The following is a 223,829-nucleotide window of genomic DNA, read 5'->3' as shown; positions in this document are numbered from 1 at the left end:
AGACAAATGTGCCCCTTTGGAATCTTAGCAGATAAGCAAAGATAAAAATCTCCCTTGAGAAAAACTCTGATAACCCAGACCACATAGAGGAAAAACATAAACCTCAATGAAGATTAGTTTCCATTTTTTTAAATTAAAATATGCAAGGACACAATAAACTCTGCAAGGGTAAGCAGGCACACAGTAAATAGAAGAATTAGAATTCTAGTAGTAGGGATATAAGAATACAAAAGAGAATATAAGATAAGTGTGTTTAAAATGATTGGCAATATAGGTTTTAAAAATGCTACTGAAAAGGAATAAACAGATTGAGAAAAACCAAGCTATATCTTTGAGAAACAAAACATAGTTACTGAAATTAAAATCTCAATTGGCAGGCAGAAGAAATACAGCTGAAGAGAATATTGGTGAATTGGAAGACAGATATGAGAAATGACTAACAAAGCAGTATAGAGAGATAAAGAAAAGGGAAATATGAGAGGATAAATAACACGTTTTATAAGTGTTCCAGCAAGAAAATGGAAAAAGTAAGGCAGATGCAAAATTCAAGTAAATAATTGCTGAGGATTTTCTAAAGCAGGGAGAGAAAGACGAATACCATATGATTTCACTTATATGTGGAATCCAAGAAACTAACCACCAAAACAACCACACAAGCACAGACTCAAATATAGGCAACAAACTGATGGTTACAAGAAGGGAGGTGGGGGGGATAGGTAAAGGAGAGTAAAATGTACACACTTCTAGTTACAAAATAAATATGTCAAGGGGATGAAAAGTACAGTATGAGAAATAAAGTCAATAATGTTATAATAAAGTGTGGTGACAGACATCATGGTGAGCACTCTATAATGTACAGAATTGTCAAATCAATATGTTGTACACCTGGAGCTAATAAACATTGTATGTCAATTATATTTCAATAATTTAAATAGTTAAGGTCTTTTTAAAAAAGAAAAAAGAGAGAGGACACTCAGACTCAATAAATATACTGAGCTTGGAGCAGGAAGATAGGGATCTAAATTCACCCCTGCACATATTGTAGCAAAGATAAAATAATAAAAAAGTATAAGAGAGAAAAGCAGACCAACTACAAGGGAACAACAACTAGTGTAGAGTAAAGCAGAGTTCTCAAAGACAATAAAAGAGATCAGAAGATGGTGAGGTAATATAGTTAAGGTGCTGGGGGGAAATAGAGAATTTTATAAACAAATAAGTTATTCTTCAGGAGTAAGGATGGAATAACATTTTCATTAATTATTTTTTAAGATTTCATTGATTGATTGATTGATTGATTTGTGAGAGAAAGAGAACACAAGGAGGAGGAAGGGGCAGATGGAGAGGAATCTCAAGCAGGCTCTGCACTCAGCATGGAGCCTAATACTGGGCTCAATCTCAGGACCCTAACATCATGACCTGAGCTGAAATCAACAGTTGAACATTCAGCCGACTTAGCCACCCAGGCACCCAAATAACATTTTTATTTTTAACTCTTTTTTATATAAATAAAATATATACATCTATGATATACTTTTATTTACATAAAACCTGAGTAAGAACTACAAACTTAATTGAATATGCAGATAACTACAAGTGATTTAGAGGTTCTTTAAAAATTGCAACTAAATATAAAGCATAATGATGAGGCTCAACTAAACCACGAGATAAACATAGCATAGAATATGAGAGGGAGTGATCTGGTATTAAGTCAAACCCTTGTGTTTCTACAGTTCGTGAGAATGGCTGAGACAATCATTAACATTAGAACCCAGTTAAGTATGCATACTAAATATTTAAGTGTTACCAGTGAAAGACCAGAAGTACAGTATATAACTTAATAAGAATAGATAAGAGGGAATTTTAGAAAAAAAAAAAAAACAGCAACACAACAACAACTTAATTTCTAAAAGAAAAGGAAGCAGGACAAGAGAAGCAAAAAATTATGGTATGCATAAAACTTAAATGGACATGGTAGAAATTAACTTTTTAAATGACTAAAATGGGCTGAGTTTACTTAATTAAAAGATAGAGATTTTCAATTTTGATTTTAAAAAAATCCAACTATGCAGTTTAAGCTAAACAAAATATGAAGACATAAAGAAGATGGCAGAAAACTAATGTAGTTATTCATGCCAGACAAAATAGGCTTTAAGGTAAAAACACACACACACACACACACACACACACACAAATGTTATTAGAAATCAAGAGGGCCAACACATCATGAAAGAGGAATAATTCAAGAAAAAAATATATAAAAATTCTGAAACTCTATGTATTGGATTATGTAGCCTGAAAATAAATATACTCAAGATGAGGAAATTATCAGGTTAAAACTGAAACATCAGCAAGAACTGCAAATTTTAACACATCCGTCTCAGAAAACTAGATGAGATAAAAAGAAATTATTAGATATAAACAGAATTTTAAAGCGAGAGAATTAACAATTTGATGTAGCTAGCATCCATGAAAACCCTATCTCAAAATGAGAGAACATAACACTTTTATGCATCCACGAACACACAAAAATTGACCTCGTAATAAACCACAAAGCAAATCTTTAAAATATCAAAGAACTTCTATAATGGCACAATATTTTTAAAAATAGAAAACAAAACAAAATAAAATAAAAATAGAAAACAATTATTTGAAGTTAATTTAAAACATATGTTTTAAACATTTGGAAATTTAAAAACACACTTCTAAATAAACCTGGCTCATAGAACAGATTAAAGTGGATAATAGTTAGAAGTGCATAAAAATACAACTACTACACCCCCAAAATACTGGAGCAGTCTTTCAAAGGAAACATATCGATTTTAGTAGGAATATGTATCACAGTCATTAGGGGAAAAAAATAGCAAATCTTAAAATTAATGAGATATGTAGTCAGTGTGAGAAGTTAGAAAAAGGATAGACCTCACCATAAAGTAGCTCAAGAAAAAAAATGCCCTGAATAATGAAATGATAAATGAAGAAAAAGTAGATAATGTCAACTACATTAAAAGAATATTTTTAACACCAAAAATATATACATAGAGAGAGAAAGAGACGATATTATGTCAGAATAAAAGATGAATCATGTAAATGAAAGAAATATCTTTATGAAAAATGATTATTACATTTTTCCTGTATCTCACATTTTGCCCTTGAACCTCAAAAATTTCTTTATAGACTGGCCTGAATTTTTGAGCTGTTTTTTTTTTTTAGAAATGATTGCCTCATACCCTGAAGTTTCTTATTTTGATTGCATCAGCTCGATTTACTTCTAAAAGCCAAGAGATTTTTATATAAAATCACATTTTTATGACATGCACATAAATGAGTTAGAAGTTGTGTTTCATTTATCTTTGAAATATCCATAAGTTTAAAAATTAACAGGAGAAACTGTTTAGCTCAACATACCAAGCGTTTGGAAAGGACTTTGATGTGTTTAGTGACCCCTCACGTGGGGCGCATCTAGAATTTAGATCTTGCTCTCTTCTCTGACAGCCGTTTGACATGTGCTGCCAGCTGCATGTTAAAAAACTTCTCTTAATTCTAGGATTTTTGTTGCACATTTGAGGCCGCCACAATAGCTAAACAGCATTTTATTCTTCCGTCAGTCAAGGCAGTTTAGGTATCTTTTTTTTCTCTTGCTCCTCTTCTAGATTCCCTTTGCAATATTATCAATAATTTAGTTTCATTAGAAAGTAAACTCACAAAACCTAGTATGGCCAGAAAAGTCTTTAGGACACCACATATCCTGAATTCGTAAATGAAAGGCATGAATAAGATCCTCAATGCAAATTATGCTCATGTGGAGTCTTCTGGACACACAGGTTAGCTGGAAGACATGTCAGAATGACCTGTGTTCATACACTAGTTCTATTTCTTACCAGTTAATGAGTTACCCTACAAGTCAGTTTTCTCTTTTGTGAGTGTAAAATAATAATGATACTTTTCCCTGAGGATTGCTGTGGGTGAAATTATGGGGTACAATATTCTTAGTTTGCTGGTGGTGCTCATTATGTATTAGATGCACTCCCTTACTTCCATAGATGATGTAGCAGCATCAGTGAAAGTAATAAATATTAATAAAATGTTATTATTAAAAATGTTAAAAGCAACGGTAGTAATTATTATATTTATGAAATATTATATAGCTAAGCAATTCCTATGCATTTAACTCAGCCTTCAAACCACCACATTGGGGATGGAACTGGAGGGTATTATGCTGAGTGAAGTAAGTCAATTGGAGAAGGACAAACATTATATGGTCTCATTCATTTGGGGAATATAAAAAATAGTGAAAGGGAATAAAGGGGAAAGGAGAAAAAATGAGTGGGAAATATCAGAAAGGGAGACAGAACATGAGAGACTCTTTACTCTGGGAAACGAACTAGGGGTGGTGGAAGGGGAGGTGGGTGGGGGGTGGGGGTGACTGGGTGACGGGCACTGAGGGGGGCACTTGACGGGATGAGCACTGGGTGTTATTCTATATGTTGGCAAATTGAACACCAATAAAAAATAAATTTATAAAATAAAAACCAACCACTTTGGGTAGGTACGATTATTATCATGCCCATTTTACAGATGTGGAAACTGGGGACTCCAGAGGAGGTGGGCAGACCACAGCCTGCAGGCAGACCAGGTCATGACCATCTGCTTATGCATGGTGGCTTTCATACTATATTGGCAGAGCTGAGTAGTTGCCACAGGGGCACATAGGGCCCACAAAGCCTAAAATACTTACTTTCTGGTCGATCCTTTGCAGAAAAATTGTGCCAGCTCCTGAGATGGACAATCATCTAAGTTCACACTAAGATGCCAGTCTTTAGAGTTAAACAGTATCTTCAAATTGAGAGGCTTCTTCCTAACTGTGCTTTTATGACATGAGTAATATATTGTCTTTCTCCTATCTTCTAACTCTTATATTCCTGGTATTGACAGCCTCTGCAACAGGGGAACCTCAGAATCTTGCAGCTTACCATGATAGAACATATCTCACAGACAGTCCATATGCAGTCAGTAAGGGGGTAGTGGGGCTGTGGGTTGGAAGGAGGGACTCTACTCCTTGCAGTCCTTCTGGGGTTGTGGCTGCCACGGATGAAAGGCGCCTCCTTGAGGTCAACATCCTGGGCAAGGACAGAGTGGAGGGTTGCAGAGGAAGTGTCTTGGGGCAGGCCTGGAAGCTGCATGCATCTCTTCTATGCACATCTCCTTGGCTGTAACTCAGAAACATGGCCTTACTTATGCAAAGGAGGCTGAGAAATAGGGACTGTCAGGAAAGAGAAATGAGATTAGGGTACAATAGACCAGCCTCTGCTAGGATGGTTCTACAAACTTCCTTTTTCACTCACTATTACACCTTCCACATTTTATCCATGCCGATGTGTGTAGATCGCATTCATTCATTTTACTTCTATGTAGTATCCCATTGTGTGACTTTCCCACAAGTTATGTGTGCATTCTACTATTGATAGGCCTCTGGCTGGCTTCCAGTTTGGGGTTATTGCAAACAATGCTGCAGTGAACGCATCTGAACAGGTCTCTTGGACATATAGAAAGGTTCCTTAGTGTATATACCAACAAGGAGAACGGCTGGGCCCATGGTCTATTGACCTGTAGCTTTTACCAGATATCACCAAACTGCTCTACAATATACATGACACAATTTACATGCCCAGCAGGAATTAGGATAGTTTCTCGCTTGCTTTTCATGTATTTTAAAGTTTGCCCCTTGGATGGATATAAATGTCATTATTATTTATGTTTTTAAGATATTATTTATTCATGAGAAACACAGAGAGAGAGAGGCAGAGACATAGGCAGAGGGAGTAGCAAGCTCCCCACAGGGAGCCCGATGTGAGACTCAATCCAGGACCCGGGGATCATGCCCTAAACCAAAGGAAGATGCTCAACCACTGAGCCACCCAGACATCCCTATTATTTCATTTGTTTCAAGAAATTTTGAAAAGACTGACTTGTATTCAGCCTATATAAAGAACCCTTCCAATTCAACACTAAAATGATAAATAATTCAAATGAGAAATGGAGAAAAGATGTCAATAGACAGTTCTCCCAAGAAGGCATAGAAATGGCCAATAAGCACATGAAGACATGCACAACTCCATTAGTTAACTGGGGAAATCAAGTACAAACCATGACAAGACTTGCCCTCTAGGACGCTTCGTTGTCCAATGCAGGCAATGACATGTGCTGGTGAGGGTGTGGAGAAATTACAACCCCCATGGATTGCTGATGTGATTGCAAAATGGTAAAGCTGCTTAGGAAAACAGTTTGGCAGTTTTTCAAAATGTTAACATGGAGTTACCATATAACCCAGCAATTCCAGTTCTAGGTAGATACTCAAGAGGAATTAAAATGTATGTTAACCCAAAAATATGTACATGAATGTTCACAGCAGCATTATTCATAATAACCAAAAAGTGGAAACAACCTGAATGTCTATCAATGGATGAATGGATTCATAAAATATGGTCTATCCATGCAATGGAATATTACTCAGGATTAGAAACAAATGGAGTACCGATACATGACACAGCATGGATGAATCTTAAAAACATGACGCTAAGTGGAAGAAGCCAATCACAAAAAGCTACATACTATATGATTCCATTTATATGAAATGTCCCGAATAGGCAAATCCAAAGGAACAGTAAATAGATTTGTGTTTTTCTAGGGAGTTAGGGGAGGAAGGCATGAGGAGTGACTGCTAAAGAAGACAGTTTTGTGTTGGAGAGAGATAAAAATATCCAGAAATGAAATAGTGCAACAGATGGTTGCACAGCTCTGTGAATGTAACAAAATCCACTAAACTAGATGCTTTAAAAGGGTGAATTTGATGGTGTGTGAAAAAAGTCCAATAAAGCTGTCATTTTAAACAATCTAGAAAGGTAGACAATACTTCCCTATGTCGTTCAGCTTTTCAAGTTGCTCATCTGTGATTTACCTATAAGTATTTGCCAAGTTTTATTGGCTACTTGTCCTCTTTTAGTTGATTTTAGGCATTTATTTCACATCTGGCGAAGTGAGTATCAACTCTCCTTCTTTTGGCCTCTGTTCTTTTGCTCTCCTTCTTCCTCTTCAAAGCTGTCTTGATCATTCCTGAACTCTTCCAGAGAAACATAGATATCAGCTTGTCATTCTCCACAAAATACTCCTGGTTGGATTTTGTGTGAACTTAGATTAAGTTCATAGATCAACAGAGAGCTCTCACCTTTGAGAAAGGAAATCTCATTTGTGAACATGACATGTCTCTCCACCTAGAATTCCTCTGTATGTCTTTTGGTGGGTTTTGTTTTACTTTGTTTTTTACTTTTTCCACAAGCATCTCTGTGCCTCAATGTCTTTTATTACATATATGTATATATCTGCTTATATTATAAATATGTGTGTTTGTGTTCATGTGTATATGTACATACACATATATGCATATATACAGAATTGATCTTCATTGTTCACAGGTTCCATATTTGCAAATTTACCTACTTTCTAAAATGTAACTGTAGGGATGCCTGAGTCGCTCAGTGGTTGAGCATTGAGCATCTGCTTTCAGCTCAGGATATGATTCTGGAGTTCCGGGATCGAGTCCCACATCAGGCTCCTGCATGGAGCCTGCTTCTCCTCCCTCTGTCTATGTCTCTGCCTCTCTCTGTGTCTTTCATGAATAGATAAATAAAATCTTTTAAAACTATATAAATAAATTTTAAAAATGTATCTGTAACCTCCGAATTTAGATCCATGGTGCCCTCACTCTTGTTTATAGACATGCATGCACAAATCGGTGAAAATTTTGAGATGTCCAGTTTTGATCTTAGTGAAGGCTTAAGTGAGACAATGCCCTGCCTTTTTGCTTCGGTGCTTGCACTTTACCCTCCTGCAGCCTGGTTAGTATGACATTTTCCACATTTTTGGCTTTCAGTGAATGATTTCACTGTTTACAATACCTTCCACCCCCAACATAGTGCTCAGGTGCTGGTGGGTTGATGTTCCTATTTGCAAGAAGGCCATAATGTGACTTTCCCTTGAACCTGAAAATGTAGTGAATCAGATAATAGATTTTCTAAAGTTAAACCATTAATACACTCCTGTGATAAATCCTATTTCATTATGATGTATTTTTATATAAGTTCTATTTGGTTTGCTAATATTCTTTAGATTTGGATTTTCATAAGTAATATTGCTGTTTCTTTTTTTTTTCAAAGATTTTATTCATTCATTCATTCATTTGAAACACAGAAAGAGGCAGAGACATAGGCAGAGGGAGAAGCAGGCTCCCTGCAGGGAGCCCGATGTAGGATTTGATCTCTGGACCCCGGGATCGTACCCTGACCCAAAGGCAGATGCAAAACCACTGAGTCACTCAGGCATCCCACTTGTTTCCATTAGTGACATCGGTCTTATAATTTCCTTCATGTACTGTGCTTGTCTGGGGGTGTTATCCAGGTGTTTTGTTTTATTTCTTGGTGTCATAAAGTATGTTGTCAAACTTACTCTATCCATTACTCTTCTGAAAATATGATGTGGAATAAGAATATCTATTTCCTGAAAAGTTGACTTGGGTTGAACCATGTGATAATGTGCCTTTTTCATGTGGAGACAATCTCACTGTCGATTTTATTTCTTTAATTGTTCTAGATCTTTTTTTTTTTAAGATTTTATTTATTCGTGAGAGACACAGAGAGAGAGAGGCAGAGGGAGAAGTAGGCTCCATGCAGGGAGCCCGACGTGGGACTCGATCCCGGGTCTCCAGGATCACACCCTGGGCTGAAGGCGGCGCTAAACTGCTGAGCCACCCAGGCTGCCCAATTGTTCTAGATCTATTGAGATTTTCTTTTCAGTCAATTTTGGTAATTTATTTACAAAACTACTACAGTGTGAATTCCTTATGGTAAGTCATAAAAGACATCACTGTGGCTTCCTCTTACTTACCTTGCATAGATCTGGTCAAGCCTCCAGTACCTGCCATCCCAGCCAACACCCTGCTGGCAGCTCTAGGGAGATCTGAACTAGAATCAAACAGCCAAGCTGCTCTGGAATTTCCAACCTACAGAACTTGTGAAATAATAAATGTTTCTTGTGTTATGTCCCTATGTTTTGGGGTAATTTGTTAGGAAGTAATAGATAACTAATATAATCATATAATTTCTAAATGACAACACAAAGCTTTGATAGCATATATGACAAACCAAGCTATTATATTGTCGAAAGCTTCTACAAACACTAAGAAAAGCTAAGATCTGAATAAAAAATAAAAGGGGTACACAAATAATTTAGAAAATGAAGTGTCAATTACCAAAATGCACATATATTCAACTTTCCTAAAAATTCAAAGAGGTATAAGTAAGAGAAATTATGTCACAATTTTTACCTATCAAGTTAGCAAAATTTTAAATAATGTATTTAATATGAAGGAAAACATGATAAAACTTGAACTCTACCTCAGTGATCACAGGGCTGCAAATCAGCACAATATTCCTAAAGAGAGAGTAAATTCTAGCCCAGGGACTTAAAACCATTCTTGACACTAATATCCCTAGGAAACTCCCCTTAGGAAATTATTAAATCAATCAATTGATTAATGTGTCAATAATTAATAAATATACATTGAAAGAAAATACATTTCAACAATAAATGGTGAGTTTTACAAGGTGATTTGGGATGTTTCTTTAGAAATTTCTGTATTTTCCCACACTTTTCCTCTAATATTATTTCATAGAAAAATAAGCAAGTATTAATTTTCAGTAAAAATGGAAAACTGTCTGTATATAAGTATGAAATGTGAAATTGTCGAGTGTTATGAAGTCAAAGAAAGAGTCAAGACACGTACAAATGCACAGTGCCCCATTTTCTGGCTTTTTAAAGGTACATCCTTCTAGGTCACTTCAAGGCTCAACAAATAAAAGTTAAATTCACTTAAGGGAAAATGAATTATGTGTTTCATATGGGCAAGGCACTTTCACAAGTGCCAGACACTCAACTCCTATGGGGGAGACTTTATTTTCCCAAGTTTCAGATTAGGAAAGCAGAACTCAGCAAAGTCATGTGATTATCTCAGGATTACATAGATTGAAAGCAGCACGCCTGGGACTACTGACCTTGGAGCCTCTAGATACAAGGGTAGAGCCCTTTCCAAGACCCACAGACCCACCCAGGCCCTAAATCCTGCAGGAAGGGCCTCCATTCATAACTGCTGGTGGCCAGGGGCTAGACATTTTGCTGCAGTACAAAGGGAAAGCTTGAACTAACCTGGCAAGAGGCCTGTTCATGGCAACTGCCAGATGCCCCTCAGTTTTATGTTGCACCATTATAAATCAGTTTTATGTTGCACCATCACTCAGCTTTATGTTGCACCATCAGGGGCTTCTAATGCTGTTTAGTGAAGATTCCCTTTCCCGACCCCAGACTTGTTGCTGGGATTTGTAGAACATATATATTCTTTAAATTTTTTATTTAAATTCAATTTAAGTACCATATACTGTATTATTAGTTTCAGAAGTAGAATTCAGTGATTCATCAGTTGCATATAACACCCAGTGCTCATTCCATCAAGTGCCCTCCTAATACCCATCACCCATTTATCCCATCCCCCCACTCCCCTCCAATCCAGCAACCCTCAATTGATTTCCTATAGTTAAGAGTCTCTTATGGTATGCCGTTCTCTCTATTTTCATCTTATTTTATTTTTCCTTTCCTTCCTGTATGTCCATCTGTTTTGTTTCTTAAATTCCTCATATGAGTTAAATCATATGGTATTTGTCTTTCTTTGACTGATTTATTTCACTCAGCGTAATATCCTCCAGTTCCATCCATGTCATTGCAAATGGCAAGAATTTCATTCTTTTTTTTTTTTTTTAAGATTTTATTTATTTACTCGTGAGACACACAGAGAAAGAGAGGCAGAGACATAGGCAGGGGGAGAAGTAGGCTCTATGTAGGGAGCCTGATATGGGACTCAATCCAGAGACTCCAGGATCACGCCCTGAGCCAAAGACAGACAATTAACCACTGAGCCACCCAGGCGTCCCAAATTTCATTCTTTTTGATGGCTAAGACATGAACAGACATTTCTCCAAAGAAGACATACAAACACCCAACAGACAAATGAAAAAATGCTGAACATATATTTTTTATTTAAATTTTATTTTATTTATTTTTTGAGAGAGAAAGAAAGAGTGTAAGTGGAGAGGGATCAATGGAGAGGGAGAGACAGTCTCAAGTAGACTCCACGGTGGGTGCAGAGCCTGACATGAGGCTCAATCCCAGGACCCTGAGACCATGACCCAAGCTGAAGTCAAGAGTTGGAAACTTAACTGACTGAGCCACCCAGATGCCCCTAGAACACATTTTGTCACCCTGTCTGACTCTGAGCATATCATTGGGCAGAGCCAGCACACACAGTGACTCTTCACACCCTGGTCCCTTTGGGCTACCTGCCCCTCTCAGGTCTCTTTCCCTAAGCTATCACACAAGGGGGCTCCGGGCTTAGTCTCTAATTATCCCTGATGTTGAAGGAACAATAACCAAACTTTTTCCAGATACATTCAGGTTGTATGCAGGGCTATCTCTGTCCTTCAATGTACATGCACGCATGTACGTGTGTGCACACATGGAGTCTGGATAAGAAGCCTCGCCTTACTTTGCAGATGGAATAAATGGACATGACTTCTTGGGAATGAGTCTCTCCAGTAAATATGAGTGTTTTAAGTGAAGAGAGCTCAGCCAGAGTGGAGGCCATCATATTTCAATTTGTGCCCTAGAGAACATATCTAACGCCACTGCTAATAGAGCAGTATTTCCTAATATTTAGGCAACAGTAAGCACATAGCCCTGTGTTGGAATCCTAAACTAATGTCTGTTGCTTTAATGCCTTGCTGCCAAATCTGTTTCAGCAATGCCCTGGGGCACTTAGAACACCTCACCTTCCCCAGGCTACCAAGAGTTGAGCTGTGGCCTTGCAGTGCCAGAGGAGGTCCATGATGGCACCAGCACTGATGGAGCCAATGGCTTCATCAGCTGGTCCTTCTGGGGAAGATTTCAAAGGAAGTGTGCTCAGTACTCTTGGACATGAAGAGTAATACTCATGGGAAGTATATCAGGTACCTTATGATAGGTGGAAAGTTTCACCTCCAGTGAGGACTAAGAATCCTATTCCTCTTGGTTTCCTCTGAGGTGACAAGTAGATCATTCTTCTTCTTCTTTTTGATATATACAATTTTTTAAAGATTTTATTTATTTATTCATGAGAATACACAGAGAGGAGAGAGAGAGAGAGAGGCAGAGACACAGGCAGAGGGAGAAGCAGGCTTCATGCAGGGAGCCCGACATGGGACTTGATCCTGGGTCTGCAGGATCACGCCCTGGGCTGTAGGCAGCGCTAAACTGCTGAGCCACCAGGGCTGCCCGATATATACAATTAAAAAAAAAAATTACATCATAGCATCTTAAGGATGATTGCTGTGGTCACTACTATCACCTTAGGTAAAAATGGTTCCATGGAGAAAGTGAACTCTTCGATCATTAGGTATTTGAATTTTAACCTTTTATTGGGCAAGACCTGGAAGCAAGATCTAAAAATCCCTCCAGAGAAATGGGTATAATTTGTTTCTAAGATTAGACAAATTAATAATAATAATAATAATAAATAATGATTTAATAAAAGTCACAGTAAGGAGAAATCTGGTAAAATTAAAGTTGGAAAGACCATCTGGAGCTCACTTGTCAATTTCCTAGCTTGTTGCAAACATCTGGTTTGAGCTCTATTTCTTTGTGTCCCTGCTGTGATTAGCTGCCTTTACTGGGCTCACATAAGTCACTGAGAAGTTGCTAGGATCCTTCATGGAGCTGTGGGGGCACTGATGAGAGGTGTTTGCCCAGCTGCTCAGAACAAAGTAGAGAACCAGGTGCAGGACCAGGTGCTGTCCCCAGCCACTAAGGGCACAGAAATGCATGGCTGAGACAGATCCGAGGGAGAAAAGCAGAAGCCTATAAGCCTATAAGGCCAAATTGCATTCCCGAAAGATGTTGAAGTCCCCAGTACCTGTGAATGTGACCTTATTAGGGTATAGAGTCATTTGGTCTCAAATGATCAAACTAAGATGAAGTCATTAGGCTGGCTCTAATCCAAGATGACTGATGTCTTTATAAAGAGGGGAAATTTGGACACAGAGACAGACACACAGAGGGAAGAAAGTATGAAAACACAAGGAGAAGATGGCCATCAAGCCAAGGAATGTACAAAGCCACTGGAAGCTGGGGAAGAGGCCCGGAACTGATCATTCTCAGACCCTCAGAAGGAACTAACCCTTCTGACCCCATTGATCTCAGACTAACCTCCAGAGCTGTGAGATGATAAACCTGTTGCTCAAGTCACCTTGTGTGTGGGTATTTTGTGATGGCAGGCCCAGGAAACTAACACAGGAGGCAAGTACCTCCTCCCATCACTGGCCTCTGACCTGATAGGTGAGGTCAGAATGGGTTTAAAAATAGCTGGTCTAGGACCACCCTGCTGGGGCTCATGCCTGTGTAAAGGATGGAACTTCAGGGTGAGTGGGAAGGCTTAATATATGCCATATAAACCTCTCCCTAGATGAACAGAAGGAGACACAAATGCTCACATATTTGTTTTTGTCTTTTCACAGGACATTTATTCAAAATATACAATTATCGTACCTCTCTGAGAAAGCACTTGATAGAAGACCACTCCAGGAAAAATCGGGCTTGTTCAGTGCCCTGTGTAGACTCCTCTGTGTCCCTCATTCACTGAATCACCCCCAGAGATCATTAAATGTCTCCTCTGATCTCAAGAAAGTATTCATGATTGCACTCATACGTTTTTAATTATTAATTAAAATTTTACTCAGCATAATACCTGAGTAATATTCCATTGTATACATAAACCACATCTTCTTTATCCATTCATCTTTCATTGGACACCGAGGCTCCTTCCACAGTTTGGCTATCGTGGCCATTGCTGCTAGAAACATCGGGGTGCAGGTGTCCCGGCGTTTCATTGCATTTGTATCTTTGGGGTAAATCCCCAGCAGTGCAATTGCTGGGTCGTAGGGCAGGTCTATTTTTAACTGTTTGAGGAACCTCCACACAGTTTTCCAGAGTGGCTGCACCAGTTCACATTCCCACCAACAGTGTATGAGGGTTCCCTTTTCTCCGCATCCTCTCCAACATTTGTTGTTTCCTGCCTTGTTAATTTTCCCCATTCTCACTGGTGTGAGGTGGTATCTCATTGTGGTTTTGATTTGTATTTCCCTGATGGCAAGTGATGCAGAGCATTTTCTCCTGTGCATGTTGGCCATGTCTATGTCTTCCTCTGTGAGATTTCTCTTCATGTCTTTTGCCCATTTCATGATTGGATTGTTTGTTTCTTTGGTGTTGAGTTTGATAAGTTCTTTATAGATCTTGGAAACTAGCCCTTTATCTGATATGTCATTTGCAAATATCTTCTCCCATTCTGTAGGTTGTCTTTGAGTTTTGTTGACTGTATCCTTTGCTGTGCAAAAGCTTCTTATCTTGATGAAGTCCCAATAGTTCATTTTTGCTTTTGTTTCTTTTGCCTTCGTGGATGTATCTTGCAAGAAGTTACTGTGGCCGAGTTCAAAAAGGGTGTTGCCTGTGTTCTTCTCTAGGATTTTGATGGAATCTTGTCTCACATTTAGATCTTTCATCCATTTTGAGTTGATCTTTGTGTATGGTGAAAGAGAGTGGTCTAGTTTCATTCTTCTGCATGTGGATGTCCAATTTTCCCAGCACCATTTATTGAAGAGACTGTCTTTCTTCCAATGGATAGTCTTTCCTCCTTTATCGAATATTAGTTGCCCATAAAGTTCAGGGTCCACTTCTGGATTCTCTATTCTGTTCCACTGATCTATGTGTCTGTTTTTGTGCCAGTACCACACTGTCTTGATGACCACAGCTTTGTAGTACAACCTGAAATCTGGCATTGTGATGCCCCCAGATATGGTTTTCTTTTTTAAAATTCCCCTGGCTATTCGGGGTCTTTTCTGATTCCACACAAATCTTAAAATAATTTGTTCTAACTCTCTGAAGAAAGTCCATGGTATTTTGATAGGGATTGCATTAAACGTGTATATTGCCCTGGGTAACATTGACATTTTCACAATATTAATTCTGCCAATCCATGAGCATGGAATATTTTTCCATCTCTTTGTGTCTTCCTCAATTTCTTTCAGAAGTGTTCTATAGTTTTGAGGGTATAGATCCTTTACATCTTTGGTTAGGTTTATTCCTAGGTATCTTATGCTTTTGGGTGCAATTGTAAATGGGATTGACTCCTTAATTTCTCTTTCTTCAGTCTCATTGTTAGTGTATAGAAATGCCACTGACTTCTGGGCATTGATTTTGTATCCTGCCACGCTACCGAATTGCTGTATGAGTTCTAGCAATCTTGGGGTGGAGACTTTTGGGTTTTCTATGTAGAGTATCATGTCATCGGCGAAGAGGGAGAGTTTGACTTCTTCTTTGTCAATTTGAATGCCTTTAATGTCTTTTTGTTGTCTGATTGCTGAGGCTAGGACTTCCAGTACTATGTTGAACAGCAGTGGTGAGAGTGGACATCCCTGTCTTGTTCCTGATCTTAGGGGAAAGGCTCCCAGTACTTCCCCATTGAGAATGATATTTGCTGTGGGCTTTTCATAGATGGCTTTTAAGATGTTGAGGAATGTTCCCTCTATCCCTACACTCTGAAGAGTTTTGATCAGGAATGAGTGAAGTAAGCCAGTCGGAGAAGGACAAACATTATATGTTCTCATTCATTTGGGGAATATAAATAATAGTGAAAGGGAATATAAGGGAAGGGGGAAGAAATGTGTGGGAAATATCAGAAAGGGAGACAGAACGTAAAGACTGCTAACTCTGGGAAACGAACTAGGGGTGGTAGAAGGGGAGGAGGGCGGGGGGTGGGAGTGAATGGGTGATGGGCACTGGGGGTTATTCTGTATGTTAGTAAATTGAACACCAATAAAAAATAAATCAAAAAAATAAAAAAAATAAAAAATTTTTTTAAAAATTTTTATTTATTTATTTAAGAGAGAGAACAAGCAGAGAGACAGAGAGAGAGAGAGATAAATAGACTCCCCACTGAGCAGGGAGCCTTATACTGTAGTCTATCCCAGGACCTCAGGATCATGACCTGAGCTGAAGGCAGACACTTAGCCGACTGAGCCACATAGGTGCCCAACTGCAGTCATAATTATTGGTTCTCAGATAGAAATCTCCTGGAGAGGCTGAACTTCAGATTCCAAGAGCCCTCCACAGAGCTACAGAATTAGAATCTCTAGGGGATGGGCTTAGAGATATTTAATTAACCATGTTCCACCTCTCCCCCCCCTTCCTTAAGTTACTGATAAAGGTAATTTGATCACCCCTGCTTGAGAAACACTGTGGCAAATGACTGACAAAAGTGTACGGCTTCCTGCCTTGTTAATTTTCCCCATTCTCCCTGGAGTGAGGTGGGATCTCATTGTGGTTTTGATTTGTATTTCCCTGATGGCAAGTGATGCAGAGCATTTTCTCATGTGCATGTTGGCCATGTCTATGTCTTCCTCTGTGAGATTTCTCTTCATGTCTTTTGCCCATTTCATGATTGGATTGTTTGTTTCTTTGGTGTTGAGTTTAAGAAGTTCTTTATAGATCTTGGAAACTAGCCCTTTATCTGATACGTCATTTGCAAATATCTTCTCCCATTCTGTAGGTTGTCTTTGAGTTTTGTTGACTGTATCCTTTGCTGTGCAGAAGCTTCTTATCTTGATGAAGTCCCAATAGTTCATTTTTGCTTTTGTTTCTTTTGCCTTCGTGGATGTATCTTGCAAGAAGTTACTGTGGCCAAGTTCAAAAAGGGTGTTGCCTGTGTTCTCCTCTAGGATTGTGATGGAATCTTGTCTCACATTTAGATCTTTCATCCATTTTGAGTTGATCTTTGTGTATGGTGAAAGAGAGTGGTCTAGTTTCATTCTTCTGCATGTGGATATCCAATTGTCTCAGCACCATTTATTGAAGAGACTGCCTTTCTTCCAATGGATAGTCTTTCCTCCTTTATCGAATATTAGTTAACCATAAAGTTGAGGGTCCACTTCTGGGTTCTCTATTCTGTTCCACTGATCTATGTGTCTGTTTTTGTGCCAGTACCACACTGTCTTGATGACCACAGCTTTGTAGTACAACCTGAAATCTGGCATCGTGATGCCCCCAGATATGGTTTTCTTTTTTAAAATTCCCCTGGCTATTCGGGGTCTTTTCTGATTCCACACAAATCTTAAAATAATTTGTTCTACAAATGTTGGAGAGGATGCGGAGAAAAGGGAACCCTCTTACACTGTTGGTGGGAATGTGAACTGGTGCAGCCACTCTGGAAAACTGTGTGGAGGTTCCTCAAAGAGTTAAAAATAGACCTGCCCTACGACCCAGCAGTTGCACTGTTGGGGATTTACCCCAAAGATACAGATGCAATGAAATGCTGGGACACCTGCAACCCAATGTTTATAGCAGCAATGGCCACAATAGCCAAACTGTGGAAGGAGCCTCGGTGTCCATCGAAAGATGAGTGGATAAAGAAGATGTGGTTTATGTATACAATGGAATATTACTCAGCCATTAGAAACGACAAATACCCACCATTTGCTTCAACGTGGATGGAACTGGAGGGTATTATGCTGAGTGAAGTAAGACAATCGGAGAAGGACAAACATTATATGTTCTCATTCATTTGGGGAATATAAATAATAGTGAAACGGGGGGATCCCTGGGTGGTGTAGCGGTTTGGCGCCTACCTTTGGCCCAGGGCGCGATCCTGGCGACCCGGGATCGAATCCCACATCGGGCTCCTGTGCATGGAGCCTGCTTCTCCCTCTGCCTGTGTCTCTGCCTCTCTCTCTCTCTCTCTCTGTGACTATCATAAATAAATAAATTTAAAAAAATAGTGAAAGGGAATATAAGGGAAGGGAGAAGAAATGTGTGGGAAATATCAGAAAGGGAGACAGAACATAAAGACTCCTAACTCTGGGAAACGAACTAGGGGTGGTGGAAGAGGAGGTGGGCGGGGGGTGGGGGTGACTGGGTGACAGGCACTGAGCGGGGCACTTGACGGGATGAGCACTGGGTGTTATTCTGTATGTTGGTAAATTGAACACCAATAAAAAATAAATTTATTAAAAAAAAGTGTACAGCTTGAGCTCTTTGACACTTGCATCTTTGTAAACAATACAACTTTAGCAGTCTAAAGCCAAAAGTATGAAGATCCAACTGTGGAATGTTAGGTTTTGGTGAGTTGGATGGTGGGGATATCTCCTCAGATAGCTCCTGATCAGCAGAGCTGGGCTCATTTGTAAGTCACTGGGAAGGAAGTTGTTTCTCCATCTTTCAATCCATATTTCTGTTGTCCAAATATCTGATTTGGGTGGTCCCTACAATGGTGATAAAATGGGGAGTTATGACATTTTGGGAAATGAGTCAGGAAATATTGACACATTTAATTCCATCTTAGAAGCACCATGCCTGTGTCTGGAGAGAACGTGATTTTATTATCTGCAACATACCATAGCAACCTGGAGAATATGAGGGAAGCAACTTGTCATGTCAAGCAGGAGGGACATGTTTATGGCTCATCTTTTGCCATGCGGTGACTAATTTCCTCATAGGCCAGCAAAAAAATAAGCCCAAACTGCATGACACTTAGTGGAAGAAAAAATTTTTTAAGATCTTATTTATTTATTAATGAGAGACACAGAAAGAAAGGCAGAGACATAGGCAGAGGGAGAGGCAGGCTCCCTCCAGGGAGCCTGATGCGGGACTCCATCCCAGGACCCGGGGATCATGCCCTGAGCCAAAGGCAGACGCTCAACCACTGAGCCAGTCAGGTTTCCAGTGGAGAAATTTTTTAAGTAAAAAGTTGTGACCCATTGATTTTATGTTTTTTTGTTCTGTAAATTGATACATTTATGCGTAATGAAGGGGCACCTCAGATCGACTCTAGAATTGGGTTGGAGAATCAGTTTTCCTGAGGAAACCTATTTTTTCCACACCTTGAAATTATGGCCAAAGAGTCCCTAAATGCATATTAATTAGTCTCTAAATCAATAGTAGAGTATGTGTTGGTGGGGTGGGCAGGGTTACATATAAAAATTATTAATGAGCTTTTTTCCAGTGACATAGAGTATTTTAAAGATGCTGGCTAAAATTAGGCAAAAAGAATTCCTAGGTGTGTGGTAAGTATAAGTGCTTATTTATTTGTTTGTTTGTTTATTATTTTCAGGAATTTTTTTAGTAGAAGTATTTAAATGGCATTACCTGAAATATCTAAGAGTACAGGAAAACAGCAGCTTTCATTTACATAGAATGAAGCATATTTTTTATATATTTTATATTATATATTTTATGTTACAAAATATATTACATTTTATACTTTATAGATTGTTTATTTGCCTATAACATATTTTACATTTCATATTTATATGTTGCATATTTTATATAAAATATGTTTTAATTTATATTAAAACAAATACAGGTATGTTTTAGAGTAGACAGCAAAGTTTAAATAAATATTTTAGGAAAAAACTTAGATTTCAATGAAATATTATTTTTGCAATGGATGTCCTAAGGATTCAGTCACTCAGATACTAAAACACAAAAAATAATTAACTTAAGTGAAAAATCACAAGACAAGTATAGTGCATGAACATAATTTTGTAGAAAAAGAAAAATATATATGTATCTCAGAAAATGGTTACCTTTCATGGTGGAATTGGGCAATTTGGATGATTTTTATTTTCTTTTATTTGCCATATTTTTATTTTTCATATTTTCCACTAAGAACATGTATATTACTTACATAATCATAAAAATATATAATTCTCTGCCAAATTTTCCATGTAGCTCTATATTTACTTAATTATATTTATAAATCTATTTTCTACATGATGTTGCAAGCTCCTGGTGAAACCATGAGCAGAGCTATTCAGGATTCAGCAACAATGACTACCAGGGGACACCACTTCCCATCTTTAGAGCTGCTATTATGCTCCCACTTATGATCTGGCTCTCAAGCTCTGTTTGCACTATTCCCAGCAAACACTCCTCCGGCTAAAAAAACACTCATGAATGCATGGCTTTTTCATCATATAGTAAGTAACTGATGTTAATTCCAAGGAACCTTGTGAAGCAGTCTTGGAAATATTTGCTCTAGCATTTCATAATAACAGTTCTCGATCTCTTTTAAGCTTTCCACACTGGGACGGACTGCAGAGTTCAAGGGTATCTCTCTCTTTGCAAAGTGTAAAAAATAGGAGCTCACCCAAAGAGTAAAATGAGTTAGTTGGAACCTCCAAAATTCTGGTGCTTGTTAGTCATGTCAAGTGCCATGTCTTGATTCTCTGCACCCGGAGAACTTGCTAGAAGTAGTGGCAATGGCCATATTTCACTAAAGCATTATGAGGAAGGTACCACCAGGGACAGCCTCCTGCTTTGGAAAAGATGGTTAAAATCAACTGGAAAAACAAATTCCTTTTTCCCTCTTCTTAAGACTTTGATTAAGAGTGTTTATTCTTGGATGATTTGGATTATGGGAAAAGGTATTTCAGATGTTGATGTGGGGCTGGATACAGAGATGCTGGCTTTCAGCTTAGGACAAAATTATATAATACACACTTTTGTAAGAGCTGCTTAATCCCTCCTAGTTAGGGATCTTGCTAACTAAAAGCAGACTTCCTTATTGATATTGATGACTAATGCCTTGGTAGTCATTACTTAACGTTTTTGTCTCAAAAAAAATTTTTAGAACAACTGTTTTCAACAATTCTTTACAGTGGTATGATGGAGAGATGATTTCCTTCCATTTGGAAGGCATGAATCCAAGCACAAAAAGAGAGGTGAGTTTCCGGGAGGCAGACCAGTGGTCAGGCTTGACCGCTTAGAGAATAGCCCACCCCTTTCTCCCCAGGCACTCATTCATATTGTGCACACCTGCCCCACCCCAGCATGGTAGAACAGAGTGCTTGCACACTGGCTGGAAGTTTGTGTAGTGTCAGCATTGCCACTGGAGCCTGATGCCAACTCTGTTTCAAGATCAGAGTCTCCCAAGAGGGGAGACGAAGACTGCTACCACTGGATACATGTGTTCTGTGAGAAGCTTCAAGTCTGTTGTGTGATGAATGTCCTTTCTTCAATCTCCTCAACTTGATTTTGACGTTGACATTACAGGTGAGTAAATTGAGGCTCAAGGAACTAAGGGAAGAGCCTGACATGTTTGTAGCTGACAGAAGTGAATTCAAGTTGAGTTGTTCTGCAGCCTGAGCTACTCCATGCTATCTTGTTTTTTTTTCTTTTTTGTAATTTATTTTTTATTGGTGTTCAATTTGCTAACATACAGAATAACACCCAGTGCTCATCCCGTCAAGTGCCCCCCTCAGTGCCTGTCACCCATTCACCCCCAACCCCCGCCCTCCTCCCCTTCCACCACCCCTAGTTCATTTCCCAGAGATACCTGCACCCCGATGTTTATAGCAGCAATGTCCACAATAGCCAAACTGTGGAAGGAGCCTCGGTGTCCATCGAAAGATGAATGGATAAAGAAGATGTGGTCTATGTATACTGTGGAATATTACTCAGCCATTAGAAATGACAAATACCCACCATTTGCTTCAACGTGGATGGAACTGGAGGGTATTATGCTGAGTGAAATAAGTCTATCTTGTTGTTTTTAATTTGACTTTTTTAAAAATATATTTTATTTATTTATTCACGAGAGATAGAGAGAGGCAGAGACACAGGCAGAGGGACAAGCAGGCTCCCTGCAGGGAGCCTGATGTGGAACTCGATCCCCAGACCCCAGGATCACGATCCGAGCTAAAGGCAGACACTCAGCCACTGAGCCACCCAGATGCCCCTTAATTTGCCTTTTAAAGAGAAATAAAAGGAAAACAGAGACGGATCAAGGCAAGAGAGGAGTTAACTGGGCAAGACAGTTGGTGTTCTTTTACACAAAGATTAAATTCTGAAGATTCTTCTTTGACCTTTGGAGAGGCTTAAACAAAGTTATGAGCAAATTGTTTGCAGCCATGCCCAAACTATGTACATATAGGACCCATGCAAGAATCTAAGCAGCAGGGCCATTTCCTCATCTGTATTTTAAATTGGCCCATCCATATCTCATGGTGCAAAGTTCTCCCAAGACCAAGCCTGGAACAGATTTGTTGATGACCAAGCACCAGGATTACTAGTACCATCACAATTGTTTTTACAAGCTCTGACCTTTGGGTAGGTGCAATAAGAAAGGCAGCCAGAACTTCTTCTCTACAACTTGAATGTGAAAACCATTAATTTGGTTCCTCTGGGCAAGTAGTCCTAATTGATCAAGACTCAAAAAATACAGTCTGGATTTTTTTTTTCAGTTAATCAAATGTGCAAGTAATTAACTTTTCTTTATCGTAGAGCCAAAATAACTAGAGTGAGGGTGAACAGAAAATTTCAGTGATTCTGAGTAACTCAGCAAAGCATAGTTCTCTGTGAGGATCAGAGAACCTGGGAGCAGGCACCCCAACATAGGTGCCCATATGTAACCTCCACAAACACAGCCACACAATTCTTTCATTTTTCAGGATCCTGTGTAGAAGCCACACGTGAAACATGGGTTCTGTTTAATACACCCCGGCTGTGGAAGCCAGTGCTGGGTATGAGGGGGACATATCCGTCCCTCTGGGCTATGGAATATAGAAAAAAGAAGCCAAAAGAGGCATGGGAGAGTTTCCTGCAGTGGGGGAAACTCTGAGAGGTAGGTAGAGGGAAAGAGCCCTATGCAAAGGTAAACTCTAGAATCAAGAGGAGACCAGACTAACTTTATCTTGACAAAGTTAAAGCCATAAAGCCTCTGACCCCCCAGGCATTCTAGTATATCCCCACTAGAGTATGATGACCACAATTGGAATTTAACATGGACACAATGTTTATCTAATCTATTGCCCATATTCCCATTTTTTTTCAATTTATCCAATACCATCACCTCTGTTTCTTTCCTGTGGCTCAGGATTTATTCCAGGATCATACCTTGCATTTAGTTGTGCTGTCCCATGAGCTTCTTTGAATCTGAAATAATTTCTCAGGACTTCTTGGTCTTTAATGACCCTTAAAGGTTTGAAGCAGATGGGCCACTCTGCAAAATGTTCCCGACTTCAGATTTGCTTGGAATTTCTCCATAATCAGAGTCCAGTTATGGACTTCTGACAGAGTACCACAGAGGCAACATTGTGTTCTCCTCAGTGCATTGTATCATCGGTAGACACACACAGCAGGTTGGCCTGTGCCAATGTTATTTCTACTGCAAGCAGACATATGAGCTCCATATGTGAGATTCGCAATCTCTACAAGAGGATGGCCCAAGACCTGGATCAAGAGCTGGAGAGAAACACCACCCACTATCACAGGAGATCCTCTTCCATCAGGACAGGGCCGCAAAAAGCTGGGTGGCAGCTGTGTCCAGCAAGGGAAAGTTCCAGCAGCTAAGGCAAGAAAATGATCCCAAAAGGCAGATGCTGGCCATCATGGAGGAACTGCCAGCCTTTCCTGACTGGTCCTCTTTCTCCTGCTGCTCTCCTCCTACAGAGGCTGGCAAGTGTGCGGGGGTCCCCGGGGTCATCATGCCCGCAAGAAGGAGAATGGTCCCACTGTGAGGGTGCAGGGATCCAGGTGGGACTGGACACAGGGCAGCCTTTGCCTGGAGTTCTGTGAATAATGTCTGATTGCTTTTTCTTGAGGGAAGCTACTATTATTTAATGCCATGACTGCTTTCATTGAAACTTCTGGTATAACTTAAGTTGGTATTTTTAAAATACAGATTCAGTGATATAATTCTCATGAATACATATTTCCTCATCATTGGACTCTGTGGAACTAGATAGTATTGCATTTTTATTAAAATGAAAGGTCCACTAGGACGTGCCATCATCTCAGTCTGACATGAGAAAGACACTTAAAACAATGAAGTCCGTTTCTGTGTCATGGAAGCTGCAAGAAGGAATTTTGATTTGTTTAGAAATTTTTAGGAGTGTAGCCCCACATTCTTTGATTATTTTAGGGGAGTTCAGATTTCCCAACCACCATTTCTTATTTTCTCATTTTTAAGTCTTTGTTGTTTTATTTTTTATTTTTATTTTTTGCCTCTGTTGTTTTAAAATATTGTTTGTTCTTTAAATGTTTCTAATATTTAGGAGATAAAATAAAAGTTTCTCTTGATAAAAGTTCCCCCTTGATGGCAAATAAACACACACACATTCTCACACACGTACACACAGGAGGGAGCACAGCTCAAAGGTGACCCTGCAGTGGAAAGCTATGAAACCTCTTTCATTCATGATTTTATTTTATTTTATTTTATTTTATTATTATTTTTAAGATTTACTTATTCATGAGAGACACACACAGAGAGAGAGGCAGAGACACAAGCAGAGGGAGAAGCAGGCTCCATGCAGGGAGCCCGACATGGGACTCGATCCCGGGTCTCCAGGATCATGCCCTGGGCAGAAGTCATTCATGATTTTATTTGGGTCCTTTCTCTTTTCTTTTTGATCAATCTGGCTAGAGGTTTTATCAATTTTGTTAATTCTTTCAAATAACCAGCTCCCAGTTTCATTGATCCGTTCTGTTGTTTTGATTTCCCTAACCTTTATTTCAGATCTAATATGTATTATTTCTCCTCTCTTGTTGGATCGAAGCTTTATTTGCTGTTCTTTTTCCAGCTCCTTTACTATGTGTCAGGTTAGGTTGTGTTTTTCCTGCTTCTTTTTAATTTTTAGAGATTTTATTTATTTATTTATTCATGAGAGACTCACAGAGAGAGGCAAAGACATAGGTAGAGGGAGAAGCTAGCTCCCTCCACGGTGCCTGATTCTGGACTTGGTCCCAGGACCCCAGGATCACAACCTGAGCTGAAGGCAGACATTCAACCACTGAGCCACCCAGGTGTCCCAAGACTTTTCCTGCTTCTTGAGGAAGACCTGTATTGCTCTATACTTCCCTCTTCTGACCACCTTTGCTGTGTCCCAAAGGTTTTGGACAGTTAGGTTTTCATTTTCATCTGCTTCCATGTATTTTTTTAAATTATTCTTTAATGTTCTGGTTGACTCATTCTTTCCTTAGAAGGTTGTTCTTTAACCTCCATGTATATGTGGTCTTTCCAAACTTTTTCTTGTGGCTGACTTCAAGTTTCATCACATTGTGGTCTGAAATTATGCACAGTATGATCTCAATCTTTTTGTACTGGTCGAGGCCTGATTAGTGGTCAGGGGGCACATGTACCCTAATGTTTGTAGGAGCAATGTGCACAATAGCCAAAATACGGAAAGAGCCCAGATGTCCATTGACAGATAAATGGATAAAGAAGATGTGGTCTATATACATACAATGGAATATTACTCAGCCATCAAAAGGAATGAAATCCTGCCATTTGCAAGGATGTGGGTGGAGCTAGAGGATATTATGCTAAGTGAAATATGTCGAGCAAAGAAAGACAAATATCATATGATTTTAGTCATGTGTGAAATTTACGAAACAAAGCAGAAGAACGTTGGGGAAGGGAAGGAAAAATAAAAGAAGATGAAAATAGAGAGGGAGAAAAACCATAAGAGACTCTTAACCGTAGAGAACCAACTGAGGGTTACTGGAGGGGAGGGTGTAGGGAGGGATGGGGTAACTGGGTGATGGGCATGAAGGAGAGCATGTGATGGAATGAGCATTGGGTGCTGTATGCAACATTAAATCACTAAATTCTACCTCCTAAACTATTAATACACTATATGTTAACTAGCTTGAATTTAAATACAATCCAAAAAAAAAGAAGAAGAAGAAGAGAGAAAGAAGAAAAGCAGGCAGCACTCTGCATGGAGGGGATGCTGTGAACTGCTTGGCCAGAGAAAACCCAAGAGGACGTACAGCCTGTACTCTGAGTGCTGTGACCAATGGGTGGAGGCTGATTGGGGGCAGGGCTGCCTCTGTCTGGGAGCCACAGGAAGCAGCTCACTTGCAGGGGAGACAGACCTCAGGGGACACTGTATGATCTGGGTGATAAACCCAAACCTGAATATGTGCAAACTGTAAAGAGTTAGAGATTATGTAGGTTGGTACTTACGAGATAAAACTTTTAAAAATATATTTTTAAAACCACAGAAAAAAAAGAAAGGAAATAATAGGATAAAACAACAGAGGAGAGGAGAGGAGGACAGGACAGGAGAGGCACAGATACCAGCGATGAGGAAAGGCTCCTCCTGGCTTCTTTAAATTCCACTCCACAGATGGGATTTGGGATAAGGCTACCATCCCAGAACATTCTCTGAGTCCTCTTTCTATGTATTTTCTTGCACTTGGTTATTTCAGTCCATAAAATATCCTGGACTTCTCTAAGGGTCAATACTTTTAATTTTATTTTACCTCTTCAGACCTGGTTTTTGAAGAATACTTTTTTTTTTTTTTACCCCTTTTCGTCACTTTTAAAAGACCAGCCACTTGTAGTTGCAGAGTACCTCTGAAGGTATGTGATTTCACTGGGGAGACACCACTGCCCCCATACTCACACCTTGTCCACTGATGCTCTTCTGGCACCTTCCAGGATCTGCCTACTGGGCTGTGATGACAGGTGCCTTGTTCCCTTGTCAGTATTGGGTTCGGGGAACTGCCTCTCGTGGCAGAGTCCCAGGGGATGGACAAGAGGACTCTGAGCCTGGCTCTGCCACAGAGATACTAGGAAGCCACCCACTGTTTAAAGTGATAAAAGGAGGCAAAATGATCCCAAATACAAACTGCTCCATCCTCAGGGGCCTACTTCTGAAGATGTCTCACTGGAATGGGTACCTTCCACTGGACATGAGGGGAGGCACAGGCTGGAGATGGAGGGCCTCATGAGGGAAACAGACCAGGTCACTGTATCACCCTGTAGCAGAGTCATCCCCTTCCAGGAACACCTGCAGTAAACAAGGACAGGCTGGCCCCACAGAGTCCATGAAATTCTAACACCCTGGTTGTCCTAATAGATTTCTCCTGAGTTAGGACTTCTGGGGACACCCAGGGTCTCAACCCCCAGTGACCAGCCTGCCCACAGGAACCACACCAATGAGGGAGGGAGCCTCAGAGGAGGGAGATCCCTGGGACCTTTGCAGACAGGACCAGGAGCCCCAGCAGCAGAGGGAACATGAGATCGAGAATTGGCCTGGCCAGGGCAGGAGACCCTAACTCTCTGCCCTGACTTCTCTTGTCCTCAGAAAGGAATAGGGCCTGGCCCTGCCTTGACCCCCTAGGTTCCCTGGAGGACCCCGGGGGACGTGGGTGCCTCAGCTCCAGGCTGGTGCCTAAGCTCCAGGCACCTCCCCCAGTGCTTGTGTGACTGAGATCACGTTCTCCTTCAGAGCAGTTAGGGAGAACTGTTTTCAAGACCCTGCTGGGCTCCCCTCCCCCAACCAACTGACATGCCCTGGTTGCCTGGAACTTGTTTACTTTAGAGATGGAACTCTCCACAGGGTTCTGAGTGGGCAGTTGTGGCCCACAGGACGCTGGCACTCGGAGCCAGAGCTATGGAGCTCTACACAGCCTTGGAGGGCCCGGCTTCGGCCACCGGATCCACTTTCCAGCTGGTCCTGGAGTGCCTGTGGCAAGCGCTGCTGGTGATTACTGGCAGCTGGGGACACAGCCCATGTGGCCCTGTGTTTCCCTGGGCCATGCTGCTGTGTACCGTGGGGCTGGTTTTCCTCGTGAAGAGACGACTCACTCCCCGAAGAGGGAAGGCCCTGGGCAGAAGCTGCTCTGACCCCCATGGAGTCTGTGGAGCCCCCAGTGAGAAGAGAGCGGCCACCACACAGACAGATGACGCCCACAGGCCTCCCAGGGGGGAGGTCAGTCCGCCCAGGTTACAAATCCTGTGCTTGTTGGCATTTAATAGAAACCTGGACACGCTGTTACTTTGGAACACTCTCAACTTTGTGAAGATGACACAGAAGAGACAACGTCTTCAACGTCCCCAAGTTCCTGGGGACAAACCCATCCTAAGATCCTCAGAGGAGGCTGGGGACCAACTGCCGAGCGAAGCCCAGAAGGACATGAGGGAGAACGTTCACTTTCCAGAAAGTCCAGATCTGCTCCACAGTGAAATTTCGAGATGCAGGCAGAGAGGACAGGACAAGGAGCGAGAAGAAAGGCTGGAGCAGGGGGAGGCAGGCATGAAGCCGGTCCCGAGAGGTCCAGCCAGCCGGTCCCCACCCAGTGTAGACCCGGGCCTGCAGGCCGTCCCCTTGCCCGACCTCCCTGCGGATCTCGGGGGGGCCGAGAACGGGGGGGTCCAGCCAAAGAGAGAAGCAGGACGTGGTGATCACCTCATCCAGCGGGCAGCCGTTGACCTGAAGGCCACACAGCCCCGGGCAGAAAGGCCGGAGATCCCAGAGCTCGTCCGACAAATACACAGTCTCCAAACCCAGGAGGCCTCTTTGCAGGCACAAAATTCCCAGCTTGAGAGTCAGATTCAGCAGCTGAAGCTCATCCTTCAGAAGCAGGAGGACGAACAGGACCAACACACCCGGCAACTTCACCGCCAATTGTTTCAAGAGGAAGCTCAGTGCCTGGCGATAGAGAAGCGCCTGGCCGGCCTGTATAGAGACCTCAACTGCACCTACCAGGTTCGCAACCTCCACAAGAAGATCGCCCAGGACCTGGCTCAGGAGCTGGAGAGAACCACGGCCCACTATCACCAGGAGGTCCTCTTCCATCAGAACAGGGCCGCCAAAGGCTGGGAGGCAGCTGTGTCCAGGGAGAGAAAGTTCCAGCAGCTGAGGCAAGAGAATGCCCGCGAGAGGCAGAGGCTGGCCGTGTTGGAGAGGACCTGCCGGCCTTTCCCGACTGGCCCCCCTGCTCCTCCCGCAGCCCCCAGAGGCTGGCAAGTGTGCGGGGGGGCTCCGGGGTGGTCAGGCCCCCAGGAAGGAGGAAGGTCGCACTGGGAGGGCACAGGGATCCCGGGCCCCTGCGGGTGGGACGGGGCTCGGGGCAGCTGGGTCCTGAACAGCCACCCTCCCGGCACAGCCCCGGCCTGGAGTTCTGCGCACCAGGCCTGATGCCCTCTCTCCAGCGAGGCTGCTCTTGCTCAGCTCGGGCCACAGTCACGCTGAGCACGACAGCATTATGACCTTCCTGCTGTGCTGTGGCCCAGAGCTTGGTTACTAGTCTCCTAAGTACGTAGGTTCCCCATCGGATGCTTTAGAGTTCTATACTATAGGTGTGATATTTTGATTTTAATTAATCCACTATGACTTAAGTCAATATCCTCTTAAAATTGGCATGGATAGAGACGTTCAAAACAAGACCACTTCTGTGCACTAGAAGTAACTCAATATTGATGTGTATAAAATGTGGTTGGTTTTCAAAACAATGAGAGAAAAAAAACAAACACTCAAAATGTGTAAAATTGTTAGTGTAGTTATAGACTCCTGTTGGTAGTCCTGAAACTCATATTTTAGTCCTAAATTCAAATTTTGGTCCAAAATTCATAGTTTAGTCCTAAATTCATATTTTAGAGTTAAACTCATATTTTTGTCCTAAATTCATATTTTAGTCCTAAGCTTAAATTTTAGTCTCAAACTTATATTTTAGTGCTAAATTCATATTTTATTCCTAAACTCAAATTTTAGTTCAAAATTCATATTTTTGTCCTAAGCTTAAATTTTAGTCTCAAACTCATATTTTAGTCCTAAATTCATATTTTATTCCTAAACTCAAATTTTAGTTCAAAATTCATATTTTAGTTCTAAATTCATAGTTTTGCCCTAAATTCATATTTTAATCTTAAATTCACATTGTACTTCTACATTTTTATTTTTTTAGTCCAGAATTCATAGGATTAGTTCAGTCGTAAATTTATAGATAGGAAAACTTAAGAATTTACAATCATTTCTTTATTGTTCTGTAATTTCTTAAACTCTATTGTTTTGCTTAAGATATTGTTTGTTGTAAAAAAAAAAAAAAAGATACCGTTTGTTGTTTCACATTGGTGAATTGGATGCAGTCCCAATTGCTAAGCTTTCTCCTCGTGGCAAACACACACTCCCCTGCCCCTGGGTGTGCACGTACACACCCTCTGATGCAGAATCTAGACACTCTCAGCTGCTCTGTGAGTCCCAGAAAATGTAAAACCAGAGTGGAAAATTATAAACATTGATTATTGATAAATAAATAATAGGAAAGGAAAACCGTGTGTGTTTACTGTGTGAATAGAGGACAGACTCCCGGATCTTATTCCCAGGGAGCAGAGGCCCTCGTGTCCCAGCACAGACCCTGGCCAGGAGCTCTCCCCCCACAAGGAGCAGAGGAGACAGAGGCCAGGGGACAGTCCCGAGCTGTGGCAGGGAGGAGGCCAGGACCCGGGAGGGGGCCCCCGGCCTCCAGGAGCAGGGGTGCTGGTCCCAGCCCTGGGCCTGCAGGGAGGACAGGGAGGTGGCCCCGCTGAGCCCCGTGGGGGGCTGTCCCAGGAACGGGGAGATGTGCCCCTCTGTCATCCAGTCCCCCTGGACTGACAGGAGCAGGGCAGCCACCCTGGGGCCAGGGAGAGCAGCAGGGGAGTCAGCCTCGGGCACAAAGCAGGCACACAGGGGTCCAGAGCGATTTGGAGAAGGACCAGCGCCCGGGACTCCGAGGATCCAATGTGTGCGTGTGTGTCACTGTCTCATCGGCGCCCACATGTGCAGTGAGCATCCAGCAGCTTCTCCGATGGCTTTGGCGCTGGTGGAGTGGGTGGGGTGCGTGTGGGATGGAAGCCACAACCCAGGGAGGCCCGTGGACCCCCGAGGTTTCCTCCTAGTGACTGGCGAAGCCGGGGAATCAAGAACAAGGCAATAAGGAGGAGGATTGTCTGCCCTGCAGAGAATTCCCAGTGGGTGGTGGCTGGCGGGGTCAGGGGCCACACCCGGAGGGACATTCAGGCTGAGATGCAGGGGACAGGAGGTGGTCCGGGGCGGGGCGGGGAAGGCGACAGAGGCTCTAGGCAGAGAGCCCAGGAGTAGAGAGGCTGAGGGCTGTGCTCTTGGGGGGCAGGGGGCAAGGAGAAGGGCCGCTGCACACACCTCTCCCCAATGCAGGGTAGAGACACCAGGGGAGGGTTTAGACCTGGGACAGGGGGTGCTGGCTGGGCACGTGTGTGATGTGTGTTCTACAGAGATCTCCCTGGATGTGGGGCCAGGGGAACCTGGGAGGGGGAGGGAGGGCTGGATTCTGGAAGGAGGCTGACTCTGGGCTCCTGCAGGAGGACAGACTGGGACCAAGGTTGGGCCGTTGGGGGGTCAGAGGAGAGGCAGGAAGAGAGACTCAGACCTTTTCTGAGAACCCCGTGTGTGGTCCGGGTGTCCCCACATCACCCTTAGCAAAATCTCTGCAGGGGGACCCTGGGGAAAGTCAGCAAGGCCTGTACCCATCCCCCTATGGGAGGCCTGGCCTCCAGGGAGGCGAGCGTGGAGTAGGCGTGTCCTCGTGGGCTCCCCCCAGGCCCCACCGTACCTGAAGGCCCCCGAGAGCCGGTGGTCTCACCTCCCAGCGGCCCCCACACGGGGACCCCAAGGGCAGCTTCCGGAGGGCTCCAATGAGGACCCCCAGGTGGGCACATGAACTCCCTCAGTAGAGCCGATGCTGCTACGCGTGGGAACCACGACAGTAAGAAATGTCCTCCTGCCAAGTCCCCCGCAGCAGAGGGGAGAGACTCAGGGACTGCAAGTGCTCGTGAAGGGGGCATGTGCACCCATCGCTGGGCTCTGGAACTGTCCCTCTGCGGGTGGGGTGGGGAGCAGAGCAGGAGGGCTCCCTGCAGGAGGCGATCTCTGAGCTGAAGACTGAGGGTGAGCAGGACTTACCAGGTGTCTCCCACTTTAAAGAGCACAGGAATTTCCTGAAGACCTTGGGTATAGAAGGATTCTGATTCCTCGGGTCGTGGAGCTGAGACCCTGCACTCCCCGTGGGCTGTTTGTGCTGGGAGCAGACCTGGAGTGGCAGGGTCCTTAGATGAGGATGGTTCGGGAGCGGGGGACGCTGAAGGGAGCGGGGGCCTTTCTGGCAGAAAGCACAGCACAGGCCACAGTCAGGGCCCCTCACAGCCTCGTCTGGGTGAGCAAGGCCAGATGTGCAGTTAGCTCCCAGGAGCCGGGGGACTCCGAGCTGGGAGGGCAGGGGCAGGAGGCAATATAGACTCCGTGCACCTGCGCCGTGCCCACTCAGCCTGCCCAGGGCCTGTCCTACACGGTCCGTCGCATCCCTCTAGAGAACTTGTCTCTTGAAACCACAAGCACCTGGAATCCTGGAATCCTGGGTGGCCTATGACCTTCATATCTTTTGAAAATCCTCTGTTGGAGAATTCAGCTATCACTGAGAAAGCAGTAAAACCATAGGACAGGGCAGCCCTGGTGGCCCAGCAGTTTAGCACCGTCTTCAGCCCGGGGTGTGATCCTGGGGTCCCGGGATCGAGTCCCATGTCGGGCTCCCTGCATGGAGCCTGCTTCTCCCTCTGACTGTGTCTCTGCCTCTCTCTCTTTCTCCCTGTGTCTGTCATGAATAAATAAATAAAATCTTTAAAAAATAAAAAAATAAAACCATAGGACAGATAAAGCCAGAATCCTGACACCTGGACCCTTGATCCAGCTTATCCTAGTCTCACAGAGGACCCGAGCTGAACCCGCTTTGAGGCTTCAGGAGTTTGAAGTCTGCACATGCACATGAAACTATCCTGTTGGTTATACCTCGTAGTAATGTCCTGAAGAGCAACCACTGTCTTCAGTGGGAGGCTCTGTCCAGAGACCCAGAGGCCACCAGAAGCCACATGGTGGGACAGCTCACAGGTTCAGGGGCCACACCCAGGCCCCTACCTTACAAGTAGAAGCACAGTGAGAAGCTTCCCTGTTTCTGAGATTCCAGGGCCTTCTCCTTCTGGGGTCCCCCCACTGTCCATTCCTCTCCTGGGGGCCATGAGGACATTGTTCGGCCCTGCTTCCAAACCTCCCCAGGCGACACAGCAGGCGACACACATGATGTAAGGGCTCAGCCTGGCCACTGACCCATCCTGCCCACAGTGGGCCCCTCCTGGGAGCAGGGCCTGGGCCTGGGTCTCCAAGCTGCCGTGTGTGCAGGGGGCACCTCCATCCTGGGTCAGCTCCTGGGAAGTGCCGCCACTGCCCTGGGGAGAAGGAGGTCTCAGGGGCAAGACCCAGGCCTCTGTCCCCAGCAAGGGCTCGCTGCATTTCTGACCCAGGTTCCTCCTGGGCCTTGGAATCCCAGGCCTGAGGCCCCTCCTGCCCAGAGCATCCTGGGGCTAAGTCTGGAAGGGGCTGCCTGGAAGGGGCTGCACACACCAGGAGTCCTCCTGCCTGAGCACGTCTGCAGGGCCAGGAGGGAAGAGGGGAGTTGGTCCTGGCAGGAGCCCCCAGCCTCTGGCTCCCAGGAATGGCACCCAGGCCTGAAGGAGCCAGGGCCTCATTCAGCAGGTCCATGGAGTGCTCACCGACCCCCTGAGGGCACCTCTGCACCAGCCCCCCCCACCCCACCCCCCTGCACCAGCCCCTGAACAGCCACCTTGGCACAAACTCCCTCGTGCAATTTTATCTGTCCTCTCCATGGAGGCCCATTTAGGGTTGGCTTCACAGTTGAACTCTCTCCCCTGGCTCGGTTGCTGATGAAATTTCCAGGCTGAATCGTCAGGTCAGGCTGAACAAAACCTGACAGATGAGAGTATTTGTAGGATCGAAGCTCACAGGCACTTCTGTTCCCCACGCCTCCTAAATATCTCCTTTCAGGAACTTTTCTCCTTTCCAGTAATGATGATGCTAAGTTCTATTAACTAGCTTTCTGAGAAAGATGAAACTTGCAGGGCAGAGTATTTGTGGAATTAGAGAGATGCGGAAGGGCCCCAACTCCCAAGCACAGAACAGACTGTTCCACCACACATCCTGCTGGAATACAGCCAGTGAGATGTTCCCAGGTGTGGATCTCAGTGCCAAACCCCTCCCAGTCTTCAGGTTCATGACCTTAGAGTGAGGACACTAAATCCTGAGGCCCTGCAGTCCATTGACATAAAACTCCACCAGAACTCTGGCTTTGCCACCAAAGACTAACCCTCCGGGAAGCTATGTGAGTGCCTGTGCCCTGAGTTAGGATTTGAAGGGTCCTCCATCCACTGCTAGGGTGACAAACCGAGTGGGCTCCGTCTCCCAGGACACATGGGAAGCACACCCTTCTGGAAGGGCAGGTTATTCCTACCCCTCCCAGAGCGACAAGGCTGCTCCAGGCTCCATCATGGACTCCAAAATATCAGATGAGGAGGAAAGGCTGCTGGTCACCCACAGGCCCTGTGTGCATTGACAGTGAATAGCCCAAACCCATGGATTGGCCTCTAGGGCCTTCATTTCTGGACCCTTGCTCTAGTGTAAAGCATCTGCTCAGGAGGTTTGCCCATTGCTAAGTGGGTTTGTTTGAATTCTCTTATTGATCTGTACAAGTTATCTATAAGTTCTGGATCCAAGTATTGTACTACTAATCATTGATCATGTTCTGGAAATTAGAAGAAATCATGTATTATAACAGAGCATTTCTATAGCTTTGCTTCAATGTATCCACCACGGAGCCCCAAGGGATGAGATGACAGTTGTCGCATGGAAGCTTCCTCTTGACACGGCGACTCAGGAGACCTGTCTACTGTCATATCATCAAAGTGACAGATGGTGCCGCACAGCAGCCAAGAGCCCTGGTCCCTCTGCACCTCTACTGCAGATCGCTGTGCCATGACGGGCTGCTGTAAAACTGGCCCTGACTTGTTAAAAGGCACACATTTCCCGAAGAGAACAGAAACTTAGTGTGGATAATGAATGTATCTGCCACAGGATATTTTTCACCTGAAAGAAATTTTCTAGTCTTTCAGACAAAGATGGTGGAAGTGGGGGGAACTGGTAGGGGATCCCCTTTCCACTGTCAGCCAACAGCTTTACAGGCTGGGCACCGGCTGACACTGGGCTGGGTGGGAAATGGGCCCCCATGTGAGGATCTGGAAGGGCTGCTGCTGGAAGTCTGGTCACAGTCTGCCCACCAGGAGGAGACCTTGAGGTCTGGAGGGCACTGGGGTGGGTCAGAGGACTCGTCACTCAGGCCCCACAAGCCAGCTGCACAGCTGGGATGAGACTCCAGATTTCCCAAGTCCAGAGTCTTCCTCACATCTTCCCTTTATGTAAATAACTTTGACTTTGCCAGATGAACCATACAAACTGCCACGTATTTTGTCTTTTTCTCCATCATACTCACGTCAGTAAGAGCATCGAACGACTGAGGAGCCCCATTTATAGAACAAATCAATCATAAGGAAATGAGTAGTAGGTGGTTCGATCCCATCCTGCAGAGACCTTTTGGTGCTGGTCCCACTCATCACTCCCTCTCAGTGTCTCCTCAAGACAGACAGACAGGGTGGCTCAAGGCCCAGCATCAGTCAGGACCTGAGGCCCAGAGAGACTCACGGTATCAGGCCTCTTTCTCTTGTACGTTACTTACACCGTGGAGATAGCACAGTGTGTGTCCTTCACAGATGCTCTAATCACAAAGAGATAGATCAAAATATGGGAACTTGTCTCATCCAGCCTGGCCTTAGACGGCCAACTACTCTTACTTTCAGTTTTACCTGATTCCAAATACACAGCTCCTTAGGAACATAGGGAAGCTGTTCCCAGCCCCAAAATGTGGGATTTATCAATCATGTACTGTTTATTCTTGTGCAATCAGCAACATCATTTCTGGAAATGGACTTTTGAGACCGAATTAATCTGTGTCATTTTCCTAGCGGCAACTCTGCTTCTTTGGGCAAGTCCTCCTTTCATACCAAACTTGGGTTATGGGAAGTTTGGGTAAACAAAGCTCTTATGATTAATTAGTATCCAATTAGGCCAAGGTTTCATGTCTGTGGAAGTCAAGGCCTCTTTCTCCAACCTCTGGGAAGAATTAAGTAGATCAGGCCTCTGTTTAAAAGCAACGTTCATACTGGCTACCCACCCATTTAGCTGCTGTTAGTGGCTGGATGTCCACAGAAAGCTACTCAGTATTTTTGTTGGCCTTCGCTGCCAATGGAAGGTCAAGATTGGCCACCAGGGACCTAGGTCCTTCCTCTCTGTGTCTGCCTTGTAGGAGGTTCCCACATCATTGAGACACTTCATCCTGACCCAGAGGGAAGGTCATGACACTGCTCTCTGGGTGAAAGGTCATGACATTGTCCTTCCCATCATCAGCCTGTTTCAAATAACAAAGCGAGAGCCTCTGTACTGATAAGCATTTGTGCCTAGTTTATCCTTTCCAACTTTGTATTATGAAAATGTTCAAATATACAGAAAAAGTAAAAGAAAAAAAGAACGAACATTTGTATACTCTGTCATTATATTCACCAATTGTCCAAATTTTGTAGCACCATTTGAAAATGAGCTACACCATAAAGACTCCTGCATGTATCTCTGAAGAATAAGTACATTCTTTTTTTATTATTATTATTATTCATGGGACACAGAGAGAGACAGAGACAGAGACCTAGAGAGACAGAGACACAGGCAGAGGGAGAAGCGGGCTCCATGCAGGGAGCCCGACGTGGGACTTGATCCTCGGTCTCCAGGATCAGGCCCTGGGCTCAAGGCGGCACTTAACTGCTCAACCACCTGGGCTGCCCAAATAAGTACATTCTTTAATAAAACCAAGTTAACATTATTACAAAGAAATTTTATATTTCTTTTAAGTTATTGATTTAATTGAAGTAAAATTGCTCAGAATGTTTCCTTCTTATCCTTTTAAAGTCTATAGGATCTGTAGTGATGCTTCTATTTCATTCCTGATGTGGTAAGTTATGTCTTCTCTCTCTTTTTCTGGATAACTCTAGTTAGATCAATCAATTTCATAGATTTTTTTTTTCTCAGAGAAACAGCTGTGGGATTCTTTTTCTTTTTTAAAATTTGCATTTCATTGATTTCTCCTTTTATGTTTATTATTCCATCTTTTTTGAGAGGGTTAACTTTTTTCTTTTTTGTCATTTCTAACATCTTAAGGTAAAAGTGCAGATTTTTAAAAACTGTGTCCTAAAAATTTTAATATATGTGTTTTATTTTTTACTTAGTTCCAAATATTCTTAGTCCCCTTGTGATTTCTCCTCTGACCCATGGGTTCTCTAGAAGTATGTTGTTTAATCCTCAAATATTTGGGAGTTTTTGAACTATTTCACCATATCCTTCTTCAATACTTGTCATTGTCTTTTCTCCTTTTACATTAGTCGTTCTAATGCAGGTGAAGTACTGCTCATGGTGGTTTTGATTTGTATCTCCCAAAAGACTAATGAAGCTTAGCATGTTTTTATGTGCTTATTTCCCATTTATGTATCTTTTTATAGAAATGTCTATTCAGGAGCACCTGGGTGGCTCAGTGGTTGACTGTCTGTCATTGGCTAAGGTCATTGATCCCAGGATCCTGGAATGGAGTCCCACATCAGAGTCCCCGCAGGGAGCCTACTTCTCCCTCTGCCTATGTATCTGCCTCTCTCTGTGTGTCTCTCATGAATAAATAAATAAAACCTTAAAAAAGAGAGAGAAAGAAAGAAATGTCTATTCACTGAGGTTCCTGGGTGGCTCAGTCAGTTAAGCACTGCCTTCAGCTCAAGGTCATAATCTCAGGGTCCTGAGATTAAGCCCTGCATTGGGTTCTCTCTGCTTGGTGGTGAGTCTGCTTTTCACCCTTGCTCTACCTCTGTGCTCGCTCGCTCTCTCAAATAAATAAATAAATAAAACCTTTTAAAAAAGTCTATTCACATCTTTTTTTTTAATTTATTTTTTATTGGTGTTCAATTTACTAACATACAGAATAACCCCCAGTGCCCGTCACCCATTCACTCCCACCCCCCGCCCTCCTCCCCTTCTACCACCCCTAGTTCGTTTCCCAGAGTTAGCAGTCTTTACGTTCTGTCTCCCTTTCTGATATTTCCCACACATTTCTTCTCCCTTCTCTTATATTCCCTTTCACTATTATTTATATTCACCAAATGAATGAGAACATATAATGTTTGTCCTTCTCCGACTGACTTACTTCACTCAGCATAATACCCTCCAGTTCCATCCACGTTGAAGCAAATGGTGGGTATTTGTCATTTCTAATAGCTGAGTAATATTCCATTGTATACATAAACCACATCTTCTTTATCCATTCATCTTTCGTTGGACACCGAGGCTCCTTCCACAGTTTGGCTATCGTGGCCATTGCTGCTATAAACATCGGGGTGCAGGTGTCCCGGCGTTTCATTGCATTTGTATCTTTGGGGTAAATCCCCAACAGTGCAATTGCTGGGTCGTAGGGCAGGTCTATTTTTAACTGTTTGAGGAACCTCCACACAGTTTTCCAGAGTGGCTGCACCAGTTCACATTCCTTTTTTAATTAAAGTTTGTGTTGCTGTACTGTTGATTTGCAAGTGTTCTTTGTATATTCTGGACACAAGTATTTTATCAGATATATGATATATGAATATTTCCTTCCATTCTTTGGGTTGTCTATCCACTTTCTTGATTTCATCCTTTGAAGCACAAACTTTTTAGTTTTGATGAAGTCCACTTTGTTTCATTCTTTTGTCTCTTGTGTTTTTTGATATTATATCTAAAAAAACTATTGCCTAATTCAAAATTACAAAACTGTCTTATATTTCTTTCTAAGAGTTTTATAACTTTAAATTATATCTAGTTCTAATTGTGAGCTAACTTTGGTGTGTGGTATAAGGAAAAGGCCCACCTTTATTCTTTTGCACGTAGACATCCAGTTGTCATTCATCATTATGCCAAGAAAACAAATTTTCTTCTAATATATAAATGAAAAACTTGATCATTCATCATTATGCCAAGAAAAAAATTTTTTCTAATATACAAATGAAAAACTTCTTAATTTTTTAAAACCATGGGACATTACCTCTAGAAGTCTGCTTATAAGTACTTAGTCCAAATGTCCTCAAACAGGTCAACTGATTTATCGAAGGCCATCCATGCACCAATTCTGGTTGGTGCACCCAGGATCTGCACCAACCTTGATCCTCATTGTGGTGGTATTTGGAGATGGGGCCTTTGGGAGCCAATTAGGTGCAGAGAGTGGAACCAATGTGATGGGAATAATACTCTTATAAGAAGAAGCAGGAGATCTCTCTCTCTCTCTCTCTCTCTTCACCATGTGAAGACACAGTGAGGAGACCACCATCTATAAATCAAAAAGAGAGCTCTCCCCAAGAATCCAACTATCCTGGCACCCTAGTCTCAGACTTTCAAACTCCAAAATGATGACAAATAAATGTTTGTTGTTTATGCCACCCATTCTGTGGTCATTTGTTATGGCAGCCTAAACTGAGAGCCAGCTATGTAAAAATGGCTTTGCCTTTCTTAAAGCCTTTTTCCTTATCTATAAAATGGGATAACTACATTAACCCAAGGTTTGGGGAGGATTATTTAAAATGAGTTATATCAAGCCTTGAGTACACTGATGTGCTCGGTCAATGGAGCATAACTATGGCATGACCCAAGGGTGAGAGACATAGCTCGTGAGTTGGATGACAGACCTTCACTCACTTCTTAGCTCAGGGGAGCTCTTTCCTGAAGTGTGCACACACACACACACACACACACACACACACACACACACACAGGGGGGTTTCTAAAATCAGCAAGATCCCAGTCTTGGATGATAAAGCCTGAGGATTCCTAAGTCACACTCCCAACCTGGAGACATAGGTCAATAATCCTGAGACATAACATTTTAACCCTTCTTCTGCTCTCCCTGCTGGAGGGGCAGCCCAGGCAGTCCCACAAGGGGTGTAAATCTCTCTTCTGCTGCTCCACGTGGGCCATTTCCAACTCTGCCACATACATTCTCCTGTCTGTCCAGAGTCCCTTACTCACATGGCTGAGACCAGGCCCAAGCCATTATCCACCTGGTCTATTGTTATCACCTCTTAGTTGATGGCTGCACCCCCAGGTCCTTCCCAGTTTTTAAGTTACATCCCCACTTGAGCAACCTTCCAAAATCCATGTAAAGTGTGATCCTGATAGCTTCTGCTTTCAGAAGGCCCCACCTTCCATTTCTACCATTGAAGGTCATTATGGGACCATCATTCTGAGAGAGAAACTCGACAAGTTTATCAGGGGCTCCTTTTTCCTCTTAATTCAAAATCCAAGTTTTGTGGTATGTCTTTCAGGTGATCTACTCTGGCTGGTGTTGCAGCTCCACTGCTTGTCACCCCTCATGGAATTTCAGACTTTCCTCAAACTAAACTAGATGGACCCTCCTCATGCACCTAGCTATGCCCTGCCTCTGGGCCTTCCCTCGTCACTTTCCCTGCACCTAGTTTATCCTTACCACTCATCTTCACCCACATAGCACACATGCTATTGTCTCAGCTCAGGGTCTCCTGTTTTCAGAAGGTCCTTCTTGGGGCCCCACCAGACTTAAGTGCCCCTGTCGTGATCCCAGAGTTTGAGCCTTTGACAGGTCCTTACCAGCTGGCCAACTGCCTTATCAGAGGACAAGCTTCTTGTGCATTACTACTCACTGCAGCCTTAGACTTAGCACTGCACAGTCAGTTAGTACAATTCTTCTTAAATGTATGTTGGTAGGAGGGAGAATCTCAGTTTAGGAACTAGACATGCTAGTAGAACTAGCTGGGTAGAAAGTAGACATGCTCACTATGTCAGAAGAACTGTTGAGTGGGCGAGAAGACAGCCAGGGGGACAGATCAAAGAGTCTCCTGGGAGAAAACTCAAACTGTGGGAGAGTTTCCAGCGACAAGCTGTTTTATGCCATTGTTTGTTGGACTGGTCACCTTCTACTTTCCAGAAATCTCAGATAAGAGCCTGGGAGAAGGAGGGGGTAAGGGACGGCCCTGGGAGGAAACTCATGGAATGGAAAAGCACTGCATGACTCCCAAGTTCTCTGAGGATAAAGGTTTTCCCGCTGGGTCATTCAGCCCACGCCACACATACCACATGCCCACACACGGCATGCACCCTCTGTTCCAGCACATTCCCAGCCAGGTTGCACAACCTCTCCAAGTCCCATTTTCTTGACTAGCATGGAGTGACCAACATAGAGCCTAGAACATAAGCTCTCATTAAATAGCATTATTGTTCTTTTTATTATTATTATCTTACTTTGAGGACCTAGAGGCATTGATGCTCACATGATGAGAATCATTATTTGTTATGCAACAGTGGAAGCAGGTGATTAATGTATGTGCATAGATATGCCCAGCCACTTGGTGTAACTGTAGGGAAAGGAACACCAAGACCACACCAAGGAAAGATCCTTTGAGGCACCTACATCAGTAAAAGCAGCATCTCATCTCTCTCCAGGAGGCTGCTGCTATGATAAAGTGTCCTTTTATCCAGGTCAGTACAAAATCCAATCCCCACTGATCTCTTTATGACAGTCTTTGGGGGAAGGCAGTGGTTGCTGCTATTTCTGCTGTCAGAAGACATGACTCTTCATCTCTACCATTAGGGATTATACATGGAGCTATGTCTGAGAGTGAATACTTAGTAAGCTCTGAGAACAAGAAACTGTGCCATAGAAATGCCAAAAATGGCATTCCACTTTCTCATCAACACTCCTATCACTGTATTAGCCAATTAAAAGGCAATTCCTGGCTTAAAGTGTGATTCTTGTCACCACTTTTCAAAATTTAATCTATTTCACAGAAAATCTTCTTTAAAGTAACAAGGAATTTCATTAGGAAAATTCTTAAATTAAGTTATGCTGTACAGGGAAAAATAACACTATATGTCCTTCAGACAATGAAAAGAAAATTATTGCCCACATTTTCATTTTTTAATGGCATTTTGCTTTACTATTTCGTTGCTTTTTGACATCAGAAAAATTGTCCTTACTTAAAATTTAAAACAACTTCTTTGTCTATACAGAAATTCAAGAACAGATTCAAAACAACTTAGTCTTCTAATGGTTTGTTTGGTTCAGCCATCTGAATGCGATACTTGTGTTAAAGTTTAAGTTTGGTCATTTTATTTGGTCATATTAACTTAATAAATAAAAATACTGATTAATATTTTAGCTATTTTATTAAAGATATTACAAATGATTACTTTTTTAAAAGAAAAAATAAGATTATTTGAATAAATTCCGGCCAATAATCTATAAATTCTAATTGAATGAAAACATAGAAGTCTTTGCCAGATTATGTCATATGAAGGGAATAGCTGTGTTAATAGTTAATATTTATGAACATATATCATACTTTTACATAGAATTATTTTGTTTGTTTCTTATTTATTCCTCATAGCAATCCTATTAGATGAGTAGTATACACACTTGTTAGCATTTTATAGATATGAGAAGTGAGAGTTAAAAAGTTTAAGGAACATACCAAAACTTACAGGTAAAATAAATGTATTAAGTACCTATGTAATGTTCTAGTCATTGTGTTGAGCATTTAAACTTCCTCTTGCCTCCTTCCCTCCATGCCTTCCTACATCATACCTCATCCTTCCTTCCTTCTCTCTTTCATTCTAGCAAATATTTATTGAGGGACTACTATGTGCTGGGCATGTTTTCAAGCACTGGATGCTAGTGATGAACAAGACACACCCAAGGCCTTGCTTTCATGGCATTTATTCTTTTACAGAAGATGTCATATATATGTTTAAGTAAATCAATATGAACAAAGAAGATGGCAACAAATGCTGTAAATCAAGCATATAATGTTCATTGGTGCCTATTTTATGCTAATTAGTCAAGGCTAAGCTTTCTGAAATAGTGACAGTTGAAAGATAGGAAGAAACCATTGCAAGATAGGAAGAAAAAAATTCAGACAGGGAAGCCATGTTTAAACCTCTTAGTAACCTTATGAGATAAGAATTATTATTCCCATTGAAAAGAAAAATGGTTGGCCAAATATATTAAGATACCCAAAATTATAATCACGAAACCAGTATGCTGGCAGTGTTGGCATTAATCACAGACCTGTGTAATTTCAAAGTGTTGTTTTGGCCATAATACAAAACTACTGTCCATTTCATTGATTTGAGGATATCACACTTGTACATATACACACACATGCTACACAAATGAAGTGTACAGAAGGGGGTGGAGCACAGATATAGTTGTGCATACATAGGGACATGTGTTTACTTATATCTGTAGAAGTTAACGGATGCTTAGTTCTGTGTTAAGAATATTTGTAAAACTTTTAAGCATTCTTTACCTTGCATATATTCAAGTGGTTGACTGCCTCTTAGAGAAAATATCATGCATAGATCAAGCAAAAGATGCCAATATGACTGGAGCTATTAATAAAAAGAATAGGACTTGTACAGGAATAGCAAGTTAGCAATAAAATAATTTATTTACAAACACCTACCTTTACCTTCTCTGTAAGTCTTTTATATTATAAGCAAAAAAAGAGTGTAGTGCTCAATCACTTGCTTAAATATTTGTTTCTTGAGAGGAAATGCCTAAATCATTAGCTAAAGAAGGAAGAGTTCACTGTTCTCTTAGAAAAACAAAGCAACAGACCATTGGTATGTTCCTGGAGTTCAGAAATGTAAGGAAGGTTGGTCTGAAAGCATACGGTATAAAATTAAGGATCGAGAGCACTGTGCATGGCCATTCCAGGATTCAATCATTGCAAAGGCATTAACAAACATTGTATGAAGCATCACTTATTTCCGTTACCTCTCTGAATTTTTTTCACAAGTGGATATTGGCTGCCGGCAACAACCAGGCATTTTACATGGACTTCTGCCCATTGTTCTGTTTTGTCTGGAAAAACCTTTCCCATTCTTCTATTTTCCTCTCAGCTTATACTGAACATCTGTAGGAAGGGAAAAAAGCCAAGGTGTGCTGGTTCTCCTTTGTTGAAGGATATTTTATTTCTCTTTTTTTTTTCAAAATTCAATCTGGGTCAAGATATATCATATGCATTTAGCATTTATACTTCTAAAGTTTGTAGAGAGAGGCGCCTGGGTGGTTCAGTGATTGAGCATCTGCCTTTGGCTCCAGTCATAATTCCAGGGTCCTGGGATCCCGTCCTGCATCTGGCTACCTTCAGGGATCCTGCTTTTCCTCCTGCCTATGTCTCTCACAATAAACAAATTCTTTAAAAAATATATTATTTTATTTTTAAAAATAAAGTTTGTGGGGAATCAGAGGAGGACCTATATAAGACAAAATATAACGGAAACCACCCTACCAGTTTGTTGTTGCTGTTACTATTTTTAGAATAGTTTAAGGTTCACAGCAAGCTTGAAGGGAAGATACAGAGATTTCCCATATACCCCGTGCCATTACGTATGCATAATCTTTCCCATCATCACCCCTACCACCAGGATAATACACTGGCCCCAAATGATGAATCTGCAGAGACATCATTATCAATCAAAGTCTGCAGTTTACATTCGAGTGCATTCTTGGTGTTTTACATTCTATAAGTTTTGGCAAAGTGCATAATGACATGTATCCATCATTATAGTATCATACAGAATAGTTTCACTGCCCTAAAAATCCTCTGCCTATCACCTATTTATCCTTCCTCCCCACTTGACCCCTGGCAGCCACTAATCTTTTTCTGGGTTTCCAGAGTTTTGCCTTTTCCATAAAGTCATACAGTTGGAATCATACATTATATAGGCTTTCCAGACTGGTTTTCTACACTTAGTGATATCCATGTAAGTTTCCTCCATGTCTTTTCATGGCTTGATAGCTTATTTCTTTTAAAAGCTGAGTAATATAGAATTTATCTACTCACCTATCAATGTCCACTCTGCTCACCTATCAAAGGACATCTTAAAAAAAAAAGGACATCATAGTTGTTTCCAGGTTTTTGCAATTATGAATAAAACTGCTATAAACATTTCTGGGCAGATTTTTGTGTGGACATGAAATTTTCACCAGTTTGTTTTAAAATGTGGTTTTTATTATTATTCAGGTACCAAAACATCAGGAAATGATGGCTTTTACAAAGATAGGTTGTTATTTGTAGTTCCCAAGAAAGGTGGGCATGCCATGCCATGCAGGGTCACATGGGGAAGCACCAGGGTCTGTTAAGATGCAGAAAGAATGAGGGGAACACATGGGCAGAAGACTTCATTGTGGCGAGGTAAACAGACTAAGTAGGTTTAGGATTGGCTAGTTTGGATGGCTTCATTGGGCTCCGGGGTATAGGGACCATCTTCTGTTGTCTGGTGTCTGGCTCTGGGGATGATTAGGGCAGAGGAATATTGCCTCCTAAAATCTAAGAGCCAGATAGAGCAGGTGTTTGGAGTATGGGTTCTGCTCTCCACTGGTAGGTTTGCATATGAAAGGCACACTCCCAGGCAAATTCTTTGTTATCTGTAAGGATTTCCTAGCCCTGGGAGAGGCAGCCTCTCCCCAAATCAACAAGGCCCCATATGCCAGAATATCAAGAAAACAGAAAATAAGAGCATAAAACACAAAATGTAGCAACAAAATAAAATGAAAGTGTATTTGTTTTCTATTGCTTTATATCCAATGATCACAGACTCAGTGACTTAAAACAACAAGAGTCATCATTTCACATGATTCCAGTTAGGAGGGTAGGTGTATCCACAGGCCACCCTTGGGTCTACCTACAGGGACCTCTTGACAGGACAGGCAGCTCAAACATGGCTACTTGCTTCTCCCAGGCCAGCAGGAGCATGTCTCGCTTTGACTTCTTTCTAAGATCTTATGACCCAAAGAACATATCTGCTTAGGCAAAGCCTACCCAAAGGAATAGCTTTTTCATTAACTCAGGTGTTTAGGGACCTTAGCTGCAGCTGCAAAGGTCCACTCTGCAATGTACTGTCACACAATCACTGAATGATAGTCTCTTATATCCTCAGGTTTTACCCACACTCAAACTCAAGGATGTAGGTCAATGTGGATCATCTTAGAATTCTGCTTGCTACAGAAGAAAATTACTCCTTTGGAGGAAAAAAAATTTAAATGTGCTCAGGAATATTTTCTCCTTTCCATTTGAGATATATTCTGCATTTGAAATGAATTTGTCAGGGCACCTGGGTGGCTCAGTGGTTGAGCGTCTGCCTTCTGCTCAGGGTTTGATCCCGGGGTCCTGGGATCGAGTTCCACATCGGGCTCCCTGCAGGAAGCCTGCTTCTCCCTCTGCCTGTGTCTCTGCCTCTCTCTCTGTGTCTCTCATGAATAAATAAATAAAATCTTTAAAAAATTAAATGAAAAAAAAATAAAAAATAAGTAAAAAATAAAAAAATGAATTTGCTGAAAATGAGTATCAAGTAATATATGGTCTCTCAGCAGACAGAATGGACATTCCCTTTGAAAGATCACCTAATTCCCATGACTCATCTTTTGAGTCTGGCCTTAGAACCACCAAAAATACAAATATCCCAGAGGGTTGGTGATGGCCTTCAGAAAAGTTTACCTAATGGCATCTGAACATCAGTATCTAAGCAGCAGATTAAATGTTCTCCCTTAAGGGAGTTGGGTGCTGCTATGAATTAAATGTTTATCTCTCCCTCAAATTCATATGTTGAAGCCTAAGCCTCTCAATGTGATGCCATCAGAAAGTAGGGGCCTTTGGGCAGTGATTACATCATGAGGTCCTTCTCTGCCACATGAGGTTACAGACTAGGAAGCAGGCCCTCACCAGACACTGGATCTGCTGGTGCCTTCATCTTGGACTTCCAGCCTCCAGAACTGTGAGAAATAAGTATTTGTTGTTTAACCCCCACCCCCATCCCACCCCCAGCTACAGTATTCTGCTGTAGCAGCCCAAGCTAAGACAGGTGTGAAAGGTGGACTTAATGGGACAGACATTGGATGGCACATGAAAGATGTGGTCTTCCCCTACTCTCTGAGGTTCCCATACATGCATCCTCAGATGTCCCTAAATTATCCAAACTCTGGGATAATTTGATGGTCACTACTGGGATGACTGCTGCTAAGAATACTCTAAAGGTGGTAAGAAAAAAAAAATACGGAAGGAATGGGGAGCGGTAGCAGTCTGTGCCCACATTTGTTGTGCAGGAGATTTAGAGTTTCACTCTTTCTCAGCTCTGCTTCCAGAACTTGAGGGCCTCACTGTGACTGCTACATTCAAAGTGTGGAATGCTATTGTAGGTTATTTCTGAAACCTCCCATAAAGAACACTGGATGTGGTAGAAAAAAGCTGTGTTCACTTCCTGAGCATGTCTGAATGGCATTGTCCCCTTCCCTCCGTCCTTGAGCCAATCTGAGAGGCCATTTCACGATTAGTCTTAAATAATTGGGGGATATTAGGTCAATGCTGGGTTGAATTCAATTGAAAAAGTTTTTATTGGTTCTGGAATTGTCAGACTAAACCAATGGTTCTCAATAGGGGATACTTTTGTCCCCAAGGGGACATTTAGCAATGTCTGGAGACATTTTGGGGTATCACAACTAGAGAGGTGTTCCTGGCATTAGTGGTGGAAGTCAGGGTGCTGCTAACACCCTACAGTGCACAAGATGGTCCTAGAGACAAAGAATTATCCAATCCAAAATGTCAATAGTGCCAAGGTTGGAAAACCTCAGGCTTAACCAAACCCCTGGGTCTTCCCAGCACTGTGTTACCCCCACCAGGGCAAAGCATATCCTCTGATGCAAGGGCATGAGAAGGCTGAGTTCCCAGAGCTACGGATGCTTCTGCCCCTCCTCATCCCCCTGCCCCAAGGAGGTGCAAATGCTCCCTGCTCCCCAGAGTTGGCTACCTAGGAGCCTACCAAGCAGAAAGCTCAAGACCATACATCTAGAACCCATCCCATTAGAGGAACTCCAGATAGGGCATAGACAAGGCTGAGCAGGGGACACCAGTACTACTTTCACCCCAGGTCTGCAGGTAGGAAGGAAGCAAGAGCCCAGAAGTTGAGCTGATTATCATCTTCTTTGGGACTGCATTTCCTGTCTGTTGGCAAATTCTGAATAAGCACGGTATACATTCCTGATTTGTACTTTCAGGAGAAAAAGCTACCGATCAGTCAAATGAACTGATAGAAGGGATTCTATAAAAGGAAAGAAAATGTACTTCTATGTTATGACAGAAGTGAGTCAATGCAGGAGGCCTAAGCTTGAATCCAACATGCCTTACAAACAACCTTATTCTGTACACTTGTGGTAGGCAAGAAAAGAAATAGGTAATATTTAACTTTGGGGAGGAGGGCGTGGGGAGATTGTAGACGGTGAGAGCACAGATCCTGAGTGTTTGCATTCATACACATCTCTGGGTAGGGGCAAGGCTCCTAGCTCTGTGACCTTGGGTGTGCTGTAGTGGCTTGCGTGATTCCTTATCAGCTGTGTGTCCTTGGACATGTTGCTTCACCTTTCTTTGCTTGTTTCCTTGTCTGTCGATTGGAGATAATGATAGTATGTATGCATAGGGTCATGGAGGGAAAGAAGGGAAATAATTTATAAGGTGCTTAGAACAGAACCTGACCTCTAGTTAAATGCTGTTGTCAATGTTGTGTTTTTTTTTTCCAACCATAACACCCTGTGTATCAATGATCTTTTTCCATTGCTGCCTACAATACAATGTCATAAAAATTCTGGCCCCAAATGCTGACTCTGGAGACAGTGCCTCATTCAGAACCAGCAGACACGGAGCTGTTATATCCCCTTTTCTGGGCTTTCTAAGCAGTCTGCACCTGTAAGGATTTTCATCAACAAAAGTGAAATGCAGAGGCCTTTGATTAGGCTGAGCCTTGCCAGAAATTCAATTCACTGGACTCTAGGTCCAATGGATTTCATCAAGATAAAAACCTTCTGCATAGTGAAGGATACAATCAACAAAACTAAAAGGCTACCTACAGAATGGGAGAAGATATTTGCAAACGACACACCTAATAAAGGGTTAGTATCTAAAATCTGTGAAGAACTTATCATATTCAACACCCCCCCCAAAAAAAAAACAATAAAAAATCAGGTCAAGAAATGGGCAGAAAACATGAACAGACACTTTTCCAAAGGAGACATCCAGATGGCCACCAGACACATGAAAAGATGCTCAATATCACTCATCACCAGGGAAATACAAATCAAAACCACAATGAGATATCACATCACACCTGTCAGAATGGCTAAATTAACAACAGAAGAAATGACAAGTGTTGGTGAGGATGTGAAGAAAGTGGAGCCCTTCTGCAATAGCACTTTAGATGAGATTTTCCATCAAGGTTTTCATGGTTCCCAATAGATGGAGTGTCACTTTCTTTATTTGTGCTTCTTCTTCTTCCTGTTACTCTTGAGTATAGATTAATACTCTTGTTTTATTTGGGGGAAGGCTAGTGTTTGGAGAAGTTTCTAGGAGTGTGCAGATAGTGAGTGATATTCAAAGCCCCATTTAGCCATGGGGAGACAGAAGCCTGGGGAGGTGAGGCACTCATCCAAGGATTGGCCAGCCTGGTGTGGTGCAAGCAGGGCCCTCCACTCCCAGGCCAGTTAACCTCTGGACACACAGAAATGACAGGTTGATGGTGACCAGCCATTGGTTCTGCTCTCTTCTTGGTAAGAAGAAAAGTAGCCCCATGGGAATTGCTGAGAGTGGTTACGTACAAGCAGTGGAAAAAAAGCACAATTTCTTTCCCGCCCAGCCCATTCTGCAGGTCAGGTGCTGCCAGGACTGAGGACTGTCATCTTCCACCTTCTCAACCACATAAAACTAGGTTCCAATCTGTCTGCCTTCAAAATACTTGGTGCCTTCCCTCTTACTTCTATGTTTGTGGTCACATAGCCTCCTCTGCTGGTGGGAAGTGACAGGAGTTTGTCCAACAGGGAAAATGATGTACGTCCAGTTTCCACCTGGCACAGTTATTAACAGCACCCCTTTATTTTCAAAAACTCCCCAGTTTAGAAAATATTATCTTATTCATCTCATCACATTTAACATCTCCAGAAATTCTGCAGCTGGGATACATCTTGGAGTATGAACTTTGGGGATGTTAAGTGTGGCTATGGGGAGGACATGCTGAAGCCTGGATATCTCTACCTGAGTAAGATAACAGAACCAGTCCCTGCTCAGACTGTCCCATGTGAGCCTGGCTGTGGGACCATCCCTGACACCCCCTAGCCTTCTTTCCCTGTCCAGTATTAGTCCACTGATGTAGCCAGAGGTGGGTATACACATGCCAGGTACAGGGGGTTGGTTCCCACTAGTGAGAGAAGGATGGTAGGAAGGGCTGGGCACTAGGTGTTGCTCAGAATATGATGACTAAGGGGTTCCTGGGTGGTTCAATCAGTGAAGTGTCTTCCTTAGGCTCAGGTCATGATCTCAGGGTCCTGGGATTCAGCCCTAGGTCAGGTTCCCTGCTCAGCAGAGTCTGCTTCTCCCTCTGTCCCTCCCTCCACACTTGTGCTCTCTCTCTCTCTCTCACTCTTGCTCTCTCTGTCTCAAATAAATAAATAAAATAAAAAAGAATGTGATAACCAAAATTCCATGAGAAAAAGAAAAGAATGGGATCTCCGCCCTCAGGCAGACATGGTGATGGTGGTGGTAGGGAATTCTGATAGATCTCTGAGGTGTTTAGGGGAAGACTAAGCATGAGGTACATATATCATGCCTTGCAGATTCCATAGCTCAGCGCCTCAGTGGATTTACTGCAAGGCAGCTTGCATTAATATCGTACCATTAATATCCTTGCATGGCTGAAAATGGGCTCTAAATCTTTGAGATTTGGGTGGGACTTTAGGAGGTCCCTACATGGGAGCAGTGATAAACCAGCTCCTGCAGCAGCCGAGCCAGATTCCTGTCCAGAAAAAAAAGGGGGGGCTTAAGTGGGCATTAGAGTGGTCTCTCCTCAAATGAGCCATCTAACTGCATTGTGTACAAAGCAAGCGCCTCCTCCCAAATGCCCACTTCCATTAAGTACTTTCGTGAGCCTGACGCTCCATGGAATGAAAAGCTTTAAGCACATTTTAAATTTCAGATTCACTCCAACCTGTCTGAGGGGTGGGCAATGTCCACAAACACATGCTTCAGGAGAGATAGATGCAAGGAAATGGAGTGTTTGAGACAGAGCTGTCCAGGAAGGACAGGGGAGTCGGGCAAGCTTCCCCAAAGCCAATGCAAAGCCCTAAGGATTGGAAACAAATGGTATTTCCCCCAGCTAGAGATAATACAGCACTCAGTTGCTAGTAATTAGTGGGTATTTTGGGTACCAGTCCTTCCTCTACCTGGCCAGACCAAGCCCCATGGGAGGCAGGGACCCTGTGTTCTGTATCACATATCTCCCTCACCTAGTTAAGGGCCTGGTACCTGGTATGCAGCAAGAGTACTGTGGGCTGGCTGCCTGGGTGCCACACATGGGCAGGAACTGATAGCTTTCACCTGCCTACCTGGCCAGGTGTGTGCCCTCCAATGGAGTGGATATAGGGAGTGAATTCAGATGACCAGGGTCTCACTGGGGGCATGGTACAAAGGAATGTCTGGGAAGACCACATCACCAGTGCCAGATGGCCGAGGGGCCTGTGTGGACCGGGGCAGGAGCTTCCCTGCAGGGAACTGTCAGCCATTTGTGCAACCAGATTTGTCTAGCTGCATGTGGCAAGTAGCCCTGGAGATGACCAGAAATATTAGAACAGCAGGCCCTGAAGAGGACGAAGTTTCCACGGAGATTAATGTGACACACCATGTGATAATCATGTAATATATAGTGTTACTAATGTAATATGTAATGTGTGCTAACGTGATATATTATCCACGTAATGTGTCATGTAATCACGTGATGGGTCATTAACATAGTATATAATGTGTATAAATGTAATGTGCTAACCACGGAATGTGGAGGTTGTTAGTATAATATGCAAGGTGTGTCACTGAGATATGTAATGGGTATTAGTATAATGGGTAATGTGCTTGTGCTTGTGTGTGCATGGGTGTGCATGCATGCATGTATGTGTGATTGGCTCCCATTTCACGTGGATGAATGAATCATGTAATATGAGATGAATGAATCATGTTATATGTAATGTGTTAATATAAGATGTAATGGATATTAACAGAATGTGTACTATGTTGATGTAATATTGTTACTGTAATATGCAATGCATATTCATGTTATGTGTAATATGTAAATACTGGAATGTGGGACAGCCCGGGTGGCTCAGCGGTTTAGCACTGCCTTCAGCCCAGGGTGTGATCCTAGAGACCTGGGATTCAGTCCCACATTGGGCTCCCTGCATAGAACCTGCCTTTCCCTCTGCCTGTCTCTGTCTCTCTCTCTCTCTCTCCCCGTCTTTCATAAATAAATAAATAAATAAATAAATAATAAATAAATAAAATCTTTTTAAAAATGTAAATACTGGAATGTGTAACCTGTTAATGCAATATGGGAAGTGTAATAGTATAATACAAAATGTGTATCGGTGTGATACTGTAATGTGGTTAGTAGCATGATAGGTAACGTCCATTGGATGTAGTTACAATGACTGAAGACCCAGCACATCCCAGATAACCTATCTGGCCCAGGTCTTTTCTCAAAGACTGGATGGGGACAAAGTCACAGCTGCAAGGTCTCAGGGAAAGACCTGGACTTTCCATAGCCAAGGGAAAGTCCACAGGATGTGAAATGGGAGCCAATCACACATACATGCATGCATGCACACCCATGCACACACAAGCACCATCATATTGTCAAGGAACAATAACTTGTCACTTACTTTTCTCTCTTTGATAAAAATTATTTTTCAGGGCTTTCAAAAAAATGAATACTTTAAAAGCCCTTTCAAAAGACTAGACTTTCTAGTTGTCTTCTAAAAGCAGAGGGAGGACATAGACAGGTGGTTGAGAGACAGTTGGATGAATAGATAGATGAGTGGATAGATAGATTGATAGATCAATCAAGATAGATAGATAGATAATAGATACCTTATTTATGTGTCTGTGAGATGTGTGTGTCCTATGATTTCTCTTTATTAGGGTTCTCACCATCAGCATTACTGACATTTTGGGGGCAGGTAACCCTTTGCTGTGGGGGCGTCCTGTGCACTATAGGGAGTTGCCAACCTCCACCTCCTAAATGCCAGGAGTACTCCTCTGGCTGTGACAAACAAAAAGGTCTCTAGACAGTACCAATTGTCCCCTGTCAAATTAGTGGTCAATTAGTGGTCAAACTGAGTTGAGAACCCCTACTCTGCACTCTCAGGGAGAGCATAGCAACAACACATTTAGGAGCATAGACCCCAGAGATGGCTGATTTTCCCGTTCAAATCCAGACTCCCTCTGGAGCAGCTTGAGATTTTGGGCAAATTAACCATTCTGTGCTTCGATGTCCTCATCTATAAAATGGGGCTGATGATCCCAGCTCCAACACCATACCCTGGCTCTCAGCACTCCATGAGTTAAAATGTGTAAAGCATGGGCTGCACACCCTGACACAGAGTAAGAACTTAGCTCTTGTTATTCTAAATCCCCAAAGAAACAGGAGAGGAAAGTTAAGTGTGTTCTGCATCCATAAACTACCAAGAATAAGGAGCATGGGAACAAGAAGATCCGGGCATGTACTTTGATTCTTAGCCAGAAACCCCTTGTGTCTGCAATCTGATGGAGTTCATGTGAAATGAAATCTTCCTTGAATTAGAACAGGATTTATGAAAACACTAATATTTCAACGACAAGAGAGTGCCTAGCAGACAATAGAGGTACAGCGCTTGGCAAATAGCTGATACTGTTCATGTTGAGTCTTTTGATCATTTTTTTTTTATAATTACTGGCATGGCATTTACTGCAGGGTTTTGTCTTTACCCAGACCTTTCTCCTACCCACTCTGGTGGAGGGCCTCCACCACTCTCCCCTGATAACTGTTAGCAGAGTCAGACACTGAGAGGAATCATCCTCAGCTATAGGATGGCTTCACGGCTTCATTTTTACTGGAAAATTGGAGAAGTCTGATAAGGTAAGAATGTGGGTTCTACGTTAAGGTCACGGCTTTCTTTTTCTGTTGCATTCTTGTGACTTTGCAAGGGAAAAGCCAGCATTTGGTGGATGCTGAGTGACAAGGAAAGCATCCCCAAGCCTGCGAGGTGGCTATGAAGTCACAGAATCCAGGCATCCATGAGATGCACAGAGGTCTCCTTGGTGCTGACTCTACCTGTTTCAGACCCCAAGGATGAGAGAGGGCTCTGTGAATGCCCTGTCCCTGGGGAGGCTGAGTGACAGAAGCATAAAGGATTGTCTTCCTACACAGAGCCTTTACTTTCCATTTGGTACAAAATTACAACCCTCATTATTATCATTAGATAGGAGCAAACAGGATGTTGCAGGCTGTGTGTGTGTGTGTGTGTGTGTGTTTAAAAAAAAATACCCAAATTCCCCAATTAGTGATAAAAGCCTTGACTTTTCCTCGAATATACAATTCCTAGGAAGAATGAGGAGCTCATCAAAGGTCAATGTCACCGTCTGGACTCTGACTGACTTGGCAAGTAAAACATAAAGAATGCCGGTCTTTAATACAATCCACCGCTTTGGCATGTAGATGAAAATTAATTAAAAGGATGCAAAATTTATCCTTGTTGGCAAATCTGCTGGTGATCAACTTTGAAACTTTTGTGGCTCCTTTCTTTCCATTTATCACCATTTGTCATATTCTGCTTCCCATGTTTTTGGAAAGATGACCAGATGGAAAACAGGCTGCAGCCATCAGGCAGGTGAGAAACAGATGGAAGGGATAGAAACCAGAAAGCCCGTGGGCGAGGAGCCTGCCTGGTTCAGGCGCCAGGGCCCAGGTGGCTCCAGAGGACTGTCCCTATGCTGGTGGGAGCTTCACTCTGTTCCTGTCACATTATCCAGAATGGGCCACATGTCACCTTTAGCTAGGGAGAAGGGTGCCAGAGCCTTCAGAAAGGGAGGGCTGTGAGCTAGGGTAGGCCTCCGGCTGCAGGCAGAGCTTCCAGGTGAGTCAAGGTGAACTCACCGGTCTTGCTCAGGTATTTGAACCCTATCTGCTCCCTTCCATCTACTTGTCTACCTGTTGTCTTTTGTCTTTTCAAGAAAGAGAAATGGGGTGCTCTGTATCCCCACTTCTTTCCCGAGTGCCTTGGTGGTAAATATAGACATGCCCATTGAGTCACAGCAAGGCAAACATCAAAGGTGTCCCTCATGCCTCTCAGTACCAGAAGCCCACCACGATGGCTCCTCCAAAGGCGAGCTCCTGGGTGTAGCACAAGGCAGTTTGCCTCACTCTCAGTGGGTCCCCGGCAAAGTCTTTCTGGATTTGATATCGTTACTTATCAATATCCCATTAGGAAGAATTGGCTCTGATGAAATGAAATTAGGGCCTTGTGTCTCAGGAAAAACATCTCTGAAATGCAAAACTGAAACTCAACTTCTCCTGTGGTGCCGGGTTTCTTCTCTCTCTACCCAGGGGCCAGATGCTTATGTCGCAGATCAGAAACAGTCTCAGGTCACACAGTGAATTGTTTTTCTTCGTGTCATTTCCTTCCTTTGAGTGGGGCAAGAGGTGCTTTCAGGTCTTCCGTGACCAAGGGGATGGCAGGATATAGGGCTGGGAGACACTGTTGGCGGAAATAGGATGGAGACAAGAGAAGCAAGAAGGGACAGAGCCGCAGATCCAAGACGAAAGGGGAGGGTGGATGACGTGGACAGTGGGGGGCTCTAGAGGTGGCTGCAGGGTCACAGGGAGATGGTCCCCAGCCTTCTATTTGCAGGGGCAGATTTGAACTCTGAAAACCTTTGTCCAAACACCAGCTCTGTCCTTCCTAATTGTGGGCTCTTCGGTGAGTTACTTAGTCTCCTAAACCCCAGGCTTCCGCACCAGGCACTCCCAGGCCCAGAGGAGGACACCATGTCCTGGAAGCCCCTCGACCTTGCAGCTCCCAGCTGTGGCAGCAGCTGTCCTGTCATGATTACCAGTGTGAGGTTGGCCCTGAAACTCGAGGCAGAAAGAGATTCAAATTGGCTAATGCTAGCTAATCGGCTAACAATGCTCTTGCACTTAGACACAACTCTACTTTAACAAATTTGAAGAGCGGTATTTTCAGCTTTAGGCTTGTGTCTCATTGACAATTTGTAAGTTGTGGCCAAAGTGAGCAATGACATTGTTCTAAAAGGATAGAACTTCAAATCATGAAGTCAAAGTTTGAGAGGGGGCGGGTAGGAGGAGGAGAAGAGGGAGGAGGGAGAAGGAAAAAAAAAGGAGGAAGAAGAAGGGGGAGGAGAAGAAGAAAGAATAAAAGGAAGAAACACAGCTATAGCACTCAATCTGGGGTCAATTACTTTGCCTTCAGATTCATTAAATCTGGAGAGAACTGTGTAGAGATGCCCAAAGGAGAATGGCCGTTCCATGGAGAGCCAGATAAGAACCAGATGGTCAGCTTCCTCAGTTCGCCCTGCGGCTCATCTGGGGAGCCCTGTGTGCATGAGCACGTAGAGAGGCTGCAGCAGATGGGTGAGCACGAACACTGTGCCCAGTCGGCCAGTACAGGTCTACACGAGAGCCCAGCGCATCCAGTGCGTGCGTGCCCAGTAAGACACTGGGATCCTTCGAGGGGTTCTGTGGGAAAAGATTCTGGACAGCTGCGTTTGGGAAATGCAGCACACAGTTCCAGTGCTTATTAGCACATTAGAGGTTCTGGTAAGTCTCGAGGCTAATAGAGATACTGAGGAACCCCTGGGGACCCCCTGAGGAACTGGGATTCCTTGGTCGCACTTTGGGAATCACTGAACCACAATGCAGAAAGGTATCTCGTGTTCGTATACCACTTCGAAGTGTACAAAAAGTTTTCACCTGTTATAAGCTTATTATGACTTCTTCCCATCTCACAAAGGATGCTTCGTGACCCCTACACCTCCTGTTCCACAAAAAAAGAAACCGAAGTTCGGGTGTTTAAGTAACTTGTCAAGATCACTAGTGAGTAGGAAAGCCAGAGAAGGGCTCCGTCTCCTAACCTTTTTTTGCTGTTAGAAGAACAGATACAGGGTCACCCGGCGGGCTCAGTTGGTAAAGCATGTGATTCTTGATCTCTGGGATGTGAGTTCAAGCTCCACGTTAGGCATAGAGCTTACTTAAAAAAATAAAATAAGGGGACACCTAGGTGGCTCAGCAGTTGAACGTCTGCCTTGAGATCAGGACTTGATCCCGGAGTCCCAGGATCGAGTCCCACATCCGGCTCCCTGCATGGAGCCTGCATCTCCCTCTGCCTGTGTCTCTGCCTCTCTCTGTGTGTCCCTTATGAATAGATAAAATAAAATCTTAAGAAGAAAAGAAAAGAATGCGTAAAGGTTAATACAAAGTGCCAGAAATGCCTCTGTTCCCAAAGGGTCCATCTGCTCTCCTGCTCACTTATCCAAGACATATTGCTCCCGGATGTTAAAAGACAGGGCCAATCTCTGAGGCCCCAGACACCATAAAAGGGGATTGGTCTAGTCTCTCAATGAGAAATGCCTAGCAGGGGTTAGTTGACTTTGATTCTTCTGTCAAAGTCTTACTTAATTGGCTTCCTCAGAATTATCACTGAACAAAGATAATGTTTGTAAACATGGATTTTTGGGTAGTGCTAGTAAGAGTCACTCAAGAAACACTTTTTCTCCTGTTAAATTACATACACCATATATTTCAAGAACTCACCATATATTTCTTTTTTTTTTAATTTTTATTTATTTATGATAGTCACACGAGAGAGAGAGAGAGAGAGAGAGAGAGAGGCAGAGACACAGGCAGAGGGAGAAGCAGGCTCCATGCACCGGGAGCCCGACATGGGACTCGATCCTGGGTCTCCAGGATCGCGCCCTGGGCCAAAGGCAGGCGCCAAACCGCTGCGCCACCCAGGGATCCCTCACCATATATTTCAAGTGCAATTTACTCACATTACTTTTAGGGCAAGTTATTTGTATCAATTGAGTTGGTGCCAGGACCAAGGCCAGGGGCATATGCTAGGATGCATTCGCTCATCTCTACAATGATTCCACCACAAAGGTTTCACAATTCTGTTTTGTCAATGGAATAGCTCAGGCTGAGAAGAGATTAGCGTTTGTCCAAGATGACACAGTTAAAAATCAGAATTTGATCCAGGTCTGCCTGGTTTCTGCCTTAGCTTTTCACCCCTCACCACGCAGCCAGCGTCACACGGCTAAAGGGAAGATGAGCGGAGTCTGAGGTGCATCTTCCAGGAGCAAATGTGTACACAGGGTGTTTGGAAACCACCTTCCAATGTGTGCTCCATTTCCATTTCCTTATAAGAAAGATCTTGCTCTAATCTGTCAGATTGTGTCTCATCTGGGTCCCAGTGGTGTTTTCCTGGGAACCAACAGGAGACACAGTGTCCTTTGTACCCTGTGTCTGTGCTCAGTTGATGCTGCAGAAGGCTCCACAGCACCCCTGCCACCCCCATCCTACACGCCTCCAGCTCCTTGGACCTGTCACCTCTTTTAATAATTGGGATTCCACCTGTCATGATCAGAGCCCTGAAAAGCCAGCCTGGAGTTCTGAGGCCTTCAGCACACAAACTGGAGGGTCACAAGTCAAAGAAATCTGCTCTGGCAGAGTGTGCCAGACATTGTGTAAGATTCTGGGGGGGGGGGTGCATAAAGAGTCTCAGGGTAAGCAATTTTGATCATTTGGGGCTATTCTGTGGAGTAAGACCTTTCAAAGATTCTTTTAGAAGTTGGCAACCTGTTGAGACAAAGGTCCTAAGGAGACATCTTTAAATGTATTCTTAATGTCAGTGGAGGTGGAATTATTAGCTTCTCAAGCGGGGTTCTTAAATTTTAGAAATGCAAAACCACCTATGAGTTTGTTGCATATTCTTGGGCTGTACCTCAGGAGAGTCTGATTCATGACCTCTGAGGGAGGGCCCAGAACCCGGAGTCTTGACAGACACCCTGGGGGATTCTGAAGCAGAGGATGCTTGGCCGTGTTGGAGAGGTTTGATCAGTGCCCAACAAAGCCTCCAGACTTCTTTACCCACCATTGATGGTGGTGGGGGGTGGGGGCCACAATTTTCTTCCCCTCTGGGAAACAGGTATGAACCTTGGACACATTGTGTGTCCTGGGCTAAGCAGATGAATTTGCCATTCTTCTTACCGTTCTCCACTTCTTTCCTGCCTACTGTGGATTCAGGAAGCCCACTGCATCTCACATCTCAGGATTTAGTTACCAACGGCTTCCGATTGCAAGGTCTGATAGAAACTTGGTTGGCTCAAAAAGTCTGAAATATTTTGAGATAGAGACCCCTCTTTCTTCCACACACGAAGAATGCTGTGTCTTTCAATTGGAGCATGCATTTAGGAAAAAAAAAAAAAAAAGACAAAATAAAAGGGGCTGATTTTTTTTTTTGAGTGTGCATTTGCAATAGCTGGTGAGTCACATAGGAGCAATCTAAGAAATCTTTCTTCAAATGCCGTGTAAGTGTAGCCCAGCAGAAATACTCTACTCAGCAGTTTTCTGTATCAAGCATTCTCAAGCTTTGCTCCAAGAAACTAAACTGGTTAAATGACACATACTGCAGGGCAAGGGACTGAACCTACAAAGTCCAACCCTTTCTTTTCCATGTAATTGGTGCCCCCTAGTGGTGGAGAGGATTTTCCCTCATGCACGAGGTGGAGGGTCTCCGAAGCTGATCCAATCTGCTAACTCTGTCCCTTGAATTCAGGTTTTCCAGTTATGCCTCCAAGTACCTGTGAGACCACCAGGGACTGAGGACTGAGATCAGAGGCGGAAGACACCGCTGCTCTGTGGACACACTATGCGCTAAGCATTTCCCACCAGCAGTCTCATTATATCCTTCAAATCAGCAAGAGGTCTAAAGTCATTCTATTGGTAATTGGCAAAGCTAGGGTTTGAAGCAAGGTTGGCCTGACTCCCAAGCTCATGCCTTTTGCCAGCACACAGTAGAAGCAGCCAGAAGGGAAGGGATGGGATGGGCCTGCTGCCATCAGTACATCGTGGAGAGGGAGAGAAGCTCCACCACCTGGGCCTCTGCAGGTAACTTTTGGCCAAATCAAGCTGAAATGCAGGGTTTTCCCCTTTACAAGGCTCCTGATGCTTTCCCTAGCCCCTTCCTGAAATGAACTACAGACTGTACTAGAGAACCTGTGAATGGAGAGCCCCCAGGACTCAATTTCTCCTGAAATGTATACTCCTGAGAGCATTTTGTTTTTCAGCACCTGCTGACTTGACATGGGTATTTTTCCCTCCTGCTAGAAAAAAAATCCACCCATAGAGAGATTTTTCCCTTATTTTCCTTCCCACATTGCTCATAACACACAATGAGTTATTCCTCAAATCCTACAGTAACCCCTTTGATGGTCTATGTCTGCAAGGGAAATTGATTTCACATTGAAACATATGCCCAGCCTCCTGCAGATTCTGGAGGCCACGTGTTATTAGACTTGAATTGTTGAATTGTAATTGGAACAGATTGGGAATCTGATAAAACATTTCACTCAACCCATCCTGATAGAAGGGGTGAGGACCAGGACATTTCACTCAATAATGTAGAAACTGGAGACTAAGTGGTGTGACAGCCTTAAACAATAGGAGCAAAAGTCCAAAGCTAAATGGCCTGTGTAAAACCTGAGGTTTGTTTGAAAGTCTTCATAAGTCTACTTCCATGAGTAAATTTAGTTTCAGGGGGAAAATGCTGGAAAGTAAGCTAGCGTCACTGTACTTTGATAAGACAGGCATATTGAGGCTGAGGACAACTTGGTACTTGTGCTAGGCTCTGCCTTGGAGGGTGCCAAGGAAAGCTGGCTGAGTCTATCTGCCCCAAGATGGGTGGAAGTCACAGAGGCTGAGAACACATAGATCCCACCTTCCCGAGGTCCAGAGCAGCCACAGGATACAGGGTCCTGCCTCGGGAAGCTACTGTGAAATCATACGCATCTGTGTAGCTGTTGTTCCTTTCAACAGCACAAGACATAGCTTTGCTGTAGGTAGTACTGTCTCTAGAAAGACATGCTGGCTTCTCGACACTAACAGACACATTTCGAAAGCCACGCCTTATCTTTAAAGGAGGTCAGACCCAACCAAGGATATAATTCTAAGGAGGCATTGAGAGAGGTTTTCTGCTGTGTATGTCAGAGTGGGAAAATCTGCACATGAAAGATTTGTCTTTCCTTCAGTTATATTTGTTGAAAGCCCAGTGGCTGTTGGGTGTTTAGAGGTGGCAAAGCTCATCCCACACCCAGAATGAGGGTCTATAGTGCAAACCAGACTAAGAAAAGATCTGGAAAAGATCTCACTGATTGACCAAACCCCAAGCTAAATTCCATACACATTCCTAAACCACAAACAGAGCCAGTATGAAGGACAAGACAAATTATCAACAGCAATGATAAATTAAAAAAAAAAAAGCACCACAACCACCAGTGGATTTGTTAGCTAGAATCAAAACTCAAAACTGTATTTTTAAAATCACTGGACATGGAATAAAATTAAGACACTAAAACATTCCTAGAACTGTACAGGCACCAGTATGAGCTTATTTGGAACAAAAGCTCAGCACACAGAAGCTCAGAATATTTTGCCCTAAAGATCCCCAAGACATCATTAGGACACAGTAGCTGAATATCCACAAGAATCTAAACTGCATTCATTGCAGAGGACTAGCTTTTCCCTTTAAGTAACAAAATCACCCTTGCAGGGTCCTATGTGCTGGGGATTTAGATTCCAGTTTGCTTTTTAAAAAAATAAATTTATTTTTTATTGGTGTTCAATTTGCCAACGTATAGAATAACACCCAGTGCTCATCCCCTCAAGTGCCCCCCTCAGTGCCCGTCACCCAGTCACCCCCACCCCCCGCCCACCTCCCCTTCCACCACCCCTAGTTCGTTTCCCAGAGTTAGGAGTCTTTCATGTTCTGTCTCCCTTTCTGATATTTCCCACTTATTTTTTCTCCTTTCCTCTTTATTCTCTTTCACTATTTTTTATATTCCCCAAATGAATGAGTTTGCTTTAATGCTTCTAAACAAGATGTGTGTGGATGTGTTCATTGTTTGTATGGGATCCTCCAATCTCCCCATGAAGCATTTTTTATTTCTGTTCCCTGAGCTCACATCTGTAGTTCTCTGCATTGCCAGCCACCCACCACTCCTCCAAAATAAGTTTCCAGGAAACATCATCTTCCAAGAAGCCTGAAAAATTTTGTTTGTTTCACAAACAAAATTGCAATAGCATGGAGGAGTCCTTTTCCACCATGGGCATTCCTCGAAAATATTGTGGTTCTATTTGACCACCCCAATAAAATGAGTATTGCAATAAAATGAGTCAAATGAATTATTTGGTTTCCAAGAGCATATAAAAGTTACATTTGCATCCCACACTGTAGTCTATTAGGTGCGCAACACCTGTTTGTCTAAAAATGCAATGTACGTACCTTAATTAAAAATATATGTTGTTAAAAAATAAATAAAAATATATATTGTTGCTAAAAAATGCTAACCATCATCTGAGCTTTCAGTGAGTCATAATCTCTTTGCTGATGCAGGGTCTGGCCCTGATGTTAATGGCTGCTCACTTACCAGGGTGCTTGCTGAGGGTTGGGGTGGGCACGGCAATTTCTTAAAATCAGGCAATGAAGGTTCCCACATAGACTGACTCTTCCTCTCATGAAAGATTTCTCTGTAACATGTGATGCTATTTGATAGCATTTACCCACAGCAGAACTTCTTTGAATATTGGAGTCGATCTTCTCAAAACCCATGGCTGTTTTTGTCAGCTAAGCTTATGTAATATTCTAAAACCTTTGTTCATTTCAACAATCCTCACAGTATCTCTACCAGTAGTAAGTTTCATCTCAGAAACCACTTTTTTGCTCATTCATAAGAAGCGGCTCCTCATCTGGTCAAGTCTTATCGTGAGATTGCAGCAAGTCCTATCTTCAGGCTCCACTTCTCATTCTGGTTCTCTGGCTATTTCCACCACATCTTTAGTGACTTCCCCCACTGAAGTCTTGAACTCCTCAAAGTCATCCATGAGGGTGGGAATCAAATTTCTCCAAATTTGGGATGCCTGGGTGGCTCAGTGATTGAGCCTTTGGCTCAGGGCGTGATCCCAGGGTCCTGGGATCAAGTCCCACATCGGGCTCCCCGCAGGGAGCCTGCTTCTCCTTCTGCCTATGTCTGCCTTTCTCTATTGTCTCTCATGAATAAATAAATAAAATCTTTTTAAAAATTTCTCCAAATTCCTGTGAATGTTATTTGACCACTTCCCATGAATCATGTATGTTCTTAATGGTATCTAAAATGCTAAATCCTTTCCAGAAGTTTTTCCATCTACTTTACTCAGATCGATCAGAGGAATTGCTGTGTATGGCAGCTATCACCTCACAAAATATATTTCTTAAATAATAAGACTTGAAAGTTGAAATTACTCCTTGATCCACGGGCTGCAGAATGCATGTTATGTTAGCTGATGTTAAAACAACATTAATCTCATTGTCCATCTCCATCAGAGCTCATGGGTGGGCAGGTACATTGGCAATGAGTAGTAGGTATCAATACTGGGCTTAAAATATTCAGTAAACCACGACACAAACAGTTGGACTGTCATCCACACTTTGTCATTCCATTTATAGAGCATGGGAAGAGTAGATTCAACATAAATTTTTAAGGGTCCTAGGATTTTCAGATTGGTCCATGTGCACTGGCTTCAACTTAATGTCACCAACTGCATTAGCCCTAACAAGAGAGTCAGCCTGGCTTTGAAAGTTTAAAGCCAAGCATTGACTTCTCATCTCCAGCTATGAAACTGCTAGATGGCTCTTCGATAGGAAGCTCTTCTGTCCATACTGAAAATCTGTTGTTCAGTGTAGCCACCTCCATGGATTATCTTAGCTCGACCTTCTGGGTAACTTGCTTTGCAGCTTCTACATCAGCACTTGCTGCTTCACCTTGCACTTCTATGTTACGAAGATAGCTGCTTCCTTTAAATCTCATAAATCAAATTCTGCTAGCTTCCAACTTTTCTTCTGCAGCTTCCTCACCTCATTCAACCTTCACAGAAGTGAAGAGAGTTAGAGCCTTGCTCTGTATTAAGTTCTGGCTTAAGGGAATGTTATGGCTGGTTTGATCTTCCATCCAGATCACCAAAGCTTTCTCCGTATCAGCAGTAAGGCGGTTTCACTTTCGTATCATTCGTGTGTTCACTGGAGTAGCGCTTTTGTATCCTTTGGGAACTTTTCCTTTGCATTCGTGAATTGAATAACTATTTGGTGCAGAAGGCCTAGCTTTCGGCCTCTCTCAGCTTCTGAGATGCTTTCCTCACTAACCTTGATCATTTCTAGCTCTTGGTTTAAAGCGAGAGATGTGTGACTCTTCCTTTCACTTGAACACTTTGAGGCTCTTAAGGGCTATTAATTGATGCAATTTCTTTTTTTTTTAATTGATGTAATTTCAATATTGTTGTGTCTCAGGGAAGAGAGAGGCCTAAGGAGAGAGAGATTGGTGGGGGAATGGCAGTCAGAGAAGTCAGAACACACACAGCATTTATCAATTAAGCTCATTGTCTTGTATGGACACAGTTTGTGACACCCCTAAATAATTATGATAGCAACATCAAAGATCACCATAACAAATATAATCAAAATGAAAAAGTCAGAAATAGTGTAAGAATTACCAAAATGTGACACAGGACACAAAGTGAGCAAATGCTTTGGAAAAATGGCACCTACAAACTTGAACAACACAGGGTTGCCACAAACCTTCAATTTGCAATAAAAAAAAAAAGGGAATATGTTTGTCCTTCTCCGACTGACTTACTTCACTCAGTGAAAGGGAATATAAGGGAAGGGAGAAGAAATGTGTGGGAAATATCAGAAAGGGAGACATAACGTAAAGACTGTTAACTCTGGGAAACGAACTAGGGGTGGTAGAAGGGGAGTAGGGCGGGGGGTGGGAGTGATTGGGTGACGGGCACTGGGGGTTATTCTGTATTTTGGTAAATTGAACACCAATAAAAAATAAAAATAAAAAGGGAATATGTACAATAAAGAGAATCACAATAAAATAAGATATGCTTGTTGTACTTTACAAAAAAACAAGAAAGGGCAAACATCAGTTATCTTCTTGTTGTGCCCTTCAACATGCTATTCACCTTCATTTCTCTAAAGTCACTGCTTGGTGATCAACTCACACAGACTGATGTTTTCATGTGAAATGGGCTGATAAATCAGGAGAATGAGTCTACTGGGGGCTTCCCAGGATGATCAGAAAGGGAGTCAAAGAGTCCTATAGCACACAGGTGAACATTCACCAGAGAATGTGGTCATTACAGTGACACTATCTATGAAATTCTGACAGGAATACTTAAGCCATTCCTTTCTGCTTACCTCAAGTCTCAACTTCAATCTTCTCAATTCTAGAGGCCTTTCCCACCCCCACCTCCTCAACCCAATGCCCCAATTTTCTTCCGAGAGCATAGAGCGGAACTGTTTCTGGAAACTCAGAAGAGAGATTCTTACTACATAGCTACAAAAATTATTGTAATTTCTTGAAGTCTGTGTTGGGAGACAGTATGGTCAATACTCTCTTTGTTTAAATAAGATAATGCAAATCAGATGCAGAATTTTTAAGCTTTTGAAAATGTCTAACATGCATGAGAGGTATTTGTGCAATGAAGCACTGTAAGAATTTTTATTGATGGCAGCTTTGCAATTAAGTGTGTGTTCACTAAATATGGAAGCAGATGAGAATTAACAATAAAAACTGTTCCAAGGGAGTTGCCATAGCACAAACTGAGTAGATTATACTGGGCTGGTGCTTTAGGTTTTGGCATGGGCAGCTTAATTATTTCAGAAGAATTTCCTTGATTTCTAAGGCTTGTCTGAAAAACACAACATTTCTTCAGATCAAATGATTTATGGATCCCCTGGTATGGGCAAAATATGTCTTTAGAACACCTCACTCAAGGTCCTAGTGTCTTATTACCCATTAGGTGGATTTTTGTTCACTAAGTGAAAGCCAAGACACTCAGATCTCCCAATTGAAGCCCCTCTGCTCCAGCTATCCCAAGTCTTTTGATATTTCCAACATGCTTTGCTGATTACTTGTTCTGCATCATTATTATTAAGTCATACTTCCCTCTCTCTGAAGAATATTCACCTGCCAGTTCTCCACAAATTCATTTTTTAACTTTAAGATTGAATAGAAAAGAGTTTTCAAAAAGTGTTCCTCCGTCTTCTCCCACATAATTTTACAATTCATTCTTTATCTACTGCCTCCAGAATTTACAGAAATAATTTACAAACTAAAATACTGATCTTCCATATGTCTTATTGAAAACTCCACCTCAAATTTTGCGTATTTCAACTGTCTAGTACTTTCTTGGCAAGCAAAGTCTGTGTCTTTTTAAAAATAAACCCATGTCAAGTATAATCTGGAATCAGAAAAGAAAGACCTATTGTGTTGGACATGACCTACCAATTACTTGAAGTCTTGATCGCTCCACTCTCATGTTGACTTCCAGGATCATGCATCATTGTCAACAACACACAACCCTTTTTTCATATTGCCCTTTTTAAAAAATCCATTCTCTAGACTCTACATCATCTCCAATTGCTGATCTATTCCTCTGATATCTTTATATTACATCACAGCTACTCTGAAGAGTTGTGTAAATTCACTCTTCGCTTTCTCACTACCTATGCTCCCTCCAAACTACTCCATTCAGGATTTTGGAAATTACTCTGGTTAAGGTCTCTTCCATCTCACCAAGTCCAGTGTTGATTCTCATACTGCACCTCATTAAAACTCTTCTCAATATTGGACATGATAATAACTCCCTCCTCTTTCATCTGACTTTCAGAGGACTATACTCTCCAGATTGTTTTCCCACCATCTCAATCTCAGTTCACTGGATGGTACTTCCTCCCCTTCCTGACCTTTGAGCACTCATAGTCCTGACTACATTACTTAGACTGTTCCTTTGAATTTACATCAGATCCTAACTTAAAACCTCTTAATCCTAGAAGCAATTCTCAATTGCCCCAATATCTCCATTTTCCTAAGAGCATATAGGACTTTGTTTCTGGACCACCTCTCTTTCATCTACACTTATTCTCCAGGTAATATTTTCCAGTTGCATACCTTTAATTACCATCTATATGTTGATGGCTCCCCAAATTACATTTCCATCTTCAACCTGAAACTGTAACAATACGCAAAAATTGGCTTCTTACAAAAGCATACCAGGCAATACAAGCTGAAAACTTGAGTAAATAAACATTGTTTTACATTAATATACATAGTGCCAGTGAACATTTTTTATTTTATTGAAATGCAATTAATAACATATATTATTGGTTTCAGAGGTAGAGTTCAGTGATTCATCAGTCTTATATAATACCCAGTGCTAATTACATCATGTGCCCTCCTTAATGCCCATCACCCAGGTATCCCATAGCCCCACCTCCCTCCCCTTCAGTACCCCTCAGTTTGTTTCCTAGAGTTCAGGGTCTCTTATGGTTTGCCTCCCTCTCAGATTTCATCTTATCTTTTCCTCTCTTCCCCTTTCTCCTTCCTCTGTTTTGTTTCTTAAATTCCACATATGAGTGAGATCATATGATAATTGTCTTTCTCTGACTGACTTATTTTGCTCAGCATAATACCCTCTAATTCCATCCACATCATTGCAAATGACAAGATTTCATTTTTGATGGCTGAGTAGTATTCCAGTGTGTGTGTGTGTGTGTGTGTGTGTGTGTGTGTATCACATCTTCTTAATCCATGCATCTGTTGATGAGCATCTGGTCTCTTTCCATAGTTTGGCTATTGTGGACATTGCTGCTATAAACATTGAGGTGAAGGTGCCCCTTTGGATCATTACATTTGTATCTTTGGGGTAAATACCCAGTAATGCAATTGCTGGGTCATACGGTAGCTCTATTTTCAACTTTTTGAGGAACCTCCATACTGTTTTCCAGAGTGTCTGTACCAGCTTGCATTCCCACCAAGAGTGTAAGAGGGTTCCCCTTTCTCTATATCCTCACCAACATCTGTCATTTCCTGACTTGTTAATTTTAGCCGTTCTGACTTGTGTGAGGCGGTATCTCATTGTGGCATCTCATTACCTAAACTCTTAATAGGGATTCAGCTGAAAATAAAGAAAATGCATTTAAATGTTCCTCAGAAGCGTTTTCTCAATGCATGGGTTTTAAAAGTTATTTATAATAGCATACAATACACTTAAATTGAAAGACATGGCCCACATTTCCCTGGCAGGAGTCCACCTAATGGATCAACCCTTGATAAACAAATGTATATCATATGTCAAGATGAATGCTGAATGCTATATGTATGAAGTGATGGACAATGGAAAGTCGATGAAGAATAGGGAGCGATGGAAAAATACAAGTTAAGAAATAAAATTATCTAAAGACCAATGAAACTTATTTGACTGCCAATTTTCTGCCTTGGTGGAATTATTTCTGAGAAGCCAAAATTAGCAGAGGAGATTTGAAAGGCATTAAGCAAGAAGTTCAGAATGAAATGCAAGAGACATGACTTCCAAGAGCTAGTAAATAATGATATATTTGCATTTTTAACTATTCCCCACCACCACCAAGGGTGTAATTGCTTCCATATAAAAGCTCCTTGATATCAACCCAAGACACTAAATTGTGTCTATTTACATGGATACTGATGATCTCATTGCTCAGAGCTTTAACTATTGGAAGAGCTGTACCAAGCTATCTCTGCTAAGCAAGACAAAGAAGATGTTTCCTGCAGAAGCATTGTTGAAAAAAGTAATTTGCCTTAAACAAAGAAGTAAAGTAAAAGTGGCCACATAACACATAATATTAATTATGTGTATATATATAAGTATATATAAATACATAATATAAATAACTATGAAAATGATTAATTCTGTTCTCCAAGTATTATTCCTCCCCTCTAGGCATATTGTTAATTTTTTTCCTGCTTCCTTAAGGCTCTACTTTACTATTTAAGAATTTCCAACCACTAATATCTAAGCATAAATGCTATATTCATCACTGCAGTATAACCAGATCTATTTTGAGTGCCAGATACCTTGTTAAGCATTTTTCATGTATTAGCTCATTATATAATTCTTACAATAACCCTACAACTTAGGTATTTTCTTATTTCCCCTTTACAGATGAGGAAACTGAGACCTAAAGTAGTTAAGCAGTTTTCTTGTGGTCAGAATCCTCCAAGTGACAGAGTTTGGATTTAAACCCGTAGAGTCATGTCTCAGCACCTACAATCTCAATCACACATATGGTGAGAAGGCCTTTTGCTTGTTCAAGGAAGCAAAGTGAAGTCATCTATTTGGGGAGAAGCATGTTTATATATGATAGTCAACCCAGGGGCTCATGAGTCCATAGTAGCTTCTTATCATAGTTATCAGAGACTGTATTAAAGTCTTATTTTATGAATGAAACTGTGTTATCAGTCTTTCTCTCTCTCTCTTTGAGAAATGAAAAGGAAAAGAAAGAAGAAAGAAAAAGAAAGAAAGAAAGAAAGAAAGAAAGAAAGAAAGAAAGAAAAGAGAAGAAAGAAAGAAAGAAAAGGAAGAAAAGGAAGAGAAAGAGAGACAAGTTTATTAGAAGGAATTGCCTCATACAGTTATAGAGGTTAGTAAGTCCAAAACTGCCGTGTAGAAACACAGGAGAGGCAATTATGCAGATGAAGTCCAAAATCAGCCTTCTGTAGAATTTTCTCTTGCTCAGAAAGGCTGGTCTTTTTGTTCTATTCAGGCCCTCATCTGTTTGGATGAGGCCCACCCACATTATGGAGGTCAATCTTCTTTAGCCCAAGTTCATCAATTTAAATGTTTATCTCATACAAAAGAGCCTTTCAAGCTGACACATAAAATGAACCATCACAGGAATAGGACCTAGAGAGATTGAGTCAATAGTCCAAGGTTACATGACAAAGCCAACATCAGAACTAAAGTCTTCTGGTTCCCCCTCCCTTGAAACCATAAGAACCACCCTCGAGGGTATGGAGAGAGCAAAAGTGCCCTTTTCTTTAGCTCTGCTGCCAAATGGAAAGAACACAAAGGAGGTTTAATTCCTTCTTGTCAATTCTTTCATAGTTGATGCTTCAAGTAAAAGTTTTTATAGATAGCAATGGTCTGCTGCTTACTGCCTAGAAAAATGGAAACATAGGAACCACAGAACATGGCTTAAATTAGGTAAGGCATATGATTTTTCTAAGCTGTAGCACTTTTGTTTATGGGAATTGATGCTTGACCCCCTCTACTAAGAAAGATCTAGCCCACCAGAAACAGTAGGAGACAAACGGCATTTGAGCTCATCTGAAAATTGCACACAAATTGCTTCTTTTATCTTTTACTCTCCCTGGCTTCTTTCTAAATGATTCTTCTTGTCCTCCTGCCACATGCCACACTTTGCGACATTACCGAAGCAAGTGTCAAACATTGTGCTTGACGTAGTATTGGCCACCAACTCAGAAACGTATCATATTGCTCGAGGTTAAAGGCATTGTTCTATACACCTATACATGCAAGATATATGTATAGACATGAGCTGGAAAAACCTCAAGGCACAGACTCTGTTTGTGTAGAGATGATGTAACCAGGAGTCCGAGAACTGAAACGTTCAAGAGTTTATCCAAAGTCAACCATTTTTTTCCTTAAGATCTCCATTGCTGCATTATTTGCATGCTAGTAACTACTAAATGGAGCACTTTCTAGGTGCAAAACACTGCTGAGCACTTTCCAGGTATTGATTCCTTTCTCTCATACATCCCTCAGGTTGGTATGATTATGCCCAGTTTATAGATATGGCAACTGAGGTGCAAAGAGATTAAGTTACTAGCTCAGTGTTACCTCATGAGCAAAAGTTGGAGCCAGAAACTGATCTTCTCATCATCTACACTAGGGATTAGCAAACATTTCCTGTGAAGGGCCAGATAGTAAATATTTCAGGCTTTATGGGCCACACGTTCTCTGTTGCAACTTCTCAGCTCTGCTATTTTAGCAAGAAAACCATAGAAAACACGTGAATGAATGAGCATGGATGTGTTCCAGTAAGTCTTTTATGGACACTTGTGAGTCACACAAAACCAGCAGCTGCCTGGATCTGGCCCATGGGCTATGGTTTGCCAAACCTTCATCGAGACCATTGCAGGTTCTGGCTTGACAGAGAACTGCAGAATGAATCTAGGAATTTGGAGTGAAAATGTCATTTCTACCAAAGTTGTAATTATCAAGTAAAAGATTGGGAAAAAAAAAGATCTTATCTCCACTTAAAAGTAGTTTTACGTACTGGAGAACAGGCAGCCGTGATGTTGGGGGGGTTGTGTGTGGAGTAAAGTGACTTTTCCTTTGGACCTAAAGTTCCACTCACAGATGTTTGTGCTGGGAAAAGAAAGTGGAGGGGCTGGGCAGGAAATGGCAGCAGTATTCAGAAGGCAGGTGCAAGACAATGCTCTGGGTGAGAGTAAATGTTCTTTCTGGTTTTTCCCTTTCTTTCTCAGTTCTAGCAAGACCAATAGGAGAATGTCACCTTGATTTTCCTGCAGTGAGCAAAGTAAGCTTGAGATACTATAAAAGGATGGAGGTACCTCTGGGTAGGCCCTCTACTTTCCGGGCAAAGGAATCTAGTCAGTCTTTGGGTTTTGAAGCCCTGGGCTCACAGGAAGCAGTTGGGCTGCTATCATAGAAGAGAGGGACAATGGGAGACCTCTTATCCCAGTGGGCTAAGCATGAAAGGTTGAGACCCTCTGGGTCAAATTATGGTGTCTCATTAGCAGAGCTTAGCTCTGGGGCACATCATCCACCCCAGAAGATGCATAACAGTCTGGTCAGCAGCTACCCCACAGAGCCTTTCAGGTGAATGGAACCAAGGGTGAGCCTAAGCCATGTGACTGCCAGCACCAATTCAAGCCCAGCTCTGTGTGTGGAGTTGGATTCAGCTTGGCCCATTTGGATCAGGTCAACACCCAAGGCTCCTGGGCAATTTGCGGAGGAGACAGCCTCCAGGGGGAGATGTTGGACTTTCAGACAAGATGGCCCTTGAAGGGTGAATCCCTTTTTAGTCAGGAAAGAAAATGAATAGATGGGAAGTGTTTGCACTCAGCTCTGGGAAGCCTTCGCGGGGTTATCTGAGGACTAAGTGAGATCTGTATTTGGAGACTTCCTCGTGTGGCCTGACATGCCCCAGGGAACTAAAAACTGTTCACCTCCATGCCCCCCACCTGGACCTTCTCCGCCCATTAAGGAAAAGAGAGCCTCATATGCATTGTGTAGATTCATGCCTAGAGGTTCTGGGTTTAGAGAGGCTGGCCCTCGCTTACTGGGCCTCCTGCAGGGGCAGACCTGGGTGGACGGTTGGCAAGTCTGTCCTCTCTTTGCCCTCTGCTCCTCAGTGCTAGCCTTTAGCATTCCTTCTTGGAACACTGAACTCCTCCCCTCTGAACTCAGACATTTCCAAGCCCTTATGTCCTTGGGCCCCGGGACTCCCAGATTCCTAGCCAGATAAGAGAGCAGTTGGAAGTCCAGGTGAGGGGCTAGTTACCCAAGAGTAGGTGGACAGGACAGGGCACCTGTGGAGTGAGACCTCAAACATGGGGCTGGAGGAACTGTCCCTGGTGCCATGTGTAGCTGGGGAGAGGTAGTGCCCCTTTCTACAGGAGCTGCTCTCTCTGTTCTTATTGACTCCCTGGAGGGCTAGGGAGAAATTTCTGGTGTAAGGTCTGTCTCATCGACACTAATTCTGGTTATTGACAGTAGGAAACTAATAGAGTGAGAAGAGAAAATCAAAAGTAATACGCATTTGAAACTTTTTGAAATTGCTCATCATCTCTGCTTCATTACCAAGAAGCATAATCACAATCACTTGCAGTCACTAAGTGTCACAATTGTCTCTTTTTCCAGTGTCATGTATTCCTGAATCGACATCTCAAGACTTGTGGTTGCAGCTCTGACGAATGGGGCCATCTCTACAAGCTGCACACCCACTTTTGCATTATCTCTAGATGATCATTCTTGAAGGACTTACTTCTCTTAATCAAAGAAAAGACACTGCTCCCAAGAGGTGATGCTGGAGACCAGGAAGCAGCTCCTGGATCTCCTGTCAGCCTGGATCTTTCAGGTCACTGTCTTAGCATTTCTTTGTATTTTGACGTTTTGACTTCTGGGGCTTTGCCAACAGGGCTGGCCAATTCCTAGAGATAGTAAATGATTCACCTGCAAACACTTTCCATATGTAAGCCAACCAATACAGAGCTCATCCCTAACCACCTCCTTTGCTGGGCTTTCATATTCCAGGCCACTACCTCCCAGCCCCGATCCTCCTGGGGTCAAGAACCAGACAAGTAGAGTCACCCTCTACACCCTAGAGCCCACCAAAATTATTCAAGCTAGCCAATCCTATGCCTGCTCACTCTGCTTCATCTGTTTCTTTCCCCACAATAAAGGGTCTTGCCCACATCTTTGTCCCTGTCCCTCTGCCTCCTGAGCAACCCCACTGCTTCCCATATGGCACTGCATGGCATGGCCTGGCCTCTGCTGTTGGGAACTGTGAGTGACACACTGTCTTTTCGATGGTAGTCATCTGATCTGCTGGCTTATGTCATACTTGAATAATAATAAAATCTACATTTTAAAATAGTCACATCCCCAACAAATTCTGCAGATCCTCATGCTCCTGTAAAAGCTGAAAATGACCCAAACCTGCATGCGTTAAAGATGTTCTAGCACAAATGTGCAAAGGAAAGGCCTGGAGGGGGAGACAGGGGGCTTCAGAGTTAGATTTTGGGTGGGGGTGGGAGGAGGCTGAGTTTGTCTCCCCTTCTGCTGTACAGCTGGTGGTTACTCTACCTCTCTGAGCTTCAGATCCCTCAGCAAAAAGGAGGCTCAACAGAGCTTCAATTAAAAATTCTGAAAAAGATACTTCCAAAGTGTGTATTATGCAACAGGCACCCATAACGATTATTGTTGCTGGCAACATTCTTCTTCTACAATAATCGGTTACCCACATTTTTGTAACCACCAGACCAAATCTTATCTGAATGAAGATTGTCATTTTTTCCCTTTTCCTCAACTATTCTTTTTTTTAAGGTTTTTTTATGTATTTATTTGAGAGAGAGAGAGAGAGAGCACGAACAAGGGGAAGGGCAGAGGGACTGAGACAAGCGGACTCCCCACTGAGTGCAGAGCCAGACATGGGCTCAATCCCAGGACCCTGAGATCATGACCCATGCTGAAGTCAGACGCTTAACCAACTGAGCTACCCAGGTGTCCCCCTCAAGTATTCTTTTAAACATTTGATTTGAAAAAAATAAATAAATAAACATTTGATTTGCCTACGGCCATTAGAAAGGGTATAGACCTCATTAATCGTTAGGGCTTCAAAACCTTTGGATTATGACTAAAGCTGTGTGTTCCTAACTGGAAGAGTAGAAAATCTCTGCAGACAGACCCGAGCTTGAGAAGCACAGCATTAAACATTAAACACTGTCCAGAGGGGTGACTGCTTCATGCTGACAGAATCAGAAACCCAACAAATGGGGGCCCTGACCCATCACGGTAACGCCTGAGGCTATACCCAACTAATCCAGGTTATGAACACAAATATGTAGAGGTATATGGAATCTAAAGGAGAGCACGAGAAAAAAACTTCTCCAAGAGAGATTCCAAGGATAGTTATAAAGTAGTTTTAAAGTAATTAGGATCATCTTGTAGATTTCAAAAACAAAAAAACGAAAACAAAACCCAAGGTGAAGCTTCTGAAAATAGACTGTTTTCTTCTGGATGCACTACTTTTATTAAATCAGCTTTCTGGACTAAAGAATTTATTCAGCCTCTGTATTATAAACCTCAAGTCTCCAGCATGACAAGGGACTAAATCAATAGCAAGTTTGCATTTGCTCATCCCCTACTGACACCCGCAGTCTCAGCTTTATGGGCGAGTGACCTATATGCTCACCCAGGGCCTGTGCTCAAAGACCTCCACACTTGATTTAATTCTCTGCTGTCTTGAAAGTCTTATATGCCTGCATTTTCATTTTGCTTTGAGCCCCTCAAACTATGTAGCCAATCCCGGATACCCCCCATGTACTGCCCAAGGGATAGAGAGTCCAACCCAGGCCGACAGCTGCCCTGGGAGGCTGCCTTGGGAACCGTGGATCAAGGTGCCCTGACAAGAGGCTGGCTATTCAGAGATCCACCTTCAGGTAGAAATATAATAAGCGAATTTAAAATCATTAAAAATTGAGCAGATACCAGCTTAGAAAAGATGAAGCATCCTATTTCAATTGAAAATACCAGAACAAAAGGAAAATGAAAAGCTTGCATTTTTTTTCAAACACTACCATCTGGCTGTTCTCTCATGTTTATCTTGGCATCTGATTCTTTATTTGGTAGCAAATTAATCTGGGTAGTGATCCTATCTTCTGAGTGGCTGAAAGGGCTGATTTTATTACAAGAGGCTAATCTTTGATGCCTGCAGCCTGTTGGATAGAGAGCAAGCAAAGCAAGTGCCTCCTGTTCTTTTTACAAGGTCAGTGGCCCAGAGAACTAATGTCTTGCATCTAAACAAACAACATAGGTGATTCCAGCCCCAAGCCCTTTCTCTTTGTCTGCGGCATTGGAAACAGCAAACGAATCACTGGTAATCGTTGATCAGACAGGGAACAGACACAAAGGTAGCACCTTCTCATCCCTTTCCAAGGTCCTTGTTTCCTGGTCATAAGATGCCTCTAACCATCAGGTCCCCGTTGCTAAGATAACGAAGTTGGCTCTCTGATGCTCGCTTCCTCGGCGGGGTGCCTGACCATCCTTTCAACCTCCTCCTTGCCAAGCTCTGTACCCTGTCACCTCAGGACTCCACCTTCAGACACTCGTCCCTGGAAAACACTAGGCAAATAGCACAGCTGATGATGGATGACCTGGCAAAATGGCAATTGAGGAATATCTGCACTTCAGAAGAGACTTCCCCACGTGTAATCCACAGGTGTACTTCCACACATGACAAAAACATGATCCCAGAGTAAGATGGTCTGGGAGAAAGGCTGTTGAGATCTACTTAAAACAATATTCTATTTTGTCTAAATGTTTGAAAACTTACGTTATTGGAAGTAAGATGGTTTCTTTCACAGACTCAATACACAACTATCTCAATACATCTCCTTGCACGTGTTTTCCTAGCAACCGAAAGAAACGAGTGGGTCTCCACTCGGGGGTGGGGGGTGGCCTGGCTTCCCAAAGACACATCTCAATGACATTGGTGTATTTGCTCCACTGGTTTCTTATTTAAAATAAAAATAAGAAAATTAAACCTCTTTAGCAACCAGAAACGCAAAAGAATAAATGTTATTCCCAATCAAGTATTAAAGGAGGTCAGCATTAAACTAGAGTTAAGACAGTCTGGACTGACTTAACGTCTGGAGAGACTTTGAAATGGGTAGAAGGAAGGCTGAATGTCCTTTCCAGTGAGCCCACCTGGGTTGTCCCCGCCTTTCATTGTCCTTGAACTCCCTTCTGGCTCCCTAAGTGACAGAAGGATGGCTGTAACTCAGTTGATTTCATCAATAAAACTCAAATGAATGGTGTCCAGTGGAAATGCAGTTAACCTTTGCTCTAGGAATATTAGACCATTTTCCTTTTATTTGTAAATCATGATAGTGTCTTTGATGTCCTTGTTTGAACTGATTGTGGTATCTTGATGGTTCCCTCATTAGTAAATGAGTTAATTCTTTAACACGTGTTCATTTTTAAATTATATGGGAATCATTATTTTCTCCTTTCAAAAAACTCTCCTGTAACCAGATTCTTACTCAATAATCTAAGATGGTCATGACAAAGGCTCAGTTTCTTTTAAAGCTGGTGTGATTGTTTACATTTATCTGGAACATCTGTCCTTAGAGTTCAAAATCCTTCTAGAGGAGAAGTTCTCCAGATGCATCAGTGGACCAAGACCAAGACCAAGATGGGCTTGTTTGTTTTATGTTTGTCTTTATTTTTGTATTTGGAGTATACCCTTTATTGGATGGAAAAATACCCATCTATTTTCAATTTATTTCCAGTTTTTATGGGGAATGATACTGAATTTTATTGCCTTTTCAGCATTAGTGACAATATGGTGTTTCTATATGACTTTTTTAGTGTAGTAAGTGCATTAATAGAATTTCCTGATGTCAACGAAGGTCTCATTCCTGGATATAACTGATTTTTAATATTCAATTTATTTGTTTTGTTTAGGATTTTTCACATACTTGTAAGGAAAGTTTAATCTCTCTCTCTCTCTCTTTCTCTCTCTCTTTTGCATCTGTGAAGCTTTGGTATCTAGATTATAAGAATCTCACTGAGCAAGTTGAGGACTTCCAATTTTTTTCTAGGCTTGGAAGGAATTTGTATATAAAATTTTAACAATTAGTGGTTTATTCAGATCTTCTGCTTCTTCCTGAGTCAATTTTGGTAAATTAAAATTGTTAGAAAATTATCTAATATTCAAGTTTATTGGTTGGCATCATGGTCTCTAGTGATATTAGTGTGGTACTGGCACAAAAACAGACACATAGATCAATGGAACAGAATAGAGAACCCAGAAGTGGACCCTCAACTTTATGATCAACTAATATTCGATAAAGGAGGAAAGACTATCCACTGGAAGAAAGACAGTCTCTTCAATAAATGGTGCTGGGAAAATTGGACATCCACATGCAGAAGAATGAAACTAGACCACTCTCTTTCACCATACACAAAGATAAACTCAAAATGGATGAAAGATCTAAATGTGAGACAAGATTCCATCACAATCCTAGAGGAGAACACAGGCAACACCCTTTTGAACTTGGCCACAGTAACTTCTTGCAAGATACATCCACGAAGGCAAAAGAAACAAAAACAAAAATGAACTATTGGGACTTCATCAAGATAAGAAGCTTTTGCACAGCAAAGGATACAGTCAACAGAACTAAAAGACAACCTACAGAATGGGAGAAGATATTTGCAAATGAAGTTTCAGATAAAAGGCTAGTTTCCAAGATCTATAAAGAACTTATTAAACTCAACAGCAAAGAAACAAACAATCCAATCATGAAATGGGCAAAAGACATGAACAGAAATCTTACAGAGGAAGACATAAACATGGCCAACACACACATGAGGAAATGCTCCGCATCTCTAGCCATCAGGGAAATACAAATCAAAACCACAAAGAGATACCACCTCACACCAGTGAGAATGGGGAAAATTAACAAGGCAGGAAACCACAAATGTTGGAGAGGATGCAGAGAAAAGGGAACCCTCTTAGACTGTTGGTGGGAATGTGAACTGGTGCAGCCACTCTGGAAAACTGTGTGGAGGTTCCTCAAAGAGTTAAAAATAGACCTGCCCTACAACCCAGCAATTGCACTGTTACCCCAAAGATGCAGATGCAATGAAACGCCGAGACACCTGCACCCCGATGTTTATAGCAGCAATGTCCACAATAGCCAAACTGTGGAAGGAGCCTCGGTGTCCATCGAAAGATGAATGGATAAAGAAGATGTGGTTTATGTATACAATGGAATATTACTCAGCCATTAGAAATGACAAATACCCACCATTTGCTTCAACGTGGATGGAACTGGAGGGTATTATGCTGAGTGAAATAAGTCAATCGGAGAAAGACAAACATTATATGGTCTTATTCATTTGGGGAATATAAATAATAGTGAAAGGGAATATAAGGGAAGGGAGAAGAAATGTGTGGGAAATATCAGAAAGGGAGACAGAACATGAAGACTCCTAACTCTGGGAAACGAACTAGGGGTGGTGGAAGGGGAGGAGAGCGGGGTGGGGGTGACTGGGTGATGGGCACTGAGGGGGGCACTTGACGGGATGAGCACTGGGGGTTATTCTGTATGTTGGCAAATTGGACACCAATAAAAAATAAATTTATTATTAAAAAAATGAATAAATAAAAATTTAAAAAATATTCACTATATCCTCTACTTATATATTCTTTATTATTCTTAAGATTGTTTCTTTATGTCCTATTTTTTTCCAAGATCATCTCACTCAGAGTTTGTCTGTCTTTTAACCTTTTCAGAAAACCAGTTTTCAGTTCTCTTAACCTTTCATCTTCTTTATTTTTATTTGTCTTCTTTCATTAATCTGAGGTTGTCTTTTATCTCTTGTTCATGGTATAGAATATAAGAGAACAACTCTGTGCTCCTTAAAATATTTCCTACTTGAAAAATTTCATTATGCAAACATGACACAAGTTCAAGGTCAACAAATATTTCAAAAAGGATTCTTGCTATTTTGATTGGTATTCAAGCACAGTTTGATGGAAATTATATATTCAGCCAGTGGTGGTTTCAACAGGACATGGATTACATTGGAAATGTCACCTGTAACAAGATAAATAGTAAATGCAGGGGGTACTAGATGAAACCATGAACACATATTCATTCTAACAGTATAAACACTTGTTTCCAAATTAATTTATTCAACATTCATACCGGAAGTATTTACAGAACACTGTCAGGATATTGACAGTTCACTGATAAATAATACCAAGGAGTCCCTGACCTCTTCAAGTCTGCAATATAGTAAAGGAAACAGATAATAAATAAGAAAATTAAAAATGTGTAATGCAATTTCAGAGAGACTTGGGTGTTCTGAAGAAAATAAATCAGAATAAAGAATGGAGGATGTTTTACATTCTCTCCTGATGTTGAAGGATATCTAGTAATGAATTTACTTTTATAGGTTTTATGGACTTTGTACATCATATCTCAGCAGAATCAATGAATATAGTAGTGGAGAAGGCAGTTGGAATCATTATAAAGTTCTATGAATTTTTGTGTATGGCCATACCACCCTGAATGCTTCCAATCTCGTCTGATCTTGGAAGTTCTATGAATTTTTTATAGACTAGGATAATTGTATGAAACCAATAGGCTTCTTGATTTTTGGATAAGAAAGCAAAATAAACATTAAAAAGCAGACTACTTTATCTACTTTGTGAAATATGTTGAGAGTTTCAGCTAAACATCTGAAGATCTAAAAGATTGCCAAAAGCACTGTAAATTGAGTAATGCCTAATCACTCTTCTTGCATCGTTGTTTGGAGGCCCCAGCAGAAGGGCATCATCTTTCAGCTGCAGTGACTTCTGCTAAAAATAGTCCTACAGGCCCCAGACCATATTTACTAGGCATAGCCTAGGTTTATCGGCCTAAACCATCTCCTCATTATCCCTTTTCTTCTGTGTTCTCTTCTGATTCTGTCACAAAGATATTTTCTGTGGGCAGTGATAGGGTTGATATATGTGCAAATTAAATACATAATACACAAAATATATCCTTCTACTAAAATTTTCTCCTTTTGAATATGAACACATGGGTATGTGTTCGTGGTTTCAAAATACATTTTGCCTAAATTCTTCACTTTTCCTTGAGGGATATTAAGCCAGATCTCAACTGACAAAATGAAGTTGGGCATATAAAGTATTACTGGTTAATTTAGTTAAAGAAATAAAACCAGATTTTCTAAAATTATGTAGGTAATTTAAGAAAAGTTTCCTCTCATTGTAACTGGATTGTTCAGGTACTGTCCCAATTATTTCAGAAACTGTTATTGCAAGTGTCTAGTCCTTTTTAGCCATAGTCATTTCTTTGTAATCGCAACTCAAATTTTATAGCAGGAAAACCAAACTGACATCCACATTGGAAGTAAAGAAAGACAGTTTCAGGAATCATTTATTTTTATTTGAGTCACAAATTTTAGCAACTATATAGAACTCAAAGAACTATAGGAGTTCCTCCTCCAAAGCACTTAAGCAGATGAAATGCAAAGAAAAAATAAGACAGAGACCTAGCCTTAACAATAAAACATTGTGAGTTTTTTTTTCAAATAGACGACTGCTTTATTTCAACTTCCAACACCAAGGACAAAACTGGTTAGTACAAAATTAACAAACAGCAACAATAATTTGCCATCCCCAGCCAATACTTAGTATGCTGTCCCGAACCAGTGGTTTATTTTTGCTATCTTCAGGTAAAGGACCAGGCTGACAATGAAGTATTCTTCTGTCTCTTTATCCACACCAGCTCCACATGCACTTTGCCTTCTGAGTCCACAGTCAACACAGTAAGTCTGTCCCAAGAAGTTAGGACCATCAGAAGGCACAGAAGATCTCATGCATACAGGGGAACTGAGACACCCAACTTCTTCCATAAGTTGTTTGACATTTGTATCTCTCATTTTGAAAGAAGAAGTGGATGGATGGGTGGATGGATGGATGGATGGATGATGGATGATGGGCTAAAAATAGATAAATGGATGAGTTGATCATTTAGAATGACTAATTTTGAATCACTGGAGAATTAATGAATGATTTTTGTCAGTTTCTCCATCCTGTACATGCCTAAAATTATGAATGTGTTTTCTGAGTATCAACCTGAACCATGATTGTGAGCTACACATACTAAAAAACAAAACAAAAACAAAACAAAACAAAAAACCAAAACTGAATATTCCCTACCTTATGGGAGTTTATAACCAAATGGAGAAGCAAGTTATAAACCATATATGCCAAACCATAAAAATGGAAATCCAGTGAAAAATTATGAGACATAGACTTTGGGCACTGAAGGTATTCAAAGATTGGTGAAGTCTGTTCTTTAATTCAACATAATTGCCACTTGACTACTGATCCAGAGGGGAAAGAGAAAGTAAAGCAGATAAAAAATGGAATAAGTGGGTCAGACCCTCAGAACAGAAGGAAAGTCAAGATTGGAGTGGAATTGATATAGAAGCTCAGGCTTTTGAGCCCTTCTTAGTGTCATTCAGTTAAGTTGTGTTAATCCACTGTCAACTGTCCCAACATTCAAGCTTGATGTCTGTAATGGTTAGTTTTGTGTGTCAACTTGACAAAACTTATAGTACATAGCTATTTAATCAACTACTAACCTAAATGTTGCTAGGAAGGTATTTTTTAGATGTATTTACATCTACAAAATTGCTTGAGTAAAGAAAAGGAAATTATCCTCAATAATATGAAATGAGCCTTACCTAATTGAGGGCCTTATGAGTAAAAATTGAGATTTCTCAAAGGAGAAGAAATTTTGCCTCAAGACTGCAACATTAACTCCTGCTTGAGTTTCCAGCCTGCCAAGCTGACCTATAGATTCTGGACTTGCTAACCCAACATTACATGAACCAATTCCTTAAAATAAATCTTTTTAAGAAGTTTTTTTGAATAAAATTTCAAAAATCTGTATCTATTTATCCAGCCATCTAGCTAGTGATCTCTTATTGGTTCTATTTCTCTGGAGAACCCTGGTGATATACTGCTTCATTTCAATATAAACCAACTTCACTGGTGTGGGACAGAGATGGGATGTCTGTTGCAGTTTGATTTTTATGACAATTTTTATGGACATTTTCAGGACAATATGGGAAACTTGGTGATGATTTGATGGGGTTCTGGAATTAGGCAAAGCAGGTAAAATGATTTGAAATGAACCTACATGCATGGTCCTTCAGGGATACTTTCCACCCAACCTGCCTTGAGTTCTCAGTGTGATGATGTTTAGGGGAGAAGAAGCACATTCCTCTCCAACTCTTTCTACTCTCTCTGTTCTTTCTATAATGTAATTAAAGCTTTCTAATATCAGAGACTTAAATACTTGAAAGATTTTCTTAAGGGAAGGCAAGAAATGTAAAGCATTTCAATTTTAATTAAAAAGAAGAACCTCATTACATAAGTGAATAAACCCTGGTGCTGATAATTATCAATTCAAAAGAGCAAAAATGGTAATTTCTAGTTGGGAAATAAGTACCGGTTCACCCCCTTATTTAATCCATCAAATTTTAATTTTCTTCTTATTTATATAATTGAAGCATAGCTGCCAGCTTTGGGAATACAGAACTCCGTCCTTCTGCTTTGAAAGGAGGGGGCTTTCTTCTCAACTGTCACATAAGCAATTAAAGCCTCTGAACTGGGCTTTCTCAGATAGATTTTTCTCCTTTCCACTTACTCATCCTGCCAAAAATATGGAGGTTCATTAACCTCACACTGTTAGGAAACAGAGCTTATCACTGAGGAGTCTGGGCCGTGTTCCTTCTGTGTGCTGTGAATGAAGGATTGCTTTTTGTAAGGAAAGTGCTAGTCTAGGAGCCCCCACACCAGATGCCATCTGATTTCTTCCTTCTTTCATCATCTTGTGGCTCAGTTTCCCCACTCAGTATGATTAACGAAGCCACATAGGATCTCTAAATAATACCGTCCAATGGTGTAGCAATCAAATGTTGCCAAATAATGGGCATCGTGTTGGATTTCTTTTACTACAGTGTGGTATTGGAGACTTTGGGGCTCCTTCCTAGCAGAGAGCAGGGCCAGAGGGGAAGCCGCTGTGAGATCCACCAGCATCTCTCCAGCTTATTATGCTGAAGTACAGTAAAATTATCCTGAAAAACCATTTTAAGTAGCCAGCCACTAGGGTTCCCAGATGCCATAACATTTGATAGCTGTGTTTTTAGCATTTGCATTATCTTTTCAGCTATTGAGATAATTAATGATACTCTATTTGAGCCCCATCAAGCTTTGGAAATGTTTCAAATGAAAACAATTTTTAATTTTTTTTCCTTTTCTTCCTCATTTTTCCTTTTCCCTTGCTTCCAGGTGGTAGTATCCTTCAGAGTAATATCTGACCAGCATCTAAGCATCCTCAGTCAAGTTTAATCAGAGTCTCAACAAAATATCAGGAAGGCAAACTGAGAAGGAGTATTTCAGACACTGAAGCATGAAATGTCAGCTAATCTCCCAGGGAGTGCTATAGTGACAAACCATACTTACCCTGGACACAATGTCTCTCTCTGCACTCACAGGAAGGTGAAGTTCTTCTGAGGTCAACCCTCTGGTCATGACACTTGGGCCATCTTGGACAAAATAGGATTCAAAGCTGAACTGTGGGTTATCATAAAGGAAGAGTAGAATTGCTGTTTCTTCAGCGTGGCTGGGGTTTCTCTATCTCAGCCCCTCTGACATTTGGGACCAGGTGACTTTTTGGGTTGGAGGACAGTCCTGTGTGTTGTAGATCGCTTAACAGCACTCCTGGCCTTCACCCCTAGATGTCAGTAGGACCCTCCCTAGCTATGACAATCAAAAATGTCCCCATCAAGATTAGGGTGAGGCAAAATCAGCCCTGGGCTAGAACCAGTGCCCTAAAAGGTGGCCTCAGGTTGACAGCATGTGGAAGACGTGGATCAGATATTATCATTGAATTCTAAATATGACATGTAATTAAAGCTAGAAACCACATTTTTCACATCTCCAAATACTCCTTTGTTGCCCTCTTTTATCATATCTACAGATGATAATCACACATCACTGTGACAATTGTCATTCTAAAATAGTGATGTTGACAGCATTTGCCTCTGACACAAGACACAGAGCTTGAAATCTCGTGCTCAGAGTGCACATGATGAGGATTTATGCTTTTTAGGAGAATGAGAAGGAATTAAGTGCAGTAAAATGAGCATAAAATTGGTCCACCATAGAAATAAATAATCTCACATTGCTTGTTTCTTATATGATTATACCTGAAGTTATGTATGATTGTCAGTTAACTGATCCCTCTTTAAGGACAAAAATCTTCTTCTTCTCTCACATTCCCTGCCTGCAATACTATGTGGATACTACCAGGGATTGCTAACAGTAGCTGAAATGGAGAATTCTCTTCTGCCCATGTCTGCATGGTTCTCTCTGGGGTATATGGTTGGTTGTGGGAATTCAGTGCAGTAAAGGGTGATGCTACGCCTATCAAGGGAATGTTACTTCCTAAACCGTCACATCCCATCAGCATCTGGATATCTATAATTATGCTTTTAAAAATTAAGCTGTGTAAAAGTTTTCCCCTGCTTCACAAAAAGTCAGTTGCCTATACTTATCTGCAGAGCTTGGGGTTTTTATGAACCTGCACTGGGGAAAGGCATCCACAAGATTATACTGTGTGTGTAAGGTGGGGAGGAAATGTCATATTCAATAAGAAAAGATAAAGTAGAGATTCAAATACCCCCCTAAGTTTCCATTCCAAAACCCCCAACACACGCCAACATACCTGTCCATCTATGTCACTTGCTTTCCTAGAAGGCCCTATGAACAGGGACAAGTATACTAATTACTGTTACCATTCAGAATATCATTCCCCAGAACCCTGGAGACCACAGCCCCTGTATGAGTGTTGCAAAACCTTTCTGGGCATGTGTGAGAAGACAGATCTGTCCTGTTGAGATCTGGAATGTATGTATCCTAGATGTATCCTAGGTGGATACATCCCAATATGTGTCCTAGATGGAACATCAGGCAGACACCTGAGCCACACAGAGTCACTGCCAGCATCACACCTGGCCTTCATTTCCTTCCAACACCAAGGTCAAAGCCATAGCCGGACTACCTGGTGAACCTGGTATAGGTGAAGCTTGCGGAGGCCCCATGTGCCTTGGTATTGGGCCACAGGAGGCCCACTTCCCCTCCTATTGGAGTGGCTCTCAGCCAAAGGAGCAGTTTCCTGGTCTAATAAGACTGGAGAAAACCTAAAGTTGCTAGGTCAGACTCCTCACGTCAAAGGGAAGGGAACTGAGCTGGGATGTTTAAGGAATGTCCCGGAGCTAACAAATCCAGAGCAGATGGTGTTATTGAGAACCAAGACACCGGAGTCTACTGAGCATCCTTGGGCAAGGAGCTGTTCTGGGACCTGCTAGATGTACAAAGGAATATAAATTATGGACTGCACCAGGGAGCTGACAACAATCCTGAAAAAAATCACTACCAAGAGGAGATGCAAGAAAAACCAAGACAGTAATTGAAGAGAGAGATAAATCAGGAAGTCCTCAGCCGTGCCAAATAGAATTATATGTATGCCATTAAGTTGTGTTCAGGAGAGCTAGTTCAGATCTATTTCGGCTGAAGTGCTTGGGGAAAATTATAACAGACAAAATTAGATTTAAACTGGACCTTAAAGGGTGAACAGATGCAGAGAGAAAGAGAGAAACCCAGACAAGTCAAGAGCAAGATAGGGTGGGGAAAAAATACATAAGTCAGTATGCTGATGTGGAGGTACGGTCACGTAAGGAAGAATACTTGATATGGAGCAGAAAGTTCTGGGCTTAGATCCCATAGTTGGATTCACCCCCCCACACACACACAGACCCTCAGCTTCCTCCCTTGTGAGTGCAGGTAGTGGCCCCAGCAGACAGGACACAGTGAGACCATGTGAATGTCACTGAGATGGCAGCAGTTGGCTCTCTGTGCTTTGAGTCCCTGATTCCATGTCTGGGGGAGGTTCTGTGACCACCATGAGATTTCTGCAAGTATCCAGTGGTTTAAATGACTATCATCAATTTCCTGTCTCAAAATCCCTCTCCATATTCTTGTGCCTTTCCCATGACCGAGTTCTCTGCTCAGCACTGACCTGTCCCCGAAAGCAGTGTGCAGCATGGGACAGCAACCGGTGATGGGAGATGGGGTACCAGGAGGCAACGGGAACTATCTGTGAGTTATTGCACTGCAGGCTCTGAAGGACTACCTGTTTCACGTGTCTCTCCTAGCTTCTGGGGTTGCCCATCGACCATTGGCATTTCTTGACTTGGAGACACATGAACCCATCTCTCCCTTCATCATCCCATGGCCTTCTCCTTGTGTGTCTCTGTGTCTAAATTTCCTTGTTCTTAAAAAAGATATTAGTCATTGGATTAGGACCCACCTTAATCCAGTACGATCTCATTTTAACTTCATTTTACCTGCAAAGACCCTATTGCCAAATAAGGTCCCATTCACAAGTATGAAGGGTCAAGACTTGACCTTATCTTTCTGGTGGACACAATTCACTGTAATAAGGTCACTGTGAGTTATTTATTTTTTATTGTCTCAGATGGAATTGAACAACCCTGGCTGTGACCAAGTCAAAGTCTGGAGCCAGGGCTGTCGGTGGGAAGAGAAGACGTGAGCAGATAAAAACGTAATCCAAGGATGGAATGGATTGATCCGCTTGGTGTGAATTTGAACCAATGGAAAGAGAAAATGATGTAGATTTTGAGCCCTGTGTGTTTTTAAGTAAGCAAGCACGTGCTTCTTACTCGGTAAGTGCTCTGTAATCGTGACAGCTGCTGGTATGGTAGCATGTAAGTTCCATGAGTAGAGGTGCCATATTGTCCTGCATCCATCCCTGTGTGAGGCTTCCAACAAAAAGTCGGCAGAGTAGAGGAAGGGGAGGACCAAGCTAGGTTACAGAAGAGGGAGAGAGAAAGGATTTAGAAAAGGTGAGAATTTAGAACCATTTCTGGAGAAGGTTATGTCGTCTTCAGTGTCAATAATGCTTAGCACACATTTGTGATTCCCAAGAATCAACTATAACTAGTTCGAGCTCTCAGGCAGGTTATGTCCTATTCATTTGGTATTTGGGGTAGAAATAAATGAAGCAAACAGCGACAGAGCTCAGAAGCGGAAGTAGACAAGTAACAAGGAGTTTGGGAGTCTTTTGTCTCCAAACAGGAGCCCTCTCCTTCCCTTTGCTCACAAAAGACCTCTGGGCATTTGTACCAGGAACTTGCCCCGACTCATACAATTCGATGGATCAGGTGAAATGAACTTGAGCTATGGGCACTCTGTCCCCTGAAGGTCTTGCATGCCAATTGGATGCTGTGAAAACACCTCTTCATTATTCTGCCCCCCACTCCCAAACCTGAGAAACAGAAGTAATAAAGTCACTGTGAGTTATTCATTTTTTATTGCTTCAGATGAAATTGGACTGCGTATATACTTAGAGAATTCAGATTTTAATTGTGACTAATTACATTCAGACTCATAAAATAGCAAAACAACACCCAAGGCCAAATGGGAGGAAGATGGAGCTGCATTTCACAAAAGAGGATTTACCCTCCACTATGCTACTTGATGTCTGCCAGCCACATCTTATTACCTGGCAAAGACGTGTGGGGGTGGAGGCTTGGGGAGGAGGGCTTAATCAAGCCTGCTGTAGGAGAGTGAATAGACTTTCCTTCTAGTTTCCAAGGCATTCCAAGACTGAACTAGGCTTGTTTTTTTTTTTTTTTTCCTACAGAAAACACAAACTAAAAGAGACTAGTGAGTATACGCAGCTCTCTCACCTGTAGGGCATGAGTGCAGCCCAATAAGCCCACCAGTAGGAGAAGCCAGGGGAGTGTCCAGTGGGCAGGAAGAGGATTTGGATTACCTATTCAACCCTCTTCTTGGAGGTCTAGAACCACCATTGTCCCTGCCATGGGAGCTGCAACTTTTCAGGAATGGCCTAAAAGGGCAGCCCTGGTAGCTCAGGGGTTTAGCACCGCCTTCAGCCCAAGGTGTGATCCTGGAGACCCGGGATCGAGTCCCACGTTGGGCTCCCTGCATGAAGCCCGCTTCTCCCTCTGCCTGTGTCTCTGCTTCTATCTCTCTCTGTGTGTCTCTCGTGAATAAATAAATAAAATCTAAAAAAAAAAAAAAGGAATGACCCAAGAAATTGTGGAGGCTTAGGCCAGTTGATTAATGTTCAGCAAGTCAAAAATACACACCCCTTGCTTGCTTTTGTGCAAAATGGCGTGGATAATTGTAGGGAATCAAATACAAATGAAATTTTCCCTCAAGAAGCTCAAAGTCTGGCAAGAAAATACATTCACACATTGCAAGTGGTAAATGCCATAGACAAGTACAAATTAAGGACTGTAGAAGTCTGTCTCTTGTCTTTCCAGAGCCAGGAACTCATTGGCTGAGAAATAACAGTGAGGTCAGGAGGGTGCTTACTTGCTAGTTAACCTAAAAAAGTTATTATCTCTAAAGAAAAGACTGCAACACTGGGATTCCAAATTGTTTGTAACCTTTTTAAGGGTTTTGTTCACTGCTGAGCCCATATAGCTAGAAGACACCTAGTACATAGTGACCCTCAATATAGAATAGTTGAGATATGAATTAAATTGTTCTTTAAGATGCTCACTGAAAAAGGAGTTTGTCGTCTGGAAGTGTAAGAAGCAGTTGTAAAATCCAGTCATAACCCCCTCACAGATGAAGATATTTATCAATGTTAATTGAATTTGATGTTTCACAAATGTCTCTATCCCTGGAGGAATGAGTGATGTGAACACTTTTTCTAACTTGGTGAAGACTGCCATGGTCGATTTATAATCAGATAGAACAATGCTCTATATTTAAAAAAAAAATTAGAAAAAAACAGAAAATAACAAGTGTTGGCAAGAATATGGAGAAATCAGAACCTTTGTGCACTGCTGGAGTGAATATAAAATAGCACAGCTGTTGTGGAAAACAGCAGAGCCATTCCTCAAAAATCAGACACAGAATTCTTGCACGATCCAGGATTCTACTTCTGGATATATACTCAAAAGAATTGAAAGCAGTGTCTCAAAACTGAAATGAAAGAAAAAAAGCAAAATTAATGTCAGTGTTTGGAATTACATATAAATCTAGATTTAAAAAAAAATTTTATTTATTCATTTGAGAGAGAGAGAGAGACCATGAGCAGCGGTGGGGGAGTAACAGAGGGAGAAGCAGACTCCCCACTGAGCAGGAAGCTCGATGCAGGGGCTTAATCCCAGGACCCTGGGATCATGACTTGAGCCAAAGGCAGACACTTAAAGATCTGAGCCATTCAAGTGCTAGATTTTGAGATAAAAATAAGAGCAGATAAAAGTAGCTAGTCTTGGGAAGCTCTGAGACAGAAACTTCAAATCTTACATTAAGTAAAAAACTTCAATTTAACTGATAAAAGAAAGGAAACCAGTTAATGAGAGATGTCAACAGTTCATGTTTAGTTCAATAAAGTGCCGAGTCAGAGCTCATTGCTCTAATCAGTACTTCCAGTTCTACGAGGAACAGGAAACAACATGGGGCACACAGTTTTTCACAAAGTGTGTGTGCGTGTGAGTCTGTGTATGTATGCTTATTTGAGGAGGAACATATGTGAATGCTTGTATTTAACATTTCCCAACTCTCATGTAATGCCCTCCTTAAAAAGCTGGAACTAGTTCCAATTTTTCCCTCCTTGAACTTTAGGGTCAGTATGCTTTATTGAAGGCAATTTAATGCCATGGGAAGAAAAAATTCACAATTCTGATCAATGAGGAATAGAGGAGGGCCCTGAGGTAAATGCATGCAGCACAAACCAATGCTGAAAATGCTTCTTTTTTTCAAAAGATTGTATTTGTTTGTTTGTTTGTTTGTTTGTTTGTTTATTGAGAGAGAGAGAGATTGAGAACAGGTGGGGGAGGGACAGAGGGAGAGGAAGAGAGAGTCTCAAGCAGACTCCATGCTGAGCACAGACCACAAGGTGGGGCTTGAACTCAAGACCGACCTTGAGATCACAACCTGGGCTGAAACCAACCAAGAATCAGACACTTAACCAACTGCATCAACTCACCACCTCTGAAAAACACTTCTTTAGAGTGCTGGCAGGAATCAGACAGATGCCAAGATGTGGGCACAGCTATGGAACCAACAATGGATATGGAAGCATCATCCATGGGCGGCAACCACTGGAGAGCCACATCTCCTCTAGGATGAGGGGACAGCAGAGAGAGAGGATACCAGCCACCCACAGAGACTTGTGACTGAGAGACAGTGGCCATTAGCCCAGGAATGCACCTGCTGCTGACCCGTGGCCTGAAGGAACACAAACACCCCAACCATTTTATCCCCAGTTTCCTCTGGGGCTTCATGGACCAAATCCCATGGAATGCCATAGACAAAGGGTTCCAGGGGGGGCCCTTCATAGAGGTCAGCTTCCTGGGGCTCTGAACATGATGGGAAAGAGTGGAAGTGGATCTGGACAGCCCCACACAGAATACCCAACACAGCATTACTCTCTTTTTTATCTAATGCCTCTAAAACTAGTTCATGATATATTATGTTTTAAAATACATTTTCCCCCACGTTTATGTTATAATTGTTTAACTTCAGTTTGTGTCTGCGAAGCCAAGGGATACCCAAATATCTGATTAGACACTCTTCCAGGTGTGTCCGTGAGGAAGTTTGAATTTGCTCTCAGACTGATGACAGCGGAGCTGGGAAATCAATCTCCTCCCACCCTTGGTGCTCTTGACTTCTCCTGAGGTTTTAGCTCGCAGACGAGACTGTGGGACTTCTCAGCCTCCATAATCATGTGAGCCAATGCTTTATAATTAATCTCTCTCCTCTCTCTCTTTCTATATATCTAGATAGAGAGATATACAGATAGATCTTGCTGGTCCTGTTCTAATATGGTATCGATGTATTTACTTAGGAGAAGGAAAATTGCTAAAAGTAAACTAAATAAGAGAATTGAGTCACTCAGTCATGACATAATTGTCCAGCATGCATCCTAAAGGACAAAGTATTCTAAATTGTTTAGGAATAAGAACTCTATAATGACTTGGTATCTGTGCTTACACAAAGTAGTTCATGGACATTTTAGCTTAATATATATATTATATTAATTATATATATTATATATATATAATTTAACCACAATCATGCTGTGTATTCATCATCTGCAGTCTTCACTTGCTCAGAATTTTCAGAGTTCCCTGCTGGCAGCCGAACTTCCATCTGGGAAACGTATGAGCCAGTCTATATCTCCCATGATGAGTTTCCAAGGAAGCATTATAATGAAAGAATGTGAGTTACTCATAATCAATGACTAAAGGAAGCAACGTTCTAAGGAGTCATGCACTGTCTTTGGCAAGGTGGGAAAGCATAAACTCACAGCAGGCACTCAACAAATGCCACGCTGAATGAATGAAGCCCTTTCTCACGGTAAAAGAGATAGGGATGGGGTCATTTTTGCTCAGTGAGTGGAGCTAAGGAAACAGAAGAGATCATCCGCCACATTATCTTAACATTCGTTCCATTCTTGTTCTTCACAGTTCACCCTCAGATCCAGGGGAATGCAGGGCATGGCCCCTCCGGAAACCCAGGCAAGATGCCCCCACAGATGATCTGTGGCCCAAGGCGAGATCCTTGGCTGATAGAAGAGCAAGTCTACTCCACATTCAAGAGTAGCTGTGGCTGAGATGAATCAGTGACACACTGGAGTCTGGGACCCCAGCCAGGGTTCTTCTTGGAGTTGTGAGCTCATTCAGCCTTTGAGAAGGGCCACCACTTATATACATGGTAAGGAGGAGACATCAGTTTCCTTTATGACCCCATCAGGTGGTACCGACACCCTTCTTCTATGTGTTTAAAATAATGGACATTACGTCATGCCCTTGACAACGAAGATAAACATGTTAGGAATCCAAACATGATTCTAAATGCACATCCAGTGATGTGTGGCCCAGGTCCCAATAAGATTGAAGGATTCATTGCCCCAGCTCCCAGAGCCCTACTGCACGTGGCCCTCAGCTGTCAGCCCCTTTCCAAGTGGCCTCAGCTGAGGAGCTGCCTCACCCAGGAGGACATCCTCCTTCCAAGATGCCCTGCCTCCAGTGTTCACTTGATTTGGGATGCATAAGATTCAGGCTTGTTGCTCCAGCTCAGTACAGTTCTGAAAGGTCATCCCATCTTCTGATCTCCTGGGAGGGTTGGCCAAGGTTACCACTGACCCTGCATTGCATCTCAGCTCTGCCCCTTCCTAAATCCTGCTTCCCTCACTCTCCCTTCCACAGCTGTGGATCCAAAGACAGTCCCTGAAGAGTCCTGCATGCTAATCTCTGTCTCAGACTCTCAGTTCCCAGAGGACCCAACTTGCCGCAATTACCAACCCATTGGTTTACTCTTGCTCACTGCCCTTTTTTAAAAAATTAAAATGTAACACACATTTTGGATAGGGTACCCTACTTGGATGGGGTATGGTACCTAACTATCCAATTAAGTAATAATCTAGGTGTTGCTGTAAAGGTATTTTGTAGAAGTGATTAACACAATTAGTTGACTTTAAGTAAAGACTACCCTCAAGAATGTGGGTGGGCCTCACCCAATCAGTTGATGACCATACGAGGAGAAATTGATGTTTCCCCGGAGGAGAAAAAATTGTGCCTAAGAACTGCAACATCAACTCCTGCCTGAGTTTCAGTCTGCCAGCCTCCCCTGCAGATTTTGGACTTGCCAGCTCCACAGTCATGTGAGCCAAAACCTTAAAATAAATGTCTTGGTATATATATCCTTTTAGTTCTGTTTCTCTGGAAAACCTGACTTACATAGGTTTCCACCATGACTGGATTTTTTCTCTTTGTAGACTTGTCCTTTTTTGTATTTTATATATTTGGAGGTTATGTTATTAGTTACAAACAAATTTAAGATCATTTCATTTAAAGTTGCAATTTTTTTCAAGATTATATTTATTTGAGAGACAGGGCATGAACCCAGGGGAGGGGGAGATGGAGAAGGAGGAGCAGACTCATCGTGGAGCATGGAGCCCGATGCATGATCATCCCAGGACCCTGGGATCACGATCTGAGCCAAAGTCAGACACTTAACCAACTGAGCCACTCAGGTGCCCCAAGGTTGAAACTCTTTTTGCTCTGAAATGAACCACTTTTAGCTCTGACTTTGTAACTTTTGGTTTGCATAATATTTTTTCCCATCCTTTACTGGTTGATATATCTTATATATAAGATGTGTCTCTTATGAACAGGATGTTCAACTTTGCTTTATTTTATTATCTGGTCTGAGGAACTTAATATTTCAATTGAAATACTTAGTCTGTTTAAATATACTATAATTTAGGCTTAAATCTACCACTTTGCTATTTGTTTTCTATTTGCCCTGACTCTTCTATATTTCCTGTCCTTTCCTAAGATTTTTTGGATTTATGTAATAATTTATCATTATACTTCTTCTGTTAGCTTGTTAATTATACTAAAAAAATTGGAGGAGGCAGTATTTTCTTGGAGATTGATTACAACAGGTATTATTGACTTATTAAAGTGCTATTTTGGGGACATCTGGGCTCAGTGGTTGGACTTCTTGCCTCTAGGTCAGGTAGTGATCCCGGGGTCATGGGATTGAGTCCCACATCAGACTCCCCTCAGGGAGCCTGCTTCTCCCTCTGCCTATGTCTCTGTGTCTCTCATGAATGAATAAATAAAATCTTTTTTTTTAAAAAAAGTGCTATTTTTGTTGTCTATTTTAATTTTCTATTTTAGATCTCACAAAGTGATATTATTATTTATACAATTAGCATTCATCCAGATTTATGTGTATCCTTATCATTGCTCTTCATTATTTTTAATTCCTTTGTTTTGTTTCATTATACGTCATTTACTGTGATGAATGCACTACATATGTTGCTTGTCCATCTGAAGATAGCCTTGCCAGGTAGTTCCCATTTCACAGTTTTGAGGGAATCAAGGCTGAGAATAAACAGCTTGATCACTGGGAGCATAAGCTTTGAAAGTCAGTAGACTCCACCACCTGTGGTCTTGAGTCATCTATCCCTGTAAGCTTCTCTTTATCTATCAAATGACAGATACTAATAACAACAACGGCATCCACCTCATATTTCTAGTGTGAGCCTCTGATGAATTAAGGCACATTAAATGTTTAATGTCTGGCACATCGTATGTGCTCTACAAAGGTTGATCATGATGATGAGGAGCATCCTCTAATAGACACGTTGTGCACCATCACCGCTCCTGGGTTGTGCATCTCAGGGAAACTTGGCCCCCTTCAGTGCCTGGAGTGAAATGGCATTCAGCAATCCCTGAGAAAGATGTGACCATAGATCTGACTCAAGGGCGTCCAGGGTGACTATTCTGTATTGCCTTTATTCTCATAAAGCCCTTTTCCATTCTGAGATCTACAATCTGCCACGTTTTCTTCCAGGATTTTTATCAAGGCTGATTGTCAACATTTACATCTTTAATCCACCTGGTATTTACTTGAGGGTAATATATCAGAATACATATTTAAGTTTATCATATTAATGTCCTTATTCTGCTTCTGGAGTTTCTACTTCATTCCTTGTTCTAGTAGTCTGTGCCACCACCACCACCTGTTTTTAATTATATTAATATTAAACCATGTTTTTACATCTAGTACAACAAATATCACAAGTCAATCTTTTTCTATTTTGTTTCTGTTATCTTTTTTCAGCTCTACTCATGAATTTATTCTAGATGAATCTTAATTTTACTTGAACATGTTTCAATAAATCCCACTGGGAATTTAAATGCAATTACATTAACCCTATAAGTGAATGATTTTCATTTAATATATTCTTTTCTCATGTAGCTATCAGATTTTTTGGCTGCCTTCACCTTGTTTGCAAAATTCTTCATAAGTTCACTTAGGGTCTTCGTATTTTGTGTTACCATTGTAAAAGGGGAATTATTTCCATTAAATATTATACATAACTTTTTTCTGAATTTTAGAAAAGCCATTGTTGCTTATGAATTCCTTATGTGTCTAGCCACTTAATTTTAAAATTTGGGTGGGGGATCTTTCTAGACAGAGAATTATCATTCTCTAAAAATAATAAAAAGGTACATTTCTTCTCTTTCCAATGTTACATATCACACTATGTTGACTGAAATTTCTAGAACATTAGATGATAACAGTGGAGAAAACTTCCCTCCCTGGTTCTCGGTTTTAGTGGGGCATTTTATTTATTTATTTTTAAAACGTTTCTTTTTTAATTTATTTATTCATAGAGGCACACAGAGAGGCAGAGACACAGGCAGTGGGAGATGCAGGCACCATGCAGAGAGCCTGATGTGGGACTCCATCCAGGGTCTCCAGGATCACGCCCTAGGCTGCAGGCAGCACTAAACTGCTGTGCCACCAGGGCTGCCCTAGTGGGGCATTTTAATATCTCTATGGCAGGTATGGCTTTGGCTCTTAATTTCATGTATGTCCTCTATTAAGAGATAATGCTTACATTTCTGATTTTGCTGTTTCTTTTCTTCCTCTAACAAAAATGTCTAAACTAGTAATAGTAGTAGTAGTTCCAGCAGTTGCTAGTATATAATGAATACTCATCAATACTTAATACAGTAGATATTTAATACAGTCATCTCAAAATTTATGATGCAGGGTTGTATTATTCCCAGTTTAACAAAGAAATAGAAGTGTTAACTCATCTTGATCATGCATTTGCTAAGTGCATGGTTCAGCTTAGAACCCTGGTCTATAAGAGTTAAAGTGTGCCTTGAGGATTTTTTGTCATGCAGAGAGCTCATGGTCCCTATTCTGCATGTGCCCCCTCCTACATGGACTTCCCACCTGTCTCTGCTCAGCTCTGTGCCTCAGGAGGATAGCTTTTGTAAACTGTACTCCACTCCCTAGCCTCGTTTGCTGGCTGCCTTCTATTGGGTCTGGCCAACTAGGGTCACTGATACGACACTGGAAGATAAGGAGAAAGGTGATCATATTTCTTCCTTGACTCTCTCTCTCCCCACCCCAAAGTAAAAATTTTAGTAATAGTTGAGTCCACAGTAATAGCCCCTTTCCCATTGCTTAGCTGCCAGCACGACCTCTTCTCTTTCCCCCTCTGAATAAGGGGTAGCTTACCATGGGTGCTATCTCTAGGCGTCTCACCACCTTTGTATGTGTCCTTAGCTTTGCCAAGCTTGTTTCAAGCTGTCCCCTCACTAAAGTCTCTATCTAAAAAATCTGGTGGGGACCCTACTTATTCAGAGTTTCCACTTTTTCTAATTAAAAAATGTATCTTGTAAAACTCCAAGAAGTTAATTTAGGAGAAAAACCTAGATGACCTTGAGTTTAGCAATAACTTTTTAGGTCTATTTTTGAGTAATCCCTACACCCAACGTGGGGCTTGAACTCACAACTGAGGTCAAGAGTCTGATGCTTTACCAACTCAGCCAGCCAGATGCAATAACTTCTTAGATCTAAAAGCACAGTCAGTAAAAGAAAAAAATTAATATGTGGATTCCATTAAAATTAAAAACTTCTGTTTTGCAGATGACATTCTTCAAAAATGAACAAACAATCCTCTCTAAGGGAAAGTTTTTTCAAAGCACATGTTAGTAGAGGACTAGTATCCAAAATATACAAAGAACTCTTAAAAGTCAACAATAAGAAAACAAACAATTTAGAAATAAGCAGAAGAGCTGAACAGATACCTTACCAAATACTATATACAGATGGCAAATAAGTATATGAAAAGATGCTCTACGTGATTAGGGAATTGCAAATTAAAACAAGGAGCTACCTCTATTCACCTATTAGAATGCCAAAATGCAAAGCACTAACAACACCAGATGTGGGCTATGGAGCAAGAGAAACTCATATTCATTTCTGGTGTGAAAACAGAATCCTAGAGTGACTTTGAAAGTCAGTTTGGTGAGGCATCTGGGTGGCTCAGTTGGTTGAGTGTGTGCCTTTGGCTCATGATCTCAGGGGTCCTGGGATCAAGCCTTACATCAGGCTGCTTCTCCTTCTGCCCCTCCCCCTACTTATGTGCTTTCTCTCTGTGCTAAGTAAATAAATAAAATCTTTTTCAAAAAGACTCATTTTGGGGTTTTTTCTTACAAAATTAAATATGCCCTTACTATATATATGGCCTAATAATCATACTCCTTGGTATTTAGCAAAATGAGTTGAAAACCTATGTTCAGAGCAAAACCTGCACATGAATGTTTATTCATAACAGCAGCTTTATTTATAACTGCAAAAAAAATGAACTGTAAACCATGAAAAGACATAGAAGAACCTTAAATTCATGTTGATAAGTAAAAAACACCAATTTGAAAAGCTACATACTATATGATTCCTGCTGTAGGGAAGGAAAAATAATTTTCCCTCTACTCTTCTGAGTTCTTAGCTGAGACTCCTGCAGTAAAAGACAGATTAACAAGAAAAGAACAAAAATAAGTCTATTAACATTTCTGTCTCATGTGCACCTGGGAGATACACAGGGAAAAATGGGCCCTCAGGAGACTTGATGCCGGGGCAAGGGGTGGGGGGTCTGAAAGTTCAGAACAGAGTGTGTCTGGGTGCAATGCCCACTTCTAAGCTCGTCTTCGGTGACGAGAGTCCCTCATCCCTGATGAAGGCACTCCCGGAGGGGATTGATGACAGTTGAGGTCTTTTTGCAGGATCTGACTTAAGGCAGATGATGGAGATCAGAATCTCTCCTGCACCTGCTGTTTTCAGATGTCTTCAGCTCAAAGTAATCAGTGTACCAAAGCAGCATATGTTAGAGTGGCATGTCCTGAAGTCCCTCAGTCACATTTTTGGGGCATCATATTCTGCTTCCCTTTACTATGAGATGACATTCTGGAAAATTCAAAGCTGTGGAGATAATAAAAGGATCAGAGACTTGGGAGGAGGGAAAGGTGAATACATGAAACACAGGGAGTTTTAGGACCGTGAAATCTGTAGGATGCTGTAATGGTGAATATGGGGCAATATATAGTTGTCCAAACCCACAGAAGGTACAACACCAGGAGTGAATCCTAATGTAAACTATGGACTGGAGTTAGTAACAGCGTATCAAGAGGCGCTCATCACTTAGAACGAATGAACGCCCCTAATGTAAGATGTTAATAGTAGAGAAGACTGCAGGAAGAGAAAGGATATGGAATCTCTCTGTACTTTCCACTCATTTTGGGGGGAGCACACCTAAAACTGCTCTAAAAAATAAAGTCTATTTTTTTTTAAATTTTTATTTATTTATGATAGTCAGAGAGAGAGAGAGAGGCAGAGACACAGGCAGAGGGAGAAGCAGGCTCCATGCACCGGGAGCCCGACGTGGGATTCGATCCTAGGTCTCCAGGATCGCGCCCTGGGCCAAAGGCAGGCGCCAAACCGCTGCGCCACCCAGGGATCCCTAAAGTCTATTAATTTTTTAAATGCATCCTCATTTTGAATGCATTTTCAGTAGAGATAATTGTGTAGCTTTTCCCTTCAACTGTAGACATGATATATTAAATTGATAGATTTCCTAGTGCAGTGTTGTTCTTACATTCCTGGAATAATTCTATTTGATCGTGTGGTATGTTCTCGTTTTTATTTAGCACTGAAATTGATTTGTTAGGATTTCATTTAGAATTCTTGCACCTACATTCATAAGTGAGAGTGTCTCATCTGCTATTTTTTTTTTAAGTTGAGCGGGTTTGGTGCTTTCTCAAGCATTGGTATCAAGTTAATATAACTTCATGAAAATAAATTGAGATTTAAATATAACTATAGATTAGGCATATGTGCTATATTATATACAGTAGAAAGTATTTTGTATAAAGCCACTTGACCTTGAAATCTTGAAGTGATTTAAAAATCTCTGAAAAAGACTTTTAGAAGCATGCATAGTCATTGGACTATTCAGGTTTCCTGCTTCTTTTCAAGTAAAGTTTTATAATTTACAGTTGGCCAGAAAAATGTGCTTTTCATAAAAATATCAAATTTATTTATAGAACATGTATTTTAAGGTTATCCTTATTTGTTTAGTTTTCTCTGAATCTGTACTCATATTTTTTTACTCCCACATTTGCGTATCTTTATTTGAATCCAATTCGTTTAATCAAAATAGTAAAAATTAAAAATGAATGCATGTCTGTTGTTGAGTTTCTCTTATTTATATAGCTAGCTTTCAGATTTATTAATCTATCAACTCAATAGCTTTCCCCTTTCCTGCTACGAGGGGAGGAAGGTCTCCTCCATTCTAGGTTCTCCAGCTGGGGTCTGTGAATTAGACTAGGCACAAGCAAATGAACAGGGGAGTGGGTAGTCAGTAACCCAAAGGTTAGATCTACAGAAAATGGGTTTGGGAACTTTTGGTCAGGGAGGCAATTTGTGGGAAGGTGACCATGAAAAGTATGGTAAACAGGAGTTGCTTAGGCGCACCTGGGTGGTTCAGTGGTTGGAAGTCTGTCTTTGGCTCAGGTCGTGATCCAGGGATGGAGTCCCACCTTGGGCTCCTCATGGGGAGCCTGCTTTTCCCTCTGCCTGTGTCTCTGCCTCTCTCTGTGTGTCTCTCATGAATAAATAAAATCTTTTTAAAAAAAAAGAGTTGCTTAGTAAGATTTGTTCTGCACATTTAAATTGATGCCTTCTTTGTTCTTAAGTGTCCCTCTCTTCCAGGTACAGGAGAAGACACATCTCTACTAATGAAGATTTCCTTTGCAGAAGACAAACCTGTACCCTGTTTTCAGAGCTTTTCCTGTGTCTGCTTGTTCTCAGTGGCCTTCAGTTCAAAATAATCTCTATGCCAAAGATATATTTGGGGGTGGCATATTTTGGTACCCCTCACTGATAATTTTTTAATGAGATATGATTGACATACAACATCATATTAGTCTTAGGTATACAACATAATGATTTGATATACTGGCATATATACAAGTGAAATCATACTGTATTTGTCTTTCTCTGTCTGACTTACTTCAGTTAGCAGGATGCCCTCAAGGTCCATCCATGTTGTTGCAAATGTCAGGATTTACTTCTTTTTTTGTGACCAAATAGCATTCCAGTGTGTGTGTGAGTGTGTGTGTGTGTGTCTGTGTAGTTTTCTTTATCCATTAAGGATACAAGTCCCTTATAAGGTATATTATTTGCAAAATTTTTCTCCCATTCTGTGGAAGTTTTTTTCCCCACTGTCTTGATGGCATGCTTTGAAGCACAAAAGTGTTTCATTTTGATGATGCTAAGTTTATCTATTTCTGTTGTTGTTGCTTTTGCTTTTGGTGTCCTGTCTAAGCAATCACCAAATCCAAAGTCACAAAGATTTACACTTAGGTTTTCTTCTGAGGGTTTGATAGTGTTAGCTCCTCTATTTTGGTGTAGATCCACATTGACTATTTTTTTGCATATAACATGTGAGAGGGCTTGAACTCTATTTTTTTTCATGTGGACATCTACTTGTCCTGGAACCATTTGTTAAAAAGACTATTCTTTCCTCCATTGAATTGTCTTGGCACATAATTTTAACTATAGTTTGTCAGGGTTATTTATAAATGGTTTATAGTTAGAACTTTCATTTTCTAGTGAGCTAATGTTTGAAAAGTTTGCTTTTTATTCCCAAATGATTGAATTCTTTTAAATGTTTTACCAGTATTAATTTTTATCACATTGTGGTGAAAGGCTGTTATAGACAAATAAAATTTTATTAAAATCTTATAAACTATATGAGATACGTGTTTCAGTTAATATTTTTCAAAAACTTAGAAGAGTATATTGAATCCAATGTGGGAAACAAAGTCAAAAGAAAAAAATTAAAATTCCTTACTACCTACAGCCCATTGACAAGTCCTTGAAATAAGCAGAGCAACCTTCCTCTGGGATCTCAGCTGTGTCAATACTGACACTTTACTAAGGGCAAAAGATAATTTTAGCTTAACATTGTCCTGACCCCCCAAATCTTATAAGTTTGCTTTAACATAGAAAAATTCCTTTGGAAACTTCTTTTATCTCTACCCCCTAAGATCTATGTTAGTGATCATCCTCCAAGAGTATGCTCCATTGATATACATCTGAAGGGTCTCATGGCTAAGGTTTTATTAGACAATAATAATTGGCCTTTTCCTAACAATAGTCAACCCCCGCGAGATCCTGGAAACCTTGCTTCCAAAATTCCTTAGGGACTTACGCTATCCCTGATCCCCTCCAAACTTGAAAGTATATAATCATCTCACACAACTGCAGTGCACCTCTTTCTACCCATGTGGCCTATGTCCATGTGCTTTAATAAAACCTCCTTTTTTTTGCACCAAAGATGTCTCAAGAACATTTCCACATCAAAATCTTTGTAAGGTAAAATATTTAATATCTATTAATTAGAATCTTATTAATTACATTATTTAAATCCTCTACAACCTTTTATTTTGGTCTTGATTCATGAATATTGAGGATAACATGCTTCAAGTTCTCTGATTTCTTGTATTTCCAAATGCTTGTATGTTATTTATTGTAGAGATACACTTTTAATGCATTACATTTCATGACAATTTTATCTTCATTGTGATTTTTCCCTTGTGCATATAAAATGATCATCTTTGCAATATTCTATGCTTCTTCACCTTGGATTCTCCATTGTTATGCTTTCTTTGGTTTGTGTTTATTTGATATAACTTTTCACATACTTTAACTTTCAATTCTCTTGATTATTTTCTTATTGCATTAATCTTTTACTTCTAATAAGAAATATTAACATTGTTTATCAAATTCATCCATTTAAATTTATTTTTGTACATGATATATATTGTCATACCTGAAATTAATGATGATGATTAATAATAATAAGTAATAACCAGCAGCAGTTCAAGCATTGCTTGAACATTGTGAACCAGACACTAAGTACTTTTCAGCATTATTTTATTTATCCCTCAAATTAACCTTTGAATTAGGTTTAAAGTAACCCACCTTATAAGTGCAGAAATCAGCTTTAGGAAGTTGATGTTTTGTATCCTTGTTTCTTTGGCTTGCTCTTTTCTTGTTTTCTTTTTTTAAAGAATTGACTATTTTTAATGTTTCTTACTTCTAATAATTAAAAAGATGTACACATGTATTTTTAATTATCTAATAAGCTTCTTTGAATCTTAGGACATGCACTTGAAACAATATTTCATTACTATTGCCAAAGAAAGACAGTTTTTATTGATACTTCTTGATGTAAAAGTAGAAAATTAGCAACTTTGTATTTCCTTGCTCTTTTCCTACATCTAATTCTTAATTTTGGTTGCCAATAATTTGGAACTTAAAGGTGTGTGAGAGAGAGAGGGAGAGAGAGAAAAAGACTCCTTTCACTTTTATGAAAATTTAAAAAATATATGCACCCTGTGTTCAATTTTTTTCAATAATTATTACAATTTAAAAAATCCGAATGTTCTCTAATATATCTGCCATAATTTCCACATTCTCAAGTTTTTGCTTTGCTTTGATGCAATACATATTCAGTGTGTGTGGGGGTGTTTTCTCATGTTTTGTTGTTTATAAAGGGCACGGAAATGAACTGCATTCTAAAGCCTTGACTATTTGTTTTTGCTTTTACAGATGAAGAAAAACTTGTTTAGTCTAGATTCGTGGTTACAACCTTTCCCCTTTAAATCTCTGTAAATGGCACTCTTGTTTATATCTGATATTCATTACCATGGAAAAGTCTGAGACAAAGATTATTTTTCTTTATTTTAGGTAAATTGACTTTTTCTGCCTGAATACTTGGAGGATGTACTTTTTACTGAGATTTGTATGAATGTCACAAAATTGCATCTGGATGTTACTCTATTTATTCTGAAAATAGATAAAGCATTTTGATTAACAAACTTAAATTATTCAGATGAAAAGCATGCTATTTTATTTTAGCTTTGATGGTTACTTCTGTTCTATTTGCTACATTGAAACACACACCCACACCCATACACAGAGTTGATTTTATCAATCTTATATTGTATCTGGGTTTTGAATGTTTCCTCCCTCCAAGATTATGTTCTATTTGAGCATTTACATGGTTTCAGTGTTACCTTTAGATCACTGATCATTTGGGGTTTCTTCTTATGTGAAATATAAATCCAATTTTACATTCTCATCAATGAATCTAGTGTTTGAATGCCATTTACGAGAAAATTCTTAATTTTCCCAATGATTTAAGATGCAGCTTTTATAACATACAAATGTTCCATATTTTCTAGACTTTATACTCTGTTCCATTGGTCTGTCCACTCGTGAAACGTTTCCACATTGCTTTAATTGCAGAAGCTTAGTTAGTGGAATATTATAATACTTCAAGGGTGAAGACCCCTTTAGTTTCTTTTCAGAGAGTCCTTGGCTATTTTTCCATATTTTTAAAGAATCCATATGCACTTTAGAATCATATATCTAGCCCAAGGGAAAAATAAGCCAAGCTCGTTAGTATTTTTATTTTGATTGCATTCAGTTTTTACATCAATTCAGAAGAATGGACAGGTTTATAATGTTGTTTTGTTGTATCCCTGAACAAGGAGTATCTTCCTTATTATTCAAATCTGTTATATGTTTTTCAGGAGTGTCTTATACTCTTCCTCACTTTGTTTTTAACCGATTTCTTGTAACATTTAAGTATTTTTCTTTTCTTTCTTTCTTTTTTTCCCCCCTTGAATGTGGAATCTGCTTCTTCATTTGTCTTCTAATTTTTTAGGGTGATCAAAGTGCTTCGTGATGAGTAATATTCTTTTCTTTCTATAACGTAAGCCTTTTGCTACACTTCTTTCCTTCCCCCTTGGGCCTTCCTTCTGCCTCCTTCATCCCCGGAAGACTCTCAAGTCCAGTCTGATGGAGTTTTAAGCCTCCTCTTTTTAATCCCACACTAGCCAGTGCTCTGATCCCCGAGGTCTCAGACTTGTTCTCAACACCTCCCTACTCAAGAGGGGCCCCTCTTCTGTGAGCACCTTCTCATTCCACCACTGTGATTGGGAACATATTGGACATACTATCCCCAAATATGGCACATTGACATGTTGCATATTTTAAACTGAAGGAATTTGAGAAACACGCAGAAACAGGATGGTCACTCTGACCTTCAACCCCTCTCACCCCTCTTCTCTGAAACAGTTCATAGAGGCCTCACATAAGAGGTGCCCTCTGTGTACCTAGAAGGTACCCAGAGAAAAGGAGCATCATTATCTCCAAAAACAAAAGGACACCTGTTTGCTGCACTTACCCCATTCTCCTGAACCTGTCATATTCCTCCATGACTGTCCTGTCTTCCTCAGACCCAAGATAAAAATATATGGCTGTTTCCTCGACTTTTCATTTCTTTTGAAGGCTGCTCCATCATTTCAAACTTTATTAAAGAAATGTGTATACTTTTCTCTTGTTAAGCTGTCTCTGTCCGTTTAATTTTCTGACGCAGTCAGGCACCCTAAGAGGGTGAGGAAAATGTTTTCCTCCTCCGCCGCTGTTACACCGCAATCTTTCTCTGACATTCAACCTTTGCTTCTCTCTGCTGCAGCCTGAATTCTGAGCCTGGCTCTGCTGCTCAGAATGCTCTCCCCAATTACATTTGTAGTTTATATTATTCGTTTTCTCCTTGTTTTGTTGTAGGTAAGGATTACAGGTGACTCTCATAATCCTCGTTGTCCTGTGTGCTCTTTGAAGGATACGTGGAGAGATTCAGATTTAGGTAGCTGCTGTTTTGAGCCTGTGTTTGTTTGTTTGTTTGTTTGTTTTATGATAGTCACAGAGAGAGAGAGGCAGAGACACAGGCAGAGGGAGAAGCAGGCTCCATGCACCGGGAGCCTGACGTAGGATTCGATCCCGGGTCTGCAGGATCGCGCCCTGGGCCAAAGGCAGGCGCCAAACCGCTGCGCCACCCAGGGATCCCTGAGCCTGTGTTTGTGTGTGTGTGTGTGTGTGTGTGTGTCTTTTGGGGTGGGGAGTGCTGCCTTCTGCTTTTTAATTTGGAAGAGCATACCATAAATGCTGGCTTTTGTTTATGATAGTGGTACAATTAAGTAACTACTATATCAACATTGAATAAAGGGAAACCAATAAATCTCAAATACTTTTCTCAACAATTAGGTTAGAAATTAGAGATTAATTTTCTGCAACCCATTGTTTTGTTTTTATTTCTTTTTAAGATTTTATGGGGAGGCAGAGTGAGAGTGAGAGAGTATCTCAAGCAGACCCCCCTGCTGAGCATGGAGCCTGATGTAGGGCTCTATCTCACCACCCTGAGATCATGACATGATCCAAAATCAAGAGTTGGACACTTAACTGACTGAGCCACCCAGACATACTTTTTTTGTTTCTAATTTAAATTTTCACAATAAGCTTAGCCCCATGAGAAACAAGAGTGATTCCTCCCCCCTGTTCACCCCTCCAATAAACTTCTAAACTAATTGGCACTGAGCTTCTCATTATCCTTGAAGAGAAAGAGAATGATCACATAACCTATCCGAGAGTCTGAATATATTTGTCAGTTAAATAACTCATTTGGACAACTGCCATGGAGATTAGGCCGGTATGTGAAATGATCATCAGTCTGTAACTCCAGCTGTGAGGTTCACAAAGAAACCAAGTAATAGCTGTATGTATATGGGATAAAACAAAATATGCATAACACTCTTTCTTATTACATATTCAAAATTAAGACATTTTTCCTCAAAGTAAAGCACTAAGAACTTTTCCTTTTTTTTTGGTCTGTCTATAGAGGAGGTAAGCTGGTGTTGAAAATTCTAAGATAGAAGAATCTTATTTTAAAAACAGCTCAACAAAACTTCAGTTAGGTTTTGTTGCAGATTGTTTATGAATTTTCTAGATGCCAATTTATTAAAGCAAATGAATCAATAAAGGAAACCTACTTTAGCTTTGTCCAATCAAAAGTGAGCTTAAGGGAAAGGCATTTGGCTATGTCAAATAAATTTCTATAAGGATGGAAGATTTTACAGATGGAAGCACCACTTTTTCTCAGAAAGTAATTACTACCTGTGGCCCTCTAATCATTATTTTCTTCAAACATGATCTTTCTTCATGACAAGTAAGTTTGAATTTGAATCATCACTGAGACATTATTATCCATACCACATTTAATCCATTAAACAAAATGACTCATGTTTTAGTTTTAAAAATCAATCAACTTAGATTCTGGGGATGTGCCAGAGCAAGATCCTCCCGCAGGTTCTGAATTCTTTTAGTTAATGACATTGCATTATAAATTGGCCATTGTTTCTTTTCCTTTGTTCGTATGGTTGTCTGAGCACTTGGTGCTCAGCTGGTGTTTGCGTTTTGTATCTACACAGAGCTCAGGTGCTGAGATTACAAACCTTTTCCTCAGTGCTCCCTGCTGATTCCAGACGCTGGAGCCCACTCTCACTGCTACTATCTCTGCTCACAGTTCTCAACTGGAGGAGATTGAGAAGCTCCAGTGTTATATGGTACAGATGGTGGCTACACTTGTGAGCATAACATCTAGAGAAGTTGAATCAGTTATGTTGTATGTCTGGAGCCAATGTAACATTGTGGAATAACTATACTCAAATAAAAAAATGAATAAAAAATAATAAAATAATTTAAAAACAAAAACCCTCTGCCTTGCTTCCCAGGGCCATTTTCTCTTGAATCCGTGTTTCACATGTCTTCCTGTCTCCAGCTCCCTCCTTCTGCCACCAGCATGCTGCCTTTTCCCCGATGGGCTCAGACTTTGGCTGACATTAAAACAAATCACCTACCTGAAATCACATTCAGTACAATAATGTCTCCACGCCTTTTAATTTTTCCAAGTTCTTCCAATTCAAGGTCCAGTGTCTTTCTGAAAATGAGAATATTCTGGGAACTAATTTCTGTCTCATCTATCAAGATTGAATGTGACAGTCTCTCTGTAATATTTAGTCTATTATGCTCTCACTTAATATGCTCACAGCTGCCAATGTTCATGTGTATCCTAATAGTTGGAATTAGAAATGCTTCCTTTAATATAACTCACTGCCCCCCCCCCCCCCCCCCCCCCCGTTAACAATCACTTACCACTCTAGATGAGAAAGTGGTCTTTAATCTGCACAAACTAGAGGCAGATTCCTGCCCTCTGGGCTCCTCAGGGACACGTGTTCATTCACTCCTTAGAGAGAAATATAGACATTTCTGTGTTCTATGTTCCAAACTTCTTTCAGCTGGCTTTATTTATAGGTCAGTTTACTGAACTCCTTAAATCACTGAGGCTAGGCTTTTTGATTTATCTATTTTGAGATTCCTGAAAATGAAAGAAAGAATTGTCAAATTTCATCCAATTTTTTGTCTCAGAAAAACTGCCCAGTAAATACAAAATTCGTATGTGGGCTAATCTCTCAATTGTCAAAGATATTTATTTTGTGCAATAATTAAGATCAATTCATGGATTTATAAGAAAATAGTATCGGGTTCAGCAAGAGAAAGAACTTTCTAACAGCCAGTGCTCTGGAGCATAAAGTAAATTGGTTGGGGGATTAATGAGCCCTGTGGAGCTGGGGGCTCAGCAGAGGTCATCTGGTCCCTGGCAATCCCAAAGATTTAAGCACAGTGTGAAGAATGTTAAACAAGATTGACTTTTACTTCCTATTCTGACATCTAAGACTGTAAGACAACCAAGCATACGACAAGTTATATAATGTTCCAGACAAACAAAACAAAAATACCATTTTCAAGACTATCCTCAGATGACTCATGTTGAGAAATCTAAAGTCTTGCATAAATATTTTCTTATTACACACTTGTGGCCTTAGGTTTATTATTCTTGCTGTGCCTCATCTCTCTTTCTGTCTTGTTAAAGTCTTCCTCATCATTTGAACCAAAGAGCAAGAACATAAAAGTCTTCCTCATTTCCTTTTCTGACACTCAGATGGAATGGAGAAGTGATGGAGGTGACAGTAGATTTATGATATACATAGCTTTATGATATGTTCACAAATGCCTTGATGACAAGATAGAAAGGGGAAAAGTGGATGTCTTGCTTGTCTTCTTTTTCTCATTATCACTAATGTTATGTTTTTAAGACATTTTAAGACAAATGTCTTAAAGTCTACAGGATTTAAACAACATAAAGGAGGATTTTCTATCCTCCATCCAGTTCTGACATGCTATGATGTTGTGGTTTTAAGGATTCTCATGATTTTGTGGACAATAGATTCATCACTGGCCAGGAAGCAGAGGCATTTGCCCTAATCTCTGTTGATCTTGCTCCCCAAAAAATGTCTTAATCAGCACAGTCAGACAGTATACTGGGTTGGATGAATTGTTGTCTTTTTAAATGTGGTACACCTAAGTTTTTATGCCCCCAGACTATTTCAGCAAATTTTTCGCCATCCTTTTTCCTCTATAAAGAACAAGGAGATTTAAAAAAAAGTTAATATGTTGGCATTTCCTTCCTTTTTAATAAGACAAAAATTAGCAATGAGTGAATGCTGGATTACTTTGTAGACTTTGTTTTTTCCTTCTTAGAATCTGGTGAAGGTTCTCAGGTTAAGGGAAATATTTAGAACTTCTGGTTTCAGTTCTGATACATAACAAGCTTGGAAATCACTCTATTCCCACAACAAGAAGCTGACCTCTTTCTTGGAAAATCAAAGACATTTCTTGGACTCATGAGAGAATTGAAGTTGCAAGGCAAACTGTGAACCCAAAATCTGGAGGGACACAGGCTAGGTCTGCTTACTTGGAGTGAAAGCCACTGGAGCCATATACTGGTAGGAACACTCAAAGGGTAACTTTGTTGAATTACTCAAAGCAATGTGAACTCACATGAGCAAGAAACCACACAGGGTGATAATCTGGGAAGGGCAGGGAGACATTCTTTCATGGGCTTTGCCTTCAGGAAACTCACAGGATCTCAAGATGAAGATGTGAGAGATCTACTCATGGCAATAGGAGGAAGGGAAAAGTAATCTTTGCAACATGTGTCCATAATAAAAGCCTTTGCTCCATTGGAAAAGACTTGACTAGAGCCATATTCATGTTAGGGAAAATTCATTCTTCCCATGACAGCAGAGTCTGAACTTCCTGTCTACTTGAATATGATATAAAAACAAAGCATAGTCAACAAGGATTATGGTTTTGAGGGAAAAGATTGGAAATGCTGCACTCAGAAAAGACTAGGGGCAGGTAAAAAATACCGTAGAGGAAATGTTTGTGAAAGTCACAACTCCATGACACAGACTCATTTACAGAAATAATTTGATTGATGAGATTGTACAATGTTTCTTCTCCTCTATACATTATCACCACACCAAAGGACTCCAGTATGGTAACAGTGGAGTACAGCTCAGAGAGCTGACCTGCCTTTTCCCTGGGGAAGCGTACTTAGGGAAGCCTGAGTCAAGAGCAGATACAAAGGGGATCCCTGGGTGGCGCAGTGGTTTAGCGCCTGCCTTTGGCCCAGGGCGCGATCCTGGAGACCTGGGATCGAATCCCACGTCAGGCTCCCGGTGCATGGAGCCTGCTTCTCCCTCTGCCTGTGTCTCTGCCTCTCTCTCTCTCTCTCTCTCTCTCTCTGTGACTATCATAAATAAATAAGAATTAAAAAAATTTAAAAAAAAAAAAAAGAGCAGATACAAAGGATTGTAGAAGGGGAGAAGGATAAGGGGATGGGGTAACTGGGTGAGGGGCACTAAGGAGGGGACTTGATGGGATGAGCACTGGGTGTTATACTGTATGTTGGAAAATTTAATTTAAATAACATATATATTTTTAAAAAGCCAAGTTGAATTTTAATAACATTTTAAAAAAGAGAGAGACAAAATGGGGACACTATAGGAATTGGAGACCTCTGGTATCTACAGGACATGCTAAACAGCAAAACTCCCAACCAGATGACCATACATTTTCATACTCAATGCCCATTTACCTGAGTTCCTCTTACCTAATACAACATGCCTGACTTCCAACAAAAAAATTACAAGATATACCAAAGACAAAAAACAAAATAAAAAAAAGCCCCACAGTCTAGAGAGAAAAAACAAGCATCAGAACTAGACTCAGAAAAGACACACATGTTGGAATTATTAGGCAGAGATCTTAAAATAACTATTTAACATGTTAAAGGTCCTAATGGAGAAATTAGACAGTGTGCAAGAAGAGATGGGTAATGTAGGCAGAGAGATGGAAACTCTAAGAAAAAATCAGAAGGAAATACTAGAAATAAAAAGCACTAACAAAAATGAAGAACACCTCTGATGGGCTCATTAGTAGACTTGGCACAGTCGAGGAAATCACTGAGCTTGAAGACAGATCAATAACAGCTTTCCAAATGAAAAAGCAAAGACAAAAAGGGTGGAAATACAGAACAGAGCATTCAAGAACTGTAGGACAATTTCAAAAAGTATAACGTACATGTAATGAGAATATTGGAAGGAGAAGAGAAGATGATGGGGAAGGAATATTTGAAGTAACAATGGCCAAGAACTTCCCAAACATAATGAAAAGTACCAAATTACAGAGCCAGGAAACTCAGAGAACACAGAGCACTCAGTAGCAAACAAACATAACTAGGCGTATCAGACTCAAACAGCAGCAAACCACAGAAAATCTTGAAAGCAAGAGCTCTGGGTTTTGATAGAAATGTGTACTGACCGAGCTGTCTTGCTTCCTGGCCAAGAAATACTGGACTTTACCTGTTTTAAACATTGGTGGCTTTCTTTTATAACCGATGAAAGGATGCATGTAAAAAAGCTTCATTATGGATGTTACCTTCTTCCTTATATGAATGAAAATCAATGAGGTCATGTATATAAGAGGAAGCACTCTTTAATTGCAACATTCTGTGAATATGAAGAGTTACAATTTTTAACCAAATGCATCCACATGACTCTTCCAGAGACCTTGAAACAAGCTTTCTCAGCAAGGAGAATCTTGAGGTGTGTTTTGAATCACAAGGCATTACCTTAATGGATGGAAAATTAGATCTTATTTTTGGCTGAGATGGGAATGGAGCTGAAGTTCCCAAGGCAAAAGGCGACAGAAGGGTGAGATGCAGCTCATGAGATGGAGAGTTAGGGTGGGAGTAAACCAACTGAGGTGTTTTATCAGGAAGGAAATGCAGATACGTATTTCAATGTACATTGACCCTTGAACAATGCAGGGGTCAGGGGCACCAGTATTTTGTGCGGTTGAAAATCTGGATGTAACTTTTGATTCTCCCAAATATTAATTACTAGTAGTCTACTCTTGACTAGAAGCCTTACTGATAACATAAATCATCAATTAACATCTATTTCGTATGTTATATGAATTGTATACTGTTTTCTTACAAAAATTCCCAGGGAGGTATCTGAATCCAGGAATAATGCATTTTAATTTTTTTAAACTTACTAGAGCAAAAACATATCAGCAGCAAAAGAAATTGGAGAAATGAGTAAGTAAGAGTAATGAGTAAGTAAGAGAGGAAATAAAATAAGTACATTTGTATTAAGTATTAGAGCTTACAAAACACCGCATTTTATCATTTGGGTTTTGTAACTGAGGATATTTAGACTCCAATAAATTAAGAGATTTTCCCACTTTGCTTGACATCAATTATGGTTGAATAATTATTTTCCTTGCTTCTCTCTTTTTTTTTTCTTTTTTTTTTTTTTTTTTTTTTTTTTTTTTTTTTTTTTTTTGCTTCTCTCTTTTTAACTCTGGACCAAAAAGCTCATGAAAATATTTTTCTATAAGGGTAGGAGGTAGTGGTGATAAACAGAGAAAATTTCCCTTGTAGATATTTTTTTCAATTTCAAGATAATATCCAAAGAATGAATGAATTATTTATATAACAGTTTATAAAATGCTTTTGTACAGTGATCTCATTTTATCTTTGTTCTCCTACCCATAAGGCAGCGGCAATTGTGCCCATTCTGTTGTAGATTAGGAGTCCAGGTGCAGCCCTGGTGCATCCACCACACACACACACCCCACAGCTATGGCATGCTAGGGCTGGGAGTCAGAGAATCTGAGTTTTGATTTCCAACCCGCCATAGTCGATTCAGGCTGCTTGCTACAAAGTACCATGCATCGGATGCCTTATCAACAGCAGGCATTTATTGCTCACGGCTCTGGAGGTTGAAAGTCTAAGATCAGAGTGACAGCATGGTCAGGGGCTAGTGATAATACTCTTCCTGTTGTGTCCTTACACTGTGGAGAAAGGGCATATGCACTCTCTGAAGTCACTTTGTGAGGGCACTGATCCCATTCACAAGGGCTCCACCCTCACAACCTAATCATCTCCCTTTATTATGGGGTTTGGACTTCAGAATTTTGAGAAGACACAAACATCCAGTCCTTTACACAACCCCACATTAGTTTTTATGTTGCTTTACTTGTATTTTTCCTTTGTGACTAGAATACTCCTCATTTTACCTTCACAACAGAAAAGTGATAGTTTTACCTTTAATCATTCTAACATGTAATTTCATCTGCTTATTGGACATCACTATCAAATCTATTTCTTCACTAACTCATGTTAGAAGGAAATCCTTTTAATTTAATTTTCCTTTCCAGCATGCTTGTAAAATCTGCCTTTAAAAAAAAGTGTTCAATAATCTTTGATGTATAATTTGCTTGAAGTTAAATAATCCCTGACTATTTTAGACATACTTACCAGAGCGTAAGGTAATTTCTGACAGCACCATTTTTCAATGCCACTAGATTACATTCCGCATTCCACCTCTGAGTCATTCAATCACCCTACGGTGCCTCTCAGGGGGCATCCTACCCAGCCCCGAATGAGAAGGAAAGTATTGGCATGTATTGATAGCAGATCTTAATATCTAGGGATGTTGATTATATGAATATGAAGTAGCTTATTAGCAAAAAGATTAGTAAATGGAAGCATTAACAGACATTTTGAATGTCACAATTTCCAATGGTGATGGGCAAAACTGATCGACGTTTATGTGGCATTAAACTGTGTTGCCAAATCTCCCTTTTTAAATGATAAACATTTGGCGAGCATTTCAGAGCTTATTAGCACTTTATTCATGTTATTTCCTTGATTGCCACAAATAAAATGCTGAAGTAGAGACCCGGTGGGAGGTTTGAGAGAGGACACTCACACAGAGTTGGGAACAGCCATAACGGGCACCCAGTATAAGGCACAAGGGCTTCCATTGTGCCAGGCCCTCCCTCCTCCTGGGTCATTCACTGGGAGCAGGGCAGCCCACTTCAGCGTGGTGCCTGCAAACAGACCTTCCTTTGACACAGAGCTATTTGGTGGCATTCTAGTCCATTTGCATATTTTACAAACTCTTGGTTTGTGTTCATAGTTAATCTTTTGTGGGACAAGGACTCATTTGAGGAATGATGCAAGCTACTGATCCATTCTTAGGCAGAGTCCATATACATCTTGCATTTTATATACAATTTCAGAAAGCTGCTTATTGCAAAATAGATTTCAACCATTTCATTTTAATTCACTTTTTTATTTGATGCCATTCTTCCCTGTTACAACCTCCCACTACCTCCACACCAGTCTAGAAATGGAACAGGAAAGGAATTTAAGTCAGGAGTTAATTATACTCAGTCCTCTGTGAAACTCTAATTCTAATATCTTAAACACCTACATTTAAGACCTGTTTAAACACACATGGAAAAGCTATAAAGAGAAATAATAATTCCCCAAAAAGCTATAGAGGAAATGAAAAACCTGGTTTATTGCTGTGAGTTATCCAAACAGGCCTGATTGACATGTCTATTTACCACATAATAATCTTTCCCATCCCTCTGCCTGTAGAGATGCATCCAGTGTATAAAATGAAGTCCCAGGAGTATTTCAGGCTAAAGAGAGACATGTGGCCTTCACAGGTATAGGTAAATATGTTATACATTACATACTAATGCATAACTAGTTTCTATGACATTTTTATCCTCTAGAAGACCAGCCTCAATAGCCTTCTGTATCTGTGTGAGGACGATAAACACTATAGTATTCCATAGCCAATCAGTGGAGTCTACAAGAGTGAAAAGATCTTACCTCTCCCTCAGGTAAATCTAATCTCTTCTTCTAAAGGCTGGAAGTTCCATTTGTCTTTTCCCAGGGTGAGAGCCTGAAGAAAGGTACCTGATAATGTCACCCTCCATGCAATTCTGGCCTGTTTACCAAGAGTCGAGGCTCACCCAAGAAAAAAGAGGTGAATGTTTATGTCAACTCATTCGACAGCCTAACTCAATGAATTCCCCTTCACTCTCAGAATGACCACCAGGCTTTGAATCAGCTGTTCATATTAAGTCAGATTTAAAGACTCTATTTTCAAAGGAACACATTAACTAAGACAGTGGATTAGTAGATCAGGGTTTTTGCCTTGACTCCTTCGATCCTGAGTCACCACATCTTTTTATTAAATTAACAAGTTAGCATTGATTTGGAGTTTGTTGACAAGCAAGAATGTGGGAAGAGAATTAGAGCAGGCAAAAAAAAAAAAAAAAGAGAGAGAGAGAGAGAGGGAAGATATAATATCACTTAACCATCTGGAATTAGCATGCAAATTCTGATTTTATAATCTCACCTGCTGGGAGTAATTTAAAATTCTTAATGCTGATCAACAGGGATTTAATTTAAAGTCTTCCTTCCCCAAAAAATCTAAATATGGGTGGGGTAACTCCTACCTTCATTTGAATACATCTGAAAGCAAAAAAGTATGACGTGACTCAAATAAATATGAGTTTGGAAGCTCCTACATACACACACACACACACACACACATACACACACACAGCTGTTCTGTTCGGGTTATGCAGAATGACAAAAATAAGCAATTGATCCTTTAGGCACACTTAATTTAGGTCCCTCTGCTTTGAAAACTGCCTTAATTTTTTACGTCACATTTAGCAGGCAATCATCTATCACCCAGTCTAATAACGTTGGGTACATTTTATAATTAGCCGTAAAAGAGATCTTTTTGCCAAGCTTGAAAATTAAGTTTGCACTTCAATATTGTACAGACTGTAAGCAGCCAGAAAGGGCCTTTCCTTGGTAGTTCACAGTGTGCATTTTCTGTTGCCTTGACAACTGTCTGGCTGTGGTTTCCATGCTTGGAGAATGAGCCTGATGCAACCCCTCAGAAATGATCATGAACACTAAGCAAACTGATACCAACAATGGCAAGTTTGGGGACATAAATATCAAAATACTGCCTACATTACATTCTACCAAAATTGCAAGGATGAAAGGGAGGGATGGGGAAAATGTTGCAATTTTGATCAATTCTAATTAAAAGAGAAAAGGGACAGGGTAAGGTCAGCACTTGGCCTTGCTATGAAGCAAGGGCTGATTGTATGGTGTGAGCTGCACACAAGATGTGAGACTCATTACGGCCTCTGATAGTTTGGGCAAAATATAATCAGTACACAGAATCCTGACATTTCACTATTCAAAGGCTAGACAGCCTAAGAGAAAATGAAAGTCTCTTGTTCTTTTGGTCACAAAGATCCTGGGCTCAGCCTGAAACTTGTTTGGGTTTGTTCCCTCTTTTGTCCTTCAAGGCAGTGAGCCTTTGTCATCTTGGGCTGGGACACCCTGACCCCATGCACAGTTCAGCAACCCATGGCTTCTCCTAACAGGGAGGGTTAACAAAGATTTCATTTCTCAATTTGAAATGTACACACTATAATGTTGCTTTGAGAAGTTCCTGGAAGCATTTGAAATCATTGAGAGGCTCTGGGGTTTCTTGAAGTCTCATTGAGAAGTTACTCATTTTAAATAGGAAGCATGAAATCTAGTTTACCAACTTTCCCTGAGTTTTAATTCAAAATGCATAATAGCAACCTCACATATGCATATAACTTAACAGTTAATACTACAACTTTGCCCTCACAATCCTTCAAAGCCCTGTGGGTACTGCCATCCTCATTTTAGGGGTAAGGAAAGTGAGGCTGACGGCTAGTCAGAGTCTTATAGGAACCTGTTGGACTAGCTTTTGGGCTCATAATGAGGCTCCTTCTGGAGATGAGACCTTTACCCACAGAGATAGCCCCCCAGGGGCCATGTGTGCTTCCAAGCTCATTCAGGTTGTTGGCAGGATTACATTCCATGGGTTGTAGGATTAAATGCTGGCTGTTTGCCAGATGCCATTCCCTACTCATAAAGGCCATCCATGCTCTTTGTCTCTCTTCCTCCACCTTCAAACCAGCAATGACAGATCAAATCCTTTGCATGCTTTGAATCTCCCCAACCTCCCCTTCTGCAGCATCTCTCAGACTTTCTTTTCTGCACTTAAGGGCTAAGGCAATTACATTGAGCCCACTGGATAATCCATTATATAATCACCGTATTTTAAAGTCAGCTGATTAGCCCCCTTAAATCCATCTGTAAAATCCCTTCACAGCACTACCAAGATTGATGTTTGATTAAATAATCAGAGGATGGCATCTTCAGGACACAGCATTAGATATCTGTCTTATGCAGGAGATGAATGAGGTCAGGTAAGACTAGCACTGTTTCAGATATTTCCAGGCCAGACAAGAAAAGGATGCAGCACCTTGTCTTCTTGTCTTTGAGAGCCCTGTTTCCAGTTGCCCTGCTCTATGTAACTTCTAGGGAGAAGGTTGATTCTCAGCAGTACTTGGGCTTCTCTTTGGTTTGCACCAGAGCATAGAGATTTTTACTGCTAACAGTGAACCTATTCTACCAATACTTTTTTCCCTAAACTTACATTTAAAAAAATCATGACAAAGTAAGGTTTATTCCAAGGACTCCATGGCTTAATACTCAAAAATCATTGAATACACTTACACATTAACAGAATAAAAAGGGAAAAAATATGATCAGCTCAATATATGCAGAAAAAGCATTTAACAAAAGTCAAGATCTATTTATGATTAAAAAAAAAAAACTTTTAGAAACCTAAGAACTGATCCTTAACCTGTGAGGATATGTAAAGCTTAAGTATTTTGTACTTGCCGGTGAAGTCTGAATGCTTTTACCCCCGCCCAACCATCAATGGACAAGGATGTCCTCTATCACCACCTCTATCCAATACTATATTTAATTCCTAGCCTATGTAATAAGAAGCACACAGATTGGAAAGACCTAGTAAGTGAGCTCACCCAGGTCACACCATACAAAGCCAACATACAAGGATCAACTTATATATACTAAAAATGAAACATTGGATTTTTAAAAAATTTTAATATTAGAATATAAAATATATATGTATAGGATCTGTATACTAAATACTACAAAATTCTGATAAAAAACAGACAATCTAAATAAATGGGGATATATGGTGTGGTTAAGAATTAGAAGACAATATTCTTACAATGTCAAGTCTCCTTAATTTGATCTATAGATTCAGGGCATCTCCAATCAAAATCTAAGAATTCTTTATTTGTAGCCATTGAAAAGTTAATTGTAAGATACATATAGAAAAGAAAGGGAACTAGAACAGTCAAAACAATGTTGGGAAAGGAAAACAAAGTTGGAGGACTCATACTACTTGATTTCAAGATTTACTATCAATCTACAAAAACTAAGACAGTATAATACCAACAAAATACAAGACGTAGAGATCAATGGAACAGAACTGATAGTCTAGAAATAGACCCACAAAAAACTAGTCAATTGATTTTGAACAAAGTTGCAAATGTAGAAATGTAGAAAGAATCATTTTCTCAACAAATGCTGCTGGACTTGGAGGACATCCATATGCAAAAAAAAAAGAAAAGTGTTAAACTAATTCCTCATGCTTTGTAGAAAATAAATTATAACTCAAAATGGACAACAGAGTCATTTAAATTACAAAACTATAAAATTTCTATAAGAAAATATAGGAACAAATTTTCATGACCTTTGGATAGGCAGTTTTTAATTTTAATAATGAACCACAATCCATAAAAGAAAAAAATAATTAATTAGACTTTGTCAAAATTAAAAACTTTTGCGCTGAAAAGGACACACTTAAGATATTGAAAAGACAAGCCACAAACTAGAAAAAAATATTTGCAAATCACATTTCTGACAAAGGATTTGTATCCAGAATACATAAAGAACTCTCAAAACTCAAAAATAAGAAAATAGACCAACTCAATTTTTTTTAATGGACAAATGATCTATTAGGCATGTTGCCCATAATGGCATTTAAGCATATGAAAAATGATTAATATCATTGGTCACTAGGGAAATGTAAATAACACCACAGTATAATACCCTTATTCACCTATTAGAATGGCTAAAACCAAAAAACTTGACAAGACCATATGCCAGCAAGAATGCAGAGCAATTAGAACTATCTTACATCGCCAGTTTGCTGATGAGAAAGGAAAATGGTAAACATTTTTGCTAAACAGTCGAGCATTTTCTTAGTGTTAAATATACACCTACTACATGATTAGGAATTCCATGCCTACTTATTTACTCAACAAAAGGAAAACTTGCGTTCACATAAAGACCTATGGTGAATTTTTATAAAATTTTTATTCACCATTTCCAAAAGCTAGAAATAATCCATGTGACCTTCAAACAAAAATGGATAAACTATGGTAACACCCATACAATGAAATACTACTTAGGAAAAAGTAGAAACAAACTACTAATTGACCCAGCAACATGGATGAATCTTAAACCCATTTGCTGTGAGAAAGAAGCCCAGTCCCCAAAGCTACATATTATATGATTCTATTTATACAACGTCCTGGAAAAAGCCAAGCTATAGAGATGGAAAGCAGATCAGTGGTTGCCAGGAGTTGGATGATAGTAGGGGGAATGCAATTGTTCTCAATGGAACTGTGGCAGTCAACATATGACTATCCATTTGTCAAAAATCCATAAAACCATAAATCACAAAGAGCAAATTTGCTGTATGTAACTTATGCTTTTAAAAATCAACAAGCATGTTGTGTAGATGGGACACTCCAGAGGGAATGCACACTATGAGAAATGACTCTGTCACAAGTGAATCATGTAAGTTCACTGATCAGACTAGGGAGAGACAATCTATATATCTTTGGGATACATAGATCCCATAAATGTCTGCATGTCTATCTTTGGGAAATCTATTTTGACTGAATACTAAAAGGCTATAGACAGAACTGTATATGACACAGTAACTTATTTGGTAAATTTGTTTTCCTCTGGGGATATAGGTTAGCAATTTGAAACTACTTTATGTGTGTATTAGGACCAAACAAGCAAGGAGTGGACTACCTGTCATGAGAGTCTGATTTCTCAGTGTGAGAAAGAAGTTACAAATAAAGAGGAGGGTGGCTAGACTGCATCATGTGATTGCTGGACTGGACTCAGAAGTATCAATATAGACTAATGTTTTTATAAAATATAAATATACATACATGTACATATATGAAGAAATAAATATGAATACGCATGCATGTACAGGTTAACATAATACATATATTTTCTGGTTCTGTCTGCAGACCCGAAAGTAATGACACTACAGTCTAGAAATGAGCACATCCAGTGCCCAAATTTTGGTTCCTAAATCTATTTTGCAGTACAAGAAACCAGGGCTTATGGAGAAGTGGTTGATTCCACAGCTACAGCAAAGAATATGCAAGATGACTATGGAGGCTTTGTAATGCCAGAAAATGAGGATGTGCTCAAAAAAAGAGGATGAAAGTAGGCAACAATATAGGAGCCAAACTGAAAGAGCTCCCAGTAGCCAAATATGAAACAATTCAGCAACAAAATAAATAATTATAGTATTGGAATTTAACCCAAAGAATAAAATAAAAAAACTCTGAGTTCATACTGTTGCAAAAAATAATAATAACTGAATAAATAAATAAATGAGAGGGAAGGGATAATTCTTACTCCTGGAGAAATTTCAACTAGTAAAAGTAGAAAGAATGAGGAAAATAGAAAATCATCACTGGAACTGCACAATAAAGATCCACCAATAGTAGCTAGAATTAGTAAAATTTTTAAAAATAAATAGATTATTTTCATAGTCTCAAAGAATCTGCCTCAAATAAATATTTATTACTTCCAAAGAGAAAATGGTAAGTTTATAGAGGAGAATCCTAGCAGACACCACTCTAGGGTAGGGTCAAGGTTAATTCACCAGCAGTTAAGATAGATAGATATCATGTATGTACTTCCCACTGTCATGGGAGGCTCCATCACTCCTGTGATATTCATCCCCCAAATGCACAAGTTCAATCTAATCATGAGAAGCCAAATTTAAGGGACATTTCACAAAACAACAGACCATTACTTTCAAAGCGTCAAGGTCTTAAAAGTCAAGGAAAGACAGGAAATTGGTACAGATCGGAAGATACCAAGCAGACAGGACATCCTGGACTAGATCTCAAATAGAAAAGAGATATCAGTGGAAGCATTGGTAAAATCTGAATAAAGTCTTCTGTTTAGTTGGCACCACTGTGCAAATGTTAATTTCTTAGGTATGAGCGTTGTACTATGGTTTTGTTAAATGTTAACATTAGCAGACACTGAATGATGGGGCTATAGGAACTCTGTACTATTTTTGAGATTCTTCTGCATGTCTAAGAGTATCTCAAAAGTTTTTAAAAAGGATATTGGTTAATTTTCACTATAAATGTCTTAATTTTTCAAGCTACTGATCTCCTGGGGAGATGCCTTCTCTTCTCAGAAGCCACATTGATTTTCTCCTGCTAGCCTACGGATACAGATTAATGCTATGGACAGATATATTTGTCTCTTTTTTGAGATTCTGTTATCCACTCAGTGCCCACATAGATCAGGTTCATCACTGCATAAACAAACACTCTCAAAGTCCTGTCAGTTCCCTGGCTCCTACGTACAGTTCTCATGTTTTGAACAATGGTTCACCATTGATCCAATAGATGCTATTATGTCTCATGAATTCAGGCCAATTGTTCAGGAGTCATTCTATTAAAATGAGAAGGGATGAGTGAAGGAGGTTCAAAACTAATTTCAGAGGGACAACACAAAACTCACTTGATTTCAGGATTGCTGACTGTTACATGCTTATCACCTTGCCCCTGGCAAGCATAGCCTCCTTCCCCAAGCAGGGTGCCCCCAGGAGCTGACAGTCAGCATGGGCATAGACATCGGGCAATTTAAGTTGAATTGAGCTACAAGTAAAGATAATGAAAGCCTCCAGTAGGAAAGAATTTGCTCTTCCTGGCATAGAGGAAAGAGGTATCAGAGAGAGAAGGTCTGGTGGAGGGGCCAGTATTTGCGTTTGGTTGTGACACATCAATACAGTTTCTACAAAAAAAAGGAGGGAAGTGCATTTCAGAAGAGGGAAAACAGCGCTCACTTAACACTGATAGATTTGATGTTGGTTGTACACAGGGTGAAGAATAGTGAGAAATGCAGCTCATCGGATGTTTGGTGATCTCATGAAAAATGGTTATTCACCTCTCCAAAGGCATGGTCCTGATCATTTCATATTTAATAAGCTGCAAGGATTCTCAGAATCGTGTAACCCTATTGTTTTGTGAATACTAATGATGGTCCAGCAAACTGGTTCCCTGCTGCATTCAGAGCTCTGGAACCCATACTGGAGGTTGGACCCTCCCACAGGGACTGCAGCTCAGTCTGAGGTGGGGCTGCTTGGGAGAGAGATACAAAAGTCGGCCACCGTCACACATCACGTCTGAAACCATGAGAAATAGTTCTGAGCCCAGGAACACTTTCCTCAAATTGTCAGAATTCAATGCTCTCAGGGTGATTCCATTTAAATTCAATGCAAATCTTTTAATGTCTAAAGATATTAAATAAGAAACAGCAGTTTCTGGCTTAAGTGTCCTGCTGTTATCATCCTCATATTCTTGATAGATAAGAGGTAAACGACTCTGGGTTCTGAATAAATGTGGGGAGCTCAGAGGTGTTGCTTTATCAGCATTTGGCTGGCTTACTTGGTTTAAAGCAAGCCAAAATAATAATACATTCAGATGACGTGATTGTCCTTAAAATGGCATTACTATATTGAAGACAGAAACCAGGCTGTGCTTCCATCCTGTGGGATGAGAAGAGGTTTGGAATGTAATGCCTGGGTAGCCAACAACCCAAAATCTCTTAGGAATAGGAATGAGAAAGTCCATACACGATATGGAGTTATTTCCATTTTTGAGATAAGGAAAGGCAATAGACCTGAGTGGCATGTATTTATTTTTATCTGTTTTTCTCTACTAAAGTTAAGATTCTCTTACAAGGATAAGTGAGTCACACACATTCAGGATTTGTCAACACTGAATCCCTGGGAATATTTTCTGTAAGAACGGAGGTGCTGTATGTCCTGGTACTGAACTCCCAAGAACTTCTGACTTCCCATTTTTCCCCTGATTCTGCACGGGGGCCCCAGACCTTTCCTTTTCCTTCCTGTTTTATTTCCTGTGACCATGTCTTGATGATTGTTTTGGTTCCCTGTTCTCAACTTGGTTTCATCTTCACCATGCTGAGATAAATGCGTATCATGGAGATTAACTGACACATGTTAGTTAATTTGTAAAAGGAATAAATGTTGTGGAAACTAACATGTTTAATTTAACATCTTTTAAAAAAAGGGGGGGGCCATGAGAGAATCATGCAGTATTCACCTGAAAACATGGTTGAGTCTGAATATTTGGCCTGAAAAACAGAAAATTTTGGAAATAGTAAAGACCAATATCCTGTGGATTTTGTATTTCACAATGGAGTATGAATGCAAATGTATTTGAGAAACAAGTCACAGGCATTATCCATCCAGTTCTTGTTCCCAGTCAAAAGGAACTCAGAAGTTACTCTAATCAAATGCCTACATTTTGCAGAGACCAAAAGGAAAACCCAAAGACGTTAAGTGTTTTCCCCTATGTCCTGAGACCTGTTAAGGTCTCAGCCTCAGGCTTTAGGGCTTCTGATCTAAAGCTCTTTTATAACCAGTTCCCAAGTCAAAACACAAAATGTGAAAAATAAATGTTTAATTTAGCTAAATGGTGGCTTTTCTAGGAGGAAATTATGACAACTGAGTGATGTTTATTATAAAATGAGCCTGAGCCATTTCTTTCTTATTGAAGCATAATAATAATGATAATTTAAGTTATCTGAACCCTCCTGAGAAAACATGCTCATCTTTTTCTAAAAGCTGTATGGAGTGTACCATAAATTGCTTGTTTTTTGCTCTCACTCAGGAGTTTTCCTTTTTTTACTTTTCTCTTTCGAAAACTCAGAGCCACTTTCTTTTGCATCCCCTATCCTTAGAACCAACAAAAGTCTGGATAGCAGTAAGCCATATAGGATAATGAATAAAAATATACAAGGAAATTTTTGTTGTCACCACAAATATTGAACTGGACATATAGTTATAATCCCTTCGATTAGGGCTATAGGAAGGGGCAACATGAGGAGGTTGTTTTGAAATGATGGAATGGTTCTGTGTCTTGATTTTAATAGTGGTTACATGACTCTATGCATTTGTCAAAGTTTATATGACTGTCCAGGAAATAGTAGATTTTATTGCACATACATTAGATAAACAGATGGATAGATGGATAGATAGATAGATCCCATGATTATATATGGTCAACTAGAGTTACTTTTTAAATGTTAAATTGTATTAGGGTAATGATCTCTCCATCTCTTAGACTTCTACCTCTCACATGGATGTTACTTGTGGGAAAAATTTTAATCCAGCATGGACCTTTTCTTAAACTTGGCCACCATTCCTCCAAGGTGCCCTGTATTTTTCTTGCCTCCACATCCTGATCATCTTTTCTCCTTATGCCTCTCATCTTTCTCACATTATGGCAGGTACCCCTTATCCTACCTTCCCTTCCCCACTGTCCATCACAATTTCTCCAAACTAGGAGTCTCAACCTCTCCAAGAAGCTTCCTCAGACCCCCACGGTTTATAAATTTCTTGGTCCTCCAGACTCGCATGACTTACCATCCTTATATTTTTGTCTATTGGTACTCCTGCACTGCCTTGTAATATATACCAATCATTATTTACTATATTCTTGTCATCTCACTCTTTGAGAATTTTATCTATACTTCCCTGGTTAGATAAACTATAACCCCTCCCTAGGGATGGATTCAGTGCTGTGCATATTATAATTGTGAATGGAGAACCAAAATGCCTAAGTGATTTGAAGGCTTGGAGTTAGACATGCCTGTATTTGAACATTCATGGGTAGGTGATCATCTTCATCTGTCAAGTGGGGTTAATAACAGGGTAGGATTGTCATGATGTTAAATGTGGTAACTTAAAATACCAACAGAGCAAATAGCACACAGCAAGTAGTAAGTTCATGGCTATTATTTATTCAACAAAGAATAACTAAGTAATTGCTGGGTGTCTGGGACATGGCAAACAAGCAAGCCAGATATAACCCCTGATTTTGTGAAGCATATCTTCTAGAGGGGAGGAAGCTCAAAAAATAAGTGATTTCTATTGTATTTTATTGAACCCCCAAGTCCTCAAGTCTTCTGTTATTATCCAAATATATGATGCCCACACTCATCTCACATATTGTGGGACATCCAGAGCTCTTTCAAATATTCTTGAAGATCCCTTGGGCATCTTACAGTCCTCTGGTCACCTCCCTTTCAATCCTTACTCCCACGGATTCCTGGCCCCCAGCTATGTCCCAGGCAAGATTGCAGCCTCTTCTGCTGCTCATTAAATATTGGAGGAAGATACTAAAACAATGTATAGAACAAAAGCCAATTTGAAACTAAGTGGCTGATGGCAGATTAAAGATGGCCAAATAGTTTTTGACATTCTTTCCCTGGACAGGTAGGGTCTCTTGCCCCTCACTAAATCTGAGTGGGAATGTGATGACTTTGACCAATACAATATGGTGGATGTGGTGCTGCACCTGATCCTCACCCAAAGCCAACAACTTCCACTTCCTGTCTGTTGTAGCGCTTGCTCTTGGAACCTGAGATACCATGCAAGACATCCTACTGACCTGCACGGAAAACCATGTGGAGAGGCTGTGAAACTTACAAGAGGAAGAGAATCATGCCTCCTCCAGCCTCCCTCCAGCATAGTCCAGCTGCCACCTGAATCCCATCAAGTGACTCCAGTCAGTGCCTCATGGAGCAGAAGAATCAGCAGACCTGCACGTTGAGACTATAATAAAATGGTTAAAAATTTTAGCTGTCAGCTTTGGGTGCTTTGTTTCCTAACATTACATAATCAGAGCAGCTGGTAGCATTGACACTTCTTTTGATGATGACCAGCCCTCATCCTCTGGGTGTATATCCAGTTAGTTTTCTTCCTCTTTAAGCCCCTAAACTCCTTGGCCCAATATATAAAAACTAAAATTAAATCTGTTTCAACTACTCCTATTTCCGACTGGTTTGGTACCAGGTGCTCATCTGCACAAATACAAAGCTCCTCTGGGGTATCTCCTGAATCAATCTTGTCAACCTTGGTGAGACAATTCTAAAAGATTTGAAACAATAGCTCTTCTTTAACTGGTCCCACATCAAATTCTCTAGGAGGGACCCTCTCACCTCTAGGACATAACTCAAGAGGTGACTTAGATGGGTATTTCTCTAAGCTATCCAAATAAATGGACAATCTCAGTAAAACCAATATGCTTACTATAAAACATGGTTTTGTACTGCATCCACACAACTAGGTACCTGCTCATAAAATTCCTTCCAGAGAGTACTTTGGGATTACCAAATCTTTCCCACGAAGTATCAACCGAGGAGGACCATAAGGTATTTATATGCATCCTATATGGAATAAACGCGAGGAGCTTTGTTTATAATTCTTCAGATTACATTATTCTAGCTACTATGGTTTGATCAATTATGTATATCTAAAGAACTAGTGTCACATGCTGGTCACCTGCCTGGGATATACACACAAATGTGTAAACGGTAGAAGCCACAGCAGGTGAAAGGAGGATGGCTTGACCCCTTCCTTCTGGTCTTGGTGGGCAGGTTCTTAGCTGCCCCCTTCATCAGTTAGCCAATATTCAGTCCTGCATAACCTAGAGACATAACCCACACAGAAGGGCCAGAAGGGCCAGAACTTTTTCCTCCCAGAGCCTGCTGGGGGTTCCAGGCAGAACCTTGGTTCAGTCAATCTCTTTCATAGAAACTAAAGGACTACAGAAAAGGAGAAGACTGAATGTGAAATGTGCAGCCTACTTTGAGAGTGACCACAGCAGGACCAGGCCAGGTCAAGCAGAGGGCCATGGCCATAAACGTCTCCAGGCAAGACCCCATCAACATGAGTCAAATGTGATTTCAGGCCCAGGCCTGCCCCTTTCACCATGCATAATCTGCTCTGTATGTCATCCTTGTCATGAAGGAAGGATTTCCATTAACTCTTTATCACTCGCTTCAAAAGTTTGCAACCTCAAGCCAGTTCCCATCTAAGAGGTGCCTCCCAGGGACCTATATAATATGAAAACTGTCTGTCTTCATTCCTGCCCTAGTGCTGGCTTGGTACATAGTACTGTGTGCGATTCAATAAAAAATTTTAAAAAATCAAAAAAACAAACAAATAGGAAAAAAACCACATCAGGGCAGCTGACACAGGCCGTTTAGTCAAATAAATGTACTTTATTTTCAGCTAACTCAATTGCAAATAAAATGAAACAAGTAAGGGGTGTAACATCTAAAATTAAAAAAAAAAAATGTTTTCCAAGGTCTGAGTTGGCTTCATAGGGCTACCTAAAAATACTTCCCGAAAAAGCACTCTTGATGCAGGTAAGTGGGGGTGATCATAGTCTCTTGATATCCACCTTCCTTCGGTCATTAAAGCAAAAGCAGAGCCACAACCACTTCTGTTTATAACTTTTAAATATAGGACAGAATATTTTAGCTTGTAGAAATTACCTGAGAATATGTGCATGAAGGGAAAATGAAATAAAAACTTGGGGCAACATTCATTAAAAATCCAAGTGGACAGAAGAGTTCTTCCCAGACATAAGCAATTGCTTAAATCATCAAGGTAAGTGTGGATGCACTAACTCGTGGGGCTTTGTAAATCCAGAATCACTGTGTGTGTGGCTGTGAGGTGCCTAGAATGCATGAGGCACTACAGCACAGTGCTCTGGAGACAGTCTAGATGAAACCAAATACCGAGGTCACAACTTACCAGCTGTGAGGAAATCATAAGTGCCTGGGCCTCTGTTCTCTTAGCTTTCGAATTAGTTTAGAAAGAGAAAGTGTTGATCTGAGCATTAATGCAGAATAGTGCCTGGTGCAGAGTGAACACACAAGGCTATTAGCTATTACCAGTAAGAAATCTTTGGGTACAGCCCCTTGGGTTCAGATGGATGAGATATTATAATCTCATTTCCCAAGTGGCCTTGCTGAGCACCAGAGGATGTGGAGCCCTGGAAATAGGCAAACAGCCATGCTCCCCGGCTCCTGGCCTCTGGGCAGTCGCTGCCTCTGTGAGCCAATCAGTCAGTACACAGCCCTGAAGGTGTATATACATAGTATTATATATGCTAATTAATATATTATTAATGATGCAGGGGCATCATTTTAGCTCATATGCTATGCAGAGATGCAAACATTCTTCTTTTCTGCAATGGTTTTAGTCATCCTTAACAGCTGGAGAGAGTCATTAGGGGACAAGCTTTAAATCTGCCAAGGAAGTATCCCGCAAATTTTCTGCTTTAAACCCATGATATGGCTCCCACCCTTTTAGGTAAAGACTCCATTTTTCAGATTTTCACCTGCTTTGGGGGAGGCTGGTCTGATCCAGTGCTCGGGATGGAGCACAGAAAGTCCACTGGGACTTGTGCTGGGACTGACTGACCAGGCTAGCAGTCTTTGTCATTTGTGCTGTGCCATTTCTGACTCTTTGCAGTCTCATTATCTGGTCCCCAGCCTTTTGTCCCTACTGCCTATATGAATCAGCGCTCCAGGAACAGAGCTGCAGCTCCTTGTTCAGCCACAAGACTTCCAGATACTGAACATGGACACCCCTGGGTGGGTGGGGGGGGCATCCAAATGTCCTTCCAGCTTTCTCCCTCCATCACTCAGTCCTGACATGGATTTCAGCCTGGAAGGGCAGGGTCCTCTCCCTGCACATCTGCCATCTGTCCCACTACACTCCAGGAGGGAAAAGGGGTGTCCCTTCTCCTTTTCTGGTAGAGTTTCCTCTAATCCTTTCCTCTTTCCCCCAGGGCCAGTCCCTCAGGGTAGCCTCCATTTTCTGGGGAAGGTCCTCTCTGATCCAAACCCATCAGGCAAGATGTTGAAAGGGAGTCACCAAGGAGAACAAAGATGAAAATCCACTGCTTCGTATCCCATAGCCACAGTGTCCAAGGGTGTATGTGTGTGTGTGTGTGTGTGTGTGTGTGTGTAGAGTTGTTAAATAGTTGCTTTTCCACTTAAAATGAGCCATAACTTCTGAATACAAAGAAAAAGGAAAAAGAAAAAAAAAACTATAAGCATGTGTGGTGACAGATGTTGACTGGATTTAGTGATCATCATTTGGCAATGTATACAAGTATCAAATCATTACGCTGTACATCTAAAACTAAGATAATGCTGTATGTCAATTATACCTCAATAAGGAAGGAAGGAAGGAAGGAAGGAAGGAAGGAAGGAAGGAAGGAGGGAGGGAGGGAGGGAGGGAGGGAGGGAGGAAAGAGAAAGAAGAGAAAGAAAGAAGAAAGAAAGAAAGAAAGAAAGAAAGAAAGAAAGAAAGAAAGAAAGAAAGAAAGAAAGAAAGAAAGACAAGAAAAGAAGTTAGGGAAGGCACTCCTCATGGTGTGGTGCTGAGAAGCTACCAGGTAAAGGCCCTGGCAGGAGTTTCTTTGCAGAAAAGAGCTGGAAGCAAGGCTGAGAAGGAAGGTAGAGGCAGGGATGAGAGTCACAGGAAAGAAGAGCCTGTGGGAAATCCTAAGGGTTGTGGTGGGCTGCAGGGAAGGCGGCCAGTCTATGCTGAGTATAGAGATCAGATGGGAGGGTGGGAGGACAGCATGTGCCTGTGTGTGTCTAGGTCAGGGGTTGCAGGGAGCAATGAGCAGTTAGAAATGAAAAACAGGGTAGGTACGCTGGGGATATAGAGGTTGGGAGTTGACAAGTTGATGGCAGGGCTGGAGAGCCAGGCAGCAAAATTGAGATTCAGTGCATTGGGCGGAACGGAGTTCACACGATGGAAGCCTGCACAGGGGTGTGATGCTGTCCTTGCCTGAGGAAGGGTCTTCTCCACAGGGTTCCCGAGTAGTACTCAGGGGAAATCTAGAGTTCTGTCATTGGGTGACAGAGCCCTCTACATGGGAGAAGGCAGGACTCTGAGCTTACAGCCCTCAAAGTGTCATTGTGAGCATTATGTGCTGCCTTGACATCTGGTGAAGCCATGAGGGCCTTGAATAACCCAAGCCCCGGTTCCCCTCTTCATTCTGCTCTTGCACTAAAAGTCTCCAAGCCAAACCACCCTCCTCTTAGATCTTGCTCATCTCAGAGCAGAGGGTTTCAGTTCCTGCCAGCCTGCAAAACTATTCAAACAGCCAACCACAGCATCTTGGGAACCAGGGGTCTTGAAGGAAAAAAATAAAAATAAAAAGAGGACAAATTGTATTAGCCAGTTGGCTTAGCTATTTACAGTAGTGGCCCACAAACTGCCTGGACCATTTTCCTTGTTGAGATAAAGGTTTTGAGTACAGTCACTGCTGCATGGAGTCTTACTTATGTGTCCATAAATTGCACACATTTATTGTTGTAGTAACGTTTTGTGTATACTACAATATATTAAAACTTTAAGAGAGTAAGATAAAAATTATGATCATAAAAACTCTAATATTTTCTTCCTCCCTGTGGACCCCTAAGACCATGCAAGGTACTATTTATTCCAGATAGTCCAGTTCCCCATCCCAGGGGGAGGAAAAGACCTCTAGAATTTAGGTCATGTCATGTCAGCTCAGGAATTACTACCTCTAATTTCATGTTCATGTGGGAAGACAAGTGATTTCACTCAGAGATCCTGTTATCACTCCTGGGATGACACCTCAGGGAGCCTTGTCCCTCGATACAGCCTCAAGATCGCCTCTCAGATGCTTGGCCATAAAAAGACCAGAAGAAGCAGAAGGCCCCGGGAACAAGGAGGCAAGTGTGATGGTCACTCTGTCAGTAGAAATGTCAAAGTCCTCTCTCAGCGGTGTCATTTTGCTTAGCATTCTAGACTTTCTCCTTACAGATGTCATAAACATACTTAGTGCAATCATAAAAATGCCATTTGGATCAAAGTGACACACTGTCATCTCTCTGCCTGCATCTAAATGTTCAGATTATTACTCCCAAGCTGATGTAGAAGGCCAGGCAGCTGTGCTGCCAGGAATCTTTGCTCTCCCTCACCCTCCCACCGACAAGGCTACAGACCTACCATCCATCCATCTCTGCTTTCTTTCCTCTGCAGCCCAAAAGGCAAGACATTCTCTGCCACCCGTTATTCCCTTCCCAAACCATCCACTCCTTGTTTATTCTGAACCTCTCTCTCCCTCCCTGCCAGATCATTCTTACCAGTATACAAACTGATCCATCATGAAAAGGTACCTCCTAACCCCTCACCCACAGAACTCAGGCTTCTCCTTTCTTTGCTCCTCTTTTTTTTTTTTTTTAAGATTTTTTATTTATTCATGATAGACATAGAGAGAGAGGCAGAGATACAGGCAGAGAGAGAAGCAGGCTCCATGCAGGGAGCCTGATGCGGGACTTGATCCCAGGTCTCCAGGATCACGCCCTGGGCCAAAGGCAGGCGCTAAACCACTGAGCCGCCCAGGGATCCCCATTTGCTCCTCTTTGTTGTGAAGCAAGCTATACTTACAACTTTCTGTCTGAACCTAGTCACCTCACCACCCTTCTATCCTGGCCCTGTCCTCTATTCTCCCCGATACTCACATTATCTTGCCAAGGCCAGTAACCTGCCTCCTACCTCTATGCCATCCTCCCATCCAACCATTCAGCTGTATTTGGGATAGTTGACCACCTCCTTCTTCACAACATATGCCCCTCTCTTGAATTTCTGGTGCCGTGTCCCTCTGGCTTTCTCTCTGGGGCTCCTTCTCTGTCAGCTTTGCTGTTTCCTGCTCTTTCTCTATGCAACCTCTTGTGCATTGTCTTGGAAATTGACTTTAGTCTTGCCTCTCCATCTACTGTCCCTTCTTAGTCCCATACCACTTGGGTTCTCTCTAGTCCAAAAGTTGATCCTTGGCTCAGTCTTCTCTTTTGAGCCTCAGATTTGCATTAACAATTTCCTGCTTGATACTATCACTTGAACATCTAGCAGGTGATTCAAACTTAGTATGACCAAAACATCAGTCTGGTTTCTACCCTCCAGAGTCTATTTATCCCTGAGTTCCCTGTATATGACATCATTGCCCTCTGGATGACTAAACTAAAGATCCAGGAGTTCACCCTGTCCTCCTACTCTCTCGATCCAATCAGCCACCAAGCCCTACATATTAGTTTCTTGCTGTAAGAAAGTGTCACAAATTTGTGGCTCAAACAACACAAATTTATTATCTTACAGCTCTGTAGGTCAGAAGTCTGACATAAGTATCCCTGGGCAAAAGTGAAGGTGCTAGCAGGACCGTGCTCCTTTTTGGAATCTTTTTGGGAGAGCCATCTCCTTGTTCATTCAAGTTGTTGGCAGCATTGTCTTCCTTACAATGGTAGGATCAAGAACCCTTTTCCTACATGGCTGCCAGCTGAGAGCCTTTCTTGGTTTCTAGAGGTCACCCATCTTCCCTCCTTCCACCACCTTCTCACAGCCTTTCCCCATCTCCAAAACCACCAATGGTGGGTTAAGTTGCTCTTGTGCTCTGAATCTCTTCTTCTTCTATTGCATCTCTATGATTCAGCTGGGAAAGATACTTTGTTTTTAAGGGTCTGTTGGATTAAACCCACTTGGTAACCAGGGTAGCCTCCCCAACTCAAGGCCTGCACTCTTAATCACCTCCACGTAGTCCCCTGGACCATGTAGGGTGACAGTCACAGGTTCTGGTGAGTATACACACACATCTTCAGGGGCCATTATTCTGCTCACATCACATCTGTTCTGTACCCAGTGCATATATCCAATGGCTTCACATTTCTCTCTCTACCCCACCACCCTCAACCATACCACTATCCTCTGTCACTGGGCTGACCCAATGGTTAACTCACTGTCCTTTCTGCTTCTACCCTTAATCTTCCCCACAAAGTAGACAAATCTCTCATCTCCAGCCTAACCCTTCTCTGGCTTTGTTTTATTACTGAGACTCAAATTCAAATACAAAAAAGGCTTTTGTGATCTGCTCCCCTCTCTTACGCTGGAGGCTTCTCTTCCAGTGGCCCTAGTGCCTTCCTCTCCAGACTGTTGTACTTCCTGTTCTTGGAAGATTCTTAACCTTTCTTTAATTCTTTAAATGCTTGATTGTATCCCATCTTAGGCAGCAGACCAAATGCTGTCTTCCTCAGCACTACCTTCCCTAACCAACTTAATTCAAATCAGACCTCTGGTCTCACCCATCCCAATTATGATCACATTGCCCTGCTTACTTCCCACACAGTAATTATCACAATTCTATTTATTTTACCTTTTTAAATTTATATTCAACTTGTTTATTGTCTCTCTCTCCAAGTTGAACAAAATGGAGGGCAACCATTGTATCTACAGTGACATCCAGTCTCTCCAGTCAGTAGTTCAGGGCTTCATACTTGGCAGATGTGTGATAATTATCTGTTGACTGGCTGAATAAACAATGAATTATATGAGCACTCCTGAAACCTGAGAGGAAAATTCTCAGGAAGGCATTGATCCATGCCATCATTTTATTAGAGTAAATAGGGAAAAATAACTCTGATAATAACCGTGAATACCACCCAGATTCTGGAAAGCAGAAAACCAACAGAGAAAAAATATTGTTTCTGCCTTAAGAATTAAGAGCAGCTGAACTTTTTGCTTCGAGGTAAGCATACATGAGGTAGAGAACAAATTATGTCAGTCTGAGCTAGTTCAACTCCTGAAGATCCATGACGACTATTATCACAGTGATAGATGGGTCCTGCTCACCACAGGCACGAAATAAATTGTTATTGCCATGAGCTCTTGCTTGTCTGTGCTTAGTATACAGGGATGTGTTATGTGTGACCATCTGCAATCTTTTTTATTATTGACTTTTACAGTTTATATTGCCCTTCTAGAGATAATTTGTTCATTGCTTCAGAAAAAAGAACATATCTGTTTTATTCAAACAGTTAAGGTCTCTACTGCTTGGTTATTTGGCCTCCATCCCCACACACATCTTTTCTGAGACACCTTTATGGCTAGGTCACTTTTCATCTAAAATCTATTTCCATGATCTGTACTCCTTCCCTGACAAACATTTCAAAAGGTACAGCTTGATCTCCTTGCTACACATCTAAAGCAATAGCATTCAATTGGGGCAATATTATGCCATAGCAGACATTTGGTATTGTCTGGAAAAGTTGTTGGTTGTCACAGTGTGAGGGGGGAAAGGTGGTGGACTGGCATATGCCAAAGGCCAGGATGCTGCTAAACCTGCTACAATGCACGGGACATCTCTCTACAACAAAGAAGTGTCTGATTTAAAATCCCAGTGGTCCTGGGGTTGAGTAATCCTGTGCCAGAGAGGGAAAGAGCACATCTCCATCATGTGCTCAGTCTCTTCCTGGCAGCATAACAGGGAGTTGAGAGGGGCGCAAGATGTGCCACCCAAGCAAAGGTTCATTTGGCCCCTCAGAGATTCCTCTCTACAACTGACCTACAGATTAATATATTAGCCTAAACAATTTGTAATAGATTGCTGGACTTTATTTCAAAGCAATACATAGCAGTTGAAATCCACTTGATCTTCTCTGTGGTGTGTGGTGCCCCTGGCTGCTTCTTCCTCCCTGAAACCTGTCTTCCTTTTGTCTCAGGACACGTCTTCACTGGGTACCCCCCTCAACTACCTCCTTCCTGTCTCCTTTGTGAACTTCTGTCCTCCTACCCTCCCACAAACAGTGGCATCTCTTCATTTCACATCTCTTCCTAGACAATCACATTCACTGCCTATTTTTTTAAAGATTTTATTTATTTATTAATGAGAGACACACAGAGAGAGAGAGGCAGAGACACAGGCAGAGGGAGAAGCAGGCTCTATGCAGGGAGCCTGACGTGAGACTCGATCCCGGGTCTCCAGGATCAGGCCCTGGGCTGAAGGCAGCACTAAACCGCTGAGCCACCCGGGCTGCCCTCACTGTCTATTTTTATCCCTTCTTGTATGCTGGCAACCCTGGAAGTAGGTACCAGGACCAGATTGCTACTGGGCTCCTAACTTCACTGTCCATTTGCTTCCAGTTGTTTACGAGAATGTCCCCTGAGCATCTCAAATTCATTGTGTCTAACACAGAGCTGTTACTCTGCTTCCCATCCACAGTCTTGCTTTTTCTCCTCTTTATTGGTGAATGTATCACTGTCTACCCAAGACCCAACCATGGTGATCAGTCTTGGTTCTTCCCTTTCCCATAGAATAATTTTCAATCAGTACAACTCTGGGATTGAATCAGGTCATTGTTTCTCATTGATGCCTCTCCCATCCTTCTCCTCTCTTTGTCCTCACTGACTTTGCCTTTGCTCAAGTTAGCACCATTTTCCCCACAGCCACCAGAGCCTTCACCTAGTGGATCTTAGGGATTCTGTTTTTTCCTTTTCTCATTGGGGATCCTCTCGTCCACCAAAGTGACTCTTCTAAAATGAAAATTTGATAATTTAAACCAGCATCCCAATGTTTTATAGCAGCAATGTCCACAATAGTCAAACTGTGGAAGAAGCCTCAGTGTCTATCGGCAGATGACTGGATAAAGATGTGGTCTATGTATACAGTGGAATATTACTCAGCCATTAGAAATGATAAATACCCACCATTTGTTTCAACGTGGATGGAACTGGAAGGTATTATACTGAGTGAAGTAAGTCAATCGGAGAAGGACAAACATTACATGGTCTCATTCATTTGGGGAATATAAAAAATAGTGAAAGGGAATAAAGGGGAAAGGAGAGAAAATGAGTCGGAAATATCAGAGAAGGAGACAGAACATGAAAGACTCTTAACTCTGGGTAGCAAACAATGGGTGGTGGAAAGGGAAGTGGGTGGGGAAATGGGGTGACTGGGAGATGGGCACTGAGGGGGGCATTTGATGGGATGAGCATTGGGTGTTATGCTAGGTGTTGACAAAGTGAACTCCAATTAAAAAAATATACAAATAAATAAATAAGTAAATATTTAAAAAATAAAATAAAAAGTATTTTACCAAAAAAAATAATAAATCTACCACTTTAATACTTTAATGGCTCCTGTGTACTTGGCCTGCCAAGTACTGGCCCACCCAACCTGTCTCCCCAGACTTGATTCTCTCTGCATCTTTCCACACACCCAACATTTGAGTCCCACTGAGCTTCTTATATTTATCAACCTGTCTTGCCTATTTCTCACCTCATATCCTTTCCTTACTATGGTTTCTACTCAAAATTTTTACACACAGGGAGAGAGAGACTAGCTCTAAGACCCTTCCTGAACACTCTCTATCTTCCTTCCACTTACACAACTGAGCAGCCTCTCTTTGCGTCTTCACTGCTCTGGTGGATAACTCTGTCTCAAAGTCAATGGTTTATTGCACTTATTTGTATATCTTTATGTCTTCTTTTATACTCTATCCTCTTGAATGTCAAAGAGCCATGTTGTGTACTACATGTCTAGCAAACAGTGCAGTAGCAGGAACAGAGCTGGCACAATAATTATTTGTTGAGTTCATTAATGGGAAAAGCATCCACTTTGCTTGAAACACCTCTGTAATCCTTGGTGCAGCTAATCTTTGGGACTGAAATATCAACCACTCTGGTATGAAATCCAATTTGCCACAATCTTTTTTTGCATCATGAAAGTTTAATGTTCACAAGGCTTGAGGAAATTAAAATATAATAATACATTAATAGCCCTTCCTCATGGAAATAAAAGGCTGTGATAAACATTTATGTAAATCGATTTTCATCTTAAATCACCTCACTCTTTCCAATTACAAAGTCTCAGTGAAAGTCAATACCATACATCTTTCAGAGTTTCCTAACCATAAAGTAACTTGTAGTTGCCTACTTATTTATGCAAATAATTATTAGTTCCATGATCTATAGCAAATCTAAAAGCATCCAATGCCTATGAATGCTAATCGATTCAAAAGCTTACTTACATACCACTTCTCCATCCCCTCTCCCTCTGAATATAATGAACAATTTAACACAGGGAAGGATGGACTCTGATAATTTGTTCAAATATTCCTTTATGAATAAAATTTTAGTAATACCTTTGGACTATTCCATCAAAATATAACCAATGACTCAAATATATCAAAAGTCATAAAATTATCAATTTCATATCAGAAGCCTATTGACCAATGATAAGCATAAAAATGCAACACATTATAAAAGGAGAACTGATAGTGTGAAGGCCTTTCTTACCCATCACATAGCAAGCAGATAGACATATTCCTCAAGATTCTTAGGTTGCAAGTAGTAAGACCCTAACTCTGTCTAATGTAAACAAAGGCAGGGAAGAATTTATTAGAAAAATATCAAGACCTCACAGTATCTGTGAGGGAGATTACAGACTTGGGCTTGGAATCAAGAAGTAGGATGAGCAGCTCCAAGAGGCAAAAATGTAAGAATAGTAGGGCCATCCCACAATGGGAAGGATGTGATCAGGGGGTCTACAACATAAATGAATGAACTCCAACTATTTTTATTTTCTTCCCTTTGTTCAAAACTCACTTCTAAGGACAACATATCCAATTAGCTCCAGTTGGATCATACCCACCCTTTATGTAGAAGAGAGCAGAGCACTGAATTATAGTCTTAGTGAGCTTGGGCTGGCATAGCAGAATCCCACATACTGGTGGCTTAAACCACAGAAATGGATTTTCTCACAGCTCTGGAGCCTGGAAGCCTGAGATCAGGATGCCAGCATGCTTGGGTTCTGGTGTGGAGCCTCCTCCTGGCTTGCAAACAGCCACCTTCTTGCTGTATCCTCACATGGCAGAAAGGGAGAGAGCTCTCTGGTCTCTCTTCTTATAAGGACATTAATCCCATCATGAAGGTTCCACCCTCATGACCTCATCATACCCTAGTCACCTCCGAAAGGTCCCACCTCCAAATACCATCCTATTAGCAATTAGACCTTCAACATACAAGTCTTAGGGAGACACAAACATTTAGTCCGTAGCAGTTCCTCCAGATTATAACCCATGAGGAAGAAGTAATTGTCCACAAAGGGCACGGGTCTGCCTAAATGGCCAGACAATAACATTAAATTAGTAAGTGAAATGACTTTGTATAGGTCATGATATAATTATGGAAGACGATGAAACATTGACAAATTTAATTGAATTAAGAATAGGGATTAATTGAGCTGGAATAATTTTAAAGCCAACTAAACTACATCAAACATAATCCTATGAATATGCAAATTGTTGAAATAAGCATCACTTCCTTTTCCCTGTTTGCTTTTTCCCCATTCATTAGTAGTTTCCCTAACAGAGAAGTAATGACTAGGCTTTAAAAGGTTAAGAAAAATAAATGAGGGCAAAAAATGAACACTGGTCACATCTTATATGTTATGCCTATTTTGAGATTTGGTGGGAAAAAATATGAATTCCTTTTGACAGCAAAGCACAGGCTCCAAGGGGCACAGTGAGTGGAGGGCACATTGCTGATCTCTTATGGGGGTCAGACACTATTCTAGGGCTTTATAGGTACTAATGCACAACAACCATATGAGGTAAGTACTATTGTAATCCTCATTTTACAAATTCCTTATGTTTGCAACATCAATTGGTTCCCTCTAGTAAAATCACACCCAGAGTAGAAATAAGCACTTGCATGTTGGGAGCTGGTAACGTGGCAGTGATCCAAGGGCCTGGTCAGGTATGATAGACATAGTGGGGAACTAAACAGATAACACCTCTGCCCTCATGGTTCTGGTGTTCTAGAAAGGAGACACATGATGGATAAGAGTGATAGGTAAATATATAGTATGTTTGGAAGTGATTAAGCTAAGTAGGGAAATTAACCATGGAAGCAGCATGAGAATTTGGGGGGAGGAAGGAGCAATCTTTTTTTTTTTTTGTATTTTTTTTATTAGAGTTCGATTTGCCAACATATAACACCCAGTGCTCATCCTGTAAAGTGCCCCCCTCAGTACCTGTCACCAGTCCCCCTGCCCACCTCCCTTTCCACTACCCCTTGTTCATTTCCCAGAGTTAGGAGTCTCTCATGTTTTGTCACCCTCTCTGATTTTTCCCACTCATTTTCTCTCCTTTCCCCTTTAATCCCTTTCACCATTTTTTATATTCCCTGAATGAATGAAACCATACAATGTTTGTCCTTCTCCGATTGACTTACTTCACTCAGCATAATACCCTCCAGTTCTATCCACATTGAAGCAAATGGTGGGTATTTGTCATTTCTTATGGCTAATATTCCATTGTATACATAGACCACATCTTCTTTATCCATTCATCTTTCCATGGACACCGAGGCTCCTTCCACAGTTTGACTATTGTGGACATTGTTGCTAGAAACATTGAGATGCAGGTGTCCTGCCATTTCACTACATCTGTATCTTTGGGGTAAATCCCCAGTAGTGCAATTGCTGGGTTGTAGGGTAGCTCTATTTTTAACTCTTTGAGGAACCTCGGCAATCAGACTACCAAAAGGAATAAAAGGCATTCAAATTGGCAAAGAAGAAGTCAAATTTTCCCTCTTTGCAGATGACATGATACTGTACGTAGAAAACCCAAAAGACTCCACCCCAAGATTGCTAGAACTCATATAGCAATTTGGCAATGTGGCAGGATACAAAATCAATGCCCAGAAATCAGGGGCATTTCTATACACTAACAATGAGACAGATGGATAACAGTATCATTCCTGTTGAGAACTGACCTGAACGGGACGTAGGGAACCATTTCTCAAAGAGACCACATGGGTGAATGTTTCGTGTTACAGGACACATTAACCTGGTAAGAAGCTGGAGGAAAATCAGCCCGCATCTTTCCCCTCCAACCACCTACTTCTGCACAGGGCTGGTATCAGAGATCAGCCATTCTGAAACTCTTTACTGCATGACTTATATATGTCTGGAGATTCTGCTTTGGGGTCCAACTAAAGCTTTTGATTCCATCAACAGAACACAACTTGAGTGCTGATATTAGCCTCTGGGGTTGGTGGTCATTTTGTATTTCTGCTTGAGCATCTTTCCACCAATATCAGAGTTAGATCAAGACAAGGTTTTCAGGCTTTTCTGCATTGATTGAGGGTGGGGGCGATCCCATGTCCTATGCCCTTCTCACAAACCTCCACTGCCTTGCCCAATCTAAAGGTTTTCTGGTTCAGCAGTTTTCTTTTCTCCTCAATTGGCAACTTTACTCCCTGCTGTATACATGATGACTCTAAATTCTTACTACCTTTTACCTTCAGGGCTCCCCAAAGGCTATTTTTCATAAATAAATTAAAAACCAAAATGGTGACATCTGAAAACAAAACAATCCCAACTGAACTCTCCCTGAGCTATTAATATAGCATTGCTTTGCCATCTAATGTCTGCTTTTCTGGAAGCATCAGATTCCCCTAAGGAGTCCTTGCATTTAAGCACTTAGAAGAAAATATCTTTTGCAGTTCAGAAGGTGCTCCTGAGCAATTGGCAACTACCAGGAAGATCCAATGACTCTAATATTATGATCAGTGGTGGGGTGAGCATACCAGAAAAGAAAGCAGGGCTTGATTGACCGCCAGTGATAAAATCCAGCCAACAAGGAGAATTGACAGGAAAATAAAGAAGCAGGAAGGGGGAAAGACACAGGAAAGTAAAGTGAGTGGTGAAGATGGGCAGGCAGCCTAGCAGCCGGGCAATCTGGCACAGCAACAATGTCATTGTCACCAGACACTGGACAGTGACTAACCATGGGTGGGAGCAAAGGTCTTCTCTGGTGTCTGCTCATGAGGCCTCAAATATCTTGGCTACTGACTGTGAGGGGTTGAATTATGCCCCCCAAATAGATATTTTGAAGCCTTAACCTCTGATCCGTGACCATGAGACCTTGTTTGAAAATAGTGTCTCTGCAGATATAATCAAGTTGAGGACACATGGGATTAGGCCCAAGTCCAGTGACTGGTGTGCTTATAAGGAGAGAAAGATATAGAGACACACAGACACACAAGGAAGAAGGTCATGTGTCAACGGAGACAGGGATTGAAGTGGTACGGCCACAAGCCAAGGGATCCCAAGGCTTGCTAGCAGCCACTAGAAACTGGAAAGGAAAGGAAGGACACACGTCTAGAGTCTTCAGAGAATATGTGGCCCTCAGGACACCTTGATCTTGGACCTCTGGCCTCCAAAAGTGTGAAAGAGGAAATTTCTGTTGTTTGAAGCTTCCCAGTTTGTGGCAATTTGTTACCAGCAGCCATAAAGTAACTAATACAGATAGCAGACTGATCCCAGGACAATGCCTCAATTTGAGCTAGACAGTAGCTGAGCTCACCTTCCAGATACAGAATGAATATCTGGTACAATTTTTTTTTCACCCACTTCCTATCTACACTTCCTACCTTTACTTGATCCAAGCAATGGACTATGAAGTTTCCAAAGTACATATTAAAGAAGAGATTGGGGATGCCTGGGTAGCTCAGTGGTTGAGCGTCTGCCTTCATTCAGCTCAGGGTGTGATCCTGGGGTTCTGGGATCAAGCCCTGCATTGGACTCCCTGCAGGGAGCCTGCTTATCCCTCTGCCTGTGTTTCTGCCTCTTTCTGTGTGTCTCTCATGAATAGATAAAATCTTTTAAAAAGAGAGAGAGAGAGAGAGAGAGAGAGATTGTATGAGAGATTAATAATCCACCATGGAGGTAATTTTTAAGAACTTCATTTTTCAGCTGCAATTTTAATATGTTAGGACTTTAAATTATCATTCAAGCATAAAGAGAGCTTGGAAAGCGTTGTAGGCTGGTGCCACATTTGCAAAAGTGTTTTCTCCTTAGAACAGGGTTTCTTAACTTCTGCATTGTTGGCATTTGAGGTTGTCATGGGGGACAGAGAGTTGCCCTAGCATTACAGGTTGTTGAGTAGCATCCTTGGCCTTTGTCCAATAGATGCCTATAGCGTCTTCCCCTCGGTCATGGCAATCAAAAAACATCTGATGGCCCAATATTCCCTAGGGAGAGGAGGCAAACTCATCCCTGGCTGAAAACCAGTTAGTATACTTACCCCATACCTGTCCTTTGCACTAATCACTTCAGTGAAGAGAGAAACATCTTTCGGCAGTTTTTCCAAAGAAGGAGTCCAGGATGACAAAGTGGATGCAAACTGATGTGACCTGGATCAGTGATACCATATAAGTACGGGCAATCCCAATGAATCAAAGGTGACTTAGCTGATCAGAAGAAGAGGGTTTGGGAAGGGTAAGGAAAACATTCAATGAGAGACAGAGACAAGCTCAGGCTTCAGTGCCCTAAGTATGCAGGAAGGCTGGTGCATGACCTTGATCAAGTGGCCCTTAGGAGTCTCACTCCAACTTGATGAAAATTCAAATGATCAAAAAGCAACACCAAATGGTCTCTGTGAAAGCAAGTTCTGAGAATGCCATACACCTTCTACATTCAAGTCAGTATCTGTCAGTCTACCCAGAGAGCTACATGGAGCATATCAAAATAACTGTTGTGCATGGCAACCTTGAGAAACTACTGAGAAGATTAAATTATCATTGATGTCAATTAAAAATAAAGTAAATTAAAAGTGCAACTCAGGTTTTAATGTTCTAGGGAATAAGAGGATTACCCTTCAGCTACATGGTCAAATAGTGAAATTCTGAATTTAGATATCAAGATATTTATTTAAGCAAACTCTTTCTCAGGAATCATGTATCAAGGTTAGTAAAGTTCCTAGCTTCTGAAACCATAGAAAGAATACTAAAATATTACTGGAGCAGGCATAGTAGCCTAAATATTCAGACCAAGCTCTCATAGAACCAAAAGAGACCCAAATTCTTTATGGATCAGAGGTGGAAGTTTGACTAGAGCATACACAATGGGCCTGGAGATCATGTAAAGCAGCTAACAATACATTTACTGCTCTAGGCAATGAGCGAGTAAGTTCCTCCCCATTAGAGTCCAAGTCCGTAAGACCTTAATCAAAAGTTTAAGAAAAAAACAAGAGATACTCGGCATCTATGTGGCTCAGTTGGATAAGCATCCAACCCTTGATTTCAGCTCAAATCAAATCTCAGGTTTGTGGGATCTAACATCGAGTAGAGCTCCATGCTCAGATGGGGGATCTGCTTGAGATTTTCTCTCTTCCTCTCCCTCTGCCTCTCCTCCTGTTCACATGTGCATGTGGGTGCTCTCTCTCTCTCAAATAAATAAATCTTTGTTTTAAAAAAAGAAAGAAAAACAGAAGATGCCATTGAGAACCTCCTATGAAACTACACGCCTCACTCAAACTATAAGGATTGGGTTTTACATCTCCAGACACGTCCCACCTGCTTCCCTCCTGGAGCACTCACAGCTCATGTTGTCAGCAGCATTTGTTGTGTGATTACATCTTCAAGCAAAGCTCTTTGTCTGACAGATTGGATATTTTAGGTATATTTTTTTTTCCTAAAGGATGTGAACTATTAAAAATGATCTCAGTAAAATATTATGCTTTATCAACTTTACCTTTTCTAACCTCAAAGGAGCCTTTAGGGCAATGTGCTCACAAACAGGCACCAAATCATGTTCCAAAGCAAGAGTCATAAGCCAGCCTGGCTGGGTCTCTGTGTCTTTTGCTCCTGGCTATTTCTTCTGGACTTGTGTTCCCCAACCTGTCTAGAAGCAGGTTGGTAGTTCATTAAGAATATGCAATTCCCTTCCTGTATAAGTGGGGGCCTAGAGTCAGACCCCTAGCTGGGGTCCAGGTGGCTCTGAGAATGTAGGAGCAGGAGCCAAGAGGCAGTTAGAACTTACTAACAGTCAACCCAAGAGCCAGTTCAGTGAGATGGAAGGAAGACACAGCAAGAGCAGGTAGGAGAAGGCAGGGTGACAGAGCAGGATACAGAGCCTGGGGTCAGGCATTTCCTGAGGTGCCCAAGCATCACCAGAGTGGTGTTATGGATTAAATTGCATTCCCCTAAATTCACCTGCTGAAGAGCTAGCCCCTAGAACCTGAGAATGTGGCCTTATTTGGAAATAGGGTCTTTGCAGATGTAATTAGTTGAGGATTGGCCTTAATTCAATATGACTGGTGTCTTATAAAAAGGGGAAATTGAGACACAGACTCATACACCTTGTGCCTTGTGAAGATTGGACTTGTGTCTCCCTGAGCCAAGGAACTACCAGAAGCTAGAAGAGAAGTTGAAACAGACTCCTTCACAGCCCTCAAAAAACAAACCCTTCTTTCACATTAATCTTGGACCTCCAGCCTCCAATCTATGAGACAATACAGGTCTGTTGTTCAAGCCATCAAGTTTGAGGTGTTGTGTTACAGTGGCCCTAAATGCCAACATGGGTGGTATGCCTTATTGAGGGATTTGGCTGCTGCAAATCCCTGCTTGCTATGAGCAGAGGACAATTTTATTCCTTATTCTTTCCAGAACAACACAAGAAAACATTACTTATCTAATACCCCAAAGGAAACTTACTACAATCAAATGTTTTAATATTTGCCAAGTCTTTCTTTTTGAGACTTAGAGTTTTGATCACTTTATATCCAATAGTTTAAAGAGCATGGGAATATATCTGTGTGCCAATTTAAGTTACAGTTTGGGGCAAGAATAACATTTGATACTCCAAAACCACTTTTGTTCTGTTTTCATCTTTGAAATTTGTTTTAAAGGTCACATGGCAACTATTCCTCATTCTACAAGTTTTTCCAATAGGTTTTATGCCGAAACCAATAAAATTTTGACCTGAACTGACCCAACTATCTCTATCAACTATCTGTTTTGTACCCTTCTGTGGTTTGATAGATTAAAGGGTGTGTCAGAATGGTATGGAAGACAAAGTAATCACCAGGCAGAGAGCTTGGAGAAATTTAGATGGAATTTGCAAATTAAAGCAAATCTACCCCCGACCCCAATTCTTTCACCCTGACAAGGTAGATTTATGAAAAGAACCCAGCAAACTTCTACCTTGTACAGAACTAAATTTATATCTCAAATATTGGTGCCAGGGCCCAAAAATATATGCATTATCAACTCATAATATGAAGCCACAATAATCAGACTCTGGCTGTTCCCATTTAGCAGTAAAATACATACATTTAAGTGACAAAACGTCATTTGCTCAGAGATGTTAATTACATGATGATCTTAGGGGCAAGCATGTAAACAGTGGTTTGTTAGTGAAATCACAGCCTAACAATGTCACATAAAGGAGCCCAAACCTCAGAGGAAGACAGACATAGATCCACACTCCTCACTCATCTTTGTGCTATTAGATCTGCCATCCTTGCTAATTTTCAGAGTTCAAATTATCAGTCAGAGTTCAAATTATCTTTGTTGGTATCAAACAAGTTTCATTTGTCCTGGATTTATTTATAATCTTTCTGATGATAATTCAGAGAACAAGTCATCCCCACAGTGACAGCATAATTATCTCTATGCATAGACTTGGGGGTATTGTATTTGTGCTAATATTCGTATGTTGGGGAGAATGAGAAATTGAAAAGACTGAAGATTGTTTGAAATTTGCAAAGACTGAAATCGGTTTTTAAAAAAGGTGGGGCAACAAAGATACACACAAACTGATGCAAGTGACTGTTGATGTGGGTCAGAGGTTGGGGAGAGCCCTCTATCATCTCCACGATGCAGACCGATACAAGGCAGCCATTAAAACCAGCGACACAATTGCTCCAAACATTTCACAAGATGGAAACCCAGACTTGTCAGTTTCCCCCTCAAAAACAAATCTCTCTCCAGTACCTCTATTTCCATCTATAAACACTTTCATAACCCAAGTGACCCAGGCTTGGGACCTCCTTCATTAATTTCACTGAGCTCTCAGGTGATGGGGAAGACAGAAATCAGTCCCATGGAATGTGCTCTGAACCAGGACAGCAAATGCAGAAGGGTCCATGGGTCTGCAGACATGAGATGCCCCACCCAGCTCGAGAGTTGGGAAAGGCTTCTTTCAATATGTCCAATCACATACCAAAGACAGATTGCATTTCACCTTCTCAGAATTGGGGAGAAGTATGTGCACTTCATTCCTCATGTAAAGGAAGCTCCACTCAGCCTTTTGTCATTTTCATTAGAACAAATCCAATAAAGAGCAGTGAGAGCAAATGGGATTTTTTTTCTCCACTGAAATATAAGTGCCACAAGAGCAGAAGTATTTTCTACTTTGTCCACACTTGACAGTTACAGGTGCTCGATAAATTTTTGTCATGAATGAATGAATGGTTAATAACAAATGAATTTCATCCCTCTCCTTCCATGGCCAGTGTGAGCCAATAGTCCTGGGAGTGTGAATCTGTTGGGGAGACAGGAACAAGCCTGGGTGGGCTGAACCAAAGACAGTCCAGAAGGGAAGGGATAAATCTAAGAGCACTAATCAGCCTGAGTGATCATCTGCCTAAACCAGATCCTCCCACCCAGCTCTTATTGCTGATAAACTGGTCATTCATCCCTACAAGTCTGGCTCTGTGTATTTAGTTGGGTCAGAAATCATAAGGGCAAAAAAAGGGCATTACCTATTGATCCCCTATAGTCCTTACACTTGGTATATGGAATGGATCAAGGGCACTGGGTGTCAATATCTGGATATAAAGCAGGAACCTTGAGTAACGAAGGAGAGTTGGTGAGATTAAAGGTTGTGGTGCAATGGAGACAAGTAGCTACTGAGAACTGCTGCAAATGGCCACTGCTGTCCACTCCACCATCCTGCAGGGCCTGGGCTTGTGGCCAGCAGCTGGTATTCACAGGAACAGAGCTGCTCGTAAAAAAGGGGGAACCTTAACAGCCCCGCCCCTTCAAGCTGGCAACACAGGCCACACTCTGCAGATGGCTATGCTTGCTCTTGAACCGCAAGAGTGCAGCATGCCCAGGCATCCAGTGTTTTCTTGGCAACAGCGGTGGAACAATAATTACTGCTTTCTGGGTGATCTCAGCCAGGTCTGTAGGCAGGGATTCTAAATTATAATTAGCATGCTCTCTGTGTTTTGGGGAGCACTGGGATCCAGTTTGAGGATCCAGTTTCAAGTCGGTAGTGTGAGACTAAGGGAAGAGCAATGTCCCTGCCCCAAACTCCATCAGGCACAGAGAGGAAAATGAGTGGCTAATCTTTCCTTACCATGTGACTCCAGAGGCTTGAGTGTCATACCACCACTACTATTATCCCCATCACTTCCATCATCACCTCCACCACCATCACCATCACACCTTCACCATCTCCACCATCATGACTACCACCACCACCTCCATCACTTCTACCACCATCACCACCTCCATCACCTCCACTGTCACCACCACCACCATCTCACCTTCCTCATCTCCACCATCATGATGACCACCATCACTACCTCCACCATCTCACTGTCACCACTACCACCATCACCACCATACCTCCATCACCACCATCACCATCACCATCACACCTCCATCACGACCACCACCATCACCTCCACCATCATCATTATCACCATCTCTAACACAACCATCACCAGGTTCATTACCATCATCATCATCACCTCCACCACCACCTCCGTCACTTCCACCATCAATACTTCCATTACCACCACCATTATCACCATCATCACCTCCATCATCACCACTATAATCACCATCATTACCCCCAACAACACCACCACCTCTATCACCACAACTACCATCACCTCCATTGCTCATGTAGTTGTGTAGGCTGGCAAGACCAAAATCTGCGGAGTAGACCAGCAAGCTAGAGCCCAGGAGAAAACTTGCAGTTAAAATCCAAAAGCAATCTGCTGTAAAATTCTTTCTTGCTAGGGGAGATAAGTATCTTTTTCTTCAGGCCTTCAACTAATCGGATGAGGCCCATCCACACTACAGAGCATAATTTGTTTACACAAAGTCTATTATTGATCTAAATGTTAATCTTACCTAAAAAACACCTTCACAGCAACGTCCAGACTGATGTGTAACCAAGTATCTGGGTACTGTGACCCAGTCAAGTTGGCACATGTAATTAACCATCACACCATGCCAGAGAATGTGACATAATTGATAGGGGTGCAATGTGGGCCTCAACATTTCTAAAGGCCCCCAAGTTTCCTAAGTTGCATTCAAAGGTGAGCACCATGCTCTAAGAACACAGATTTTTGAAATGTTAACATAGATTTATGACCCCTCAGTTAAGGGTTCTTTGATTCACCAAAAACCAGTGTGAGGATCAGAGGGAAATCATCCCAAGACACCAGATTCCCCAGACATTTGCAATTCTGCAAGAGGGAGCAGAAGTAAGTCACTAAGTCACAGGACTTAAAATATGTGGTCATAAGATTTGGGAGCAACCACACCTTTGGGCAGAGCCAACCTTCAAAGGAGCCTGAGGACCATCAAACCCAAGACTCATGGGGGAAATGCAAAGATGCGAAGGAAGAGCTGCCACCACCTAGATTTTATGCTATGCAAGCAAATAACATTGTCCCAAATATGTCTCCAAAATGCATCCTCCAAAAAGAGACAATATATATAGGCTAAACAGTATCACAATTGACCTCTTGAAAAATAGATTTGTTGTTTTTTTGTGTTTTTTGTTTGTTTATTTGTTTGTTTGTTTTTGCCATGGAGTTAACTTCCTAGATCATGGTGCCCTGACATGGTGCCCATGCAAAGAAGAAGCCATGGTACGGTTTTTTCTCTGTCCACCAGCCGGCTTTCAGATCCAATGGAGCTTCCACTCCGTATATGGTATCAATAACACAGGTCAAGATTTAACCAGATATGATGTCCTAAGAGCCACATTTCACTTAAGATATCTCCGTAGGACTCAAGATTAGTTAGTGACATAAAGTCAGTTCTGTGATAATTCTGTGGCTCCCATGACCACCTTATACTCTTTAAAGTGGAGTATGAAAAATGGAACTAACTCGACTTTGACGTCCAAAGGCCTTAAGTCCATCATAATAGCTGGTGACTTGGTTTACACATGATTGTTGGAAAATCCCAGACTCTAATGAACACAAAAAGAAATGCAAGAGGGTGTTAATATCATTGAACACCAATTTAAAATTAGGAATTATGTGTAGACTTTGAACGTGAATTTCAAAGGGCAAGAATATTTAATTTTGGACTTTATTACTCTGGACACAAAATTAGTTGAACTTTAACTTGTAAGAATATTTAATATTTGGGGCTTTTAATTTCTTCCAGAAAATTTGTGCTGGGCCTTATGGCTGTTTAGACTATTCCAACTCTTGTCCTCCAGGCACTGGGAGCATTGGGCTTCTGTGCCTCTCTTGAACTTAGGCATTGCCAGGTTACTTACTTTGGCTATGACATGTGAACAGAAAAGACATTGTCTCTTACAAGTGAAAGCTTCAGGCACCAGTGTGTGCTTAGCTAAGCTTGGTGCTCCCTCTGACATATGGCCAGCAATATTCCAGATGGCGGCTGTTCTTCCAGTCAAGTATCAGGGTAAAGACCATAGTGAAGCAGAACAAAGCTTCAGCTGACCAGTGAAGTCCTCAGGAATAAACCTTCCCGTCATTAATCCACTGAGATCTGTGGATTGCTTGCTACTGCAGCATAACCTAGTCTATCCTACTAAATCAGAATTTAATAAAAGAAGGGCTTTATATTCAACTTGAGCCATCTCCAGATTGTTAACATTTTATTCCCAGATCATCTTAATGTTGACATTTAATCACATTGCAGAAGTTCTATTGGGCAATATGACTGGGGAAAAAATGCAAAGAAATAAAGAAAAGAATTCATTTCCAGCCTTAACTCCAGTGTGGCTCAATGTTAGCCTGAATATTTCACTACTTCAACCCAATTGACAGCTTCTGTGTATAAAATATATACTGGTCAGTGGCAGTTCCAGGAACATACCCCAAGGAGGAGTGGGCTGCTGGAAGCAGGAGCAGGGCTGGCCAGATGGACAGCTCACCAGAGCTGGGCAAGACACCCCTAGATGCAATGGTTAAGAGAACAAAAAGCACCAAGGTACTATTAGTTCCCCATCCCTCATATTTACACGTGGAGAGAATACTACTTGAATGATTCCTGGCCTCTTGTTCTGATCTCACTGACTGTTCACCATGGAGGAGCTCCTCTGTTGGCTTATGTTCCATGATTGTGTAAAGCTCATCTCTTAGAAGACCTAAGCAACAGGGATTCAATCTCTTTTTTTCCCCTCTCTACCTAGGACTCATGGGAGGCAGCAATAGGGTAAAATTTCTGACTTGGGGATCCCAAATTCACAGTTGAGAACTGCTCTAAAAAGCAGATGGGAGAAGGGATAAGCAGGGAGGCAACAAGCCCATCAGGAAAACGCATGAGCTACATCAAATGACCTCCCTTTGATGAGCAACAAAAATAATATTTTGGTCTCCATCTGTCTGCTTCTGTGTCTGCTTTCCTGTTGGTTCATAACTCTGGTGGCAAAGAGGGGATATAATTTATAAACCCCTAAAAATCCCATCAGTGTCTCCTCCTGCTAGGTGGCCATGTGAGCCCATATGGAAAACCAACAGCCATGATGTGGCACCAGTAGCAGTGGGGCATCCTTGTTGTGCCCAGGCCTTATGGTCGTGCCAGTTCCTTGTGGTTCCTGCTGGTACCAGCTGCTCACTAAGACCAAGGGGTCCCAAAAGGCCAGGGACTCTCTGGCAAACTTGCAGAGAGCTGCAAGGTAGCTGGTGGTGTGTGTGTGTGTGTGTGTGTGTGTGTGTGTGTGTGTCTGGGGATCCAGAGGGTGTAGTTACTATGGAGACATAAAGGATAGGAAAACTTCTCTGTCTTGGACAAAAGTGGCAGTCAAGAGAGAAGCAAGAAACCCTTACCCATTGTTAACCAGGGAAGGCATTTTGAAGGGAGTGAAGGCCAGAAATACTGCATGGTATTAATTAATTGCATCTTCAGAAAATATCTGGGAGCACCTGCGTAGCTCAATCAGTTAAGCCTCTGACTCTTGGTTTAGGCTCAGATCTCCATCTCAGGATCAGATCTCCACGCTCAGCATAGTCTGCTTGAGATTCTCTCTCTCTTCTGCCTCTGCCCTTCCCCCACTTGTGTAAACACACACACTCTCTGTCTCAAAATAAATAAATAAAATCATTTTTGAAAAAAGGAAGAAAATGTCTGTCATCCATTTAAATTCCATAACACTATTTGGGGTTCTTAACAAATTCTTGGCAATATTATTTAAATTTTTTAATAAGAAAAAGGTATGAAATAATGATATTCTTATCATCTTTCCTAACTTTTCCTTCCTTCTCCTACTAGCGCCAGTTCAGGCCTCTAGCACCATTCCTCTGACTTATTTGGTCCAAGCCATAATGCTGAAAGAGATCAGCATCCTCCCACTTCTCCATCCATGCCCAGTTTGAAAGGGGAGCAAGACTGCATGGTGGGGAGATGGGTGAGGGTGGTACCCAGCTGTAGCTCACCCTCTGTGTGTGCTCTGAGGGTCCCATGGCTGGACGGCTCCAGCCCCATCATCCACAGAAGAAAGAATCCCATGGGAGGAAATCCAGGAGCAGATAAAGACAGAGGCTTCCCCCTTGCACAGTGAAAAATTTTACAGTGATATCATTATATGTATATCTATCTATATCAATCTCCATAGATGTATACTATAAGCAGATTTTTAAGAAGCTACAGATTTAGAAAAAATATAAAATATTGAAAAGGTCTTATATACATTTTTACATCTAAAAAATGTAATAGAAAGTCAGTTTGCAGAAAAATCAATTCAAAGGAGCACCAAATATGAGAAGAAAGATACTCAAACTCAGTAGCAGAAGACAATGTGACATGACTTAAGATAGACAAATATTAGAAAACAAAAACCCTCGACAATGTTGAGGATGTGGAGAAACGAAAACTCTTTGACGTAGTCAATGGGAATGTGAATGGTTCCTCCTTCTAGAATGTAGTCCTGTAATACCTATGAAAATGCAGAGTCATATGCCCTGTAGCCCACCAATCCCAGTCTTAGGAAATTATCCCAGAGAATTAAAGATCAGCATATACAGATGCATGTATAGAAGGATGGTCCATAGAGCTCTGTTTCCATGACAAAACATGACAATCAAGTGAAAGTCCATTAAGAGACACGAAGAAGAATAAACTCTACTCGCTGTGGAATTTTATGCAGTTATTTTAAAAATGAGTTAGGGCATTAACAGCTGACGTGCACGAATGTCATGTGGCATTGCCAAGTGAGAAAAGCGAGATGTGTGGGTGTATAAAACGATTGCATTTAGAACAAAACAAAGACCATAAAACAACTGTATGTGTGTGTGTGTGTGTGTGTGTGTGTGTGTGTGTGTGGTGTATTTATATATGACTAAGTGAACACAGAAGAAGCACTGGAGGAGAGATGATGGGATGAGAAAGACAAGCCCAAAATGTTTTTCAAGTGCACTAAAAATATTACCACATCTGATCTAATTACCCTCACGTAGAATTACATATGTGTATATAGTTGCACAAAGAAAGGAGAGGATAAAAGAGAGAACCAGTATGTAAGCAGTGCTATTTCTAATGTGCTACAAAGGGTTGAAGGGTAATTAGCAGTATAACTAAACAATCATCTGCCAGTCTCCTTCAGACAAACAATTGTATGAAGTGTTCAGATGAATGAGGTAAGTAGCAAGTCTTTTTCTACAAGTATGTGGCCATTCAGAGCTTTTTTGTTATATGAAAGTAGGATTTGAAAGGATTATGCTTTTGAGGAATGGTCTACTGTGATGGTTCAAAGCATAGTATTTGAAATTCCAGCTCCAGGAGTGTAGTGTTAACACTTATTCTGAGCTTCAATTTCTTTTCTCTGAGAAATGGGCATAATGTCCACTTCTCATGCTTGCATAAGACTGCACATAAAAATGATGAATATGTTCTGTCTCCCTTTCTGATATTTCCCACACATTGCATAAAGACTCCTAACTCTGGGAAACGAATTAGGGGTGGTGGAAGAGGGAAGGGCAGAGGGTGGGGGTGAATGGGTGACGGGCACTGAGGGGGGCACTTGACGGGATGAGCACTGGGTGTTATTCTGTATGTTGGTAAATTGAACACCAATAAAAAATACATTTATTATAAAAAAATAAAAAATAAATAATTTCAAACTGTGATTTAAAAAATGATGAATAAAAAAAAGAATTAAAAAATTTAAAAAAAGAATTTAAAAAAATGATGAATAAATGGTAGCTGTTGTTACTAGCCTGTGGGAGAAAAAGATAGATCCATATCCATCTACTTATGGAGAGATCTTTGATATGTTAATTGAGAGAAATAGTTTGGTAAAAACAAACAAAAATTCCCAAGTGTGTATAATTGCCTGGAAAACATTTATAGGAACAGGGAAAATAATCAGAGGAAGTGCATGCTGTTAACGTTAGGCCCCCAGAATCATGGAATGGAGAGTGGTCTTGGGGAAAGGATTCTTTAAAAAAAAAAAAAAACAAGCATGCATGACTTTTGCAATTTTTGAAAAGAAAGTCTAATGTTAAGACTTTGAATATTGCTAATTTTCAGTAACTCTTCGTTGGCATAGTAGCAATGAGTTTTGATAAGGTAAGAACCAGATTTAAGTTGGCTACGTCGTGCCTCTGTCAATTCCTTCTGGAAATGCATGAAATCATTATGCTGCAAATGACCCCGTGATTCTTGGGATCCAATTAGACTTCCGTCCAAGGACAACTTTCCATCCAGCCCTTTACAGATCTGAACTGATACTGCATCCATCCTTCTGTGGTCATCCTTAGGATGGCCCCTATCTTCAACTCCTTGAATGTCCCTAGCTTGGGCCACTTGTTCTGGCTAATGTTGGCACTGGGGCCAGACAACTTCCTGGGCTCCCAAGTGTTTCACTGGAATGTTAAGAAACAATTGTTATTATCATTTTTATGTAATTTTTTTAAAGATTTAGGCATTTTAATTCTTAGATGTTATGCATTAGTTGTTTTTTGTTTGTTTGTTTGTTTTACTTAATAATAGTTTCCAGAGGAGGACACAATGGGAAAAGCAATCATATGTCCTTCTCTGTGCCACAGAGAAGGTATTTATCACATCTGTATGTGCTGGCTTATCCTAGAGTCATAGAAATGGCCTTCCAGAGAATTTAGGTCTTGTCTCAGTCTCCCTCATGAGCAAAGGAGAAAAGTGGCCCTCTCAATTTCTTGGAACTTCACTTTTTAACATTTGAAAGTTTATTTTACAAAGTTTAATTTAGAAAATGTGAAGAAAAAAAGATCAGTGCCCATAATACTGCCATCTGTCCCTCCCAAAGGACATGTGACATTTAGGGTCCTAATGTAAGAAGCACATTGTAGAAAATTGATGGCAGAGCCAGCCTATCCTCATTGTTCCCAAAGCCACTGTGTGTGTGTCTCAATCCAATTATAGACAGAGCAAGCAACTCCAGACAAAAAGCAAGAATGGGGCCTGATCAATCAGAATTAATTTTACCTAAATGATATTTGAGATGCACCAATATGGCTTTGTGATTAGAGCCTGAAGCTGGCATCCTCCCTGCAGAGAATACTAATGCTGACATTCTAGTCCCTAGTGGCACTTGGCGTCATCACCAGCAACTGCCAACCCGCACCCCACAGTTCCCCCTGGAAAACCAGCTTGTCAAATGTCGGGAGCACTGTGATGAGTCTGCATGGATCCATTTAGAACTCCAGCTCCTTCTCATTCATATTCATCACAGTTGGTGTGAATTCACAAGTGATGGCGGCCTGTTTCTCTCAGTTCCTAATGCCTCTTAGAAATATGGGCATTTTTAACAAGTGCTTGCCTGATTGCAAAGCAAACACTCTGGGGTAATTTTTTCGGAAAAGAAAATACTTTATTAAAATAGGAAACTTCCAGCAGTTTTCCTGCTCATCTGTTCTTGTTCACTGTGTCACTATGCCAGCATCGTGTGGACAAACCACATGGGACGCATTGACTGCCTTCATAGCTCTTCCTGATGCAATGGCCATATTTTCGATGGAAAATAGTAGTTATTTCTTCAATACAAGAACCATCAAGGGCAGCATTCTATTGAGAGATTTAAGAAAAGTGGGAAAGGATGGGACCACTCTTCTCTCCCCTTCTCTCCGTGGAAAGACTGGTTTGATCTTGAGAAATTGTTAGAACAGCACAGGGAACTCCTAAAAAGAATAGCTGCCCCTTCTGTGGCTCAGCATCCATATCTGAGGCTGCCTGGAGAGTAGGAGAAGGTCCAGTTCTCCAGGGTACACCTGCCTACACCATTCACCATGTCACCACCTGCACAGACCAGCTCCTGAATTTCTGTACCTCAGTGTCCTCACGTCTAAAAGAGAGATGAGCATCATGACACCAACTTCATAAAGCTGGCATAAAGACCTAAATGCCCCCACAAAACCCTTAACACAGCACCTGGCATATTGTGTATGCTCAAGAGATACTAAATTTTATGATCATTACTAATAACATATTAAAGCTTTCCACTATTAGAACCTCCCACAGATCTTGCCTTTTTCCAGAATTTGTCATGGGTATTATATTTGACCAAAGATATACATTTATGAGATAGTTTCCAAGGAGTAGAGATGCGTGGTGTCCATAAAACATTTTTCTATAGGTCTTTCTTAGATGCCCACATAGCCTTGCCAGCTTCAAATGCAGTGGGTAGCTCATGTCTGCCCTGGAATATACAAACACTACACTGGGAGTTTACAGACCCAACGGTTCTGTGTGACTGTGTGACTTCTTGGCACAGAAAATCATTCAACCTGCTAATCTTAAGTTTCCTCAACAGCAAGATAAGCTTTACCGAACTATCTTGGAGATCCTGCCCAGGCAAAAATTCCAGTTCAACAATTTTATAACCCAAGTTTGGAGAATTTGTCTGCCATGTTTGCTCCTCTATTCCTAATCCCTGTCACAGAGAAGACATTAAGCATTTGTAGAGTAAAAACATGGATAACTAAATAATATCCACTTGAGAAAAAGAAATCCAATTTATCCCTTTCCGCTTGAAGAAAAAAAAATTATTCATTGACTACATACTTCAACAAAAACTAATACTTCTGTCCATTTTATTGTGCTGCCTATGTATTGACTCTATAAAGCAATAAAAATAATGCCTTCTTAGGATTACAATAAGTAAATAAAGTTTAGCTTAGCAATGACATGTAGATTATGGGGGTAGTAAATGAAGTTAAAGTATTCTAGTGTCCTTATATTTTCTGGGAAAAGATCAGAGGCACTAACTTTTATCTGTCTGTAGTAAGTCAAAAGTGCATGTTTTACCTTTGATTGTATTTACTAAAAGAATAGTAATTGAATGTATTACTTCCTTTTTTTATAAGTATATTTTTTTATTGGAGTTCTATCTGCCAACATAGAGTATAACACCCAGTGCTCATCCTATCAAGTGCCCCCCTCAGTGCCTATCACCCAGTCACCCCATCCCCCACCCACTTCCCCTTCCACTACCCCTTGTTCATTTCCAGAGTTAAGAGTCTCTCATGTTTTGTATTACTTCTATAGTGCATTAGATGGTGATCTGCAAAATGATATGTCCACATCTTAATTCCTGGAACCTGAGAATGTGACCATATTTAGATAGAGTCTGCACAGATGTAATTAAGAATCTTGAAAGGAGATATTGTAGATTTCCCAGGTGCCCCCTAAATGCAATTATAGGTGTCCTTCTTAAAAACAGAGGAGAAGACAGACATGCAGAGAAGACTATGGGAAAACAGAGGCAGAGATTAGAGTGACTGTGTCACAAGCCAAGGAATGGCAACAGCCACCAGAAGCTGAAGAGGCAAAGAAGGATTCCCTCCTAGAACCCCCGGAGGAAGCATGGCCCTGCTGACTCCTTGACTTAATGCTTTTGGCCTCCAGAATTGTGGGAGAATAACTGTGAGAGAATAATTTCTGTTGTTTGAAGCCACCATGTTTTCGATAATTTATTACAGCAGCCCTAGGAAACTATTTCAACTTCCAAGCTCATAACGGAGAAAAGAACCTTTATGAACTAAAAAATAACTTTTCTTTATCATAGTCACAGAGGTGGCAAGGAATTTGTAATGCATAAAACCAACAATGGGTTTGTGTTCAGCATATATAAAGAACTCCCATAAATCAGTAAGAATAAAAACACAGCAAAATAAAAACATAAGTAAGAGACTTGAACAAAGTATACCCATGTGGCCAATAAATACATGAAATTTGACAGGAGAATACAAGATAAAACGATAAAACCACAGTGTGGAAGCACCACACACCTAGTAAAAAAGCAAAAATGAAAATGATGGATGATGCCAAGTGGTGATGAGGATCTAAGGCAATGGGCGCATGCACACAGCATGAATAGAAATGAAAATTGATGTAACCACTGTAGAAAACTATTTGTAATGATTTACTAATGGTCAACACAAATATCTGTGGCTAAGGTATCCTACTCTTAAGTGTATGCCAAATGTAAATGTGTGTCTGTTTACACCAAGAGAGAATGTTCTAGCATCATTATTCTTAGGATGCAAAACTAGCAACAATCCACAAATTTATAAACAGTAAATTGCAGTATAGTAATAAATACAAACAGTAATCAGAAAAAAATGCAAAAAGTATAGCTACATATAACAACATGGCATCTCAGAGACCTAATGAATGAGAGAAAACAGGTGAAAAAGAATGCATATTATATCTAATTTATCTATATGAAAACAATAAAACTAAATTACCATGTTAGGGACATATGCCTCAGAGGTAAAAGAATAAATCTCTGGAGAGATTTCTTTGGAAAGAGCACATGTGGAAGAGAAGTAATGAATAGCTATGAGTAAGAGCTGTCTTTCCCAGGTTCTCATTTTGTTTAAAAACATTTAGAAGATGCCTCTGGGAGGATAAATAAGACATGGATACCATGGTTGCTTCTGAAGATAGAAGTGGGGTTGCTGGGGGATACAGGTAGGAGAGAAACTTCATTGTGCCACATTTTTCAGTCTTGAATTTTGTACGATGTTCAAATAATTTTTTTAAAGAAAAAAATACTTCAAATAAAAGAATGGTGGATTGGAAGTCCAACATGGTGAAGGAGTAGGAGAGCTTGGGTTTGTCTGGTCCCAGGAATACAGCTGGAAAGCTATCAAATCATTCTGAATATCTAACAAACTCTACCATAGATCTAAGAAAAGAGGAGCTGCAACTCTACAAATAGAAAAGTGAGCACAAGGAATCCCTGGGTGGCTCAGCGGTTTAGCGTCTGCCTTTGGCCCAGGGCGTGATCCTGGAGTCCCAGGATCCCCCGTTGGGCTCCCTGCATGGAGCCTGCCTCTCCCTCTGCCTGTGTCTCTGCCTCTCTCTCTCTCTCTCTCTCTCTCTCTGTCTCATGAATAAATAAATTTTTTAAAAATCTTAAAAAAAAAAAAAGAAAAGTGAGCACTTTCTGCAAAGTAAGAGGTGCAGAGAAGTGAATCCAAGACAAGGGGAGGGAGCCTCCATCATCTGGCTATAGGAAAGTGATAGGGCAGCGAGCACAAAATCAAAACTTTTACAAGTCTACTCCAGTGAGAGGCCTCCAGGCCTGAAAGGCGCTCAGGTAGCAGAGTAGGTGGGACGATGTGGTCTCAGGATCCGCAGGGTCACAGGGAGACTGGGGATGCCTGAGTGCGCAGAGCTCCCAGGCATCAGAGCAGGGAAGCCAGCTGCAATCAGTGAGCCCAGGGGTGGGGTCTTAGCTCGGGGTTGCCTTAAACCATGAACCACAGCACAGTTGGCACCACTGCTCTCTGATCAGGGACCCAGCAAGTGGCAGAACTGGTGAGACCCCCCCGCCTCCTCCCCAGGGAGGATCTGCATAGGTGCACTACAGGAGTCTCCAGCGTTTGGAGACCCGAAATGGAGTCCTGTGCCTGCGATAAAAACACTTGGTCACAGGCTGGGTGAGCATGGAGTAGAGACGGAGACCAAGAAGACAAGAATGATTGACTGCTTTTCCCTGAGGGTGCACAGAAGAGTAGGGCCCCGAGCTTTGGGGCTAGAGATTGGGGGGCTAGCATTCTCATTCTCATCTGTGAAAGCAGCACAGAAAGACTTCAGGGAACCAAAGCCACATAGAGCAATACGGAGCAGATAATTTAGCACGGCCACCTGGCAAGGGTAGTTCAATTCCGCCCGGGGCAAAGACACCTGAGAATCAGTGCAACAGACCCCTCCCCCAGAAGATAAGCAGGAACATCAGCTAAGATCAAGTTCACCGACCATAGAGAACTTCAAAACTCAAGTGCTAGGGGAAAATAGTATATAGAATTCATGTTCTTTTTCCCACACTTCTTTAGTCTTTCAATTTTAATTTCTTTTCAATTTTCCTTTATTAAACCAATTTCTTATTTTATCAACTCTATTTTTAAAAATCTGTTTTAATTTTCATTTTTAGAATTACATTCTATACATTCCTTGTATTTAATTTTTTTAAGATTTTATTTATTTACTTATGAGAGACACAGAGAGAGAGGCAGAGACACAGGCAGAGGGAGAAGCAGGCTCCATGCAGGGAGCCTGACATGGGACTTGATCCCGGGTCTCCAGGATCACATTCTAGGCCGAAGGCGGCACTAAACCACTGAGCCACCCGGGCTGCCCCCTTGTATTTAATTTTATTTTTGAATATATATTTATTTTTTTCTTTACAATTTTGAGATGCAGTTTTTTTCTAACAAACAGACTGAAGTACACCAAGAATCTACTGCGTGATTGTTCTCTTCACGTGTCTGATCACATTCTTTCTTTTTTTCTTCCTCTTCATGTTTTTGTTAAAGTCTTTTAAAACAATCACCTTATGGTTACATCTATTCTTTTAATGTATTTAATTTTATTTTTGTATATCCTCAAGTTTTTCTATCTTTACAATTTTGAGAAATACAATTGTCTAACAAACTTGCCAAAATACGCTCAGGATATAATGTATTATTACTCTGTTCTGTTCACCTGTCTATCTATATTTTCTTTATTTTGTCTTTTTTCTCTTTTAATATTCATTTTTCCAGTTACATTCTAGCCTATTATTGTATTTAATTTTATTTTGGTACATATGTAAGTTTTTCCATTCTTACAATTTAGGGATCTAGTTTTCTAACAAACAAACCAATATACACACAGGATCCAGTGAATTGCTCTATTCTGTACCTGTGTGATTATATTCTATTTTTTACTTTTAATTTAATTTAATTTAATTTAATTTTTATTTTGTTTTTATTTATTTCAGTTTTGAAACCCTTCTGGTTTGCTTGCTATATATTTCTCTGGGGTCACTGTTGCCATTTTAGTATTTTGTTCTCTAAATCATGTATTCCTCTCTGGACAAAAGGACAAGGCAGAAAAACTCATCTGACAAAAGAGAACAAGAGGCTTAAACACTACCAGGGATCTAATATCAGCATATATATAAGTAATAGGGAAACTAGAATTCAGAAGAATGATAAAAACATATCAGCTGGGCTTGAAAAAAGAAGAGAATCCTTTTCTGGAGAAATAAGATGATTAAAGTCTAATCAAGACAAAATCAAAAGGGCTATTAATGAGAGGATTTTAGAAATGGAGACTCTACCTACTAGGATAAATGAGGAAGAAGAGAGAATTAGTGATAAAGAGAATTAGTGATAAAGAATTAGTGATAAAGAAGAAGAGAGAATTAGTGATAAAGAAGGTGAGAGAAAGAGAGATAAACAACTACAGGATCACGAGGGTAGAACTTGAGAGATGAGTGATACCATAAAGTGAAACAATTTTAGAATAACTGGGGTCCCAAAAGAAGAAAGGGAGGCAAAAGGTATAACTGGAGGAAGTTATACCTGAGAACTTCCCTAAATAGGGGAAAGAAACAAGCATTCAAGTCCAGGAGACACAGAGAACACCCCTCCCTCTTCCCCCTCACCAACCCCCCCCCCACCTCAAAATCAATAAAAATAGGTCAACACACTGAAAGCAGCTCAGGACAAGAGGACCTTAACCTATAAGGGTGGAAACATTTGACTGGCAGCTATCTAGCCACAAAGACTTGACAGGCCAGAAAGGACTGGCAGGATACATTCAGGTGCTAAATGAGAAAACACAGGATCATAGGGGGAAGAGAGGAAAAAATAAAACTTAATAGACTTAATCAGAGTGACAAACCATAAGAGACTCTTAATTATAGGAAAAAACTGAGGATTGCTGGAGAGGAGTTTGGGGGGAATGGGGTAACTGGCTGATGGACATTAAGGAAGGCACATGATTGGAAGAGCTATGGATGGTAACTCCAACTGAAGAATAACTGAACCCTACATGTGAAACTAATGATGTACTATATGATTGCTGATTGAATTAAAATCAAAAAGTAAAAAAAAAAAAAAGAAAGCTGCTTATCATAAAGACATTTGCCATTTGTTAAAAAAAAAAAAAAAGACTGAAGCAAATGGACACTTCTGTTCCTTGTGCCTTCGAAACATCTTGTTTCAGGCTGGACACAGATTCAGTCACCTGAAAGAAAGTCTCTGTCTGGTCCAGGAACGTTAGACCTGCTGAATGGGATGAGACAATAGGGCAGCTCTTTCCCTATCTCTTAGATATGGAAGACATTTGCTGGAGATAGAAGGCACTTTTTCCTCCCAAGTAAAGTTGATGCTGAGTGCTCTTGGCTAACTTAATGAGGGAGACAAAACCTGAAGGGCAGAGTATTTGTGGAATGGGAGAGCTGCAGGAAGACACTAACTCCCAGGCACAGACCACACTGTTCCCCCTCACATCCTGCTGGACAACATCAAGTGAGATGCTACAGGTGGGCTTTTCAAAGGCAATCCCACCAAGTTCTCAGGTTCATGACATAATAGTACTAACAGTAAATCCCAAGGCTCTGTCATCCACTGACAAAAAACCCCCAGAACTCTGGCCATGCCACCAAAGGGTAAAACCCTGGGAAGCTGTGTGAGTGACTGTGTCCTGAGCGAGGTTTTAAAGGGTCCTCTATCCATTTCTATGGTGACAAATCAAGTGGGGTCCCTCATCCAGGTATCAGGGATAGCTCCTGGAATGTCAGGCAATTCCTACCCCTCCAGAGCAACTAGGCTGCTCGTGGGTTCCCAAGGATCCCAAACTCTCAGGGGAGGAGGAAATGCTGCTGGCCACCCAAGGTCCCTTCTGGGTGACAGGGGTTGTATGCATGGCCCCATGAGTGGAAGAGACCGGGTCACTGTGTTATCCTGTAGCAGAGTCACCTCCCTGCAGGAATACTTGCAGTGAACAAAGATAGGCTGGCCCCACAGAGTCCATGAAATTCTAGACCCTGCCAGTTCCTAAGAGTTTTTAGGATGGGAATCCTGGAGTCTTAGTTAGTAGCTCTAGGGACACCTGGTTCTCAGCCCTGCAGTGACCAGCTTGCCCACAGGAACCACACCAATAAGGGAGGAAGCCTCAGGGGAGGGAGATCCCTGGGACCTTTGCAGACAGGACCAGGAGTCCCAGCCTCAGAAAGAGGAGTGGGGTTGCCTGGAGGAAGAGGCCCTAACACTCTGCCCTGACTTCTCTTGTCCCCAGAAAGGAATAGGGCCTGGCCTTGCCTTGACCCCCTAGATTCCCTGGAGGGAATGGATGCCTCAGCTCCCAGGGGACGTGGGTGCCTCAGCTCCAGGCTGGGATCCATCCTCGCACCTCCCCCAATGCTTGTGTGACTGAGATCACGTTCTCCTTCAGAGCAGTTAGGGAGAACTGTTTTCAAGATCCTGCTGGGCTCCCCTCCCCCAACCAACTGACATGCCCTGGTTGCCTGGAACTTGTTTACTTTAGAGATGGAACTCTCCACAGGGTTCTGAGTGGGCAGTTGTGGCCCACAGGACCCTGGCACTCGGAGCCAGAGCTATGGAGCTCTACACAGCCTTGGAGGGCCCGGCTTCGGCCACCGGATCCACTTTCCAGCTGGTCCTGGAGTGCCTGTGGCAAGCGCTGCTGGTGATTACTGGCAGCTGGGGACACAGCCCATGTGGCCCTGTGTTTCCCTGGGCCATGCTGCTGTGTACCGTGGGGCTGGTTTTCCTCGTGAAGAGACGACTCACTCCCCGAAGAGGGAAGGCCCTGGGCAGAAGGTGCTCTGACCCCCATGGAGTCTGTGGAGCCCCCAGTGAGAAGAGAGCGGCCACCACACAGACAGATGACGCCCACAGGCCTCCCAGGGGGGAGGTCAGCCCGCCCAGGTCACAAATCCTGTGCTTGTTGGCATTTAATAGAAACCTGGACACGCTGTTACTTTGGAACACTCTCAACTTTGTGAAGATGGCACAGAAGAGACGTCTTCAACGTCCCAAAGTTCCTGGGGACAAACCCATCCTAAGATCCTCAGAGGAGGCTGGGGACCAATTGCTGAGCGAAGCCCAGAAGGATGTGAGGGAGAACGTTCACTTTCCAGAAAGTCCAGATCTGCTCCACAGTGAAATTTCGAGATGCAGGCAGAGAGGACAGGACAAGGAGCGAGAAGAAAGGCTGGAGCAGGGGGAGGCAGGCATGGAGCCGGTCCCGAGAGGTCCAGCCAGCCGGTCCCCACCCAGTGTAGACCCGGGCCTGCAGGCCGTCCCCTCGCCCCACCTCCCTGCGAAACTAGGGGGGGCCGAGAACAGGGGGGTCCAGCCAAAGAGAGAAGCAGGACGTGGTGATCACCCCGTCCAGCGGGCAGCCGTTGACCTGAAGGCTGGCCCTGACGGTGGCGGCCTCAGTGTGTCCCCTCGACGACCCAAAGGGGAGCCTGGGGACAGAGCCACACAGCCTCGGGCAGAAAGGCCAGAGATCCCAGAGCTCGTCCGACAAATACACAGTCTCCAAACCCGGGAGGCCTCTTTGCAGGCACAAAATTCCCAGCTTGAGAGTCAGATTCAGCAGCTGAAGCTCACCCTTCAGAAGCAGGAGGACGAACAGGACCAACACACCCGGCAACTTCACCGCCAATTGTTTCAAAAGAAAGCTCAGTGCCTGGCGGTAGAGAAGCGCCTGGCCGGCCTGTATAGAGACCTCAACCGCACCTACCAGGTTTGCAACCTCCACAAGAAGATCGCCCAGGACCTGGCTCAGGAGCTGGAGAGAACCATGGCCCACTATCACCAGGAGGTCCTCTTCCATCAGGACAGGGCCGCCAAAGGCTGGGAGGCAGCTGCGTCCAGCGAGAGAAAGTTCCAGCAGCTGAAGCAAGAGAATGCCCGCAAGAGGCAGAGGCTGGCCGTGTTGGAGAGGACCTGCCGGCCTTTCCCGACTGGCCCCCCTGCTCCTCCCGCAGCCCCCGGAGGCTGGCAAGTGTGCGGGGGGGCCCCGGGGTGGTCAGGCCCCCAGGAAGGAGGAAGGTCGCACTGGGAGGGCACAGGGATCCCGGGCCCCTGCGGGTGGGACGGGGCTCGGGGCAGCTGGGTCCTGAACAGCCACCCCCCCGGCACAGCCCCGGCCTGGAGTTCTGCACACCAGGCCTGATGCCCTCTCTCCAGCGAGGCTGCTCTTGCTCAGCTCGGGCCACAGTCATGCTGAGCACGACAGCATTATGACCTTCCTGCTGTGCTGTGGCCCAGAGCTTGGTTACTAGTCTCCTAAGTATGTAGGTTCCCCATCGGATGCTTTAGAGTTCTATACTATAGGTGTGATATTTTGATTTTAATTAATCCACTATGACTTACCACATCCCTTAAGGTTGACGAGGAGAGAGATGTTCAAAACAAGACCACTTCTGGGTGCTAGGACGGGTTCATGTACAGAAGTAACTCAATATTTATGTGAATCAAATGTGGTTGGTTTTAAAAAAAGAGAGAGAGAGAGTAAAAAAAACAACATACCACTGAAACTACGTATAATTGTTAATGTAGTCCTAAATTTGTATTTTAGTCCTAAATTCAAATTTTAGTCCTAGATTCAAATTCTAGTCCTAAATTCATATTTTAGTGTTAAATCTATATTTTAGTCCTAAACTCATATTGCAGCCCTATTCATATTTTAGTACTAAATTCAAATGTAGACCAAAATTCATGCTTTAGTCTTAAATTCAAGTTTTAGTCACAAATTCGTATCTTAGTTCTAAATTACTATTATAGTCCTAAATTCATATTTTAGTCTTCAATCACATTTTATTCCTAAAATCTTATTGTTTAGTTATAAATCATAGGATTAATTCAGTCCTAATTGTATAGATAAAAAACTTAAGAGTTTGCAATAATTTCTTGTTCTGTAATTTCTTTTCGTAAACTTTGTTTAGCTTAAGATAGTTTGTTGTAAAAAAAAAAAAAAAAAGATACCATTTGTTGTTTCACATTGGTGAATTGGATGCAGTCCCAATTGCTAAGCTTTCTCCTCATGGCAAACACACACTCCCCTGCCCCTGGGTGTGCACGTACACACCCCCGATGCAGAATCTAGACACCCTCATCTGCTCTGTGAGTCCCAGAAAATGTAAAACCAGAGTGGAAAATTGTAAACATTGCTTATTGATAAATAAATAACAGGAAAGAAAAACCGTGTGTGTTTACTGTGTGAATAGAGGACAGACTCCCGGATCTTATTCCCAGGGAGCAGAGGCCCTCGTGTCCCAGCACAGACCCCAGGCAGGGGCTCTCCCCCCACAAGGAGCAGAGGAGACAGAGGCCAGGGGACAGTCCCGAGCTGTGGCAGGGAGGAGGCCAGGACCCGGGAGGGGGCCCCCGGCCTCCAGGAGCAGGGGTGCTGGTCCCAGCCCTGGGCCTGCAGGGAGGAGAGGGAGGTGGCCCCGCTGAGCCCCATGGGGGGCTGTCCCAGGAACGGGGAGATGTGCCCCTCTGTCATCCAGTCCCCCTGGGACGGCGGGAGCAGGGCAGCCACCCTGGGGCCGGGGAGAGCAGCAGGAGAGTCAGCCTCTGGCACAAAGCAGGCACACAGGGGTCCAGACTGATTTGGAGAAGGACCAGCGCCCGGGACTCCGTGGATCCAACGTGTGTGTGTGTGTCACTGTCTCATCTGCGCCCACATGTGCAGTGAGCATCCAGCAGCTTCTCCGATGGCTTTGGTGCTGGTGGAGTGGGTGGGGTGCGTGTGGGATGGAAGCCACAACCCAGGGAGGCCCGTGGACCCCCGAGCTTTCCTCCTAGTGACTGGCGAGGCCGAGGAATCAAGAACAAAGTGACAAGGAGAATTGTCTGCCTTGCAGAGAATTCCCAAAGGGTGGTGGCTAGCGGGGTCAGGGGCCACACCCGGAGGGACATTCAGGCTGAGATGCAGGAGACAGGAGGTGGGGGGGGAGGGGCAGAGGTTCCAGGCAGAGAGCCCAGGAGTAGAGAGGCTGAGGGCTGTGCTCCTGGGGCGGGGAAACAAGGCAGTGGGGACAGGGCAGGGGGCAGGGGGCAGGGGGCAGGGAGCAGGGCCACTGCACACACTTCTCCCCAATGCAGGGTAGAGACACCAGGGGAGGGTGTAGACCTGGGACAGGGGGTGCTGGCTGGGCACGTGTGTGATGTGTGTTCTACAGAGATCTCCCTAGATGTCAGGCCAGGGGAACCTGGGGAGCGGGAGGGAGGGCTAGATTGTGGGAGGGGACTCTCAGGGTCTTCATGGAGCCCTGGAGGTTGGCACTATGGTGAACTCAGGGACAAGATCCAGGCCTTTCTGACCCAGCAATGACTGCCTGCATTTGTGACCCAGGCTTCCTCCTGGTCCTTGGAATCCTGGTCCTGGGGCCACAGATGCCCTGAGAGTCCTAGGGCTGAGTCCTGAAGGGGCTGCACATGCCTGGCAATCCTCTGCCCTAGGCATCTCTGCAGGGCCCGGAGGGAAGAGGGAAACTGGTCCTGACTGAATCCCCCAACCTCAGACTCCCAGAAATAACATCCAGGTCTGTAGGGGAGGGTCCTCATGGATGCTCACATTCTTCCTGACGGCACTTCTGTGCCAGCGCCCCCATACCAGCCTCTGATCAACTACCTTTGCACCTACTCCCTGGTGCAGTTTCATCGTTCGTTTCAATGGTGAGTGTTTTGGGGCTGGTTTCATATTTGAATCCTAAAGTCAGAGAAACAAAATCTGGTAATGAGAATATTTGTAAGACTAAAGCAAATGAGAGATAAAAGGAAGATGGTGTGAGAATAGGGACCCTCATTTCATCTGGTTCCTTGAATTCAGGTGGATAGCTTTCAAATCATTCTGAACACATGTGAATACATTCTGAGGTGTAAGAAAAGAATTGCTGCACACCTACAAATAGAAAAGTGACCACTTTCTGCAAGGCAGAGGGAGCAGAGAAGTGAATCCAAGACAATACATTGGGAGACAAACCCCAGGGGGAAGGACCTCCATCAGCCAGTTTCAGGAGAGTGATAGAGCAGGAAACTAAAAATCTGAACTTTTAGAAGTCTAGTCTGGTGAGGGACCTTCTGGCCTGAGAGGCACTCAGGAGGCAAAGTGGGTAGAATTCTAGGTGGCACAGTGTGGTCTCAGGATCCTTGTGGTCACAGAAGACTGTGGGTACCCAAGTGTAGCAGGGAAGCAGACTGCAGTCAGCAAGCCCAGGAGTGGGCTTTCAGCTTGGGATTATCATAAACCAAATCAGTTTATGATCAGGTGACTGCTCTGACAGCAGGGCCCCAGCAAGTGCAAGAACCACAGGGAGACCCTCCTGCTTCTTCCTGTGAGGAAAGGCGTGGGTATGAGCCCCCAGGAGTCTGCAACTGTGGAGCCTCAAAGCGGGGATCATGTGTCTTAGATAAAAAGACTTGGTCATAGGCTTGGTGAACACAGAGTGCACCTGGATACCAGGGAGACAAAGTGTTTGAATGCCTTTCCTTGAGGGTGCACTGAAGAGTGGGGCAGGCAATCTTTCAGGTCTGGGACTGGCGATCAGGGTGCTAATGTTTTTATTTCCATCCTCTATATCGGCAAGGAAAGTTTTCAATAAACAAAACCCACATAGAGTAACCAAGAGTCACTTACATTGAGCCTGGCACCCTGGCAAGGATGGTGCAGTTCCATCCAGGCAAAGACACCTGAGAATCAATGAAACAGGCCCTTCCGCCAGAAGACCAGCAGGAACATCCAGCTAATACCAAATTTATTGGTTGCACAGAATTGAAAAACTCCAATACTAAGGGAATATAGTATATTGAAATTGAGGGGTGTTTTTTTTTTCTTCTGGTTGTTCAGTCATAGTTTAAAATTTCCTTTTTCTTTTTTTCTTTTTTCCTTTTCAACTAGTATCTTCTTATGTCAATTCTTTTTTTAAAGATGTTTTTAATTTTTACATTTTCATTATATATACATATATTCTTCATGTTTGGCTTCCTTTCATTGTATTCTATTTTATTTTGGTATATATATAAATTTTTCTTTCTTTTCAGTTTTGGAATCTAGTGTCTTCTAACAACCAGACCAAAATACACCCAGGACTTGGAGTATCACCCTGTTTTGCCCACCTGCTTAATTATATTCTCTCGTTTTCCTTTTTTGTTTTTGTTTTTTTATTTCTGACCTTTTCTAATTTGTCTAGTGTATATTTCATTGTAGTCTTGGTTGATATTTTTGTATTTTGTTCAACTATTCTTCTCTAGACAAAAAGAAAATCCCCATAAAAAAGAATAAGATGCAGTGCTGACTGTCAGAGACTTAATAAATAGGGATATTAGTAAAATGTCAGAGCTAGAATTCAGAATAATGATGATAAAGATACTAGCTGGGCTTGAAAAATGCATAGAAGACACTAGAGAATTCTTTTCTGGAGGAAAAAAGAATTAAAATCTCATCAGGTTGAAATCAAATGAGCTATGAATGAGATGCAATTAAAAAAGGAGGCTATTACTGCTAGGATATATAAAAGAGAAGAGAGAATCAGTGATATGGAAGATAAATTTATGGAGAATAGAGAACCTGAGGAAAAGAGAGATACTGGATCACATGGGTAGGACTCAAGAGATCAGTGATACCATAAAATGAAACAGTATTAAAATATTTGGGGTCCCAGAAAAGGAGAAAGGGAGGAGCAGAGGTCATACTGGAACAAATTATAGCTATGAACTTCCTAAATCTGGGAGAGGAAATAGACATTCAAGTCAAGGAGCCACAGAGACTGCTCTCAAAATCAATAAAAATACGTCAACACCCTGACATATACCACTGAAGATTGCAAATCTTAGATACAAAGAGAAAACCTTGAAAGTAGCTCAGGACAAGAGGTCCTTAACCTACAAGGGTAGTAACACAGAGTGGGCAGCAGACCTGTCCACAGACACCTGGCAGGCCAGAGAGGACTGACAGGATATATTCAGGGTTCTAAATGAGAAAAATATACAACAAAGAATACTTTATCCAGTAAGGCTGTCATTCAAAATAAGGGGGGGAGGGATAAAAAGAGTTTCCAGGATAAATAGAAATTAAAGAATTTGTGATCACCAAAAAACAAGAAATATCAAAAGGAATCCTTCAAGCAAAGGGAGGGCCTAAAACAGACCAGAAAGGAACAGAGATAGTATGCAGAAACAGTGACTTTATAGGTAATACGAGGGCATAGAATTCATATCTATCAATAGTTATTCTGAATGCAAATGGGCCAAATGACCCAATCAAAAGACACTGGGTATCAGATTGGATAAAAAAGCAAGACCTGTACATATGCTGTCTGCAAGAGATACATCTTAGACCCCAAGATACCTCCAGATTTAAAGTGAGGGGTGTGGAAAACGATTTCTCATGCTAATGCACCCCAAAAGAAAGCTGGGCTGGCAATCCTTCTTCTCAGACAAATTAGATTATAAAATGAAGAACATAATATGAGATGAGGAGGACACTATATCATAATTAAAGGGTCTGTGCAACAAGAAGATCGAAAAATTGCAAATATTTATGCCAACATGGGAGCAGCCAACAATATAAACCAATTAATAACAACATTAAAGAAACACATTGATAATAATACAATAAGGGTAGGGGATGTTAACACTCCACTCCCCACAATGAACAGATCAGCTAAACAAAAGATCAACAAGGAAACAAGGGCTTCTAATGACACACTAGACCAGATTGACATCACAGATATATTCAGATCATTCCATCCTAAAGCAATGGAATCCACATTCTTCTCAAGTGCACATGTAACATTCTCCAGAAGAGATCACATGCTGGGTCACAAGTAGAGTCCCAACTGGTACCAAAAGATTGGGATCATTCTTTGCATATTTTCAGGTCACAATGCTTTGAAACAGGAACTCAATCACATAAGGAAATTTGGAAGGAACTCAAATACATGGAGGTTTAAGAGCATCCTACTAAGGAATGAATGGGTCAACTAGGTAATTAAAGCATTAAAAAATTATGCAAACAAATGAAAAGGATAACACAACTGTTCAAAATCTTTGGGATGCAGCAAAGGCAGTCCTAAGAGAGTAGTATATAGCAATACGACCTTTCTTATAAAACAAGAAAGGTCTCCAAAATACAACACCTAAAGGAGTTGGGGAAAGAACAGCAAATAAAGGCTAAATCCACCAGGAGAAGAGAATTCATAAAGATGAGAGCAGAAATCAATGAAATAGAAACCAAAAGAACTGTAGAACAGATCAACAAAATAGCAGCTTGTTCTTTTGAAGAATTAATAAGATTCATAGACCCCAGGCCAGATTTATCAAAAAGAAAAGAGGGGCAGCCCAGGTGGCTCAGCAGTTTGGCACTGTCTTCGGCCCAGGACATGACCCGGGAGACCCGGGATTGAGTCCTGCATCGGGCTCCCTGCATGGAGCCTGCTTTTCCCCTGCTTGCGTCTCTGCTTCTCTTTCTCTCTGTATCTCCTATGAATAAAAAAACAAAACAAAAAAGAAAAGAAAAGAAAAGAAAAAGAAAAAAGACACAAAAGAATAAAATCATGAATAAAAGAGGAGAGATCTCAACCAAAACTAAAGAAATACAAACAATTATAAGAACATACCATGAGCAACTTTATGCCAACAAATTTGTCAATCTGGAAGAAATGGATGCATTCCTAGAGATGCATAAACTATAAAAATTAAAACAGGAAGAAATAGAAAACCTAAAGGACCCATAACCATCAAGAAAACTGAAGCAGTCATCAAAAATCCCCCAACAAACAAGAATCCAGGACCAGATGACTTCCAAGGGGAATTCTAGCAAACCTTTAAGGAAGAATTAATTTCTATTCTTCTGACTCTGTTTCAAAACTTAGAAATGGAAGGAAAACTTCCAAACCCATTCTATGAGGCCAGCATTACCTTGATTCCAAAACCAGACCAAGACTCCACCAAAAAGGAGAATTACTGACCGATATCCCTGATGAAGATGGATGCAAAAATTCTCACCAAAATACCAACCAATAGGATCCAAAGAGACATTAAAAGTGGGATTTATTCCTGGGCTGCAAGGGTGGTTCAAGATCCGCAAATCAGTCAATGTGATACACTACATATATAAAATAACAGACAAAAAAAATTATAATCCTCTCATAAGATGCTGAAAAAGCATTTGACAATGCACAACATTCCTTCTTGATTACAACTCTTCACAGTGTAGGAAACATACCTTAATATCACAAAGCCATATATGAAAATCCCACAGCAAATACCATTTTCAATGGAGAAAAACTGAGACTTACTCCCCTAAGGTCATGAACATGGCAGGGATGTCCATTGTCACTTCTATTCAGTATAGTACTAGTAGTCCTAGCCTCAGGAATCAGACAACAAAAAGAAAAAGAAGACATCTGAATTGTAAAGAAGAAGTCTAGCTCTCATTCTTCACAGATGACAGACTAGTCTATGTAGAACACCCAAAAGACTCCACCCCAAAATTGTTTGAACTTATCCAGGAATTCAGCAAAGTGGCAGGATATAAAATCAGTGCGCAGAAATCAGTTGCATTTATATATAGTAACAAAGAGGCAGAAGAAAGAGAATTAAGGAATCAATCCCACCTAAAACTGCATGAAAAAAACCATAAGATACCTAGGAATAAACCTAACAAAAGATGTAAAGTATCTGTGCTTGAAAAAATCCAGAACACTTATGAAAGAAATTGAGGAAGACACAAAAAAATGGAAAAATGTCTCATGCTCATGGACTGGGAGAACAAATATTATTAAAATGTCTATGCCTCATACATTGTATAGAATGTACAATCTAGACATTCGATGCAATCCCTGCTAAACTGCCATTGACAGTTTTCACAGAGCTGGAACAAATAATCCTAAAATTTGTATGGAACCAGAAAAGACCCTGAATAGCCCAAGGAACGTTGAAAACGAAAAACAAGGCTGGTGCCATCACAATACTGGACTCAACTTTCGTTGGACACGGAGGCTCCTTCCACAGTTTGGCTATCGTGGCCATTGCTGCTATAAACATCGGGGTGCAGGTGTCCTGGCGTTTCATTGCATTTGTATCTTTGGGGTAAATCCTCAACAGTGCAATTGCTGGGTCGTAGGGCAGGTATATTTTTAACTCTTTGAGGAACCTCCACAATAGAATATTACTCAGCTATTAGAAATGACAGATACCCACCATTTTCTTCAACGTGGATGGAACTGGAGGGTATTATGCTGAGTGAAGTAAGTCAGTTGGAGAAGGACAAACATTATATGTTCTCATTCATTTGGGGAATATAAATAATAGTGAAAGGGAATATAAGGGAAGGGAGAAGAAATGTGTGGGAAATATCAGAAAGGGAGACAGAACGTAAAGACTGCTAACTCTGGGAAACGAACTAGGGGTGGTAGAAGGGGAGGAGGGCGGGGGGTGGGAGTGAATGGGTGACAGGCACTGGGGGTTATTCTGTATGTTAGTAAATTGAACACCAATAAAAAATAAATTAAAATAAAAAAATAAATAAAAAAATAAAAAAAACAATACTGGACTCAAGCTTTATGACAAAGGCTTAATTATCAAGACAGTACGGTACTGGCAGAAAAACACACACATAAATCAGTGGAACAGAATAGGGAATCCAGAAATGGACCCTCAAGTCTATGGTATTGTAATCTTTGACAAATCAGGATTGACTATCCAATGGAAAAGAGTAGTCTCTTCAACACATGGTGTTGGGAAATGGACAGCCACATGCAGAAGAATAAAACTGAACCATTCCTTACACCACACCCAAAAATAGACTCAAAATGGATAAAAGATCTAAATGTGAGAAAAGAATTCATAGAAATCCTAGAGGAAAACACAGACAGCAACCTCTGTGGCCTTGGCCTCAGAAACTGCTTCCTAGGCACATCTCCAATGACAAGGGAAACATAGGCAAAAATCAACTCTTGGGACTTCATCAAGATAAAAAGCTTTTGCACAGAAAAGGAAACAGTGGACAAAGCCAAAAGACAACTCACAGAATGGTAGAAGATATTTGCAAATGTCTTATCAGATAAAGGGCTAGTATCCAAAATCTATGAAGAACTTTTCAAACTCAACAACCAAGGGACAAATAATCCAGCTAAGAAATGGGCAGAAGATGTGAACAGACATTTCTCCAAAGAAGACAGAAATGACCAACAGACACATGAAAAAAAAAATGTTCAATATCACTCAGCATCAGGGAAATACAAATCAAAACCACAATTAGATACTACCTCACACCAGCCAGAATGGCTAAGCCTAACAAGTCAGGAAACGACAAATGTTGGCAAGGATGGGAAGAGAGGAGAAGCCTCTTACACTGTTGGTGGGACTGAAAACTGATACTGGCACTCTGGAAAACAGTATGGAGGTTCCTCAAGAAACTGAAAATAGAGCCATCCTAATACCTAGCAATTGCATTACTGGATATTTACCCCAAAGATACAAATGTAGTAATCTGAAGGGGCACCAGCACCCTAGTATCTATAGTAGCAATGTCCACAATAGACAAACTATGGAAAGAGCCCGGATGTCTATCAATCTATGAATTGACAAAGAACATGTGACATACACACACATTCACACCCACAGTGGAATACTACTCAGCCACCAAAAATGAAATATTTTCATTTGCAACAATGTGGTTGGAACTAGAGGATATTTTGCTACAGGAAATAAGTCAGTCAGAGAAAGAATTATCATATGGTGTCACTTATATGTGAAATTTAAGAAACAAATAGAGGATCATGGGAAGCAGTGGGGGGGGGATAAAACAAGACTTAAACAGAGGGAGGAAAAACATAAGAATCTTAATCATAGGAAACTGAGGGTTACCGGAGGGGGACTGTGGGTGGGTTGATGGGGTAACTGATTGATGGACATTAAGGAAGGCACATTATGTAATGATCACTGGGTATTACATAAGATTGTTTAATCATAGACCTTTACCTCTGAAACTAATACATTATATGTTAATTAATTGAATTTAAACAAAAAAGGTATAAATAAGTTATGAATAAATTAAAGAACAAAAGAATCAGGTGTTAATGTAGGAAAGAGATTCAATTTTAAGTACTAACTATTGTCAACTATTTTCCACATATAATTTTTATTCCTCTAATCATATCCTGAGTTATCAGGCAAATTGATACTTACTGATTAAGAAGAATAAGCTACCACATTTGACAAAATGTCATGGCCCACTATCTTGAAAAGAATATGCATTTGAAAAGAAAAGAATATGCATTTGATTAATAAATAACGATTAATGATCTTTGTTTAAAAAATCAGTGTACTTCCTCTATATTCAAAACATTTTATATAAATCAGGAATTTCTTTCCTCAACACCTTACAACGTTTGACATTGGACAAAACATGCAAATAAGTCAAAGCAGGTCTATATGCCTAATTTCTGGACCTCAGGACCCCACCCAGGATTTCAAATCACCCTTGGACCTCCTTTTGCAGCAGATCAAGTGCTTCAGTGTTCTCCGAGCAGATAGGAAATGGACCATTACCATGGGCAACCGTCAGATGGGCACCTGAAACAATTGCATCTTGGACTCTTACTCCATGCTCTCCCTTTTGACACTTACTTCATTAATTCTATAAATACTTATTGAACACTATGGCCAAATTGACTGACTTACCATGGCACATATGCAAAACAAGTAGTTTTTGTATGTTTCCAAGTGGTTGTTGTTGGGAGTGACAGGTACTTTGGCATTTATTTTAAATTTCATACTCTCCCTTCCCACCAACTTCCCCTGAGATCAGCCCCTTCCTCTGCCCAGTAAAGAATCAAGCACCTGGCATAGTAATTGAGGAGGAATCTAGCAATGAATTTTCTTGACTGATTTTTGTCGTTGAGTAGAACTCCAAGACATTTGTGTGGGGTAAGCACTGCTGTTTTACACACAGAGATGTTGAATAAAGATAGATTCCCTTAGCTCACTAGACATGCTAGCTTAATAAATGCTCAAAATTGTCTCTTATTCTAAATGCTAACTTCACATTTCCCTCTTCTACATATACATTAGTTTACAAGAATGAATCCCAAAGATGAAACAAATGTACTTCCCTGAATGGTGAGAATCAATAGTCATTCTACTACATTTAGATGTCTGTTTGGCCATTTTTATTTGATATGAAAAGATCAATATTAATATCCCATAAACATGTGTAATTCTGTACCCAGTGGCATTTATTTTCAGTATGAAGAGCATGCTTCTGCAAAAAGCTGGCATGTTCATGAATAAACTCCTCTCAAGAGCTGCACCCAACCTCTCCACTAACCTGCAGACAGCCTTCCATCCCAGCGCGCTCTCTGGAAAGGCCTTTAATACTGCAGATAAGTGGAGTAGAAGAATGCCTGGAAATGCTCAAGGCTGCATCAGGCAAATAGTTTTGTGCTGGCTTAATAGCTGGAAGACAAGTAGCTGATGTACAATTCTTTGGCCACAACAACAAAGTGTAACTAGAAGGTCCATTGACTTCTATGCTTCCAAGAGACACAAAAAAGGGAGAGGGACATTTTTAAATAATAAATGCAAGTTATGTGTAAATAACATAATGAGCACATTTTTTAAATTGAAGGAACTAAAAGCTGGCACCAGGATCTTCTCAATAATAGAGTGATGACATTAACTTACTTTTTCAGTCCTTTGCATTCCTTGTAGACCCACTCTCATTCTTACAACAACCATATGAGGATAGTACAGGCTTTATTATCCACAAACATAGATGAAGAATCTTGGATTTCAGACATAGTAAATGATGTCTGTGGCTATAATGTTAGTAAGCCATTGTGCATGAGCCCTAAAGCCCCAACATTTTCCTTTAGGTAGGAGTTTGAGATAGCCGGCCCTGGAGAAGTTGTTTCATTCTCTCTCCCTGCGAATGACAGCTTTGCTCAATTACAGTTCATTAACACCAAGTAGTGTTTAAAAAGGCAGACCTGGCCAGTAGTAAGATGAAAGATGCCATCAGCAGAGGGTAGGAAGTAGCAGCCCACTTGGACTGAGGATACACAGACTGGGAGGTATTCAGAGTCATCAGAAATCAGAGGAGTCAGTGGGTAGGAAATGCAGACTGCCAGCAAGGCTATATGAGATAATGAGGGGCTGGAGAAAGCAGTCCACCAATAACCAGAGTTGTGATTGTTAGGTGACAACAAAGATTGAAACGTGATGAGTGGGGTCTCGCATTTTACTGGGGTGAAGTAAGGATTTTGTGATGGCTGTTGCTATTGTATCTGCCCATGTCCAATGCAGAAAAGACAGGGATGAATCTGGCTCATGGGATTCCAGGTGGTACTACTGACCTTACTGTACATGCTGGGAAGAGGCTGGCAGCACATGCCCAGCTCAAGGAAGCACACTCTTCCAGAAGCTTGGGTAGTGAAGTGCGTCTCTGAACACCATCAGGATTGAGTCACCTGGACCCCCTCTGGATGGGTAAATCAGCGCTCAGGCACAGTGGCCTCATTCCCTTTCCTAGAAGGGAGTTTTGCCAAGGCTTGGAAGCCACCAAACTTTCCTCAGGGAAACAAGGCTCATGGGAGAAGTTGTCCAAAACTGGGGATGTGGACTCCCTTGGGGGCTGAAGTCATGTTAGGCTAGGGCAGGCACATTTGGGGAGGTGGTGGTGTATGGAGATGATCACATCACAAAACCTGTGACCCTGGGAAGCTAAGTGAAAGAGACGAAGAAAGCATCCATGGGTGAAACTGGCACTGAGGGGGTGGGGTGGTCTGTTCTTGCAGATCCAGGAGGCCCACACTGCAGAAGTCACCTTCCTTGACCCTTTTCACGGGAAAGCATTGTTCCCATTTTCATGACCTACTGCTTACAGTTCCGCCTGTTTCCCACTCGGTCCACTACTAACCTTCTCTTTTGACTGGGGCTGCTGGTAATGGACCCAGAACATCCACTTAGCAATTACTTAGCACGTGCTCAGCAAATAGTTCTCCTCCATTGTTTTCTGTTTCCTTGAGAAGGAAAGTTTTTAATCCCTCTTCTTTGCCCCTATTAGGCAGGATCATGCCAAATAGAATCTTCTAGCTATCATTCCTAACTATAATTTGCAGAAATGATATTGAAACAGAACTTAATCAAAACATAAACATGGGCATATCCTTCACCTTCTTCCTTTTTTGGTTAATCTCTTAGCTAACATTATTGATGAGCCTACTGATTGAGATCCACATCCATGTGGATGTGGCAACAGATCTTGATTATCTAGAAAATCTCTTAAAAGACACCATTATTAAGTAGATGTTTTTCTCTTCCATCTTAGGATCAAGAAGGAAATGACAAAACAAGATGATACATCACATTTTGGTTAAATATGGGTTTTCTGCCATCGTGGTTTTAGCTGTGGTCTCCAGAGTACGGCAGACACACATGAATTGATCTATTCAAGTTGGCAATAGAAATATTTGTATTTTTTTGTACTGGAAAAAAATATGCTTTATTAATATTATATATATATGGATTGAAATGTGGCATTTTTAATCCCACCAAATGCCTGTAGGCTTCTCCGTAATTCCCAGCCTCCCTTGCAGTTACATTGGAGTCATGTGACTAGCATCTGGCAGATGGGACTGGCCAGGGATGCCTGATCACAGTCTTCTCTTGACTATTACAGTGATCCCAGAGGCAAAGCAATAGCATAGGAAAGGTCTGCCTGAACCACAGTAGTCTTTCTGCAAAGTGAGAAGCAAACTTTCATTTTGTGAGACCCAGAGGCTACTTGTTAACATGGCATAGCCTGCCTCCCTGACTAGCACAGCCTGCCTTCTGAGTGAAAGCCAGATTCTCATGTGTCACATGCAGTACGCAAGATGTCCTGAGGGCACAAGCATGTTGTACTAAAACACCAAAGGTCTTCTTTCATTACCTTTATTTTATTTTTTTTAAGTGGGCTCAATGCCTAGTGTGGAGCCCAACACGGGGCTTGAACTCATGACCCTGAGATCAAGACCTGAGCTTACACCAAGAGTCAGACAGTTAATATCTGAGCCACCCAGGCACCCCTCTTTCATTACTTTAATACCATATATCACACGATATTGCATTTATACATAGCTAGGTGAAGGCAGGGACTATATTATCTCATTTAAACTGAACTCTTCCTGACAAAGTGAGTAACTGTCTTCAAAACCAATCTTAAATACAAAAAAAGAATATTAAAAATGCAATCATGAAAGAACCACAACACAATGACACTTAACATGGTCTATTCCTAGCATAAGCTCTTTGTCACCCCATTACAAGATAAAAAACAATGACAGCCTAATCCAGGTTGAGATGAGAACCATTGGGAAAGAATCAATATTATCAAGAAGGCTACTTGAATGTACTTTTGCAATTAATAAACATTTATTGAGCACCTTCTCCAAGCCAAACACAATCTAGGTACTGGTGATAAAACAGGGACAAAACAGCTCCACTCCTACATAGAGACAATGAGCATGTATATAAAGCATCAGGTGAGAGAGGTACTATAGGGAAAACAGAGCAGCAGAGATAGGAGAGTCTGGGGAATGGTTATGTGTGTAGATATGGTGCTAGGGGAGGCCTCTCTGCCAAGGAGAACCTTGAACAGACCCTGAAGGAAGTGACAAAATTATCTTAGAAGGAAAAGAGTAATTACAAAGGCCTGGGGTGATGAAGTCCAAGCACTGAGGCTGATGAGGTTGAAGGTCTTCTTTGTACTGGAAAAGGGTCTGTAAGGACTTGTGCTTGTTACTGTGAACAGAATGAGAGGCACCAGGCTGTCTGCACAGGGATGTAACAGAGTGTATTTTTAAATAATCCTCTGGCTGAATGGGACACCTGGGTGGCTCAGTTGATTGAACAGCCTACTTTTGATTTTGGGTCAGGTCATGATCATGGTCCTGGGATGGAGCCCCGTGTCAGACTCTGCATTCAGCAGGGAGTCTGCTTCAGGATTCTCTCTCTCCCTCTGCCCCTTATCCCCCACACCCCCCCAAAAATAAATCTTTAAAAAATAAATTAAAAAGGGATGCCTAGGTGGCTCAGTGGTTGAGTGTCTGCCTTTGGTTCAGGTCGTGATCCCGGGGTCCTGGGAAGGAGTCTTGCATCAGGCTCCCTGCAGGGAGCCTGCTTCTCCCTCTGCCTGTGTCTCTGCCTCTCTCTCTGTGTCTCTCATGAATAAATAAATAAAATCTTTAAAATTAAATAAATAAATAGATAGATGATAGATAGATAGATAGATAGATAGATAGATAGATAGTAAATCTATCCACTAGCAGAAAATTAACAAAGGGGAGTGGGGAACAGAAGTAGGGAGACCAGACAGGATATTTGCAACCTGGATGTAAATCCACTTTCCTTTACTAGTGCCACTCATCTAAGTATATAATTGAGACTTGAGCTGGTAATTATTAATGCCATCACAATTAGCAAAACACTTAAAAACTAGAATTCTAAGACAGTTAAAAACCAGAACGTAAAAGCAGCTGCCTAATTTTTTCTTTGTTGTGTTTAAAGTTACTGGATATGCAATACCTTGAAATTCCCACTAAAATTAATGATAATTGTTTGGAAGTTGCTTTGGAGTCTCTCACTCAGTAGCAAAACTCTCATTAGGGAAATATTCTTCCCCTCCAGGAAAAATGGCTACACTGATACATAGGAACCAATTTACATCAACAGATTAAACCACTTTTCCCTTGCCAGCAGACCTGAGAGGGACTTAGGAAGCATCATTAAATCATAAAGATAAAAGTGTTAGAATAAATTATGTGATGGGGAATATTAGTTATATAGTTGGGTGAAAGCACAGATGTTTCTAATACCTCAGCTTATGTATCTGCTAGATTCCATTCCAGTAAGGAGTTGTATGATAAATGACATCTTTTTAATGAGTCACCAATTGATTTATTGGAGAAGATATTTTCACAAGAGTAATTTTTAAAATAAAAATGTCTAATAGAGAAAGAGTGCTGTGGAGACCCTGATGGAAAGGCTGCTTGGACCAGAATTGTAATAACAATTTTTAGGTGAAGATTATGGAGGTAGCCCCACCCGTGAAATTCATGCACTACCGTCTTCAAAAGCTAGCTACTGTTGCAAGGACTGGTTGCATTTATAAAGGCAGATCCTGTGCATTTGTCGTTTGATAGCTGCATAACAAGTTACCACAAATTTATTGGCTTAAAATGGCACATATGCCTTATCTCATAGTTTTGGAGTCAAGAGTCCAGGCACAGTTTAGCTGGGTCTGATGCATCTGTGTCTCTCTCAAGGCTGCAGTCAAGGGGAAGGTGGGGACCAGCTCTCCTCAGAGGCTAGCCAGGGAAGGGTCTGTGGTTGGCAGGGTTCAGCTCTTCACTGGCTTTGAGACTGAGGGCCTTAGCAACTTGCTGGCTGCCAGCTGGAGGCAGCCCTTGGTTCCTGGCAGCAAAGTCCTCTCCACATGTCAGTTCATCCCAAGACCATCAAGGGAGAGTCAGCAAAGACAGTCTATAGCTGGACAAAAGTTACAGTTCTATGTAACATCATCATGGACTGGATATCCCATCACCTGTGCCATATTCTATTGATTAGAAGCAAGTCACAGGTCCTTCCCACACTCCAGGGGAGGGAATGCACAGGGCAGTGTGTACCAGGAGGCCAGGGTCACATAGGGTCCACCTTTTTTTTTATAAAGATTTTTATTTATTCATTAGAGACACACAGAGAGAGAGAGAGAGAGAAGCAGCCTCCATGCAGGGAGCCCGACGTGGGACTCGATCCCAGGTCTCCAGGATCATGCCCTGGGCTGAAGATGGCACTAAACTACTGAGCCACCCAGGCTGCCTTAGGGTCCACCTTAAAGTCTATCTGCCACAACCAGTCAAATGTAGTACAATCTGTAGAGCATGCTGTAACGATTCTGGAATGACCAATAAAATTGTTCTTTCTGATAGGTTTTCTTTTCTTAAGATTTTATTTATTTATTCATGAGAGACACAGAAAGAGAGAGGCAGAGACACAGGCAGAGGGAGAAGCAGGCTCCATGCAGGGAGCCCAATGTGGGACTCGATCCCGGGACCCCAGGATCAGACCCTGGGCCGAAATAGGGGCCAAACAGTTAAGCCACCCAGGGATCCCCTCTGATAGGTGTTCAATGGCTATTTTATGGCAAAATACTTCAAAGGGTGGCCAAAATTAAAAACCAATCAAATGTGTTTTCTTTATGAAGATAATGAGGAAAACAAAGGCAGGAGAAATGTAGCTTAAGTTGAAATCTCCTTACAGCTGCAGCCCACTGATGGATCCCTGAGACATGCGGAGTGTAGCCTTCTTCGAGGAACTCATGGCTGCCTTACAGCTGATGTTTTGCTAGAGACCAAAAGTAACCTTATCTTGACAGCAGCTAACCCCACAAGGTCCTGAAAATCTTGCTTCAAAATTCCTTAGAAACTTACTTTATCTCTATCCTCCACTCCCTCCACAAGCTTAAAAGTATATAATCAATCACTCACAATCCCCATGCAGCTCTCTCTGCCCACAGGTCCTGTCCCTGTGCTATAATAAAAACACCATTTTGCACTGTAAAATGTCTCAAGAATTCTTTCTTGACCATTGGGCTCGAGGATCCCGCATCGTATTTTGGTGGCCCTGGTACAGGAATTCTTCATCTTCCGTTATCTGACTTTGAGTTTCAGTGCAAACTTAGTGAGTTACTCTCATCTCTTTTTTTATTTCAGAGACTTTTTAAGGGACATGGTCTTATTAAAACACTTTTCTGTCCATTGCTCAGGCTCAGATCCTCTGGCTCGTGGCCCCTTTCCAGGGAGGAGAAAGCCTAGCTTTTGGCTGGAAGTTAGTACCATGGCTAGAATAATAAGACCCAGAAACTTGATGTCCTCTCTTTATTCCTGTTCTTACACAAAGTTGTCTGTCTTGGGCAAAGGACATCCTAAGTGACTATGACTACTATGGCTACCAATCTTAAGACTCCCCTATGAGGTTTCCTCCTTAGTGGTCTAATATGATACCCTTCCCATCCCTGGTCCAGCTGCTTCTAGCTGCGGGACCTCCACTCAGAACCACCTGACACCAGTACCAGATTAAATGAAAACCCAACCAAGACATTTTCTAGGGAAGTTGGCTATAAGGACTATATGTGATGGAATGTCCCTTAGATCATGATGGATTTCTCTTTTTTTTTTAAGATTTTATTTATTTATTCATGAGAGACATACAGAGAGAGAGAGGCAGAGACACAGGCAGAGGGAGAACCAGGCTCCACGAGGGAGCCTGATGTGGGACTCGATCTCGGGACTCAGGGATCACATCCCGGGCCAAAGGCAGGTGCCAAACCGCTGAGCCACCCAGGGATCCCCCCATGATGGATTTCTATCTTCATTATCTTTTATTAGTGCCCCCCTACTGATTACTTAAGTTACAAAATTGGGTAATTTCCGGTTGAAAAAATTTTCTAATGTTTTCCATAGGTTAGAAATGGTAGGTTCTTCATGGCACAGCATGGTATTTCCGTCCATTCACCGACACCCATTTGTAGTCTAGGATGCAAAGGGGAGTTGCGGGGGAGAACGGAAAGCATCCTTCCTCTGGGGCTATATGGCAAGATGGTGATCAATAGGGATATCATTCACAGGATACCTCCAGTCATTTTGGCACCCAGAACCTCTGACATATCTGCATAGGATGCCACCTGGGAGTTAGGAGGATTTTTGGTCATGGACCTTCTGTAGGCTTCTTCAGTTCCCAAGGACTCTCCCTTGGCATGCCTTTTAACCCACTGGAATCAATTCAGATTGCAAAATTAAAAAAAAATAATCTTCTGTAACGTTGCATGGCCTCAGTACTCCTTAGGAGCTGAGGAAAAATGGCCCATTCATGGGTCATTAAACTTCATTCTGGCCTTTCAGTTAGATCTAAGAAACAGAGCAAATGGATGGTGGTGCCCTCTGTCCAGCCCTGAATGGCCTTAAATCAGGACCCCAATCTAAGGGTTCCTTGAAGAATGTTTGGCCACTAACCAGGCTGATAAACTCCCTCCTGATATATTGGATGATTGTCTACACAGGCCTCCTCCAAACAAACCCAGGTTGCTGGAGGAAACATGCTCCATCCCTGACAAAGAGGACGCTGACTCTCTCTCTCTCTCTCACTGCTCCTCCTAATAGACTCTGGTTACTCTAGTTGTATGTGGATTTTTGGCCATGGACTCACTTCCTTGGGGTTAATGAGTATAATAATTGGACCCAAGTGTCTCTGGTTAGTCTACCTCAATACAGGGACTTTATGGAATACTCCCAAGCAGTTGCCAAAACTCATTTTGTTTCAGGGAAGTTCCCGGTCTTCTCCACCTGACATGAACTATATATTTCCACTTGTTGGTGGAAAAACAAACAAACCTGTCTTTTCAACTGTCCAAGCTGATGGGCTTTGGGACTGGGAAACCTCTTTCTCTGCTCTCTGAGCTTTCATCAACTGCAGTCTTCTAAATGGCACCTCATCTCTTATGCCCTCCCCTCCCCCTTGTGTTTCTGCACCACCTTGGACAACAGCCTGCATAACTAACTGGCTCCTGTACCATCTTGGCTGCCTCCAGTACCAATGGCTCACCCTCCTCCTCCCCTTGCCGTCAAGGAGTGAAGAGTATCCCCTTGGACTACACGGCCCACTTCAGAGGTCCCCACCAGTGTCCCTGGTAAAAACTGACAATGGGTAGAGAACTGAATGACTTTTAAGTGGAACATATTTGGTATTTAAACTAATTTAAGTTTATTGGTTTAATTAAGATAGACTTGTCCTGGATGTGAGGATGACCTGGCTGCGACATCTGTCACCCCACCGATCGCCAGGGTTGATTTGGCTGATCTGGCTGGCTAGATAGGTGTCCCCCTCCTCCCTCACCACTCTATGTGTGTCCCTCCTGACGCTGCATGCTTGGTTGAAGAGGACGACCTTCCCTGATGGAGCAGGACCATTCTTCGGTCAAGGGTATACAAGTAGCTGTGCTCCCCTCCAAGAACCTCTAAACAAGCTCTCAAGATAGACATGTCCTTAAAGTTGTCATCATTAAATATAAAAGTTTTATTCTACCAAGGTTTGCTGATGGGCAAAGAAGTTCTATGATCTCTGTTGCAATGTCTCAGCAAAAAGATGACTTAAAATGATGGTTAATTGTGTCTTAGAGTTTTCATAGGTAGCTGTTAAAATCGTTTTCAAAGTCTTTGGTAACCTAAAACTTTAAAGTTTTGCTTAGATGATAAATTGGATTGAATTCATTAGACATCTAAGTCTTTTCCAAATGAGATAAGATACTGAAGCATTGATTGCTAAACATAAGATTTATCTGCTTTTGGCTTCCTAATTGCAGAGAAGCTGAATATACTTGGGTCTGTTGGCAAATATACTTTGTGCTTTATTATAAGATTGTACTAGAGAAGATATGGATTTTTTAAAATTATAAAATGTATTTATAAATTTCATATCTAAGGAATTCTGGTATAATAGACCATTCACAATTGGTTATTAGTTTTCACTGGAGACAGATTTCTAAGAGTTAAAATTCTGCTAAATGTAATTAAGACTGGTGTGGGGGGGAAGGCTTAGGTTAAAATCTGAATGAACAAAAAATAGTTATAGAAGGTTTATAAAGGGATATCTTTGGAAAGGAATTTTATGTGCAGTCAGGATGGATCAAGATTGAAATGTATGAATTTAAAAAATAATTGGTATAAGATTGAAATTCTGCTTTTCTGTCTTAGAAAAAAAACAAAGACAAAGTTTCCCTGTATTGTTGGTCTGCTCTTAATGAGAAAATGTAAACAGAAGTTTTTTTCTCTTTTGTCTGCCCAGACAACCCAGATTAGTTCTATGTTTTGTCCTTATCAAGTCTTTAATTACTTAAGATAGTTAAAACTTCTCAATATTAAAGAAGCTAAACTGCTAACAATATAACGCTACATATTTGCCTTTGGAATCTCTTAATGCCACCACGGTTAAATAAATAAATTTTAAGTTTTACAATGATCCATAATTCTATTTAGGCATGTGCTTTAAAACTTTCTGAGAGTTTTAACAGACTTCCCCAAGATTTAAATTGTAATTGAAGTCTTTTTGACCAACTAGATTTATTTTTTTGGTATTTTGAGTTACTTAGAAAGTACTGTCAAACAAATAATGATTAGCCTTGGGTTGTATTGCTTGGGTAAATGCTATAACCGCATAAATATATAAACTGTATAAAAATATAAAATAAATGAAATTTTTTTTAAAGATTTTATTTATTTATTCATGATAGTCACACACAGAGAGACAGAGAGGCAGAGACACAGGCAGAGGGAGAAGCAGGCTCCATGCAGGGAGCCTGACGTGGGATTCGATCCCGGGTCTCCAGGATCGCGTCCCGGGCCAAAGGCAGGCGCCAAACCGCTGCACCACCCAGGGATCCCTGAAATTTTATTTTCATAAAATAAATATAAAAATGAAATAAGGTCATTACTTGATATTCTGATTATTGAAGTGTTACGCGTTACAGAAATAACTGAATTTCCTTGTCAATTACAATATATTCTTTTGTCATTTACAAAATGAGTTTCATCTTCAAGGAGATTCATAAAAAGGACTTTGTTAATGCATGTAGGTTTTTGATATCTTTAAAACCATGAAACTAAAATTGACAAGAATTTCCACAACTAAAAGCTGCCTTCAAACTAAACAAGAATTAGTAATATGGAACTAAATGAACTGAAGAAGATAATTATAGTTTTCTGACTCTTGTTAAAACATTGCTGGTTCTCTAATGTTTGTTCTTGCAGAATGAGAAAGCTTTCTCTTAAGATATCCATGATATACAGAAATAAAAGTATAATAAAGTATTCCTTTGTAAACAAACTGAAGCATTTAACTTTTCTCTTTACCTGAACCTTCTAAAACTCAGAAACTCTCAGTAAATATTCTTTCCTTCATGGCAATTATAATCATTTGTATAAGTTCAATAAGTATCTGTTCTTCTCCTAACAGGACCCCATTAGAAACATTGGTTATTGTACCAAGGTTTCAGCAGTAATGTCATATTTGAGAGACTTTGTATAGACTCATATATGACCAGAGAGCTTTAAGGAACTAAAAGGTTGACTTTATGAAGAAGCATGGAGCCAAAAATACCGTTTGAAATGTTGGCCTGATACCTTGCTTCGGAGTTCTCAGCTGCCTTACCAGATGAGTAAAGAATGTCACTTCCTGGCAAGTACAGAGACTTCAGTATATGGGGGACCTTGAGGACAGGAATTCACTCAAATCTACAGGTATTGCAGGCATATCAGGTGGCAAGTATTTGGCTTGGCTTCTGGCCTGGAGAGGCTACTAAAAGTTCAATCTAGATTCCTTATAAAAATAAACAATCCAGGACTATAAGCAAAGCAGATTTTAAAAGATCTGTATGGGGATCCCTGGGTGGCGCAGCGGTTTGGCGCCTGCCTTTGGCCCAGGGCGCGATCCTGGAGACCCGGAATCGAATCCCACATCAGGCTCCCGGTGCATGGAGCCTGCTTCTCCCTCTGCCTATGTCTCTGCCTCTCTCTCTCTCTCTGTGACTATCATAAATAAATAAAAATTAAAAAAAAATTTAAAAGATCTGTATGATCAATCGCTATTCTTGCTGAGCTTATGTAAATAATTAGGCCAAGTTTGTTAAAATTAAACTTGCTTTTCAAATGAATTAGTCTTGACTTGACTGTCTCTGAAAATAAGGATGATTTCAGAGAGAAAAAATGTTTCAATAATACATCTCTGCAGATGTTAAATTCTAGTTCTGATTGTCTTTAAATGTTTGTTGTTTGCCTAAACTAGACAACTTGAGGTAAACGTCAGAGAAATTGCCACAGTAGCTCATGTATAGACAGCCTTCTTGCTTGTTATTCTGTGGGACTAACAGGACTCCATGGGCCATATGATTATTAAAACAGCTGGAAAATTGAACGGATTCCCCAACAATTGTATAATTCAACTATCATCTTAACCAGTTCTGTGTGGCTGGAATGACAAAACTGCTCCTTAAAAGCCAGAGTGTACCCTGTTCCATGGGGTTAACTATGGATTTGTGGAGATAATGGATGGCCCCATTTTCCTTATGATTGGATTGCATGATGCAGTTAGGCACACCCATATTCCCAGACAAGCCTTCTACCATTTGCCAATGATTCCTTACAATCAGGGTATTGTTTAAGTTAGACATTAGACAAAAAGAGTTCTTTGATAGTTTTATCCCTTAGCCATATTTGCCCCAGGAGCTACCTGTATTGATATAAAATTGCAAACAGAGGTTTAGCCAAGCATACAGCGGCCACCTTTAACCAGACCCAACTTGTAGTTACTCACAAATTCAAAAGGTAGCCCTCCAGAGCCAAATGGCTTCTGATATCCTGACTTCCGCTCAAGGAGGAATCTATGCTTTATTAAAACAGAGTGTTATGGGAATGCCTGAGTGGCTCAATGGGTTGAGTGTTTGCCTTTGGCTCAGGGAGAGATCCTGGGGATTTGGGATTAAGTCCTGCATCAAGCTCCCCACAGGGAGCCTGCTTCTCCCTCTCCCTATGTCTCTGCCTCTATGTGTCTCTCATGAATAAATAAATAAAATGTTCAAAAAAAAGAGACCAGAGTGTTATGTATATACTCCAGATTACCACAAAAATGTCGCAGGGCTATTAAAAGATATGAATACCCAAACTGAGGCTCTGCAAAATCCTTCCCTCTCTTTCAAGGGCTGGCTAAATTCCTGGTTCCAGGGAGAACTATGGTCAACTATTAAGGGTCTTTTTGTTGGACTTCTCATTCTTATAGCCATCCTAATTCTAAGAGGTTGCTTTTTCCAATATTTCTCCACTTGGTGCTGAGACTCCATCACTACAATAATTCATGTCAATAGATGGTCCTTACCACCCACAGAGATACTTCTTTGCTGTCCACATTGGACTTGACTGCTCTGCCTTCCCAGACTCTATGTTTCCAGACTGACCAATTTTGACCCAGAGGTAGGGACACCTCTACACCCTTATTCAGCAGGAAGAAGCTACAGAAGATGAAACCTTCCACGTTCAACAACCTTAAAGATTTAAGGGTCAAAATAGTTCAGGCAGAAAAATGATGAGGAAAACAAGGGCAAGAGAAATGTAGCTTAAATTGAAATCTCCTTACAGTTTGCAGTCCACTAATAGATCCCTGAGACATGCAGAACATGGCCTTCTGGAGGAATTCATGGCTGTCTTAATGCTGATGTTTTGCTGGAGACCTTATCTTAACAGCAACCTTATCTTAACAGCATCTAATCCCTCAAGGTCCTGAAGAATTACTTCAAAATTCCTTAGAAACCTACTTTATCTCTACCCACCTCTCACTCCACAAGCTTAAAAGTATATAATCAGTCACTCCTCACAATCCCAGTGCAGCTCGCTCTGCCTATGGGTCCTGTCCCTGGGTCCTGTCCCTGTGCTATAATAAAAACACCTTTAAAAAAAAAAAAAAAAAAAAACCCCACCTTTTTGCACTGTAAAACATCTCAAGAATTCTTTCTTGACCATTGTGCTTCAGAATCCCATGGCAAAGTGACAAGCGGTCCAGACTTAGAACACTATTTAACATATGGTTTGAAAAGGAAAAGTTAACATTCCCTTTGAAAATGAAGGTGATGTTTTAATGACAATTCAGAATGAAATCTAGGGAGGGTCAACTGGTAAACAGGAAGGCTGATTGCTCACAAGGTGTAGAGGAAGTAGGACAAAGGCAGTTAGAAAGGAGTAGCTCTTCCCTAATTTTACTTAAGGCATACTTTTGACTTCTAGTGACATACTAATGTTCAATATATTTTTTAAAATAAAATTAAACCTATAAGAATGAGAAGTGGAAAATAAAAGGTAAAACTGAAAGTAAACTGAAAAATAAAAGAGAAAGCCCTCCTCTCCCTCCAATACAACCCACACAGCAACATATGACCATGCTCAAAGGGCAAACTATGAAAAGAACTGTTGTTGTTCTGAATCCACATTTCCTTATGTTTTGAGAGGGATAGGAATAGAAAATTTCTTTCCAAACCTACTTTTGTGGTAGAGACTTAAAAAAAAAAAAAAAACAAAGTAAAAGAAAGAAAGAGGAAGGAAAGAAGGAAGGAAGCAAGGAAGGAAGGACTACTTATAGAAAAAGCATTTTAAAAATGGATGTTTGCAATGTTGCTTAAAATTATGCAACTGTGTGATTTATAAAAACCATAATATCTTCAAAGAAAATAAAATTGGAAAGATTTCTTAAAAATATTTTACATGAAGAAGTTTTGTGAGCTTTAAATCCATTTGTTAAGTTTAAATATATATGTGTACTTAATTTGGTTTTTAGGTATGATTTGAGGGAGGCTGCTCTCTTAGAAGAGAGATGTGGAGTGGGGAAGGGGAGGAAGGAGAGAGGGAAGGATGGAAAGAGGGAGGTGGGAAGAGAGAGAGAAACACACACAAACACATATACTGGTCCCCCTAATAAATAATAGTTGAAGGTTAAACTTGACCTGTAGATCCAACAGTTTGCTCTCTTGGTTGGAGCATCAGGGGTGGAGGTAAATTCTGTGAAGCCATTGAAAAACGCGACCCCTCCTCCCCAGAGGTTTTGGAATATCAGACCTATGCTGAGGCTCACCTTGGATACTAAATAAGTTGCCCCTGTTTAGCCCCTGGGAAAGGCAAGGGTCTTGAAACAGAAAATAGATTTGCTGTGGGGGTTTAAATGAACCTAATTTCAAGTCCACTTAAGTCTCCAAGTATTTACCATGCTAAATTAGTTCTAGTTCATGCTCTGTTATGATTTGTCCCCTTAATAATGAAAAAGTGAATTGTCTAAGGACCTATTTGTAACTAGATTAATTGGGAGGGCAGAGCTACCAGCATGAATCTCCAAATGCATTTTCTCATTCTCAGAGAACAATCAGAACTGCTTAATTAAGCATTGAGCAAGACTCTGTTATCGACTGTTCCATGAGTACGCCAGTCCTGGCCAGCTTGCCTTCCGGTCCATTCCCCAGGTGCTTTGGTTTCGTGGTGATCCATAATGCACAGTAAGCACTGCTCATTAACTTGTCCACTGCTTCTTGAAAATACGTCCATGCTTTTAGTATTTGTGTGCCTTTGAATTAATGAGTTTTATACATTTTGTGTGAAATTGTACTAGAAAAGGGAACTAAAAAAATCCCTAAACCATGTTCTTCCCAAATATCTGGTTCAGTTACCACATCACAGCTGTTCTTAAGCTGTGTCATGGATGCCAGTGCATGCATGTGCTGTATTCCACACTAACACATTACCAAGTAACTTGGATAGTCTGTCCACTTCCCATCCCTGGAGATTCACTAAGTAAATTAACATAGATGTGTTTTGAAGTCCTACAGTATAGGAAACCTCTTCACTTTTGTTGAGCCTAGCAGTTCCTAAACATATTTGGTCATGAGACATCTTTTCTCCATAGAACACTATCTTAGCTTGGGTTCCCCTGATATTCTACTGCAAGATGTTTATAGGGAAATGATCAGAGGAAACGCCCATAACAGAATGGGCAGTGAGACAGGGAAGGGAAAGCATCCAACGAGAAGTCATTGAGCAAGTCACTAGCAGGTTTCCTGTGGTGAAGAAACTGAAGCATGAGCTTCTCCTCAGGCTTGTCTGGCCCACAATACACATAGACAGAGAGCTTAGAGGCAAGAAGAAGCTCTCTGGCAAAGATGCAGATGTTGGCAATTGGAAACTAGACTGCTACAATGATAGGACCCAAAGGGCTACTGGCTGGGCACCAGCATCTGCTACAAATGCCTTTTTACCTTGCAGAATGTGCAGGTTGTTTCAGGTCATGGGAAACACTGGTATCTGTTGGGCATTGCATAGATAAATAATGCTAACAATCTGGATAGACATGGCCCTGGAAGAGGAGACAGGAACAAGTAAAGTTCTATGGAAGAAAAGGCCTGAGCACTGACTGGACAACAGATCAAAAACTGGATCTCAAGTCCAGTGCTCACAAGGGTTTCATTTTGAGTTTTGACCAAGCTGGGAAAGAAGACAGTAAGGTTGATGAAAGATTCTGAAAACTAAAGGAAAAGTATCTCCAGTTTTTTCCATGAAACTGATGGCTAAAGGTACACGGTGTTCTTCTCACATAGAGCAATTGGAAATAGGTAACCTATACCCAATGGCAAAACCGATGGGCAGCATCTGGATATTGAATGTGTTTCAAGAGCTGAATGTAACATCGGAGACAACATCCCTTTCAAGAGCTCCAAATTAGAGTCGCCTCTGGAGGACACCAGAAAGATGTGCTACCAGCCTTGTGCCGGCAGAGCTGGGAGCTTAGAAGAGCTTCCCACTGATAAGGAGTGAGAAGAAATGAAAGAAGCAGTGGTTGCTCAGCTGATGTGGGCATTTTAATGTAAGAAGGCTTCTCAGAAGTTTCATGTGGCGAAAAGATGAGGATGCATTTCATAGAAATTAATACTCGCAGAAGCAAGCACTTTCTTCAGTTTGGGTCTGCCACACAGCCAATGCAAAGACAAGATTCAACATGCAAGAGATGTCTTAGGGGAAAGAACAGGAGGAGATGGAGATGCGACAGACTTCACACCATGTTGTAGGTTTGACACCTGTGGAAAAAAGAGAAAAAAGGAGGACAGATTGGATAAGGAAGAGTTTTGGAGTGCAGCAGAGTTCCAAAAATTTTGGAGTAGGCCACTAGGGCCCTAACACCCTGCCATACTCTGCTTTTGGCTGGTGCTGTCCACAAAAAAGTTTGGCATTGGTGTGCACAGTGCTCTCAACTGCACTCCCACAAGCAGGAGATCTCAACAGTGCGTTTCTGTGCTCATCACATGCTCATACGATGCTTACTATGTGCTAGGCTGTTAATCCTCACTCAGTGCTCACATCAAACCTGTGCCATGGCACTAGTGTTAAGTTTTTTTTTTTTTAATTTATTTTTTATTGGTGTTCAATTTACTAACATACAGAATAACCCCCAGTGCCCGTCACCCATTCACTCCCACCCCCCGCCCTTCTCCCCTTCCACCACCCCTAGTTATTTTTTCAAATGATTTTATAACAGAGAATACTAGTGGACTCTGTCCTAGTAGTTATAGTGTCTATATCAATTCTGTTCCAACATTATTCTTTACTGCCATTTTTTTACTATTATTGTTTTATTTATATGTTTCCAATTCCCATTTTAAAGTGTGTATTTTCTAGATCGTTATTGTGCAATAGAACTTTCTGAGATGATGGGGAAAATTTTATATCGTTCAGTACAATAGACTGAACAGTACAGTTCAGTACAATAGACACTGGCCACATGAGGCTACCAAGTAGTTGAAAGGAGGCTAGGGAGACAATAGAACTGATTTCTTCATTTTTAAAAAATTTTCATTAATTTCATTTTAATTTGAAAGGCTAGTTTTAAAGCCATATGTGGCTAGTGGCTACTGTACTGGATAGTGCAGCTTTTAACCAAGAAAACATGGAGCACCATGACTGTCTCCCCAAAACCTCAGAGAGTGTCTTTCACCACAAGGAGGAATAAATAGTGATCTGGGTGTAGACCCCTGCCTCATACATTCAGAATAATTTGTCAGGAGATCAAGAGCAAAGCCATGTCTTGGGCATAAAGTCCCATTAGCCAGGCTGAGAAGACTGAAGTACAAAGCCACAGGGAGATTTCAATTCATAATAGAAATAACTGCCATGCCAAGCTTCTGGAGTCAACGTGACCAACACAGTCTTTCTCAACACCAGGTTGCCCAGGAATTGGGTAACCAAAGAACTTACACAAATTTACATTATGAAATTATATCATTCAACCCAATTTTAAAAAGTAGGCAAAGGGCTTGAATAGGCATTTCCCCAGAGAGGATACATAAATGGCCAATAAGCACATGAAAAGATGTTCATTATCAGGAATCATTCCTGAAATATAAGTCAAGACTACAATTGGATGCCACTTCACATGCATTAGAATGGCTATTATCCCCGCTCCAAAAAAAAAAAAAAAAAAAAAGAAAGAAAAGAAAAGGAAAGAAGTGTTGGTAAGGATGTGTAGAAATTGGTTTCCTTCTGGGAACGCAAAATGGTGCAGCCACTATGAAAGGCATGTTGGCAGTTGCTCAAAAGTTAAATATAGAATTACCACATGATCCAGCAATTCCCTTTCTAAGTATATACCGAAACAAATCAAAACCAGGGACTCAAACACATGTTCACTCATGTTCACAGCAGCATTACTCACAAGGTGGAAACAACCCAAATGCCCAACAAAAGATTGATGAATAAACAAAATGTAGTATAGATAACAGTAGAATATAATCCACCCTTAAAATGGAATAAAACTCTAGGGGCGCCGGAATGGCCCAGTTGTTTAAGTATCTGCCTTTGACTCAGGCCATGATCTCAGGGTCCTGGGATCGAGCTCTGAATCAGGCTCTCTGCTTAGCAGGAAGTCTGCTTTTCCCTCTCCCTCTGCTCCTCCCTCTTGCTCTCTCAGTTTCTCTCTCTCAAATAAATAAATTAAAAGAAATATTTTTAAAAAGGAATAAAACTCTGATGCATGCTGCAACATGAGTGAACATTGAAAACATTATCCCAAATGAAAGGAGACAAAGGGACAAGTACTGCATTTTCCACTCATTTTAGGTATCTAGAATAGGTAAATTCAGAAAAGCAAAGAGTAGTCCTTGTCAGGGGCTAAAAGGAGAAGAAATGGGGAGTTAGTATTTAAAGGAGACAGTTTCCGTTTGAGATGATGAGAAAGTTCTAGAAATGGATAGTAGTGATAGTAATTGTGAATACAACTAATGCCACTGGACTGTACACTTGGAAATGGTTAAAATTGTAAATAATAGGCTATATGTATATTTACCACAATAAAATTGTTTTTAAAATAAGAAATTATATGCAAAAAACACTAAAATTCAAAAGGTATATGGCCAAACCATTTCTTCCTGTGGTTAGAACATGTACATGAAAAGCCGCTTCATCATCAGAAGGTTCCTGGGTAAAAAAAAAAAAAAAAAAAAAAAAGTTGCTGGGTGATCATGGCATTGGACTGGGGTGGGGGGGCGGGCAGAGAAATGCTTAGTGGAAACAATCTTACCAGTGGGTCAGCTCCCTTCCCCTTTATCCATCCTCTCAAAAGCTAGGCCTGGGGCAGTGGGACCAGACAACTGGAAACCCAACTGGCTCCTCCCCAGGCCACAGAGCTTAGATGAGCAGTACCCACATTCCTCTACTGACTTGACTTTTCATTACTTACAGTGGTGACTGGCCTACTTTTTCTGACTGATATGTTCTTTCTTTAATCATGCTCATACTTGCAACAAAATTAAGGTTAACAACCCCAATGCCTGAAAATTGTTCTATCTCTTGAAAATAACATACTTTTATCAGCTCTGATCTGTCTACTGCTTATTTCATCAGTTAGAAGTTCTCATCTGGGGGAGGGTAGGACGAGTCTGTACAGAATCTTAACAGCAGGAAGCACAAGAATCTGTTGACCTCGTGGACTCATGCAAAAGAATTAGAGCCATCTGCATCTTTTGCCTGTGCAGGAGAAGACGGAAGACATCAATGAGGATCATTTGAAGAGCTTCACATGCCACATAATAGATAAAGTGCTGTACAAAAGATTAGGACAGAATTATTGCCATTAATAAATAAAGATGAAACAACAGAGACAGGCCTAATTTGCTCGGTTCCACTCGATATATCTTTCAAATCACCTACACCTTGTCCTCCAAGAGATTTATGATGCTAATAGTTAAGCATTATTCCTGCCATGGGGCACAGAATATTGCACAGAGCCTGGGGAAGGCAGAGCTTGCACAGGGGAATGTTCTCGTTCTTGAAGAAATATACGTCCACCTCAGGAGTTCACATAGAAATACAAAAATTAAATCTAGAGTCATTTCCAGGGCAGTGATTTCTTTAAGCCTGCAAGCAAAGTGTGATATAATTTACAGCAGAAGGATTTATGCCATCACAGCTGAAAAATCTTACTAGAAATGTATATCCATATGTATTGTCATTTTTATTTAAAATGACATTTTTCAGCCGGTAGCACCAAAGCATAATCTGTGGTTTGAACTTTTAGATAAATGTTTAAGTTTCTCTTGTACAGTGTTTAATATTTTGTATGCTATGTGAATGGGGTGTAGAGTTAATAACCTTACTTCCTTAACTAATGCTTTATTTCATTTTCTTACTTACAAAATATGTTTCTTGCTTACAAAATATGTTTATCAATGTGTGCATTGATTTTTGCCACATACATACAGATTTTCACACTCAAATGTTAGCTATGCCATAACGCTTTTGTTCTTTTTAATATTCAAAGTTAATATCTGATTGACCCAATTCTCTACAATTGTGGGTAGAGTTGCATAAAAATCCAGAAACTGAGAAACTTATTTTTCAGCACATTTTACTTCGTGTGTATTTATAAATACTAATCTGATATAGTTTTTAATCTAATTGCTTTTTACTTGTTACAAAATTTAACATCTCAAATCACATCACACACCTAAATTATTGTTTTGCATTTTATGTAAGCCTTTTTGCCAATGTTCTGAACTATTGAAAAAATTGAGTTATCAATAGCATTTTAAGTTAATTCCTCACTTTTAAAACAGTTTAAGGTTTATAGAACAGAACCCTGAGCACAGAGTACAGAGAGTTCCCATAAAACCCTCCCTTTATAGTATCCCTTAGCATTAATTAATACATTGTATTAGTGTGGCCCATTTGTTAAAGTTGATTGAAGTTTCTAGGTTATATTATGGTTTACACTTGGTGTTTTACAGTTCTAATTGTTGACAAATGCAGGGTCACCCTGTCATACATAATAGTTTCACTAAAGCCGTGAAAATCTGTGCACAACCTGCTCCTCCCTCCCTACCCCTCATCCTCAAACCTCCAGCAGTCACTGATCTTTTTCTAGTTTTTACACTTTTGCCTTATCCAGAGTGTCATATAGTTGGACTCATTCAATATGTAACATTTCCAAACTGGCTTTTTCACTTAGCAATATGCATTTAAGTTTTCTCCATGTCTGTAGCTTCACAGCACAGTTTTGAATAATATTCAATTGTATGGATGAACCACATCCTGAAGGACAGTTTGGTTGCTACCAGTTTGGGAAATTATGAATAGAACTGCTATCCACATTCAGTGTGCTGGTTTTGGTGTGAACATAAGTTTTCAACCCATTTAGGTAAATACCTAGGGGTGTGATTCCTTGATCAGATGGTAGGTCTATATTTAACTTTCTAAGAACTGCCAAGCCAATTTCCAAAGCGGCTGTATCATTTCACATTACCACCAGCAATGACAGAGAGTTCCTGTTGCTTCACTTTCTTATCAGATATGTTACTGTAGGTTTCATTTAACCTTTTCAATAGTTGGGTGGTGGTCAATTAGCACTTTATATTAGTAGAAAGACCTGACTGTGGTATTTGTACTTTACTTTTTTAAAGATTTATTATTTATTTATTTTAGAGTGAGAGAGTATGAGCAGAGGGAGAGGGAGAGGGAGAGAATCTTAAATGGACTCTTTGCTCTGCATGGAGCCCAACATGGGGCTGGATATCTTGACCCTGAGATCATGACCTGGGCAGACACCAAGAGTCAAGACACTCAACTGACTGAGCCACCCAGATGCCCAGGTATCTGTACCTTAATTTTTTTTTTTTAATTTGAGTAGAGTTGACACAACATTGCATTAGTTTCAGGTATAAAACATACTGATTGAACTTCTCTATATGTTATGCTGTGTTCACCTCAAGTGTAGCTACCACCTATCACCATACTTTTTAAGATATAATGGAAAGGGTGTTTTATTTCAAGTTAAAGTCCTTTGCAATGATTGCAAGTAATTGGTTGTATACGAACACCATGGAGACAGAGGTTTGGGTGTTTTTCCATTCACACTTTTTCAGGTTTTATAGCCATAGTTCATTAACAGTTTCTTGGGTGAGAAAGCCAATGATATGACCCTGCAAATAACCATTGATGGTGTTGACACAAAGCTCTTAGAGAACTTAAATCCTATCTGAATACAAGCTGGGAAATGATTTCATGGCCCCTGCTGAGGATATTGATGACTTTTGACAATATTGTGATTAAGATTATGACCAGGGACCCAAGCATACCTGAATCCTACCTTGCCAGACACCCTTCCTCCAATGGCCTTCCCAAAGAAGTTATTTACCAACAACAATAGCAGATGGAAGTCAGAGAGTACTGTATGACTAACAGCTCTTCAAGCTCTTCCTGTTGAGCTGGTGTGAAGATTAAGCTGGAGGTTTGGAAGAATCACACATCCACAAGTCCACACATCTTCTCACACATGATGGGGCCCAGGGTGCAAAATGACCACCCAGGTCCAATCCATCTCTGCCTTTTGTTTGTCTTCCCTCTAGGTCATCTTCATTCTCCTTGAATCTCTCTGCTGGGGGAGCCTGCATATCCAGGTGTACACCCCACCTGCTTAGCAACCACAGAAGAGAGTGTTCTTTCTCCATAGGCCCAATGTCCTAGGATAATCTTATCTTGTCTGATTTGGATCACATGCTCATTCCCAAACCTATCTCTGAACAGGATTGTGGAGCAACTTATGTCTCCACTCCAGGAAGTAGGTCAAGCTACCTTTAGAGTCACATGGACAAGAAGTGGAGAAATAACAGTTCCCCCAGAAGAAAAATGGTATAGTGCCAGCAAAACAATGAGAAAAGGGGGACAGGAAAAGACAACAGGTAGCTACTATACCCCCCTATCCAATTTTTGGAAATAGCATACTTGGGCATGCAAGAGACAGAGAGAAGAGAAAAACAGAGAGGCATAGTGAGCATCCAGTAAGTAGTTGTTGAAGGTATGAGCCTCTTTCTTGGCTCTGGTGCTTAGCCTGTATCACTGTATTCATCAGGTTATAGATAGTTCAGGGCTTGTGACTGTCCCCTTCACTTAACCCTGAACATCCAGTAGGCAGGGATGTGCTCTTATCATCTCTAGACATTTCACATGGAAACTGATCTTAGTAGATACCCAGCAAGAGTTGTGGAATAAATTTTCTTTTTTTAAGATTGTATTTATTTATTCATGAAAGACACACAGAGAGAGGCAGAAATGCAGGCATAGGGAAAAGCAGGCTCCTTGCAGGGAGCCCAATATAGGACTCGATCCCAGGACCCCAGGATCATGACCTGAGCGGAAGGCAGACGCTTAACTACTAAGCCACCCAGGCATCCCTGGAATGAATTTTTAAGGAGACATAGGGTCTACATGAAATATCCTTCAAGATGTTTGCCGTAAAATTCAGAAAATGATCCAGGGGAAAGTCAACAAACCTGGGTTCTCTCTCAAAGTACAAGCCAAAGGATATCTCAGCACAATGTGACCCTGCATTATTTGTTAGGCATGTTTTCCTAATGCAACCACACAATCTGAATAAGGTGTTGGGAAATATGTTATCTTGTGAATGAGACAGCATGACTTTGTGGAGGCAGTACAGGCTTGAGCATCAGATGGCCTAAAAGCATAGCTTCGCCACTTAGCAGAACTTGGAGAAATGACTGAACTTCTGGCATCTTCTGTTTCCTCATGTGTAAGGATTTGTAGGTTGTATGTAAAGTGGCTCAGTAAATGTTGGCATTTCCTGGCCTTGGAAGGTACCTGCTATGACTTCCTTGTTAGGCTGCTAAGGGACCCAAGATGGCACTGGGGAGACCCCAGATACTCAGTGGCAAAACACCTCTGCTGAAGGAAGCAGTTGTTGGAAGCAGGAGATGACCATCAGCCTGGGAAGCCTTGGTTCCCTGAATTCTCCTTCTCTGTCTACTCTCTGTTCCTTTATTTTCTGTTTCTTATGGAATCAGACTCAATGGGTAGCCTAACTCTCACATGAAGATGAAATTCCAGGGTAAAGAGTCTTTGGATCCAAGGAACACTCTGGTTCATCAGTTTATAGATGTGATCAATGTTCCTTGTTACCTTCTCCTCTCTATTTCTGCTGATGATAATCCCTCTGCCATCCAACCTGAGAAAATTCTGATATGTTTCCAGGACACAATTCTCTCTTTTGCCCCATCTGTCTTTAAGATTGGGGTCATTATATTTTTAAAGTAAACCAGGCAATTTAATGAGGAAAGAGGAATCTGACAACCAGATGATTCTACGGGGAAGAAAAACAAAACAAAACCATAAAATCAATTGGTGGAGTAAATTGGTTGCAAAGTTCATCTTACAAAACAAAACCTGTTGCTCCATTTGTTAATGACTCCTATGTTCATGTTAATCTCCACCTATGTTTCTTGCCTTTTTTGACCACTTCCTTGGTGTGTTGCCCCCCACTCTATCTATGCTATTAATTCTATCTCATCATCATAGTTGTACCTTATGTTATTTCAATCCCTTATTTTTTGATGGCTAATTTTATTTTTTCCATTTTTTTCCAATTAGTTTTGTGCTCCTTCCATTCCTCATATTTCTGAGCATAATGAGTAGGAAATGAGGCTCTGTTTGCCAAGTAGTCCCTTGATGCCCAGAACTTTATGGGTTCTTTCTGTTTCCATGGGTGGAAGCACTATCCTAGGTGTTTGGGACAGAGGAGGACATTGAAAATACAATCAGGAGATCAATGGACCCAAGTGCCACAAGGAAGACCAGGTTCCAGGAGTGTGATCAAGGCACAGGTGTAGGTTGGTTTGCTAGTGGACAGAAAATGTTCCAAAAGGGAGTGGCTCTCGGCTGCTACTCCTTCCACAGTTATTGGTCTTAGCCGGAGGAAGAACTATCTTGGAATGGACAGGGCATTTAACTATAATTCCAAAGAATTTCTGCATAAACAAATCAAGGTACCATTTGAGAGTTCTGCTTGGGCAGAGAAAAGTTGTTTCACTCTGTTAGGAGGGACCCAGAATGGGTAGAACCCAAAAGGTGCACTCAGGGCACATGGCAATTTTTCTCAGAGGTACTGGGCTGTCTCATTTTCATGAAGCGGGCTAGAAAGATCTCTAGGACTTCTCTATAAGAGGTAAGGTCACTGCAGACATTCAGCTGATGCCATTTATTGTGGTTGCAGCCCCCTCCACCTTATAAAGAGGGCAAGCAGTCTTCTCTTCCATCCAATGGGTATCTGTTTGCACAGCATGATCCCAAATAGGGGACGGCTAAAACCCTTTCATGGGAACAGACTCATTCAGAGCTTACAACTATGATCTCTAGGTCTTGTTCAGTATCGTTGTCTCTTCTCCGACATTGATAAAGCACGCATAAAGTGGTAAGTCCAGTAGGAAGTGCAGAGAAGACCTAAATCTTCCGTTCTATTGGTTTGTCCATTAATATGGCCACTATATTTGCCTATAGTGCAAATGTTCCTATATTATCCATTAACAGGAGATGCTGCAACTGGAGCATCCCTGACCTAGAGATCGTGGGTGATAAATGTCAACCAATCAAAAGCAGGAAAAGCTAGATGCAGAGTACTTTCTTCCAAGGGGCATACATGGGATTGACTATAGATCCCACCACACAAAATAGACTTTTCCTGCAAAAGTTGCCATAGCTCATGAAGAGTGCTTTGGGTAAAACTGAACTTGCTTTCCGAGATGCAACAGTTAGACCCAGGTCAGGAGCTTGATCTGAAGCAAAAATGTGGTCTGTGTAGGTGGGGAGCCAATTGCTCCCAACGGGACAATGGAACTCAGCTTCTGCCTAAGGTTAAAATTTGCCTGTGCAGAGATGCAACATGTTCCTCCATAGCAAAACCCAACATGCTCATGATCCCTTATTTCTTCTGGCAGTGGAGACAAAATAAACTTGACTCTGTCAGGCAGCTCAGTAACTTCTGGTTTAAAATTTCTGGGAAAATGCTCAAACAATTCAGAGTTGTGGTACTTAATCAATAGCTGCACATCACATGTTTTGATATGAAAATGCACTATTTCCCAAGGGATCTACTATACCATCAGGCAGTCTTTGCACATCTGTACACATTCCAATGGGGAAGGAAGTGCTGAGTGACTGGTGCTGGGGCAAGGCTAAGAAGGCTGCCCTGCAGAAGCTCACAAACTGGAGGGAGGAAGCAGAAGGAGCAGTAGGAGGTGGTGGTCTGGATACAGAGTGAAATCAGAGTAGTTTCCTCTAATTTACCACAAAAAAAAATTAAGTGCAAAGATTGGCATCTTATAAACTAGAGTTTATTAAAGAAAAAAAGTAAAACAATTTTCTTTAAACAAGAAATGAATGTATACACTCTAGAAGAATACCAAGGGTGGGAATCTACTCAGTTGAGGTGGCAATCTGGAAACTTTTGGAACAAGTGTCCCAAAAAATTCTGAGAATCTTGCTGAAAATGACAAGGATGCTGATCGGCAATGTCCAGGACAACTTGTCCTCCCAGGAGCCCTCTGGTCAGGTTTCCTCCTCTAGTGTCAAAGAGAGGCACTCTCAGAGGGCTGGGCTTTGTTCTCCCAGTTCCGATGGGGAGCCATGGAAGATTGCACAGCCGAAAGGACAATAGACTCAGAGCCATGAAACCACTTCTGTGGTCAGGACACACAGCATCCATGTGGCCATGGTCTCAGTTTAGAGTGAAGGGCAGAGTAAAAGTAAGAGAGGTGCTGAATCTCAAAAGAAAGCAAGTTTAAACCATAAAAAGCTAGAACTTTATGCTAAATGTAACAGGAAGCCACTAAAGGAGTTGTATTGGGGCAACAATGGATCAGATTTAGGTATGCGAGTCTCAGGCGAAAGAGGACAAGAGAATGGAAAAAGGAGATTCTTTCCCAAACATTTTTAGTGGAGCATAAAATGGCTTAAATTTCCAGTTGCATATGGGGGCATGATGGAAGAAGGGGAGTCAAAAGTCACACCTTTTCCTATTGTGTATAGGGCGTGTCATGATGATGCCATCCACAGGAAGGCAGAGTAAGTTGAGGGGGTGGAAAGGGAAATGAAGATGAGATTCACTGGGGACATAGAGGATGGGGGGAAGAGGAGGAGCACTATTTTTGCCCCAAGCAAACTTTCTCCATAATGTGTACAAGGGAGGTGGTGGGTCAAGGATGGGTCATTTTGTAAGCAACAATTTTGATCCCTTGTGACCTTCCTGCTCTTTCCTCCCCAAGGGAGCTGGATTGGAAATATGAAGTTCAAGAACTGTATTTACTAGTGGGCAGGGTCAGTGTGCCTCAAAGACAGATCTCTTCTTCGCCTCCTCCTCAGTGCAAAAGCCTTCTGTTTGCCTGTCACCCCACTCCTGTCTCCTTGCAGCTGGCCTCCTGGGAATTCATACAGGAGGTATGCATCTGGGTGCATACACCAGTGCACCAAGGATGGATGCACATGGCATAGAGGCCTCATTTAGTTGTAACAATTAAAAAATGTATTCATTTTTGTCATTATAACAAATTACCACAAATTTGGCTCAAAATAACTGAAATCATTCTCTCATAGTTCTGGAGGCCAGAAGTCTGAAATTAGAATCACTGGACCATAATCAAAGTGTCAGTGGGGTTGTGCTCCAGGGGCTTAAGGGAGAGTCTGTTTCTGGCTTCTTCTACCTTCTGGTGGCAGCCAGCATTCCCTGACTTGTGGCCACATCATTGCAATTTCAAAGCCAGCATCTTTGAATCTCTCTCTGCTCTGTCTTCAGGTCACCAACTTGTGGCCACATCATTGCAATTTCAAAGCCAGCATCTTTGAATCTCTCTCTGCTCTGTCTTCAGGTCACCTTCTCCTCTGCGAGTTGTCCAACCTTGCTCTACCTCCTTCATATAGAGAATGCATGTGATGCCATTTAGGACTCACCTGGATAATCCAGGAAAATCTGTCTGTCGCACTATCCTTAATTTAATGATATCTGTAAGGATGCCTTCTTACCATACGAGGTCACATTCACAGATTCCAGAGATCAGGGCACAGATGTGCTTTTGGGGAGCTATTTTTCCAGTCTCCCCCAAAAGCCCTACTCTGAGCACAGGTCAAACCTGTGTCCCCATTAAAGTGTCCCAGAAGCCATGCATTTGAGAGGGCACTGGGAATTTGTCTAGCCATTAATATAATATTTTGGTCTCTATTTGGAAAGCAACCCTTTGTGTGTTTATTACATTGACCAGAATCAAGGAAGGAAGGAAGGAAGGAAGGAAGGAGGGAGGAAGGGAGGGAGGAAGGGAGGGAGGAAGGAAGGAAAGAATCTCAGGCCTGGAATTCTTTTTCTAATCTCCTTGACTGAACCATAGAAAATTCTATTAGAAGCTGCCACTGGTTGTGAATGAAGTTGGTCCTGAGAACTTTCAGATCATTGATACTTTCGTAAAATCGGTATGATAAGAACTGATAAAGATCATTTCTAGGATTGTTTTCAAATTACAAATCAGTGCAAACTTCCACTCAACGGGCCTTGAAAAAAATTTTTCTAGAACAAGAGCCCTCTGTATTGTGAGGGCTACATTTAGTTCTGGAACAAACTTGCCCTAATTAGATTAGAAAAGAATTCTGACTAGATTTTACTACAAAGAAGCAAGGTAACAGTTATGGAAGAGCCAAGTGGAACTTCAGCTGCGAAGAGTCTTTTTTGAGCTCTGTGAAAGCCAGGGGAGAGACGAAGACTGTTTGTCGTAAATTCTGTGCTAGTGATATTCTCACCTTCAATTCTTTCCACATGTTTGTGAAGCCTTTGTTCTACCTCACTGACTTTCTGACTTCTGTGGCACATCTCGGAGTGTCTCTGTTTGGAATAGTAAGACAAACACTTGTGACATCACTTTTCCTCAAACCATCATCAGAGAACTTCCAATCAACCAGGCCAGTGCTTTTTAATTTTTATTTTTTTCTATTTGTCTAAATTTGGGTGGGGCGGGGGGAGAGGGGATAAAAAACCCCACATAACATAAAATTTACCACCTTAATCATTTCTAAGTGTCTAGTTCAGGAGTGTTAGGTATAGTCACCCTGCTGTGCAACCAATCTCCAGAACTTTTTCATCTTATAAAATTAAAACTGTACCCATTAAACAGCAATTCCTCACTCTGACCCCCCTCCCCTCAGCCCCTGGCAACTACCACTCTTCTTCCTGTCTCTACTTTCTGTCTCCAGATACTTCATATGAATAGGATTAGTATTTGTCCTTTTGTGACTGGCTTATTTCACTCAGCACAATGTCATCAAGGTTCATCCACATTGTAATGCATGTCAGAACTTCCTTTTTAAGCGAATAATATTCCGTTGTATGGAGAGACCACATTTTATTTATCCATTCATCTATCCATGGACACTGGGTTGTTTCTATCTCTTGTCTATTGTGAATGGTGCTGCTATAAACACAGGTGGACATGGCCTCTGAGTTCCTGTGTTCATTCATTTAAGAACTTACTTAAAAGTAGAATTCTAAAAAAAAAAAAAAAAAAGTAGAATTACTGGATCATATGGTAACTGTTTAATTTTTTGAAGACCCGACAGACAATTTCCCACAAAGGCTGTACCAGTTTACATTCCCACCAACATTGTCCAAGGGTTCCCATTTTACCACATCATCTCCAACATTCATTATTCTCTGGGGTTTTGTTTGTTTTGTTTTGCTTTTTTTTTTTAATAGTAGCCAACCGATTGGGTGGGAGGTGATACCTCATTGTGGTTTTGATTTGCATTTTCTTTAGGATCAGTAATATTAAGCATCTTTTCATGTGCTTATTGCCATTTGTATATCATCTTCCGAGAAATGTCTGTTTAAATCCTTTGCCTGTCTTTTAACGGAGTTATTTGAGGTCTTTTTGTTGTTGGCTTGTAGTTCTTTATATATTATCAGATATATGATTTGCAAATATTTTACCTCATATTTTAGATTGCGTTTCACTCTGTGGAATGTGTCCTTTAACACACAGAAGTTCGATTTTGATCTATTTTGTCTGGTTTTACTTTTGCTGCTTGTGTTTTTGGTGTCCAGACTGTGCTTTCTTTTCAGACTTAATTTTTTTAGAGAAGTTTTGAATTCACAGCAAAACTGAGCGTCAGCGAAAGATTTCCCACATACCTCCTGCTCTCACACATGCACTGATTTTGCCAGTATCCACAACACCCTCCAGAATGGTGCACATGTTACAATTGATGAACGTGGATCGAAACATCAAAATCATCCCCAGTCCATAGTTTCCATTAGGGTTTTCTCTTGGTGGTGTACATGTTATAGGTTTTGCAAAATGTATAATGACGTGTATCTATAATTTAATATCTTACAGGGTTTTTTAGCTCCCTAAAAATTTGTGTTCCACCTATTCATCCTTCCCCTCTTCCCCAACCCCTAGTAATCACTGATCTTTTTATTGTCTCCATAGATTTCTCTTTTCCATTATGCCATATATTGGGAATCATATATTATGTAGCTTTTTCAGGTTGGCTTCTTTCACTTAGCAATATGCATTTAAGTTTCCTCTGTGTGTTTGCATGGCTTGATGACTCACTTCTTTTAAATGCTGAGTAATATTCCATTGTCTGGATGTAGCATAGCTTACTAATCCATTTCCTTTTTGAAGGACATCTTGATTGCTTCCAAGTGTTGATGATTACGAATAAAGCTGCTATAAACATCCATGTGCAGGTTCTTGTGTGGACGGACCTAAGTCATCAACTCCTTTGGGTAATTACTAAGGAACTAGAATGCTGGATCCTATATAATAACTGTATTTTTAATGTTATTAAAAAGAAAACACCAACTGTCTTCCAGAGTGGCTATATCATTTTGCATTCCCACCAGCAATGAGTGAGAGTTCCTATTGCTCCACATCCTCGCCAGCATTTGATGTTGTCAGTGTTCTGGGTTTTTGACATTTTAATAAGCATATAGTGGTATCTCACTATTGTCTTTTTTTAATATTTTATTTATTTATTTGAGAGAGAGGGAGAGCACAAGTGAGGGGAGGGGGTGGGATGGGATACAGGGACAAACAGGCTCCCTGTTGAGTGGGGAGCCCAATGTGGGGCCCAATCCTGGGACCCCAAGATCAGGACCTGAACCAAAGTCATATGCTTAATTGAGCCACTCAGGCACCCCAAAGAATTTACTGCTTTATTTTTTTATTATTATTTATTTTTTAAATAGGCTCCATGCCCAGGATGGAGCCCAACATGAAGCTTGAACTCACCACCCTGAGATCAAGACTTGAGTTGAGATCAAAAGTCCAACACACTCAGCTGACTGAGCCACCCAGGTCCCCTTTTCACTATTGTCTTAAGTTCCATTTCCCTGAGGGACAATGATGTGGAGCATATTTTCATATGTATAGACCAGAAGAGAATGTCATTTTTTATTTTAAAAAGTTTTTAATCGGGTACAATATAACAGTGTTATATTAGTTTCCAATGTAAATACAATGAACAATTGTGTACATTACTCAGTGTTCATCACAGTAAGTGCGCTATTAATACCTTTTATCTATTTTTTCCCACTCCCCTGGCACCACCAATTTATTCTTTGTATTTGAGAGTCTGAGTTTTGCTTGTCTTTTTTTCTTTGTTTTGTTTCTTAAATCCCACACATGAAGAAAATCATATGGTATTTTGTCTTTCTCTGTTTGGCTTATTTCATTTAGCATAATACCCTCTAGGTCAATCCATATTGTTGCAAATAACAAGATTTCATTCTTTTTTATGGCTGAGTAATATTTCATTGTATAAATACACTACATCTTCTTTATACATTCATCTATTGGATTGTTTCTATTGGGATATTGTAAATAACGCTGCAGTAAACACGGGTATATATATCTTTTTGAATTTGAGTTTTCATTTTCTTTGGGTAAATACCCAGTAGTGGAATTACTGGATTATATGGCAATTCCATTTTTAATTTTTTTTTTTTAAAGATTTTATTTATTCATGAGAGACACAGAGAGAGATAGAGAGGCAGAGACATAGGCAGAGGGAGAAGCAGGCTCCATGCAGGGAGCCTGATGTGGGACTCGACCCCGGGACTCCAGGACTCCAGGACCACACCCTGGGCCGAAGGCAGGCGCCAAACCGCTGAGCCACCCAGGGATCCCCCCATTTTTAATTTTTTGAGGAACTTTCATACTGTTTTCCACAGTGGCTGTACCAGCTTACCTTCCCACCAACAGCGCATGAGCATTTCTTTTTCTCCACATCTTTGCCAACATTTGCTATTTCTTGTCTTTTTTATTCAAAGCATTCTTTGTATATTTTGGATAATAGTCAGATATATCTTTGTAAATATTTTCTCCCAGTCTATGACTTGCCTTCTAACTCTCTTGATACTGTCTTTCACTGATAGAAGTTTTCAATTTAATAAAGCCTAGCTTATCAATTCTTTATGACACAGATCATACCTTTGGTGGTACATCTAAAAATTCATTGCCATACCCAGGCCAGTGCTTTTAACAGTGTATTTTGCATACAACTCATGTGTGGACCTTGCCAAATGCACATTCTGATTGAGAAGATCATATATAGGGACCGAGATTTAGCATTTCTAACAGACTCTCAGATGATGTTGATGCTTTTGAATGCCACAAATGACACTCTACTGGCCAGGTTCAAGGAAGAAGACAAATCCCACCAGTACTGTTAACCATAAGTTATTAGGTGCTTACCATTCTTCAGATACTGTGCTAATTAAGCATCTAATAAATATAATACTTAATTTAATGCTCAAAACCCTATAAAGTAAATATTTTATTTTGTCAGGACTTTTTTTTTTTTTAGTTTTAGTTTCTAGTGCTGGAAACCCAACCAAAACTAATACAAACAAAAAAGGAATTTTGAAGAAACACATTGAGAAAGAAGTCTGGGGGTAAATGCATCCTTGGGGATGATGACAAGGGAAAGGGTCTCCTGGAGTCTCATGAGCCTGGTACCCCTTCTCCCCTCCTCCCTCTACTTATATTTGGCTCTCTTTGGTTTATTCTCTCCTTCCAAACATGCTTTCTTTCCCCCTGTGTAATAGGAAACGCGGATTCAGCAACTCCCTTTAGTTCTTGATGCAAGGAATAAGACAGGGTTTGCCACTGTCACTAGAATGAATAAAACTCCAGAGAAGGATTCCAATTGACCTCACTTGAGTCACTTTCCCAGCTTTGGGCCACTGTCTGTGGCTAAGAGAGTGGATCACTATTGTTGGCCAGGCCTGAGTTAAATGTCCAGCCCTGTGGCCAGAGATGTGTGGCTGGTGATTGGCAGCCCTTCCAGCACCAGATGGTGTTGAACCACTCCCCAAAGAAAGAGACACCTAGCAGACAAAATAACAGAAACCAATAACAGAGTCAGCATCTCTACTTCATCAGGGGGAAAGAAATGAGATTGGCAAAGTTTCACCAACCTGCTTGAGTTACACATCTAGTAAGAGAAAGAGACATGTTTTCCCAAAAATGTTGTTCAGATATGCACTGGAGGGCCTAGGAAACCGATACCCTCTATTACTAGGTTATGCTGACATGGCAGTGTCAGCTGGTCACTGCTACACGAATTTGACTTTAGCTCTGTTGGAGGAATGTTCTCACCTGCAATCAAGGGCCCTCATTATTGTATCACATATTTTATTGAGCAAGCGTGTCTTCACCTCCTACAAGTGGTAATGAGAAAAGAAAATCCCTCTCCTCTCCCCTATTGAGAAAGGACCTGACATTGGAGCAATGTTGAAAAGAGAAGAATGCATAATAGGACAAAAAATCTGGACAGCACAGTGAAGAAGGCTTGGAGCCAGACTCATGGATCTCAAGGCTACTCACCCAGTAAAGAGGTGTCAAGGGAGGAAGGAGAGTAAGAAGAGGCTTTCAGTCCATTAAGCCTGTGACTCTTCATTTCAGCTCAGGTCATAATCTTAGGGTCGTGAGATCAAGCCGACATAAGTCTCTGTAGTCAGCATGGAGTCCACATGGGATTCTCTCTCTCTCTCCCTCTTCCTCTGTCCCTTTCCCTGCTCTCTCTCTCTCTCTCCCTCAAAAAATAAAATCTTTAATAATAAAAAAAGTTCCCAGACCTTTCTACAACATAGTTACCAGCATTCCATCTTCAAAGCTGTCTCTTATTTCCCAGAAATGCACACTTCATTTGGGGAATGCAGATGGTCAAGGACTCCCGCACCCTGATGCTTGCATTTTTGTGCATCCCTTGCACTTATGTATCCAAAGCATAAGTTTTCTAAAATATTACTATAATTTCAGCAAAATCTAAATTGGTCCTGAGTCACCTCACCAAGTGGAAGGAGTCAGACAAAATGCCTCCCAGTTTCACACTTCCTAAGAGGCTGGGTTCCAACTGCAACATGCCATTAAAAAGAGATCACTCTGTCTTCAGAAATGTCTGACCACCTTAAACTTTAATTAAGTTTCCAAGCAAAACAAATGAAGATGTCAAAAATAAAGGTAAAAATCAGCCCAGCAAAAGATGGGAATAATGGAGTTGGGGTAGGACATTCTTCATGGGAGTTGACGGAGGTATACAAAATGAGTTGCTCATTCCCAGCTCAGTCATGCAACCCTAAATCACACTGTGGGTCCCAGCATAGTTATTACCTTCAGAAGACTTTTCGCTGGGACAAATATCACAGTCTGCCAACTATCCAAAGCTCTTTCTACACTGCATTCTTTGCTGTATTAATACATATTTCTGTTTCTCATCACATAAACACAGAACTTGAACTGATTGACAATAGATGGAGGTAAGCCAAGAAGTCCTGGGTAGTGAGAAATCTAATAAGACATGAGTAACCTACATCCACAACAGAGTTTGATTCCATAACCTTATTTCCCTTCTTACTTTCTCCAGTGCCTAAGATTTGAATCATTCCAGAAGGTAACCAACTCATGTTCAGCTTCCAACTTTTCTTCACCTGGATTTCAAACTCTTAATAAAAATATTTCCTTTTATTGGCATCTGAGTGGCTCAGCCGGTTAAGCATCTGACTCATGATTTCGTCTCATGTTCTGATCTTAGGGTTGTGAAATCAAGCCCTGGTCTAGGTCCGCACTCAACAGGGAGTCTGCTTGAGATTGTCTCTTTCCCACTGCTCCTCCCCCCATTCACACTTAATAAATAGATAGATAAATAAATCTTATGTAAATAAAGATCAAATTAGCAATTCACCACTCTACCATGACTTGTAGTGATGGAGAAAAGATGTGTGCATGAGGGAATCCCACACACTGATCTGGACCAGGATGCACTGCTACAGAGCCTGTTTGTAATGAGGAAACTGACCCTATGTTTCCTATCTGACTACTGATGGCTCTGAAGCCTCACCATCCTCTTCCCCTTGTGCCTTTTTATGAACACGAGCCTAGAAAGCCTGGGGACTCCCTCTGCTGGGGGGAACCTTTGCCCTCACATTAAAAGACCAGGTTGGGCTCCATCCCTTGCTCTTTCAAGCCATTTGGGGCCTACTCAAGAGGCCTGCTCTGCTGCCCAAAGACCTCCACTATATGAGCTATACACCTTTCCATGTTCTTTCAGTATGTGTGTGGCATCGTCAGATGTCGTCGAAATTCATCAAAAACAAACTTTGGGTAGCATCCATCTTCCTCTGCAGGAGACCATGATGCTATTTGGTTGAGATGCCTTGGCAAGCCATTGGCAGAAGGAAGCCACAGGGACTGAGGAGGGCTCCTGGGGTCTGCGGGAAGAGTCAGTGATGAAGCCTGAGAAGGAAGGGACCACACCTGCTCCAAAGAAACTGCTCCACAAGGAAACAATCTCTGAACAAAGCAGCTCACTAGAGAAAGGCACTACCTTTGCACAAATTGCCCAGAAGGCATGATGCTGGCCTCCAGCAGTTCCTGGTAAGGAAGATTATTTCTGCCTCCTTTATCATTCTCCCCTCCCCACTCTCTATGGTCCAGGGGGGCCACGCCAAATTTTTCAGAAATGAGAAAAGAGAATCGTAAAGAAGAGAATCCGTCCAACCCCTTCACCCCCAAGTTGGAAGTTTTCTGCTCACTAAGACTTCCTACAGAAATACCTGTACCTTGAATGGATGGTGAACACAGAGATTCTTACGTAGGACTCATCCTTCTAAGTACAAAATTGAGACTGGACTAAAAGTGACCGTAGGTTTTTTTAATACCTCAAGTTGACCAGAAATATGCAATGACCTGAGTTTTCCTCCAAAGGTAAGGGGAAACAAGCAAAGTTGAAGGTGTACAGGGAAAAGCAGTGAAATTGTCCCTTGTATCTTCAACATTCTTATTGCAATAATAAATAACCCCTGCCACCATCATTCCCCAAAGTGAAGAAGGAGACAGTTCATGACAGTTCATGACTGGTTGGCTGGACTCTGACATCAGCAGACCACAGAGATTGATCTAGAAAGTGTATAGTCCTCTCAGAGAGCTCTAGAAGTCAGAGCCAGTTACTTTCCAGTCTAATGATGGTCTATGAATTAATTCTAGAGAAACACTTCCAGATCATCACAGACCACTTAGGGCCTGAAGTTACCTGGTTTCACCTCAACTTAGGACACACCTTGGAGATATCAATGATTACATTACAAGAGTTTACTTATCTAAATATATATAAGATTGTATCATTTGAGGTAGGAATTGAGATTTCATTGATGAATCTGGCAAAGCTTCAGATAAACCAGTTAATTTGTTGGGCTTACCCAATAGCCACTGACATAAAGCTTCTAAGTTTGGCAGTGAATTTCAAGGATCTATGTGCCATCACCCTCAACCAGCCTCTGCCGTTGGCTATTGGTTCATCCAGCCTATAGCTGAACATTGTGTCTCTCGCACAGCTCTTTCTGACTAGGGCAAGCCAGGCTCTTCATTACCCCTTCTGTGAAGCAAATCTTGACTCCATCCTGCACCCATTAACTCTGGCTCTAACTCTGTAGTCACAGGTACCAGTCTGACTTTCCTTCCTTGAGGAAGCTCTAGCTATGTGAAAGGAAGCATCAGCCTCAGCAAGTCTTTCATTCTTCATATGATCTTGGTTTAGCTTTCTCACTAACCCAAAGACCCTCCTATAATATGTTCCACTTTCTCTATGCCCGAGCAAAGTATGATGCAAGCTGTGTGTGCCATGCTCCAAACACATGGTGTGGGCTCTAGTCAAGAACAGGAAGCTCCAAGTCCCTCCTACTTTTAAGAATATCTATCACTGAAGCAGGCATGTATAGGAATATCTTGGAAATATTGTATATTCAGTTTCAGACTACCCCAATAAAGCATAATACTACAATAAAGTGAATGAAATCAATTTTTCTGGTTTCCTGATGTATATATAAGTTATGTTTGCACTACACTCTATTAAGTGCAATAGAATTATGTCTAAAAAATAGCATACATACTTCAACTTAAAAATACTTTATTGCTAAAAAATGCTAACCATAATCTGAGCTTTCAGCAAGTCATACTTTTTCTTCTGGTGGAGGGTCTGGCCCTGATGTTGACAGCTGCTAACTGATCAGGGTGGTAGTTAATGAAAGCTGGGATGGCTGTGGCAATTTCTTAAAAAAACACAACAATGAAGTGTGCCCATCAATTGACTCATTCTTTCACAAATGACGTCTCTGTAGCACACACTGTTTGATAGCATTTTACGCACAGAATTTCTTTGATAATTGGAGTCAAGCCTCTCAAACTCTGCAGCTGCTTTATCAACTAATTTGGTGTAAAATTCTAAAATCTTTGTTGTCATTTCAACAATCTTCACAGTAGCGCCACCAACAGTAGATTCCATCTCAGTAAACCACTTTCTTTCCTCATCCATAAGAAGTGATCCTCATCTGGTCATGTTTTATCAGAGATTGCAGCAATTCAGTCCCATCTTCAAGCTCCACTTCTAACTCTAGTTCTCTTTCTGTTTCCACCACATTGGCAGTGACTTCCCTCACTGAAGTCTTGAACCTCTTGAAATCATTCATGAGGGTGGGAATCAACTTCCTTCAAACTCCTGTGAATGTTGGTATTTTGATCTCTTCCCATGAATCATCTATGTTCTTAATAGCATCTAGAATGGTGAATCCTTTCCAGAAGGTTTTCAGTCTACTTTGCTCACATCTATCAGAGGAATCACTGTGTATGCCAGCTATTGCCTTTCAAAATGTATTTCTTAAATAATAGGACTTGAAAGTTGAAATTTCTCCTAGATCCATGGGCTACAGAATGGATGCTATTAGCTGATGTGAAAACAACATTAATCTCATTATCCATCTCCATAAGAGCTCTTAGGTGACCAGGTACATTGCCGATGAGTAGTAGGTTTCAACACTGGGCCTAAAATATTCAGCAAACCATGATACAAACAGTTGGGCTGTGATCCAGGCTTTGTTGTTCCATTTATAGAGCACAGGAAGAGTAGATTGAGCATAACCTTCTAAGAGCCCTCAGATTTTCAGAGTAATCAATGTACATTGGCTTCAACTTAACCTCATCAATTGCATTAGCCCCTAACAAGAGAGTCAGCCTGTCTTTTGAGGCTTTGAAGTCAGGCACTGACTTCTCCTCTCCAGCTATGAAACCCTAGATGGCTCTTCCAATAAAAGGCTGTTCTGTCCACACTAAAAATCTGTTGTTCAGTATAGCCATAGCCACCTTCATGAACTATCTTAGCTAGATATGGGTAACTTGCTTTGCAGCTTCTACATCAGTGCTTGCTGTTTCACCTTGCACAGATGCTTTCCTCAAACCTCAGGAACCAACCTCTGCTAGCTTCAGACTTTTCTTCTGCAGCTTCCTCACCTCCTCAGGCTTCATAAAATTGAAGAGAATTAAGGCCTTACTCTGGATTAAATTCTGGCTTAAGGAAATGTTGTAGCTGGTTTGATCTTCTATCCAGACCATCCAAACTTTCTCCATATCAGCAATCAGGCTGTTTTTCTTTCTTGTTTGTGTGTTCACTGAAATAGCACTTTACATTTCCTTCAAGAATTACTCCTTTGCATTCACAACTTGGCTTAAATCTTTGGATGCAAAAGGCTTAGCTTTTGGCCTATTTCAGCTTTCAACATGTTTTCCTCACTGAGCTTAATCATTTTTAGCTGTTGACATTAAGTGAGAGATGTATGACCTTTCCTTTCACTTGAACACTTAGTGGCCATTGTAAGGTCATTAATTGGCCCAATTTCAATATTGCTGTGCCTCAGAGTAAGAAGGCCTAAATAGAGGGAGAGAGATTGGGGGATGGCTGGTTGGAGGAGTCAGTACACACACAACATTAAATATTAAGTTCACCATCTTGTGGTCTGTGGTGCCCCAAAACAATTACCATAGTAACATCAATGAATCATAGATCACCACAATGAATATAATGATGAAAAAGTTTGAAACAGTGCAAGAATTACCAAAATGTGACACAGAGATACAAAGCAAGCAAATGCTTTTGGAAAAATGGCACCAACAGACTTGGCTCAATGCAGGGTTGCCACAAACCTTCAATCTGTAAAAAAAATAAAATAAAATAAAATAAAAAATAAAAAAGTCTGCAATAAAATGAAGCTTGACAAAATGAAGTATGCCTGCACACATCTGATGTTGTGCAGTGATTTACAAAACACTTTCCGTACACCATTTCTAGCTTTTATAGCAGAATCAATATCGACAATGCAACATGTATGTACACATGACATTGTACAGTGATTTATAGTTTACAAAACACTTTCCCATATGCTGTCTAGCATATATAGCAGCCAATTTATGGTAGACTCACTTGAAAAATGCTAATCGTTACAACCTCTCATCTTTTTTGTAGATGTTGATACTGAAAATCTTCTCCCCTTTGCATATTTGCATAGGGAGTTTGAGCGCAACTTCGGTAGGAAGTTAACCATGTGACGTTTCATTTTGCAAGGTTATGATCATTTGGGGTTGTCAAGATTCTCACAGACATACCCTCTTCCAAACCTGCATGAATATGAATCACTACTAGATAACAGAGTTAAGACTGGGCAATGGAATCAGAAAAACTGGGTTCACATTTTGCGCCCCCCGCCCCCGCCATGATCTTGGGCATATTTCATTTCTTAGCCTCTGTTTCCTTATATAAGAATGGGTTCATTATAAGGCCTATCTCTTGTGGGAATCAACTGAGATCATCCTGTGCGATGCTTAGCACGAAGCCTGGCAGATGGCTAGCGCTTGATACTTGTACTTCTGTTGCTGGTGATGATATTTTGGATGTCATTGATTTCTGTTCCCAGAGGGTTGGTTGACAATGTCGAAGACAAGTACTGCAGCACACTGAGAGAAAATTTCCCCGTGGAGACATGGATTCATTTACCAGTCATTAAACATAAAAACTAACTTCCCTAATTTATTTGTAAATGACCTATCTTTTTATATTTGTCTCATCTACAAGCGTAGTATAATGTCTTCCTTTTCAACCTTTTGAAAAATTTCAAATGTTTTGTTTTCATAATAAACTCATAACCTCCTAATGAAATCCTAAAATAAAGCTATTCTACAAATTGGTTTTTTATTATGACAATCAAAATGGAATTTCATCCAGTTACCGATTATTCGGTCCAAAATGTCTTTGTCAAAACATGAACATGTGAATGAGTGAAAGGAGAATGAACTCATTCTTCGATCTAGCTGCCATTAGTCTGCACACGCTCTTCAGCAGCTTTATCCTGGTTGGAATGATGACTTAAAAATCCATGTCCTCATGTTGGAGATCAAACAAGAAAGTTTTTGAAAATCATGGTGGACTTAATGAAGCTCAACTGACATACAAATTGTCTGACAAGGAATCTAAGAAGTTTTTTAACCCAAACAAGGAGAAGTTACATAGGAAAGGAGGATGTATACCCACTTACAGTGTTCATAGACTGGAAACCACCACTGGCCACATGAACACATGAAAGGATCTACCGCCAATATCCAGAGCAGAGGATACCCAGGGTCACTATGTTTTCACAGTGTAGCGGAAACCATGAAGCCGGGGCAGCTCATTCTACACCAAAGATGTTGGCCATCCTAATTCTAGAAAACTCTCAAAGCTCTGACATGGCTGCCATTAGGCACAACATTTGCCAGGAAGGGCAGAGAGTATGATCCTAAAGTTGAACTAGACGTGTTATCCTTTATTTTATCAGAAGTGCTGATTTCTTTCTGTTCAGCTCCACACAGCTGATGTGACAACAGCATCTAGACTAAATGCTGTAAATAATTGTGGCTAAACTATTTTAGAAATCTGTCAGAACACAGACTTCAGTGTTGACTTCATTTGCACTCATGTTGCCATCATTTCTTACAATGGATCTTCCTTGGAACCTCAAGCCTGGAGGTTACAACAGCTCCTCACTGCTATTGCTCCAGAGTGTCCCTCTGTCCCCCAGCGTGTCCTTTAACTTGCTCGTAGCTTTGTAAGTCGATGGCTTATTAAAATATCCTCGATCACCCCACTTGAGTACGTCATCTGCTCCCTTCTAGGACTCTGACTGATACAACTCCTCTTTCTTTTTCTTTTAAAATTACAGAATAAAGAAAGAGGAAGAACAAAATAATTGGAAGGCATGAAAAAACTTAGATTCATTAGGAACCTCACTAAACGGGATTGCTCACTAAAGATGATGATAAGCATGACAAGGAGAGCCTATTGAGTTGTGACTTAGTTATTCTACTCAGGCTATCACATACAAAAGCACCTATTGGAAATAGTAGGAAGCATTCTTTCACAGTGCTGATGAGTTCCAGAAATTTGAGGCAGGTGTTTTAAAACAGGCAATTGTATTCAGGAGTAAGGGATAGAAACCCTGTGACCTTTAATGCATGCTCCGGAAAAAAAATGGATGCGGAGGGAGGTATCCTGAGAATCTGAAAGTAAACCTGCATGCCAATAAAGTCTGTTTAGTTTGGTTAACAGTAATGTTCTCGTGTTGGTTTCTCATGTTCAACAAATGCACTGTGCTAACGTGACCTGCTGTCATTGGGAGAGGCTAATGACATCTCCAGAGGAACTCTCTACCCTGTCTTGGCAACTTTTCTGAAGATCGAAAACTACTTCAAATTTTAAACATTTATCTGTAACAAAAAAATTAGGCTATGAAAATATAAAACTTACACTTTAATAATTTTCATAATAAATCATTTAACAAAATCAATGCCCAGAAGTCAATGGCATTTCTATACACTAACAATGAGACTGAAGAAAGAGAAATTAAGGAGTCAATCCCATTTACAATTGCACCCAAAAGCGTAAGATACCTAGGAATAAACCTAACCAAAGAGGTAAAGGATCTATACCCTAAAAACTATAGAACTCTTCTGAAAGAAATTGAGGAAGACACAAAGAGACGGAAAAATATTCCATGCTCATGGGTTGGAAGAATTAATATTGTGAAAATGTCAATATTACTCAGGGCAAATTACACGTTTAATGCGATCCCTATCAAAATACCATGGACTTTCTTCAGAGAGTTAGAACAAATTATTTAAGATTTATGTGGAATCAGAAAAGACCCTGAATAGCCAGGGGAATTTTAAAAAAGAAAACCATAGCTGGGGGCATCACAATGCTAGATTTCAAGTTGTACTACAAAGCTGTGGTCATCAAGACAGTGTGGTACTGGCACAAAAACAGACACATAGATCAATGGAACAGAATAGAGAATCCAGAAGTAGACCCTCAACTTTATGGTCAACTAATATTCGACAAAGGAGGACAGACTATCCACTGGAAAAAAAGACAGTCTCTTCAATAAATGGTGCTGGGAAAATTGGACATCCACATGCAGAAGAATGAAACTAAACCACTCTCTTTCACCATACACAAAGATAAACTCAGAATGGATGAAAGAGCTTAATGTGAGACAAGATTCCATCAAAATCCTAGAGGACAATACAGGCAACACCCTTTTTGAACTTGGCCACAGTAACTTCTTGCAAGATTCATCCATGAAGGCAAGAGAAACAAAAGCAAAAATGAACTATTGGGACTTCATCAAGATAAGAAGCTTCTGCACAGCAAAGGATACAGTCAACAAAACTAAAAGACAACCTACAGAATGGGAGAAGATATTTGCAAATGATGTATCAGATAAAGGGCTAGTTTCCAAGATCTATAAAGAACTTCTTAAACTCAACAGCAAAGAAACAAACAATCCAATCATGAAATGGGCAAAAGACATGAACAGAGATCTCACAGAGGAAGACATAGACGTGGCCAACATGCACATGAGAAAATGCTCTGCATCACTTGCCATCAGGGAAATACAAATCAAAACCACAATGAGATACCACCTCACACCAGTGAGAATGGGGAAAATTAACAAGGCAGGAAACCACAAATGTTCGTGAGGATGTGGAGAAAGGGGAACCCTCCTGCACTGTTGGTGGGAATGTGAACTGGTGCAGCCACTCTGGAAAACTGTGTGGAGGTTCCTCAAAGAGTTAAAAATAGAGCTGCCCTACGACCCAGCAATTGCACTGCTGGGGATTTACCCCAAAGATACAGATGCAATGGAACGCCAGAACACCTGCACCCCGATGTTTCTAGCAGCAATGTCCACAATAGCCAAACTGTGGAAGGAGCCTCGGTGTCCATCGAAAGATGAATGGATACAGAAGATGTGGTCTATGTATACAATGGAATATTCCTCAGCCATTAGAAATGACAAATACCCACCATTTGCTTCGACGTGGATGGAACTGGAGGGTATAATGCTGAGTGAAATAAGTCAATCGGAGAAGGACAAACATTATATGTTCTCATTCATTTGGAAAATATAAAAAAAAGTGAAAGGGAATAAAGGGGAAAGGAGAAAAATGAGTGGGAAATATCACAAAGGGAGATGGAACATGAAAGACTCCTAACTCTGGGAAACGAACTAGGGGTGGTGGAAGGGGAGGTGGGCGGGGGGTGGGGTGACTGGGTGATGGGCACTGAGGTGGGCACTTGACGGGATGAGCACTGGGTGTTATTCTATATGTTGGCAAATTGAACACCAATAAAAAATAAATTTGTAAAAAAAACATTTAACTTACACATCAATGTCTAAGAAAACAGTATTCTGAACAAAATTTAATTTTCAGAAAGGAAATTGTTAGGGTGCCTGGGTGGCTCAGTCAGTTAAGTGTCCAAGTTTGGTTTCAGCTCAGGTCAAGATCTTGGGGTTGTGAGATGGAGCCCTGTGAGGGGCTCCAAGCTCACCATGAAATCTGCTTGATATCCTCTCTCTCCCTCTCCCTCTGCTCCCCCCTTAAATAAATAAATACATAAATTTTTTAAAATAGAAGGATCATTCTTAAGAGAATGCTTCTTATACACACCCACTAATCTTTTTTTGTCCTGCTTTACCTTTAGGCTACTTTTCAGGTTTTATACAGTAAATATGTATTACTCTTATAAGAAAACAATGTTATAGTTTATGATAAAATCCATTTCAATTTTAGTTTAAAAAAACCCACCAGCTTCTGATGGGTTAATGAGTGTCCATCACCAGGGACACCTCCACCCCAACCTGCTGTCATCATATAATGCAAGATCATCACCTGTTGCCAGAAAGTTCTTTCTCAAGTACAAAGCTCTTAGTTTCTATCTCAGAGGCCAGGACCAGACTGCTCCCCACACCCAAGGAATCAAATGTTCCATTTCTTGCCCACCTCAGTCCCACAATCTATTCCTTAGACCACTGATGAAAGTGTGATGTCACTATGAATGAAGGTAGATGGCACCATGTCCTCAGCCTTGCCACTGCAGCTAGCATCCTCCTTATTCCTGCCAACTGCCACCACTTTCTCTCTCCCTTCCAGCATTTATTACTGTCACTCATCTATGTTTCTCAGCTTTGATTGAATTGAGGATTTTTTTAGTAATTTTTAGCTAACAAGAGAGCTACCTTAGCAAGTTGACCAGTCATACTGTGGCATCTATATCCTCCACATTTAAGGATTTTCCTTAATCATTTAGCCATTTCTTGTGTAGCCAACAAGATGCTAAGAGTTTAATGCTTAATATTTCTCACACTAATCATATTTTATAGGGTCTTAGTGGACATCCCAATCAAAAACAGGGTAGAGAGAAAGAGAATCTATGGTTAAATAAATTTATTACTGCTGTGTTAATCCAAGATAAAGAGGTTTCTTTCCTATAAATACTCTCAGGAATTTACTAGGCTTATGCACTGAGTCACCAAGATGGGGCCATAATTCTACAGAAAATAACCCTAGGAAATGTTGGGTTAAGTATTACCACTGTATTTTCTCAAAAAAAAAAAAAACCTAAAAATAGAATTACCATCTGGAGATATCCTATATATATCTCAAAAGAATTGAAAGCAGACTTGAATAGATACTTTACACTAATGTTCACAGCAGCGTTATTCACAATATCCAAATGGTGGAAGTAACCCAAGCATCCACTGGCAGATGCATGGATAAACAAAACGTGATCCATCTATACCATGGAATACTATTTAGCCTTAAAAAGGAATGAAATTCTGACACATGCTGTAGCAGGGATGCACTTTGAGGACTTTATGCCAAGTTGAAATAAGCCAGATACAGAAGAACAAATACTATATGATTCTACTTATATGAGAAACCTAGAGGAGTCAAATTCATACAGACAGAGAGTAGAATGATGGTTGTCAGAGGCTGCATAGGGGGAAATGAGGAGCTAGTGTTTAATGGGGATGGACTTTCAGTTTGGGAAGGTAAGAAAGCTCTGGAGATGGATGATGGTGATGGCTACACAACAGTGTGAAAGTACTTGGTGCCACTGAATTGTATACTGAAAAATGGTTAGAAGAGTAAATTTTATGTTATACATATTTTACCACTATACATCTGTGTGGGTACATACAAAACCCCTTTCTGTGTCATATTGATGTTCTAGGGAATTACACAGGACACATTATGGTCTCCTTCAACTAAGTATCAGAAGTCATCTTCTGCTTCTCTCTCCAACAAAGGAGGCAAAATGCAACTCCCTCCTTCCTGGCAAAACCCAAAATAGCACAACCAGTTCAGCAAACAAGGATATAGGATGGAGTGCTCAGGGAAGTGAGAGAAAGCACAAGCATCATGCATGCCTTCCCATTGGCCACTGGCAGTGGTCAGTATTGCTCTTCACTAGATAATCCCAGCCTTCTAATTTCTGCTTACATGAGTGATTGCACTCTTCTTACCTCCTCTTGAAGTTACATGTCATGAGACTGACAAAGCCATGTGTCACTTTCAGATAGAAGCTTTAAGAACTGGTGTTCCTTTTCCTGTTTAAGCTATTGTGGCTGCACAGAGCTGGAGCTCTTCCAGCCAGGATGTGCCAATGAAAACAATGTGCAGAGAGGTGCCAGTTAAACTGCAGTGGGCATGTAGTAGAAGGAAACAGTAAGAAACCTTTGTTGTTTCAGTGTCTGAGATATTAGGGTTGTTTGTTACTGCAGCCTTGCCTAGCCTATCCTGACTGATATATTACTAAGATTGATCTACTACCCAACATTTGGCAGAATGTTTTAAAGGAAAGCAAAACCTTTAGTTGAAGATTATTGTTAAAGAAATTTTAGGCTTCTAGGGGTACCTGGGTGGTCCAGTTGGTTAAGTGTCCAACTCTTGATTTCGGCTCAGGTTATGATCTCAGGGTCATGAGATTGAGCCCTGGGTCGGGCTCCACACTGGGCATGGAGTCTGCTTAAGATTCTCTTTCTTCCTCTCCCACTGTTCCTCTCCCTCACTCTAAAAATAAAGGAAATAAAATAAATATTAGGCTTCTAGCATATGAGATACAAAGTCTGAAAACTCTCCATATAAGAGCCATGAAGGAAGAAACAACCAGTTCTACACTGAACAGTCTTAGACAAGAATGGCATATGAACAGAAGAGAACAGTGCCTGTGGACAAAAAGAGTGAGACAAGACTGGAAAAAAAATGGTAGTTTCACAATCATGCTATTTGTAGTTAACCTGGAAATCCCTGCTCCCAAAATGAGATCAAACCATGAAGAGAGACATTTTGGATCAAGAGAATCTTTTTTTAGCTCTTCTCCACATATATCCAAGTTATACTTCATATTACACATGGAGTCCTTTTACGACTTCCTCAAATGCTTAGGAATATTCCTATAGCCTCCCAGTGAGGCTGAGTGTGTCTACTTATGACTGGTGGTGATGATGACAAACTTTACTCATCTTAGACTTAATACCAGGTCAACACTTAATACCAAGTGTTGTCTCATGTCCAGCATACAGAGAATCTAGTAAATGTTACTGAATGAATTGCACATTCAATCAAGGATTTCAGGCAAGATGTAGAATGGAGTTGTCTTCTCCTCCACAGGTCACTAATGCAGGCAGAGACATTGGTGGCTTCAGCTAAAAATCAGTAAATGATATAACTACTTATATCCCTTAAGGAAGAGTGGTAGGAAACCTGAAATATTAGGTTGAATTATATGAGATTGCCAATGTGTATCACTTCTAACCTATATAAATGACCACTTCAACCATTCAACCTAATGCTTGATCAAAATGATTCACCCAGTAGATCTGGAAACCATACCTGGTGTCTCCTGCTCTACCAGTTGCTACCACAGCCAATACTCAGTAGGCATCTCTAGCGGCTGCCTGAGACATGTACCATGGGTGAGTGGATGAACCCATGGCCCCATCTCCAGCATCCATGGGCATCATTGGGATTTGTCTGAGGTTTTTCCATCCCTCCTTCAGCTACTGACCAGGCTGCTGCCCATGAAAAGGCTCCTCCTTCCAGGAAGACTGGGAATCGTGCAATTTGTATAAAGCACAAGGAAATCTGTAATAAACAAGAAACACACTGGTTAGCTACAAACCATTGGAAATGGATAGAAAACAGACCACTGGGCTCACAGCCAACATTACAGAGTACTGGCTGCACCAAAGCTAACGATCATCCTCCAGCAACCCTGTGAAGTAGACACCGCCATCACCAGCATCCCATTGTACAGATAAAGAAACTGAGGCACCTAGAAATGAAATGGGAGTCAAGTGAGGAGCAGGGATGAAAGCAGAGGCAGCCTAGCTCTAAGACACAAGCTCCTCACTTCTCGGCTAGAAGGAGAATATTTTCAGTACCTGAGGGTGAGGTATATAGCTTTCCCAAGGAAAAATAAAATAAAATCTAAATCAAAGAAACATTTTCCAGTTACTCAAAATGCCATATGCCATCTCATTTACCTATTCTGAAAGAAGAGCAGGTAATCAATTCCCATTGTAGCTAGAACATATTTACTGGTTTTAACGCACCTCTTTGACAGGATCCTAATGTATTAAATTCAAACATCTATAGAAAAGCCCCTCTGACCACTTTATAATTCAGCTTCCACACTGTAATTAAGAGTGGTTTTCCCCTCCTCCCGACTTTCCTTGCACACAGATTTAATATCAGGGTTTGATCCTCATTACCATGTCTCATTTTCCAGGCAATCTGTCATATGCATTGTTTATCGTCCCATCATCGGAGCAAAGCCAGGAGGTCCTTATAGCAGTTAATATTTCACAAGAGGGCAATTGGTTTATGAACTGGAACAAAATTGTTGAGCTCAATCTTATGATCAGTCAAATGATGACAAACTAGTTTCCCCTCTGCATTTTAAAAGAGAATCATTGTCTGCTTGGTCCAGCCTCACCTCCCTCCACATCTCCACGTGAAATTGACTTCAGCCTCAGTTGTAAATCCTGACTTCCAAACCACAGCCTCCTGCCCTCTTCCTGAATCCCATCCACCTCCCCACGTTCAGCCCTGCCTCCTGCCTCGACGCTAGTGCAGTGCTGAGTCATATACTTGAATTCCTACAGCAATTAGTAGTTTCCATTCATTCTTGCAATACATCTAGTGTTCTCCAGAACACCCAATTGAAGTCTTGTACTCACTTACCTTTTTTTGAGTTCCTAGCATGAAACTTGCACTGAGATTGCAACCCTTCTGAGGCAAGGGTGGGATCTGGTCCCTCTGCCTGTTGTGGAACACCTAGCACACTACCTTACCCTACAGGTGGGCCATGAGATTGCTCATGACGGATATGTTCCCACTCTGTCTCAGGGCATCTATCCTCACAATGGAGTGAGAACACAGCCCCATTTGGTCCATCAGCAAATCATCTTGCCCTGGACCCTACTTCTCACCTCCTCTACTATC

General features: G+C 41.2%; 1 protein-coding gene and 3 long non-coding RNA genes across 11 annotated transcripts; 2 read left to right on the top strand and 2 right to left on the bottom strand.

Moving 5' to 3' along the window:
• The first annotated feature begins 27,432 nt into the window (after window positions 1–27,432).
• Window positions 27,433–164,701, top strand: LOC125754130 (melanoma inhibitory activity protein 2-like). 6 transcript variants are annotated; one of them, XM_049104663.1, is made up of 2 exons: window positions 27,433–27,953; window positions 162,627–164,701. In XM_049104663.1, the coding sequence occupies exons 1-2, from the start codon at window positions 27,585–27,587 to the stop codon at window positions 163,845–163,847; spliced, it is 1,590 nt and encodes a 529-aa protein (XP_048960620.1). In that variant the 5' UTR covers window positions 27,433–27,584; the 3' UTR covers window positions 163,848–164,701. The 6 variants fall into 6 exon arrangements, 4 of the variants coding, with proteins under 4 accessions (XP_048960620.1, XP_048960619.1, XP_048960622.1 ...); XM_049104662.1 differs by having other exon boundaries at window positions 27,449–28,245; window positions 162,916–164,701; XM_049104665.1 differs by having other exon boundaries at window positions 27,475–28,757; window positions 163,494–164,701.
• Window positions 91,647–93,082, top strand: LOC112661869 (uncharacterized). Its single transcript, XR_003138052.3, has 3 exons — window positions 91,647–91,752; window positions 91,863–92,109; window positions 92,604–93,082. It is a non-coding gene; the product is annotated as an uncharacterized LOC112661869 (long non-coding RNA).
• On the bottom strand, window positions 97,584–143,168 carry LOC112661843 (uncharacterized). Of its 2 annotated transcripts, XR_003138031.2 has the most exons (5): window positions 142,915–143,168; window positions 141,467–141,632; window positions 107,332–107,554; window positions 107,037–107,116; window positions 97,584–98,190 (listed from the first exon to the last, which is right to left on the bottom strand). It is a non-coding gene; the product is annotated as an uncharacterized LOC112661843 (long non-coding RNA). The 2 variants fall into 2 exon arrangements; XR_004811078.1 differs by lacking the exon at window positions 107,037–107,116.
• Window positions 164,702–191,146: 26,445 nt separating the features above from the next.
• LOC112661729 (uncharacterized) lies at window positions 191,147–203,514 on the bottom strand. 2 transcript variants are annotated; one of them, XR_003137924.3, is made up of 4 exons: window positions 203,416–203,514; window positions 194,155–194,316; window positions 193,710–193,767; window positions 191,147–191,375 (listed from the first exon to the last, which is right to left on the bottom strand). It is a non-coding gene; the product is annotated as an uncharacterized LOC112661729 (long non-coding RNA). The 2 variants fall into 2 exon arrangements; XR_003137923.3 differs by lacking the exon at window positions 191,147–191,375 and having other exon boundaries at window positions 193,133–193,767.
• Window positions 203,515–223,829: the final 20,315 nt, after the last annotated feature.

The sequence above is a fragment of the Canis lupus genome, chromosome 31 (genome assembly GCF_003254725.2).
Source record: "Canis lupus dingo isolate Sandy chromosome 31, ASM325472v2, whole genome shotgun sequence".
In the NCBI taxonomy this organism is placed as follows: Eukaryota; Metazoa; Chordata; class Mammalia; order Carnivora; family Canidae; genus Canis; species Canis lupus.
Note: the sequence above shows the minus strand (reverse complement) of the source record. Positions and strands in the feature narration are given on the sequence as shown.

Bases quoted from the DNA above. Each gene is read 5' to 3' on its own strand.
- LOC125754130 (XM_049104662.1), top strand. From the start codon at position 27,585: ATGGAGCTCTACACAGCCTTGGAGGGCCCGGCTTCGGCCACCGGATCC. The intron at 28,246-162,915 runs GTCCAGCCAGCC...CGGTCCCGAGAG, and splicing joins CATGAAGCCGGTCCCGAGAG to GTCCAGCCAGCCGGTCCCCA.